Source organism: Passer domesticus, chromosome 4 (assembly GCF_036417665.1).
Source record: "Passer domesticus isolate bPasDom1 chromosome 4, bPasDom1.hap1, whole genome shotgun sequence".
NCBI lineage: Eukaryota > Metazoa > Chordata > Aves > Passeriformes > Passeridae > Passer > Passer domesticus.
This window is the reverse complement of record NC_087477.1, coordinates 65,421,771-65,710,128: the sequence shown is the minus strand read 5'-3', so window position 1 is coordinate 65,710,128 and position 288,358 is coordinate 65,421,771. Positions and strand designations below refer to the sequence as shown.

Genomic DNA, 288,358 nt, shown 5'->3' with positions numbered 1-288,358 from the left:
CTATCTTTAGAGGAAAATTAATTTGATTTAGATATGAACTTTGTGCCTTGGCCTTGACTCAGGTTTTTTCTAAGTAAAATTAGTATCTGGCAAACATACTCCAACCCCCTTGCTTATTGGGTAATATAGTTCACTGGTCATTTAAAGAAGCGTAAAAAGATATACCTGGGAGACTGCATTCCTTTGGAAGGATGCAGAGTACCTCAAATGCACAATAGCCCTCGCTTGGGTATGAAGTGTAGAAAAAAGCAACTGATTACAAAAATTCCTGATCAAAATCAAGATGCGCATAGCCCTCATCTATTCAATCTGCACTGAAGTAATGGCCCATTTGGAAAAAAAAAAAAGTTTGGATTTCACTTATTTTTTTTTATTTAATGACCAAGTGTAGACACTAAAGAAGGGAATTGACTGTTTTTACGAGCTGATTCCCTTTCCTTCCTCCTTGGCTCATGTGTCTCTCTGGTGACTAATGGGGAGGTTGCTTCTCTGGAACACAAGGGGAAAGTTTCAGTAAATTGCAAAAGCATGTTTGTTACTTGGAAGTCTTTTGGCACATTTTTGAGCAAAGTTCATGGAAACCATAAAACTATTCTGAAGAAAGACTTAGAGGCCACATTATCAAAAAATGTACCTACGCACAGGGACCTGCTTGTGAAAAGTTCATTGCAGTGGTCAGATCAAGAATCTGAGCTGTTGTGCAGTCAAACAGGTGTGCATAAAATACACGACTGCATCTGCAGATGAGGCAGTTTCCCTGTCATGGAAATACACAACTCTCAGATTTGAATGGTTGTCTCTATGTTTTATAAGGATGAATTAATTACCTAATTTTATCTGACAATTAAACTCTTTCCCTACCTCTTTCCTTGACCCTTCTGTTTTCCATGTGCAGAAGATAAAAGTTTCCCCTACAGAACAACCTAAAGCTTCTAAAATGTTCTGCCCTCAGAGAAAACACTACATGAAACAAAGTTACCAATAAGGTTATACTGGAGACTGGTTTGTTCTTACAGTAACTTGATCTCAGTAAGCCTTCTGAGTCTTCCTACCAGTAACTTGAGTTTTATTTTCTTATGTGAGGAAAACCATCAGAATCTACAGAATTGTAGGGAAAATAAACAGATCTGCCAGATGGAGAAGGAGAAGGAGAAGGAGAAGGAGAAGGAGAAGGAGAAGGAGAAGGAGAAGGAGAAGGAGAAGGAGAAGGAGAAGGAGAAGGAGAAGGAGAAGGAGAAAGAGAAAGAAAGAGGAGAGGGTGTCCTCTGGCAGGCTTTGAGCTCTGGAAGAGTAAGCTCACACTAGTCTTTTGGCTGCCTGGATTACATCTGCAGCTGTTCATGTGCTCTCTTTTTTATATGTCTGCTTGCTGGCTTTAGTAGTCATATTCAAAAAGCCAATAGATTTTTCTTTTCTTGAAATGCCCATTAAAAATGGATCTTGCAGTCACGAAAGCTGCTAAGTAAGCAGCTGAGACACCTGGGGGACATACATAGGACAGGAATATTTTTTGTGTTTCACTACCAATATCTTTCCAACTAACCTGCAGCAAACAACTCTAATAGGAAAAGGAAGCTTCATTTTCCATAGTCCCTTAGGTCTTGGCTTCCCCAAAAAGGAAGTCATATTAATATCTTCTCTGATGATGACTTAGGTGATGCAAATAGGCCTTTACTGAGAATCGAACTGAAAATACATCTTCATTTCATACAACCCATAAAAACATTATATAGGTCATCACTGGCAAGGTTTTAATTGGAGGCCAACATAATTTTCCTGAGCAACTTGTAGTTCTTTGAACTTGCCCTTTCTTACCAGTCCTGTTCCCATCTTGGAGCAATCTGCAGCATTTCCAACAGGAACGTGTTTGCACGTTTGCAACTGACTTTAAAATACCTTGCTGATATGGCTGTTGGCAGCAGCTTGCTCTACCTTCCCTTGTCCTTTTCTAGTATGTTCACATAACCTGAGACGTGCTGCGAGATTTTCGGTTTCATTTGTGATTCACCTAAAATTCTTTCCTTTGGTTGTTACAAGTCATGTCAGATATATCAACATGGAGTTTCTCTTCTGCAATACACTATCTTAAAAGGCAAGCACACACACACACACAGAGAAGCTGCTGAAAATCAATAGATGTAACTTAAATACTGGGAGTGCATAAAAACATAAACCACAATTCATCATTCAGAATGTATTAGCAAATGAGAGCCATGGGGAGAGCTGACATAAGCAATCTGCCCAACATACAAAGCATTAATTTTCTGGAAATGCCCCATATGTGCTGACTCTAACTACCTACCCCTAATTCATAGACAAGATTTTAAACAACTATTCATAAGAGTAGCAACTCTGACACTGGGTGTTGGCTGAGAATTAATGACTGCCCACAATTAATGGCCCTCAACTGTGTTTGAGCCATTAGCTCCTCTCAGTTAGTCATTAGTCCCTACACACAGTTCTCAAACTCCTGTTGTCCATTCAGCATTGGACCAGATGAAAATACATTGTCTCCAAACACTGAAAAAGCTTGCAGCAATGTAAACTTTCAGCAGCTCTACTGCCTGCTTGACAAGGTTTGCACTAGGGAAATTTCTATGTTGAGTTTGGTCCTAAATTATATCTTTTACATATCTTTTGATTCCCACAATTAATCACTGCACAGCACCATAGGGAAAGAAGACTTCCATATGCCGTAGTAATGAGAAGCCTCCAAGAAATGTGACTAATAGAGGAAATGTGCAGCTTAAGCTGTGAATTAATAATTTATGTGAATTGCAAACAAGAGTTTGCATATGGTGCAAGTATGATTACAGATGAAGCTGTTCATGCAAATAAAAGGATCTGAGAATTAGTTGCACAGCTCAGGACCCAACTCCCTTTAAGACCGGGTCATAATAACTCTTATGACTTGGAAAATGCAGGGCTTGGTTACACAGAGTATTAAATCTAGGGCTGTGACTTTGGCTGTAGACTGTGATTCTCATCTAAAGAGAGACACCTCCAAAAATAGGCGTGCTCATTTTATGAAATCTTCCTAATCCTGTACTCAGAATCATACCTGCTAACCTTGGAGACACAAATCCTGTGCTGAAGAGCAACAGTAAGTAATGCAAAAAATGACATTGGGGCTGGAAGTGAGAGGGAACCCACACAGTTCTTTGCTTTAGGACAGAAATGAGTTAAAAGCTGGGATTTCCCTGTCATGGAAAATATTGTCACTTTGCAAATTGCTCTCCTTCAGAATGAAAACAGTTTGAAACTTCCTGTGGAATGGAAATTCTGTTGAAATACTCTGTAAAAAAATGTGTCACAGTACAAACAGAAGGCTTCCCAATCTGTAAAGGGTTTCTCCCTTGATTTAGACACAGCTGTCCACTTATAAAATAAAACATGAGAATCAGCTCATAGAATATTGACAGCATTGTACAGTACACATCCTTTTAGACAGCATTTCTACACTACTGCATGAAATGTCAATAACAATATGTTTAAACACCTAAAAATAAATTGCTTTTCATAACAGATTTCATTTTCAAATGTTTGTAGATTGTCTGGATTTGGTTTCAGGGCAATTTGAAGTCTTGTCAAAATTTTGGCTTCAGATTAAAAAAATTCTTTTTTAATCTCTTAAAGAGCAGTGCTTAGAAAAGACAAAGCCATGTCAGTGCCGTGCAGAGCTGCGGCGCTGTGCCTCACGCAAAGCAGCGCACCCACGCCGCCGAACAGAGCCGCGTAGCTGGTTTGAATTGGCTCCTGTCGGGGCGTCCATCACAATGGTGTCTGTAAGTCTGAGAATGTAAAGCTACTTGCTTTGTGGCCAACCTCTAACTACTAATAAGGGTTAGGGAGAAAGTTTCCTTGGAGGCGGTTCATCCCCTAACTGCTCGCACAGATTTTCTAAAGCCCTTCTCAGAGGGAGCTGGCATTAAGTCCTGTCAGGGCCAAAGGTTCACAAGGGGAGCAGCAGCTCCTTCCTCCACAGCCATGGCTGCCTGTGCTCCAGGGCCCAACTCCTGAGACAGCTTTGTTTGCAGAGGGCCTCAGTCAGGGCCAGGTGCCAGCACAGGCAATGCAGAGCCTTGTCAAGGGTGGCAGATGTCTGGTGACAGCAAAAAAGGCTCTGCAGCTTCCTCCTCTGTTGGAGGTCTTGCTCCTTGGCTTGTCACTGTGGTCTCTGGCAGGGATGAGCAGGAGGGCAGAGTTCAGCTTAGGGCCTTTTCCAATATCAAGACCAGTAATGAGGGCTGTACCCTCAGTCTTTGCCATACCTCTGCCTTTTGCCCTCCTCTCCGACAACAGAGTCTGACCTCTCATCCACAGGGAAGCAAAATGCATTTTTGTCTTCTCTGCTGAGAATCCATAATTCTGATGCAGTGACCTACCTAACTAGGACTGTGGGGAAGTGAATTTGTGAATAAGGAAATATAGGGACCTACTCTTTGTGAGATGCAAAATTATTACACTGTGTTAAACTGAGTGGTTTAACAATAACCATACCTGCCTGGAGATGGGGAATATACTGAATATATGAGGAGTGGCTGAGGTCACTTGGCCTGTTCAGCCTGGAGAAGTGGAGTCTGAGGGGAGACATAGCAGTCAACATCTTCCTTACAAGGGGAAGTGTACAGGCAGACACTGGTCTCTTCTCTCTGGTGGCCAGTGCCAGAATCCAAGGGAATGGGCTGAAACTGTCAGGAGAGGTTTATGTTAAGGATCAGGAAAAGATTCCTCCCCCAGAGGAAGAAATAAGGGGCACCGGAACAGGCTCCCCAGGGAAGTGGTCACAGAACCAGCCAGACTCCAAGAAGCATTTGGACAATGCTCTCAGGCATATGGTGTAATTCTTGGTGCTGTCCTCTGCAGGGCTAAGAGTTGGACTCAATGATCCTTGTTGGGTTAATTCCAACTCAGAATATGCCATTACTCTATAATTCTGTGAATACTTCCCGGTGTCTTTGTGATGTTTTAGACAGCCCAAGAGTCCTTTGATCTAACTGAAATGTCCAGGCTCCAACCTGAAAGCCCTGGCCCATGCCAGCACAGGGTATCTCAGCTTGGACATGGTTCCTGAGCTTGCAGACCACAGCTGCCCCACAGCTGGCCGGGTTGGAATATGAGCAGGATGGGCTTGGGTTTCCCTGAGTTCAGCTACCCTGGGCATGAGTCTATCAGATCTCTGCTCACATAGATCCTAGGTAAAACACATGAAACAAATGAAGGTCTTAACTGTGGGGTTTGGTAGTGTCTTCTGAACCTTATTTCAAAGCTTTTCACAAATATTACGAAGGTCTACAAAAGTGTCATTTCACAAATGATGAAACTGAAGGATGCAAATGTTTGAAGATTGGTCCAAGTCAGCACAGCAGGAATCTGTGAGAATACAGATGTAATTGCCACAGGGTTTGGGTCCTAACCAGAGGATCATAGGGAGATACTGTAACCCCTTTAGATTGTGATATTAATTTATTTCTATTTGCATATCAGAAAGGTTATTATCACAATACACACTGGGACTACTCCAATAGTACATAGTAGTAACTGTTATATTACAGTCAATTAATAAAAAAGGCAGCATTCTAGAGATCTGAATGGCAGCCTTTGTTGTCACACAGTTTGTGTGACAGTGGTTGAGAATTGGCAGTGTCACACCAAGAAGGGTTTCAAAGCTGAATGCCTGAACTGGCAGTAGGTGTACATAACAAGAAGAAGAAACAAGAAGAAATCCTTTTACAATGAGAGAATGTAATTATTCCTGTGAGATCTTTTTAAAAAATCTCACTGTGGGCACAGTTAAATGAAGTAACTGGCAGCAACATTCAGCATAAAGTTATTCACTGTTTATTTACAACAATTCTAACTAATCTAAAGTCAGATCAATCTAAACAAAAAATTATTTGCAATCCGTCTTTGAAGTATTCTGGATTATCTGGTAGACTCTCCCTTCTGAAATATTCATATCTGATTATGAGTCTAGAATTAGTTGTGAGCTCCCCAAAACAAACTGTGTTTTCTTGATCTGTAATTACAGATCAATATGCATAGAAACTTACAAGATGACATGAGAAGACTGCAAAGTACTATGAAATATTTCCTTTCTGAACTCTGATATGTAATCAATAAATCAAGGCAAATGTAGAAGAGGTGCAAGGGAGGTGAAATGGTCTCTTTATGGTGAATCTCTGTACAAGAAGGAGAGTGGAGGCTCAAGCAACCTCAGCAAGGTGGGGTTAGTGGGCTGGGATTCCGTGAGCCTGGGAGCATGATGCTACTCCCTGGGAAGTCAGAAGTGACTAGAAGCACTAGCACTGGAAGTGGTTTCATCCACCTTCAACTGGCCTATCTATTGCAATAAGGAAGATGTATCAGGGGTATTTCAACCTAAGAACTGATTTCCAGTGGAGAAAAGAAGCTCTTACCTAGGTATTGTAGAAATGGCTGGGTGGAAATAACTTGCACTTCAAACTGCCCAGCACAGATGCAGGATCAGGTATTCATACACATTCCTGACAGGTAATTGTTATTAAGTTATATGTCCTGATATATAACTTGTCATTATAGACCTCATGTGAAGGAAATTTCACATGTTTTTCAAGGATCTTACTGCAGTCTTTCACATCTTCAACTGAAAGCTGCATTAACATCTTCATCCCAACAGTATGCAAATGCAGAACTGCTTTGGGGATCAAAGTAGTAACTGCCCAGACCTGGCCCCACTAGCTCAACTCTTCCCTGGGCCATGCTGCACTCTCCCCTGTATTGTAGACATATGGCCCAGGACAGGCAGAGGAAGAGGCTGCATCTGACCTGCTAGCCTTTCCCAGAGGCCAAAGGAGTGGATATCTGACAGCAGAGCAGATCTCAAACAGCTGCACTCTTACGGTGCCTGTGAACCCTGCACAGTGAGCCGCAGAACTGCAGGGGTTTGTGCTGCCAGTGGGAAGGGCAGGATGTGAAGGAGCCCCTCCGCAGGTGCCTGGCATGGCAGGCACCTCAACCCTGCACTGGAGAGAAAAATGGGACCTACCCCAGCTACTGCACAGCATACCTGTCCCTCAGCTAAAAGCAAAGTCAGTCAGCCAAATTAGGTTTTCCAAAATATTTGAAAGTTCAAAAAAGCTTATTTGATTACAGTGAAGTCCATTCGGCTCTGAAATTATCTCAGCGCTAGTTTAAAAAGCCAGTGGAAAATTAAACCCCGCTTAAGATGGTCTCTTCCCCCCACCCTCTCCTGGTGAGAGGGACACTAAAAGCAGAGATTCTGAGTTGAGATAAGAACAATTTACTTGGAAAAACTGGGCAGTACTTGGGCAGCTGTTTAGTCTGGACAGGAGTCGTGCTGCTGGGAAACGGTGGCTGAGCCGGCTGCAGTGCTAGTCCTGATGCAGTGATGCAGGGGCTCCCTTCCCCAGGGCAGCAGAAGTAGCAGCAGCAGTCACCCCTCCGTGGCTTCAGCAGCACTTACAGCTTGTGTGTGCTCAAGGGACCAGTCTATCCTTCCCCACCACCGAGGTAAGAGCGACTCCACTTCCCGCTTCCAGCAGCTCAGCATTTTCTGCTGAAACCACGCTGCCCACGCCATGACATGGGTGGTATGGAATTTAACAGTGCCAGAAAACTCCACCCTTCTTTTTCTTCTGTACCCAGGACACTCAGTTTTCCTCTGCAAATGATCCCAGAATGCATAAATCTGGAAGGCAGGAGACTGAGAGAGTACCATATGTTATGTGAACAAAATTGTGACTCTTTCTTAGACAATGTTGATGTTGGCCAATGCATCTTTCTCAGAAAGCAAGAAAGACATACAGTTCTTCCTCAGCTTGACCAGTTATGAGGAGGCTTATTGTAAAACTGGTACTGGAGAGAGTCCAGTGAAAGACTGTGGATTTGATGTAGGGACTGGAGCATGTATCTTATGAGGAAAAGCGAAGAGAGCTGGGATTGTTCAGCCTGAAGACAAGACATGTAGGGTTCTCATCACTGTATATAAATACATGATGGGAGGATGCTAAGAGTATGACACCAGGCTCTTTTCAATGCTGCCTACTGGCAGGACTAGAGACAGCTGGCACAAACCCTCTGAATGTCAGGAAACATGTGTTTCACTGGCACAGCTTGCCCTGAGGTTGTGGAGTCTCGATCCTTGGAGATATTCAAACGCCATCTGGACATGGTCCTGGAAAACTGGCCCAGCCTTGAGCAGGTGGGTTGGACCAGATGACCTGTGGAGATTCCTTACAACCTCAAACATTCTGTGATTGTGTGACCTTGACAAATACATAAAGTCTGTATTTTATACAGAAGAATCTGCAACACTGAGACAAAGCATGACAATATTTTTTGTAGTTTGACATGCTGTCTTGTACCTGTTTTTTCAGGACTCCATTTGTCTTAGTAACTGATCAAACAACTGCACTGACTACAAGGAAAATCTCACATCGCAGTGTCATGCCAGGGTATAAGCCTTGGTATCACATCTCAGTTTAAATCAAAATTTTAAAAATAGAAGCTGCTACATAAGTGGAAAAGAAGTTTCTTGCATGGCTACTCAGAAACTGACTCAGTATCCTACATGTGGGACTGCCATTCTCTGGAAAGCATCTTCTGAACCATTTTGAAATAGGGGCTGGCATGAAGTGACATAAAGGCCTTCAGACTTCATTTGAGATAGATCACAAAAGAGTATCTCTTTTGTTTTCATTATGTCATTTTACTGTCTCCTGAAGCATTTTATCAAAATCATATGGTAGCTGTGATTGTGTAGCTCCATGTCTACTTCCTCTTTCTTTAAGTAACAGGTTAGAAAGAGACCTTTAGTAAAGTTACTGCCTTTAGCTGCATGGGTTTCTTTGTTATTTCTTTATCATTGAAAAATCTCTTGCCCTGCTTAAATGAAATATTTTCTCAAGGGGAAACTTATTGTGCCAGAATACTATATTGCTCCTGACTATGACCTATTAATACTCACGATGCATAAGCCCACACATACCTTTTAATTGTAAATAATGATTTTCTCTGTTCTTTTGTTTCCTGTGGAATTAACAATAAATATTTTCTGTCACTGTGCATCAGAGATACTTCAGCTAGACAATAACTACATGGAGTCATGCCCTTGGGAACTCCTTCTTACCTAGAACTGAGAGGAGTGTGGAAATTAAGGACATGATTTATGCCACTGGTGGCTCATAGTCCTCCTTGTGCGAGCATGCTTGTTTTAAAGGACTTGTGTAGAAAGTTTACTGCCCTCAAAAACAACAAAGATAGGCCAGAGAGTATTTTTCCAATGCTATTTTAAACATGTGGTTATGGCTCTGAGAGACAGGGTTTCACCAGCCACACCCTTCTCCATTTCCCAGCTTCCTCAAATGGTTCCTCAGTGCTAGGGCAGATTCGCTCCATGTGGAGCAATTGTGCAATCTTACATCATTCCTCACTCTTCGCCTCTCCATTTTCTTTATCTATCATGGAAAGTGTTGCTCCAATACACTCAGGGCTCATTCAGAGCATTTTTAATGGAAAGTCCTAAAGCAGGCATTGCTATAATTCATTTACAGGTTTCCTACCTATTAAGTGACCGACAATTTAATCTCTAACATATCTGAATTTCACACTGGACAAATCAAATTTTCAGCAATACATTTATCACTGGCAAAGATTTTGGAAGGATAGAAAATTTTGTGGGATTGTTTCCTTATATGATACTTCATTTCTTAGATAAATAGTTCTTGATGGTCCTGTACTTTGATGGTTTTTGTTAATTTCATTTGTATCCATAACATGTTGAAAGAAATAGTAAAAAAATAATTCTGATAAAAGACTATCTAGACAAACAAAGTGTTTTTGTAGTGTTCTCTTGGGAATTAAGCAGAAAATTAATAAGTTTCCCCGTGGGGTATTAGCAGAGGTCTGCAGAAAATGTGGAGGGGCCTGAAGTTAGGAATAAATTACAAGTATGAATACAGAGATCTTTCATTCTGACATTTTCCTAATGGCCATTTTACAGTTTTTATTGCCACTGTACCTGCTCATTAATACATGTGTTTTAATAGACACTCCTGTGCTACAAGAGAATAATTCTGTTTCATGGACAAGGAGTTAAGAAACAGAGATTAAGCAATTTATAAGAAGTCACACAGGAAACATGTGGCTATCCCTACAGCTCTTGAATGGCAGTCTGGTGGTGCAACTACAGCAGCAGTTCTCAGCTTGCAAAAAAGAAAAAAATCAGTATGAGTTGTGCTACAGCCCTGCATTTTTTATTGTATAAAATCAAGATAATTATTAACTTTTAATATGTTATTAATGATACAATGCATAGCCCTTTATCTAGTATCTATGACGCCTGATTTATCTTTGAATCCTGATCCTTAAGTTCTACCAGTTATTACAAAAATTGCTGCTGCTCAGAGCACAGGATTTCCCAATAAGGTCTACAAACACTGACACATCATTATGGAAATAAGTAAATTAATGATACTCATTTTACTTATGTGATTAAAATTATTTCCTTCCTACCATTGTAAAATGCAATCCTGTAGAAAATTGCTTAACTCTAACTTAATTCTAGTCCCCTAGCTGTAGTTAACATGTGTTTGTGAACACCCACTGGTGCCCAGAGTCCAGATTACCTCTACCCACAATACCTCATATTTCTCTAACACCCTTGAAAGTGTTTCAGAAATATGCTGAGAGAGGAGAAAATTATCACTTTTAAAAGATAACTTTCAATGGCTTTAGACAGATTGTGTTGCTAAATTCAGTTGAGAAAATACAGTTGCTCATACAGCTTTTTTAGATTTAGCATGTACCTTTGATATTATATGAAAATGCTTCTACAATGACACAGGCCACTTTGGTATTTGTGTGGGTCCCCTGACACATCCTTTCTGTGGCAGCCGGAAGACCACGATGTTCAAGCATATTGAGCTCTCCAGGTGGCAGTCCCTCCTAAAGCTCCTTCAAAACATCTTAATCGTGTTTTGGGTTCAGTTTTCTCCTTGTCTTTTCATTTACATACCTCAGCCCAAGGTCAATTAAGTTTTAGGACACCTTGCCATTGGTTTCCTCTGCTATGTCCCAGTTGCTGTGTCACTGCCTCAGGAGGGGGTGCCTGATGGGGGTACTGTGCACCTCAGAAAACCTACACCTGCATTCTAAGTGGAAAGAGCTGACAGAATTGGAAGTTAATTTTTCTTCTTATCTTTTTCGAGAAGTTCTTAAAATTTACAGATGGAAGAACCCAAAGACTAGTGACCTCTTGACTAAGAAGAAAGAGACCTGACTAAAATCTTTTGGATGTTGGAGTAATTTGTGTTTTTCGTTACCTGTGACTGGGCTGAGGTAAACTGATTGAGGCTTAATCTGGCACAGAGGGGCAGGAGTGGCAAACTGACAGGCCTTGATTTGTCCATTTGCTTAATAAAATGCTAAATAGGCATTGCAAGGATACACCAGATCCAGGACTTGCTGATTCTTATTTTCTGCTGGGAGAGTCCTTACTTTGGAGCTGCCACCCCAGAATCATCCTGCATCTAATGGGGGAGGAATGAGAAGACCTAAAATGGATAACTGAAGCAAAGATGTGTAGAAATTAGTTTGATACTCTAGACTAAGTATTAATATTTTCTGTCCAACAAAAGCATACATTTTAAATTGTGAGAGTTCTATGAAGTCCTCTGGAAAGTTGATGAAAAAGTTCTAAGGCTAATCATACATGTTGTGAGAAGGTAATTCTGCAGTTTACCAAAACCTCAGGAGACTCTAGCAAATTTACTTGTTTCTTGCTTCTACAAGACCAAATAAAACCACAGCATGTTGTCAAGTCCTTGAAATCTGTCTTTTCCACTGAAAGTGGATATTAGCCCTAAGTAAAAGCCTAAGGATTAGTCAAGGACTTAAAATATGTCTTCTCAGATTGGCTGGGTCAAGCAGGTTCTCTATTTCATCACAGGGGCAGGACATAGTTAAAAAAAGGTTGTTCTCAAAGTACTGCAAGCAAGGCTGAATAACAGTAGTAAATGAACATACCACACGATAAGGGATACCAAGCTGTATTTACATTTTCCACTCTGAAAAATGGAGGAAAAAAAGGAAGGGTGGTGGCTGGAGAAAGCAATTCAGTGTTTATAAAATTTATCCATGTGATCAAAACATGTGGCTAGTATTTCAGCTGCTGCTATAATAATTGATAATTTTAAGTGGGGCTACATTATATAGCTCATTTCTAAATTACCTAGCTTATTCAAACAAATCTTTCAAAAATCTATCAATTAGATTAGCTCAGTGCATCAATCAGCAGCATTCAAAATTGTGCTGACTTCAATTTTTGTGGTGTCTTCTTTACAGTACTGTTGCCCTTATAAAAATTGTGTCTGCGGTCCTTTCAGATTTCTAAAGTTGGCTGCCTCCAAATTCTTTTAGCAGTGGACATTTTGGGTAGTGAGGGATAACTATTTCCAAAACCACATTTAATTTATTTATTACCTCATCCCAGAACTTATTTTACCCTAGGGCACAACCAAAACATATGTAACTAATTATCCTGAGAATGTCCACAGCTCCAGTAAGTATGATTTTATTTTTTTTTATCCTGCTATTTTTCATTCTTCCTGATGTCCGTAAAGTCCTACCAAGACATTTCTGCTGGATAAATTCAGCTTTGAGTTCATGTGCAAATTTGTTTATATTTCAGAATAGTCTGTTCATCTTTTGCTGTTCAAGTAATAATCTAAATCTTGGCCCACAAAATTTTAAGTCTCCGTGAAACACTTTGGGGATATCAAAAAAGAAAGTCACAAAATGAAGGCATCAGGGCCAGATTTATTCAGTTAAATTCAACTAACATCCCCATGGCTGGTGATTCCTCTTGGCTACACACAGCTGAAGATGCAAGCCAGAGGAAAACATCAGGCAAGAGAAATACATTGGAATTTAGCCAATACAAATCACATTTTGTGTATCTGATTTTGATTTTAAAAAAACCCCAAACCATAAAAACTCTGAATTCTTCAGGATATAAAGCTATCTTGTGAGCCTGAAGTTTCTTTAAATGCAGATCTTTTTACTGTCTTCCTTCCAAAAGAGGGAAAGAATAAATACAAAATAATTATTGAACTGCAGTGGGGTCATAGGAAAATAAATTGAGGCCGTTCTGATTAGGACTATGATACAAAGTGTTTAAAAAGTAAAAAACAAACCCAAAAGTCTATAGTATAGTTCGGAAAAACTTTCGGGCAGATGGCTGCTTAATCTCTCTCAGGTATACAGATTTTCTTCATTGCCACAGAACAGACTCTTCCATCTTGCTCATGGGAGTCAGGAGAGTTGCACATTAAAAGTATGCTGGCCCCAGGTCAATGCAGTGTAAAAAACCAAACCTGTTCAGTCTAAATATTAAAAGCAGCTTAATTCTCACAGAGATGAATTCCACCTATGCTAATTCATCTTACCAGGAAGCCTGGTAAATTAGCCTGAAGAAGCCACCACACACTGTCTAAAAATTGAATGTGCATAATAATATAAAGGAGGCACTTTTGGGTGTCATTTTCTTTGCTGAAAATGTGGGACCTCAATGCATTTAATATTCAGGCTCTTGACTAAAGGCAAAATTCCTGCCTCAGTGAAGGCAACAGCAGAACTCCCCTGAGTTCAGTGAGGCAAGATTAGCCTGATTGGGCTAATAAAGGACAGGTACTTCTTCAACACAGCAGCTGTTTGACTGCAGCACTTGCTGTACCTGGCAACAGAAGTGACTCTACAGCTGAAACACATGGAGTTTCCTGGTGGCCTTGCCATGTGGGAGTGAGCTCTCATTGGAAATCTTTGGTTTTAATCCTGAAACCAAGAGGATTTAATATCTGCTGCTCTACATTTATAAACTCCCTCATAGTTTGTTTGTTTGTTTGTTTTAATTACTATTACAAGAAATAATGTAGATGCCTGCTTTTTTTAATTAGTCAAATGGCAACAGTATGCCTGGTTCCATAGAAAACTTACAAGTCAGTGTGCCCCCTGGAATATTAATCCTCCAGACAAATATAGCAAAAGCAGGTTTAATGGAAGACATAGAAAAATAAGAACTGCCCAACATTTCTTAACTGATTTTGATGCTGAGCTTTTATTTATTGTGTTTGCTGGACTTTTCAGGGACAATTTTCTTTGGAATATGAGCCATATTTGAAAGAATTTATACAGAACCATGTCCTGCATGGCCTGTGCATGTGTCATGTGTTTTTCTTGTTGCCCATTGAAGCTAATGAGCCTATCCACAAGAGTAAACACAAGATGATCAAAATTTCCCCATTCAGACCCTAACTAACATCTCAAGATGTGTGACCAAATGTCGGACATTCCACTCAGAAGTCCAGATGAGCTCATCTCCGATAACTCACTGTGTTTCCATCTGGTTCAAATTTGAAGAAAACTATTTAGTTGGAAGAAGAAAAATACATTTTGTATCATTTTAATGCTGAACAGATTTAGTGACATACTTGCTTATTTAATCTACGGCTTTGGAGAGTCTAATGAACTGAGTAAGATACATATCTTGGCTCCAGTTCTGTTCTAGGACACACCAGAGAAGCCCCAATTGACTTAAATGGAATAGCATCTTTGTTAACGAGGGAAAAATATATTCCAGTGAAAAAAGAGCTACAAGCATGGTATGAATATAAGTATTTCAAACTATTGCAAATTACTTAACAGTTCATCTACATTTATGTCTTTATTTATATCTTGTGTGTTTTTTTAGAGGAACGATACTGTTAAGTCAATAAAATAGTCTATTTTTTTTTTTAATCTGAGAAATTTAAGCATGTAAGTCCCACTCCTAATAGCTGAAGAAATAATAAGTATGTGGATTGTCTGAATTCTGATGGGAGAGTGAAATCCAGTGTTATGCTGCACATCCCATTCTGTGGTGTGTGTGCCAGAGGTTACCTTTGATATAATACAGCCCAGCCAAGCATCTATTAAAGAGTTCAGGGCCATCTGCTCCATTTCAGGAAGATGGGTGTTCTCAGGATGGTCCAAATATGCTTCATTTTTGTTGTAGTGAAAACACAGAGAGGCAATTGTCATAAAAACAGACCTCCCCATAATCCAAATATTATGGCAAAATTCATGGCCCCTGGTGACCTTACCTGAAGAAACTACCAGGTAGCAGCAAATGCTGTAATTCTGCTTAAAATGACATCACCATTGCAATAAAAAATATTGTTCTTCCATCTTCAGCAGCTTACTCATTCCCAGTTCCGATCCGTCCATTTTTTCTATCACATGTGATGAAAAAGATCAAGGGAGAAGAAGAGCTAAAGCTGTCCTGTTGTATGTGTAGGAAGGGGTCATACAGAAAACAGAAGGTGGGAAAGAGAAGGATACAGTGCATCAAGTGTGAGATCCATGTTTTCAGTGGCAGTTCCATCTTATGCTGATTAAAGCATGTCATAGTACACTTGAGGGTACATTTTCTGCTCTCAGAAGTGGACAGGCCATATTGCCAGTTCAAAAGCAATAAGATCTCATTTTACTGTCTCTGCCCCAAGGGTCACCTACAGCTCATTTGTTCACATTTTTTTCCATGCTAAATTATGCATATGAAACTCAAGTATTCTTCAAGTATTACTGCAGAAAAATAAATTAAAAAGGATTCAGAAAAAAGTTCATGAGTTTGTTTGTGAGTTGGGCTTGTTGTAGAGTTCAGTTTTCTTAAATGTTATGTTGACAATTTCTTTTTCTACATTTTTGTTGCCATCAAAGTTGTGGCATAAAAGCCTTGATTCTTAAGCACCAAGACTGGAGTGCTGTTTTCAGTGCAACTGATGAGAGAAAAGTTTAGAAGGCTGCTTCTTTTCTCAAAAGATTATGCAGTAATGAATTGTAGAGAGAACGTTTTTTGGGCACTCAACTATAAAACATTAAGAATCTTTTGACAGTTCTTTTTTTTTGTCCAAAAATGTCATTTTGTTGCAGCAAACACTGAAATGTCAGTTCACCAAAATTTGGCAAAATAGCTTCTCCAGATGATATATAGAGGGAAGGAGAGACAAGTTAAGAGAAAGGCCTTGGCTTTCTCCCAGCTATGGAAAACCAAGTTTCCAACCCCAGTCTGGTTAGTGAAAGCTCTCCAGAGGAGTCTTGTCCTTTCCTGGGGAGTGCAGCCACAGTGAACCTTCTCTGGGGGCTTTGTCACAGAGTAGAGCTTTGTTTTCAGTGGAAAGGTCGTGGATTGCATTCGCATGAATACAGAAACAAATTTTGAAACTAGAAGCAGTTTAATGGAACGGAATTCCAATTTTCCAGTCAGCCTTCCTTGCTTCGTTTTGTCATCAGCAGAACTCGATGAAAAAGTAAGTAAAATGAAGTGTTCGCTAAAAGGAAACAGACTCAAGGGAACATATTTGAAACAGGTATTAATGCCAAATTTCCATTGCCATAAAATGCCGCTTAGTGGCTGAGAAGTTCTGTTCGCTTCATCATGGACAATCTGAGGATGAGAAATCTTCTTATAAAGATGCCAGGGCATTTAACTGCCTTTTTAAATATCATATTGAGGCAGAAGCATGCATTCTGCCATGTGCACTGGTTGCAGCAATAACAGGCAGTCGATAAAGAAGGCAGCAGCAGAGGAGGGACATTTGCTCTGAGTTCTTTCCAATGAAGCACTTGGGCATAGAGATTCACGGGTGTTAACATGGTCTCCTCTTTTATGACGTGGTGACAAACAGTACCACTAATAATCACTTGGACATTTTTGGAGACCTGGGTAAAGAAGGAAATGGAGTTAGCCCTCCTTCTTTTTTCTTTCCATTTAGCTGCAGCAAGTTCTCATGAACATTCCTTTACTCCCTTTTCCTGAATTTTTATGGTGTTAACTGTCCCTTTGGTAGAACAGAAAAGAGATTAATTTTTTGACTCTTATTTAAAACTGACTTCTAGTTTCTTGAGGACAACACGACAAAAAAAAAAAAACAAAAACCCAATCCTATGAAGAGAGGGAGAATAGGACAGCAAAACAGAAACAGAGTGTTTTTCTTTTTCTGCTTCCTCCAAGCTTGCTGCTAGACAAAGAAAAAATGTATCAGAAAGCTTTATCAGCCACTCTAAGACCTGGCAAATTTACACAAGTGTTGAGCTGCCAAAGGCAGCTCTTGGTTATCTTGCTGGTTGCAGGATTGCAGCAGTGCTGCAAAGGAAACAGTTTAGGACAGACTAACTAAACAGATGGCAAGAATAGAGAAAGATCAACTGAATTAAAGAAGGAAAAAGAGATAGCAGGGAGAGCCTGGGAACAGTAACATGATCCTGACATATCATTCAGAAGTGAACAGAAACTAGTAGAAATGGTGTTATCTTTTGGATCCTTCCCATCAACTCTGTCTGCCCACATCATTTCTTAGCATTAAGAGAATTAAGGTTCAATAATGCCCTAAAGAACCCCCAAGTCCCCACATATAGTGGGCATTTTGTGCTACAAAGGTACATCTCACTCCTTTCAGCCTTCTTGGAATCAAATTATAGACACAGAAGTGCAATAAACAAAATAGGATTATTCTTTTCTTGTTTGCCAAATAAGCCAAATTTACTGCTCACCAGTTTTGGAATATTTCTCCATTTTTTAAAACATAATTTCACCAACATTTCACCAAGCAAGCATTTAAAGTCCTTTTGTCCATAATCTTTCCTGACTCTAAAAAGTCTTTTATATAACAGGGAGAGGGAGACCTTTGTTATTTTGACATTGATATGTCCGTACAATATATCTTGTCAGTTTTGGATTAGTGATTTTAGTCCAATTACTTAGTCACTATTAGTTTCCCTGAAAAAGAAATAAACTATTATTTTACAAAGTGTTTTTCATCATCTTCTAAAATATCTAATATTGTCAGCTATCAAGAAGGGCCACTAAATGCTGATATGCCAGCAACCCTACAGCTTCTGGGATAGTGGTCTGTCAGTTCTTAAAAGCCTATTCCTCTCTCAAATATGCCTTGCAAAATATCTTGAGGCTATCTGATGGAAGTGGTATCAATGTGGAAGTGTCCCTGTGCTATGTGCCTGTCTCCTTAAAGATCTGTGAGAAGCAGAAATAACTTAAGGATATATTCAGACAATAGTCTCAACAGAATCAGTTTTCAGACTATGCCCTCAGCAGTGTATCCAGTGCTCACAAAAGTGAGTATGAGGTACAACAGGGCTCATCCTGGGCACTAGGAACTACATGGAGCCCTGGCTAAAAACTGTGCAATTGTGTCCTCAGCCTCCACGTTGCTCTTCTCTCTGCAGGAAAGCAAGCATGGGCACACCAAGGCTTGCAGGAACCAGTTCTTTCTGCCATCATGTAAAAAAAGGAGTAGAAATGAGAACGTTATGCAAAGAACACTACAGGGAACACTAAGCAAAAATTGTTCTTCAGCTGGAAAAACGTCATCAGCAGATTTCCTCTTTCTGCTTCTGTAAATTGCAGCACCAGGAGAAGGAGGGGAGTGAGAAGGAGGGAAGTAGGCTTATGGCCAAAATTTTATTGGCCATTTAAATGGTAGTCCAAACATACACTAGGAAGTCTTCTGTTAAGAAACTAATTTTTTCAGAGTTGCCTCAAGTTTATCAAAGTTTAATGCTGGTTTTATTACACTGTTTGCCTCAGTAACAAAATTCTGAAATTAAAATAGCCACCCTCTAGTGCATATTACCCCTTCATGGTGCAAAGGACAATCCTGATGCAAGAAAACATGTATTTGGCAGTATATAGAAGAAAAAGGAAAAACTCTTGTGTGACTACAGTTTGAATTTGCGAGTTATCTAATGCTGAACTCTAAAGAGAGTCTAAAAGAAAGAGCCAGCTTTTAAAAACAGAAAGCCTTGCCCTCAGGAGGGGTGACTTGAAATAGTAGCTCTATTTTAAATCTTACAGAGGAAGAGAAAGACTCTACAACTTTCTTACCTTATGCAATCAGAATACTGCATGAAATGATTAAAGGAAAAGAGTGAGCCAATTCTCCAAACCCTAAGTAAGTAGACATAGTTTCTTAGGAACAGAAACTTGAGAACTGTTAATGAAAATTGGGAACTGTTCAAGGACCTACTGCTGCTTTGCCCACGCACAACACAAAGGAGAAGTAAATGGAAACAAGACTAAGTTACAATTCAACATATACAGGTGACAAATGCAAGTCAAAAGAATAAACAGCCTGTTTAGAGACAAGTCTGTTCTGTGTCTGCAGTGGAGCAGGAACACATTCTTTTGGGCAGCAATTAGTGTCACACTGTACCATCAGCTGCCTGTGCACAGATGTGTGAGTGCCTTCGGCACAGCACGTCAGTCACAGGGACCAAAGCACAGTCTGGCATGTGAGAGTCTATGGGAGGAAACCTGAAAACTACACTTCAGTTCAAACTTAAGTCATATTTACAGCCCTGTCACTGCAAGATACCTACCTATGTATCTAGTTAGCTAGATTACTTGCCACCAAGTAATCTAGCTAACTAGATTGTGGCCTCTTCTCTTGCACCAGTAAAGGTGAAATGGAAGGACAGCAAGGGAAAAAACACATACCAGAAAAAACTTGAGAATCCAAAAGCTGTTGCAGAAGGGAGATTATTTTGAAATGTTTTCTATGAAAATATTAACACTTTTTGCTGGCTCTAGTGAGTGCACGAAACAGACATGCTGTGTTCTGGTGCTTCCTACTCCATTCAGCTTGCAGCCAAGGACAAGTATAGGTGGCTTTTTCTGCTTATGGATTTTTTGACAGATTCTGTCTTCATCTTTTTATTTCCATTAGTAATCCACACAGAGCAAACCCTAAAATTTCCAAGCATTTCTTGAGTAACTGACATTTAAAACACAAAAAAATCTCAACACCAAACTCATTACTTGCTCTCTGTCCTCCCAAACTCCCAATGATGCAGAGGATTCTAGGAAAAGGAAGTGGAATGTGCTAGGTATGGTCCAAGAGATGGATCAGCTCCATGGAGACCTAAATCTAGGAAAGAAGCTGATCAAAGGAAGGTCTAGCAGAGGGGCTGTCTCTCAGCTGCTGTATCCATGCTGTTGTGAGCACAACTTTTTTCTCTCATTGCAACAAAGCTCTAACAACATTACTATCTAACTTCCACTTTTTGTGTTTTCATTGGAAAAAAGAAAATGCCAAAAGGAAATTCTTTTGCCTAAGGCCAAGTAGTGTTATTCAAAAATTCTGTGTTAGAAGAGAGTTGCTAAAATCCCTTTGGAATCTCCCTTGTGCAGTGTTTCTGTACAAACACAGCACAGCATTATGTTAAATCACCACTGCCTAATGTTCTCTGCAATCCATGACAGAAGGAAAATAGATTGATCATATGGATTGAATCACAATAGATAGGATATACTAATACAGGATATATCTTCTTCAATGAGGAAATTTTTCTGTCTCAGGTACTCAAAAAGTCAATTCATGTAAACATTTTACATCTGGGCAGACTTAAAAATGTATCAGGGCAGAATATTTTAAAGTTGCAGCTTCCTAGGGGAAATTCAATAATTTTCAAGGGTCAAAGCACTGAAGCCAGTAGGATTTTCCTCTGTAGAATCAGAATCAAACAAAAGAGTCCTCAACTCTCCCCTTGACTATTGATGACAGGCACCAGAGCTCTGCAAAGGAAAATAGAAAAAGAGCACTAATGAATTTTGAAGTGAACTTGCCAAGTTGCAATACTGTCTTCATTTATGTCTCTTCTAAAATTTTTCCAAGGTATTAACAGGAAATAAATAGCTTATAAAAACAGTAGTATAATTTCAGTGGAGCCATTGACATACCCAGGAGCCCAAGTCAAAGCTTTTTCAAGTGAGTGAGAGTCTCCATAGCCACTGGCAGAACAGCAGACATTTCATTGGTTTGGGGGTTAATTTGGCAAACACTTGTGGCTACACTTGCTGTCTGTGCCCCAGCTTCCTCTGAAAGTCTTCACTGCCTTTTTGGATGATCCTTTCAGTTCCTCTGGGTACCTTTCCATGCAGCGATGACCAAGCCAGCTCTAAACCTTTGCATACCAAGACAACTTCTAAAGCCAAATTTCAGATACTGAGAGTCCCTTAATGAGAAATCCTGGTTTCTGGAACCAGGATAATCTCATTAGCAAGGCAGAGGTTGCCTTCCAGCAGGGCTGACTAGCTAAGCAAGCATGGCTTTTCTTTTCCCAGTGCCTGTTTTGCTGCCACATGATTGAACTGGGTTGATTTGTGTGTCCCTGCACTGGGCTGCTTAGTTAAAAGCAGTGAGTCCCAGTCCTTCATGTGAAAAACGAAAGCAGTAATAGCTTCCTCCTGTCATGCACACACGTAAAGGAGAAAATGTTAGAAGATGGAAGAGCATGTGGGTGTTTCTTGTAAAGGTTACTAGACCTGTCTAGTATCTCAGATCTTTCTTTCTGACAACTTTGTGATTTTTGAACCTGATCAGTGCCAAATGGCCATGTGATATCATAATTTTATCCCCAGTCCTGCTTTTATCCTGTTTCCCTCCTATTAATCACATCCTCGCTTGGAAAGCACAACAGTTCAGAGGGATGATGAGGAATGGGAGAGACAGGTTATCACAGAGCTGGTGCCGGGGCTCTGGGAGTTACAGGATGCCTCAAATGCAGTGGAAAGCTGACTGGTCAGAAGCTTTCCAGACACTTCCTTTTTCTGCTGCTACCACAGCATGGTCTAAGGTGGGATATGTTAGGACCTATCTTGAAACTCAGATAAACTGGACCATTTAATATGTTTCTACTGCTAGATTGTACTGGCAGTGCCACTCAAAGTAGTGACACTGGACAGGAGGATGTAATCGAGTTGCTTGCTAATTTAGGAGGTTGGATACACATAATAACTGGTTCTGTATATGAACAAAGCAAAATGCAGTCCTGCAAATCAAGGGGGGGAAAAGCTTCTGAAGATTGTTGCAAGTGCAGGCAAAACCTCTCTCTGTATCCTCTCTCCCCTTGCTTGGGTAAGATGTCTCACACATAGTATATGTTCCACATGCCGCTGACTCATTTTCCTTCTCTTAGTAAGATCACTTTTAAAGCAAAATTTCAGTCTTTGAAAGCAAGTCCCTGCCCTTTTATATTTAGCTAAAGCAAACTACTTCTCTAAAATGTGTCTGAATTTCTCCTGCAGTGGGTTTGTGGAGGTTATATGACAGACCTGACAGTCATAGTGAAAGAGGAATATGACCTGCTCCATACATGAACCAGGAAGTCTGCTCTTTAGGTAGCTGCTGAATTTCAGATGAAAGAGCTGAATAAGTTCCTTTTTCAACTTCAAGCTAAAAAAGCAAAGTTCAGCCCAAAAGCCAGAGGGGTACAGAGGAATGGGGATCAAGCAGGAGACTGTCAGTTCTCTTCTCAGGAGGTCAAAGCACTGCAAGATCATTGCAAGCTGATACTGCAAACCAGATCCAACAAAAGTCTTGCAAGTGCTTATCATACTATTTAAACATGCTCTTTAACAGCTTTGCACTTTCTCTGCTTCTGACCCACTTTGTAATAGCTCTTTTAGCAATACATTTTCTAAAGAAGAGGTCTTTATATAACAATTGTTAATTTAACAACCCCAGCCTAGTGCTTTTGAAAAGCAAAACTATGTAATTTTACATTTCCCTGCCCTTCATGCCTAGTTTTGAGAAATCTCCTGTTGAAAGGTGAAAAGACTATGTGTTTATTCTCTATTTCTACCTTTTTTTTATTTGCTCTGTGAGACCTATGGCCACAGTTTTGGGCCTCTAAAGAGAGTCTGAATGTCTCTGTGGATATGTTTGCATTGTACAGGAGGTATGTGCTGTGAAGCACCTCAAGACAGCTGTTTTCTAGCTCTTCACTTCAAGCATGTGGCTGAAGTGTGTGTTGGCTCCCACCTGCCCATGAGTCTCTCCAAGGAGCTGGGTGGGGAGACAGGGAGCACCTGAACATCTCTGAACTGGCATGTGTGTGTGCTGGTCAACATGTCTTCAGCGTGGCTGGGGAAACAGTGCCTCATATTTGTGAGCCTTTGATGAAGATCTTTAGGTTGAATGATAATCTCATTGATTATTTTGGCCTTTTAGCAGGAGGATGGAGCTAAGTGGTGGAATTCAGTATGTAAAACATCAGCCTGAGAAGACAAGTAATTGAGCTGGCTGGGAGTTTCTGTAGCTGGCGTTGCTTCAACGGCTTCTACAACAGGGCAGTTCTTGGTTTTACCTCTCAAGACTAATCTCAAAAAAATTGGAGGGAACTCAAAGAGCCTCCAAAACAATGGTTGAAGACCTGGAGGATATACAAAGACTCAAAGGAGCTCAACCTATGTATTAGGCATGTAATAAAGTTAGGAGAGAGTCTGCAAGTTGTGCTCATTGAAGAAGAATTTGATGATAAAGGGCTTTCTGATCCAATAGACACAAGTACAAGACCTAGATCTGATCTGAGGCCTCCCCTAAAAGTCCAACAGAAAAGAAAGCTTTTCCCACCACTCTGGTCCAACTGAGACTGTGGAAGGAACTGTTGCTTCTGCTGAATGCAGTTCAGGCACTGCCTCCAGCACGATGGGCTCTGGCCAAAGCCTGCTCTGGCCTCAGTGGCAAGGATTGCAACAAATGCACTGTGCATTAGAGAAGAGGCCAGACAAGTTTCTACATAGCTGACAAGTCACCTGTGAATTCCTGGCAGATTCTCAAGAAGTCTGGATTGATTTTAGTATCATGGACTGGGCCTGGAAAATATTTTTTTTTTAAACATGCATCAGGATTGAGCAAACAGGGGCTAAAGAAGTAAAATCTAAAAAGGGAAACATTTAATTTTTGCCCTTGGAGAAAGAGCTTGTTTTTTCTATCCACTTTTGGGTGCTTTGATAGTTGAATTTGGCAACCTAGAGTCAGAGACACAAAAAATCCCATGGTACAGCTTGTTCCTACAGGTGTCTGACAAATTCTGGAGCAATAAGGAGATTATTTCTGTTCTCATCATAATTTAGAAGCATTGTTTCAGGTAAAAATGGTTAGAGAATTTCATCTCTCTGGCCAAACTAAGAATAACATGCTAAAGAACATTCTATCACATGCCACTTCAAGCTGATAACAGATCCTGCCATCAAAACTAGCATTGATCAAACTTCAGACAGCACTCTGAATTACTTCAGCAACAACTGGACTGATAAAAGTCTGAAATGATGGACATTCTTCTTGTAAAGTGAAAAAAACCAGCCACTTACTTATAGAATATTTTCTCTCATTTTCTTGAAATTATTAAATTTGGCAATGTATAAGATACATTTAACTGAGTGTACACCATAAAGGATTCTGGAATAATGAAGGAACTTACAGGAAAATGCTATCACAAAAATCCTTAAAGGAACTTGATAACAGCAGCTCTAGTGATGCATAATTTTACTCTGCTTATCCTAATATATGTCAGTGCAGAGTAAAGCTTTGTCTCTTTTGTATTACCTTAAGAAACAATTCATTTGGATGTCAAAAATTAAGAGAAAATTGGTTCTGGGGAGGCAATACAGACAATACAGATACATTAATTATAATTTTAAATATATATTAAAAAAAACCAAAAGTAATGAGCAGAGAGAACCACAGACAATGTATTTAGTCTTTACTAAATGAAAATGAGAAATAAGGAAATAATTCAGAAAATCTAGAAATGTCCAGTAAGTAGTTTTGTTCTTTTCTAGGGCATGGGGAATGCAACACTGTATTCACATAATCTGTCTACATAGTATAGCAGTTCTCAAAGCATTTGTATTCAACACATAGAAATAGGAGCTTTTTACTGTTCCTTTATCCCACCTGTCTTGGAGTCCTCTCAGGACAGACTAAATCATATTCCAAAAGTCCCTAAAGACAGAGGAGATGAACTCCATCCTCTGGGTCAAAGAACATAAATTCCTGTTGTAAAGTGGCATTCCTCATGAGGGCACAGTAAAACACCCCACAAATGAAAAGGCTAGTCAGCCACAGGATGCAGTCAGAGGAACAAGGCAACCTGAATGCAAAAAGGGACAAGTAATCTCAGGATGAATCAGGTGAGGAAAGTTTTTTCTTGAAATTGGGAAAAATATTAGTGCTATTTGCCAAGAATATTAATAAGATACTATCTGGAAAATTTGTTCACTCATGTTTGAGAATTCAAACTTGTGCATGAGTAAAGCAGGCACCTGGATGAAAGAAAATTGCTCTGGTAGAGCAGGCATGAAGGAGCTTGTCTTGTTTATCATAGCAAAAAAAAAAAAAGCCTGGGATGTGATGTGATTGCTTTTTGGAAATACATCAGAGGGCTGAGCACCACGAGAGGAGAAAGATATGTGAACTAACAGCATCTACAGGAAATGGAAGATGGGTAGGTAGATGGATAGATGTATAATAGATAGTCACTTTCAAGGTGACTCTTTGCTGTAGCATTCGTATCAGAGGCTCAAAGAGGTGGAAGCTGAAACTAGAAAAACTGAATTCAAAACAGAAGAAAATTTTAGCTGTGATGATGATTGATCAGTTAGCAGTGGATTCTGTCTCAGTGGAAACTTTGAAATGAAACTGGCACATTTTCTCAGACAAATACATTTTTGTTCCTTCCTGGTGCTGCCCTTGAATCAGAACTGATTCATGTGCATCCTATGGCTCTTATTTTGCTGTGTGTCAACTAGGTAATTCTCAGAGTGCCTAAAATCTTGTTGCTATTGCTCTAGGTTTTTACTTTAGAGCTCTTTTTAAATTGCAAGAATAATGTAGATCAGATTTATTGGAAATAAAAATGGGGTTCTATGCTTTAGCACTTCCGTGAAACAGAAATACAATTTTTTAATCTGTCTTTAATCTGCCTACTTGAATGGTTTTATTTCATACATGCTGATAGCTCAGCAGAAGGCTGTTGTTAGCTCACAATAATAGATAGCCTCTAGGTTAACTTCTGGAAGTAACTTTGGAAACTATTTTTCAGGCAATGCTCCAAGAAAAAGAGGCACATGTTGAGGAACTGACATAACTTTTTAACACCACAACCAGCATATTTCTTCATGCAAACCCAGCCAAAACAAGTTGCCAAAATCAATATTGATCTACTCCTTCATCCAATCAACAAATGCCATTGTTTATAAGATATAACTTTTCTTGGTTAAAGTTCAAAGCAAAATGCCAAGGATTTGCAAAACTATTAAAATGAAAGGATTTAGGTTTCCAGAAACTCTGGCTTGCTTTCAGTCTCAGTGGGTATTCTGAGCCATCAGAAACTATCCAAAGAACCTCTGCAGTTTTTATATAGAACCTAATAGTGAAATGACAGCAAAGAGAACGTGAGTGTATGCACATGTGCATATGTGTGAGATATATATACACAAAAAGATATTTTACAAATATTATACTAAAAAATGGCACTTTGAATTTTTCTGCATCACTGAAATTTAGTTTGAGACTAAGGAAAAATAATTATGCAGTATGATTAACAGAAATTTGGAGGTTCTCCAGCTTGTTGATAAAATGTCTGGTCTTCCAGTCCTTCAAAATAAAAATTGTGCTGGGTTCAGAACTCCATGAATGTAGGTTTTATAATTATAAATACATTTAAATATTGCATAGGCGTGGGATTTATTTAACCATTTCCTTAAGATATTTCTTTAACAAAACCTGTCAAATATTCCCAAATTTTCCATGGTAATAATATGTCCAGAACTACATAAACCCAGAACAGGAAATGCAAATATTTATTTCTCTTAAGAAAAGATTTTAACAATTCCAGTAAAGGATCATATTCCAGAATCTGGGCTTCATTTTGTGAGACACCCTATAAGATCTTTAGATAATAGACAGGTAGGCCATAGGGCAAAAAGCCAAGTTTTCAACTAAACTTCAGTAACCTCAGAAAATGAGGCCTTCATATTTCAAAGTTTTCAGTAACAATCTGTGTTCTAATAGCACTGTCAAGGTGTTATTTAAATATTACTGCATACTACTATCTAGCTTTGGCCAGCCATTAGGTAATGGTAAAGCCTCTTGCTTAGATATTGAATAGTAAAATTGTTGATTTTCATGGTCTTTAATTTCTTGGAGACACAGCGTAGACTGATTTTTAACAGGCTTATATGATATTCTGAGGCTGCTGCTTTGCTTTTTCCTTTAGGATTTTTGGTTTCCTAGCTTGAGGGTGAAGTGGTTGAAGCCGATTATAATTTCCAGTGGTAACTCCTAAAAAACACCACATGTGGCTATTTGCTAAGAATTCCAGTTGTGCATCACACTGGGTGGAGCTAGTGCTGCCATCTCCCCACTTCTACCATTTCAGAGGCCCAAGACAGTCTCTAAAGCACTCTAGCAGCTCCTCTGTGTGCCTCCACATATTTTATCTTGTGGCACAACCAAGAGCAGTGGCTTAAATCCCCTTTTGTGCCATTTTCTTACTTAAGTTTCTTCTTAAAACTTAAAACTCCTGTTTTTGTAAACAGGCATGGCTCTGGTCATGACAAAACTGATGCCAACTGCATTAGTTTCACTTAGGTTTTTTTAAGTAGTCTTCCTAAAAAAGATCATGGTGGATGTAATCCAGTATCTAGTAATGAGGCTGTAAGATTAAAAGCTCAGCTTATTAGAGAGTGTGAATTTGGTACAAAAATACAAAAAGGCTATTGTCTTTTTTAGGTATTCTAAGAGTCCTTCAGGTCTTCTTCTATGCAGAAAAAAATATGAATTCATGCTATTTACTGATGAGTACTCTGAGAAAGATAGGTCTAGTTCTTCCAGACATTGTGCCTTCTTGTGGTCATGGTTTCGGGTTTCATCACAATTCCAGCATAGACTCTGTGGCAGGATATATATTTCAGGCAGCTAATGTCACGATTTGTAAAATACCTCAAACACTTTCTCGAAGAAACACCTTTGTCAACCTAACTATTTTTGTGTAGCTCCAAAATGAGCACTCCACTCAGAGCCTGGTAAGCAGAAAAATACCTACTTACCCCTAGTCTTTACCTGCAGGCCAATCATCTTTTCTTTATTAGGAGTAACTTGTTTTGGGTTTAGAGCAAGCAAAGATAAGATCCCTTCCTCCATCCTGCCAGCAGAGCCAGACATCTGCCCAACATCATACGAGCTTTCCATCAACCTCACCCAGAGCTCTGCCTGTGAGCAGGAGGGTGTAGTACCATGAAGAGCCCCCAGCAGCACCTTGGAAACAGCAGCACCAAGCTTTCAGAGGGAAGGGGGAGAGTGGAGCACAGGCTCCCACTCTGGACTGGTCAGAAGGGGCATCCCACAGCAGGAGGGGCTCCTGCAGCCAGATGGGCTGGTAGGGGCATTCAGCCTCTGGTAGGGGCACTCAGCCTCTGGTAGGGGCACTCAGCCTCTGCTGTGGCTGCTTCAGCTGCCTTGCACACCTTGGTTTGCACTGTGGGGGTTCATCTGAAACTTTTGGATGCTTGAAGGGGATGAGCTGCTGCTGTCATTTTCCAGTCCATACAGATGCAAGGTGCTATGAGCCACTGGGAGCACCAGGAAAGCAGTGCTGGACTGGGTAAATACCAGAGCACTGCTACACACACAAGCAGGAATTTCATGTTTATCTGCTAATAGCCTGCTAGGAGTTTGTTTACCTGTTCGTGATTCACTTTTTTTAACTGAACCCTACATAAATGTTTCACAGGGAGGATTGTCACTGTGACTTACAAGACTACAATGGGTTCATTTTTTGAGCATTTTAGGTTCAGCTATGTCCAAACAGCAAAACCAGAAAACCCCACCCTCCTCCGTCATTGTTTTTCTTGAAAATCTTTCAGGATCTTGCTTAAAAGTAGGTGTTATTGTTCACACTTCTTCTTCTCTCAGACACAGAAGACCATTCTGGAGTGGACATCCCAGGACATATTTTGTTTTGAGGGGGATGTTTAAAAATATTTTAAATTAATTAATTACCAGTAAATATTCATACTATTCCCTGCAGAAAAATTTGTTCCCAGAAGTTGCCGTAGGTGACATGGAAGTTCAGGAATGATAAATGTTTCTTTTTGCTGATGATTTCACATTTTCTTCTTGCTGCTGACATTTAGACAAAGTTTTCTGCTGACATTAGAAAAAAAAAAAATTATTTTCCCTTTCCAGACATTCCTGGCCGAAACATCACTTTTGTGCTTGCTTTAACATTCTTAAGTTCCCAGTTGTCCTAAACAAATTCCTTTTTATTGATCTAATGATTACTAGGTTCAAATTCTCCCTGATTATTCTTTCACTTTATGCCTTATATCTGTAGCTGAATAGGAAAGCTGAATTGCTTAATTTTAATACTTTCAGTAATCTTCCTTTCTGTCTGCCTAGCTGCACAATAACTTTCACTTGAATTTAGGCAGGTGTCTGCACAAATTCGTAAGTTTTTTTTCCAGTCCTTGTGCAAGCCAAATGAGCAATACTTTATTCATGCACAATTCTCAAAAGTACACCAACCCCACCAATTTGGTGCCTTTGTTTATGTGTTGTTTTATAGCAATATGGTTACAGTTTCCTCACTGCTCTTACATTATCAGGCATCTCTATTTCCCTCATCACATCTAGCATTGATGTCCATCCTCTTGAGTTCTGGGCTTGGTTTCTCTCTTACCATCATACATGATTTCTTCAGTTCTGTACAAAGTCAATTCAGGCCAAAATCAAGGCTGCAATGGCCACAAATGAATGTATTTTGACATGGCCTTAACTTTCTAGAACAAACATTCAGTACAAGACTTATGAGTTCCAGATTTGCACAGATTTTTAAACACTGTTAATTCAAAACTTTTGAATTTACTTTTATAACACTCCGACAATTAAAAGCAGGCTGGACATCAATAAAAAAAATCTGGGACTGCTTATGACACTATTGTTGTTAAAACGGTTCTGACTGTTTGTATTTTGAAGCAAGAAAATGGAAAGTAATTCTGAACAAAACCAATGCTTGTGAATGCTAAACTTTTAAACTCAATTTTACTGCCTTTGGTTTTTCTACTGTGGAAAAAACATTCCTAAAAAAACACGGCAAAAAAGTTGTATTGAGTGTCATTATCTGGCTGCCAATCAATAAGTAAGCAAGAAGGGAACACTCTGGAATAACACAGGAAAAGGAAAACAAAACATGCAGGCCAAATCATAGCAGATCTGAAAAATTAAACCACTTTTACCTCAAAAGCCAAAACAGTTGGGGAGGGGCAATAAAAATGTTCAGCAGAAAAGCCTACTGCACCTCAGTAAGTTGGAAAGATTTGTTCCATCAATTGCTGCCAAGGAAGAGAAAAAAGGACACAGTTTATCAGGAAACACACACTTGTGCAAGACTTAGGTACTCTTCTTGTTTATCACTTAAATTGATAAGGACTTGTACATAGCTCTTCCCAACGCACAAAACTCTTATGGTGGCAATACAGACCAAGAAAAATATCTTGGTTTGTGTTCATACCTTTACTCCCCAAATAAAATCCACAGCACAGATACCTGCTAATTGCTGTTTTCTGGAGTTCTGGATTCCTTGGATCTGCACCAGTAAAATAACAGTTTGACTGTGGAGCCAGATTTCCTATTCCCATGCTTGTACCTTTGTACATTCAGATGCAGTTGGTACCAAGAAAAATTGTTTGCAGCAGTAGAACCTATACTAAACTTTCTGTCCTGCTACTCCAAACACTCTCTAATAGCCTTTATCCTACTAATCATACAGTGATGGACACACTTGCCAAGAAAACTAAAATAGTAAAGAATAACACAGTCTCCTAATTTTCAGCCCCACAGTCTCACAGTGCCAAATACCATTCTGCCATACCACACTGCTCCTTCTACCTTAACAATCAGAAGCCATAATGTAATAATAGTCTAAAACTTCTTGTTTAAAGCCTGGAAGCTCCAAATAGCTGCAAGGTTAAAGGCCCTATTCCTGAAGCTCTTGGCTGGAGGCAAAATAGAGAGCTGAAAGCACATGCAGTGTGATGAAGGTACACTCCTTAAGAGACTCTTCCTCTTCCTCCACTCCAAAATTCATTTTAATATAAGAACAAGAGTTTGTAGCAGAGAACAGTAATCCAAAAACTTCCTCATTTTGCTTTTCTGTTCATGCCACTCTTAGCACCCATGAGAACAAAGCAATAGAAATGAGGATTTGTTCAACTTCACAGAGGTATAATACTTGACACATTTTTTTCATTTAAATACATTTCATTTCACACCTTGCCTTAGGTGGCAGAGAGGACTATCTAAATAACAGGAAGTTTCCTGGTAAAGCAGGAAGCTATTTTTAATTCTTTTCAGAAGCCCTGCAGAGAGATATGGTAGCAGTGATGCTGTGCTCTATCTTTCCTACTCATATGATCAGCACAATGGTTGCAAGGACTTCCTTGTTTGGTAACCATAGCACCACAGAACCATCCAAACCTATACACTGCTAACTGCAGGAGGTAGATAAACCAGCACTGAAACCAAGGTGAGTTAGATGCTCAGGCAAATGTCAGCTTTGGAGCCTTCTAAAACTGCATGGAGGTGTGTCTTTAAATGGTGGTGTAATCCTTAAAGCTCCATGGACTGGAAACCCTGGCACCCTCAGCCCAGGTCAGCCTGAATTAGAAGTGCAGCCCCTTCTTTGGTAGGATGCCTGGCAGGCAGGCAAATTTTGGCTTCAGCTGGGGTTGCAAGCTGACTGCTATAAAGATGGAGGACAAAACAAAGTTAAAAGTCAGAGCTTTCAAGGCTTCCTTGCTCTTGGCTGGAGTAGGATGCCAAATACCCTCTGGCCCAAGGGACAGCTTGGGCAGTGGGCTGTTTTGGAACTGTGGGCTCTAAGGCCACAGGCTCCTAGACAGAAATGTCAGAGCCATGCCTCTGCAGCCCACCAAGACCAGGAAAGAGCACTTCAGGTCTGACAGATTTCACAGAATCGCAGAATGGTTTGAGTTAGAAGGGACCTTAAAGACCACCAAATTCCAACCCCTCTGCCATTGGCATGGACAGCTTCTGCTACACCAGAGCTGCTCCAAGCCCCATCCAACCTGGCCTTGAACACTTCCAGGGATGGGGCATCCACAGCTTCTCTGGGCAACCTGTGCCAGTGCTCACTCACCAGTCTTATGGCATCAAGTTTCTTCCTGATATCTAATCCAAACCTACCTCTTTCAGTATAAAGGCATTACCCCTTGACCTACCACTACATGCCCTTGCAGAGAGTCCTTCTCCACATTTTTTGTAAGCCCTCTTCAGTTACTGGAAGGTGCTATGTGGTGTCTCTAGAGCCTTCTCTTCTCCAGGCTGAACAACCCCAGCTCTCTTAGTCTGTTTTCCTAGGAAAGGTGCTCTGCACCTCAGATCATCTTTATGGCCTCCTCTGGGCTTGCTCCAATGGGACCATGTCCTTGTGTTAGGATCCCAGAACTGGACGCTCCAGCTGGATACTCCAGACCAGGTTTCACAAGAGCAGAGTAGAAAAATTTATAGAAAAGTTTTCTATCTTTCTTGTTTAAAAAAATTGACTAGCTGATCTCTGAATGAATTTTTCCATCCTTGCCATAGGGATGCATTATGTAAGAGGAAAATATAAATGCTTCAGACTGTATCATAATTTCACAGAGTTAGTAAATATTTCTAAAATTCCAGAAAAGTAATTTGCTGTGATGCCATCAATCCTATGACTTTTAATGCTACAAAATAAGATAAAAACTCTTCCTACTCATCTTAATTATCTTGCTATGCCAAGACTGAGATTTTCTTTCTAATCACACATTAACAACTATTTATATATCATGTGTCAGCTGAAAGTGAACTAATAGAAGGACAACAGTGTAAGAACTTGCCTTAACCAGAAACCTTAATGGGTCATTTTGCCTTTGACTTTTCTACAACTATATTTAATTCTTTTTCCATGTCACTGTTCAAAGGACCCAAGTAAAGCAGTCCATCGTGGGAACTGAACACAAACTGAGAATGCTTGTACTCCTGAAACTAAACTGCAAAGTAAGTTGAAGCACAAAGTGTCTAGTTTTTTAAGATGATACAGTTATATCTGTACACTGTCACAATAAAATATGTGTATCAAAAACATTACAAAACATCACACTGAAACACTCTGATTCAATTTAAGACCCAGATAGGCAGAAAAAGAAAGCAGACATTAAAACTGCATTCTTGTGCATATTGCTTGAAGGCCAAGGCAATAATACTCTTTATCTCTGAAAGTCGCCAGTGTAAGTTTCTCTGAAGGTATAATACTCCACTGCTTCTAATTTCCTACCTCTGTAAATTCTGCCTTCATCAATCTAGTGATCAGCCTGTGAAGAAGGACTGATGCTTCTCAAGTCTCTCTCCAGCTGGTTATGTAGCAGTGGAAGCAGATGCAAGGACATTACAGAATGTAGCACCCTCTGTTTAGTGACTCATCTACTCCTTTGATGCAACATATGAAGAACTATGCAACCAACCTTGCCCTAACAAATAGAACAAATAATCAGTAGGCAGGAGGAAAGCTGAAGTTCACATGCAACCATAGTTTATTTTCTCTCTTTCCACAAGATACTTTCTTTAAAATATGGACTAGGTTCATCATTCACATGCATCATGAACCCCCCTCCCCACTTCCGCTTTATCTGCCTATAAAGCATGAAAGTGGTGGGAAAATACTGTGACTGCTTCTTACTGATTACAGTACATTTTTGCAATAGAGTGGTTTGGGGGACTATCAGGATGAACTCCAGCTGACTGCCTTCAGTCCAGCAATATTCCATATATTCAGGAACTAACCTTTGAAGCACTTCCTTCTTTCTTAAACACTGCAGTGAGAAACACTGCCTAGTTATCTGCACATCTTGAGTGCTTCTCTGTATTTCTTTAAAGCAAGACAGAGTGGCATTCAATAGGAATTTGCCTTTATTATGTAGCTTCTACTTCTGTTTCTGCCATTACCACGTATCAGCTCTGGTTTTGTTCCCCAGCCAATTCTTTTCATATTTTCCAGACCATTCAAGTGCTGTGCCCAGTGCCACAACGAATAACTCCATATTACTTCTTAAGCAAGCAATTAGTTTTGATTCATCCCTTTTCAAATCTCTAAGGGAAATGGTCAATTAAAGAAACCAGTGGAAAGAAGTTGTTGCTGCCACTACCATGTGCTGGCTCTGAGCCACAGTCTGTCTGATATTTGCAGGAGTAATGAGTGTGAAATCAAGGTGGATGAAGGTTTTTATGTAAAAACAGTGTTGGTCCACTTTCACTTTTCTCCTGAAAAGAAGTCAGACAGCTCCTTCAAAAGAGCTAAACTCAAAAATGTTCCAAGTCAGACTGCCTTGGGGATCCAGGGCAACCTCAACCAGGATTAACTCATCCAGCCTTTCACCCCACTCACAAACCTGTAAAAAGTTCACAGACATGTTTGGGGTTCTGGCACCGATGACTGCTGCTATCTGAAGTAGCTCAGACCAGGATTAGGTCTTTTGGATGGAGATTTGGACATGAAAGTCCATTTATTTCAAGCTTGTTTTCTTTTCCACTTCTGTTGGTCTGGAGTACAAAAGTTTTGCACACCAATGCCCTACCATTGCCAGCCTTTAGGAGACAGCATCTTTCTCCCTCTCACAAGGAAAACACAGCAGAAGATGGTAGCTTCCACCAAGTTATGACTGCACAGCATCTTTGGTTTTCCTTTTCAGCTGTGGTTTTCCTTTGATATCTCAGCTGACAAGTATTACTTTGTTTTTCTTTGTATCATTGACAACTTCTTATGCCTTGCATTTTTGTATTGGAATATGTAACCTAACAGCTAGAACCTCTGACATGATCCTATGACATATGATTTCCAAGTGGACGGCAGAGGGAAGGAGTGTATGGTGTAACCTGTAAGCTACATCAGCATCTGCTAGGTGCTACTTGGTCCTCCCTTCCCCAGGGAAGGGAAAGTAACACCTAGTGAAATTAGGGTGCTAACTTTAGTCTTCGGCAAGTCTCACTTAGATGTCAAAAGCTGATAGCTTTTATCACTTTTCTACATGTGTACAACAGTAATCCTTTTGTTTTGGTTTTACATCTGGAATTGGATGCTGGATGTGAAGTGATTGCCTTACTTCCTCTGGAGCATTCATTGCCATCTTTGCGCTTCTGATGACTAAAATGTCAGAAGAAATGTCGATGCCAATAACACTGCATCTTCTCACATGGACTCATACCAGAGCTCCTCTATCTCTGTGACTGCTTGCATTTGAATGTCCTTTTTTTCTCCTCTCTGGATGATGCTAATATGAATGGCTAATATTTATGCTGATACTAAAGTTTACATTTTATTTTTGCTCATGTTGTATGTCCTCTGGCAGTAACAATATTAAGACTGTTATGGTAAAATGAGTCAGCATTTTCAAAAACTGCAGTCTTCAGTCCCCAAATGCTTAACCCTATGAGAACAGTTTTGTATTAATAGTACAGGACTCCCAAGGCTTGGGCCTGGACTAGCTGGAACTGTACTGCTTAAGATGCTGAGGTAAGTTTGTGACTTCTATTTCACTCTAAAAAAGTCTGCATTATCACACGTATATGTGAATGGGTGCAGAATAGTTGAAAGAGGAAAAGAGGACAGATTTAAACACATTAACTTGGTTAGACATTAATTAAACTTGATGTGGTGTCTATTTGCTCTAGTATTTTGTTTCAGAGAAGCAGTGAGCTCTTCTGGCTTAGCGGGATAAAGGAACCATTCCCTCTGCTACAGGCAATTCCTAGACACTGGAGTCCCAGTCCTCCAGTGCTCGTATTTTTTAGTCCCATTATGGAGCTTGACCTGAAGATGAGAATTATGCCCAGGTTCCAAACTTTATCTTTTGGCATCAATTTCTATTTGCATTATAAGTCCCTGACTTCACTATCATTAAAAGACTTTTGTCATACTGAACCGTAATGACAGCTCCAAGAAGTGTTACATATTTTGAACTGGTATAAAGCACATTCTCTTACCACACCTTCCACCTTCTCTCTGGAAACATCTCCTGATGTTGCCTGCTTTGGCTGTAAGGACAGGACCCATTGCAGGTATTCCTCTGGACTGACTATAGCAGAGTAAAAAGAACAGTGCAGCAACTTTCTAGGAAGAGTTTTTTAAAAATGAAAACAAAATCTATTGACTGGAAATGATCTAAATGTGATTATAGCCACTGCCAGGTCTCTTGGCAGTGTAAGCTGCCAGCTTTCCTTTCCTGTTTTTTTCTTCCCTCTGATAACATATGTAAACAATCAGTAGTACACATCAGAAGGTTTCTCTTAGGCTTACGCAGGACCTGCATACACACAATATGGGATGGCGAAATCTCCATCAGGCATAGGACTCATTCTGTCATAGGGCAAATTTGCATTTGCAGGACATAAAACAGCATGATGGTAATGGAACTATTTGCAATTCGGGGAAACAGATGCTGAGGACAGGGTCAGATGACTGGAAGCTTCTGCCCAAGGCACAGCATGACATCAAAATTGCATGGTCCTGGCTTCTCTTCCCATGGTTCATTCCCATTTGCCCCTCATAGTCTGACAGAGGCAAAGACATCATTACTGCAAAAGCCAAGGTTTTGGAGGGTTTAATAAGGTCTTTATATTTTTCTCATCCTAGTACATGGGGTCATTTAATAAAGTTGTCAGGAGGCCCTGAAGCTTCTGAACACTGTTGGACTTCATGATGCACATCAGCATTGCTCACAGGTATTGTTTCACACTGTACCTGCAGACACCAGTAGGGGCATCAGTGTCTTTTCAGAGGGAGTTATTTTTACATGAAAACTGGGATTGTGATACAGTCAAATGAACCACAGAGCGGGGCGGGGGGAGGGTGTGTTCAAAAATATTTTTAAAAAGGACTTGTATACTTCCAGGTAAGCCTTTCCCACTTTGCATATTAAGTCTTCCATCAGTTCTACAAACATTTTTAACTTGGTTGAAGCCCTTTAAATGTCTTTGTGCTCACCAAACTACCTATTTGGAGCAGACACAGAACATGACATAAAAAGACGGAATAAATCAGAAATTACTAATGAAAACCAAAACAAACAAAAAAAAGTTAAAAATATGGGCAAAAGTGCACCCCAAATCTCCTTCTGAAATGAAATTTCAGGAACAGGGGGACAATGAAACTTGAGCTGGGTAACTAGACTTTCTGCCTTGTAAACTCAGACCTGGGACACTCCAGGATAGTTCTGAAACTTATCAGGTTTGATCACTGAAATACTTCAGAGGCATTGGAGTGTGTGAACAAAAAATATATTGTGTTGCCTTTTTTTGTTTTCTTCACCAATGTAAACAACACAGAATTATGTCTGTGAAAGAATCCTTAGAGACACTGACTTTGTGAATACCCTTGATTTTAAAGGAAATGTGAATGATGATGTTAAATGAACCCTGGCTCAAACAGTTGATCTTTTGTTATCCTGAGCATTATTTAAGCAGAAGTTAACAACAGCATTAGGCACAGCAGAAAGCTTATTAATATTCCAGATAATTCTCACTGAACTATTAAGCAGGAAAATATGTTTCATTATTAAATGTAATTTGCCAGAATATTCGAAACTGTGATGTTGGTCAGAGAGCAAGGCAAGTACATGGCAAAATGATATGCCAAAGTGATAATTCACAGACAAAATGTGCTGTCCCTGTACCAATAAAGTAGTTATAAGTCATCCATTGCTGCCTCCTCACAGCAGCTCTGTACTGCAGACTGGAAAGGCGAGGTATTAAAAAGAGGCTTGAGTATCCAAAAGGACATGTAATGTGTGTTCTCACTACAGAGAGCTTTGAAAATACCTCACCAAATATAAAATAGCTGCAGAGCACACAGACTTTGTGGGTGACTGTAAGCAGCAGGAGATGGGATATCCACAATGCTGTGCTGCTCCACATTCATGTCCACTTTTCTTAGTCCCTGTATCTTGTCACAAACCAGAAAGCCAAGCTACTCACAAGTGTACCTTCACTCCTGATTTAAAAACCTGTCAGGCTGTCAGATTTCTGCTGCTTGTACTTGATGGCCTGCTCTGCTCCAGAAGGTAAGAACAAGAAAAAGTCACTAAAAGCTGGGCTGTTTTTATTTCATTTCTTGAGACTGACTCATACTCTCCAATTCCTTATCCTTAGGGAAGATACAAGGAAATGATGTAATTCTTTTTTTGGCTTATTTTCATGCTTTGGACTTTTTTATTTTGGTATAATTTGTACTGGGCCTGTTTTTTAATTAATCTGTATGGATTGTGCCAAAGTTAAAGTCTGAGCTGTCTGTCTTTGTGTTCTCACTTGTAATAGGGATGTAATGGTTAATGGTTGAGGGTAAGAAGTATTGTCATGACCCATTAATAATTACTAGGAATTTCTGCAAGCTTTCTTTTGGGGATCAAAATTTAAAAGGATAACCAAAATAAAATTTTTAAAGTCTGCTAAACTTTTAAAGAAACCTCTGTTTGAGAGATGCAGTTGTGATAATTCCTACAGCTCTTGCTGTAAACCGGGGGTACTTTACACTTTTGTGTTTCATTAAAAGAAGAAAATCAGAAACACCTTGAAGATGAAACTCCTGGTGTTTCATCATTGAACTGAACTGAGACCTTATCTCTAAACATTCTTATGGAGAGCCTCCAGTTCAGATTAAAAACTAGATCTGAAGCTATCTGTAGACCATCAGGAAATTTTTGGTTTTGCAAAACTGAAGTGGAAAACTTTCAAAAGTATCTCCTTATGTTCTAGGACCAGGACTACAAAGGGAGACAATGTGGCCAGAGGCAGAGGATGTCCAGTAGCTGAATATAGGTTTGCGTTCTCCCAGACTCAGAAAGGAGCTGAGCATGGCTGTGTCTGAAAGTTTCCTAAACTAGAATGATATTTCAAAGCATGAGTGAAAAAGGCATTCTAGAAGCTGGTTTTAATTAGGGAGTGACGTACCAGGAGTTTGGAGTCACAGCTGACTGACAGCTCCCCGGGAAGCAGCATCTTCCAACTCTCTGGGCAAACTTAGCCTCTCATCTGGGGAGAGGGAAAGTATGGTTTGGGACACTATCCTCAAAATATAATTGGGAAGAATATGGATCAAACTGTATATTGCACAAAAGAGGATGGCAGCCTCAGGAGAAATCTTTCCTGCTCCTGAGCTCACATCAAACAAAGCCCTTTGGAGAGCCCCAAAATTGTTGCATCAGAGCTGGTCTGTCTGTCAGGTCTTTACAGCAGTAACCTGCAAACTGACAGACATAGCTCTGCATACGTACAAATGCACAATCACAGATGGCAAAAGAGCCTCCAGGTCAGAATAAGGAGGTTCTTGGTGAGCTCAGGCATATTGTGGGTATTGCTCAAAGGCAGATTGTGGGTATAATCTATGGTGTGAACATGGGTGTACTTTATTAAGCTTAAACAGAAGCTGAGATGAAGTTCTAATAGCACATACTAAGAACTTTAGGACATAACTGCTATTTTAAATAGCCAAATCCCTTTATGGATCAGACCCCAGTGGAAGAAATTCTAGAGCATTAGCACAAAGCCACTAGAGTACACTGCTAGAGGAATTTTCCTTTTTTCACAATCAAATGCTTTTTACCACTCACTTTACATTCTTTTCTATTGGATTCTGGAAATATGCATCCACTCAAAATGTGCCTGATCTCTTGTTGAGAACAAATGCAAAAAACATATACACAAGAATTAACTGAAATTAGATTTTGTACTTATACCAGCAGCTGCAGAAGAACCTTGTCTGAGCTCTAGCAATCCAGCCAAGGAACCGAAATTACACAGATGAATGTGAATAATCAAAATTAAAACATTTAGTGCAAAAAGTTAGCCAGCAATAGTAAGTGAAATTCAGCAGCCTTTTAAGAGCAAAATAATGATTCACTGAAATAAACAAACTGGAAATCAGAAAGGTGAACTGTTAAGTACTGAACTTTTCTTCTGCTCTTTGAAACATTAACATTCCCTTGCTCAGGTGGGAAACTGCATAGTAATGAATTGACAAAGCTGAATTCACTGACAAAGTCAAAATTAGCATGCAGAAGTTCTGACTTCTGATCTCATGATCAATACCTCAATGTACTACATGATATCAAGCACATTGCTTTAAATGAAGACTACATGATTTTGGACTTTTTTTCTTCACTCTTTATGCATTCTTATGAAACCCTATGTAGTGCAGGGTCTTCTTTGATCATAGAAAAGATCATTAGTCTGTTTTCCTCATTTGGCAAACCCATCACTTTCTCTTTTTTTTGAGAATGAAGCTAGGAGACCAGTTTTTCATAATTTTTATGTGAAAGCCACAATTTTTATCACTTGATAAAATAAGACCTACTATTCTGAGTTGTGTGTAAAGCACACATGTAAGGATTTCTCTGCTTACATAATGATTCAGTGCAGCTTGCTTTCTCTTTGCATCATCAAACACACAGAACTTACCAGAGGTTGCTGGTCAGAAAAGTATACAAATACACATTTGAGTTTTATCATGCAAAATTGCTTGGTTTGCACACTAGAGAAAAATATGCAGTGACTTCCCAAAGGCACAAAAATACAAACGATTGCCTTTATATTGACCATTTAGGTTCAGAGCAGCAATGCAGTTCTGCAACAAATCCCACCCGCTGACTGTTCCCATTTACTGCACACTGGCTCAGCTCCCAGAGCAGTTGTGATGCACAGAAGCACTGAATTCCCTTTGCAGGGAACTAACCCAGCAGCTCTGCTCAGTGCACGTGAAATGCACACCAGTGAGGATGTTATGAGTCCAAACCAACCAGTGGGCCTTTGGGCAGCTTTTGGGCAGCCTTTGGGCAGCTTGCATGGTGAGAAGAGCCAGTCCAAGAGATCAAGTTAAAGGCAGCCTGAAGTTCTAATCCTTGTAATATTTATAACAAATGTACTGATTCTCAGCACTAACTACTTCAATATGGCGATCTATTTCTGTTATGATGAATCACTCATTAATGTAATCAGAGCTAGTTCATGAGACAAACATAAAAGGGAAAAAAATTCAAAAAGTATTAGATAGGTTTTTGCCCAGTATTTTGAGAGGCATCTCTATGTGTTTATTTATCACGCTGGTAGCTCCTCTACAGCCCTTGCTATCATCTCCTCCTATGACATAAAAATACAGCTAAGATTTTAGAGATGAAGCAAGATACCTTTGCTTTAAATTAACTTAGATAAAAAAATCTGAAATGGTAAATTTGAAAATACGGTACCAATTTTGATCTACTATACATGAACTGAACAAATTAAATAAAAAAAGAAAACATCTCATTCTTAACACAGTGGGTGATTCCTGATCAGACAAACATGATGGTGGTCTCATTTTACAACTGCTAAAGCATCTGTAGGTTCTTTCAAAATTATAACACCCAGGAACTCATTAACAAAAATATCACAAAAAAATCAGTTCTACACTGTCTACTACTCCTACAGAGAAAGACAAATTCATCACTGAGCTAAATACTGGGGATTGTGTAGAGGCCATGGTTCATGCTCAAATTAAGTTTGCTTTGGAGAAACAGATTTTTTTTTTAACCTAAGCAGTAACTACTTTACAAGAATTATTACTCATGACTGAAAATAAGAGCTAAGAGAGCAAAATGGAAGCATTTTATTTTAAACCTGAATGATAAATGAGATTTTTTTAAGAAGGTTTTATTAATTGCAAAACTCTTGTCACCAGGACAAAATCTACCCCCTTCTCGGTTCCTGGCTGATATTTCCTCATGAAACTAACAGCAACAGTTCTTTTCTTCAGTCTCAGTTTATCTGGTGCACTTCTCTGACCTTTCAGAAAGTACGAAGAATTCCCAGAAAATCTGTAGACGCCAGTGCTCTCTCCCAAGTACTATTCATTTTTGCATGTTACTGTACCAAGTTATTCCAAGTAAGAGCAGCTATCTGGAGTGAAAAAGTTGGTGCTGAAGACACTGTGTTCACCCAGCATATGTTTCAGGGGATTTTAATTTGAAGGAGCTCAAGCTGGACCCATGAACTAAAAAATCCACGAGTCATGTGAGGACATTTGGGAAGTCCCTTCCAGTTTGATTGCTTTGTAACTAACTTTGGTTCTGGCACTCCCAGATCTCCCTTCATCCTGAACAAGCAGCATAAGTGGGAACATCTGGGAGATTAATGCACCACAGGTATATCCCCTGAGCTCTTGCTACCCTCTTGGATTCCTACCTAACGATGAGGCAGACATAGGTAAAAGAAAACCCAGCCGTGCTGCTTTGCTCTGAGCAGTTGGTGATACTCTGGTTTCCACTCCACTCCACATTCTCATAGCCAATACAATGAAGTACAAGGGAAAAGAGAAAACGAGACAGCTGCCTTGCTTTATTTTGGGCAGCATTTGTTTCCTCTCCAGGTTGTTCTGAGCAACAGTAAGGCACCATTCTCCTGACTTACAGGGCTCTTTAAATCTTTCTGCTTCTCTCAGAAACAGAGGATGAGGGTAGGAGCTGTCCCATTCACAGTGCCGCGTGGACCCCTGTGTGGTATCTGGCATCTTCCAGTCACTGTGTACTTCACAACAGTATTTGTGAAAGTAGGGGACTAAATTAAGCGTGTCTGTATCTCAGAGAGGCAATGAAAGAAAACATTAGTAAAGTTTACTTCTTTTTCTCTAGTCTTCCTGTCACAACTATACTCTTTGATAAAGCAGTGGAGAGGTGTCAAATATGACAAGGATGATTTATTTTTATTGCCCCTTTTGCAGTAATTAGCATATTTTTCTTTTGATTTTTGTCCTCCTGTCTTCAGTTGCTCCCTCATTCCCATTTAATTCTCCCCCCTTTCCTCCTTTCTCCCCCTTCCTTGTTTTGTTTCCCTCAGGTTCTTTCATTGTCACATTGTGCTCCTTCAAATGCTGCACACATTTTGTCAATGGAGGCTCTGTAGTGGCTGGAAACTGAGAAGACCCTGTACTGCTGCTTGCCAGGCAGCGGGGGACCAGGGATTTCTCAGTTTCCAGCTGCTTTTGAAGCAGCACTGATTGGTTTCTCTTGCTGCTGCAGAAAAGGCTGGCACACGGGAGTAACAAATTCAGCATGTCCTTCTGGCCTGCTTTCAATAGATCTGCAAGTGCCAGAACAGAGATGGGGAGCAATTTGACGCTGTCTGCTCAGCCACCCCCTCTCTATTTACCAAAGCAACAGTGTCTCCCTTTGCCTTTCTAACAATTTTTCCTTAACTTCTGCAATTTCCCTCTCTGCCTCATCTCTTTCCAGTTCACTACTGCAGCTTAGCCAGAGTTTCTGTAGAACCTTAAAGACATTTTTCTCTTGCGTGTCTTTTGCAGCAGTATTTAAGCTGAGCAAACACAGTTCTATTGCTCGGTGAAGTGATACTCAATCACTAACACAGTGCAATGGCTTGAAATGTGCAAGTAAAAACAGAGTAATAACAGCTGCATTTGTAATCAACATAAGGGACAAGTCAAAAGTTTCCTAAGTTTATTAAGGCAAGACAACCCTTTGAATATTCCTTTTAGAAGATTTCTATAACAACAAAAAAACCCCAAGCAAATAAACAAAAAAAAAAAAAAACAAAACACCACAAACAATGGGAACATACTTAAATATTAAACACTTTTTCTCCCTCATGAAGTTTTAAGCATCTCCAATATGTTTGAGGAGCCTCCTATATGATGCTTAGGAAATACCACTGCAAAGATTTCTTCAATTAGGCAAATTCAAAGGGCTAAAATACAATCTGTAAGTGGGCAGAGTAAGCAGTGAGAAGGGATGCAATATAAAAGCAACAAAAGTCCATATTAACCATATATATGCCCTAGGCCAGCTGTAAATCACCAAAACATTGCTTTCATAAAAATAGATTATTGTATTTTATTAATTGATTATTTCCTAATGGTCATTTACCTGGCCATCAGGCATTAGAAACTGGCAGACATTACTGCAGACAGAATTCAGAGAACAGATAAGGAGAGGTTAGTAGATTTGAAAATTAGTTCAAGGAAGATATGTTAAGAAACAGCATATAAGTGGTCTGGGGGTAAAAATCAGGAAAAGCTCCACCAGGCAGTAAATCCAAAGTTACAACAGTTAATCCCAGATCAAAAACATCACTGTCTCTTGATGCAATGTATTCAATTGGCACAACTGAAGGTGAAAGATAAAATTTGTTCCAAAAGGCCAAACCTTCCCTCTGTGCAAATTGAGTTTGACCAAACATCACTTTTTCTCCAATAGTTGCCACTGATGAGGCATAAAGAATAAAGCTGGCATGAACAGCCATGATGTGTACATACTCTGTGTGCTGTGTGACTCAACACGTTGTGCCTGATGTGGGCTGAATTTATGTTGCCCAGAGATGTAGTAACTTGCAGAATTACTCTTTACAAGAACATATCTACAACTTTGGAGATGAGGGGTAATGTTAATGAAATAAAAGAGTCAATATAAAAAGTTAAACTATTATTCTGGACTAGATTTTCCCAACAGCTCATCTCCCACTTAAGTACCCCAACATAAAAGCCCCACTCAGCCCCTGGCTGCTGCAGGGTTTCAACATTAGACTCCTAAGGTGTATGCATAACTGGATACCCACTGGGCTGGACACAGTACAGATTCATTTCATCTAGGCAATTAAGAAAAAGAAACTGAAGTCTTTTTTTCCTGCAATGATAGACTTAAAACATAGAAATTAGGGCTATGGTTTGTCCAGGGCAGCATTTAAGTATGCCACATATGATTGAGGATGATGGAATATTCCATGAACAAGAGCATGTTATATAGGTAAAATATCATAGAACAAGAGTACCAACACAGTTGTTTGATTGCTCATTCAGTAAAAGCTTTACTTTTATCAGAAAACTTATTTTATTAGTCAGAATATATCTATTCTTGTGGTTTACATTTGCTAGTCACCCCAAGACCTGTAAAGTTCCTCCTGAATACTGAAGTCCCTTATTTATCTGCAGAATACATGAGACTATTCTAAATTCCCCTGTCATTATGTGAAGAATATCACAGTATCCTATAATGGTTTGGGTTAGAAGGGACCTTAAAGACCATCTAGTTGTTATGAGCAGGGGCACCTTCTGCTACAACAAGTTCCTCAATGTCTGATCTGCATCCAGGAGGATGACTGGGAAACCCAGACTATTCCTTACACTAATCTAGTCACTGGCTGGTCAAATAAAGTCTCCAGCAAGGGCGCAAGCAGGCACTGAAACAAGATGATTTCCACAATGTAGCACCTCTCTGTGGTGAACTGGACATACAGGACGATCACTTCTATTGGACTACTAAATGACTTTCAGTCCCCACACACTAATTACACACACATCAATTACCTACAAGTTGAAGGCTTTCCATCCTTTCATTTATTACTAATATCCTCACAGACCCACTCTGCCAGCTTCCCATCCCCTGCCTTTTGCTCCCCAAAACTGGAGATACAAAATTATTTACACTTTACATACATTTTATTATGTAAATGCATCTAAGCTATACATTGACAACTCTTCTGCAACTTTTACTTCAAATGCAGTTCCACAGGACCAGATGGTAAAAAAAAAATAAATTCTTTACTTCTGACCCACTGCTGAAAGCCTGCCTAAATGCAGTACAAACTTGTGGAGTTCAGCTCTGTATGGAATGGCTCAGGGAGAGTGTCCTCCAAGTACAGATATGTAACTGGTGAGGTTCTCCAAGGAAACAAGCAAAGGCTGCTCTGCATGCCCTCGCAGGCTCCAGAACCAGCTCTGCGGCTCCGGCAGCTGGGGTGTCCTGGTGCCAGTGAGGCCAGGAAGGTGGAGTCTGGAAGACATGTGTGTGCAGCTACCTGGAGGTCTCCTCTTCCATATCATGTTTCAGGCAAATCATCCAAGAAGGCTGTCAAACATTACATGGACTGGAGAGATTTTATGCAAAAATGACGAGTGATGCTTAGTAAAAAAGCAACTGAGGATAGAACCTAACAAAAGTGTGTTTACTTGTGCCAAAACCACTAATTATCAGATGAAATGTCAAAGATTAAGTATGTGGTAGTGCTGTGACAGACACTGTAGCTATGTGAGGCAGGAACTACAGCAGTCCTTCGTGTGTTTTTGCTAGCACAGCATAGTTTCTAGTTATTTGGCAACGAGCCTCACTTGAAAAATGTTCTGGGTGCAGCTCCACCTGCCCTTTTCATAGCTTTCCAGAACTGCTGCCTGTTTCTCTCACCCCATGCTGGCACTGCTGCCTGTTTTAACAGTGCTGATGCTGAGACCAAACTAATAAATTCACTAAGTGCAGACTCCTCTGCACTGAGCATTCCATTTTGATGCAGCACCAAAACACTGGATGTAGCTCTGCAGCAAGCTAGCCCAGACCTAAAAGAAGGCTTGTACTTTTTGTCCTGTATGTGTATGTTCAGCCAAGGGTGCAGGGCAGCACTAAGTGAAAGGTTTGCAGTGCCTGACAGTAATGCCTGATGTGTCACTCCAGTGGTGGTGAAACAGCCGTTTTTAGCAGGAGAAATGAATTACTCACTAGCTGTTGTTAGGCCGAAGAGATGCTAAAACTGCTCATTTGGTTTCAACATCACAGTGACACAGTTGTACTCATCCAGTTTCCAGGAACTGTTCAGTTTGCGTCAGTCAGGGCTCTCCACATCTCGCTCCAGCACATGGCATAAGCCCCAGAAAAAGAGATCTGCATGGACAAGCTGGGGTAAGTGGCAGAGATTATCTTGCTGCTGTTACAGAATAACATATCCAAGTGTTCAATATTTACCATCAAAGCTTTTCCCATTTAACAGTTTTCTACGGAAGACTTTGACAATAGGAAGAGGGGAAACACAGAGACCCAGGCACCCTTTCAGCAATGTTGCGTCAATTACAAATACAATGATCACTAGGTCTGGGCTTATTGGTGACAGTTTTTCTTCCCTTCAATTTGTGTTACGGCCTGAAATCACAAAGCTGTGATCCCCGAGAACCTCCTTTGTAATGCATATCAACTTTCGTTGTGCCCCTTTGTTCCCAATGTGATGGAGCATTGTGGTGCCTGTGTCCAGGGAGCAGGTTTGCTTTATTGTTCTTGTAAATATGTACTGCTGGGCGCAGCTCGGTGGAAGGCATTGAGTTTGTGCATGACTGACGCCGACCCGGACAACTGCTCTGACCCCCAGCAGATGGTGGTGCAGGGACTGCAATGATCTGGAAGTAATAGCATGTGCCATTTCTTTTTGTTTGGAACAGACAGCCAGACCCTGCGTTTCCCTCCCCTGCGCAGCAACAGCTGTATATACAGTAGGGACCGGCGCACCCCTAACTGTCACTCCAGCCCTCCTCCTCCGCCAGCAATCAGAAAACCTTGGGCTCTGATACTTCGTGGAGCTTAAACACTATATGAACCCCACACGGCTCTTTACAATGTTAATAAAATTGTGAGCATTGGGGCATAGATCAATTGCTTTCCTAGAGAAAAGTGAGTAATAGTTAAATATATCTACCATCCCTGATATTAGACTTTGCAGTGATGGACTTGCTGTTTTTTCACCTCTGCACAGAAAAAGTCATGGTACAGGAGTCAGTATTAACTAAGAATTTTAACTTTTAGACTACAAATAGCCTGTCTGCAGCTTAAATAAATTTTACTTGTAATTTGTATTTATCAGAGGCCAAAATAGGTGTTTGTTTTGAAAGGAAGGTAAAATATGGGTGAAAGCCTGCAAGTGATGTTTTCTCCAAGGCCATGGGAGATTTACTGCTCTGAAATGATAGCAGAGCAGTTTGCATTTGAATCTGTGAGAGGCCAGATTCTTCATAACTCGCTGTATATGAGGCAGCTCATCAGAGGTCAGAAATGACAAATTATAGCATGATGGAGTTAATAATCACTCACTTTATGTCTGGCCTGTGTTACCAGTCTCTACAAAATTGTCCTGATGGTCCAGAAGGGAAGATCCCTGGGATGGATGGAGCAACTGCTCCATGCTCCTCCCCTCTCAGCCTTAGCTGAGATGGCTCTCAAAGAGAGGGTTGAAAGCCAGGTGCACTCTAAACAATGTATTTCAGGCTGCTGTAATGCTTCTGGGAGGCTTTCAGCTGGCAGGTCAAAACACAGCAGACTTGCAGCATTTAAAATGAGGAGCAAAGGTAGATAGGAATAATAGCAAGGAAATCCTTTAGACTTTTCCCCCACTTTATACTGGTATAAACACCTCTTGAGGATTTTGTACACAAGACCCCCAAGCTATAAGCCCATGTTCTAACTGTGAGACCATTCTTCTGCAAGAGGAAATATTGTTTAATTCAGTGTTATCTCCCTATTTCTGTGCAGAAAGAGGAAACCTCTTTTGGGTTTTCCTCTCTCAATATCCCCGCATTAATGAAATATTCCTGGGGGAATCCAGAGTCTCCCAGGGCACAGCATCACAACACTGCTATCAGGTTACATTCAGCCTCCATTGCTGGGCTGGTGGCTGAGATGTCTCATTATCTTTAATTTCAATATTTCATCCTAGACTTGAGAAATGACCTTGCAAAGTTTTCTGAGACCAGCTTAATTCTTGACGAGCCCCTTTTTGAAGAAAAAGCAATGTTAGGAAATCCCTGCTCACCTCCAGTGTAAAACCACCTTGGATTAATCACACATCAGGGTTGGGTCAAGAGAAACACCTTTGAATTTCTCTTTGTATGACATTTAATGAAAATTATTGTTCAGTCTGAATTCCTTCCAGACTTTCCTCATCTTGATTCTAGCAGCACTACCTCAGCAAACACTTAAACAGAAGTAGGTTTACTTTCTTGACTAATCCCATTAGCTTTAATGAGTCTAATCGCACTAGTAAAATTATGCATGTGCTTAGCTCTTGGCAAGGTCAGTGCCAGTAATGAGGAGAAAAACAAACTGATAATGAAACCATGAGTAATAAGAATGTCTGGATATCTGCATTTCTGGAAAAAGATATGGCTGTCTAGAATATTAAAAATGAAACATTACTTGTTAAGATTAAAGAAGAGAGAGTGAATCCTGAACCAAGAATGTCAGTAAATAAAATTATAGAGAAATTCTTTAAGTAATTATCATCTATGACATGTCTTCAGTTACCTCCATAACAGCTGTAAGACCATTACCTCAGTTGTGACTTATCTGTTCATCCATTCATTTATACGAAGGTCATCAATAGGATATCCAAGCACTAATGAACTTTAGCATTAAAAGGTCATGTGTAATTCCCTAAGAGGAAAAAAATCAAAAGGTGTCGGCCACTCTGGATCTGAGCAGTCTTGTCAGGCAATTTTAATGGAATTTATTTTCAATAATTCCAGCCAGAAATAGTCCGTCTGTTTTCAGGAGGAGGATTATGGAAAATGGTCTATGGAACAGCAAAATGACAGTAGTATGAAAGCTAGACTAAGTCCACAATAACTAGAACTTTTGTAACCCAAATAGATATCAACATGGCAGTATTACAAGTTAAATATTTTTTAGGATTAGATGTTCTTTGGTGATGCCTTTAGACTATCTTCTGTTTCAAGATTGTATAACTTACTAAGTGATTTAAACAAACAGCCCCACAAAAAGTATTACCTTTACAGACCACGTCCACAGACAGTCTGTAAGCTACTAAACACTCAAAATTAGTTTAACTTTTCCATATAGGACAAGAATGAAGCTTACCTCTCACTAAATTCTCCAAAGAGCATTTATGTAGTATCCAGCTTTACACCTGTGAATCAATTAAGTTTGTAACCCCTCTCTCTATTGACAGAATTCCTGTGTGCACATATTTGTATGTAGAATTATAGGTTAAGGATTTCTGCCCATATTTCTTCCTTTGACAGAGTGTTATCACTGGGGAAGGACTTTCCCAATACACACTAAAATGGGATGGTTTGCAATGGCAAATGGGTTTTTAGTGATAGTTTTATCAAGAGGTCATATGCAGTTTGTGGTTTTCTTTTATAGTAGGCTGATGAATTTTTTTTGTACCTTGTTATAGTTAGTCTGAAATTTCCTTAAGCATTGTTCTGTTACATATTCCCTGTAAGTAAGAAAAATGTGTATAATTAAGAGTGTGTATTTCTTTTGTGTTTTGTAGCATCAAATGAGTTTTCATTCTTTGTTTTCAAAAAAACACATTTTACTTACACATAGAGGAGAAGTCTGTCAGCATACATTTTCTCAAAGAGCCTAATGAATGAGAGACCAGACTAGCTGAAAAAAATCATATCTAACTCAGTCACTAAATTGCAGGCTTGCGGTTGAGTGTAGATGTGAATTTATACACATCAGCAAAACAACAGAACTGCAACAGCACCTCTGGTTAAAATGTTTTCCTGCAAAAAACTTCTGTATTCACACCAATACAGAATTTTAGCATTGCAAAATCAATTTGTATTTATATGTGAATAAAATCATTAAAACATCTGGAGTAATATAATCTTTAAATCTTCCTTTTGTTTTGCTAATTATTTGTGATAATTCACAGTCTAATCAACTAGTTCAATCCTCCCCACTTTCTTGATTCCAATAGGGTGCAAATAACTTCCTTAGGTGTCTTCAGCTCACAGTCAGTCCTACAGAGATCAGACAAACTGAAAAGAAGCTGTACCACTCCTGTACATTTTGGAAACATGGAGATTCTTACACTTTATCCTGCTGTACTCCTTGTAATGAATGACTTTGTAATCCTGCATCCTGTGGTTTAATCTTAGAACTGCTTTGGTGCGTGCACACATTAGCCATGGCAGAAGGTCAGGGCAGCAGGCGGTGCCAGGGAACCCCTGCTCGGCGGCTGCCTGGGAATGCTGGGGTGCAGGGGCTGGCACTACCCGGTGTGTGGGGGCAGGCTCTGCCAGCCCCCAGGGCACTTTAGCCTCGGATGATTCACTGATGTCTGGTGGTACCTGAGGATGAGAGATGGCACCAGCCACCACAGCAGAGGGCTGTGTATGGGAGACATGGCTACGGGAATGACTGGTGCCACACTTAACTGGTGGACAGGCATCGTGCACGAGTGGAGGAATGCTGTGTAAGGGAGGTTCAGAGGTGTGCTCTCTGAAGAGCCCAGTAAAACTAAGGAGGGATACAGGGTAGTTTACATGCAAACTGAAAAAACATTTCACCCAATGGAAAATAAGTGAAGATACTATTCTGGGGTAGGAGGAACAGCAAAATTTAATACAATGCAAAGTGTCTTAGCAGGCTGTTCTAGAAAAGTATTTAAAAAGAATTGGTTATAGAAGTCAGTCATCAAGCTGTTCACACTGTTAACCTATATAACCATATGATGTTATTACTGTTAACCTCATCTTCCCTCCCCCTCTTCCTTCCTAATGTTTCCTATACTGCTTGCTTCTTGTATTTACACTAAAAGAACACTCTGGGAAGGGACTGTACTTGCTTTCAAGGCAACACCATAGCGAGGCCCAAGCCTGACTGTAGCCTCTGGGGACTCCCACACCAAGGTATACTTATACCTGAACCCGCATTACGACACAGATTCAGATTTTTAATTTGCTCTACCATCCTCTTGAGACTACAACATACAAGCAAAAACTATTTAACAATGCTCCTGCTGCAGACTGCTAACTAGCCTATTCTTTCTCATTGTCATCCTTAAGACAATGTTGCAAATTCTCTGAGCTGTGTTAAACATCATCGTCCATTTCAAAGAGCAGACACTTCTGACATTGAGCTGGCTGGCTAACAGCTTAAGCGATAACTTTTGTTGGCACATGCACCGCAGCTCAGATCTGAGAGATGTTCTGTGGGCAACTGCCTGTTTGTTTGCTTTCCTAGACACGCGATTGAACCACACTGTACATCCTGTGCTTATGAAATCCCAGCGGGGTTGTATCACAGTACCTACCACTAGAATGTGTGATTTACACCACCTACAAACTGCAACATCTCAAAATAAAGCTGCTCCTTATAATGAAGATCCAGATAACTGCGGTTCTCACTACCTACAATGCTTTTTAAGGTCACTGAGTTTTAAAATAGCTGGGATTTTACAGGACACACTGTGAGATGTTTTTTGGTAAGACAGGCTGATCTGAGATGGAGTCTCTTGTTCCCTTGCCCCTCTTTCATATGCCTGTGCTAAGCACATAAGAAACTTGGGATTGTTTCTACATTAAAGTGTGCAGGTCTTTTCTTTTCTCATCTTTCTCCAAACCAGCGAGGTGGGAAGCAGTTGCCAAATGAGAAGCATAATAATTAGCTAGTGCTGTGCCCAAAGGAATGAGCTTAAGGGAAACCCAGAGCCAAGGCTAAGCTGGAGAAAGTTTGCTTTGGACTGGTCAAACAAGCTGTTGAAATCTTTGGCCTGGTTATCACAGCTTGCATCTCATGCTCCCTGTTCATACCCACCCTTCTCCAAAGCTGGGCTGCTTGAGCACTGCTTCTGTCCTGCAGCACCACTGGTGGGACAACACTCCAGGCCAAAAGACCTCCTCCCTGCCCACACAGAGGGCCTGAGCCCTAACAATTCCTTGGGCTGGTGCTAGGCTCCTTGTCTTTCCTCCTCTTTCCACTCAAAGCAAGACTGAGAGGACAGGGGGACCATAGGGATTCCCAAGATGAAGCTCTGAGATCCACTAAGCACTGCCAGGCGGCTCTGTCCACATACACACATGGTGGTGAATCCAAGTTCCAGGTGGTGCTGTCCCCCAGTTGATAAGTGAGAGTAAACTGGATTTCCAGCCTTCCATTTCCAGAGGTAACTAATGATCCTGAGCACCCAGCTGGAGTCACCTGGCAGGGCATCTGCTTGGAACAGGGGTGAGGCCCAACACTTGTGGAAATCACATGCTTCAAAGATGCCTCCAAGCTGTGATTCTCCAAATTGTCTCTGAAGTGACAGGACTGATTCAGAACCCTTTTGACAACCTCAGCTGAGCTTAAATCAAAAAGTCAAACTACTGATTTGCATAGCAAACACCAAAATTTAAATGGTGCAAACCTGGTATTTAAATGTTTCTACCTCAGCTCTGGAAGTGCTTATACTTGTTACAGGCCAGAAGGTGAGGTCTAGTTCCCTGAGGTAGTGGATGCTTTCAGTTTCTAATAAAGTCAATAGGAATTGTTCACACTCTATGTGAAATACAAACTTTTTGCAGCAAGAAGAAAATTCAATGCATAAACAATACTAAAAAAACCTTTGTGCTTATTATCTTTTCTTCCACCAGCTACTCACATCAAGTGCAAGCTATTGTTTTTGATTTCAATGGTATTCCTGGCCTTTTGAACTGCAGATCATTTATAATTTAAGAAAATAAAATCAATGGTTATTTGTTTTATAACATACTGCTGTCAGTGATGGAAAGGACTACAATGGTTTCTATGATTATTAATTCTTCAAAATAATATACCTGCTCCAGTATCCAATTCATCTGGTTATTAATCAAAGTGCCTCCATTGCAAATTATTAAAAGAGGCCAGATACTGCAGATTATTGTGTGCTGTATTTTTAGATTTTCCAGTTTGATTCAAAACACACTAAAAGAGGGGCCCCACAAAATAACCATCAAGAGACAGTCCATGGCAAACATCCAGAAACTATTCTTAATGGCATGGAGTTAGCATGAGCTGAGATCATTCTTTAGCCTTGGAAAAAAAAAAAAAAAGAAAAAAAAAGAGATGTTTTTAGGAAGAGATTTCCAAAGGGATTATAAGTTGCTCTTTGCAAACAATGCAGAGGATTTCCAGTATGCATTGTGCTTTTGCCGAGAACTGTGCTACAAGGGAGCCAATCAAAGTCCTCTTGCATCTAATGAGGAGGGGGAAATCATGATGGGGAAAGTCCCTTAATGACAGGAGACAATAGCTGTTTGTACAGTGACACATACAGAAAACTTTGCCACCAAGGAATCTCTTGAAACATGATTTTACTTATCCGAGACATTATTCACTGAATTAGTATAAACAGTGAAGTGCATATGTGGGCGAGAATCTGAAATCTTATTCGTGGGATTACTGAAATGTTATTTTTTCCCCTAACTTGGAAGACAGCAGAGGTACAGAGCTAACGTAAAAAAAAAAAGATGTGGGCTTTGGAATCTCAGCAATCTTTAAATCAACGTAGCATTTCTCCCGAAGTTAGACTGACATGTTATACTAAACACAGAGGAAGTCGAAAGAGACAGAAATCTTGGTGTAAAAGGATTGCTTTTCAAACTCGGTCTCCTAATGGACAACCAGACCCGCACCCTGAAGGGGTAATGTCGTTAAATGAATCCAAAACTGGGGTGTTTTTGTTTTTGGTTTGTTTTTTTTTTTTCCGTATCAAGACGGCGGGGCAGGGCCCGGCAGCTCCGTGTGGGGACACCGCCTGTCCCCGTGCCCCCACAGCCGCCTGCCGCCACAGGGCTCGCTCCGCGGGCTGGGACTCTGCCAGACGCCACTGCTTCTGTTTGCTAAACAAACGCATCTTACGCACTTCAGCTGCGGATGAAAACAAAATTATGAAACCGGGCTTTTAATGTAAAACCGACTTCTAAAAACAAAACTATGTTAGCAATTCCACGTAAGGAACCTAAGAGGTCTTCCCAGGGGCTGTGCCTCCAAATCGCAGCCTGCTGCTCTTTTTGCTGACGGTTTGACAAAGAGCTCTCCCCGCCCTGCCCCGGCGCCCCGCTCCGCTCCCGCAGCCCCTCAGCCCCGGCCCCGCCGCGGGTGTCCCCGCGCCGCGCACGTGCCGGGCCCGCGGGCAGCACGAGGCGGCCGGCCCCACGCGCACTTCCCGCGGGGGTGGAGGAGGTGGCGGCCGTGGGCGATCCCCGCGCGCTAGCGGCCGCCCCGCCCCTCCCCTCCCTCCGCGCCCCGAATGGTTCCTCCCCCTCCGCCCCTCCTCGCGCCGGCGGGGGCGGGACGCGCGAGCGGGCAGAGGGAATCCCTCGGTTTCCCCTGAGCGCGCTGCGCTCTCGCGAGACCTGCGCCGCTCTCCGCATGCCGGCCGGCGGCAGGCTCTCGCGAGAGCGGCGCGGTTCCCACGCCCGGGCTGTTGTGTCTGAGGGGAGAAGCCCGGGCGCTGAGTGGGCGGTGCGCACCGCCCCCCCCCCCCCCCGCCCCGCGCGTGTCTCGCGGGCCCGCGCACGCGCGCTCTGGGCCGCGGGGAGGGGGGCGCTCTCGCGAGAGTAGGAGTTTTGGCGAGAGTTTGTGGAAGATGGCGCCTGTTGTGACAGGGTGAGTGCGGGGCGTTCGCGGCGCCCGCCGGAGCCGCCGCCGCCCGGGGCTGCCTGGGCGAGGCCGCGCCGCGCCCGCCCGCCCGCTCCTCGGCCGCCGCTCGGGGGCACGGGGCACTGCCCTCCGGACGGCCCGCGGGCGGGCCCTGCGGCGCAAACCTCGTGGGGCTGGGGTCCCGCCGGGTGGGCGCACGGAGGAGGCGCCCCGGGTGCCGGCCCGGCAGCGGCCGCGCTCTGCGGCGCGGCACTCCCGGCGGGTCTGGGCGCTCACTTTGCTTTCCTTCTCTCCGGCACGGACACGCCGGTCGGGACTCCGTGCAGGGTCAGTGCTCGTCCCGGCAGCTTCGGAGCGGGTCCCGCTCTGAGGGCTGGCTCCCAGGGGAGCGCCGGAGCCCGGCCGGGAGGGGACCTGGGGCTGGCACGGGCTGTTCTCCCTTCTCGGTCGCCCCCGCTCGTCCCGCCGCAGGCGGGGGTCCTCCAGGCTCCCCCGGCCACGGACGGGGAGCGCTCGGACAAAGGCTTTTGCTGCTGTGGTTGGAAGTTGAGCGCGGGGCCCCAGCGCCCCTGGCACGGCGGGCCCGGCCCGGCGCTGTCACTTGGCGGCCGAGCGCTCCCGGTCGCGCCGAGCGCGGGCGGGCTCTCCGCCCCTGCTAGCGGGACACCCGTTCCGTCAGGCTGGGCCACCGAGCTTCCCTTTCTCTCCTCTCTGCGCACCATTCCCGGGGCTTTGTTGAGTTTTAGCTGCCTTCCTTCAAATGCTGCGGTGCTGGGAAGGGTAGCAGCCTCCCTACGCCACTAAGCCACGCTGGATCATAATGAATGGTAGTCTCCATCCCTTTCAGCCACACTGGGTAATACTTAATCATGGCTAGCCAGCTGCAGCATGTGTCACTGTAATAAGTGACACCCTCTTAGCCACCTACAGCTGATGAATAATAACAGACCCACTGCTGGTGTACAGTACGCAATCACACCTGCAGTGTCACATTGCACGTTGCCATCCTTGCCACATCTTGATTGCTGCTGCTTATTTCAAGTGCTGTATCCTTAATTTTGGACTACGCGGAGCAAGTGTGACCTCCCTCTCTGAGGGAAGAGACAGGAGAAGAACAGGCTGTTTCTGTACTCCACCTGTTTGTTCCAAATGAAATTTTGTCTTGTCAAAGTACTTCTAGGTCTTTCTAAAGCGTGAACCTTATTTTAAGATTTCACAGTGTGTCTGTGACCTTCTGTCTTCCCTGTGGGATTACATTGTCTGCAGCATTGGCTCTGTGGTTAGAGAGCAACAGCCTGCTTGGGGGTGGGGTGGAGTTGTTGGTTGATGCTTTTGTTCTCATGAAGAAGGTAGCATTATGGTATTTTGTTGTTTTGATTAGCTGCAATAGTGTTTCCAATTCTTCACTCTAGTTTGTCAAAAAATAAATGGAAGCTTTTGCTTGATTTCTCTCCTGATGGAGGTATCTTGTGGCCGAAACACAATTTCCCAATTAAATGTTCTTTAGGGAGGCTAATCTTGTTTGTTATGATTTCTGGAGTGTACTGGTTTAGAGGTTGGACTAGTTTAGAGGTTGGAAAGAAGGGAAGAAATGCTTTTAAAGTTTGCTATAACTATTAGCCTGTGCTCCAGTTAGCAATTAAGTTTTTCCACGTTTCTATTAGTTTACTCATCTGAATATTTGGGTTCCATTTCCTTTTGTTTATTGATTATTACAGGATTTTCAGAAGTGTTGTCATGTTTGTGACATTAGTTTTATCCTTTTCAGATGTCTGTTAAAATGTTGACAAAACAACTGTGGATTATTTTAGAAATAGTGATCAAATAATCAGAGCAGTAGGAAAAAATACAATTTTAACAAGAGTGAAATAGTTGTTTGTAGTTTAGGATTTTATGCTGCATTTTGTTTGTGTGTTTGAACCTATAAGTCAAATAATTCTCTGGAAAAAATATTTTGTTTTCTTATTAAATACTTCCAGTGTAGGTAAAATGAAATATGCTAACTTTTGTAAATGTTGTAGATATATTGCATGAAGGAGCCTGATTTTAAAATGTTTTTTTTTATTAAATGACTTGGTTTTGGAGTATGGTTCTGATGCTGAGTTGTCTGTGTGTATTAGGATTAAAAATTGATGATACTCCAGTAGCTGATTTTTTTTTTTTTCCAAAATAGTTAGTATAAGGAGTTTTCTTACTTGGACAGGGGAAAAAAGGTGTTTGAACTTAAAAGCAATAGCTGAAGAATGTGATATGCAAGTCCTGAATTGTGTTTGAAGGGGCATCACATGAGCGCTCAAACTTTGAGGTAAAGTTTTTGGCTCTTCTGCAGTCAGTGTTACCTGAATGAAAAAGGTTGGGTTTTTTTCCTCTAAAAACTCTATGCTTAAGCTAAGTTTTGGTACATAGGTTTATGCATTGCTGGAATGGAATAGTAGGAATTTCCTGCAGCAGTTTTGGGGGGCAGTCAGAGTTTGTTCCTGCTTTGTTGTTGGCAGCATGTGGCACACTCGTGCTGCTGCCTCACAAGGAGGGTTTTGATTAAACTTGTGCATATGTGCAGTGTGAGGAGCTAAACTGCACAGTGTCAGCACCAGTTACAGTGAGAAAGTAAACAGAAACATCAGACAAGTAACTTAAAAGGAATTACTGTTCACAACTACTATTTAAAAGAAGTGGATAATTTATGGCTGGGATTATAGGATAGTATTTTTGGGGTTTTGTGGAGTATTTTTGGTTTTGGTTGTGAACAATTTAGGGAAATATCATTTTAAGATGACAAAATTAATGAAAATGCTTCTTTAATTATATTTGACTGCAAACCACTTGTTTTTAAGTAATAGTTATACTGCAGAAATACCTGTGGGCATCCATTAGTTTAACAATTGCTCTGCTAGGTCTAATAAAGCCATATGACAGAGAAAATCTCTAGTGCCATGAACTTAATTTTGTAATTTTACAATGATATAAAGTATGCAATGGTGTCTTCTTAGTAGCCTGGGACAACCTGATCTTTAAAATAGTAGAAGCCAACTCAGATATAACAGATAGAAATCATAAATAGTAGGCATTGTCTTAAGTACTCAATTACCGGTTAAAACCTCTGTAATAGCAGTATACAATGTAGCATTTGGATTATTTTTAAACAGGTTGAAAAGCCTTGGAAAAGACAAGAATACTTTGAGTAGGCTTATTGCTGGTATGATGCTGGTTTTCCATAGGCACTGTACAGTAGAAAATTGTTTTAGTCACATTTCTAAGTAACAAGCTATTCAAGTTCCATGTCTGAATTAGTCATCTTGGAGTTCAGTGTTTAGGAGGGTTTCCTGACCCAGAATGCTTAATGATTTAAGGGTGAGGGAAGACTCATGAGCTCTGTGATGGCACAGGAGAATGTTTGGCATCAGTGCTGTGGATTTTAGTGTAGTAGTGTAGATGTGACAGCCATCTGGTCATTTTATTTCTTTGTTTTCAATGAGAAATACGAAAAAAAAACTTGTAGGAGGTTTTTGAAAGAGGTTTCTGCTTCATGGAGCTCTCCCAACCACAAGGGCAAGAGAAAAGAAGTTCAGAGGTGAAAATATAACAGTTCACCAGAACTTTAAGCTCATCTACATCCTGATTAGTAATTTTAGAATGAGGACCTTAACCAGTGAGGGTCTTGAAGTAAAGAGTGAAGTGGATGCTGTTCAAGAAGTGAGATGGGGAAGGACTCGTGTGATCTGGCTGTAGGCTAAAAAAAGCTATCGAGAGAGGAATGTTCATAAGGATCAATCCTGGATCTTGAAAGACGAAGAAGATTGCTTCACTATTTCAGGTGTGAACTTCTGTGGTCACGTGATAAAAATTTCAGCTACTAAAGGGATATCTTAGTGATGTGATGGGCATTGCTAGGATCTCAACAGCAGGTTATTTCTAGAACCCACAAAGAACCTGGATTTGAGAGCTAATGCTTAACTAAGTTCAGGACTTGCAGTAGTGGAAAGGAGACTGAAGGAGTGGGGAGTGAATAAGACCTGCTTGTTGTCTGTGCTGGGGCTGAGCTGATAGTGAGGCATCAGTGTGGGGAAAGAGAGACTCAGGCTGGGGTGTTGACTTGGACAAGCACAGGAGATGGGGAGTAGAAAGAATATTTCTGATTGATGGCAGGTAGTTCATAGTTGAATTTGAATCCTGGTTCTGGATAGAATGAAGACAGATGGAAAGGGATGCAAGACCAAAGCCTAGGAAGTGATTCATAAAATAATACAGGTGAAAGAGGAGGCTCCTTCAGGAGGATGCACTGAAAGAACAGTGAGAAGGGATGAGTCATGAGAGCAGCAATGCCAAGAGAATGAGGGAGAGTTATTTCTGGAAAAGAAGCATTGCTGGTAGTCTTGGGTGATTTGACAGGTCAAGGAAGATAAATACATATTGATTCTGAGCCTCATCATAGGGCTAGGCTGCAAGAGATGTTAGCATGGTTTCAGTGAAGCTTAAGGAGTGGAAAGAGGATGATGTAGACTATAGGACTAGAATTCATGGATGAGTTCTTCAGGCTACAGTTTTACTGTCACTGAAGGTTTAAACAGTGCTTATTAAAATTTGAGTAGTAGTGTAACTACAGCTATTGTATTGTGTATATGCACCTGATGAGTGTTAAAGATTGGGAAAAACTTGTTCACAATCAAATGAGTAGATGGTTTTGTGTGACTAACATTTAAATCGTTATCAAGGAGCAAGAGCTGTCAAGTCAGACTATTGGGAAATCCTTCTGAGCACTGTATTCTTGAAGGAGTCTTCTGAAATGCTGGCAAATACTCTTTTTAATCTTTTAACCTTCTGCTTTCAGTAGAAGCAGTTTTATGGAGTTAAGGTCTTAATTTGGATTTTATTTGCTTTTGCTGTTTATTCACTGTGTTAAGTACCTCTTTGTTGTTTGATTTATTCTGGTTGATAGAGAGCACAAAGAAAGTTTGAAAATAATCTTTCTATAGCTTGATTTCTCCAAAAATAATCTGTAGACTATTGTATTTGGCATAGTATGTGTGTGCTTGCTACAGCCAATTAAAAGGCAATATCCTTTGCTGCTATCTCTTTGCTAAAATAGTTCTCTTTTAAGTATTGTTCCGTACTGTGAAGTGCATAATGATCAAGGCTTTGTGAATGAGAGTGAGTTTCTTTCCTCTGACTTGCGAATTTCTATTTTGTAGTAGTAATTTATTTTAGGACTATTTTTCATTATTTTGAACTCCAATTTCTATGTTTAAAAAATCTGTGAAAAGCAGAGCAAGTAGCCTGTAGGTGTGTATAAAATCTTTATAAAGACGTGTGGTGCCTTCACAGGTAAAGGTTTTGAGGAGAGGTTTTGTAGTTGCTAATTCATTGTTGTGAAGTTTACAGTTGTGGTGCAATGCATACCTGTTCTGCTTGGTTTTAGAAAAACTTGAAAAGATAGGTTGTCATTTGAATTTTTAAAATACATATTTAATACAAACAAGTATTCTCTTATGAAGTTTGTTAGAATCTCACTTGGCATGAAGAATGTAGTTTATGCGCAGTTTCAGGACTCAGTTTTCTGTGTTCGTAGTACTTACAACCCTAAATTGTTTGGATGTTAATTGCAAGCACGTTATTAACTGAACTATATGGCACTAATGTGCTGAAATACTGCCTCCCAAGAACATTTCACAGGGAAGGTGTATTTTAAGTGTTTTTTTTTTTTTTTAATTTGTTATTTCAGTGTTTCTAAAAATTGAGCAATTGTGTATGCTGGCTTTTATAGAATTACTTATTTTCTTTTTTATGTTTAGGTGAAAAAGAGAAAAAAGTAAATGTCACTAGCTGTATTGTCAGGTGAAATCTTAATTCCGTTGACAAAAGTGGATATGCCTTTTTAAGTGAAAAGTATTTCAAGGCAGTTTTATAATTATAAATTATATTCTTGATTTCAGTGAACTTCCATTATTTTTATGTGGAAATACTTACAGCATTATAATGTCATACACTTCATCCTTACCTTGAACATAATTGCATTAATTAACAATTAAGATGATATGTAGTAAGGAAATCATATAGAATCATGTTTATCTTTTTTAATGTAAAAATTCAGAAAAGGAAACAGCCAATACATTTCATTGAAGAAGAAATTATTAAGAGAAGCAGTTTCCATATCCCTATATTCTTACTGAGTCTTGGAAAAGTAAGGGCTAAACTTAAGAGTTTCTTATTTCCTGGAGTTCTACTTATGTGATGTTCTTTACTCATATTTTGTGTATGTATTTTGTGGTTGCTACCTTTTACAAAAAAAATTAAGTAACCTTTACAATCTGAGGAAACTCTTTTGTCACCTTTGCTATGTCACATCACAGCCATTTTTTCAGAGCCTGCTTATACTGTTAAAAATAATTTCATTTTCTAAAAAATACTTCTTGCTCTTCAACTCCACTTTAGTTATCCAGATGGTGACATATGGCCATGTATCTTCTTGCTCTTATGCTTGTAAATGTATAAACTACATATTTGTGGTGGTAAATTTTTTACCAAGAAAGAAAAGAATTCTAGAGTTTCAGTATGTACAGTGTGAGAAGTCTCTTGATTAAGCTTGCAGATTGAAATCTTTACAAGAGACAGATGATTATTATATATATAATATATTCCAATATTATGTATTTATTAAAATTATATATAAAATATGAAGAGAAATTAAGAAAAACACTGATTTTTTTTTTTATTTTTTAAAAGCTTGACTGATCTGTAAAATTTTATCATATAATTGTTATCATGTTTTACTGTTTGATTAATAAGATTTTTTTAGTGAATGACGTGCTGCTAGGACATGGTTTGTTCTCTCTAAAGCAGCCTGAACACTTTCTTCAACAGCGTGTGTCTTCAGGAAGTGTGCGAGGCTCTTTTTTGAGGATGTCTTTTTATGTAGATAAGCCTTGAACCATTTGTGTTGAATTGCAGTACGTATTTCCATCGTTATTTAAACTGAGAGAGGCCCTGCGGGGTGATCTTGGCTAGTTAGAGGGCTGGGCCATCACCAGATGTGAAATTTAACAGGGGCGAGTGCCAGCGATGGGGCAGCTCTGGATGTGCTTAGGCTGGGGAATGGGGGCTGGAAAGGGACCTGGGGGTCCTGGCTGGCAGAAAGTTGAACATGAGCCAGCAGTGCCCTGGCAGCCAGGAGGGCCGAGCGTGTCCTGGGGGCATCAGGCACAGATGGCCAGCCAGGCAAGGGAGGGGACTGTCCTGCTCTGCTCTGAGCTGGGGCAGCCTCACCTCCAGTGCTGGGGGCAGTTCTGGGTACCGCAGTAGGAGAGATGTAAAGCTCTTAGGGAGCATCCAGAGGAGCACTGTGAGGATGGTGAAGGGTCTCGAGGGGAAGTCATGTGAGGAATGCCTGAGATCAGTGTCTCACTCAGTCTGGAGGAGACCAGGAGGAGACCTCACCACAGCCTTGAGTTTTCTCACAGGGGAAGCAGAGGGGCAGGCACTGATCTCCTCTCTGGTGACCAGTGATAGGACGCAAAGAACTGGCCTGAATTTATTCAGGAGAGGTTTAGATTGGGTATTAGGAAAAGGTTCCCCAGAGAAGTGGTCACAGCACCAAGCCTGACAGAGTTCAAGAAGCATCAGGACAATGCTTTCAAGGTGCATGGTGTGATTCTGGGGTTGTCCTGCACAGGGCCAGGAACTGGGCTTGATGATCCTGGTGGATCCCTTCCAGCTCAGAGTGTTCTATGAGTCTGTGATTCTAAAGTTGTTTACATGCTTCACTTGGCAAACATGAAGACCTTACAGTGGTTGTGGTTATGGTATAACTTTTCTGCATTTGTTTCTTATTCTGGAGCAAGAGTTTATCTCCATTTTGCTGTGCTGCTTGACTCGCTTGTATGCAGTGGTATTTCATCAGTGCACTGAAAATCGAGAGCACTTTCTCAAATAGGCAACAAGCTCTATTGGCAACTAATAATTTTTAACGGCTCTGCGTGAGATCATATCAGGATCTTCATTTAATTTTTCTACTTCTTGTAGGTTAGATTAAAGGGTATATACTACAATGGATCCTAGTTGGTATTTTGGTTATTAATCTAATTTCTTACAGTTATTTGAGTAGAGGAATGAATACCAAATTTTTTTCCTTTATGAGTACAGACAAATATAGACATTTTTCTGAATGTGTCAGAAAAAAGTCTTTCTGCTTTTGTTCTTGGTAACATTGCTTGGTCTGTAGGACGTTTCCTCTGCACTTTGTTTTTTTCAAAGCCATACTTGTGGCATATTTTTAGTGTGTGGTGTTTTGGGAGATTACCAGGAAAGTTGGTATTGAAATGAAACTTGATCAGACTGCTGTGAAATTCAGAATTTTCCAAGCCTAAAGAGGGAATTGAATTGTGCAAAATACTGGTCCCCAATTTTTGCCGAACCATAGAAACGGCACAGAATAAAAGATACTCTTCAGAAAATATCCTACTTCCTTTTCCTGGCAGCTCTTATTTTTACTCTAATGTAATTTTGTCTGGAAGCAGTGGCAAAGGATCTTGCAGGCAGTGTTTGCAAGTTGCAAATTATGGATTGGGAGCTACCAGTGTTGAAAATAAGGTTAAAGTTGTTTGTTTAGCGGAAGAATTTGTGAAACTAAGCTTTTATCAGTTATGGATTACAGGGGAGGTTGTCTTGGTAAGGGGTTTTACTGCTTTCAGTGGTGATCTTACATAAAGGGAACTTCAAATTTAAGGTCTAGAGTCTTGGAGGTGCTTGTGCACACTCTTGAGTTTAAGCCGTTGTGGAAGAGTTCTAAGGCCAGGCAGAATAAATAATAATTAGCCTTACTCAGTTATTGTTGTTGTTCCAGCCGTCTGCGTAAAAGCTCCTCATGTCCTGAACGTGAAAAAACAAGCACAAAACCCCAGTGACTTGCCAAGGTCAAACAGATTCTGTGGAGAGGTGGAAATAGAATTACTATCTCCTGCCTCTGTTCTTGTTCTTGGTGTAGTTATGGGCTGTTTGCTGGGTTTTGACAGGTGACATCATGTTGTCTCTCCCAACTGCGGCCGTGAAAGCTGGTCAGGAGAAATCAGACTTCCTTAGGTTTTTCATCTGCCTAACAGAAAGGTATGGTAAATAAGACTTGAGTGACTGTATTCATCATTAATGTGTTCTGGTTATAGTGGATGACATTAGAGTGGGCAATAGAGAGATGCTGCTCTTACATAATTGAGACAGATGTTATGGTTAGGGCATGACCAGTAGATAAATGTGCCATGTAATAAAATGAGGTGGTGCTGCAGTGTGCTGTTGCCATGTCTTTATACTGCAGGAGAAATTATTCTGTATAGGTACTTATTTTCAAAATTGAAAATATTTTACTACTTTCCAAATCTGCCACCCTGTTCTGGTTTCAGTGATGAGTGTCAGAATTCAGAGAAGAAGAGGCTTTGGTGAGAGACTGCAGTTATTCTGCGTGTGCTTCTTTTCCTGCTTAGTTTTGTAGTAGATACACAGTGATGACTAGTAAAATCCTCAGTAACATAATATCTTCCAGAAGTTATGGGGATATAGCAAAACTATTTTGGACATGTCTTTTTGTCCAAGTATTTTTTTTTGCCAAATTCTTTTCTTCTGCCGTTCAGTACTTCTCTGTCAGCATTTGAGTTCTGGTGTTATTGGTTTGTTGTAGTTTTTTGGGGGTTTGTTTGGTTTGGTTTGGTGGTTGGTTGGTGTTTTTCTTGTGGTTTATTTTTGTTGTTTGTTTGTTCATTTGTGTGTGGGGTTTTTGTTTGTTTTTTAAATTTTCCTTTTGCATTCCAGTTTTCTTTTATTTGCTGTTGCATGGTTGATGTTGTTTTTGGTTTGTTTATTGTGCATTACAATCTTCTCACTAATAAGTCCCAGAGAGCAGTTAATCAAAATAGGTATTTGGGATAAGGCTTCCTCTTTGAAAGAGGCTTGTAGCACTCCTGATGTATTGTGACAAATTGTTTTAGTCAGCACAGATGATACTGATGTGGAATTCTGATCACAATATAGAAGCTCAAGGGATCTTTGTTTAAGTACTAAAGTTACAAGAGTGCCTTCCTCTGTTAATTGTTTTGCTGTTCATTATGGAGGTAATGTGTCTCTTTGTTTGTAAGAGTGATAAAAGAATGTGTTAAGTAGAGGGGAAAAAAACAGGCCGTTCTCTAGAGCTAAAGCAAGTTTCTTGCTTCAAGAGTCACCTAAAGCAGGAAAGGCATGAAAACCTATTCTGATAATCTGTTTTAATTAATAATATAGATGTTGGCCAGGCTCATGTTCAGTTTTGATAATACAGTAAATAAGATTAGTGTTCCCAGTGCTTACGTTTAGATAGCAGCACTCTCAAAATACCAAGAACTGTGTTAAAACAAACGTGAGAACTATGCCAAAACAAACGTCAGAACTTTCTGCCTTTTTTAATTTTTTTTTTTGCAATGGGCAAAATACCTGTATTTCACAACAGTTAGCAGGCAAAACAAAAGAGCTGTTATGAAACAACGTTTAAAAAAGGTTTTACTGAGTCAGCTTGTGGATAAATTGTACTTCAGATGGTAGCAAAGGAAAAGTAGACCAGGCCTTTACAGTCAATTGTGATTTTTAAAGACTCCTAGAAAGTACAGGGCAACTTCTGTAACAAGATCCCTTGTGCTGTAAGGGTAGTAGTCATTCTTTTTGACTTGCTGCATCTGCATGTGCCTTTTGAGACTGCAGTAAACAGAAGGTGACCTCAGAAGATATGCTCAAGGTACCTCTCAAGACAGAGTATGAAGCCTGTCCTTATGTGAGTGTTCCTTGAACATAACCTGAATTTCCATATGGAAATAAAATATAGAAGAAGAAAAGCTCTAGGTATATCCCTCGTTTTTCTAATGTTTCTGGAAAAAAAAAATCTTCACTTTTTTTTGATTGTTAAATACTTAGTAAATAATCAGAAAAATGAAACTGACCTTCCTGCCTTAATGTCTCACCATATTGCTGGATGGCACTTACAGTTAGCAGTAGGCTGGTTAGGCTTGTCAGTTTGCTTAGTCATGAAAGTAGTATTGGATCAGGTTAAATTTAAAAGTTTATGTTTTTCAGTTTGACTAGTTCTCTGAAAAAAACTGAACCATAAGTGACAGACGTGTGTTTGCCAGAAGGTATTAGGCAGTGATGAATATTCTATCTATAAAGATAAGAGACTTCTTCACTTACTGAAAGTTTTCCTCTGTTGTTAGGATTCAAATTGTGGATATTGTTGTTGAAAGTACTCAGCAGATTTTGCTGGTGACACTTCAGATATTTTCTTTGTTGTGTTCAGTATTCTACTTAACGGCCCTGATAGTAGAATAGTTTTTCACTAATGAAATTAGATTTTTAAGATGAAAAATACTATTCTGCCATTGCACAAATTGCATTCCTAGCTAATATTGTATTTTTTTGGTTTGACATTAGTTGAAAAACATATATAGCCACAACTTGACATTCCTTTTCTCTGATTCATGTTTATGTCTGGTCAATTCTGCTTCCTCTTGTTACATATATAAAACATACTGAAATAATAGAGGGTATTGTATTTTGCTTAGTCATTTTCAGTTGTGTCCTCTCCTGAATTTTGTGAGCAGCCCTCAATTAGTTTTGCTTCTGGATTTCCTTATTTTTTTCTCTCTTAAATTATTTTTAGTGGAGTAGCACACCACAATACTTTCCCTGGTTGTTTTTGGGGTTTTTTTTTTCCTGCGAAGTTTCTTTGTAAGCCTCATTCTCTTTGTTCCTGGGCAATCCATGTTCACTTAGGTTTGTCCAGAGCTGTACTTTCAGACTGTTTCCCAGCAGTGTTGTTCCTTTTTCCCCCTAAATGTTGCTGTTACTAGCCCTAAGGATTGTGGTGTACTCAGAGCATCACCACAACCACTATCTACAGAGCAGAGAAGTCACTGTTGCTACTGAGATAATCTAACAACTGTATGTTTTAAATCCAAACCCTATTCCTTACTTTTGAGAACTTGAAACTTTGCTTTGTCTGTGTCTTGGATCATGAGAGGAGATGTCTAATAAGCACTTGTAAGCAACATGTCTCCCCCCTTAAGGAATGATGAGGATTGGAGAGAAAATAAAATCTAAAGAATTCAAGAACCTGAGATATCTCATGTAACAAAAGACAAAACATTGATACAGAGAGAGAAGCATAAAATTTAAGTTATACTGGTAAAGCCAGAGAAGGATCCAGTGTTACTTTTGTGATGGCAGGAAATATATTTTGGGAGGGGAAAGAAGACATAGTGAAGGATTACTTTATTTTGGAGGAGTTGTGTTTTTTGCTTTTATCACTCTTCTTTTGAAATTGAAATTGAATTTTGAAATTGATTGAAATGTTTCAATCCTCTTCATGTATGGGAAGCTACTACTATATTTTTATTCTTTTGCTACTCCAAAGAGAATGGATAAAATAGAACTTTGAATGGTTACAGACTGCAGTGTGTTGCTAGTGGCTTTGTAGGGTGTATATTGAAAGCTGTGAAGAATTCTTGCAGGACACTTTGTTGTTATTAACATGGCATATTTCTAAAGCAACAGAACAGGGAGAAAACTTTGTTTGCTTTCATCACTTCAAAAACAATCCTAAGCTGAGACCAGGTTAAATTCTGTAAGTAAGCATTGCCCAGACAGTGGTGGGTGTGTATCTGTGTATATAGAGACACTTAGAAGTGTTTGTTGTACAACTTGGATTTATATTTACTATACAGACAGATTCTTCTAACACAAGATGGGTTAAAAGAGCATGTGTGACATTCTGCATAAAATAGTAACTTTTCTTTTTGCCTGGTTCAGTGGTTGAATGCAAGCATTTGATTTGCTTTTCTTAATACCTTTTCAGAACCCTGCAGAAATGGTATCATACCAGGGTGTCTTAATACAGGTTAAAAATTACCAGTTTGATAAGGATAGTTTTTTTACACTTGTTCTCATTATGGAAGGCATTTTTATTACATCCTGATGTTGTCTGTTCTTGCTTAAAAATATATATATTTGAAAGATTACTATACAGATATTCTGGAAGTAGATATGTAACAATGATGCAGTGTTTCTTCGAACAGTGAGCCTCAGTTTGCTTTTGCTGATTAAACAGCTCATGTAGGCCTTTGTCTAAAGCATTTTCCCCACTTCATTTTGGAACAAAATTAAGAAAGTCAAACAGACAGATATCCTTTGGATATCAGACTTGAATAATTGTTCAGCCAGCAAGGCTAATGTATGCAACCTTGCTGCTTTGGTTAAAGGTTTTTTCATGTGGTAAAAGGAATCTTGAAACTCAGACTGGTCCATACTTGGAGAAACAGGAAGCAAACACTCAGCATTGTCCCAGATCACCATTGCTCTTTCAGTCTGTGGCATCTTCCTTTTTTTCAGCTGCTTTCTTAATTTCTTTCTTGGAAGCCAAATGTAGTTTCATGCAGTTTTCCTAGGAGTTGAGTCATTTATCAGCTTCTCCTTTGCCAAATAATCTGTAATGGAATCCACTGCATTTTTTCTGCCTGAGGCTGTTTATTACATTGTCCACTTGCTTTTGACTTGCTATCTCAGTCCTTTTGATTGCTTACTCTGTCTGTTTTATGCAGTGTTGTAGTTAATTGTGGCTGTTAGAAACATCTTGAGGACTCTAAGTTTGAAGTGCCCTAGGTCTTGGCACAGTGTCCTTCCTGCAAGTAACCTGTACTCACCTGTCACTCAAGCTGCTTGCAAGCTGTTGGGTAGTATGCAGCTCCAGGGAGCCTCTTTAACAGGGCTCTAGTATACCTTAAAGGGTCAACTCTGGTTTTCATTATACAACCAGCCAGGACAGCTGGAGCTGTCTATACTCCTTGTGTTTTGGGAAGAATGGTGTGCTGAATGTTGAGTATACTTCAGGTTTGTCCTAACGTGTGCTGGCATGGCCAACCAGATTTTATAAGTAGTGAAAGGGATCATAGTTGAAAAGCTGTTGGGTTGAAAAACAAGTGCCTGTCATGGCACTGTTCAATTAGTTAATGAAGATTTATTTCCTAAAGGGCGTTGTGCTTTGCAGTTGCCAGTCTCTTGGGGAAAACTGGAAAATCCTTTCATTTTTAAAAGAATCCAAAAAACTAACTTGATCCAGAAAACTCCACAGTACCATTCTTTTGCTGCCCTCCCCTCCCCCCCCAAAAAATTACCAGTAGAGATTTATTTATTGTGCTTTTCCCTAAAGTTTGTGGCTAATTTCGTTAATAAGCATTTGTATTATCATGCCACACTTGACAGCTGGTTTCTGTGTGTACCTTCAGATAGCAGTGGCATTCTGTCGCAGCACTTTGGTCAGCAGTGAGCATCTGTGGCTGCTGAGCTGGGTGATTTGCTGACTCTTCCAGTGCCACTCCAGCATGAACCTGGATTTACTGATCTATTAAAACTAAATTTTGATTCTGGGGTGGGATGACTCTTTGAGGCTGATCATATTGATGATGTGAAGTTACCTTGGGATTTCCTTGCACTGAACTGAAAATAGTCACAGGCAGGAGAAGTTGAGGGGAGGTACCATTTAGGCTTGTATGGTTCTTACTCTTCTTCAGCTGTCCATTAATCCTGCTGCTGGAAATGGAGAAATGGATTGCTGCAGCCTTGGCCTGAGTAAGAATAAGCTGTGCATCCACTGGCAGTGGGAGCAGAAGGCCTTGCACGCCTCCGTGGATTGTCTTCACTCGGTCCTTCTTCCTCATCTTTGCCTCACTGTGTAATAGCAAAAGAGAATGGAGAGGAATGGGTGGATGCTGGTCTGGGGCTGGGGAACAGAATGAATTCTCTAAGGGTAGATAATGATGTACGTATATGTGTGTGGAGGCAGTAATGTCTTGAATTTTCTACTGCTGCAAAGACATTGAAGAAATTTCGGAGTTGCTGTCTCAGTGTCAAAGTTTTTATCTGATTCTCTATGTTTTCATTTATTGGGGTACAGAAACATGGAGTGGTTTCTCTGTTTTACACATGTTCTTTTATTTAGCTGTAGGGAAGTTGTTCTTTCCCCCCCCAAGGGGAGTTTCCTGTGTGTATGGAAAAATAAAAAACAGAAGTGAAAAATACCTCAGGCTTCCAAACCTGTGGCTCACGTTTCACTTCTCCCACTACCTTTCTTGTCGTACAAGTAGTCCAGCAGTCCTTCCCCTACCCACTGCAATGCCATTTATCTGAAGAGCTAGACACTGTCATAGCAAATGTGATAGCTAACTTGGCACACCAAATTATTGCAACAACCTGTGAACCACTGGGGAAATAAAAAAATTTACATGGTGCTGTATTCTCTGGTGTTTGTCTTTAACTTGCCAGAATGTTTTATTAGGCTTTTTTCAGGCTAGTAAATATAACTTTGATACCTGTTCCAAGAGGTTTATAGTTATAATTAAATTCAGTATGCAACTCGTGGGCTTTTTTTTGTTTAAAAGGCCACTTAAGGCAGGGGCCCTAAAATTGTGCGTAACTTGACAGTTGAATTGCGTTTCATTAATGTGTTACTGTCACTAGAAGTTCTGGAGACACTTTGTTTACAATCTGACTACAGAGCAAATGGTTTCTCTATTTCTTATGCCTAGGTGAGCAGTATGTAGATAACATACTGTATTCAATAGGAATGCTGTCTTCACAGTATTTAATCTTTCCCACAACCATATAAGAGAATTTAAGCACTTTAAAACTTGTATTCTGAATTCCTTTCATTTGTTTAGGCTGGATTTTGTGTATGTTCTCTTGTCATGGGACAGGTTTGTGGGGTTTTGGCCTCTTAAGTTGTTCTATAAATGGTAGGACTAAAGAACTTGTGTATCCTGTACACCTTGTGCCTTGTATGGTGAGGAAGGTCTATGGAACAATACCATGAATTCCTTCATCCCTGATGGACGAAGTGTAGTGCTAATAGATCTCAGGTGTAAGCTTACTGTCTAGCCAAATGGCATATGCAAAGTGATCAGCTGTGAAACAGTCATTTCCAAATTCTGCTTTGTCTTTTCTGATCTCACTGGCAATGTCTATCCAGCTTCCAGTTTTCATAAAACTCATAGCAAATTAATTGTCTTTAAAAGCTTGTTTCTTCTTTTTAAAGTCTGTTAAAACAGATTTATGGGCTGCAACGGTGGCTAATCAATTTATTAATTGTGCTAATACAGTACTAAGCCTGCTCTGTGGACAGAATCTGCCATATTTTTCAGAATGCTTTAATGCCTTGAAGAAAAGATACCATTTCTCTAAAATGATGAATTCTAAGTGGTAACTTCTAATATAGGTTATCCCTTGATTTTTTTCAGATGAGAGTCTTTTCTTCATTTATCTTGGCTGTGTGGCAATCTGCATATTTTGATTGTATAGTTCAGGTTATCTGTCTGGTTGTTGAATTCTAATGATTGCATTTGTAAATTTTTTCTTCTGCTTTGGAGAATTAAGACTGCCCTATTTGAGGCAGCAGTTGGCAGAAATTTCAGGAAGGAGATCTCTCTACAGACTGGCTTGTTCCACATACTGCATACTCGGTAGTCCTGTGTTGGTAATCATTTTTAGCTGGTCAAGATACACTTGACAGGGTTGGTGGCTGCTAACTGAAATGACAGATTTGGTTGTTTGGTGCTTCAAGACACTTCTGACAATTTACATTCCCTTCTGGCCTGAATGTTCTTGGAAGGATGAGACAATGTTTTGAAAAGAGGTTGGGTTCAGAGCTCAGCAGTTGGGAGTCTTCACAAGAGTGCTTAGGCACACTTTTCATGCTGTAAAACCCTTGCAAAAAATTGTGCCAGCACAGGCGTTATTCTGGGAAATTCGTGTAGCAGCAGTCACAGGTTCAAGATCATGCAGAAGTTAAGTGCTGTTGGGTACATTTCTTTAAAAAACTACTGATTCCTTAAATATTTAGAATACGTACATTAAGTAAAGTTTGTCTCAAAAAAACATTCCTGTTTTCAAATTGGCTTCGTGGTTTATAGTGTACCTCATTAAGATGCAGGGAGAAGTTTTACCAGTAATTTGCATCTGTGTGGAGTTTAAACTTGACAAACCTGAAAAGCAAGCCTCCTTGAATTAAGTATGATTCACACAATTTCCATTTAAAAAAATGGACAATAATAATTGATTTCCATTTGTGCTCTTCAGATTTTTTTTTCTTATGAAAAATGCTGCATAAAAGCTGTTAGGTCACAATAGGAGCATGTGTGACCATGTAAGAGACCTGTAATACTGTAATACCAGAAAAAAGGATGATAAGGTGTTAGCTTGCTGACATTCCAGCCATGTAATCTAATCTTTTCATATGGTTATTGTAAATGTACTGTGATAAGGAGGAGTAAAAGTTTATTATTGGAGTGTCTGTTTAATTATCTTGTACAGGGATCATTGACCCAGTTACCATAACAGTTGTTAAAAGTATTATCATGTTTGATGGTAGGCATTGTGGAGATTATATTTCTCTAGCAATTTGTTTCTAAATATTTTAGTTTTACAGTTAGAACTAGCAATAATTAGAAGGAGCTTCTAGCTTATGAAATTTAAATAGAAATATAATTTTTGTTGTACTTAACTATTTTCATCTTTCTCCTTCAAGTCAAGCATTTTTTTAAATGGCAGTATGAATTTCTGTCTTTCCTGTGTTGGAATGCTCTATTAATTACTGCTGGGGCTGTAGCTGCAGTATAATTTAATATCTTAGAAACTTAGAATTTAACTGTAAATTAATTCAACAGCAGTGACAAAAAGTCCAAAGCTTTCAAATCCTTCAAAATAAAGCTTTTCACACCTTTCAAAACAACTGTTTTTCTTAAAACACAGGTTTGCAAACTGTAGATGGAATATTACCTAATTTTGCTGTCTATGCAAGTTATGTGACTTAAATTTGCTTTTATTAAACGCTTCCCAGTTAGAGACCTCCAGCACAATCACAGGGAAAAAGCCGAACAGTGGAGAAGGCTTCCAACTGATTTAGTTGTCCTGGAAAGTCAGAAAAGAGCCTTCTAATTCTCATTCTTTTCTGGGATGTGTTTATTGCTGCTGTTTTTATATTCATGGGATGATGTATTCATAAGCTTAATTACGAAACAATACACTTGAGATTGATTAATTCTAGGATACTGACAGCTCGTTTACAACTGCGCCCAGTTAATGTTAGTGTAACCACGTAATTCCTGGGTGATGCAAGAAAACATCTGATATCTAGGAAACCCTATAATTTTGTAACACAGGTTGGTGCCAAATACAGCTTTGTTAAAAGGTATATGTATGCACATGTTTATGCACATTTTAATCTACTGAGGAGATAAATTTTATTTGCAATTTGGAAATTACTGTTGGCATGGCAGCCTGCTGAGGTGCTGATAATCTATTCTCCGCTTGCATACCGATACAATTTTTGAATTGTTTTACAAGTCTAGGATCAGTGGGTGAGGCATAGTTCAGAAAAATAAGCTTATAGAACTGTAGCACTTTACTTTTGTTGACTATAAGGAGCTGCTTCCATATTGCATTTTGAAGGCTCGCAGTAGAAGTTGGAGGAAGAAAGGGAATGAAAGGAGAGGGTACATACTGTAATAACACTGTGTTTAAAAAAAAGAAAAAAAAAATTACGTTGCATAAAAAAAAGTTGACTGAAGGTGACTGAGTTGCTGGAAGAGGGAGATGATAGGGAATTGTCCCCATTTCTTAGAGGTGTGTTTTAGAAGTGTGAGAATACAGTGAAGGTATTTAAAAATGGCTCTTGCTTTGGAGGGCTTGGCACTGCTGTCAGAGCTTACAGTTCCTAAAACAAGACCACTTGAGGGAGCGTATGAACTGGGGTTTTTTTTTGGCTTTTTGCTATTATTGTTGTTATTAACATTATTTGCAGTATTTACAATAATATTAAAAGTGTCTAAATTGAGGGTAGGGGTGCACCATGCTTCTAGCAGTGCCCTGCTATCAAAGTAGGTGCTCACATTCTCCTGAATGTGCCTGTTGATTGCAGTGAGGTGGTGCTGGCATTTGCTGGGTTTGTGATTGAATCAATGAAGCCTTTCCCCCTCTCCCCTCTCTGGCCTCCCCAAAAAGACAGGTTTTTTTCTGGGTTACCGATTTGAATTCTCTGTGGAAAGGTCTGACAAGTGCTGGAATCTGATGTTTGAGGGTAGGTCAGTGCAGCTGGGGGAAGCTGGCAGGCAGGACCTGTTTGGCAGTGACAAATCAGCTCAGCTGCCTCTGAAGCCACAGTCCAACTGTGAACTGGAGCAGCTGGGATACAGGCACGTTTGCTTGCCCTGACCTAGCAGAGAGGTGGGAAAGGCATTTGAGACAGTGGTGACTTAAACTGTCACAGCAAGACTTGTCAGAGTTGCTCTGCTTAAACCTTAGAGATGTCAATTTACTTAGCTGTCATTTTGCATTAAGTTCTGACTGCACTTGGGGTGAGAGTCTTATAGGTATCCTAAGCTAAGCTGTGACTGAGGATGTTTTAGTCTTTTGGTAAGACCTTTTAATTTTGCTTAAGACTTGGATTTTGCAAGTTGTTTTCTGTAATGGATTTCTCTGCATGTTTTCTTGCATTATAGTTCTTTCCCATGAGAGTTACAGGCTTGCTTAGCTTCTCCTGTAATCTTTTTGGGCTTCTATTGAAGTTGAGTTTGCTGAGGTGACCAAACAGCTTTCTGCATCCAACATGACTGGTTTCCCTGTCTCCTGCTTCCCCATGTATTAGTGGTGTGCCAGATTGATGGATTGAGTTATCTGCTTTTGAAGGTCTGAGAACTGCAGGTGGTGCAGGGCAAGTGAGTTGAGGAGCTTGGAGCAGGGGACAGTAAGCCCCTTAGAGACAGATTAGGCCATTCTCCTTGTTTTTCTGATCATAGGAAACAGTTGCTGTAGCAATAAAGCTCCTTTGTTTATGAGGGTATAGGGTAAGGAAAAGGACATGGAAGAGTGATTATCCTGTTACTCTATTAGAGTTGGGGTTAGAGATTTTGAAGCTGACCAATGACTGTACCCATCAAGAACCTGTTATCTCTTAAAGAGGTGTTCCAAAGAAATACCTATTTGCCTTTATGGTTAGTGAGGTTAGTCTGGCTTTCTGAGAATCTTCCACCTTTGCAAATTTGATACTGTTCCTTACCACTTCCTTATAAAATAAGTCACAGTTTCTCCTCTTATATATTTTTGGTATTACAGTGAATGGTGGTGGTTCAGAGAAAACCATGAACCTTAACTTTTTGTCCTTCTTTTTATTCACTTTTTAAAGTTATCTTCTGCACAGAATATCTGCTTATCTTCCAGTTAAGGATGGAAATTATGTTTACAGAGGAGAAACTGTTCTTTGAACATTGCAGACATTCAGTCACTGAAATGAAGGTTGAACAAATCCTTAGGTACTATACTATAGTACTGGGTTCCTATATTGGCAGGAAAGTGGTTGAAAAAGTCTCTTATTTCTAATTTATGACTTCTTTCCAAGTAATCGGGCAACAGAGATAATAATCAGTACACTTAATAGTTTTGCCCTCATGCTTCTAAAAAAAATGTCTTCAGACTAAATCTTACTTGCAGTTATGGGCCAGTAGTAACTCTGAAAAGCACTGGTTTGGTACTCAGTAGCTCTATTTTTGCCATATTTAGAAATTTGATTTTTTAAAAGGTAACTGCTTGTTTTTAAGGACTTGTTGATACTTAAATTATGGTTTAGTAAGGTATATATAATCACTTTCTTAGGAAATAAGAGTCAAGATGGCTTGTGAAGTATGTATTCAAAGGTCATGTGCCAAGTGAGATCCCAAGGAAAATTTACTGTCAGATGCACAAGAAGAGTTCTAGTAATCATATGGTGAGCAAAGTCGTTGTCAATGAAAGCTGTGACTGGGATGTTTTATGTAGAATCAAGCTCCAAACTGATTTTGTGTCGCCATTACTTTAATAGTCAGTTTTGTGAACTGAATGTACAGGTGTTTTCCAAGAATCCACTCTCTTTTGGTTTGAATGGATGAAGATAAAACTAATGAGCACGTTCCCTATACAGTTACGATAGCTGAGCCAAATTGTACTGTGTTGTAGGGACTGGGATTCTATTGTCATGCTGATTTTTCAGGCTAATAACTCGGTCAGTTGCTAAGCTGTGTGTGTCCAAGCTACAGTTTCCACTAAATATTTGAGCCAACATTATTAGGCAATTAATAAAAAAGAAATAATAGCATGTGAATCTAAAATATAAAGTAAAATATAATGTTTTACTATGTTTCTTACTTTCTACACCACTCCAACATTTTAGTGGCTTTATCCTTTAAGTTGATAGTATCTAAGTTCTTTAGTATACCTGAGATCTTTGGATTACTAGCTCCTTGCCCTAGGTACCTACAGCTAAAGGCAAAAACAGGGAAATCACATCTCCAGGTGTATGTTTTGGCACTTCCTCATTAAACAAGCTATCATTACTGACTTCCTTACCTCACTTAGTGTGGCAAAGTTGTGTGAATGCTGTCTTGATTAAAATTATGTCCTGTTTGGACAAGACCTTTGACTTTTAGAGTCATATACAAGCATAGTGATTACTGCATAGAGCTTTTTTCCATATCTAGGTAGACTGCTATAAAGAAGTGAATTTGTTTACTTTCTCTAAGTTGTTTAAAAGTGAGCCTGCTTACTGGTGCAGTGCAAGCTTTTATTTAAATTGCAGCTGTGGTTCTGTGATTTTATGGGGATTGGAAGAGAGAGGACAATAATGAGAGCAGTGTGGGAGGATGAAAGCAGGTCAGAAAAGGGAGAGGGAGTTTCTAATTGAACCAGTGACTTGCAGTGAGAGGGCGTGACTAAGTGAAGCAGAGCTTTTTCTGCTGTATTTTTGTCAGTATTATTTGATACAGTGCCAAAAGTATGTACAGTGCTGTAGAGTGGAAGACTTGTTTCAAACACATAACATGCTCCCTGTGTTGGGCGAGTTACATTCTTGAAGTACAGTCAGGGGCAGTACAGAATCATGCAGTACAAAGATGTGATAGTGCTTGGTTGGTGGCATTCACCCTGGAGCAGGTGGGTCTTTTTTGTTGTTGTTGTTGAAAAGGGGGAATGTTTTGTATATTGATAAAAAAAGTTTCTGTTTTTGTGATTTCAGGGGCTGCTGTGCCCCCTGCTTCCAAAGAGTCACAGTGCAGTTGGACCACCCGTCACTGACTCTTTACAGAGGAGAAAAGGACTTTAGGAGTAGTAGAAATCCATTGTTCATGTCTGTTAGACGTTCTTGATTAGTGTGATTTTCATTAATTTTATCTCCTTTTGTAGGATGGATAACAAAGAGGGTACCTTATGTCAATAGTGTTTCAAAGCAAGTTGGCTGAGATTGGTTCTTTGTATGTGAATATAAAAACTGTATTTAATATTTTTAAAAATGGATTAGCTTTTAATCCAACTCTAACCTTCAGGACAAAGTCTTTATAGCAATATTTATTACTGTAGACACCCTAATGAGAATCAGGGCCAAAGTGCTGCTGGCAGGCAAAAGTGAGAGTGAGTTGATGACTGCATGTGACTGTTAGTGTGTGTGTTCATCCTGAAGGATGAACCAGCCTAGGATGGGTGAGCTGGAAGCCATCAGTCAGTCTGTTGAGTTCATCAGCCTTGGGAGGATCACAGTTATGGACATAGTTGTGTCTAGAGGGAGGAACAGGGGAAGATAGGTGTCATTTCTTCAGCAGTTTCTGTACCTCAGCTGTGTGATATTTTAGAAGAACAAGAGACAGTATTTAGGGTGTGAGTAGTCTAAGGATATAAAGACTCGCTGCCCTATGATGCTGTGCAGGTAGTTGGGAATACTGGCTGTGCTGGGTCACATTAGACTGTATGGCATTAAGTTACAACAACCTACAAAAATCAGTGGAGGGCAAAACCCCAAAAAGCTTGTGGGACACGGAGGGGAGTTGCCTGAGAAATGTTGTGAAGAATGAAGGTTGTGTGGAACTGTAGGCTGTGGAGTATAGAGTGGGTAAGAATTACTTCATCATCAGCTGTCCTTTCTTTTGACAGTATTAGCTAGTTTATTTTAGTTCTTTAGTTTGTGTTTCCAGTGTAGAGGTTGTTTAGTGCAGGATGTTACTGGTAATACAACTGTTTCTGTCTTCCATAATCAAACTTGTGTATATTGAACCCATTTGTTTTGGAGAAAATAAAATTTTCCTTCTGATGGCTTTTTTTTAGCCATTGGTATGGTTCATTTATTTAATATCTTCACCCATGGAGAAGGTCAGTGTGAAATGTTCTGTTTGAGCATAGGTAATTGCTTGTGTTTGCTTCTATGTTAACTGAATTCTTATATACAATTATATGTGTTTTGCATTAATCTCTTAGAAATTGAGTTGTTTTGGCTTTTTAATCCTGTAGATCATCACTTTTTTGAGCTCTGCATTTTTAGAATTGGCATATCATAATAGTGCGCTGTTTTCAGAGTCACTTAAAAATGAAGGATATCAGTGTGGAATAAGATGCACTTACAGAAATCAAATCCAGCAGTTATCTCTAACAGGAAACATGTTGAAGTGCTATGGATCCAACCACTATGTGAAATGTGGTAGTCTTTATATGCCAGCTCATGCTGGATCATAAATGGCCCTGTTTTTCAGTACATAGGAATTCCTCTTTGGGTCTGTGAAACCACCAGATGGGAAGATGTTTTCTGATTACAGATGATCATTTCCCTCTTGAGTTGTGTTGTAAAATGTGTGTAATAGACTGTGGCTGTGTAGGTGAATGCACAGAAATATTTTCAGTATTTACATTTTGTTTTCACCGAAATCTGTGCACAGAAAAGTATACCTATATTGACAGAATATCCTGTGTTTTAAAATGTACACCTGCTTTTGCAGTTGATGTAACATGTTATCCTAAATGCAGAAATCTGCAAAACCAAGACAAGTCTGATGTGGAGTGGCTGAGTCTTTCCATGTGAATTGTACTGTGCTGTTCAATCCGAAGGAAGTGTTTCTAGCAAATGCCAGATAAAGGGATTATTCCTGAGAATTAATGAGTGCGCCCTGTACTTGGGCACTGTTGCATATGTTAGCTTTGATAATTTCAAGCACTTTAAAAGTCCATAAATATGAACCTTCCTCAGTGCTTCTTCAGTTATTCACTAATTTGTCCGTGATAAGCAAATTGAAGCTGGAAATAGGCAGAGGATAGACAATTAAAAGGAAAAGATGAAATAAAATCCCAGCATGGTACTTAAATCCATCTTTCAGCTTTTCTCAGATGATGTCTCTGTTAGTGGCTGAAAAGGAATACTTTTATATTGATCCTCAACTTTGAATGGAAACCTGAGTATTTCACTTTCCTGGATCTTAGATAACCTCAGTAGGCCAAGTAAACCCTTGAGATCCCTTACTGGTGAGCTTGTAGTGTAGTGAGTTTATGGTAACAGATCACAAAATAGCTTGAAATTAATTGTTTGAGAAGTATTTTCATTTCTCATGGTAGAAAGTAATAGAGTCTGTTACAACAAGGGTCTGGTTATCTGGTGCCAAGAGCTGAACAAACACTTGACAAGACTTTCTAGCTTTCCAGATACATAGCAGTTACTTTAAAGCTGAGGGAGAGAGAATGATTAAAAAATACCTGTAAAGTAATTCTGTTATTTTAATTTCTTTCCTTAAAAGGCTTTTGTCTGACTGTTAAGCCACAAACTTGTTTGTTCACAAGTTACATTGTAAGAGGTCTAGGAAAAGGTTGCACCTGACAGGTGACACTGTTTTTAGAACTGGAGTTAAGTGAAGCACAGGAATTTCTTTTGTTGCACTCCTGGCTGAAATGCACTTAAGAGTAGTTGAAATGGCAGCATTTCTTCTTCCCCAATCCTATCACATGTAATGGTTTGTGGGATACCAGCTGTTTGATAGGTATTAGAAATGTTGGGACTTAACTTGAGCCTCTCACCAGACTTCTTTGTCACTTCATATTGTTGGAGAGCAGAAGGTGGATTTTCTTGCTTTCTTTATTTCTGAATTCATAATGTAGTCTAAGATGTTGCCAAAGACTATATAAAAATCTGGAGGTTTTTTATTAGACTCCTCCTGTTCAAAGCATTGTTTCCCTTGGATCTCCTCTAAGGAAGTAAAAACTTTCTTCAATCACTCTATTCTGTATTTATTTATATGTTTAATACTCTGGGTCTTATACTGCCTTAAATTAGTGATTGCCATATCTTACTTATCAGAATGTTGAGACATTTGTCCTCTGGGAGATGGAACTGAAACCACTGAGCTGATCAGTGTGAGGTACGTTCCATCCAGGCCAGTTTCTTTGTGACATTTGTCTGGGGACTTTTTCCAAAGTCCATACTGAGGTACTATAGTCATCTCTTGTAGCCCATTAAAGAGTTCTTCTAACATGTTCTGCAGCAAATGCAGGACTGTTAAAGAACTGAGTTTACTGTTAGGCCTTTGCTCTATCAGTCAAAAGCACCACCAAGTGAGTAGATCCAACTGGAAATGATCTTGCAGTCAGGTATTTGGGGTTGAAACTTTTCCAATGAACAGGCACTCTGTGCCTTTTTAAAATCTGGCATTTGTTTCCCATGCATAAAGCATGCATTTTTCTTTTCTCATTGTGCTAGGTCTGGCTGGGACAGAGTTAATTTTCTTCCTAGCAGCTGTTAACAGTGCCATGTTCTTGGTGACCAGAACAGTGTTGATAACACGCTGATATTTCAGCTCTGTCTGAACAGTGTTGGCACAGCATCAAGGCCTTCTCTCTTTTTCACTCTGCCTGGTGTCTGTCCCCCCACAATGACTGAGGGGGGCACACAACCAGGCAGGTGACCCAAACAAGAGATATTCCATGCCATATAATGTCATGCTCAGCAATAAATTGGAGGGGAATGGGATTTAGAGAGGTTACCCAGTTTTTGCTTAGGAAGTGGCTTGGTATCGATCATGGGTGGTGGTGAGTGGCCTGTTTCACTTTGTTTTTCTCCACTTCCACTTCTGCTTTCTATGTTAAACAATTATATGATGTCAACATCTATGTTTTCTTGCTCTTTATTCATGTTTTTCTCTTCACCCATCTGATGATGAAGGGGAAATACGCACCTGAATCGTTTAGTGACCTCTGGGCAGCAAAGCACCACATGATGTCTTCATTCTTGTGTAAGGCAGAAAGGAAGAGAGATCAACACATGGATATTTGTTTTGAGAGGAACCTCTAAAGGTCATGGAGTCCAAATACCCTTCAACAAGCAGGGATGTCTTCATTTAGATCAGGTTGCTCAGAACCCTGTCCAATGAATGTTTCCAAGGATGGGGTATCTACCAGCTTTCTGGGCAGCCTGGTTTTGGATACTATGCTTTTGGATTCTTCAGGGTAAAGAAAGTATATACTTTTATTTTCAGTGTTGAAATTTTTAAGACAGCAGGAAAACTTCTGTCACAAAAAAATTTGACACAGAAAACAGTAACTGTAGTGTATTTTTACTACACTTTGTATATTCTGGAGTTAAATTCAAATGTTTGGCCTTGCCGCACATTTTTCTGGTGCCCCATTTCTCATAGTGGTCTCAGGTCCACATTTTCCATTTAGCAGGTCTTCGTTTGCAGCTCATGTCTTCCCATTCCTAGTCCACACAGTTTCTGCTGCTCCCCCATGTTGGCCTCTCCACCACGCTTGCTTTGTGCTCAGCTGTTGTTTCTGCTGTAGTTGAATTTGACAACTCCCTTTTGCATTTTGCTTCTCTGGAGACCATTTACAGAAAGATCCGTGCTGTTCTGACTAGATGCCAAAAATTGTGTCAATCCATAGGCCAAGTGAAGATACAATACCTAATTGCTGAAGTTTGTCTCTATTTGTATGTTGTGGAAATATTTTTTTAAGGCTTCTGTGCTCAGCACATAAAGGTGAATGGTCTTTCTCGGGGACTGTTAAAATGATGTTCTTGGCTGAAGACCAGTACCGGAAAAATTTGCAGATCATGTTCCAGGCCAGGAGGATGCTAGAGCTGTTCAGTGACCATAGATCTTCAGTCAGAGTTGAAGATAGGATAACATGTGATTTTTGTAGAGATATTTTTTCATAATTCTTTTTCTTGCGAATGGCAGAACTGTTTTGGCAATTTTCATTTTTTTTTTATTTTTCCATCCAAAGTTGATTTGACACATAGAACCATTTAAATTAAATTAAAAAATTTAAAAATTAAAAAAAAAAAAAAAAGAACCAGATAATTTATGTCCAGAAAATAAGACTATATAACAAAAAAAATATGTCAAGTTTAGTAAAGGCATAAACTACTGATAGATGCTGAAAAAAGTGAAAATTCATATTCCTGCAGCCGTAGAAAATTGTAGTGCATATTGTATCTGAGCTAGGAATTCCAAATAGGATTTCACATTCTGTATTGTCTGAAGACATTTGAAACTTATCCTGTATATTGTGCCATATGTTTACCTAACCTGAGAATTTTAAAAGTTTGAGTAAAACTATCTACTGTACTGACAAGGTTAGTGTTACTTTGCTTCTTAACTTCCATACTTAGTTGAAGGGCAGTAAAGAGAGAAAAGGAGAAGGACTCTGTTTCCTTACATTTCTGTGAATGGGGAAGAGCATTTTAAATGGCAAACTGGGACTTGCTTAATGAAAAGAATTATTTGGGATGTGATATTGAAGAAAGAGTTATGCCTACAGTGCAAAGTATGGAAGTGAAATTAATTTATGCAAAGCATCAGAAAACAAAACACAGGAAATAAGAGAATACTAACTGGTGGTTGGAAAAAAAAAAAACAGGACTGGGAAAAGAATTATTAGGACAAGTTGCTCCAATAGCAAGTGGTAATGGTGTGACTAATGCTGTCACTCATGTTTCCAGTACAATGTGTTAGCATGTGCTAACAGAATACAGTTTGAACTGATGTGAGTGAAAGAGCAGCTTGACTGTCTGTATGTCGAGAATCCCAATACAGGACACCTGAAAGAGCATTTAGTCTTGGACTGTAAAATTTATAAAAACCAGCAAATAAAAGGAACTTGATGAGCATTCAGATATAATGATACATAACCTGTAATTAGGACTTCAAATTACATATATTTATCTTGTCTAATAAGCTCTGCAATAATAGAATTATGATACGTTTTTAGTTTCCTTTCCTGTACATTTTTGTTATTCATCAATCTGCATATTTTCAAGATGGAAAAAAAGGAGAAATAGAAATACTGAGTAGATAAAGAAATTCCAGGACAGTGAAAGCCAGTGAAAACATACACAAAAAAAGTGTTGCAGTCTCTGTCATGCCTGACAGGTACCCTTGTAATATCTGAACTGGTTCATTTTTTGACGTAGCAATCAAATATGAAAGTTTGAAATAGCAACAATCACAGCTTGTGCAGTGGATGTCATTTAGTACAAACCAATAGATATAATGTGTTGCTTGCATTTTCATCTGTCTTAACATCAGAAAACTTAAAAAGCTTGTTAGTCTTTTCTTTTGTGTAGAAGTTGCTGATAGTTTCTGTCCTTCAGGTTATATTGTCAATACACATCTCTACATCAGTTTGCAAACATATGGAAAAAATAAACCACATGAACCATTAAACAAAATATATGTATTGCATTTTTTTTAAATGTCTTGTTTGTATATTTGAGTTTTGTAGTGTGACTGAAAATGTGGCATCCTGGATGCAGTTGCTGTCTTGGAATATATCTGGTTCATAGGAGTATATGTACTGATCCATGCCTGCTAGTCATCAGTAATGGATGAGTAAGGAAAGAATATAAAAGATAGGGTAAATGTAGACTGGTTTGGGTTTTTTTAAACTCATGCTATTTTCTTTGCTTCTGGTAGAACATACTTTAGGTTTTCCTGAGAACAAGGTTGTGAAAAATAGGTAATTATACTTAATAGAATCTAATTGAGTTCTGTATCAGACTTCTCTTTAATCTTTTGAGCTCACTTGTGCTTTCAGCCTCTACAATGTTCTGTAGCAATATGTTTTACAACTTAGTTTTGTGTTTGTAGAGCAAGGAAAAAAATATTCTAAAAGTAAGTTTTTGTTGGATGTATTTCCCAATTCCTGTGTTTGTGAGACAGGAGAAGATAACTATATCCTTTCCACATTTTGCGTATCTTATATCAGTCTCTTAGATCTTTGCATCTGTTTGTCACTTTTCTCTCATACTCTCACTGAAGGCTGGAGTTTTAGCCAATTGGATACAAAAACTATTGATTATTCATACTGACTTTCATGCTAATTTTATTTCTCTGAGATAACTTTTTCCACTGCTGCAAGTTTTCAGAGTTGGGAGGGTGTGGCAGAATAATGCCATGACATGGTGATGTTTCCGTTTCCTATTTTATTCTTAATCATTTTTGAATTCTAACTTCTTTAACTGTTGATGTTGAGTTAGGGAAATGAATATTTGTGGGATATTTGAAATGATTTTGTAACAATGCAGGAAAAGACTGTTCTTTGACACTGTGGCTATGGTACATAACCATCAGTCATCTTTCAAGACAACATTATTGAGGAAAAGTCTCTGAATTTAATTTAGAAACTGTTAACTGGTTAAAGTAAATATCAAGATTCAATTTCCTCCTATTCTACCTCTCTATAATGTATATTGAAAGAATAATAAGAGGTTTACCCAATTTACTTCATCTCTTTGAAAGGTTCATGTTGCTAAGGGTAGCATTTATATGTGTTTGCAGGTTGATTACAGTGGCATAAATAACTTCATTTTGTGTGGAGGAGGCTGGGAAAGCTGATATATAAGTTAGGGAGGTACTGCACTGAGCATCAGATCACAGTTTGCCCTGTGTATCTCCAGAGTGACTCACTGCTTTAGCTCTGATTCTGAAGAATGGGGATTTTGGTACTTTTCTCCTGTGTTGCACGTTCAGGATTTGACTAAAGGAAAACATAGATTTTATTTCTTTTAGTAATTGCAACTGTGTAGTTTTATCTCATGTTAATAAAACTTCTTTTAGTAACTAAGTGCAAGGGGAATGTATCTGCAGCACTCGAGTTCTGCAAGGATGTGTGCTACCTTAGGGCAGTGTGAGGTTTTGTCTATAAGGGGATTTTTTGTGTTAATGCAGTTTCTGGTGTACTGAGGTCCTTGTCTTGGATTGGATCTGTTGGCCACAGTACAAGTAGTAAGTGTGGTGTGCATAATGCTTTCTTTGCTCCAAGATAAGCACCTCTTAATTTTTTTTTGTGGTGAATTGAAATGTCCAGAGGGATTGAAACAAAGACAGTAGTTCTGCTCAAAGGCAGGGAGCTAATCTATAGGGATGTTGTTTGTAGAGTATTGCTTAAAGGTAATCTGTTCTCTAGTCAGAGAGTCACAGACCCTCTGTCAAAGAGGATGATCCTGGGTCTTCAGGGGAGAGCAGCAACTACACAGGTAGTATGGGGGAGTTGGGATCTACACCTACTCACACTCTTATCTGGGGAAAATCAGAGGCACAGGCTGTGCTCAGGAGGTGGCTAGGCAGATCCTGAAAAGGTAAGTGTTAGAAGCAGAAAGGCTTTGGGTGTAACATTCCCTCTCCCAAACTGCAAAGCTGTTTGGGTTTTCTAGTTACCTTTTCTGCATTACAGATATGTCTATGCAGTGATGCATACCACAGAGAAAAATATAAATTAAGTTTGTGTCCAGTAGACCTCAAAATTTAAAATGTATAAAAACAAAGCTCACAGCAGGAATTCTGGTTTCATTGTTTCATTTAAAATTAAAAGCAAGCCAGAGGAGTGAACTGTATACTGACAACAACATAGTAAAACATGAAGAGAATTTATGTCTGGTTGGAAAAATAAATTTTATTTCATTGTTTAAGCTGAAAAGAAAATCTGGCTTCATGTCATTTACTCAGTTCCTCTATGTAGACTGCCAGTATTTTAGAAGACATATTTCTCAAGTCTTGAAAAATAACTTTAAAATTGGCTGAATGTTGTCACTGCCCTGTCAGAAGAATGATATTTAGCTCAGCTGTATAAATGATAATAGTTACATATTTGTACATTTCTAGGATTACAGAAATTAAATTGGAATGTATGAAATCATTCCACCATCAGTGGCTGTAGAGTCCAGGACAGTTCTATTGCACGAACAGAGGAATTTCTTGTCACATCACTTAATGATCAAATTCTTGTGCTAGGGAGCCTCCAACACTCTTGTAGGACAATAGTAGGAAAGGGTTCTTTTCCTTGTCCAGGAAGCATAAAGGGAAAGCTATGCCCACCTATAAAATGAACTTGGCAAATCATAGAGATATTTATGAACACTGGCAGTAAAAGCACAGTCTCTTATGTCTCTGTTTATTTTTAGGCAGAAAGGTGTTAAGCTAAGCCTGTCTTTTTGCTGTGTTTTGGTTTTGCATTGTGGGTTTCTTGGGGTTTTTTCCCCTGCCTTTGTTATCATTTTAGCTTGAGGTTGCACTTCCTCACCAGGATTAGCAGATGCACATTGCTGGGTGCAGCCTTCCTTTTTTCAGATCTTTTACCTGACCATTTAGTTATAATCTGAGGGTGATGTTGGTAATGAAAATGTATCTGCCATGTGTTAATTTGGTGTCTTACGTAAATAAAGACTTTCGTGGAAAGTCTTAGCCTAGTGTAAAGAATATTCTTTCTCTCAAGGATGGTGTTGAAGCACTGAAAGAAGTACAGCTGTCTCAAAACACTTTATGGCGAGAAAACGTTGAGTGTATTGCAGGCTATTTATGGATCAAGCTTGGCTGCATTCCATAGGAGAGATTTTTCCTGTAATTCTGTACTGGCATGTATGAAAATGTTGTCATCGTTTTTGTAAGCAGTCATGAAGGAAAAACAGATTTTTGAGAAATTGTCCTGGTGGAAAGCATTCACTTATTTGTCAACACAGATATGTCTGTTAATTTCTGTATGTTTACTGTGACTGCTTGTTGACTGCTGGTCAATTGTGTGGCAAAGATCTTCTGCTTCTTTACATTCTTGTGAGTGTAAGAACTTTCAAGAAGTGAATCTGAGAGCAAATGTGATTTCAACAAAGAAAGTTACCTACTGTTCAAATTTAAAAGAGCCTCTGCTGTTGTGGGAAAAGCTGTTACAAAGGAGGCGGTTAATACTTTAATAGTGATCTTATCTAGGAAATTACAAAGAAAATATGTAAAATTCTAATACAATTTCAGAAACTGTGAAATTGGGATAGTATCTTACTGCAAAATTATGTCTAAAGACTTTTGTTTTAAATTAGCAACTACTTCTTTTTTTTCAGGAAATTTGGAGAGCGACCTCAACCGAAACGGCTCACAAGGTAAGCATTAAAGAAACTCAGTATTTTACAATTTTCTGAAGTTACCCTTTTCATTCTCAAAAAAATTAAGTTAAAAATTTGTGTGTTGCTAACCCTAGAATTTTAAATGTCAGAGCTTTTCAATTATATATGCAATCAGCAGCCAGAATTACAATTTTTAACAAGACTGGGTTATTTTTAATATGAAACTCAAAATGCATTTTTAGAAATGGTGTTGACTTAATATATCAGTTATTGTAGGTTATATTGTAGGATGTGGATCTGCTTATTTTTAAATCCTCAGGAATGAGCTGGTTTGTTTCTTGAGCAAAAGTGATGTCATGTAACCCTTTTTTCTGCCACAATTGAATACAGTGTTGTCAATGAGTGATCTGAACCAATTTTTAGTGAACCCCAAATAATCAGAGAGAGTATCAAATAGAACTGTCATGTCAATCTGTTCTGGAAAGTGTTTAGGGTGACTGGAGTACAGTGCTTGATTTGCTCCTGGCCTGCCTGGGATGTATTTACATCAGAAACTGTTAAGAAGTCACCTTCTTTTTTTGAACTGCTTTAACACAGTCTATGCAAATATTTATTATTCTGTGCCACAAACTGTGCTGATTATAATTAGCTCCTGGCTTTAAAATCCACTATTTGCTTGAAAGCAAAAAAGGATGTGCCATTTGTTTTTATAGTTTTGTGTGATGATAGAGGAAGCCTCTTGTCACCCTGACAGACTGTTTTGAATGAAATGATACCTTATCATGGTAAGCACATGAAGTGGGGGGAACATTTACATTTTGTTTTGTGAATATCTGTCTCACTGCATTTCTGGCTAAGTTTTAGTTTAGCTTGTCATCATTAAATTTCATTTCAATGCAAAATTGACCTGTACTGACTTACAAGTATTTGAACAAACCTGGTGGATTATTGTTGGCCTGGCAGTCTTCAGGGATATTTGAAGATACTGTGTTATAACTAATGAGCTGCTTTCCATCTTGTGTAGTACCATCTATACTATAACCCTGAAGTTATTAATGGAATTTATCTTCTCTCATTAAAAAGAAGAACAAAAATGGAATGTATCTTCTGTTTCAAAAAGAGCAACAAAAAAAGAAATGAGAGCTTTTAAATGAGTTTACTATAGTTACTCTAAATTTCATGTGCAGGATTTTAACTACTGGGTATACTCGTTGCTCTTTCCTGAATACAGGATGGGTATTTGAGAAGTGCCAGCCATCCTTCAAAGCAGCTGTTTGAAAACCTTTCCTGTGATGATGGAGGTTGGAAACAAACAACCTAACTTTGCTCTGAAAAGTAAACTGCTGAAACAGAACAACTGTCACCCAGATTTCTTTAACTGATTTGTTTATGTAATGTTGAAAATGTGTCTGTAAACCCTTAAAAGCATTTCGTTCAATTATTGGAAAATTGCTGTGGGTTTTTTGTTTAAAGCCTGACTGGTTTGGCTAATAATCTCCAGCAAAACAACACTACTCTGTTCATACTATGCTAGTTGGTTTTAGATGTAAACTATAATAATACTACCTTCATGAAGAATTTTAGCATTGAATAATGAAAAATGTCACGTAAGATACCTGTGGGAGGGGTTGGAGGGGGAACATCAGTTATTTTCCCAGGAGCTTGGATAGCTTGGATTGTACAAATCCACTGTAGAAACAGACCAATAGAAAACACAAGTTTTCTTCCTCATACAGTGCTAAATAAAGATTAGGTATCACCAAGCAGTTTTCTGTGCAAGTTGCTGGATTTAATAGTAGTCAAGTCAAAAGTTTTTAATACAACAGATGTTCTTAATTTAGTATGATACTACTCTTAATAGAATATTTCAAATTGTCAGATTAGAAGTTTTTAAACAACTTAAATGCAGCTAATATATATCATAATGAAATGTATAATAATAATTTCACAGTGAATTATGTTTTGGGGTTGAAAATATACTCTTAAAAATGGCTGTAAATTAGTACGTCTGTGGCTTTGAAACAGTTCTTCCAGCTGTACTTTCATGGATAAGCATCAGTTTTACCAATGGCAAATGTAAATAGACCAGTTAGTCCAAATTTAATACAGCAATTCAAGTCTATTCTCTGTTCTTATATCCTGGTATTTACACAGAAAATGGGCTCACTAATCACTAGACATTAATCATGTCTTATGCAGGCATGACAAACACAAGAATTTGCAAAACATCATTACCAAAGCTGAGTTGTTGTTGTCCAACCCAGCCCTAGCTCAATCTGCTTGCTTTTCTCTATGAAACTGTGTGGGGATTTGTTTTGGAAAAGGTCTGGTCAATAAAATACTGCATTCTATCTTCCATGATTTTTTTCACTAGAAATGTTTGGTTTTCCAGATCTGTCCTAAGGGAATTCAGTAGTTGGTGCAGTTCACAGAAAAAAGACAAAAACCCAAACAGCCAAATAAAAAAGCCTTCTTATGTAGGGTTTTATATTTTCATATAAATTCCTGATAAATTCATAATTTATTTCGCTGGTAGATGACTTTGAAGATGAGTGCATTGGTGGGCATTCAACCCACAAAAGCTCCTTCAGGAACTGTTGTTCCTGCCAGCACTCCGGCACAGCTGATCCCTAGGGTGTTGAATTTGGCAAGCTGCTTAATGAACAGTTAGATTATTATACAGAAGAGTGACTGGCTGTTATTGTTCTCTCGCTTCTCTCAAGGAATTGTTGTTGGTGTGTTGGAGGTAATTACAGCATTTATATAACATCTGTAATTACAGTGATGATGAACAATAAAACATTTTTTTAAATTTTTTTTTACCTGATTGTGTGCAGAAAGTAGATCTTTTCTCTAGAAAATTAGGTGAAACAATATGCTGAAGAATTTAATTTTTTCTTAGTATCTTCAAAACCAAAAGAAAACTTGGATAGAAATACTTCACTGAGTTGGTTAAAAGCTTAGATAATTTGTTCTTATCACGAGATACTAAATAGGTCATGAGGAAAATATTTAACTAATAAAACGTGTTCTAATGTGTGGCACGGTGCTTAAAGAAATAGGACTTTAAACGTGGTGCAGTGATTGGCATTGGTATAATTTTACATCACGAGAGGGTTTTTTTCTGGAAAATGTAGTAATGTAAAGGATCACAGACCCTATATTGCTAGTTTGTGCAGTATACTTACTTCTTTTTCCTGTGTAAATGTCTCAAACAGTGAGCAAACCCATCTTGACCCTGTTAATGATGGCCTTTTTGGAATTTCAGGTGCTGGGTTTTTTTCCCTAGAGTTGTCTTTGTTTTGTTGTAAACAAAACCAAAAGAACTTTCAAAGCTCATATTGTGTTTTGATTTTTAGGGAAGCAATGCGAAATTACCTGAAGGAGCGAGGTGACCAAACAGTGCTAATACTCCACGCGAAAGTTGCGCAGAAATCATATGGAAATGAAAAAAGGTAACTTCTTATGCTGTACTGACGTCTGTCTGTAGCTGGGAGCTGAGGAAACTACACTGTGGAGTTGGGTGCACAGCCCTTTGCAGAATTCCTCAGATTGCACTGTAGTCTAAAGAAATACTAAATGCTTCCTTCTGAATTATTTAATTATGTAACGAGTATTGCAAACATATAGCATTCAATGGAGTGATGCCAGTTTCTACCAAGAGGTTCTCTCTCTATGGGCAAGGCTTTTCTTCCATTGCTTAAAATTGTTCTCATTTTAAACCTTCCATTTTAATGTTGAAGTAAATTAGGTAATCAACAGGGAATACTTGTAGAGGAGTTTTTTTCTGAATAATTTCACATTTATATGAAAGGGAAGTTGCTAGCCTCAGTAAGATAAGTTTCTGAATCACATCTTTCATAGGTTTAAAAAGAATGATAGGTCAGTCATGACTGTATTTATGATAAACATTTACTTGCAAAAATCAATGCAGGACATGTTACAGTTATAGGTACTATTCTAAGGGACAGAATCTGCAGGAATACATGAGAATGAATGCTTTTTAGGCGAAGATGCTTTTCCTACAGTCTTGCTACAGTCTTCTCTTGCAGTCTTCACTGTGATATTTTTGTTTGCATGACTGGTAGAAACAAATAGGATTCTCCTTCATATGTGGGTTTCTAGACCTAACAGTGCATTTGTTCATGCAGGTTATCTCTGATTCATCTGTTTAAGAATGGAAGCATGTCAAATCAGTGTAGAAAACTTGAAAGCTTTATAAAAGAAGATCAGTATTGAAAATAGTTGGTTATCAAATAGTAGGGCACTGAAATGATTGCTGTTGTGCTATGGGTGTGAAAAGAAGGTGTGGAATCAGTCACCAAATCAATCAGGTTGGAAGGGACCATGGGAGGACATCTGCTCCAACCTAGAGCATATGGCACGGGATTGCATCCAGATGGTTCTTGAATGTCTGCAGTGAGGGAGACTCCAGAGCCTCTCTGGTCAGCCTGTTCCATGTGTGGTCATCTGCACAGTAAAAAAGTTCATGCTTGTGTTCACGTGGAACTTCAGTGCATCAGTTTCTGCCTGTTCCCTCTTGTCCTATACATACTAAGGTTTCATTTCTTCAGTTTAAATATTTTAGTTTTTCTGTAACATATCATGTAGACTGTCTCTAATACTGTTCTGCTAGTTCCCAGACTCAGCATCAGTAATGGTGTCCTGTTGTTATCAGCATAAAGGAAAGTGCCAGTTAGTAAATCCTTGGATCCATGTGTGCCCTAAGGTACTTAGTAAATCTGAATGATGAATTACTATATTCCTTTTTCTTTTGTTTTTCTCTTGAGTTTTTAAATTGTTTCTGCTTTTTTATGGAAAAATGTGGCCTTTGTTTCTTCATATTTCTGAAGTAAGCAAAATTAGTGAAGTTTTAATGCTGCTTTATGCAACTCAACAGTCAAATTTTCATCATCTGTGCACTCATCATTTCTGAAGTGAGTTGGTTTGCATACATCTTAGAAATAGACTTACTTTATACCAATTTTTGTAGACAAATTCCCTGTTTTCCATGGGATTTCATTGTGGCATAGATATCATCTGGTTAATTTTTGGACCTCAAAGAATAACTTACTTTGCATTACTTTTGTAATGAGGAATTCAAGTTACAAAAGGAATTATTACTTAAATTTGACATCTCTTTCAAATAAATATAGAACTTAAATGTAGGCAAACTTCCACCTCTTGTTCCTGTCTTTATTTAAATCTTACTTGTTGGGAAGTCATGGAAAGTGCTAGCCATTAGCAAACTATTTGCACATGGTAATTAAAAGGTTAGGACAATAACTACCTTTCATTGTTTTGATGAGGGTTAGTAGATGGTGAAATGCTCTTGTTAAAAGCCTACTGTAGATGGTGCAGATCTCACGTAGCTTGGCCTGTTTTAAATAGGCATCATAATAACACTATTCCAGTGCATGGATGCAGACTTTCTAGGTTAATTTGAGAGATTTTGGTACTTCTGAGTAACAGGAAAGAAAGGAGTTGACTTTTTTGAGTTGACCCTTCATATGAGCCTTGCACTTCACAAAGTTCATGGTTTTTGGCTTAACAAGGAAGCCAGGAGGTAAGAAGCGCAGGTTGGGATTTAGTTCAATTCGGACTTTGTGCCGGATGGTTACTGTTGCATGGCTGTCACCTTTCAAAGGTGTTCAGCTGATAGAGACTCAGGTGCTGTTTAGTCCTGATGAGTGTGTGGGTATTTGTGGGCTTGCATTTCTTGTATTGTTTTCCATATTTGCCATTGACTGAGACTTCTCTCTTCAAAGTCTGAGCAGTGTGAACTTTCAGCAGTTTAAAGGACTGAAGTGTTTTGAATTTTGAGGCATAGTTCATCTAAAGACTTCAAGCCAGATAGGGATTTTGATTTTGCTGTTTGGAGCTAAACATGCTCACTGCTTATTAGCTTGAGAATGCTGTAGCTGCATCTTGTTTTACAGCTATTAGTGCAGGAGCTCCTGTAATTTCTGATCAAGTGCTTCCTTTCCCTGAACTGAGTGTGCCTGTCCAATGGATAAAATTCCTTATTGAGAGCTTAACCTTTTCCAGGGCTTACCCCATGGCACCACTGCTTTGTCCTTAGCACTGTAGTACCTAATGATTTTCCGTTTGTTTGTTGTAAAATTGAGTTCTTGTGGATGTTGTTAGTCCTTTAATCTCCTATGAAGAAAGATTGCTGAGCAGTTTAATTCTCAGAACAATGTGGGTAATTGACAAACACTTGGAATTTACCAACACATACAGAGGAGAAACTTCCCTTCTAAAGTCACTCTGGATATAAAATAACTAGCTAGTAAGAAGCATCTGAATTCTCCTGAAGGCAAAGACTTCTATAAGATGAATACAGAGATGATTTGGATGATTTGAAAAAGCAGACCTTTGTGACAGAAGCCTGTGGCTTGAGGACAGCTCCGAGTGCATCAGAACTAGGTAGAAATGACACGAACGGACCTTATTTCCCTTTAAGCCCTTGCTTCCTAGCAAGTTCAGTTGGAGTAGCTTCTCTGCTTAACTACCACATTTTCTGTGTATTGCTTGGCTTGAATTAACTGAAGGAATATTGTTCTCTCCTTTGATGTTTATCTGATTCAATACAGTGTTTTTGAAGTTCAAACCTGGTTCACGTTTTCTGTATTGGATAGAATATTCAGCTAATTTCTTGTGTACATGAATTTGTGGAACGGTAAATATGAAGTTAAAAAGACCCAAGACTGTCTGTGCCTGAAAGCTGAGAAAGAGGTAGATACATAAGAAAGAAAACCCATTAAAATTGTGAGTGTCCAGATTCTTTCTTCATGTTTGTAGTTTTAACCCAACTTAAAATTTTATTTGCTTTAAAAGTGTATTTGTTCTGTATGTTTTCAAAGATGTTTCTCTGCATTCTAATTTTAAGAGTGCTTTTTATTGTGGTCTCTTTTCTCTTCATCAATGGGTTACACCTTGTTTCTTACAGGTCTTCATTGCCATCTAGTGGCTCTAGTCGTTTAAAGGACTTGGTTTCGAATAAAGCTGAAATGAGAAAGGGTGTGAAAAAAAGTAGGGATTTTCTTTTCTTGTGTTCTGACCAGTAAGATAAATACAAAAGAGTACATAAGGAAAGAAGGTAAATGTGTAATATTCTTTATGGTGTAATATTGCTTGGAATAGAAGGGATTTGTTGGATTTTTGTTTTGGTTTTGTTTGGTGGAGTTTTTTTTTAACCAAAGCATTGCTCTGTTAATAAAGATTGACTGATTTTTAATGTGTTTATAACTTCTTCATCAGGAATAGTTTATATATGAGGACCATACTGCTTTTGAAAGAGGTTCATAAATCTTTCAGCTGTGTACCTGTAGGTATAACTCCTGCTTTGCTATGTTGTAAATAGGACAAATGCAAGTGAAAAATTTTGACTGCAGATTTATAGTCAAGCAAGAACGTTTGAGGAGTTTTTTGCCTGCAGACAATAAATTTTTATTCATTTTCATAGCCACTTAGACATTTTAAATAGCAGTAAGACTTAATATTTGGTGATTTGTTTCTCTGGCAGAGAATATACATTATTTGTATCCATCAACCAGAAATACTACAAATACTTGTATTTATTTATATGTATTCTTAATATGTGTATTTAATTTTATGGTATTATTAACAGGATTTTGGTTTAATCTATTAAGAATTCTGTAACTTAGAAGAACAATTTATATCTGTTAAATACTTGTGATTGTGCGGAAAAAAACCAATGCTGAATAGGTGAGATAAATGGGAGTTTTACACTAGGTTTTCATACTAAAGCTAGCATTAATGGTGTTTAATAGAAATAAGAATCATTTAGGATGAAAAAGACCTTTCAGATCATCAAGTCCAACCGGTTACCTGGCACTGACCTCTTTTGCCCAGGACTCCCACAGCCACTTCAGAAACAGAATAATTTTGTCCTTTGATCATTTTCCATGACTTGGAGCCCACAGTTCAGTATACTCCCCTGCCCTGACAGCTCCTGCCCACCAGCACAACTGGCTGCTGCCCCAGCGTGGAGCCTGCTCCCCCTGCCTGGAATTCAGATGTCCCAAGCCAAATTTAAAAAAAGAAGAAAAATTTTTAAAAAGCCAGAAACCCCTCACCTGTAAGGTAGGAGTCATTGTTGGGTTGCAGAAGTGCCAAGTTATAACACTACTCTCCAAAATGAAGTATATAAAATAATCAGAAAATTTTTCATGTTCCTTACGTGCCTCCTTAGTTACCTCACAACTGGAGGTACTCATTCCTCTTTATCTTTGATCATAGTGAAATTATGATAAAAACACAGCAGCTTATTTGCTAACTAAAACAAACCTTTTCAGGATTTGGCCTTTAACAATTTGCAGAAACTTTAAGACTGATGCATTGTATTATAATGCTGAATTTAATTTTGAACATATTGCTGCTATAAGTAGCATCTAGACTGATGAGAGTCAGTACTGCTGAAAACTAGGCCTTCTTTTTTACACGTACTAATGAAGACATAAAATTATCTATTCCATTTAAAAATGGGGAGAGATTTATGTGTGGATGGAATAAACTCCCTTCTTGCTTAAGATAAAACTCAACATTTAGGAATTGTAGTCAGCAGTTGTCCATTAAATTCGTTTGTGGAACTGTTCTGTGTGTATTAATTGCAGCATCATGTTAGGCCCCTGCAAAAGACTATAATAACTTTTGAGGCCTTTTTTCCTTTATTTCAGAATCTCTTTGTAAGGTTTTTTATAGAGATGCAACTGTTATCTGAAATATATTGAACTGGAAAGATTCTCAGTGACAGTACATCTACTGCTGATTTTTCTTGGTTTTTTTTTTTTAATTTGTATTTTAGAAAACCTTCTAGGCAAATGAAGGGCATGCCTGTATAACTCAAGTGCAAAGTGTGAATGTGAAAGCATTGGGTACTCATCAGTTTGTTTATCTGGAAAACTGTGTGTAATTCCATAATGTTTTCTTCGTTTTCAGGTTCTTTTGTCCTCCTCCATGTGTGTATCTCATGGGCAGTGGATGGAAGAAAAAAAAAGAGCAAATGGAGCGGGATGGTTGCACTGAGCAGGAGTCACAACCTTGCGCCTTTATCGGGATAGGAAACAGTGACCAAGAAATGCAGCAGCTGAACTTGGAAGGAAAGGTAGAAAAACTGTAATAAACCACTAAGATAACTAACTGCAAAGGATATTATAGCTACATGGTGCATATTTCAAGGAATGCCCTTTCTTATTTTTGTATCATTTTCTTTCTAGGTATTGCATAATGGTTTGGAAAAAAATCCCTCAAAATATTTAGGACAATTGAATAGTTGGTTTTGGCTCCTAGGGTCATAGCAAGGTACTAACATTTAATTTGTAGGTTGTTGATGCAGACTTAGTAAGCTGTTAGGTTATTTGGTAGGCATCAGTGGCTAACTAAAATATGATTTCTGGCCTGAATTTTCTGTCCTCCTCCTTGGCTTGCATGAGTGGATAATCTTATCAAGGAAATATCAAAACATCTGCTGCTAGAAGTAGTCATTAAGTCCCTTTGCCTAAAAATACAGTTGAAGTAGCATCTTAAAAAAATAGTAGGTTATTTTCACGGTGGTGTAAATTGCTTACAAGATTTTTTTAAGGTATTTGTGATGACTTAAACAGTTGGAATGCAACTAGCAGCAAAAGCATTCATTTTATCTGGTTATTTTATTAAGCAGTATTTTATAGCTACCTGGTATTTCCAGCACAGTCTACCAGAAATGTTTCATATATTCAAAATAGGAAAAGAATAAAGAATTAAAGTTCTTTGAGATTTTTTGAAAAATTTGTTGTCACCTAGCATAAACACTTAGCCAAAAGTAACTTCCTTGTGTTTCAAAACCCAATCATTTCCCATCCTTCCAAGAAAAGTTTAGTTCAATACGTTTTCTGCATGTTTCTTGAACTGGGTTGGCTTCAAAGAATAAACCACAGTATGTTTTCACCTACAGAATTATTGCACTGCCAAAACATTATACATATCAGACTCAGACAAGAGAAAGCACTTCATGTTATCGGTAAAAATGTTCTATGGCAATAGTGATGACATCGGTGTGTTCCTCAGTAAACGGATCAAAGTCATCTCCAAACCCTCTAAAAAGAAACAGTCACTGAAAAATGCAGACTGTAAGTATTTCTCTGTTTTTTCTTTATTTGCCAATTCATTTTGTTTCATACTACTTTTTTGTTATGTCTTCTAAGGTCTGACTGTAAGCAAAATACACTGAAATTTTCAACTCCCGTTTTTTTGCTGTATTTCAGAACTGTACACATCAGTATATTTTAAAATATTCCAATATAGATAGTTTGACTTTTATGCAGTCATGGTTAATTATTTAGTAAATATAAAAGGCCCACCCAAACCCCCATGTACTGAGGAATGAATTCATTAGACAAGTGTGTAAAGAATGCTCTACCTCAACTTTCTAAGCTTTTGGAGCTCTTTAATTGTCATGGACTGGTGCTTGGAATGTTTTGATCAGTATTAAAGAGATTGCTATCAGATTGTGGTAAATGAGTAGCATCATGTTATCCAAACTGCACTTTGTCACATCACAGCCACCTTCTTACTGTCTCATGCCATTTTCATGTTGTTCTTATTTTTGTTTTGCATGGTTCCTTTTAAATAGTCATGTAAGAAATCTGTATGGTGATATTTCACCCAGAATTATTTGCTTACCATGTTTTTCAACTAACAGTATCTCTGGTGCTAATGTATAATTGGGAACATTTTTGCTTTTCCTCCACCTTTTTTTTGCCAGCATACCACTGGAGCACCTCAAGAGATACCCTTTTTTTTTGTTTTTCTCTCTTCACTAGTGCTTTAAAAGGCTCATCCATCTGTGTTGGGCTGGAACCCATTCACCTATGGAATGTGGATCTCGGGGCTGCTAGCTTGGCACATGACTAAAGGCAATCTGTTGCTGTGCAGTTCACACCCGTGGGCTCAGAGTATGCACTGTTGAATTTGTGTTCAGACAGATAGCTTTGATGGATAGTGAATATGAAGCAAGCATTCTTCAATAGTAAATATGAACCAAGTAGAACAACATGCCCATTCTGATGGCAAAATTTTAGTTGCTGGTTTTTTTTTTAGGGGAGCAAACTTTACATTTCTCTCTTTTGAATGATAAATAAGTTCAAATCTGAGAACATTACAAGTTGCATGGTTATAATTTGACATAGTTACATCTGTCTTCCTTTCAATTGCTTGTGATTTTTAAGAATACTGTGTCTTTGTATTTCAAATAGTCTTCAAATGATTACAGAAAGTGGTCTTAAATACTTCACAAGGGCAAGCTAAAGCTTCTGCTTAAATAATTAGTTGCTGGAGAATTATGAACAGAAACAGTTTTCAGCTGGCAAACACTGGCTGATTTGGCTAAGTGGTAGAATTCTGTTAGCTAGCATGCCATGGATTACAGTCACTATGTATGTTATTGCACTCATAATTTTACATCTATTTTTGGTCTGTCACAAATAAAAATATTTTCTAAATTAACCAATATTTAATAATTATGTCTTGATTTCAAGTATTCTTCAGTTTATTTTATGTTACTTGTGACTTTTTGATACTTTTCTATGTAATAATGAAGTAATTTTATAATCTCAAGTCTGTATGTGTTCCTTGCAGTATGTATTGCATCAGGGACAAAAGTGGCACTATTTAATAGACTTCGATCCCAAACAGTTAGCACCAGATATTTGCACGTAGAAGGTGGTAATTTCCATGCCAGTTCACAACAGTGGGGAGCATTTTACATTCACCTGTGTAAGTAAAAGCAAATCTGTGTATTTTCTTCACTTTTTCCTTTATCCTCACAAAAAAGCATCCTGCATTTTCTCCTCCATATTAATTGCCGATGTGCACACTTGTTTTGTTACTGAGTGTATATTTGATGTAATAATGTGGTGTTAAATGTTTCTTGTGTCAAGAAAAATGGTGATTAAAACAAGTAATTCTGAAAATTCCTGTTTCATGCAGTGGATGATGATGAATCAGAAGGAGAAGAATTCACAGTGAGAGATGGCTACATTCACTATGGGCAGACTGTCAAACTTGTGTGTTCAGTTACTGGCATGGCACTCCCAAGACTGGTACAGTTTCATTTCTTCAATGCTGTAATTAATTTATGGATGGCAACTTAATGTAATTCCATAGTTGGGTTTGCAGTGTTTACAGTTTTTGGCCTTGTGTGTTGCCTTCAGGTAATACATGTTTTTTATGGAAAATGGCATTTATTTTAATTAAAACATATTTTTGTATCTGCAGATTATTTCTGTAAACAAAGAACAACTTGTAAAATAAGATAGGAAATTTTTCAAAATGTAAGGCTGCCAAAATAGGTTAATCTGTCTATTTTAAAAACAGTACTGTAGATTTGTCTGTTCCAAAATGCTTCAAATATTGATATTGAATAGATGAGTAAAATATTTTCAGCCAGTAGGACTTGTCCATGTGTTGACTTCCAGCAAGGCTTTAAAAATGCTTGACTGATATGAATATAAAAGCACTTCTGTGTACTCCTGAAGATATATTATACGAGTAGCAGCTTGCAAAAAACATTTTTTCATATTTATTAATACTATCTGTTTTAAATCTGAAACATGGGAATTGCCTTTGGAATAACCAGTTAAGATTTGTGAATCAAGTAAAATATTACTTCTGGATACATAGTACTGGGTTTTGTAAATAAAGTTAAGTATAATTGTAGATTTTTTTCCCCTGTTTTATGCACTTAATGCCAGCCTTAGTGGAATTTTATGTGATGAATGATCAATAGTGCTTCATATGAGGATCTTCTGTGAAATTGTGGTTTGTGAGCTCATTAGAGTTTCGTACAAGGCTCTGCTAATTCCAGTTTAGGTAGAAGCAATCTTTAGAATGCACCAATAGAAAACCAGCCCTTCTGCAGTCAGGCTTTTGTGCCCCTTTCCAGACTAATTTTGCTGGGACTATAATGTTAATTTCTCTCCCAATACCAAACTTAGCTAAAAGAAAAAGATAATAGCCTGCTCAGTGTAATGGTACAAAATGAAAATTTTGTTGACAGTAAAAGCAGTTACACTGGTTACACTACAGATATGGTTCAAGCACAGGAAGTTCAGTTAAGAGGATGTCACTTTTTTATGGGCTTCATGTTAATACTTTTTTATTGATGAAAATGAGATGCCATCATTTATTATTCCAGAAATATTATTTGTAAGTAGAAACAGATGAAAACATTAGGCTAAAAGTTCCTGTTTTGTTTGCCATGGGGAACATTTGTCATACTGCTTACAGTACTGATGGAAGATGATGCAATTAAAAGATAGCTTGCAGGTATTTTATAAGCAAATGCAAAGAATTTAGAAGAAAAAAATTCACCTTTAAATTTATATTGCTAATAATACTCTCTATTATAATTAGATATTGCAGAGGACAGTTGGGTTTCTGATTGTCAGCTTAGAAATATTCAGGCACTTTGGCTGTTGCATCTGGTAGTGTTGCATAAAATATTAAACAACTTTCTAGGAGTTGAGTTAAAATTACAAGCTAAAGATTTTCACTCTCTAAGGGAATAGCTTTTGATTTTAGAAGTAAATTGGCAAAAGAGATCTGAATTAAGTCAGCACATAATTTTTCACTGAACTGACAAATGTAAGTTGTTCTTTGCTGTTGTCTTTAAGTAATAGACTGATAAGATATGATTGTTGTTTCCAAAACTGTATTTAAGGACATCTCAATACATTTAGTTAATCCTTTTTTTAATTCTTCTTCAGCAACCAGTTTGCCACAGAATGTTGTGGTGAAAACATTCTGTCAGGGGTGAAAGCTTCTGTAGAAGCATATTTATTACTAAAAATAGTAATGAATAATAATTGAAGATAACAATGTAATTAATAACTGTTCTTTTACACCAGAAAATGAAACATAAGTAGATTTTGATGAAACTTCATTTTTTACCCATACACCGTCAACAAAAATAAAATATTATATGTATGCAGCACATTGAAGTAGTACTGAGTATCAATTCAATGTTGTGTTCTTGTTTCAAAAGCATTAAGAATTACAAATCTAATACTGATATCAAAATGAGAGGCATGGAAATGTTATAAAAAATTACTTTTTACTTCCTTTACTGACTGTATATATGTAATAAAGTATAGAAGTTGTTCTAAGTATATATTTACAATTTTCATTCACAGATAATTCGAAAAGTAGATAAACAAACGGCATTATTGGATGCAGATGATCCAGTATCACAGCTCCATAAATGTGCATTTTACCTTAAAGACACTGAGAGAATGTATTTGTGCCTTTCCCAGGAGAGAATAATCCAATTTCAAGTAAGTTGTTCAAAACTATTTCAATAGATGAGCCAAGTATCCCCAAAATATGTATGAATGAAATTTTTGCACTGGGTTTTGAATGTGAGTCTAATAGTTTGAAAAGAGGGGATGGAAAGCAACAAAGTGTTATCTGTGCCTTTCAAAATCTGTTTTTCTTTCCTCATAAACTTCTTCCATGTCTGTCTGGAAAATGATTTCTGGTTTCTCCAATGGAGAAAAAGGAAACACTATAAACTTGTGCATGATACTGTCGCTTAACATATTGACATATGCCAGTGGAGCTGCACCACTTATTTGTGTGTCCCTTTCTAGGTCACAGCAAATAGGAAATTATACAGTTGATAATAGTCTTGTTTCCTGGTGAACTCAACAGAGCTGCCATGTGTTGCTCTTGGCTAGGAGTGTAAACATAGACAGCTGTGGCAGTTGCCCACAGTAACTTGAAAGGACACAGAAATTTGATTTGTATGTAAAGAATAGAACTGTCTCAGAAATATTTTTTTCTCCAGCAGGTGGAGAAAAATATCGGGTTTTAGTCTCTTGTATGTTAGCATGCTTGTAGCACTTCCACATGGTAATTCCTACTGGACCAACAAGGACCCTGAGATTGGCTTAGCTGGTCAAAGCATGGTGCTGAAAACAGCAAGGCAATGGGTTCAATCCCTGAACGTGGTTAGTCTTTACTTGAGTTGGAGTTGATGACCCTTGTGGGTCACTTCCAACTCAGAATATTCTGTGACTCTGAAGACTTGGACCACGTTCAGTATCCAGTTCAGTACTCAAGTATTGCAATTTTTCTTTAAATATTTTGGGGTCAGCTCAAATAACAAAGAGTGTTGAGACATAATGCTGTTCTCCAGGAAGATGGCCATGCTTGGGAGAGATTCAGGACTTCCTTAGAACAGCTGTACCTTCTTGGGTAAGAAAAGTAGAGTTAGGAAATTAGAAGCTAACATTTAAGATGTCCCTTACTTTAAGGTAAGGGACAGGAAGGCTTGGTAAAGAGTCATTCCAATTCTGTCCTGAATTGGGACAAGGGAAAGAGAATATGAGAAGCTTTGTTCCTATTTCAGTAAACATTCATGACCTGTAGTTCAGAAGGGACTAGATCTATTGTTTGTATTCACAGCACACAGCAGAAATACATATTTGTCAATATATGTATTCTTGTAAAGGAATAGAAAGAAAGCTGTAAAATGTGAACTACAGTGACTCAGGATCAGCCTGCCATTTAATCATTCTTAGAGTACTGTATGGGAAGCGCTGAATGAAGAAAGAACTCCTGCTTCTCTGACAGCTGCTTTAGTTCAGCATCTTGGAATTGCTTGTGGGACTGTCAGGAACGACTCTTCAGTTTCAGCAGCACTCATGGAGTCTGATAAGAACTCTGAACTTTCTGCATGGGTAGGAGTTAGATAAAAGGACACTCCTTATCCTGAATTCTCTTAGTGGAGTAGGTACTTGCTGCTTATACTTGTTGAATAAAATCTGGAAACTTGCATGCCAGACTGCTACCATACTTTGGTAGGTGAAATCACAGTGGAAGATAAACTCATTCTGCCAATGTCAGGAGAGAAATCCTGTTTTATCTGTTTTTTTTTTTGGATCAGAAGACAAAGAACAGGGAAACAACATGTGTATACTGATCCTTTAGTAGGAATGTAGACAAACTGTGGTCACTCTTTGGAAAAAAAAAACCAAAAAGAACCCAAAAAACCCCCCCCAAAAAAAAACAACAACAAAAAAAAAAAAACCAAAAAACCTAAATAACCAAAACAACAACAAAAAAACCCCATAATCCTCAAACTTTAGGATGACAAGTCTCTCTTGGGTGAATGGAAATAGCCCTATATAGAAACCATAGAAGCTTAAAGGAAAGAGGCTGTAAAGAGTCTGCAGGTGAGCATGAACCTTGAAATTCAGTTGGTGAAGCACCAGCCAGATCTCTCTTTCAAGACATGCATGTGTTCTGGAGCATGGAGAAAGGGTATAAATTGTGCCTTACTGGATGAGAGCATAGTCCATGTCTGTGTCTGGTCTGCCAGCAGCAGCAGGAGTTGGTGCTTACAGGAAGCAGCTGGATCTGGTTGTGTTTCCCAGTCCAGTGTGGTTGTACTCTGCCAGCATCCACACTTGTACCAAGTGTTGTTAAAGGCTGCATTCCTGACTCTTGTCTTCTAGTGTCATTTTGTAGATGTGTTCATTGGTTTGATAATCTCAGAATGTGCAGATGTTCTTTTTCTTCAGTAATCTGTGGCAGAAAGTTCAAGAGGTTTTCTGTTCCCTGTGTAGTAAAAGTTTGCTGTATTTGTTTTGAATGATGTAACAATTTTTGTGAATGATTCCTACTTCCAGTTTTGCAGTATTTAGTGAGCAACAGTCCTGCATTCACTTAGCCATCAACATCTTAATTTCTTCTCTCCTAATTGGAAAATCACAGTCTTCTCCATTTCTTCTCATAAGTTCAGCACTCCTTGGTGATTTTAGTTGCCCTTTCTGTCACTTCTCTTGTTTTTTTCTCCATGACTTTTTTAGATAGGAAGACCAGAACTGCACCCAGTGTTATGGAATTAGATGAACAAGGGATTCACACTGGCAAAATAATACCAGATAGCTTGTTCTCAGCCCTGTTTTCTAATGGTGTCCAGCACTGTGTCGTCACTCACAGCTGCCACTGCACATGAAGGTGGTGGTTTCAGACAACTGTCAGTGGCAACCATAGGATCCCAAGTTGTAACTTCTGTCTCCAGTTGAAGCAAGACAGTACATCAGTACTAAGCGTGATGTTGAGGCATATTAATCTTCCAGTACCACCTGCTGAGAAAATTTAGGTAAAAAGGGAAAGGAAAGAAAGGGTGAGAAGTGTCCCTGGAGCCCTAATTGGAAGTGACAAGGAAGAATGCTTCTCTAAAAGAGGAATTGAAACCTTTTAAACTGTAACAGACAGAGTAACTGAAATGATTCTTGATGTAACAGGATTTTGAGAACAAATTCTGTGGCATTTGCCTTCCACATCATGGACTTAGGAAATGTGAAAAAAACTCAGTCAAGGATCTTTTACAGGGTTGTTCATTTTTTCACATCCATGGTTTTATTTGTCATGGTTCAAAGTATATCATTCCATGCCAACAAGAATTGCAATCAGCCTATAGGAATGGTGTCATGCTTCACAATAGTGTACAATAGTTCCTATAGAACTCCTCTTTTGAAGTTGGGCTACTAATTCAGAAACTGTATGTTTCTGATGGAAGTTTCATTTGGGAATCTTGAGTTTGGAAAGATCTGTAGTTGTCCATGCCACACACTTCTCTTGCCAGCTGTTTTCAGTGCTTTTTACATGATCATACCAGAATTAAGAGTCCACATGAAAATGCAGCTTTGTTTTTTAACACTTCATATGGACAAGTCATGCTAATTGAAGTTTATCTGCCACTTTGAAGAGTGAAGGTTGTAGTTACCTACCAATATATCCTTAAAGCTTAATGGAGGGAAAGAAGATCTAGTTATTAGAATTTTTTCTCCCCATTTTTTTCTGTGTTTAACCTATACACAATTTTCTTACAGGTTGCTAGGTGGTGAAATTGTTCAGAGAGGCTTCTGTTGCCATAAAAAAATATTTGTCTGTGTATTTTTTATATATCTACCTGTCTGTGTATTCTAATTTAGTAATATTTAGAGGGAGATACTAGATGACCTCTGAGGTCCCTTACAGGGCAAGCCATTCTGTGATTCCATTATTCTAATTTGTAAGGCTGTCACTTCAGCTTCTTTCTATGTCTTTGCAGAAACGCTGAAATACAAGCTTGTGTTTTCCATCATTTTGTGGAGGGTGAAGAACTCTAAAAAGAAAAAAAAATCTTGAGCAGATAAAACTCATAACTGATGAAAAGTATTCCACTTCACTCTGTAGCTTCTGTTACATCTGTTTCAGATATTTTGCCTTAATAAGAGATGTGTTTTAAAGCAGCTACTTCCTGTTGCTGTAGTTTTTTTGTTAATGCCTATTGAATAACATTAAAACTTTGAAAGTTGAACAAAAATAAAACTCAAACATAAGGTTGGAGAGGTGACAGTGTTCTAGGTGAGAGTTATGGTGTTCTCACAAATACTAGTTTTCGAGTAATTTTTCTGAAATATGAAAAGGGTTTCCCTAGGTCATTTTTAGAGGAAAACATAAGGAAACATGTTTTTGAAATAACAGGCATTGTTACTGGCTGAATTGGTTTTAGGTCTGTGACTTGACAAACATCTGAACAGATCAGATTTTAAACTTTTCTTTCTCTCTAAGGCCACTCCATGCCCAAAAGAACCAAATAAAGAAATGATTAATGATGGAGCTTCTTGGACAATCATTAGCACAGACAAAGCAGAATACACATTTTATGAGGGGATGGGTCCAGTCCATGCTCCAGTGACACCTGTGCCTGTTGTGGAAAGTCTTCAAGTAAGTTAGTAGTTTGTTTTAATAAACTGTTTTTTTGTGATATTATTTTTGTCATACTCATGTAACCTTCCTGGTATCCTTGTGAAATACTGTAGGAAAACAGTCTTAGTACCAATAAGTAGCTTTATAAATAATAAAATTACTTTGCTGTAATAATTTTTCTTTCTTTCATTTCAGAATACATGAGCCTATCTATCATAGGAATAATACTAATATTGTTGTATACAATTATAATTTTATTTCTCTAACTACCATGGTAGTGATATCCTTAGGACTTCTGTCTGATTATTTAGAAATTGGTTTTGACTCTTGCCAATTATAGATCAAAGAGAACCATACTAAAAAAAAGCCACAGCATTTGTCAGAGGAAAAACTTAAAAGTTCCTCTAACACCTTCTCTGAAAGATTTTGTTCTCTGTTTTCAAAGCCTTATTGACATCCATTCTAAGAGCCATTATCAAAACTTGGAACTTGCTTCATAGTATCAAATTAATTGGCAGTATCTTTTACATGTGTTACTACTTTATACTTCAGTTGTTTAGATTTATTTGTGTTTCAGTTTTGTCCAGCTAATAAAAACAGTGCTGTTTAAAGTTCTTATCTGCATGTGAAGGTTTTGTTTGTGCGTTTTTTTGGTTGGGCTTTTTTTATTTGTTGAGATTTGTTGTGAGTTTTTTGGTGGGGCTTTTTTTGTTTGTTCAGGTTTTTTCTGAGGAGAGAGTGTTTATTCTTAATAATACATATTTGGGGGGGATTTTCTTGTTCTTTTTCTCTTTGCTCCGTTTCCAGTTGAATGGTGGTGGGGATGTAGCAATGTTGGAACTTACAGGACAGAACTTCACTCCAAATTTACGTGTCTGGTTTGGGGATGTGGAAGCTGAAACCATGTACAGGTACAATATTTTCTATTACTTCTATGGTGTTTCTGTTTTACTGGGTGCTTTGAAGAGGGTATACTTGTGTACACACTCAATTGTACACTTTTCTGCACTGTAGAAAGGGGGTCTGGGATTGCTGGTTGCCAGAGGCTCAGGAGGAGTTAGCAATGCATCCTGGCAGCCTGGAGGCCAAACTGCATCCAGCTGGTCAAAAGATGTGTCTACCCCACTGCAGTCAGCACTGGTGCAGCCTCACCACGAGCTCTGCGTGCACTTCAGGGCTCCCAGTTTAAGAAGGATGTTCAGGTACCCGAACACGTCCAGAGGAGGATAGCAAAGATGGTGAAGGGCTGGAAAGGCCAAGGAGTTGCAGCTGAGGACTTTGGGCTTGTCTTGTTTAGAGAAAGGGAGGCTGAGAGGTGACCTCATTGCTCTCTGCAGCTTCCTGAGGAGGGGAAGTAGAGAGGGAGCTGCTGAGCTCTGCTTCCTACTATCATGTATCAGGACATGGGAATGGTTTAAAGCTGCACCAGGGAAGATTAGACTGGACATTGGGCAGCATTTCTTTACTGAGAAGGTAGTCAGACACTAGAACAGCTTCCTAGAAAGGCAGTTGATGCCCCAGGCCTCTCTGTGTTTAACCAAATAAAGGGAACTGGGCCTTAATAATATGATTGTAGCTTTTGGTCAGCCCTGAAGTGGTTTGTGTGTGCACTAGTCAAATATTGTAGGTCCCCTTCCAACAGAACTGTTCTATTGAATTCTTTCAACTTAAAGATACTTACTCAGTTGACTCTCCTGTTTTTCAGATGTGCAGAGAGCATGCTTTGTGTTGTTCCAGACATTTCTGCGTTTCGAGAGGGTTGGAGGTGGGTCCGACAGCCAGTCCAGGTTCCAGTAACTTTGGTCCGTAACGATGGCATAATTTACTCCACCAGCCTTACCTTTACATACACACCGGAACCAGGGCCACGGCCACACTGCAGTGCTGCTGGAGCAATCCTCAGAGCCAACTCAAGCCTCATGGCCTCCAGTGAAACAAACACAAACAGTGAGGGAAGTTACACAAGCGTCAGCACAAACCCCACCAATGTCACATCGTCTACGGCAACTGTAGTTTCCTAACTACTGTTGTTTGTCTGGACTTTAATTGACTTTTCGTGCTACATTCAAGAAAACGGAACAATTTTTGTGGTTTCATGGGAAAACACTTTTCCATTTTAGGTGATGTGATTTCAACCTTGTTACCTGCAAGTGCTGATCTTAAAAACAGAAGCCACAATAAAAAAAAGAAAAAACCAACATCCGAAACATAAGAACTTTATTGAAAATCTATTTTTCAGCTGTGGTTTTTTTAGTGGGCAAGAAACAGAAATGTGGCTGGGATACATGTTGAGCAAACTAGAAAACATGAACACAACATAGTTTTTATGGACCAAGGAACTTGTATAAGCTTTAGTATAAAAGGTACATTTTCACCATACCTTTTTTGTATCACAACATATAGTACACTTTTGTTACCAAATAGTTTATATTTTTTTTTCCTCTGAGCTTTTGCTCTGAAGTATATTCAGGTTCCAAGCCTGACCATGCTTGTATAATCTAATTACCATACTCTTCCAGTTTTAAAAAAAAATATATATTTTTGGTCTGTGGCTGGAACTGTTCCTTTTTTTAAACTGAAGTCTTGTGACTTTTTATGAACTGAAATTGTTTTTATTTCAGCAAGTAGAACCTTGTAAAGGCCAGCATATTTTTTTTAAGATTATATGAAGTCTGTGCAAAAGCTTTAAAAAATGCCTCTGCCTTGCCTGCAATACATGCAATGTATGTTAACTTTAGTGCTCTGTTTTCAGTCATTGTTAATAGTTATTTCTGTTTTTCTTTTTTAAATATGTATTTATAGTGATAATTCATGAGGTTCTAACATTACATGAGTTTTTTTTCCTAAAAGTGGCATCTCAAGCAGTCATATTAATGATTGTTCATGTCACAGGCATATGTTGGTGTTTTTGAAGGGTTGTTACTGGGTTACTCCCCCTCTTCCTTGCTCACTCATATTACATCTGAAAATGTTTCAGGATCTGTTCAGGTTTTTCTAATCTTGTACATAATTTGTATTAAGTGTAAGTTAAATGTTTTATTTCAAAAGTGGAATGTTTCCAATAACTTCATTTGGCAGCATGTCTTCTGTCTTGTTGGCATGAAACTAAAGTACCATGAGAAGTATGTGCTACAAATGGGATTGGTAGGTGATGCCCTTCATCACTTGAGAATCACAACAAGCATGTTTTTCTTCATACTGTTCAGTAAATTAGGCCAGACTTTTGTGTAACACTTGTATTGAGAACGTGCTTTCATTGTGAAGTGATCATACAGTAATAACTAGAAGTAAATTTTATTACTTAGAAATGGGCAAATAGAAAATCATAAAAGCACTATGAAGATGTCAACTCCTCCCATCCTTGTTTCCTGTGGGTTTCCCTTTCCCTGCCAACAGCTTGTGCAACATTCAAGTCTTCTCTCCAGCATAAATTCAAGGCTCATTTGCACTTTGACTTTGTTGGTTGTTGCATTTGTTTTTCATTTTGACTTTACCATGTTTTGTCCCTCCTTGTAGACCTGCCTGTTTCATTTGTATTTGAACGTATTCCCCCGTAGTTCATTTGTAGTCACAGAGCTAGGCATAGAATTGTAGGACAAGTTCTGACAGTGTGATCTTCCTCTTTAAAAGCCAAAATTTCATGGTGTGTTCAGCCTTTTCTGTACCCTGAAGCAAAAGTCACAACTGCTGTGTAAATGTGAACCTGTGGTTTCCTACAGTGCATTGCTTACAAGCTTACCTGTTGGCCATTTTCATAGGGTTTTTATTTCTGACCACTGATTCCAGTTTCAACACCCACCACCATTGTAAAGCATTGTCTCTGCGCCGTATTTGTGTACTCTGACGCTCCATTCTACTTGTTTGATTAGTGCTCTGTTGTATGTGTGAAAACAATGTGTTTAAAGGAAGAAATTGGTTATAAAGCATATTTAGCAAATAGTAAAATCAGTGCCACTGTCCTCCTGAAATGTGCTTGTATTCTACCACAGGCCTTCATGCTCGTTACTCTGTACTGCAAACGTGTTCCCGTGATGTAGTTGCAATGCTGGTTCCTAGCACTAGTGAATGCTGCCTCACCTCATCTCCATTTCAGTGACCAAGGGCAGGATTCATTGTGGCCTTATCTCTGTTTTAAACTGTTTACTGGCATTTACTTGCAAATCTGTTTACCTTTGTATGTGCTGTAAAATTTTGGTTTACTGTGTTGTGGCAGGAGTCGTTTCACAGTGTTTTTGATAGAAGCACATAAATATCTTACAGTACAGCTTAGTTCAAGAGCCACAGATTTTCATCACTAATTAGACTGAGAATTAAAATAAGCAAGACATATATATCAGATTTAGAGGGTATTCAAGAAACCATGATAGACACACAGCAGGCAAACCATAACAAGCCTTTTAATCTTCAAAGACTATTTAAAATAGCTTTTCAGAACTTGACACGTGCTTTTATACTCATTATTTTAAATTTTTTTACATATAAATGCAATACTTTTTATATTCAGTTTCTTTACATGCGGTAATTTTGCCCAATAGATATAATATCCCTTGACTTGTAAAGATTTATCCTAATATCTTGCTGTTCTACACACTACAGCCAAGTGGGTGAAAAAAGAGCCTATTCTGCTTACAAGATCATTTTAAACCACATTTTTTCATTTGGCTTGTGGCTCTCTTGTTGCCAGTAGTTATTCTGTAGTACAGAAATGGTCTTCCAGGTCCTTACTGTTGTTAATACGTCCAGTTGTTCAGACATATTATCTTCCTGAACTTTTTTTCTGTGGGGTGATATTGTTACATATATTGGCCTTGTGAGCTGTTAACAATTTTCATGATATTAACAATATCTCAAGATTTTGATAAAACTACTTATAAAATGTTTCAGTATGAAACTCTTATAACTGTTCAAGTCTAGCTGTTAAGTCTGCTGTTAATTCTGTATACATAGAAATTGAGTCTGTGTTCAGAATGTTGTTATAGTTCCAACTATAGGAAGAAGAAGCAAAGTGAGTGCTCCAATTTAGCTATGCCTTTTCTTGTTTTCTGTTGCTTGGAACTGCGTTTCAGAATTCAACACTAGCATAGTCTTTAATAATCTGCTGCTGATGTTTTTCCTAATTATTTGCCCCAAGGGCATCCCACAACTATGTTAATAATGGTATTCTGTACTTGTTTTCATTGCACAGACTTAAAAAATCAGAATGGTTACCTGAAAAGACATTAATTCAAGATATAAATTGATGAATTCCCCATATAGAAAATATTAATGCTTAGTGAATCAAATTATCTCTTGGAAGTAAGCTACCCACTTGTGGATTAAATGACTCCATAGAGATGTCCATCTTGCAACTAAGATGCTCTTCAATTATTAACCATATTATTTACTTTCTTTCAAAAGCAGCTGTGTTTATGAGTACTGAACAAATGTGTATACTTTCCTGTGCCAGACTTTTGACTTTGTTTTCAAGCACTGTACTGTGGGATTGAGTGGCAGCTTTGTTAGAAAAGAAGTATATTAGGGTTTCTACTTAACCCTTTTAGGACTGAACAATTTCTTCCCTTTAGAAGCTGTAAAATAAATGAGCAGTTTTAACTTCGTAAACATTCTGTCTGTGTTCAGCACTGCATTTGCCCCATCTGGAGGTGCTATGCTAATGTCATTTTTTAAAATTCTGTAGCATGTGTATACATTCAGTCTTAAAAGGGTTATTTTTACAAACTGTGCACCTGTAAAGTTTCTTAGCAATAAAGGTAGAAAAACGAGCAAGTTTTTACCATAATTTTGTAGAATTAATTGCTCAGTTCCATATTTCATCAAGAAAATCCCTGCAATATGGGCAGTTTTGAGGATTAAATAAAAGTGAAATGTAAACCACATAAAAGTGTTCTTGTCAAGTGTACTCTGTGTGTGTATGTGCATAAACTGTTGGGTTTAATTTTTTTTCTACAAGGCTAAAGATAAAATGCCATGTTACTGTTGCTGCGACAAACATAATTGAACATCTGTATGATGATACAAAAGTACTTACGGTTTGAACAGGTGTTGAAACTTGCCACATTTTGTTGGTTTTTTTCAATGTTGACCAAGCCACATGGGTTTGTTTTTTGTTTCGTTTGTTTTGTTGCTTTTTTTTTTCCCCCAAATGAACATTGAGGTCATCTGTGGAACCAGAACAGGACAAAAGAAGACCAACCCTGGGAGTGAAAAGTCATCAGTACTTGTGAGGCTGTGCGCACCGGACTCCACTTAAATGGGATATGGAATGTCCACCCAAAAATCTAAATCGGTTTCATTTTTGCTTGTATTATTGCTGAAGTTAGATAAGAAACTGTTTTTTAATAATGTGTAAAAAAAAGTTTCACTTTTTTATATAATTTATTAAATAAGAAAAAATGAACCGTGTTTAATTGTTTAACTTTAGCAACTTCATTTTTGCAAATAGTGCACCTGATTCCTTTAAATCTTATTCTTAGTTGCAGAATGTCTGACATTTCATTCACTTGGTTGCTAACTAGAGCTGGAAATTCAGCAAATTAACCTATTTCTTGTTATGACAGAAGAGTACGGCTCTCAGGAAGAGCTAGAAATTATGTACTCTCAGTTTGCAAGCACAAGTGACACTGTCACTTCAAGAAAGTGTTTAAGATGGGAAGTGGACAGGGCAGAGAGAGAATATAGAATAGCAGAAGCCTGCCAGTACTAAGTAGTGTTGTATTAAACTGATTGAAGAGCTACAGGTTTACCTGTAAGACTGAGAAGGGGCTAAAAGTGGTTCTTAAGTAGGAGAGCCAAGAACAACAACAAAAACAACAATAAAAAAAATCACTTGCTTTAAAGAAGGATTACAGATACTTTTATTGAGACATCTGCAAGGCGTTTGCCATTAAGACACGTTGCAGAACTTTTGTTTTTTGAAACAGAGACATTATGGACATTATTCTCAAAATTATGGTCTCAAAATTATTTCCAAAACCCTGCAGTCTGTTTCTGAAATGATAAATTGATTTTTCTGGAACAGAGTGGACATTAGACCTGAGGTTTTTGCAAAGAGAATGGTCACTTGCTAAACTTTAATGTCATTGTGAGAAACTGCATGGCATGCTGGAGGTCTTAGAGGAAGAACTGTAGATAGCAAAAAATCTCCTCAGCTAAGCCTTGGCAATTAGCTATGTAGGTAGTCTCAATAATAAATCCTAGTAGGATTCAGAGAAGAAGATTACAAGGAGAGTGGTGTGAAATACCTGGGCTAGAGGAAATTATTTATTTAGTGTTTGCATGTAATATGTACCATTTGAATATTCAGAACTACTGAACTCTGGTTGAGTAGTTGGCCTTTCATGGTGCCCTCTTTAGATTGGAGTTGCATGCTCCTGAGCAGGGTAGAAAAAACCGAGTGTCTCTGTGAAGGGTATTTATTTCTGATATCCAGTAGTACAAGCTCAGTGTTAGATCGAAAGCATGAGGAGTTACAGCCCATATTACTTAAAAATACTGTTTTGAATATAGACTTTAATGACATGCTAAAGTGAGAGAAGTTGAGAAGGTCTTGATTCTGTGTAGAAGCAAACTTGCAAGTTAACTACTGTCTGAGAAAGATCTGATTAAATCTTTTGAATTTGACATCTTTCAGGTTCTGCATCTCCTTGGAGTATGGAAAGGGGTGGTTAAAAGTTGGATGTTGTCTGTTCTGTGTGCCAGTGCCTTTGTATTCTAGTCTCAGTTCCCTTGTTTTTCATGTCTACTTTTCCAGATCCTTAATTATGTTTCCGTTTTTCTCAGAACGTGTAAATTTTGCTGCATAATTTAGGAAAGGAGTTGGTTTTAAGTAAAGTGAACTCCAGCCCATCTCTTGGTGCTCTTTCTACTGCTGGACTGTGGGGTGGGGAGAAAGAAATGTTTGGTTTTTAAGCTGCTTGTAGATACATGTAGTAGAAGGATCTACAGACCTAGTCCTAAAGATCTACAGGTTTTTAGTTGAGGGGGGCACAATTTAGAACCATGTAAAGTTGTAAATTCTTTGAATTTAGAAACCCTTTGCTGTTTATTTATCTTTTAATTGTATTTTCTGTCATGTTGCCCCCTCATCTATGTTCATTTAAACCTTCAGTCTTCTCTGTTGTTCTGTTTGCTGATTTGTTCACTGGTAAAAGTTGTCTGTTTCCACCTCTGTGAATCCCAGTGTGTGTGTTCACGGGCACGATGGGGCCTTGTGCTATTGCAGCTGCTTCTGTGCCCAGCCTCCATCTCATCTTTCTGCTTTAGCTTCTCTTGAGTGACTTGTCTTGGAAGCCTTTGGCATTTAAAACTAATAGCAACTGCATTGATTGTTCATTGCTATGCCAGTACATTACAACATTTAAATAAATTGCCATCTATTGGCCATCAAAATAAGGATTTTGATACAGAAGCCACAGCCTTGCAGACCATATGATGAGAATCCTTCCAAGAGCTTCATAGTTCTGTTTTGAGAATTACTTCAACAATTAGAACAAAGATAGAAGCACAGATCTATACATATACTATGTTTTCTGTCTTGAAATTATCTGTTTTAATAGCTAGCTGGTGACAAACAAAAACTTAGTTCTTAAAATCCCCAAGTGAGTTTAGGAGACCTTTTTTTTTTTTTTTTTTTTTTTTTTAATGAGACAGTTTGTTCTAGTGTTTCTTCTTAATTTTGGTTGTTCTAATAAAATTATACATGATCTGTTCAAAATCCAGCCATGGTATCTACTGTGAAATGGGATGTGATCCTGAGATCCATGTTAGTGTCATTATACATATAAAATATGAGAGCAGTGCCTTTCAACTTCATTGGTCTCTGTCCAAGTATCTGTGTGATAGTTCTGTATGTGCAGTGTAATTGCAGAATTTAGTTCAGGGCTAACTATAAATACTTCTTTATCTGCATAAGCATGTCTTGTGCAACACCATATAGATACACGTACCAAAAACCCAGACACAAGTAGTTGGTTTGTATCTTGTCAGCCCTATTTTACTTTGTTGCTGTGTGTTCTCTCTTAGGTGTGCTTCAAATTCCATTTTAGTTCTTTCATTGCCAACAGTTTTTCTTTGTGGAAATTGAGAAGGGCAGTGGAGGATTCATAGTGATTTTACTGCCTTAAAAAATGTAATTGGAGCTTTTCCAAAAATGGGAGCAACTTAGATTTTAACATGAAAGAAATCATTAGGTTAGGAAGTAGCATGTCTGTTTTTTAGTGTCCTCATCTTTGTCCTAAGGCAAAGTGTTTCTGTGCTTTGCCTGTGAAAGAGAGAATTTTAAATTTCTTGCACTGTTTAGCGTAGTTCTGGGCAATTCCTTGTTTGCCAGATTCAGAAAACAAGCACTTCAGTATACAGACAGAGCAGATGCAGAGTTGCATCTTGGTGTCAGTGCAGCTTCTAGCACAGCACCTGCTGTTTTTAGGAGAGGGAGTGAGTGGTCCTGTGGTTCCTTTACCCTGGCTCTGCTTTTACAGGAGCTGCAGCCTGGTCACCACCGCATTGTGGTGAGGTGTGATTGCTAAGGTGGCACAGGCTGGCAGTCTGCAGGCATGCACAGCAGGATGCTTTATGAAACCATAAACAGAAAAGGTGTTAAATCTTGTCTTGACCAAATAGACAGCTAGCACAACATTCTCAACAAAGGAGGAGTTTGGTTTAGTTTGTTCCACGTGAAAATGTCTTGTGGCTCTGCTGTGGAGATTACTCACCAGTTACTACAAATTTCAGAAGAGAGATCTGAGAAAATTAAACTATTCTTGAAGGATCTGACATGGATTAATCTTTCTTGGGTTTGCTTATCTGCCTTGTGAGTCCTGCTGCTGCTCCATACTGTTTGTTACAGCATTCCTTAAGTAGGAGCCGTCTGCCTTTTGGGCTGTGCTTGATGTGGTAACCTCAGGCGTGAGACTGATGTTGTGTCATCTTCCCAGTTTCATACATTCAGCAAGCTTTGGACTTCTAAATCAATTTTTTGTTAAGCAGTTTTACCTTGGAGATTTAATAGATATGGAAGTCAAACTGTAGTCTGAAAAAAATGGTTTATTTTTCATTTAATTTAGAAATAATGTTGATACGGAAAATTCCTTATTTTGGGAGGATAAATGCAGTTGGTAAGTGTTTAGACTGTAAAATACAATTCCAGTTTTGACCAAGGTGTTCATTTTTGGGGTTAATAATAATTTTGTGCTATTTATTCAAAGAAAAAAAAGCCCTAATATGATTTTTATTGTTGTTCTATATTTCTGCCTTCAGATACCTTGGCTCTTGAGCTGTCATGAGCCAAGTGTATTTCATCCTAAAATTTATGATCTGGGTGTCTTTATACCCTGGATATCTTCCAGATCTAAAGCTTGAAATAATAAATTTTTATAAAATTCTATTTTTGCACAACTTTTTACTGTCAGCTTACAGGTAAACTTGTAGAAAATGGATACTGGCTACCAAGATAAATGTGTTAGATTAGAAAACAAAGAATTTCATCTCCTCTCACTGGATTTTAGGATGGTGAAACAGTAAACTAGCCTTACTATCTACATGGGGTTGTCTTCAAGTCAAGGAGAAAACTGAAATATGTCATGCAGCCATAGCTTTTAAAAATGATACGAAGATCTCTGCAGCATGTTTCTTCAGCCACCTTGAGGGATACAGGTATGAAATATGGTAGAGTTTTGCCATTCATCTGCTGGAATCTGAAAAACCTTTATTAATCAGTTGCACATTATACACATTACAATCTAACAAATATTACAGTCTAATTTTTCTCTCACCTGTATTTGCATTTACTTGTCTAAACAAATTCTTTGCAGCTGGTCATATTACAGTGGACACTAACAATGTTTGCCTTGTTTTTGAATTTATTCAGAATATGTGACTGAAAACTTTCTGGTTGCATAGGCATATATAGAGAGAGAGAGTCATGTAGGACAAAAGGATGGGCTGTTAAAAAACCATACATGAAATCCCTCTGTTGAGTACCAGATGTAGCCTTGATGGCCAGAATTTAGGAATAATTTTGTTCTAAAACCTGGTGATGTAAAATGGGAAAAATTAAATAACAGACTAATGATAATTACAATTCAATCTACTGCTGGACTGTACCAGAACCAAGTTAAAAATTATTATTCTCTAGCAATTCATTGTCCTTGGTAAACTGTCAAGGGCTCAGATATAAAATACCAAATCATGTACAAGATATCTACTAAAAAACCTCAGGCATGTGCCCCATCCAACTTGAAATCATCTTGAATTTACCTAATCTTAACTAATGTGATGTGTTTTGCCAGGGTCAGAGGGAGCAAGTCTAAAAATGAAATTTTAAAAAGGGGAAAATGGTAAAAAAGTCTGGTCAAGATGGTTACTTCAGATGCAAAGTTGGGGTGCATCTTACTGAAATAATATTTTTCTAGAGATTTATGTTTCCCTTGTTTTTTTCAATAAAGAATAGTTCATAGAGGTTGATAAAGCATCAGACCAGAGAGGCTGTAAAATCTGTCTTCCATCTTAACCACTTAGTGAGTCCATCTTGCCTGGAATGGAGCCAACTGAGGTTTAAATCCCTTTTCTGAGGTAGAAAGGACTAAAATCTGATTCTCTCTCACCTTAAATCAGAATTTCTCTCTTGGGTAATAAGAGCTTTCTTCCTGCCAGAAAAAAAAAAAAAATTAACTCAGACTGGCTTATCTCTATCAAAAATCTTCTATTGGGTAGTTTAATAGGAAAGCTCCTGAGGAACTCTCACTTCACCTAATTTCCCAGCTAGAGTTGAACTGTGAAGTTATTCAAGGAATGAATTATATTCCTGAGATGGAGAAGTATGAATTATTTAGTGTGCACAAATGAAAAGTCGTGTTAACTGAGGATGCTGAAGAACCATTACCTTTAGCACTTTCAAGTCCTCAATAAGGACCTGGACGTGCCAGACCTTAAGCAAAAATGCAAGGGCTAAGAGTGTATTTGTGTATAAGGGAAAAGGGGGACTACTGAACTTCGAGCTGTAGCTGCTGCCTGGAAAACTCCTGCTCTGGCAATTGTTGGATAAGGAATGTGCCAGTGCTGTGCTGGGTTTCTGCGTTAAGGCACCTAAGTCAGTCTGGTCATCAGCTGAGCTTTTGAATGGAGAGATGCAGGAATCTCAGCTTGGAGGCAGAGCAAAAGGTTCGTTAGAAAAGAGAACTGTTTCCTTGTCAATGATACAAGCACTCCCCTGCCTTACTACAGCACTGAACCTATTCTGCCTGCTCGAAGTGACATGAAAAATAATAGTAATCAAAACCTGAACTTTGGCTGGTCCAATGCACTCTCTGCTTCGGTGGCCTTGCAAGCCCCACCCTCACCACAGATGGCTGTTTGGGGTCAGAATTCAATCCTGATGGGCTCACCCAGAGTAGGATTCTGGGCAGATGTATTTGTGACTAGTGTGGACAAACACTTGCAAACAAGTACACAATTTCTTCTTGGACACTCAGAGAAGAGGGGAGTTTTTGCTTTATGGATGTAGTAGTTTACACTTGTGATAGAATCTGCAAATGTAAGCCCAAGATTGTTTGCAGAGCTGCTGTTTGGAATCAAGCAGGGTTACATGGCACTGACCTAGTCAGAGTTTGAAGTAAAGTAGCCAATAAATGTGTAAAAGGTTTACAGATCATCAGCAGCACCTTGATTTACACCATTTCTTGCCATAGAGCTGTTCCTTTCTGAACATTCTGCTGCAGGTGTAAACTACCTCATCCATTCACCCACGCCAAAAGACTTTATATGTCTGCATTTTAGGCTAATTTCCTCCCCAACACAGATGCAATCTATGTACTCAGTGGCCTCCTGCTTCATCAGGTGCTAAAAATTTTAATCTCCTCTTGCCTTGCTGCCCAAACCTTCACCCTCCTTAATGATACATAAGTATGTGCTGTCACTCCTTCCTTGCAATTTATTGCATAGAGTGAAATCTGGAAAATTTATCTGTCTCCCTTTATTTTCAGTGTCTCTGTGGGCTGCTCCTAACAGGTAATTAGTCATCACATCTCACTTCACCCCACAGAAAGAGCTGGAGGGCCCAAATGCAAGAAACCAAGAAGTGCAAAATGGTCCAAAAATTGTGAACAGTAATTTGTCAGGGCAGACATGGAAATCCTGAAATATTAATAAAATTAACCTTTTAAATTTGATGAAGCTGAACGCAATGCATCAGAAGAAGCCATCAAAAATTGCTTTAGTTTCCTGGATACGAAAAAAACAGTAGTTTTGTTGGTGACCTGTGTGTGAGATACTCCCCAAGGAAAAGGGAAATTGCTGGAATCAGAGATCAGTTATAGGAGGTGAAAGAGGAAGATTCATGTTAAAGATATGAAACAAAGTAGAGGGACCTCAGGCCACATGTGAAATTTAAAAAAAAAAGATTGGGTGTAAATTTATTTGATGGTGTAACTAAAAAGCAGGTGTTCCCAAGTGTGCCTCCTTCAAAGCCCTCCCGCCTGATACCCACGATAGCTGATCACACAGGTGGAGAGACTCTCACAGACACAGCAAAGTGCCCAAAAGCACTTGCACAAATACTGTTCGTCCTGAGAGGACCAAGGACAAATGTAAGTAAATAACAATTCTTGGCACACAGCTAGAGCCTGAAGTTGCACAGATGGCTACATCTGAGCCCACAAGCACATGGAAATAATATCAATGTTCTTCAGTTTGTTTTATGTGTTAGTAGATTAGAAAATGTTATTCAAACTACATTTGGAGGAAGCACAGACACAACAGGAATCAGTTATAAAATTGCATTTTGGTAAGTTTATATTAATTTAGAAATGTTACTTTTGGTAGAGTTAGGAGAATAATTGAACCCTCAAGGCACTGTAGCCTAAGCAGACACAGAGGTTTGAAAATTATTATCTAGCGAAGCCAGGTGGTAGCACTGAGATGCACTGCAGACTGCTGCTGTCAGTCCTCAAAATGAGGACACAGGAGCTCCGTGCTGGAAAAGAGCTTTAGAAAAGTGAGCTGGAGGTGAGGCAGGAGAGGCAATACCTGCTTCTTTCTAGTGAAATGCTAGTTAGTTACTGGTAACTATTAAATGCAAACACCACAGTTTGGGGAGGGGTTTGGTTGTGGTTTTTTTTTTTGTTTCTTTTAAAAATAATCCTTTGTTTCATTAGGTAGTTGTTTTTCTACTTATTGCAACAGGTTTTTATGGTTTGTGAAACCTTTGTCACTCCTACTCTGTCTGATGGAGTATCATGTTCCTGGAGGTGCCTCCCACCATGGCAGTGGTAGCAGAGGTGAGTTCTGTGTTGGCTGGTGGACAAGAAGTGGAGGAACAACTCCTGAATTAATTTCAGTGCCATACCTGTAGTGTTCTTTTTCCTTTTTGCATGTGGCAAGACCATCTTTTGGGATGCCAACAGGAAAAACAACTCCAGAGCGTCTTGGATGACATTGCTATCCTCATATTCCTTTGCAATAACAGCAAGCCAGCCACAGCAAGACTGCCAGATGTCCCCAGAGGGATATGGGCTGAGATTTGAGCCAGATGCAGAGCAAGGAGCATCTCTGGTTGCTCCACACCTACCTTCAGTTTAGCTATGAGATCCTGACGATCTCGGGTGTCAGAAGGAGCATAGCAGGTTTGTAGGAGTCAATGCAAAGTTCCCAGCTGGCTGGAAAGTTCTCTCTTAGGCATTATTATCTGTTTAGCAAAGTTGCCCCTGTGGTTTCACCTCTGTGTGTCATTCTTCACTTGGTCAGGAATGAGGCCTCTTAGCAGTGGCTAAATATTCTCAGAACAAGGCCCTGAGCAAACATCCATTCAAGAATAATAAAAAAATTGCCTCTGACAGCAAGCAAAGTGCATGAGTAGCCCCCTTCCTGTGAATTTAGGTTCTGTACATGTGACTTTTCTTTATGCCTGTTTTGTAACTCTGGTGTTTGTATGACTTTCACGGGACCCATGCAGTGATTTTTGTCTACTGTTTTAAATCAGACTTTGTATATAAGTTGCATTTCTTCATTGTATCAGGAAATATTTTAAAATTTTTTAATAACTGTCAAAATAGCAGGACATCAATTAACTTGTGTTTACCCCATAGGGGATGATTCCTACTTGATGTTTACTACCAGCTGATGCTAATGAATATGCTTTGTTCTTGTCTCACTTTACAGTGGAACAACTGACATAATGCTAGCTCAAAATCAGCTTTTTGGACACAACTGGGAGTGGAAGCCAAGAAAACTCTTCATGAAATAGTTATCTGTGAAGATGCAGACAAATAGCTCCTAGCAGAGATGAATTGCCATTAGGCAGCAAAACAGGAGTTTTACAATTCATGAAGATTTCCTTTACATTTTTTTCTTTAGGAGGTACCCAAGGCAGCCTAACAAGCACTGCAGAAGGAAAAAATAAAAACAGGTAATTCTAGAGGTTGAGGTTTTATACACAGTGAGAGAGAAATTCTGGCATGTTAAAGGCACACATTACTGTGCTATACGTAACCCCTGGGAGATGAACTGGGTGCTTGCTGGATAGATTGTGCATAAAAGCTGAAGCTGTTTAACTGAAATTAATAATGCATATAGAAAAAAATGACTGGAAAACTGTGGCCAGAGGGTGAGCAAACTGCTGGCCTACATGCACATCTGAGTGAATTTTGTTGGTCTATGTTATATTTTAAGTGAAGAGCAAAATATTTTACAGACAAATAAAACCCAACCAAAAGTCCAAACCTTCATTTTATACTCTCTACCACTCTGTCTCCGATGCTGCAATAAAAGGGCTACAGCCTCTGCACTCATATAGTCCTTTCCCAAATTTAAAGCCATTAGGTTTTATCTTTCTATATTTTCCTTTTGAGAATAGGCATCTTTTACCACCAGAAACCCTCAGTTTAGCTCAACATCCATTTCAGTATTGACTGATCCTGAAGTCATCTATTCCAGGCCAGAAAAGCAATGTGATGAGCCATGGTGGGTGTGCTGGGGCTGCATTGTGATGAGCCATGGTGGGTGTGCTGGGGCTGCATTGTGATGAGCCATGGTGGGTGTGCTGGGGTTGCACCATCCTTGGCCTCAGAGGCAGGAGAAACAGGAGGGGATGCAGGAGCAGGTGGGATCACAGACAGGCTCTCCACTTTGCCAAGAAGGGCTTGGTGGTATTGGAAAAGAGGCCATGGCTTGTATAAGGGGTGTAAACCTTTAGTGACTGGAGTTCCAAATCCACAGACAGCTTTCCATTAAGTGCATTAAGGTGTTTTGTGTTGGCAATAGTGAAATACCTTTCCTTTGACCCCTTACCAATCCCTATATTTAGCAGTATTGTAAGGCATCACTATTAAAGCATGCCCTAATAATAGAGGTTGCATATATTAGTGACAGAAGTATCAAAGGAGGATCTGGGTGTAATTAATGCTCCACTTTTGTTTTCTGAGCTTGTACATCCTGGTTGTTGGAGAGCCAGTGTTCAAGAGCCGCTGTGCGAGCTCAGCCGTAGGAGTGTAGGGGGATTGCAGAGCTGCTGTGTTGTGGGCAGGATGTATTGCCTGGAGAAATGTGCTCCAGGAGTCCGTCAGCCAGAGATGATGGGGGAAATGAAGATGAGAGTGCTTTCTGGGAAAGTAAATCTGGGAAGGAAAATAAACCTGTCAAAGAGAAAAAAATCATCTAGTAATTGGTGGTGCTGGGAAAGTAACCTAGAGACTGAGAAGCATGCAGGAGAAAAATCAGGTGGTGTCATGCAGCTGAAAGAGATAAGAGAAAGACAGACAGAGGGAGAAAAGCCCTGGGAGTTGGGAGAAAGGGAAAGAAGATAAAAACTTCCAAGATTTATGGACATTATGCACCTGAAATTCATTTGTCCACTACATCTGGAAAACAGTTTGTTTTTAGTAGGATACTGCTTGTAGTAGGATAGGATTTTTCACTACAACCCCTGAAAACTACTGCTACAATGAGAAGATTTCATAGGCTGTTTTTATTTTGGTATGTTTATTCCACCCATGTTTATTGCTGGATACCTTTCCAGTGACATCAGCGTCTGAATTAAAGGTACTGGGAAGATGATTCTTTAACAATGAAAGGGAAACATTTGGACCCAGGAATGACTTCTGCAATGCACAGTTCAGGAAAAATGGCATTAAGATGCAGAAAGGCTGAATTTCCTGTGCTAGGACACCAGGGCAGAAGAATACAAAATGACTGGATTGCTATATTGCATTTTAAAAGCTTAATTCCTAATTCTTGCTGGTATTTGGCATAAGGCTTGTGGCTAAGGGAGCTTGATCAAAAGAAATATTGTGTTGCTATAACAAGAAAATAGGTGCAGAGGGGGCAATGGAGGGGACGAGTGACGCACACACAGATGGGCCTTGGAGAAATGGCACATTTCAACCCTTCCCTGATTGTCTCCCAGCCACCACTCCATCAGGATCCTCCCCTGCCTTCCTCATTTCATCACCTCCAAATTGTGCTCCCTGACAGCTACGAGAAGGGAATCAATCGAAACTCTGCTCCTTTCAGCTGCAGCTACGGGAGCCATGGGGGGCTCAGATTTGATTAAGGCATTGTTGAAAATAGCTTTTGGCTTTCATCTGAAACCACTATCCTCAGACTCAATCAGTGAGAGCAAGTGAACTGTGCATGTCCTGTTATGTCACTCGGGTGACACAACAGGTACTGGAGAAGCTGCATTTACAAAAAGGAATTTGCTTTTGAAAGAGCACACAGAGCTGTGGTATGGGCTGTCCTGCAATACGTCACACAGACAGCAACAGTCACATCAGTATATTATTAACATGTGGAGGGTTTTCTTACTTAAACAACAAATTTTAAACTATTGCCTATAATCGATCCAGGCTTTCAAATGGTATAAAATGATTCACAAGTATGTTTTCTGCTGCCACTGTTCCACATAAATTCCAAAGCAGCTAAGTTTGTTCCTTCAGTTTTAACACACAGGACAGGTTTGTAGAGGGTCTCAACATGTATCTGTAAGTGAAGAAAAATTTTCATTTTATTGCTATGAATTAAATCCCATAATTTAATTTGTTGGGTATTTGCAAAAGGTCAGATCGATGTCAGCAGTCTCAGCACTGTTCCAGAAGCAATGCTACTTTATTAAGTAGGCAGGCAGAACGTTGTTTCTGTGGATTGTGCATAAATAGTGTTTAGAATTTTTTTTTTTTAATTTCCTGTCTGTGGACAAGCTGGATGGAAAAAAAATAATAGCCGAAGTTGTGTCCTAAGTTGTTAGGGTAAAGCATTTCAGGCAATAACTGAGTGCAGAACATGGATCTGGGTCCTGGAACTCACAGTATATTTCTAATTTAAAATCATTCTGTAAAGAGATCAGATTTTCCTGATTAAAAACCTTGAGAGGGCTGGTATTTAATATCCACATCTACATTCCATGCTGTACCCAAATTTAATCTCTGTCTAATAACAAGGGTTTATAATGATACTGATTCAGCTAGAAGATAGAAACATCTCCAACAGGATATTTTCACAAACCAAAATAAGTGATGTAACTTCTCCATCTGAGTCCCACAGAGCAAAGGACAAGACATGAACACCCACACTCACCTGTGTGCTGCACAGGAAAGAGACTGGATTCTTGCTCAACACAGCACCAAAAATTACATCATTCAAACCTGAATCTGTTTACAAGTATGTGTAGTTGGAGAAAATAGCTGCTTCAAAGTTTAGAAAAATTGTTTTCTGACAAAGCCTCTCAGCCTTTGCTCGTTGTATCTGCCCTTTCTGCCATTCTGCACCCAATGCCTTTATTTCCACGTTGGCAGTGCTGTGCCTGAAGTGGCTGTGCAATGTGACTGCCGTGGGCACCAACCTGTGTCTTCAGTCCCGTGTGTTCAGTCCTGCCTCTTCTGTAAAACACTTCTTTGCTTTACCCCAAGCATTTATCCCTGTGCTTCCCAATGTGGAAATTTCCACATGGGCCTTTGTGGCTCATCTTAGACCCCAAAACTTGCACATGTGGGTGCTTTCAGCTGCACAGAAGAAAGCAATTTTTTTTGTCCTTGTTCTATGGGGTTTATGTAAGTGAAAAATACATTAAATTATGTTAATTTGTGCTATTGCCTGAGTGAAGAAAGCATTCCACCCACAAAGCGAACTATATTTATTTTAATTTTATTTTTAAAAAAGAAATTATTTTACTAAAAAGCATTAATTTCACATGGACAAGCCCGTTCTCACCACTCCAGAATTCCCATGAGAGTAACACCAAAATTATCTCAACATGTATTAGCTCAGCTAAAATAATGTGAAAAGATACTACAAATATAACAGAAAGATTTTTGCTTATGAGGCATAGCTAGTGAAGTGAAGACTGCGTTACATATATTCATGTTGGAGGAGAATCTATTTGCATCTTGGAAATATCTTATACTCAGAACTGCATCTGAAAACTGAGCAAAGCTGTTGATGCAAAGGACACCAATTTTTGCAGCGGACTTTATTACAAATAGAGCAACTTCTAAGGCTTTTCATAAAGTCCTTTATCTTCAGAGCTCTCTTCCTCCTTTGTACTTTTGAAGGAAAGTGATTTAACACTCATACAGTGATAGCATCAATTTCCCATAAAATTCTTGCTCTGTTTACTGCCAGCTGAAGTGTTTCATTGACTCAGGACTAAATGGCGTTCAGCCACAGTCACCTTCCAAGACCAGTCAATTCACCACTCACTGCCTCCCCTGGTGCAGCTCAGGGGGGTGCAGATGCAGACATGTGTGTGTAAGAACATTTGGAGAGGGAAGCCCTTGTCGTCTTCCCCTCCTCTTCATCAGCAGCCTCTCCCCGTGTGGCGGGGGGCTTTTGCCTGGCACAGCAGGTGAAGGTGGCCAGGAAGGCCATGCGGAAACGCTTGTTCATGAAGCAGTAAATGATGGGGTTCACGCAGGCAGAAGTGTAGGACAGCAAGTGGATGAAGGAGATGGGAGCCCCCGAGAGACGCCGGTCGGCGGAAGCCGTGTCGAAGGCTCGCCAGGCATTGACGCTGAAGATGGGAGTCCAGCAAATGAAAAACAAAACCACTATCACCATCAGCATACGGATGACAAGTTTCTTGGCCATTAAGTTGGCAGAAGAGCTGTTGCTTCTCACTCTCTCTATTTTGTTGTGGCTCATAGCAGAGAGCTGTTGCAATGGCATTTTCCTTTTCTTTTTTGTTTTGTTGAGGTAGCATCCATCTCCATCCTCGTATTTGGCGCTGCAGGTACTTATTCTTCTCTCTGCACATATAAAGTGCTGTTTAAATAGTTGGCAAAATATCTCTGAACAGTCGGCCAAATAAAAGATGAAGAATGCAGTCTAAATCTAAATAAACAGCATAATTCATAGCTGAGCAACTGTTGCAAAGAAAGCACTGGCCTGCTTTTGAGTCAGTCATGTTATCAGCTGCTCTGAATCCATTATCCCCCAATATTCTCACTTCTTACCTCTAGACAACTGATAGAAAAGATGTAAGAATGTTGCTTAGTTCAGTATGGACAGAAGATAGTTTTCAAGGTTATATGCTTCTACTTTAATTTGACAATTTTCATTGTGACATTTATTGACAAAAATGGTCCCCATCCATGGCCAGAAAAGAAATCTTGGTATTTCTAGAATAAAATTAGAAATTTAATGTATTCTGCCCAGAATCTTTGCAAACAAGCCATAGGTGAGGTTTATTTGCTAACAGCAGAGTAACTGTAATCAGGAAATGCGGCTGGCAAGTTCATGACATAACTGACCATAAAGATCATTTTTGCAAGTAGAAAGCTTTCCTTTTATTAGCCTCAGAATGACTGCTCATATCTTCAACTGTAACTTTAAAAAGCCCACCCCAAAGCAAATTGTTTTGTTACCTCGTGAAGATTTTCTCTGGCTGGCATCAAATTTTATTCCTCTGTAGAGTTCCAAAGAAATTAGACCATATGCAATCATCATTATAATCCCAGGAATAAGAAAGAGTGTGAGTAGCAGAAAAGTGTACCTAAGGAATCAAAAGACACACTGAGAATAGGGTATGGATATGACAGTCTGGTCAGAGAGAGAGAAGGCCAAATAAGCTTTCCCATGAATTGGTCTGGGAAGCTTTAGGGAGCTGGAGAGAAAGAATGGTAAACAAATAGTAAACTATCTGCAGGTGGTGTTTTTAACAAGTTGTTTTTCTCATAAAGATGTTTACCCCAAACACCAAAGGGTGTCTTCTTAATTAGCCAATCATGTGAAATGTATTGATTAAATGACCAATCACATCTACCTGGATCAGACCAAGGTATAAAAGGAGGGGTTTCAATAAACTGGTGCTTTTAGCCTCTTAGCCTTCTGATCTAGAGTCAGTGTCACTTCATCTGTTCCTGACTCAACAATGGCAATAAGGAATGACAAAAAAAAAACAGAAAAAAATCCTTTTTATACAACTGAGAATTGGGGAAGGCAGGATTTCAAGATTTTTTGAATTTTTTTCATGCCAATGCAAAATATCATTTTGACACATCAGAAATTTGAAGCTTCCTACTTCTTCTCCTGCTTCCCTCATCAGGAAAAAGACTACAATGTCTGAAAACTGTCTTTCATCCCACCTATGCAGCCCAGAGGAGATGGGCACTCCCACAGTAGTTAAAGGAGGCAGAAGTTTTCTCTGCCCACGACTGGGACTCCCTGCTGTAATCACATGAGTATTGGATGCCCTGTAGTTTTGGTCAATGTTAAAATTGGCTTGCAGAAGCTAAATGAGCACCTGCTGATTCTTAAAGGGGTTCTTGGTACATTAAAAATATTTTAATGGTTGGACTCAATGATCTTAGAGGTTCTTTCCAATGCAAATTATTCTATCATTGTGCTTTGGACAGATCTGACTTCCAGAGGGCTGTGCCACATGTGGGCAAAAACCCAGCCACAACCTGGGTTTTTATCCCTGGGGCCATGAAGAGCTCCTGAGGAGGGCTCCCAGGAGTGGCAATCTCTTTGGTAAAGGAAGCAGCTTTTATGTGGTTTCACATAGGCTACTCTCCTAGTCAGCTTCTCTGAAGTGGCGACAAGCTGGGAAATAAACATGTTTAAATGTATCCATGAGCCTGTGTCTCTCCTGATCCCCGTGACTTGGGTGCAAATTCAGTAACACACCTGGGAATCTGTAAGGAGACCACAGAGAAGAGAATTTTGTCCTGCACCCTTCCTCCTCATGCTGCCAAATACCTAAGACTACTACCGAAAGCATTAACACAGTTATTCTCTTTGTGGATATACCATAGCAAAATGGTGCAGACTTTAATCTTTTTCCCGGTTCCAACTGACCTTCAGTATCAAAAAAAATCTTACACTTTCTGAGTGCCAGTCAGTGTTTAGTCAACATGCAAGGACATCACGTCTAAGTACTATTGCTGTTTGATAGTGCTGCTGTTTACCCTGCCTGGATGTGTAGGACTGGGAGCATGTCTCTCCCCACTTCTCTCTGCCCCTCTTCTCCATAAGCAACCAAAAGGATTCTCAAATTTTCAGCCTCATATTCTACTTCTGTGCTATGGAGAACCTTCAAAGAAATTAACAGGGAAGGGAGCACAGAGAGGGGTGTAAGTGTCTGCATTTCGCAAAGATTAATCAAGGATTTCTCTGAGAATGTTGAAATTTATGTGTAAATGAGTGAAAGCAGTATTCCTACTACAAGTGACAGATGCTTTCTTTACAGTGACAGTTGGGGCTTAGCACACCGTGGTGTGAGAATCATTGCCATGTTGGGCAGTCTTTCCTACGACAAGGGAAAAGACATTCAAATGTCAAAATGTAAACAGCTTAAAAATGTTGGGGTTTTTTCTGATATCTTAAATAAGAATGATACAGTGTATACATTTGCAGAAGGTTAATACTTGATTTTTCATAGGCTTATTGCTATGATGAAATCCCTTTTTTCAGCAGATAATTACACATTTGCTAACAGCCAGTTATTCTTACCAAGACTGTTGAATGACATCGCTTGGCCAAAGGAGCCGACACATATTTGCTGTGGTGTTGTTGTACTTGGTGAAAGGTACCAGTTTGCTGTAGATTGGGTATGGTGACATGATAATAAAGGACACACACCAGGTCGCAGCAATCACTCTCAGGGCGTGAGATTTTGTCTGCCAGACCCTGGACTGCAGTGGTTTGCAAATGGCACTGTATCTCTCCAAAGATATGGCAACCAGGTTGAAGGTAGAGACACTTACTGAGACACCTATGCATATAAAAAAACAAAAAAGATTGTCCTCTTGTTTTAAAGGTTATGTTATATCCAAATGGTCCTGCTAGCTTGCTGTATGCATACAAAAATTAAAAAATATAGCACACTATTTATAAGCAAAAGTATTTATAAACACCAGTCTGATGAAGTCAGTGAAGAATGTGTGGGCAGTGGGTCTGGGTCTCCAGACTGCTCCAGACTGATATTCCTGCTCTGCGCTTCTCTTGCTCCAAAAGTCCAAGAAAAAATACATACTCTGTCAAATCATAAAATTCTGGTAACAGGGAAAGAAGACAATTTTACTCTTAATTATTCTCTTCGCTACTGCGGTCTGTTCACTAATTGCACTGAAATTCAAACAAAGCATTTGAAATCAGTTAATTACTCTCTTAACACAGATATTCACAGTCCCTTTTTATTGTTTTAATTTTTATGAATATCCTGCTTGACTTATGATCTGATTTTCTCATTCAAGAGAGTTAAATCTATTACAACTTTTTAATTAGATGCTAATGGAGTTGCAAACAAGGAGAAACAAAGTAATGAAGCAGAATCTTTGTCCTTCAAATACCCTTAATTTCTTCTGTTCACATTTTATAAAATATGGTTGTTTGTGTTTCTGTCATTGAGGTGCCCCTGTAAAATTATCAATATTTCTTCTTAACATTGCCACAAATTTTTCTTTCAGTGAACGAGCTTTCATTTGTCTTTGTGAATACGTGTCAGACTATAAAATGCCAATATTGTTATGATTTGCTTTACAGAAATAATCTGTAATTGAAAATTTGTCTTTATCTTAAAAAGAAAAATTGAGCACAGTTGATGCAATAGTTGTCAGTGTCTGTCAGGTGATGCCTCTGTTACCTGGACATTCAATGGGAAGTCCTGTCTTTCTGACTCTTAAAATAAAACAACTTCATAATGAGAAACTTTATGCTGGCCTATTTCACTGGATTTTTTAAAAAGTAATTTACACTGTGTGCAATAAGAGGACAATGTTTCAGTAATGTTTTAGGGTATTTTTGCCAGCAATTCATTATAATTGTTTAAACATGGCCTTTAGTTTTATTGGTTTTATCTACAAAAAGATGTTGATTTCCCATTCGCACACTTTAGGTGTGTACTTTCACATTACATCAAAGTTCTCAAGGGCATGGGTTGAAAGGGGACCTGAGGTTTCTGTAATCAACTAAGGGTCTCCCAAAGCAACAAAAACTTTACACAATGTGCTCCCTTTTTCTTTTTCTTTTTCTTTTTCTTTTTCTTTTTCTTTTTCTTTTTCTTTTTCTTTTTCTTTTTCTTTTTCTTTTTCTTTTTCTTTTTCTTTTTCTTTTTCTTTTTTTCTTTTCCTTTTTCATTTGGTTCTGTATGTCATTAAAGTTACGTGTGTGTGCCTCTGTATTTTGCTGGATCAGATCAAGGACACTAGAACCATGAATTTTTGCATTACAAAGTTGTTTCTTTGTAATAGTGATAACTTCAATGGTGGTTTGAAACAATCAGCCTCTTATAGATCTTTAAGCACCTTCTCACCTGTCTCATTAGTCAGTCTTCAAAATAAGTATAAACTTCCCAGACTTACCCATGAAATAAGTGGCAGTTTTGCAAACAGCACTTCCAAAAATAAAATCTTTTAGCAGGTTGGGAATGAGGGTGAAAGGCATGCAGAAAAGGCAGAGCATCAGGTCGCTGACTGCTAGTGACAGCAGAAATGTGTTGGTGACTGTTCTCATCCGCTTGTTTCTTATCAGCACCGTAATCACCAGAACGTTCCCCAAAATGCTGAGCAGAAATATCAGGCAATACAGCAGAATCCGTATTATCTGATGCAAATCTGAAAATTGTCACAGGAAAAGATCAGTTACACAGTATTCAACTGAGATAAATATTATATATTTCAACCTTTAATCAGAAGGTAAAAGCCTTTCTGTATTCAATTTTATGAAGGTTTATGTCTTTACACCAACACAAAATCAGTGAAACTGCTGAAATTCTTAAATGCATTCTGATCTACCTAAATTGCATAGCATTAATCTATAACATAAGCAATACAATGTACATTTGGAGAGTCAAATACAACTTCTTAAAGCATGTGCTTCTCATGCTACTGACTCTGCACCACTTACTTACCATGGGAGATCCTGTTTTATGCAAAATAAGAAAAGATCAAGCAATCAAAAGATATTTTAATATATGGACTTTTTTTCCACCTTCAGAGTGCTATGATTTCATATTCAATCACTTTCATAGATGGTATCAGATCTGATCACTCCATTGTTATGGAACTGAGTAAAAATCATGCTTCTCCAAGTTCTTAGCAGAGATGTTTGCATTTTGTGCTCATAAGTGCTACTGTTTTAGTGTTCCATTATATCCAAATTTTTTCCTAGTTCAATTTTGAATTTGGAAAACCAGCACATACTAAATTTTTTGCTGCCTGTTTCTCATATGAACTTTAAAGCAAGCAGTTGATTTTGCACTCTCTCAGAGAAAATGCCTTGCATAGCTCTTTCTTTCTATAGTATCTCTGAATCCAGCTAGAACTAAAACTGCCTGGCAAAAATAAATTTTCCATACATACCTCTAGAAGGATAAGGTGCATCATCCACACAGAAAAAAGTGTCATTTTCCAAGATGATATTGCAGAGGAAATCAGTAATGTTGGTACCATTCCCAAGGAAGATACTAGCATCAACTATTTCCATTCTTCAGTATCCACAGGGTAGCTTCGATGAAGAAGAAGGTGGGTTTGTAACTATCTGCCCATGCTTTCAGTAAGCAAATGGTTTCTGAATGAAGTCTTCAGAAGAAATACAAGAGAGGCAGCTGTGCAAGGACGCTGTTCTGACTCTCCAGCAGGAGCACCCAGCACACAGAGCCCTGTTCTGGCTGAACAAGATTTATTCCAGAGGCACACACGGCCGCTCAGAAAAGCAAAGCGTGTGTGCACGTACACACTCACACGTATGCACACACACACACACACACCCACACCCACACCACAAACATCCCCCTGGGTACTTTTTAGATCCACCCTCTTCTGTTACTGCATTACTGTTGGGATTATAAACAGGAAAAGATTACAGCATTAACCCCTCGCAAGATTGCCTCTACTCATGTCTCTGCATTATTTCTCAGAGTCAGCCTGTTAGGTCACAGCCTATAAATGAGACTCATCAAGTGAGGAGAGTGATAAATCTGTCTCTCAATTAACATTTAAAATGGTAAGAGTTGCTTAATAAAAGGGCAGAGAAGAGAAAAACATAATGAAGATTTTGCATTCCTTACATGGAAATGATTCTTGTCTTCATATTTTTCAGAGTAAACTGAAGATATGGTAGACTCAGAAAAATAAAAGCAGCTACATTTATCTCAATTGGCGAAGTGCTAGTTTCCTGTGAAAGTGCTGTACGTGCCTGATCCAAACCCCAGCAAGTAAATAGAAAAACTCACTAATTTCACTTAGTGGATCAAATCTTATGAAAGTATATTAGAATTGTCAGTTAATATAAGCAGAAGTCTATACATTTCCTCTGTGCAAGAACTTGACAAACTTGATGAACCTGATAAATCGTGGCACATTAGTTATACACCAGAAAAAGAAAAACACAAAGATCTTGATGGCTTAGAAGTTCTGCTTTTTAAATAAACATCAGCCTCACTGGTCTTTTCACAAAGTCATGGGCTTTTACTTTCCAGTATATAGCTTGTTTATGGCCAGAAATATAAATTAATATTAGAAATTAATCTCTACTATAACTGAATGAAAAACTAATTTCACATTTTTAAATCCCTTTTGCTTAAAAGCAGAGCAGTAACAGGTTTTTATAACAAATCCTGACCCCTCAAAGCTGATACACACAGATTGGAAAGCCTGGCTTTCTTTTCCAGTCTTGCCAGCTTTGCTTTATAGAATGAATAATGGGAATAGGTATGTAGGAAAGTAGATTGAAAAGTTAGGTTGAAAGTTCTACTTTCTCAATTATACTTTGTACCTCTGGGAGTCCTGGATGCAGCTGGCCATCAGTGGCCCACAGCACTGCACGGTCCCACTGACCACCCTGCTCTCAGGGTGTGAGAGGCTGGCCAGGGCTGAGATTAACACTGGGAAGACAGTGCAGGTCTCTCGTGTCAGTCTCAAAGATATGTTGGACAGGACGAAGCACCAGCTTCCCCAGGACAGCAGGAACCCCTCACTGAGCCCCAGCCCAAGGCAAGGGCCCACTTCAGTGTCAAGATATGCTTGCTAAGCACATGCAAGAGGGGTGAAGCCAATGAGGCCAGCAGCCACAGTTGGAGGCTTCACGGAGTCGGCAAAAAGGCAAACTGACCCAGGCTGCACTGGACACAGCTCTCCTTGTGTGCTGTGCAGGCAGCAAAGGAGCTGGATCACAGTGGTAGGAGACAGCAGGTGCAGCACAGGCTTGAAGAGCTGAAGGATAAGTAGTGAGCCATGACTAACTCTAGGAGGTACTAATTTCAACCAAAAGCAAGAGCAGAATGTGTGAGGGAATGATATTCTGCGCAAATCCCAGCAACTGTGGAGTTAGTGTTCAAAACAAAGTGGATCACCTTGTTCACATACTCAGGACTCTGAATGTATAAGGTGCAGCTTTCCGCTACAAATTTGTCCAGAGATTTTTATCTGTTATTAGAGTCCTCATCAGTTTTCCATCTCTGAAAGCCAGACTTACAGACTGGCTCACAATTCCAAGGGTTTAGTTCCCCTGGAGTCCTTTTTAAACATTGGCATCCCATTTACACAATTTTTTTTTCCTGGCAACAACGTATTTCTAAACAATAGATTGCACATCATAGTTAATAATTTTACTATTTCCTTTAGAAGTTCTGGATGGATACCATCTGGTCCTGGGCTGAGCTTGATTCAGCATCTGCTAGTTAAATTGCCAGAGCAAATGAGGAAGAATTTGCTATGAACTCTTGACTCCCATTTTGGAGTGGATTTCTGCATGAAATGTATCGAGATCAAAGAGTTTTGTTTTTCTAGGCTTTTATTTTGCATAGATTTACTCAAATGTACAGCCAATAGTCCTCATGTTTGAACAGTTCTGAGTTGCCTTTATCATATAATTTCTCTCCACTACATTTAGCTAACTGCTTGATAGATCACTCTCCATGCAGATCAGTCTCATCTCACTGTCTCCCTGCAAGTTTGAGGAGAGACAAAAAAAGGAGGCTTTAACAAAATTCTTGCTCATTGCAGATGTAATTTTATCATTTAGGAGAAACAAAAACCCTGTCTGTCCACTTCTACTTAATCATGCATTATTTGGGATGTTGAAAGTTTTAGGCAAGAACTTCTCTGGAGTTGGCTGTTTTATTACCAACACTGATTTATTAATAAAATTGGTTTTTAATTAAGAAATAATTTAGGTATCTTAATATGACTGCATTGATAGTTTGGACAAAAGTATACCAAAATATTTTTCCATATATTGGAAGGAGGCTTGCTAATCCATGATAACAAAAGAATCCGCCTCTTTTATTTCTAGTCGTAATCCTTTACTCCCCTGTAATGTCATACACTGAACACACTGCCCTTGCAGCCAAAACAGTTGTTGTGCTCTGCCATTTCCTGCTATCTATATGTATATTTTCTCATCCAAAACAAAACCACATCAATTTACAGTCACCACATTCTTTTTTTTCCTGAAGAATACTCTGTTCTGTTTTTTCATTAATTTGACAAAGATCTTAAATAGAAAATGCACTTGTAGAATTATTAATTTGGAAAAGCATATCTGTATCTGGTGTCAAATTACAAATAGGTTTAGGTTTACCTTAGGTTAGACCTTACCAGGTCTTTTTTGTCCTGACAAGTGAAATTAAATAAAACAATTAGAAAAAACATATATGGAAAATCATGGCCTACTTCTGTTCAGATCATACTGATTTGAACTAAATAATGTAAGGATGAAATTTACTTCCGAGCATCTTGTTGTACTATTAGTGATTTCTAAAATGCCATTCAGCAACCACAGATAGGATCAAAGGCAAACAAGGTGCTCCTGCTGCCCCTGCAGTGCTTCTGCAAAGTAATAGGTATTACATGGTACGTTCTTTAATTAATCTCTGGAAGATTCCACAGGTCTTCAATAATTAAATTCTTGTATTTGGGTCACGTTATTATCAAGACACATCTCAAGGTATCTTTTAAATTATTTGGGGGTGATCACTTTTCATCATTTTGAAGTGCAAATTCATAGTGTTTGAACTTCCTAGATATTTGCAGTACCATTGACCTGACCTACCTGTGAGATGCAACACAGGTGGTCCTGACGCCTTCATGGGCATCCAGGCAGCCTGTCCTACCACCTTCCTCAGAAGGGAGGAAATGAGACCTCCCAGGGGATGGCTGTGAGTTCTGTACGGTGTTCAAGGCTCTCTGATGAATGGGATGAATAAAGCATATTGTCTCTGTAAATCCTCAGGTCCAATTTCATAATCATGGTAAAGTTTCTATGGGCTTCCAGGGTGCAAAAGGGATTTCTGCTCCAGAGATTTCTATGCAAGTTCTATCTACAATTTAGGGAAACTGCTTCAAAAAAATATGCATAAATCACTTGTCCAGTGTAACATAAGTTCTTGTAACAATCCTTCTGACGCCCTGTGATATTACTGAAGCCTGGGATGAGTCATGTTCCACTCATTCCACCCAAATGGCTCACCATGCATGCTGCTACTCATGTTGGCACTTCTCAGACTGTCACTGAGCTCAGCTGCATCTCCACTCCCCACACACCTGGCCCCCTAACTATTAAAAACTGAGGGCAATGCTCTCTGAACAGCTGAAGATGATCCTTTTCCTTTTTGTGTCTTATCATAAAGGATTCATAAGTGCTATAAGGAATGAATACACACCCAAGAAAGAGGAACACAGATATTTTTTAAAGGTGTTTGTTTCTTTTGCAGGCTATACATGATGTAGTATAACCCTTTTTGTCCCTTCACCCTGTGAATATTAATTAGTTCAGGATTTAAGCTAGAGATGCAAGCGAATAGCCCTGCATACCCTTATACTGTGGGTATATTATGTGCTAGAGCTGCATGCCAAGTAAACTGCACCAACACATGGCCCAGGAGATCACTTTTTTGAATTATATTAGCACTATCAAATATTGGTACCGTTAATGTTCTCCTTTGAGCAAACCATTGCATATTAGACCAACATCAGTCAAAGCCAAAATCCATCACATGTTCTAAGGTACTGGTCACTGAGGTACAGTCATGGCATGGTTTGTAAAAAACAGATAAAAGATCAGGGATTCCCACCAGAAACAACCCCAATAGGTTATAACATCAGCAACAAAATGGTACAACTGTTCTTGACAGTACTCAACTCCCTAAGAAAGCTCAAAACAGCAACAGGCTGCTAAATAAAGCCCCACCTGTAACAACTGAGAACCATCGTCTTTGATTTTAAGATTTCAGTTAGGCACATAATAAAGAGTCACAACTATTTTCCCACAAGAGATTTTCATTTGCATATCTAAGAGAGGTATATTGATGAAATTAGTTATGTTAACTGCAGCTGCTATGAGTTTCAATTTAAAGATGAAAAAACAAAGCAAGTATTTGGCACAGGCCACTCCGTGGGGGAGTGGAAGACTTGGGAAAAGCAAGGAAGTCTTTTCAGACTGCTGCTGTCTGATACTTTGCTCTCAAAAGAAGCCACGGTATCCTCATGATGTTAAGATCAAATGGATTTCCACAGAATTAGATAAAGAGATGTTAGTTTCACAACACCAACTAAGTAATTTAGAGTGGCTGTGCAATTAGCAGGGAGGAAATGGAGAAGGTCAGCTGATGTATTATTGGGTGAATTGGTACCAGCATGTCTGAAGCCAGGGCTTCAGTTTGTGTGTCTTACTATGTACAGAGAGAAATTAGTTTGTGTTCCATAGCATCTCATCTAACATCAACATTTTTAGAGGAGTATCAGTGTCTGTTGATAATAAATTCCCTTAAGGTAATACTACTGAACTTTGTTTACTGACATATTCCCAGGAGTCTTCTAATCCTTGTTTGTAGAGAACCCAAGATATGGGAATCAAGAGAGGCATTGTCTTTATTAGAAAAATACTGAAAATTACACTTACATAAAATGAATCAATTTAATCAGCAATAGTCATTCTTTAAAGTTTCAGGTTTTTTATAGGAAACATAAACTTCCTATGAGCAGTCATCTGATTTGACATAAATTTGCACAAGTCTGCACAAGAAATAGAACATACAATTTATAATATTTTGATGAATTCTCTGTTATTCAGTACCGAAGAGGGGCACATAGCCTCAGATTTTAAAGAGTAACTAACTGGCTAAACCTTTTCTCAACAACTGATATCTGAGTATGCATTTTAGTAATTTGAAACAATTCAAACCATGAAGTGAGGGTAAAGAGCAAAAATTTTAGAAGATATTGCAAAATGCCTCTCCGCTAGAAGACCTATCATTACTGCTGGTACAACACAGACAGCTACTGTACTCTATAAAACCCTGTCAGCAAAGCCCACAAGGAAAGGACACTCCTTGAAAGTATGTAACCAATGTAGGATTCTGATCTAATAAATAGAAAAGCAAAAGACTGTGGGTTGTCTAGAATTTTGCTGGTTTCCCATTGCCATGATTTTGTATTGAAGGGTAGTCAGACAGCAAGATGAAGGTTGTCCCCTTCAAATTATGGGCTTATATAATGAAAGTAAGATTTCAAATTAGGCTCATGGCCTGCATTCTGTTGTACACAATTAAGTATTTTATTGTTTGACTCTTGCTCTCTTACTGTGATAATCTCCAGGCCATTTTTTCAGTTAAATGGAACTCTGATAGCTGGCACTTTGGACTAATTATTGAACACAATAAGAGGAGGCACAGGGAGACCCTCAGGAGCAAAGACAGTTTACCCCAGCTGAAGTTTTCTTCCAGGTCTTAATTTCTGGGAAGTTTAGCTTTATTTGTAAATTAGCTAAATGCTCTTTGCATTTTGGACTTTGATTGGTATAATGCCATCCAATAACTGTTCAAAGAAAGTTGTCAGTTATAATTTTCTGAGAAACTGGGGGAGGCAGGTCAAGTCCATAGTGACAAAAAATACTCTAATTTATTTCAATTATTGTGCTAAGCAGTCCTGGAAGTATTTGATAGCAATTTCAAAACTCTATTAAAATACTGAAACACTGAAAACAATACTTTCCAGAGTTTCAGCACAGATGAGCTGTTAAATGATGGTATTGTTGGCTTTACTTGCCAGGCTTTTGTCTATATAATCCTTAAGAAAGTATATTCTGAGGAACAATTGCTGTAGTTAGTTTGGACTATTTGCTCATGTTTATATGGTATTACATAGTGCAGGGAGTTAATGTGACTGAAAGTATGTAAGTTTTAAATTAACTTTCATTGTTTAGTCTTTGCTTACATTACAAAACTGTTTTAAATCTGCCAAGAAGTCTCAGCTCTCAAAAGAAGGGAGAATCAAAACTCCAAGGACAAACTCAGCTCTGAATTCTCTACACTCACTTTTTGACAGAATCAGATTCAGTCAGACTGCTGTGGTGTGTCCAAATAACCAGGATTTATAAGTTAAGCATATCAGAAGTTGGATCTTGTGGATGTAATCCTTATATATAGAAAAATTATGTGCCACACTCTTGGTTGTTTTTATTTTATGGGCATTTAAAATTTTGCAGTATATTAACTGCAATTAACTGGGTGATTTTTTTTCCTAATATTTTTCTGTGTGTGCCTGAAGCCATTATCTCATATTTGCAATTTCATGCCATTCTGCTTTGGCCCTTTCCGGAACCAGCTGCTGTGGTGGTAAGTGTGCTCTGTACAGAAAAATCAGGGCAAAGGAGTCCCAGATCACACCCACATTCTGGCTACTGTGTCTCTTCTTGGATACCTTACCTCTTCACAATGTTCTCAATGCATTCATTTTGCAATCCTGCAATGTGGGAAAAATGAATAAATTGAAGAAAGAAAAGTATTTCTGATTAGATAATGACAAAAGATAAGTGACATTTTGTGTTTTGCATTTACAAGCTTTGCTGACTCAAGTTCCTGGATCAAGTAAAGAGTTTTCAAAATATTCTAAGCAATACACGAGTTAAATACTCCCAGTTTACGCTGTCACCTACTCTGGTTTTAAACCCAGTGGTACTTAAAGTATAATCCTGCTCAAACCACAGTCTAACAGTGATCTTATCTCTTTAATTTCGATTTACATTTCTGTTAGAAAGTTAGAATTGCCAGCTGCGATTTTATACTTTGTAGAGACAGACGTCCCCAAAGTCTTCACTTAATTCTCAAAGACTGTTCATGAATGTTATTAGGCATCAAATGGGAATGCTCTGGCAAAAAATAAATCATTATTTCATTAGCTGTTAAACTGAGCCATTTCATACCAGAATATCTTTTTCACAAGACCTTATAAAGAGAATAATAAAAATTTAAAATTGGATTCTGTGAGAAATATTCAAATAAATTCTAAAAAATCAGATCATTATATAAATTGGTAAATAAGTTTTCATCTTCTGTTTCAAGAGGAGTAGATGGTAGGTGACATACCATATTATCCAACCTAAAATAACAGGAAACTTGTATTCCTGTAGTCTGAAGTGTTACTAAACAGCCAAGGCCTTACAGATTTAACACTGTTTGAGAAGAAACTGGAAGTACAAATTGCTAGTTTTTGATGAAATCCAGCCTAATTATTTATTGTCAAGAAGACAATAAATTTCATTTCCCTTAATAGTACAGGGGAATGAGAAAAAAAACCCAGGATTTTTCATTGCTTACACTTTCCCCATCACCCTGACACAGTGGCTCATTTAGTTAAGTGACATGATAACAACTTCTTCTGTTCCTTCTTCAGTGCATCCTCATCAGTGGTTCTTTACTTATTGCTCATCCTATTTGTGTGTAGTTTTCTCCTGCGTTAGGCCAGCTTAACCAAAACTGTGAATTTGAGAATGACACCTTGAGTCTGGAGTGTTCATCCCTTAGGCAATCCAGGTGAGCTGGGTTCAGTACCTCCAACTGGTGTTATTTCCAGTTCTAAGGAGGAAATAAATGGTTAAGTCTCAAAGACTTGTGCCTCTCAGATAAGATTGTGAAAGCTAGTAGTATCTATTTTAAATATTTATCCCATCCATAGTCTTGCTGCAAACCTCACAGATATATCTGGAAACAGAAAAACAACCCTTCATTTTAAAAGTAGCTTCCTTGAAAGAGTCAGTGCCATGAATGTGTCAGAGGAGCTTTAAGTTGGATATCAGGAAGAGGCGCCTCACCCAGAGGGAGGTTGGGCACTGGAACAGGCTCCCCAGGGAAGTCGCACAGCCCCAGCCTGGCAGAGTTCAAGGAAGTGTTTGGACAACAGTCCCAGGCACAAGGTGTGACTTTTGGGGATTGTGTTGTGCAGGGTCTGGAGCTGGAGCTGATGATCCTGAGGTCCCTTCCAACTCAGGATATTCTCTGCTTCTGTGATGATCTCATGCTGTTATCTCCCTGTATGCCAATACATACGTGGGGGCCAAGCTTATGTAGCACACCTTTGATCTAAAATATTATTATGCTGCTTTTGTTATTAGCCTAATTTTGCCAAAATGAAAAGCCCTTCTGCTGTTGAACAACTCCAATAAGGTATTTTAATTCCATATTTTAGGTTGATGCTATACGTTATCCAGCAGGAATCCACACAGCTCTACTCTCTGTGACTGCAAGCCTCAATTCAGTCTCAGATAAAGACCAGGAAATATGTGTATTTATTTAAGCTCATAGCACATTTTATCCCATCTGCTGTGGAAAATGTGTCCTTTGCTTAACAGTGGGTAGGAATGTTGGGTACCAGGGTCCTTCCTATGAAGAACAAAAGTGATCAGTGATAAATTGCATTGCTATAGGACTGCTTATTCATATTAATGACTGATAGTCTCAGACAGGCTGTACAGTTTTTGGTTTATCAGTTTCATACCTTGTCTCTGTTTTTATTTTTTTTTGCAATAAATACAATTTATTTCAACCCTTCCTGAGCCCTTTAGCACATTCACTTTTGTGAATGTTTTCTAATTTTCCTTCCTGGTCTTTCTGGGAGCATGCTGCAATATAGATTGTAAGATTCAAGCCTGTATCCTGTAATTAACAAAATAATACAATTTTTTAGGTACTACCTCTGTCCTTTTTTTGATTTAGCAAATTTGTTGTGCATTTGAAAGATTTCTTTACAGACCTCTAAACAGTGATGCAAAACAGAAAACCTAACTGCATTTTTATATTTAAAATTTTTGGTTTCAATGTGCAGAGCTTCATCTGAAATCAAATCATTTGGGTTTGTTTGTGCTCCCTAGAGCTGTGTATAATATTTTGGTGTCATTTTTCCTTTAAGCAGATCCGTATATTAATTTGTATGTTTTGGGTTAGTGAAAGCAGGGTAGTCTGCTGCTCAGTGGCTCTGAATCCAGCCTGCAGAGCTGTGCTTCACATATGTGTGTTCTTCCACTGTTCCACTCTTTTTTGGGTGAATTTTTGAGCATGTTGTTATAATGAACTTATTTCCACAATAAAAGTTTGATCATCTAGTTGTGCTTCATATATGCACAACAATTCCTGTAACAGGCAGTATTAGAAATCAATGTTTCAGAAAAATTTCTGCAATAATGCATTCCTGTATATGAACAGAGAAACAGTAGAAATTTAGAAATTAGGGCTCAGTTTTACATTTTGACTTAATCTCTTTTGAACTAATACAGGACAACTCCAACTGTTTCAACATAGGATTCTTTAGGCCCCCACTTATGGCCCGAGATGTGTCAGAGAAAATTCTTTTCCATAGTTGGTGATGATATTTAATCAGTGCCCGGTGCTCCCTTTCGATGATACATGGCATTTATTTGTCCATGCAGGGAAAGGAAAGCATCATCACCGAAGAAAAAAACTATGAGAAACTTATGAAGGTTTGCCTGCTATCCTCTGCTCATCCAGCATTTCCTTTTTGCTGCACTTCCAACTGTCTTTCCAACCAGAGCAGACATCAAGTTAAGGAAGCGGAAATCAAGGTAAAGGATATGTGAAAAATCCTTGTAACGGAAGTAAAAATCTCCCTGACTGAAACTAGATTGTTTTTTTGAACAGTTACAGTAGCTGGTGAACCATAACTGTGGTTGTTTCTGGGGTCCCCATCGAAGGAAGGAAATTGATTAATCTGACTCCATGTTCTTAGAAGGCTAATTTATTATTTTATGACATTATTATATTAAAGAATACTTAAACTAAAACTGTACTATACTACAGAATACAAAAAGGATACAAACAGAAGGCTACAAAGAATGATAATGAAAACTTGTGACTTCTTCCAGAGTCCTGACATAGCCTGACCATGTTTGGTCATTAAGTCAAAGCAATTCACATGAAACCAATCAAACATGCACCTGTTGGTAAAAAAAATCTCCAAACCACATTCCAAAGCAGCAAAGCACAGGAGAAGCAAAATCAGATAATTATTGTTTTCCTTTTCCTCTGAGGCTTCTCAGCCTCCCAGGAGAAAATCCTGGGCAAGGAGATTTTTCCAGAAAATATGACAATGACACCATAACCATTACAAAAACCCTTCAAGAGTTTCTAGTTCCTTTTGGTTTATTCTCCACTTTTGATTCTTCTATTTGAAAATTTATCAAACAAGGAAATGAAACAATGGAATAATCCTTCACATAAAAAAGGCAGAGAAGAGAAAGGATTAATCAACTTTGTCATCAAATCTTAATCAGAAAAATAAAGTGCACTCAAGAAGAGATCCTTGTTCTGCCAGCTGAAGTTTATGATTACCTCTTAATGATTAAGGAGAAGGCAGCTATGATCTAGACACCACATAATGTATCCAAGGTGGTCTGCTGGTTGTTGAAGGCTTGCAACACGCACTGATATGACTCTGTAGTAAATTGTATATATTCCAGACAGTGAACAGACGTATAACAGACTACCTTAAAACATTTATTACACTTTCCACAGAAGACAAAATTTGCCTACTGCAATAAGGGGGATATAGCATCAAGAAGCTATTTCAGTGGAGTAATGCTCAATATTGTGTAACAAATAAACAGAGAATGAGAGGGTTTGATATTTTTCAAAAGTAGATATTAAAATATAATCACGGATATGTTTTTAGATCTTTTCATAGCATCATGGAAAGGTTTGGATTGGAAGGAACCTTAAAGATCATCTAGTTCCAATCCCCTCCCTCCAAGGCAGGGATGCCAGCCACTAGATCAGATTGTTTCTATTTTTAAAAAGAGCATACTTCTTGTGACAGACAGGACCCAAGTCCTGCTTGTATTTACATCACATAGACTCACTGGAGTCAATGGGCTTGAAAAGAACATAAAATCTCACCCTAGCACACCCACACACCAGCAAACTCTGACATGGAGATGCTAACTAAGAATCCACTGACACAGTTCTTTTTACTGTTTTTCTCCCTTATAGACCAATTGGTTAAAGAGAGAAAAAGGTTTGTAAAAACTTTAAAAGAAATAGCTAAAGTAAGCTGCTATGTATGACCTGAGAAAATGCTTGTTCATGAATGCTGAATCATGTCTTTTAAAAGGTTCGGCTGATTACAATAGTTGTATTTTCCAATAGACTTGCTCTCAGGTGAATATACAATTTAAAGAAACAAAATATACATGCCATGTGTGAAGTGCATAAACTACTCAGTGTATCAACTGTATTTGTGATTCAGCATGTGTTTCTCTTCAGTGTGTACCCAGATGGACTCCATTTCTGCCTTAAATCCATTAAATCCTACATTGGCATTATTACATCTTCACGCATGGCAAGTGCACACATGGGATTTTACCACTTGACTAATAATAGAACACATGAAAAATTGACTAAATCTAATAACACAATAAAAACTAGGGACTGTGTGCTTGTTAGTTTTGTTACATATCTGATAACTCACAGTTCCGGCTATGACTCAGAAATGCTACAAAAAAGTACCACTAACAGATATTATGATCTGAAATACATGGTCTTCTCTAGGGAGGCTTACACTATCTAAAGCCAAGGTTTGGCAAGAAATTACCTAAAATCAAGAACTGGAGCAACATGAAACTCCTAAGACTAGACTGATAATCCTTGACTGGTAGTCTAAGTCTAGCTCTCCAGTTCAGCCACATATTAGAGAAAATATATTACTTCTCATGGACAACATTCTGCAATAAGAGATGTTTTCTGCTCTGATAAGTGAAGATACACCATCTAAACTTCCTACATTCTTCAGATTGCATCAGTGGTATTGGGGCAAAAAAAAAATCTCATTACTTCACAGGAACTGATTATTTTGAAGAAAGTATTGAAACTTGTCAAAATACACACTGTCACTTTTTGGTAATTTGAATAAAGTTTGAAAGTCAGAAGGGTGAGTCACTGACAGATCTTTCTTCTTTTGTCATACATCTGTTATCAGCTCCAAACAATATATCATGATTCAGACTCCACAAGGAAACCAGTGGATATTATAAAGAGGAGCTTGCAGGATTGGCCCATAATAGAGATTAAAGTTTAATATACATTTGTCTAATATAAAGAGTGAGCACACTGAATAAAAGACTGAATATGATGTTCTCTGAAAGTATCTGCTTGGATGAGAAATCTATTGGAACTTGACACTTTAGTTCACAGGTGAAGTTCTGATAATGGCTTGAAATGAAGGAGTGGGGTAATGGATTTTAAGCCCCCATGAATTAAAGTGGTTCCAAGTGGAGAAAGAAGAAATGAAATTTTGTACAGGAGTAGCTCTTTAGATGAAAAAAACCCACTAACCAACTACACAAAAAATCCAATTTATCTGAGTGAGGATAAAAGTACCCTGTCTGAAGAAAGGTGAATTTGGAGTTTTGGGGGGTAAGGGAGGATGTGTGTGGCTTTTGTTTGAGTTTGTTAGGGTTTTTTCCTCTAATGTCTTATCCTTTTGTTTTGGCAGAAAATAGAAAGTTGTTGGGTTGGGTTGCTGTTGTTTTTTTTTGTTTGTTTTTTTTTTCCTAAACCTGGGTTTCTGTGGCACTTGGCTGATTTGGGACAGTACCATCCTTACACCTGATCCAGACTGCCACTGGGGATGCCTACACTGTCATCCTTCTGGTAGCACAAAGGAAAAAGGGAATAACCTAGAGAGCTACACAGCACTTACGATGCATTATCAGGCTGGATGCATTATGTAGCTCTGCCTGGATAGCATTAACCCCCTTGGCACTCAGGATGCAAAGGAAAGGGAAGTGGCTCACCCACAGCAGTCAGTCCCAGTGATTGCACACTTAGTCCTGCTCTGCACCACACCTTGCTCCCTTTTCCTGCCAGCACTGAGTGCAGCAAGGCACCCACCCTCAGCACAGGTAAGGGGGCAGTGCTCCCACTCCAGCCCCTCTGCACCCCTGTTCCCCCAGCAGGGACAGCAGCCCTAAGAGGAGACTTCATGATCTGGCATTTCCCACAGCCACAGAATGAAAGGTGAAGGTGGGATCAGGGCAGCGTGGGTGTTGTGAATGGCTGAGGCAGTGTCTGAGGAGCAGCTGACTGGATGTGCTGGGATTTTATTGACTGCTGGGATTTTGTGACTGGGACTGTTGGGATTTTATTGACCTTGCTGGTATTCTGTTGTCTTCCCTCACCCATTATCTGTCACACAAAACCACTGCCTCCTTTGGTGATACCTGCAGACAGCCTAGATTGATATTAGGTCAACTACCATATTATATGGAAAAAGCCAAGCTGACTGACTGTAATTTTTACTTTCTGTTTCCAGATTCTCGGTGCTTTCCAGACCTGATGTGGCAGATTAACAAAAGACACTTGGGATACCAGTATCAATACAGTTAAGTGAAGTAACTTGACACAAAACACAGTAAACTAAGGTATAACACTGTAGAGCACTGCAGTGGAATGGAGGAGGAATACAAAGGGAAGACAATTGGTGTTCAAGGTTGTAAGACTGAGACACTGAGAAGGAAAGACCAACAACCCATAACAAAAAAATGATGACATCTACACCAGACCTCCTAATAAAACCAACAAGCTACCTCTGGTATGTGGTACTGGACATCATAAAACCACTCTATGCTGACTGTACTGCAGTTGCCTACTTGCAATTTAAAAGTAAATCATTATGAAAAAGCTGTAAGTGTCAAAAACTTATCACAGGAACCAAGTTAAACCAGTTGTGTGATAGCAGGGGGATAGGCTAAAGCATTAGTTGGGATTTCTGCCAATGCCTATTATTTAAGTGATACTTTCTAATAAAGACCATGTATTTCTCAAGCTGCTATGCAGTACACTCCTTGTAAGGAAACCAAAAAGAAGCACACACTTAAGCAAGAGATTTCTTAACTAGATATGGTAGGGATACACAAGAAGCTGTTAACAGCCCTTGGTAAGATTCTGTAGATTATCTCTTTATATTGCCCTACTTTTAAGCTTGGACCGGCATTTACAAGAAGTAAGTTTTCCTACCCATACTGGAGATGTAACTGACCAAAGGGAAATGCAGTGGACAGAAACCAGGCTGGAAACAGCCTAAAAAACCAGGGAATGAAGACTGACAGATGTGCATAGGCAGAGGGTTATAAAGGCAACCTCAGAGCAGAAATATTATTTTGGAAATGCAGGAAATTATTAATCTGCAGCTGACATTAATTTTTGTCCTGTTTTCTTGACTTATAGTGATCAGGATGGCTTTTGCAGACCTGCAAAGTCTTGTGCATTGCACAAGAAACTCACCTGACACATGGTTCCCCATACTCCCCAGCAGCAGGGAGTAACACACACTTCTAACCAGCAAGGTGTTGTGGCTTCTGTCCCACTCCATGACCTGCCCTGTGGCCAAATGTGGTGCCTGCAGATCCCAAGGAAAGCAGCCAGAGACCCTCTTGTGCTACCAGCAGGAATGCACCCAGCCCCTGAGTCCTCACATATCAAGTTGCCCTGACAAATAACATGCCCACCAAACACAACATATGCCTCCCATCCCTGTGGCACTCCGAAGGTTTGCTCACAAACTGGAAAGGAAAATGCTGCTGAGGACTGTGCCAGGCAAGGAGGGAGGGCTTTCTCTCCCACTTGCAGCTGAAATGTGAAACTCTGCACTTCAGCCATTGACCTGCAGAGCTCATGGTCACGCTCCAGTTTTCTGCATTTGCTTTCCTTAGCAGGTGAAGTTCCCGCACAAATAATCCTCATTTTAAAAAACCAAAAACAAAACAACAAACAAACCAAAATGAAGTGAGGTACTCTCTGTATGGAACATTTTGCAGACTTTTTTAATGAACTAGCACAGAAAGTTATTACACCTTGTATGCTTGTTCAGTTGGGAATGTAGATAAAAATATCATTAACTCTCTCAATACTCAGGAAAAAAAAAAGTGTTTATTGTTGCCCCTAATATCATACATGCATGTGAGAAAAGAAGTGACAGAAAACCTGATGTAAATCAGAATAGATAGTCAAGGCACTGGTAGGCTACTGGCTGCTTCATTTCCCCATGCTCTCCCCATGAACTGAGAAGAAACCTCTCCCTCAGTATTTTGATTAGCATAAGTGACTTTTTCAGCTTTCGATACAGGTCATGAAAGAACTTCATCTCTCTGACCTTCTATTACTATTCTTCTTTAAACTTCATCTTCTCCAGAAATGCTCACAGATAAGTCAAAACTGGCTTCAGACAAATGAGTTCAGGTGCACTTTTTATACCTATTATAGGCATAATATTTTTTTCTTTTGATGAAACTGATGACATCTATAATTTCCTCATATCTGTCACTCCCAACAGTGAAAAATTTACTCCCGAGGTTTCAGAATCTTGAAACATTCTTTGTTTTACAGAGGTCATCCTCAGAGCTGAAAATGGGTCCTAATGCTTTAGAGGTCAATCATGAGCTTTTCCATGTTACCTCCTCTCTTAGCTTATTTCTGAATCCTTCTGGGACTTTAAAAATGGGTATTTTGACACAGTAAATAAGTTTATTAAGTACAAATTTGATGACAAGGTTCTGTTACTGATGCACGCAGGAGCAGATTTTCCCAGAGAAGTTAACAGTGCCAGTTCCTGGCAGGTACCTCACACCGGGCCCTGCTCGGCCCAAGGACAGCGCCGGCCCCGGCACCGAGCCTCAACCGCGCCGGGCAGACGAGGAGAAATATCCAAACATGCTACAAAACTTCCCATCAATACGGGCCGACTTGTATCCCTGGGGAAGCAAGAGAAGCGTGTCTTGGGGCTGGACAAAGCGCTCCATAAGGAGGAGTCAGCGCAGGGCCCGGGCACCCCAGCGGCGGAATCGCTGCGCTGGGACCAGCACCCGTCATCTCTTTCCCTTCCTTTCTGTGCCTATATAGGAGATCAGGGCAATACAATTTCCACTAATTTTCTAGTAATACTTTCTGACTGTTTGCGGACTCTGTGACTTTTGCCGTTCCTTTCCCTCGGGAGCACCTGCGGCCCCGGGGCGGCTCCCTCCCCTTCAGGGCGGTGCGGCCGGCCCGCGGAACCTTCCCGCGCGGCGCCGCTTCCCGCCCGGACGCAGCCGCGGGCCGGCGCGCGGCCGCCGTTGCCGGGTAACGCGGCGGCGAAGGCGGCCCGGCCGCGCAGGGGCCGCGATGCTGGAGCCGGACGGCGGGCTGTCCCTCACCATCGCCAGGGTCGTGCAGCGCCTGCAGGGCTCCAGCCTCCACGCGCAGCTGGAGCGACAGGCCCGGGTGAGCCCCGACGTGCCGCTGTGCCCCCACGCACGCCTCCCTTCCGCGCTGCCCCACCCCGGCGCTTTGTTCCCGGCCGTCGCCCGCGGCTCCTGGGCAGGGGTCCGGGCCCCCGGCGCCCCGCGTCCCCTCCCTCTTCTCCTCCTTGTCCCGCTCCTCTCCGTCCTCCACGCAGAGCGGCGTGTTTGGTTTCTAGAGCCGTGTTTGTGGTGTTTCCCCTTGGGACCCAGGGATTTCGTAGTGAATATGAAGACTATCCGTCTGAAATCTCAGTGCCTCAAATATAGGTCCTGAAACGAATTGCTGTTTTAATCTTTAATTTGGAGAGCTTTAAATCCCACCCACCCTCCCCCGCTCCCCTAGTGTCCCTGAGAAAATGAGGATTTGGTGAAAGGAAGAGAAAATAAATGAAAAAAATACGCATGGAAGTAAATTTTAGTAGCAAACAGTTGCCTTTTTAAAAATATATGTATTTAATAACTTATCTTCACTTGGAGCCAGATTTTCATATTTTAGCTGAATTTAATTTCGGATGTTTCAGATTAATATTGCATCAATTGTCATGATCATAATAACCTAGTCATGGTGCTGCAACAAATATTGTGCATTACTGAAATATTTTGGATGGGGTTCTGTAAAATCTTGTGCTTTCAGTTTTAGGGTATTTTTTCAAATGCTGGTTAAAATTATACAGGTTGGGTTTTTTCTTTGTTTGTTTTGGTTTTTGGATTTTTTTAGGATACCATGTCCATTAGTTTTGTTGCATTTTTAAATGAAACATGATTTTTCTCTTTGAATGTCCCCAAAGCTTTCTATTACAAGTGACATCACTGTCACACTGTCTGTTTCTTGTTTGTTTTGTATTTAAATGTACTGATTTGGTCTCTGAATGCTTTTGTGAATGTGTGTCTGCCTTGCTTCTGTTGACAGGGCTTTCTAAATATTTGCATAAGCCAATGTACATGACTTGAAGGGGGCTGGAATTATGAAGGAGTGTAGAGGCTGGGTTCTGCTAAATGTTGGGAAATTGAGTATCCAAAAAAAGCTGGCATGAGGAGTGGAGAGTCAGACCTTGTCCTCAAAAAGGGTGGAAGGGTGGTGAAAACAAACAGGGCTCTGTTCCTGTTTCTGACAAACCTGAATGCACTCCCTTCCAGGGGATTCTTTTATCCCTGTCTCTGGCAAGGCCTGATTTCAGTAGTTTGGTTCTTTGCATGGGTTTTTTGAGGCAGGAGGAAGCTTGGTGTCCTCAGGACTTGGCTGGGTGTTTAGAAGGTGCTAAACTGGGTGGGTGGCTTTGGTTTGGTGGAGCCATTTTGTGCAGGTGGGCACTGAGAACATGAGCAGTGCCCTCCCAAGGTGGAGTTTGGAGTCTGAAAGGGCAGTGAGGTGCCCAAATCCCTGCTGGACACAAGCATCTATCTCCTATGATGGCTTTTCAGGGCGTTTTACAGATTTCTTGGAGAAGAAAGAAAAAGTGCTTGTATAGGTCATGATCCTTCTAGTCATATGAAATGCTAAGGGGAAAGAAAAGAAAGACAGCAACAAATATTCAAGCTGATTCTTAGAGTTGTGTTTGAAGGGTTTATAATAGCAGGTTAAATCAGAGCTGTAGTTTAGTGTAGTGATCTCAAAGTTTATAGATACATCAACAATGGGATTTCTCAATCGAATGAATTATCTCTTGGAGACTGTAGTTTAAATTAGTAGGGCCAAATGTACACTGTGTTTGCCAGGAATCTGTGTGTTCCTGATAGAGGAGGCTTTTTTATTGACCTTGCATGCATTTATGTTCTTTCATGTACAGAAGACTTGCTTTGTTTATAAAGCTTGGACAGTCATGTTAGTGCAGTACTGTGCAGTTGCAAGGGCCCCTCAGACAGTGGCTGGTCTCCTGTCCATCCCTGAGCACCTGTACAGAATTCTGAAAGTTTCTGAATTTTGCTTCACTCTGTATTAAGCTAATGCTTGATATTCCTTCCACTACATGGGGTATTGCTGGACTTGCAAATAGGAAATCTTTGCTGTTGCTGTGCATCACTCCTGAACTCCAGTTTATTGGTAGGGTGTGATGGAGTTTTTTGTCTGCCGTTAACAATGCTGGGCCTGCACAAGTTGTGATTTTGAAGGGTGGTCCCTTTTTTAGGGGATTTTAAACTATTTTGGGAGATGCACACTGTATTTTGAGAAGTCTTTGAAATGAGTGCATCAGAGTGAAACTTTTGTTTTGGACATTTATACTGCAGTTATAGTTCACAAATATTCTTCACCTCTTAGTGTAGAAAATGATGTTAGTATTTGTTTCTCAAAAATATAAGCTGTCTCTGAAAACATTACAGTCAAAATGGATCCTAAGGTCCATCATAATATTGCCTGAAATTTTGAGAGAACATGCAGTCTCACAAACAGTATTTTAGCTGTTAGAAAAGCTGTGTTTTGTAAATTTGTCTCTTATTTTATTTTCTAGGAAGTAGAACTCAGAATGAACAGTTTCATTGATGAGTTAATAGAATTTTGGGGAAAACACAATATCCTGACATTATTTGTGAGTGGTGATAGAGCAGCCCTGTGGTTATGAACTGATCAAACCAGTGCTTTGCTTGGCTGTCACTGGGAGCCTGAGCTGGTGTCACGGGCTGTGATACACAATCTCTTTGAAATAACTTTGGCATGGGCATCAAATGATTTGCTGTCAGAGCTTGACCTCTGGGGATACCGAGATAATCACATTTTTATCCCAAGGATTGAAGTAGAGGTAGTGTCATGTAAGTGATGAATGAATAAATAAATAAATGTTAGGTTGATTTTTGTAGGTTGAGTTTTGATATATTGATATATTACTGCAGTTAATAGGAGAGATTAATTTGGGTAAGAGTGCTAATGTGCCTATCACTTTGGAATTTCTTCTGAGCATACTTTGTAGTGTCTTTGAAAGGAAAGAGTAACAGTGACAAAGAGCCAAAATATCAGGTAGTACCTTTTCAACAGGTAGAATTGCTGCTGGCGTTAGTGGGGTAGCAGAGGAGAGACTTAATTTTCTGGGCACAACTTGACTGTGCAAGTTTGTAATCAAATTTGCTTGGTTTTGTCTTTAACTTTTCCCCTTCCGAATTGTAAATGTTTTTAAGGTAGAGATTCGAGGTGTTTAGAAAAACTAAAACATGGACATCTCAAGGACAAAATGCAGTTTTAAAACAAATTATTTTGTGAAATCTTGCTAAAATTCTGCTCTAGGGAAAATCTATGTCAGTGAACAGACAATAAAAATGAAACCGTTGAGAGACATGAAAAAGTGCTACATTTTTAGCACATTTTCACTTGCAGCCAATTCAGAAACTGCATTTTTCATGATCGTTGAAAATCTTTGAGTTGGGCTTTACTAATCAGTTGAGATTAATCAATCTTAATTTTTGTCCCATGCAAACTGCAAATGACAAAGTTTTAAAAATAAACCAACCAACAAAACCAACCAACAAACAAAAGCTTTATTCTAAAGAACTTTTCTAAAACAGGAGGTGACAATAAAATGAAAGGTTCCAAATTGAAGATAAAGGTTCTAAATTATGTTTTAAATGGAACAAGAAAGACTCACAGTGCAAGATGTTTCTTGTAGGTATGGCTGGAGTGGGACAATCTGAGGGGAACTTGTAACAAAGCAGAATAAGCGCTGTTAGAGTAGGCTAAAAGGGGTAATCTAAGTGTAAACATCAGGCCTGATACCCCATCCCACCCCCCTGTAGCAATTAAGTTTGGGAGTGAGAATACATTGGTGGAGAATACACTGGTGGAGGTACCTGAAGGTACAGAGAAGGGTGGAGAGGAGATGTCATGGTCAGAAACACTGTCCTGGGGAGGGGAGCCTGCCACCATTCTTTGGTAGAACCTGTGACAGAACCAGAAGGCTTTAAAGACAGTATTGATCAGAGGAAGAGGTAAAGGTCTTTACAAGACTTCAGATGGAGCAAAGGAGGAGGGGACTTTGGGAACACTAGGAACATTGGAGCTGGAGTAGTGCCTGACTGTGCTTCTAAAGAAAGGGGAGGTAAATAAGCTTAGAATAATTTATGTGGAGTGAATGGTTTGGAAGATGTCTCAGCATATTGTTTTCATGATATTTTTTGCCAGTTAAAAAAAGAAAAATTGATACCAATCTCAACTTACATAAAAGATCAAATTAAGAAAGATAATGTTTCTGTGCAATGTAGCATTTATTTAATAAAAATTAGCAAACAAATGTAGGCCCATGAGTCATCATGGATAATTAATGGTTCATTTTCATGCATTGTATTTGGCAAATGATTTACTATGCCTGCTGATAGAGCTTGTGTCTTTGTTTTAAGTGGCTGAGCAGTAATATTTGCATTATAGTGAATTTTAAATTGAATGCGGTGTTGATCAGATGATGGAGTTCAGAAGCAATGCAAGCTTGATTGGCAGAGTTGTACTTTTTTAGTAATGTGCATTCTGGTTTTTAGCTTGTGTGTGTATTTTATTTTCAGGACTAATTTTGTATTCCAAACCTAGAAAATTTATTAAACATTAAAATTACGTGATTAAAATATAACCTTATATCTTGTACCACATTTGAAGCTATTTACTTCTGTATGAGGCTGATTGAAGCTGTCTGTATCTGCTAGGTTATTTTTACATGTATAAGAAAGTTCACAATATTTTTTCCCTTATTGTAGTTCATGTAGAAATGTAGAAGGCTTGGAAAACTGTCGTTGTAATCAGGGTTTCACACTTATTGAAATTTGTTTACTTAGGCTCAGAATGATTCTTCTTTCTGTTACAGAAATTTGCAACCTAAACTAAAACCTCTCCCTTGAAGTTGCAGGGGTTTAAGTTTTTAGTGAGTGTTTATGTTGAAATTGTTGTGGTTGTGCTTGAAGTGGTTTTTGCCAAGGCAGCTTGGTTCTGATAAAGTCCAGTTATGATACAATGAAGTACATAAAGAAAGCTTAATATTTATTAGCTTTCATTGAACTTACTTCTTCTAAAGATGGGTTATATTTGGGGATGCTGTTTTATTGTAATTTGGGAAATAATAGCAATAAAACTGAAAAACGTGCACTTGCACAAAAACATACTGAACAGTAATAAATGCTTTGAGAGAGTACATGTTTATCTAAACAAAAAAGGCTTTGAAGAGAAATTATGGTTGATAGCCTGTAAAAATATTAGGATTGTGTAAAGTTATTTGCAGAACTGTTTGCAACAGGATAAAAATATGGGTTCACCTGATGCAATTCCACATTTCAGTATAGTTGGATCACTTCTCTGCAGTGTTTATTCTTGTTGAAAAAAGAAATAGTTTAACACAGGAGTTATGCTGGAACACTTTGTTCTGTCAAGCCTCCTCTTAGTAGTATGTTGCTGGTCCTTTAGTTATTTTCCTATACTTCCTTGAGTGCTGTGATTGATGGATCATCTCTTGCATGATCAGTACTGCCTCAGTCATGATCACTGAATTCCACTTCCAAATTTAGATTCTAATTTGGAAATAGGTTGAGCTCTGTGTTCAGTTCCTCTGTGAATCAATTTCCTATTTCCACCAATTTTATTACTTTACTGTTGTATTATTCTTTTGCTTCCTTTCAGCCACATCAGTGTTGAGTGTCTGGGTTTTCTTCCATCTTGGCATCCAGGTACAGGGGGAGTACATTCAGAGTATCACTTCTGATGGTGACTGCCCAGATCTCAGCAGGATACCTTGCCTTGATTTTGATCAAAGACATACACACAAGATTGTTAGTGGTACCTTAGGCACCGGCAAATTTGGCAAAATTTTAAAGTTCCTGAACTACCCTACTGTTCTGTACAGCTGAAGAATGAGGGGTGCTAAGAAATGCTGTAATTATAGCTTGTTTTATGAAGGAATGTGGAAGGAACAGATGTGTCTTGATTCACAGGAAGCTGACCAAGACTGTAGAGGAACATCGACATCCCACACCTGGACCTCGGTGCCCTATCCATAAGATTATGCACAATGCTAGTTTTACAGGGAAAAGTTGTTAGGCATTATCATTTATTAAAAATAATTTGTTATTTCTTGCTGAAATGTTTGACTTTCATCCCTATTTCCTTTCAGGGTTCTATATTTCCCTGACTCAGCCTCTGAATATTTGACTTTTTCTCTGTTCTAGCTGTCAGCCTTTGCTTTCATGGATTGTTCCTCTATACTGCTCACTCTCTATTACCCTGCATATTATAGTCTCCTTATAGTAACGGATAGATAGAAGTAAGATACTCTTTCATCAAAATGTGTGTTGAAATTGATAGTTCTGCCTGGGCGTTTGCTGGTTTTTGATAATGCAGGGAATTGGTTCAGTTCATGAGTACAAATCTCATCAATGTGGGGTTTTCTCTCAATAAATCTTAGGCAGGCATTTTTATCTATGTAAAGGTGTAGTAATGCATTTTTATATAAATAAAATATTGTCAACGTATTTTTTTTATTCTACCAAAAAATCAGAGGGGAAAAAATGCAAATGATACTTGGTCAGTATGTTGTAGCAAGCAGTTTAAAACAAACCAACCCTACCTAAAATATAAATACCTAAATGTATTTTCCAACATGGTATAACACAGAAATAAGTTAGATCAGTTAATCCAAAGGAAAAACAAGATTATGTGGGAGACCTGGTTTACTAATCTTGGAACATCAGCTCTGCTAAGTCTCCTTGATTCCTCAGATTAATTCCCATAAACACCCATGTGAATTCTAAAGAGGTACCATACTGTTAAGTTACAACAAAACAGTTCTGAGGAGATTTCCTTTCACTTGCCAAGATGAGTATTTTGCCTTGTTGTGTTATACAGAGCTGGAATATGGTCTGGTTTAGAGCTGGCTGTAGCTGCCAGCTGAACTGTTTGCCACATTCTCAAGTATCTAATTTCTGATTTGAAAACTGATCAGCAATCCAGTGGGCAATGAGTGGCTCTCTTGTTCTGCTTAGCACTTAGGAATGTATTGATTGTAGTACACAGTAAACAAAAGGAAAAGTGTAAATGGGAGGAGGCTTTTGCAACTGATTTCTGAATTGATAAAAGTGGAAACAAAAGTGCCCCCATAATTGGGGGGGGGGGGGCAGGGGTGGAATTTTCACATTTCTTATGTGAAAATTTGTCTCAGAGATTTTTTTCAGTGGAGAGAAGAAAAAGGACACAGGAAAGGTGCTAAAGATGAATGTTTTGAAAAGTTAAAGATTAGCCTAAGAATATTGGCTGCATCAGGGCTAGGAATAATAAAATAATGCCTGACTGAATACTTGGGCATGAAGAGGTGAAGGTAACCAGTGCAGGTTGATGCACTGATGTAATCCTTGGGGAGAATTTTCCCCTACGGGCTGTCCTGTTTCCTTTTTGGCTGCCTTTCTGCTGCATACAGGAGAGTCACTGGGTTTTATGTTCTGCAGCTGGGGAACAGGCTCTGTTGGGAACAGCAGTGTGGATAGATAGAATGTAGAATAGAGATAGTGGTGAAGGTAATCTCACCCCTAAGGAGTTACAGCTGTGCCAATTATCAAGCATTAAGAACAAGCCTGCCCTTAATAGGCCACAGCTGGACCCAATTAGGAGGGATATTGTAAAAGAGCAGGTTGGCTGGTTGAGATGTAAGATGGAGTTTGTTGGTTGTGCAGAGGAGGAGAAGGAGTCAGTGCTGTGAGGAGCTGCCCATGAGAAATCCCCAAGAAGGTATGAAACCTTTGCAACAAGATGGCAACACAGCGGTTTACAAGAAATACCTCTATTGTTCTTTTGGCCTGACAGGGAAAATGGGAAGTAGTCTGTGGACTGAACTCCTTAATGCCTTTTAATGTGATATGCTGTATCAATTTCCAAAATTTCCAGGAATCTCCAGAAAAAGTTCTGTTGTTGTCAATAGGTGTGTCAGATACTCCTTAATAAGCCAAGAGCTCACAGGTGTGTGAACACCAGAGAATTAAAACACTGTTCTGATTGCACTTGCATAATTTCTTGTACGGTTTCCAGTGTCAAGATAATTAGCCCATTGTATAGCAGATTGCAGAGGAGCTTTCTTTTCTTTGTGTGATTTATTATCTGTCAATGAATTGTATTTGTGAGGGGATTTGTTTGCATATCTAAAATGTGTGCCAGACCTGACAGGTAAACACCCCATGGACCTTGAGATTAGCATTAGCTATATTTAACTCAAAGACAAAGCTGAACATTTACAAAAGGGTGCACAAAAACTTCTAAGGAACAGTATGGCAAAATCTGCCCTGCTTGATGTGTGTTACTTTATTTAAAATTTCTACAGTAGACACACAAAACCACTGCCTTGCAGCAGAGAAAACCCTCAGCCTGACATATATCCAAAAAGGACATAGGACTTTCTATCAAAGTAGCTTCAAAATGAATTCATCATAAAATCCTCCTTGAGGTTTTTGCTTAAAAGGATATTTTGTGAGCTCCCCATGAACGCACATAAAAATCTTTGTTTCCCAGATATTAGTAACCATTTGCTAGCTTATAGCATTGTGCTGGATGGAATATGTGTCTGTCATTGGACATGAGAGTTATGCAACTCACCACGCCTTCTGGTCTGTGCTTATGATGACCTTTCTTTCTCAGAAGCATGCTGAGAAATTGTCTCTTTGCTATTGTAGTCAATAAACCAAATATAAATGCCATTACAGGCAAGAGGACTTGAAATGCTGATGCTGTTATTCCCTCCGTTATTGTCCATCCCTCTTTTCATGTGGGGAAAAAGGAAAGGTTTTCTTGAAATTCTGCCTTGTGAATTCACCTAGACCAGCTTTTCCTGTGCAGAAACACCCTTTTCTATGTATAAACTGTAAGGCAAAGTACAAGATTGTGGAGTTTTAGTTGTGTGCCATGGACTTAAAGCATGCCATGCTGTCAGCAGTGCTGTTAGGGCTGGAAGGCTGCACAAGTTGGTGAAAGATTATTTTTAATGAAATAATAATTAAAATTCTATTGCAGCAGGAAAGCTTGCTGCAATAGAATCAGTAGCTGATATGCTACAGCATATTATTGAGTAGCTTTTGGTGAGAGATGTCTCACATTTCTATGTACATGATATGGCCATATGCTTCTAACATATACCTGGAACTGTCATGGCTGTGGGCACGCAGATCTTGTGGTGTTATTTTCAAGTTAGCATGCAGCATTGCTTTTTTTCTCTAAACTTTTTTAGCTTTGTTATCTGATGTTAATCAGCTGTTTCCATGTACCATGCTTAGGAAAATATGTCTTAGAAGGCACTTCAGAGAAACTTCTGAGTTTCTGCTTGTTGTCCTTTTGGACCTTTGTGCTATGTTGGTTTTTCTCCTCTTGGTCTAGCTGCAGAAGAATGAGATGCTGTAACAGCTGGTCCTGCTGTTGCTGAAAGATGTGCAGCACCATCAGTGTGCTTATGACATAGTGTGGTTGTAAAGCTGGTTAGTGCTGGTTAGTGAGTTGAGTACATTTCATTGCCAAGAGGTCAGATATACCCTGTAGTCACAGCTGAAGTGGGGAATGTTTGGTGCACAGTCTTTTTTTTTTTTGTTTGAAAATGGCATTTCTTACCTGGAAGAGGTGAACTGTGGGAGGTTAAGTGAAAAATTATGGAATGTTTTCAGTTTTAATTCTTTCATGTGAAATACAGGGGTTAGCTTCTAGTTTTTTCCATGTGTACCTTATGACCAATTCCTTAATGTGTATAGTCTAGCACTTGGGCTAAGTATGTATGTTTATATGCATTCATTGCATATTTTACTCCTTTTTTTTTCTCTTCTTCTCCACATACACCTTTTAGCATTCATTAAAAAGCTGAAGGCATTTGAATGAGAAAAAAGTTATCTGATATTTTTGACTGCTGTTGCTCAAGGAAGGAATTTGTTTTGGGTGTGTAACCTTAAGCATGTTCATTACTTATTTCATAACTTGAACAATGTAATTTCTCTTTAGTTCTTGATGCTTATTTATTTATTTTCATATTAGGTTAGCCTACACAAACCAGAAATTAAGCTGGAATCTCTAAAAGAGGATATTAAGGACTTTCTGAAGACATCAGGTTTGTAATACTTCATTGATATATTTGTGAATAAGATAGATCTATGTAAGAACATATGTGATATAAGTGATGAAAACTGTAGTTTGTGGAGCTTGGTGTCTTGTCACTGACAGTAGCCAGAAGCAGACATTCAGTGATTCCAGATTAAGTCAGATAAAGAAAATTTAAAAGGGAAAGTGCTGTTGGATTCCATCAGCATTTTGAAAAACATACTATGCAGAGTGATTTTATAATTTTAGAAGATACTGGTGGTTTTTTTGAAAGTTCTGAGTGGAATGAGAGTTCAGTCATTTCTGAAAATGGAAATTAACTTCCATGGAGACACTCTTGAAAATATTACCTTTAGTTAAATTTCCAATTTGCATTGAAAGTTGTAGGCTATGTTACTATAATGTGAGGATTTTATGATAAATGATCTTACATTTATAATCATCAGGAATGCTGTCTCTGTTAATATTAATTGTTGGTTTAATAAAATGATGGCTTTAAGAAATAGAATGTAAATTTTTTAGCCAAAACTATATTGTAATTATTTGAACAGCAGATGGAAATAAAGGATATTTGGTCTCTATAGAGGTTTCAATTGGCAGTTTTCCTATCTTAATTAGATTAAGGTTTCTTGGCCTCCTCTTGTCTCTCTGGTAGGTAGACATGAACTGAGACCAGACATAAAATTCCAGTGACTGCAAAGCAACCTCTGATTGATGTTCTATTAGTTTTAATTCCTAATGTTGTCTTCTGGTTGTTTTTTTATTTTAACAGGTTGGGAAAAGAAGCTTCAGAATGCTGTTTATAGTGAACTCAATGTGTGAGTTTATTTAGTATTTTCGCTTAATGAGCTCTACTCACATGATTTACTTTAGTTCCATTTGTTTATAGAGGTGTATGGTGTGTTACTGTAATCTGCAACATCTGTCATAGCAAGGGTACCTGCTTAGTTTCTGTTTTTAAAGTGCCATTATTTCTTTTTCATCCTAGTGAAAATACTGAGCTCAAGTGCATTTTAAAGAATAAATGAAACAAATATCACCACATTTTGTAGTTACTTTAGTATTTTCCTTTTGGCTTTATTTCCAAAGGTGCCAAGGGTCATAATATAATTATGTAAATGAGGTAGTTGCTGCAAATGAGTTTTAATTGAGGTATTGGTCACAGCATTGCATGTACTTTTTGTATTAATTATTTTTTAAAAATCTTCAAGATATTGGATCTCTAGGTTTCTCAGGTCAGTGCTCATCATGCTTGGGATATTGTTATAAATGCAGTCAAATCGGCCAAGTTTCCTTTTTATTATTGTTCAGCAAACTTTGGATTAGACTTCTGGGGAGCATAATTTTTCTTTACATTCTAGCACCGTGGAAAGGTGAATTTCATAACAGATACAGCCATTAATGCAACTATAAAATAAGAAATGTATATGCAAATCTATTTGTGCTAATGTAAATAAGCTTGTTAGAGTTACCAGTTTAGCACAATGTATATTTAGTAGTATGAGTGACTAATGAAAAAGGCTTCTGTCTGTTAGCAAGCATTCATCTTCATTTTATCTTTCCAGGGAAAAAATATTTACCTGTCTCTAGGGCTAATGCACGGAAATAAGCAGCAAAATAACAAAATTTGCTCTTGAAAATTGAAATTAACTGTGAACACCATGATTTCATGAGCCTTGTGGAAAAGCCAAAAACCAGCATTTCTGAAATCTGTTGATATTGATTCTATTTACACATTGGAACAGAATAGTCCATAACAAATTTGCAGCAAGTACAAGAATGATCTTATCTGTTAAAAATGGAAAGAAATTCGGGCAGAGTTTCCCAAAAACATATGATAGGAACTGATTGAATGCATTCAAACAAATGAAAATTCAGGCTAACTATTAGAGAAGCTATGGGTAAATTTTGTTTCCTGAAAGATGTTTGAGACACTTAAAATTAAACTGGATGTAATGTTTGGCAAAAACTCGCTGGAAATAACCTACACTACCGAAAGATAAATTAGTGTTTTGGTTTAGTTTTTTATTTTTGTTCCAGCTTTTGTATTTTGTCATAATGCAGTTTGAGTGGATATTCAACTTTGCTTAAGTCAACACCTCACTCAAAATTCTAATTGCTTTGGATATGTACATGTTCACTACTGATTTTTAAAAGAAGACCCTCAAAAAAAAAAAATTGTCTCTTGAAAAAATATGATTACTTGGAGAGGGAAAGTTCCAGGGGATCATAAAGATAACATGATGTGAAGAGAATACACTTTTAAAATACCTGATTTGTTAATGTAATTATTTTATTTTATAAATATGTAAAATTATAAGGGAGTGTAATTTTTAATATAAGAACTCATCTTGAAATGTTATTAATTCTTGCATATTGTTATCATATTTGTATCCATAGAATGGATGAGGAAAAAATACTTCTAAAAATAATACTCAGTTTTGATCAACATGCACTTGTGTTTTTCCTAGTGCTCTCATGAAAGAAGTTATACTTAGGTTTACAAATATGGGATTAATTAAGCAAAATAAAACATCAGGATATTTAAAGTTTACCATATTTTCTTCTTAAGGTTTCCTTCACCCTGTCATCCTGCAGCACCACCTGAACATATTAAAGAACCTTTAGCCTATATGAGGAAAGCACAGGTTGGTGGTTATCAATTTTACCATTCATATCAGAGCTTTAATTAGACTATTTGAGATTTACTCTGTAAAATGTTATTGTGTTTCTAGGTTTTATATCTTAGAAAAAGTACAGATTTGTAGTTGCATCAAAGTTAATAGTAATATTGTATATGTGATATTTTACATACATACAGAAAATGCTCAAGTAATTCTCCAGCCATGAAGGAAGTAGGATATAGTGGCAGATAAGTGAAAAATATAGAATAGAGATTATGTCAGTATGTCAAAGAAGAGAATTTGGTTTCAGTGAGAAGTAAAAAAAAAAAAGGGGTAGCTATAGGTCATTTCCTTAGGGTTACAAAATATTTTTTTGAAGGGACACAGGCAGTTTCATGATGAAAGATAACAGGCTGCAGAGATAGTGAGATCTTTAGAAAGAAGAGATATATTTAGTACTTAAAAATGTGAAAGGAAGATGAAAAATCTAGAGCTAAGGAGCTTAAGACATATTGAAGGAGAATAAGAGAAACTGGACTGTAAAGATTAAACAAGGATTTTTGGTGTCAGGAAAAAATACTTTTGCTTGTTTAATTTTTGGCCAATGTATGCCATTTGAAATAAACAAAAAAAACCCCACATAAAATGTAAATGCAAAAAGAAAAAACAAGCTTCAAGAATAAGGTGTAACAAAAACATCTGAGGTAGGGATAAAGGTGTATTTAACTCCGCTGTGCCTAGAAATACATTGCAGCATTTTTTTACAAAATACTCAACAAATTGTGTTACCTTTACAATCATATTGTTGTTTATTCCCTTAAGTCTTATCTCTCTGTCGTGGGTTTCATTCTTTACAATTTGGGGGTAATGATTGCTTTAATCAATTTTTCTTGTGTGTTGTGAAATGTAATGCCACAATTTGCTGCCTGAAAAAAATCACTCTTACTAGTTTATTAATGCAAAAACCAGAGAGATATATCTATATGCATTTTTGTCTGAACCAGTTTCATGGGTTATTATTTTATAAAAGTGCATGTCATACTTGTAGTGTTTTTAGCTGTATGTAGAAAGGCCTGTTAAACCAGTAGTTCAAAACTGAGCAGAAGTCCTGTCTTTGCTGGTTTCAAAATTTGATTCCCTATTTCATTGAGTATTAGTCATCCATGTCCTCCAGGTGTGTTGACCCTGGTAGGCAGCTCAGACACTCACTCACTTTCCCCAGGAAGCAGGAGAGAATCAAAAGGGCAAAAGTGAGAAATCGTGTTACAGAGAGTTTAATTGGCAAAGCAAAAGCTACATGTCAACAAAGTAAAATAGGAATACATTCATTACTTTCCATCACCAGGCAACTTTTGTCCCAGCTTCTTTATTTGGAACATGATGTTGTGTGGTCTGGGATATCCCATTGCTCACTGGGGGTCAGCTGTCCTAGCTCAGTCTCCTCCCAAATTCTTGTGCACTCCCAGCCTCCTTGCCATTGGGGAAGCATTACATAAGACCTTGAACTTCTCAGCAGTAGCTAAAACATTGGTGTTTTATCAGCATCCTTTTGGTCACAAATCCAAAAGAGAGCACCATACCAACTACTGTGAAGAAAGATAACTCTGTCCCAGCCAAACCAGTAGATGCTCTTTCAAACCCTTTCTTGAAATACAGCTCTTTGATAAAGACTTGTAAACCCTTTCCATAGAGAAATACTGGTAAATTAGGGTAGTTGTGAAATAATAAAAAATACACAGGTAGAAAACTAACATTATCTTTTCTAAAACCACTGAGATAGTTGCGTTTGATTTTCAAGATGACACACATTTATCACTGTAGATAAATGCCTGTAAGAAAACAAGCATCATCAGAACAATTGAATCACAACTAGGTTTTGTTTTGTTAATCTTTTTGATTAAATAAAAAATGTGAAAAGCTTACAAAGTCAGTGATTCAATGAATTTGTTTGTTTAAAATATTTGGAAGTAGCTAAAATACAAGTGTACAGATTGCTAATACCTTTTGGGCGAAAGATAAAAGTGAAAACTATTTACTTCCACAGGTTGAAAATCTAATGTTTTGACAGTATAGACTGGGGGTTTTTTATTTGTAGGTAGATTTTTTTTATTTTTACTTTATTTTCATTTAGCATCACAGCAGTTGGAAAAAAGTACTTTGGTGCTATCGTCAAAATTTGCCCCCATATAAAAATGTTCTGCATATAAGTCATATTTGTCATATTCTATTTTTATTATATAGTCACCATTTAAGATGCTGTTTCCATTGTTATAAGTTTGTTGACAATTTCTTTATCCTTTTCTATCTTAATTAATTTTGTTCTACTTCAGAATTCTGGAAATAAGGGTATCACTCCCAGAAAACCATCTCTGATAGTTACTGGAATGACTTTGAGTCAGTGATTAAAGCAATATTAATTTTTTTTCTGGAGTAGGTACTAAAATGTTCATAATTAACCCTTTTTTGCTCACATTGGTTCTGTTTTCTCATAGATGGCAGACTGAAGTTTTCATATTGCTTTCTTTTCCTACCTCAAAAAAAACCCCCAGGTTTCAAGAAAGGATAGAGCATTAATGGCAATGAGTAGTAATGCTGTAAGTCATAGAATGGTTGGGGTTGGAAGGGACCTTAAAGATCTGGTTTCAACCTTCCCTTGCAAGGATACCTCCCACTAGATCAGGGTGCTCAAAGCCCCATCCAACCTGTCCTTGAACACTTTCAGGCATGGGGCGTCCCCAACTTCTCTGGGCAACCTGTTCAGTTTCTCACCACCCTCACAGTAAAGAATTTCTTCATCCTATCTCATGTAAACCTTTCAGTTTAAATCCATTTCCCCTTGTTCTATTGCTACATGCCCTTTTTAATAATTCTTCTCCCTCCCTTCAGGTGTGGTCTTTAGGGTTGGAAACCATTCTGTGATGCTATGAAATTGTTTCCAAATTGCTGTACTGCCTTTCTCAGTTTCGGCTATTTTACTGAATAATTGTAACCATAGCAGTCCTAATAGTGTGTTTTCTTAGTGTTGAATTTCTTTGTAAGACTGGAGGAATCATCTTGTTAAATGTATTGTTCCCATCAATAAAATGACTTTATGACTTCTCCCTTTGCTTTTTATTTCAGTCAAGAACAGTGCATTCTGTTTCTACTCAGGTCAGGTACCTGCTGTCCTGGAGAGGTATTTTGCTTGGAAAGGCTATATAACCCTCTCTTTGGTTTTGTCTTTTTTGCATTTATTTGAATATCTTTTACTGGGTCTTGAAAGATGAATTATGTCACAGTTTATGACTGTGTATAAGTGGTTTATTATCAACATGTTGCTTCCCCAGTGCAATAAGTGATATCATGCAATATCATGTCTGGTATGGCAGTTGTAAGTCAGACCAAGTGTGTTGACCTCCATTGCTCTTTGGAATTAGATGGTTCTTGGTCTTGCAAAGCTGCGTTCTGTCTCTTCTTCTTTTGTAGCTTTCATATCTTTAAGCACATCTCTGCTATTCCCCTCTCTATGCCCCTTCCACCTGTCCTCCCTTCATTTTAATGGTATCATGAAGTGATGGTGCCAATGGTACCAAAGCAAGTGGAGAAGTGGTTGCATCAGAAGGGAGAGTCACTGTGCAGAAAAACTTGGATATGCTGGAAGAGGGGGCTAACAAGAGACTTATGATGTAAAAACACAAATGTAAGGTCTGGCATGTGGGAAAATATAATCCAGAGTGCAGCACAGCCTTGGATCTACCTGGCTGGGGAGCAGCCTGAAGGAGATGAACCTGAAGGATAGCAAGCTCCATATGAGTGGACAATGTGCTGCTGCATCAAAAGCAGCAGGATGCTGGGCTGCATCAAAGTAGGCATCACCAGCAGAGAGAAAGAAGTCATCATGCCACTTTACTTAACCCATGTCAGGTCACATCTCTGGAGTACTGTGTTCAGGTTTGGTCCCCACTGTGCAATAAAGGACGTGGACAGACTGGAGAGGATCCAGAGAAGGGCCACAAAGAACTGGGAAGCCTGACATGTGAGGAAAGGCTGAGAGAGCTGGGTTTGTTCAGCCTTGAGAACTGGAGGCTTAGGGGGAGACCTTGTTCCAGTATTTCAAGAGTGGCTACAGAGAAAATGGAGACTCCTTTTTGCAAGAGTCACATGGAAAAGATGAGAAGTAATGGGTACAACTTAATCCTGGGGATATTCTGATTGAACAGAAGAGGAAAAATTTTCACATAGGGAACAATCAGCCATTGGAATAATCTCCTTAGAGAGACAACATTGGACACTTAAGATTTGTCTGGGCCGTCTGATCTAGACCACGCTTTTGCCAAAAAAGATTTTTACCTTTAACTTGGTTTTTGCTCCTACTACCTGTGTATTCTCCATTTCCACTTTCTTATCCTATATGGCCTAGTTATCTTCATGTTCTCTCACTCCTTATTTCTCCAGCAACAAAACTTCTTAGCAAAATAGTAAATGCTCAATACATAAACCAGTTTGGGGCATAGTATTGTGTAGCTGCAGCATTTGAAAGGAATTTAAATATGGGAATACAGTTAAAGAAAAATACTTTTATCATACAGAGTATGATAAAAAGTATGCAATTTGGAAAACATACCTTACATTCTGAACTTAGGTCTGTTTTGTTCATACAAAAGAAAGTGAAGGGATGACTTGATTGTCAGGAATAATTGTGAGGAAGAATTTCTGGTGAAAGATAGCAAATTTTTGATGGAAAAAGGTATGAGAGGATCTTGTAAATGATCTTGTAAGTGAAAACTAAAATGAAACAATTATAGACAAGATTTAATTTTTTTTTAACTGTCCTTCCCTTCATTTGCTTCCTGTCTAATAAACTGCAGCCTCTTTTGGACAGAACTTTGAGGAGCATGGTTAAACAGTAACTGTTGTAAAATTTGTGTCTAGAGCAAATTACAAGCAATAAATAGAGCTAAATTAAATTTAGAGGAGTCTTTGCATTAATGTGGTCAAGGTCTGGCTTGTCAGCCATGGAAAACTAAATTAAGTATAAAACCCACCAGCAGTGCTGTAATCACAGAAGCAAAGTACCAAGTCCATTGACAAGAAAGTCATTACTAGTTGGCATTAACTTCATAGGTGTTAGCCATGGAGTAGGCACTATTGAAGCCTAATGCAGTTGTCAGAAGAATCTGGTTGCTTTTTAAGCTGTCCACTGGTCACTGAGAGATTTTCTACCTCTGTTCTCTCTGATTAGACAGCTATTTCCTGAGCATTGTGTTAGAAGAACTATTTTTTTAAGCATTACAGAATATCAGTTTTCTAACTTTCCTTAATTTCTGACAACATCTAAGATACTTTTTTGTGGAGAAAGACTGCCAGTCTCTTCAGGCTCCAAAGTGGAGAAGTTGTTTGCTATGCACAGTTGATTTACCTATTAGAATTGCTTGAAAAATTTGTTAAATGTTGATTTATAAAGAAACTTGATCATTAAATATATATAAAACTCAGTAATTGTGAAATAAATACTTTTTAATCTGAAATTTGAACAACTAAATTTTCTGGTTCTTTTTTTGTGTTGTAAAGAATGAAATCTGTTTGATCTATTGTTTCCATGTAAAGAAGCCTGTAAATATTCCGTTCATATGTTTGCAGATGTCAGTCAGTGACTCTTGCTATCTTTTGATGTATATCTGACTTCAAAAAATGGCTTGTTATTGCATAGTAAATTTAGTTTTTGGGAAAAAGAAATTCCTTATAATTCATCTTCTGTGTGTATTTTAGGGAAGCTGGGAGAAGCGAATTCTGAAAAGTCTGAACAGCATGTGCACAGAACTTAATATCCCACTAGCACAGAAGGTAATATATTGTTAATTTTCTGTTTTCACTAACATTTTTTCTGAAATTAAGCCTCATCTTGCACAGTTGTGATGTAATTTTCATTTTAGACATGGTTATCAAGAGCTGCAGGTTCAGTATCTAAATAATTTTAATGCAGAATAATTTTCAGACGTGGTGGCAATGAATGTGTCAGCTCAGCTTGGAAGATGAAGGTTCTAAGTAGATTTTCCTCTTTGCTGTTGCAGTACTTATCCTCTTGAGGGAGCAGCATGTTGGAAAGCTAATTACTGTCTTCATTGCTCTTAACAGAGTATTTTGTGTGCAGACTCAACTGCATAAGTTGTGCAACCTGTGTGCAATACAGATGTGCTTTGTGTGCACAGAAGGCTGTAGATGAACTGGTACATGAGGAGAGAGATACTGGTACATTGCTGATTTTGTTTGTCATTCATTCTGGTCTGTTTTTTTGTTTGTTTTTTTTTTTTTTTAATTAATATAGAGGCTTTAATTTTAAAGGTAATGAAAGTAGGGACTAACATTAGAATGTTTTGTTCATTTCCCTGTTTTACCTCTGTGATAGGTGGCAGAACCTCTATGGTTCATCATGAGCTAAAGGATGCTGCTACATTTGGTTTTCATGACTGTCAGGGACAGGAATTTGATAGAGTCCAACAGCTCTATGGATCTTCAGTAATACAAAACTGAGTACTAAATATCCTAAATTAATTTCTAAGCACCTGAAACTATTTAATAGGCTTCTTTCCTTCTGGGAACTGGCATTTGGGCTTTCTGCAGTGTAATGTACCTTCAGGCTAGGGATTATTTGTTAGCAAATAAGTTTGCATTGCTATTTTGTAAAACATTGTATTAATGTATAGTTGAAATGAATACATATTTGAAATAAGCATGCTTTTATTCATTCTGTTAAAAAACAGAAATACACTTTTTTATGTATTTCAGAGGCCTGCAAATGAACAAAAAGAGCTGCTTAATAAATGGAATGAAATGGGAACTGATGAGCCAGGTAAGGTCAACTAAATTTACATGCATTAAATTTTTGTACATAGAAAGGCAGGATGCACATCTTAGTTACCAGTCAAAGGTTAATCTAATCTCTTCAAGGCAAATTGATTTAGATCTTTCATTGGTAATATGTCATTATGCATAAATAAATACTTATTTCCTTGTTATTTTGTTTCAAGTTATTGTACTAACGTTGAATCATTACTGAGAGGTTAGTTATTGTGTCATATTCCATATTCCAGTGCTTTAGAGATTTATTCAACTAGGAAACAGCTCCTCTTATTGTAAACTCAGGCTAACATAAAATGTTCAGAACTATGGATAATTTAGCTCAGATGTTTTCTTGACAAAAGATAAAAATAACTTTTGAACAGAATAATCAGTGATATTTTACTTGGAGAAAGCAAGGCTAACTCCCATGCTAGTTCATAGCCAAGTTCCTTAAAATGGATTTTGTAGAGGTGCTGGTTTGTATCACACTACCAGCTCTCTGATGGCAAACACTTTTCATGGGTTTTTTAGTACTGCTCTCCAGTTTTCATTTGACAGCAGTATGTAATTCAACAATCTAAGTGGTTAAAAAATACCCTGCTTTTGAAAATCTAATTCCTAAGTCTAAGAGTGATTCAGTCTAAACACTTACGAGGATTAAGTAGAAGCTTCCTGTGACTACTGTTCTCTTCATAGAATCATAGAATGGTTTGGTCTGGAAGGGACCTTGAAGAACACTCTCCTCTTCATTTATCTGGGGCTTAAAAAAACAAGGCAATTATCAGTAGCATAAGCATGACTGAATATGTGGTAGTTGTTGGCCTGATATTTGTGGTGATATTATTTTGATCTTTGCTCTTATCAGTTATTTAAATTGCTAGACTGTGTTATAAATATGGCACATGTGTTTTTGATCTTTTGGTCTTAACATAGTGTCATTGAAATCTTACTTCAGATCTAAGTCTTTTCCGGCCTGTTTATGCACCTAAAGATTTCCTTGAGGTAAGCCTCTATGAAACAATACTCAGCCATTGGCTCGTATCCATTATAGTCTTTTACATGAAGTGGGAAAAATAATTGCTAAGTTTATTTCATACTAGTTTTTATTTGTAGCAAGTGAAATTTGGCATGGTTTTTATGAATCCATGTTTGGTTTACGGAACAAAACACTATTGTCCCTTTTCTATTTTTTAACTGCAGTTTTAAATTGAACTGTGATAAACTTCTCTAAACCATAGTCTGGGCCCAGCTTTTTTTCCTTGGAGAGCAATTCTCAAGTGATTTTGTAAACCATTTTACATTTTAAATTCCAATATATTAAGCTCATAAATCACAATATGTGAAGATAATAGACTGTTTGATAGTAGGTTGCAGACTTGTATGCAGTTGTAATTGGAGGTCATCTAGGAAGGTTTTAAATCAAACATGAAACTGGGCTGTGTGGAATTTCATAGCTTTTGTTTGTAATCAAACTGGACCATTAAAAAATTGGTGACTGTGGAATCTTTCAAGCCTTAAATGTCAGTATTATTCATCATTTTCTGTGACTCAAGCACAGAACATCCTAGTAAAACAGTACTTACTACATATAACTCCTTTTGTTCAGTTAATCAAAATAATGTCGAAAATATTTTATTTATTTTGTTTTCCATCATTGTAGTAACAGACGTGGTGTATTTTTAATCTGGGATATATAAATAATCTGTCAATTTTTTAGCTTTATTCAGTGACCCTCATGATCACTCTCTTTTTCTTTTATGTGTTTTCTTTCCAGAGTTTGCAGTTTCTTTAAATTAACAAATCTGACAGTGAGATTATATGGTATTAGAATACTTACAAGAGTGAGAACTGTAGAGGTACAGTGTTATGAGAGAGTTTCATAAGAGCTGGAAATTCATGTTAAAAAGAATCTTTGCAGTTCAACATCATATCAAAATCTATACCTTGGAATAACAGTATGTAAGAGACTGTAAATTCCTTCATAGATTGCAGTTACTTACCTTGAGATGATTCCTTGTCCTTTAAATTATATTTGCTTTAAGTTTTCAATTCTGTAATTTATGTTTCTTATATGAAAGAAGGTATTTTGATATATTGTTATTTAGTAAAGAATTATTTTAGTAGCAAATTATGTAGCACTTTTATTGGAAACTCTTTAAGATTCCATTGTAAGAAGATGGATAAAAATTCTTTCAGAGAAAAGTAATGCTGAAGAATATCCAGGATACTGTAGCCATCACAAATATGTTGTTGGTATAGCTTAAATGAGGAAGTAAGTTTTAGTCAAGACATTACTATGTAGCCAGCACTTATTGTGTATATTAAAAATTATTTCTGCTTCTTTATTGAGCTGACTTTTCAAAGTAGACTATGTTAGCTTCCTTAAAAATGTCAATACTTTTTGATTTTGAAAATATTGAGATATAATTTGATCATTTGTGTGTGTATATATATAAGTTGTGGGAAATGATTTTATGCTGAATGTACTCTTTGTAATAATGCTGATAATGTTGAGAAGAGTTCTGAATGTAAGCAAGAAATAACAGAGCTACAATTTTTAAGGTACTGATGAATCTTCGAAACCCAAATTATGAAAATGGAGAGCAGCCTAGTTTCAGAAATCATCTGGGACTAATTCAGGTTCCCTTAAAAGTTAAAGATATTCCAGAATTGGTAAGTATATTTTTTTTTCTTTTAAGAGGTTTCTGTAAGAGGTTTTTTTTCTTTCTAATGAAAATTATTTTAACTAATAAAAATGAATATTAGTATCATAATAAATTTTTACTTTTCAAAGTGCAAATCAATCTAAAGATGTAGGTAAAATACAGAGTGTAAAGAAGTTCTATGAAAAAATATTTTTCATGAAAAATAAAACATAAACAGTAAAATTTCTGCCAGTAGAGAAGTTTTTATTTTATACCACACAAGTTTAATTTGTGCCAAAAATACACTTCTGTACATGTTATTCACTTAATCATTTTTCTTCTGTGCAAGAAATTTCAAATTTGCAGCACATCTCAATTCTGCAGATTCTGTACAAGATCAGTAGCCTGACAATGAGCTTCTGACTTTCTTCTCAATATAATTTTAAATCCCTTTATTGTCAGGTTGTAAATGAAATGTTTGAATACTAGTGTATTATATAGGAGAGTTTTTCTAAATGCTTCACTGATGAGGCTCTTGCAGGTTATATGCTAGTAGAAAAACCTTCACCTGGGTTGGAAAGAGAGATGGGAATTAGAGATCCTTAACCTGATCTTTCATTCACCACTTCACTGCATCCAGGTGTAGCTCATACTTGACATGCAAACTGGGGCTTATAACTATAACTAGAGTAAGGATTGATGTGAGATTCTATTTCAAATGTGTGCATTTAGAAGAACTTAATTTGGTTCAGAAAATACTCACATTAAGCCTTTCAGAAGAAATCTCAAGTGATTTAGAGAATTAAACATATTAATTACTTTGTTATGGTTCTGTTCCTTTACAGAAAGAAGACTTTAGTGAACTAGGCTTAAACATAGGACAGCTAGGTATTGATGATTCAGCACAAGTGCCTCCTGGTAAGATAATGCCATGCTCCAGTCATTCAAACAGAGCACTAATGAGTAGAATCCTTTGAAATTATAAAAAAAATTCTGTATTTTCCCATAGTAAACTATAAATATTTGTTCTGTAACTATGATTGTAGTGATTTTCATAGTAAAATACAGCTAATAATAGAAAACATTGCATATATAAAGAGTCAGATTTGGAGAAGTTTTAAAGTCATCACCTTAAGTAGAGAATACATTAATTTCAATATGTTTGAACACTTCAGGATCTATAGAACCACATTGGCCGTTTCCAAAAATACAGAAATTATCAGTAAATATTAATCCAGCTAACAGGTGTATTTATATATATATATACACACACACATACATACAAATATACATACAAAGATTTAAGATAACTGTTGTCAATATATTACAGGACATATCCATCTATTAATATTCAGTAACTTAAATAGTGTATAATCTCTATTGGTTTTCCATGTATGCACCTATTGCTGTAGGAAGAGGTTTTAAAATGGTCTTTCAACATAAAAATGGAATTCACTATAGTATCACAAAATTTTTCTTTTTAAATGGAAACTTGCCTAGTTGAAAATCATGTAGTATAGTGCTCCTTTGATATTTGTGTTTTTGAAACACAAAATTAGTTTTTGAAAAAGAACTTTGACTCTGATGCAGGTTAACTTTTAGTGATGTTAGCAGTAAATAGCAACTGAATGTAATGATCTATCTTAAAAATATGAAATATGTTATCAGCTGGGATGTCTTTTTCATTAATTTTTTGCCATGCTTTTCTGTGTTTTTATTTTCTAGAGTTCTTTGAAAATGAACATGTACGTGTTGGGCAGAAAGGTATGGATCTATTTTTTTCTGTAATAAACTGTGAGTAGTTAGGAATGCATTTAGTAAATTTGTATTTGCATGTACCTCTTAGAATTTTAAGAACTCAGACTAGCACAAAGCATTATCAGTAATACCTTTGTAATTTAGACAGGCAATCACTAATAGTGTTATCATTTAGACAGGGACAGAAACTGAAACATTTGCAGTCTACCAGTAGCTACCAGATAAAAAGCTCCACAGGTATTTAAATAAAAACAAAATAGGAAACACACAGACATCTTTTTGGTGGCAACTTAACTTATTCCACTACTGAATTTCAGTTTAAAATCAAAATTCTGTGCAGTCCCTTCTCTGCACACAAAAATCTTATTATTTTGTGTGATAATGAGATCACACATAGATCTATGATCTTACATGTTTACAAAATGTTTAGTCTTTGAATGTAGGAAAAACTAAGGCATTCCCTAGAATAGAGCTTTTTTTTCCCCATTCTTCCAAATAAACTATATTTTCTGCACTTCTTGAGCCATTCATTCAACTCCACATTGTCATCGTATTAGTCATATATATATATACATACATATATATGTCATATTGTCTATACCAAGCAGCTCTATTCTAGGGAATGCCTTAGCTTTTCCTATATTCAAAGACTAAAAATTTTGTAAATGTGTAAGTGCCTTGACCAAAAAACAAAATCCCTTTCCATTCAATGGGAGTCCTGCTGCATGCTCTAACAAGTGTTAGCTATGACTTTGTTTGCCAGTGTGGTATTGATTGTGCTTTTATATTAGATGTATTGCCAAGTCTGAGTATTTTATTTTATGGTGTTTAGTAAAACCCATCTTGTATATACCAAAGCTATTTTGTAATACTTTCTGTATCAGTAAGAAAAATAAGGTAAATACTCATGGACACCAAGATGAATCACAGTATTTCTGAAGTTCTGTGGGCAATGTAGGAATGGGGGTTTTTTGCCCTCTTCATTCAGGAGCAAAGGATCACAGAGATGTCTGTTAGAGCTCTGCAAGTTAAACAAAAATATGGTGAGCTGGTTTATTCAGTATTTAAGCAAAAAGGGAAGGAAAGAACAATTAATTAGATATTTCCAAACCTCATCCTTCCTTTAAGTAGTGAATGAGATAGTCTGTTCTATGATACATAGAGTACTGTATTTAGCATGAGGCCCTTGTGACAGAGTAGCCTAAAGCTTCACAACTGTGACCCAAATAAGCAAACCTGTCAGCAGTAGAGTATTTGTTTTATGTCAATATGAAGGCAAACCAACATCTTTTGAGGTCTTTATCCTCTAGAGTAAGTACACCAATAATGAGAGAACATGACAGTACATTCTGGAATGGAAAATTCTGGCCCCACAGTTATCTGTGAAGATACTCATATAGTTAACTTGGAAAGAAGGAAGACACAAAAAAAGCCAGAATGAGTGGCAATCTCGTATTTGAACTGAGATACCACTCATAGTTAAACCAGGAGTATTTTGTGGCTATAAGTGGCTGCTTGTTCTGCATGATGCCAGCTTAGTAGCTGCAACTAGCCTTGATATAATCATGTGTACACACTAAATGCTATTTTATGACAAAATGTAGTACAGCCTTGCTGATTAATACCAATTGCCTTGTTTCCCAAGGAATTACTTTAAAATTGCAGTGTGGAAACAAGATCTTTTCAGTATTTTCCCATACGCTAATGCTTACAGCATGGTAAGCCAGTTTTTAAAGTTAAAAATTAAGATATTTGATAGAAGTCTTACACTACATCAACTCTTTACCTGCTTTGTTTCTTACAGTTTTAGCAGAGCAAGATAGTGCTGCAGCTCAGCAGTATGTTCGTCAGGGATGTCCAACAGCACTCCGAGCTGATCTGTGGGCCCTCATTCTTAACATTTCTAATCAGCCAGAGGTAAGTAATGAAGGGAGAGTAAAATGTGAAGACTAGGTAAGAACACAAAAGTGCAAGCACGTATCTTCTAGTGATGTTTTTTCCAAAATAGAAATGCTTTACTGAGTTGTCACAGAAACTGATAAGCATTTTGTGATTTAAAAAGCTCTGTGCTGTGGTGAAGTCTTTGCCACTCTTCCTAATTTTTAATAGATATGTGAGCAAAATACTGTAAAAAAAAAATTATTAAATTGATCTGTTTCCTGAGATTTTCCTATATGATGCTGATTTTTTTAGAAGGGACAAGAAAAAATACCTGGGAAGAAGACTGAACTGCTCATATCTTTGCTAAGCTTTATAAAAAGATGTGTTATATGTTTTTCCTGGTTGTTTGACCCTGTCATCATATGCACTTATCTTATAAATTGCTTTATGTATTATGGCATATACTCTGCATAGGTACAATCAAAAAGACTGAGAGGAGCTAATGAGATGTGTGTTGTTTCTATGTTGCCTTGTACTGCAACAGTTTTTCATTGTACCTTATATTTGAAGCAAGTCCTCAACAATGACATTTTTGCAGTATCTGAAGCCATGCCATAGTTCTTATATTTAATACATCTTAAAAGGATAAATCCCTTTTTAAGGTCTTTGCATAACTGGGAAAACTTTGATGTGAGGCTTTTATATGTACATAATATTTTACCTTGTGATAACTTTTTACACACTTAGCAAATGATACTTGTCAGCTATAGATGCAAAAGAAAAATAAACTATTTTAAACATGTACATTATTCTGGGACTGAGTGTAGTAGAAATTTTCATTTAAGAGACATTCTGCCAGATCCAGAGCCTTGAGACTGAACTGAGTGGATTGTGTGCAAGGAATTAGTGGTGAGACAGTACTTTGTGATGACACTGAAGGAACTCTAGAAAGATGAGGGCAAGTGGCTAGAAAATGGTAATCATAACATTGAGACAAAGTGGTAAGAGCAGATAAAGTGATGCAGATTGGGAAATTAGTCTACTGCTTTGAGATTGTTGAAATAAAGGATTGAAAAACTGTGAAATACAAAATGCACCCTCAGTCCCCATAGAAAACAGAGATCATCAAGTTGGGACAAGATGCACTATGTTGAAGGAAATAATTTGAGCTGTGAGGTAAGTGCATGTAAATGTTTTTCTTCATGCAAAACTGAAACTGTTCTTCTAATGTAATAGCTGTCATAATCTCTCCTCTTTTCCAAGACTATTTTTGCATAGCATTTTTTATCCTGGGTTCTGAGATAAAGTTGTTTTATGGACTTTGAGTACATGCATTTAAAAGATCGATTTTCTGAATGAGACCTAGCAGGCTGCCCATGGATCAGGTAGACTAGCACGTGGATTACCACAGCTGTGTTATAACCTGAGTAGCCATGGTTCAGTTTAAGCACTGCATTAACTGATGTTTCTTACACAGAAGTAAGATGTGACTACTGCCAAAATGCTAACACCCTGAGATGTTCTTCTTGCATAGAATGAATACGTGGCTTTATTTTTTGTGAAGTATAGCATAGCAGTTTCCATATACATGTAGCTGTTCTATGATCTGCTGAATTTCATATAGACTTTATGGATTTATCTAACACTTCTTTTCTCTACCTCTTGTGAATAGTTTCTCTGCTGGAGTTGAGTTGTCTGCAGACATTTCTTGCTGTAATATTTCTGATTTGCAATTTAGGTTTTATTACATTTATAGCTGTATGAATCTCTAAATCACATGAACTGTGAATTTCCTTTCTTTGATGTGAAACATAATGAGGGTTTGGTGTGGGCAGCACTGTGTGTGCTAGCATCCACTATTGTTGTTTGGACAATTTTATTCAGTAAAGCTCAGCCTCTGCATAAAGCTAATATACAGCCAAGCAAGGAATAATGCTAACAGTCTAGCATTGTAATAATAAAAATGATAAACTGTGAGCTCGGTATGCAGGATTATTTGGAAATGTTTAAACACATTGCCTGACAATGAATTGTTTCTCAGTTTTCATTTGTAATGGTACACTTTACAGGAACTGTGTTAAAAGAGCCTTTTTAAGGTTGCAAAGACAAACATTTCAAGGTGAACAGTGTCACAGTTAATATTATCTGTGTAAACAGTCCAATTTGCTGTATATATATTTTAATCATATGGTCTTGAATCACAGAATCACAGTTATTTCCTGTGGGATGTCTGTCTCATTGCATGAAATGGATGGCACACACTTACTGAGAATCTGTTTAATTTTTTTTCCTTCTATTCACAGTGTTACAGAATTGTTTAGTCTCTGCATGCTACTGAAACAGTGCTTAGGAAAGAAGTTTGTTCATTATTTGATAGGCTTTTTCTTCCCCCTCTAAGTTTTTTGAGTTACTGGGTGGAAAATTTAATTCTGAAAATTCCAGCATGGAAAAATCAGTAATGCTGTACTTTGCTATAGGTATTACAGAATGTAGTTTCCAAAGTTTAAGAACTTAATAAATAGGTGAGGTGGTAACTTCATAATGGGACATTATGTATATCTGCCTTATCAGAAGGTTTTTGAGATTAGGATCAATAGTCAAAGGTCCCCACTGTATCATTGAAACAGCAGAAAACCCAGTTACAGTAACAGACTGTCATCATCTTTGACTGAGGAAGGATGTACTTTACAAGCAGATTTCACAGATCTCTGGCAAAAGGAGAATAAGCTTTGGACCTTCTTCAAGAATTCACTGGGAGGGTCTTCCTTTAACTCTTTTGTCTGTTTTCTCTTTATGTAATCTGATTAGGTATTTGTTTCGTCCTTGTTATATTGAGAGGCAAGTGCGATACTGCAATCACATGGTGAGGGTGACTAAAAATGAGTCATGACCTGCCAACAGTTCATCAGTGAGAGTGTAGCTCTAGTGCCAGGGATTTCATGACAGGACACAGGTGGACTGTGCTGGCACAGAGGTTGCCAAGTAATCCAGACCTTTATTTCAGAGAAGGTGAATATCCAGTTTCTGCTTAAAGTAGCTTTGCTGGGTTCTGCTGAGCTGTTTTCTCTTGCCCATGAGCTCCCTTATGCTCTCAAGTGGATACAATATGAATGTTTTGGGATGTGGCTTTGTAAGGTCAAGAAGGCTTTTCACTGTAGTCCTGAAGTGAATTTCAGTTTAGAAATTTCAGTTTAGAAAGATAAGTATATTTGGAGGTGTGGTATAAAAGTATATAATTTTCAGAAAAGCTGCAGTCTATATAAAAATGCAACGTATTTTTGAAAGAGAAAAAGTTTACAAATCAATGTTACATGAAAATTCGGCAGACAAAGAAGAAATGTTGAATCAGATGAAAATAGTAAGATTTTTGTTTTATAACCAAAAAAATTTTAAATAACGTAAAAAATGTAATACGTTTTTGGACACTCCTGAAACTTGCCAGTAGTGGAATATCTCATCTAGAGAAAGAAATGCAGCCAGTAAATAGTAAAGACTTGAATAATTTTTAAGGCTGAGTGAGGCCTTTGTAAAGGCTGAGTGAGGAATATTTTAAAAATTTAAATATTTCTCATTGTCTAAGTGAGAGACTGATCACCAGAGAGTCTTGTGTCTTGAAAGTAATTCAGATCTAATGAATAAATCTTTTAATACAACATCAAACACAAGCCTCTTGTCTTACCAAGAGACATGGGCAAGATCCTCTTATAGCCAAGTTGATTCTGGAAACCTTGCATGATTCCCAAGCCCAGCTTCATTTTGCATTACAGTAATCACAACTGAAGAGAGAATGAATGGCAAGGAGTTAAAACCTTTATTCCTAGAATAGATATAATTTTGTTAGATTTGCAAGTCCTTTTTTAATTATTAATAATTTGTTTCCTAAACTTTTTTTTGCATGAGTTCTGTTTCAAGTGAACAGCTTGTCCTTCTGGTCTTAGAATCGTAGAATAGTTTGGGTTGGAAGGGGCCTTAAAGATCATCTTGTTCCAAATCCTTGACCATAGGTTTTGGTTTTGTGGTTTCTTTGGTTTTGGCTGTTTTGTTTTTTTTTAATATTAGCTTCTTGTGTTTTAATATAGATAGTCATTGGAGATGGAAAAAAATGTTATTCATTTGGCAGTGTTATACTTGATTAAACTACAGCATTGATGCTTTAAAATGATGACTTGAGTATTCGAGTAGTTCTTCATAGCTTTGAAGAACAGAATACTATGTTCATACTGCAGATACTTCGCATTTAGTAAATATTTATGTCTGATCCTTCCTAAAGAAATAGTCTAATATTTATACCTTCCCTTTATTTCTCAAAAGGAAAAATTTAAATATTTTCTCTGTGGGAGGCACCAGTACTTAGTAAATACAGCTTTTGTCCTAATTACAACTTAGCAGTTTAGTAATATGTTATAGAAATTGTTATTCGGTTGTAGGTGTAATGGCAGAGAGATATTTAAGAGTTTGGGAGTTATGGAATGACAGTGCGATATTTATTTCTGGGGTTTTTTTGCGAGCTCTTTCTAAGAAGGAAGGGATAGGATAAGTAAAGCAGAGAAGTTTGTTCTGATTCTTCCCCATTGTTTCACCTGTGTGTAAGTTCTGTAGACATTCAGGAAATAATTGGAGTTTAAAAATAGATCCTAGTTTTTTGTATTCTTCATCAGTTTTTAATGTATATTTGTCATTTAGTCTTTGCACAAATTTAACCTGTTTACAGGTTCATACTAGTTCAATGTCAAATATTTGCAGCAACTCACTAATGCTTAAAGACAGAAACTAGTGGTGGAGAGGTGCATGAAAATAGAGGGTAACAAAGAAATAAAACATAATGATTTTGACCATTGAAAAGATTTTAGGTGTAGAGAGAACCAAAGATTGGAAGATAGGGGTCTTTGGTTTGAACTAGTCCCTTCATTCTCATTTTATTACTTATCTGAAGGTGAAGTAATTTTATAATGTTTCAAATCTCAATTCTTAGGACTTAAAAGCATTATGATAGATGCTTCATAAATATACAGTGCTTTTTTTCAGTTGAGTATATTATTTTTTTTTCAATTGCTGAAAATTAATTTTTTTAATTTAAATATAAATTCAGGTCATGTCGCAGACAGATGACGGTAATATTCTTAATTTTAGGACATCTTGTATTATGAACAGCTTAAGTCAAATGTGATTCAACACGACCTTTTAGTGGACAGCCTGATTTACAAAGTAAGTAATTCACTAAACAGTGAGTGATTTATGTGCTTATCACACTCGCATCTTCTGTTGGTTTTTTTAACAAAGAAAATACTAGATGGTTTGGTTTTGAGGAGTGTAAAAATAATTAGTGTGAACTTATTATTGTGAACTTATTCCTTATGCCTGTGTTGTTTCTCATGTAAGACCTTTGAGTTGAACTGTTAAGTTATAAAGGAATGGTATCTTCATTTGAAGGAGTAACTGGGTTTGTGAGAAGGAAGCAGTCATACCCTGCTGGTTCTATTTCAAGTTTTGACTCTGAATAATTAATCATCAAGTTAATACAGCATTTTTCAATTTTAAAAAATGAAATGCTGTGGAGTCTGAGCTTAACTATAGTTCCTTGAATGCAAGTGAAACAGTGTCTTTATCACCATGTTAAGTTTGGCCTCCTTGGGAGTGTGAAGAGAGGTCTTTTGGCTTCAAAGTCTTGTATTTTTTTATTGCAGGATGTAAAGCTGACAGCAAGCAATGATGACTACTATTTTGTGTTTGAGGATTATTTATATCAGGTATGTAACTATTTTTTGGTTAGAAAACCTAGGAGGTATACTCCTGTGGGATTGTATCATCTTTGGAGAGATAACTGCCTTTGTAAGGCAGAGTACAGTGGGAGAGATACATCTGTTCACTGCATGTACTTTCTGTTCTGAATAGCAATGTTGCACACTTAAGCAGATTAAGCAGGGCAGACTTCAAAAACTCCTGCTATGAAGGACCATACACAAGGCCCGGGTGCAGGATATTACCGAAAGACTCCCTGGGCTGATTTGGCCCCCTCTGATTATTAAGCCCTGCTGATACTCCAGGCTGGCAGTGATGAGATTCAAAAGAGGAGTGTCAGGGCAATTAAAAGGGACTTTAGGGCACTGGGTCAAGTGGTTGATGGGGCAAGAGCACAGGTAGTGTTCTGCTCAGTCCCTCTGGTGGCAAGAGAAAAATGATGAAAGGAATAGGAGAGCTCATATTATCAACAAGTGGCTCAAGGGTTGGTGTCATCAGCAGAATTTTGGGTTCTTTGATCATGGGGCAACTTTTTTGGCGCCTAGAACTGGATGGGCTCCATATCTTTGTTAAGGGCAGAAGGATTTTAGCTCATGAACTGGTGGAATTCATTGAGAAGGCTTTCAACTGGGTTTGAAGGGGAAAGGGTATGCATCTGGGCTGTCTGGAAGCAGGCCCAAGGGTGGTAAGCCTGAGTTAGGGATGAAATCAGTAGCCCAGCTGAGGGACGTGTACACTAATGCGCACAACATGGGTAGCAAAAGGGAAGATCTAGAAGCCATGGTACAGCAGCAAAGGTACAGTGTAGTTGCCATCATGGAAACGTGCTCTTCAGAAGACTGCTCTGAGCAGCTACAAGCTCTTCAGAAGAGACTGGAAAGGGAGAAGAGGTGGAGGGGTGGCCCTTTATATTAGGGAGGTTTTTGATGCCATGGGTATTGAAAGTAATGACGATGAAGTTGAGTCGCTATGGGTAAGAATTAAGGCCAACAAGGCTGACATCGTGCTGGGACTGTTATTGTCCACCCAGTCAGGAAGAAGAGGTGGACAACTTATTCTATAAGCAGTTGGAGAATGTTTCAGGATCACCAGCCCTTGTTCTTGTAGGTGACTTTTAACTTACCAGACATCTGCTGGGAACTTAATACAGCAGAAAAGAGGCAGTCCAGGAAGTTTATAGAGCGTGTGGTGGACAGCTTTTTGTCACAGCTGGTGAGCGAGCCCACCAGGGGAAGGACTATGTTAGACCTGTTATTTGCAAATAGAAATGGACTGGTGAGAGCTGTGGTGGTTGGAGGTCACTTGGGGCACAGTGATCATGAAATTATAGAGTTCTCGATATTTGGTGAAATGAGAAGGAACATCAGTAAGACTTTCACACTGGTCTTCTGGAGGACATACTTTGGCATATTTAGGAGACTTATTCAGAGAGTTCCTTGGGAAGCAGCCCTTAAAAACAAAGGAGTCCAGGAAAGGTAAGCATGCCTCAAACAGAGATTTTGAGGGCACAGGGACAGTCTGTTCCTGTGTGCCCATAGATGAATTGATGAGGCAGACATCCAGCCTGGATGGGCAACAAGGTTTTGAAGGAATTTAGGAATAAAAAATGGATTTATCATCTTTGGAAGGAGGGTCAGGGTCTCAGGAAGTATTTAAGGGGGTTGCTAGTGCATGTAGGAAAAAAATTTGAGAGGCCAAAGCTCAGTTTGAATTTAATTTTGCAACTTTTGTAAAGAATTATAAAAAATGTTTTTATAAATATATTAACGGCAAAAGGAAGGGTAAGACCAACCTTTATTCTCTACTGGATGGGAGGGAACTCAGTAACTGCAGATGAGAAGGCAGAAGTGCTGAACGCCTTCTTTGTCTTAGTCTTTAGTGATGGCTTGTCCTCAGGACAGCAGTCCTCCTGGCTTGGTAGATGATGTCAGGGAGCAGAATGGTCCCCATGTTATCCAAGAGGAGGCAGTCAGAGAACTGCTGAGCTGCTTGGATGTTCATAAATCTGTGGGACAAGATGGGATCCATCCCAGGGTGATGAGGGAGATGCAGACAAAGCAGCTCTCCACCATTTACCAACTGTCCTGGCTGACTGGTGAGGTTCCAGATGGCTGGAAGCTGGCCAATGTGACACCCATTCACAAAAAGGGTGGAAGGAGGATCCTGGTGATTATAGACGAGTTAGCCTGACCTCTGTACCCGTAAGGTAATGGAGCAGTTTATGTTGAATGTCATCACACAGCACTTACAGGATAGCCAGGGTATCAGACCCAGCTGACACCGGCAGTTTATATACAGACACGAACAGAACAAGACCTTATCACTCTCTACAACTCCCTGAAAGGTGGCTCTGCTCAGGTGGGGGTTGGTCTCTTTCTCCAAGAAGCAACTGACAGAACCAGAAGACACAGCCTTAGGCTGTGCCAAGGGAAGTTTAGGTTAGATATTAGGAAAAAGTTTTTTATGGAAAGAGTGACAAAGTACTGGAATGGCCTGCCTGGGGAGGTGGTGGAGTCACCATCCCGGGATGTTTTAAAAAAAAACTGGATGTGGCACTCAGTGCCATGGTTTAGTTGATGTGTTAGGGCATGGGTTAGACTCTATGATCCTGAAGATCTCTTCCAGCCTAGTGATTCTGTGAAATTTGCAAACTGTCTGAATAATGTCAACTCAAACATTGATATTTGTTCACTAAATATTTACACGTGAGAGTTTTTCTTGATTTAATTGTCAAAGATGATCTTCATTGTTGTTTACACTGTGTCTTCATCTTGGGATGTGAAAATATGGTTCCTATTTATTTTTCATTTGTTATGTAGACTACCATGGCATTAATTAGTCATTAACTGACACTTGCAGTAGACAGGATGTTGTAAACTATGAAGAGGTATGAACTAGTATATTATATAATCTTTTGTTTTAAGACCATCAGAAATACATTTTGCACATCATTCTCAATATATAAACCAGTGGAATGTTTTCCTTTTTTATATCTCTACTCACTAAAAGAATAGCTGCAGAATAAAAATCATTAAAAAGACTAAACTGTCTTTAATAGTTTGAAGGAGACTCACCAAATATCTTTGAAAAATTATGTAGCTAGTTTTACTGCAGGGCTTTGAAGCAGAGAATATCTCAAACTTCTAATTATTTGTTGCTCTAGTTTTGATTGCTATTTTGTGGTATTCTTCAGACTCTGCTCTAGAAAAAAGTTATCCATTTTCCTTGATAATTTCCTCTTCCAACCTAATTTGCAAATCTTTACTGCCGAATTATTTTGTTCTATAGCCCCTGGAAAAATTTGTAGCATGAGTCATTGTGATATGGGATATTATTTATTGATTTAATATGATAAATAGAATTAAATATTGGCTAAATAAGATAGATAATGAAAATGTTAGTTTAAAACAGTTACATTATTTCTGGGTTTGCACTGGGTTTATGGCTTTTTTTCATGACTAGTTACTGCCTCTTAAATTTTCCAAGTCATTGACGAGAGTGTGTCTTTTGTGTGTTGAGGAATAGATGAAATGTCCAGCAAAACAAGAAAATTTGGGGTTAAAATAATGATGAGGATATTGGTACCTCTTCAGTAGCATACAACTGTTTTCAGACAAAACACTGTGAAATTACATAATTTATTTCCTTTAATGTCTTTGCTTTTTTTTCCCCCCAAAGTTTGTTTATTTTTATTACTTCTTCATAACTGTTGAAATAAAATACAGGTACATTAAATAAAGTAATTTTTTTTGATAAAAGTTTGGCTTTGGGTTTTTTTCTTTCCCTCAATGATTTGAACTCAGTGGTTTTCTTTTCACTTGGATTATAAATATCCTATAATTTTATTAATATTTCTGTACTTGAAAATAAGTTTGTGCCATTGTTTTCTTTAGCACTATCAGTTTGTTAGTGAGGAAAATAACATATGAATTAGTAAATTTGTAAATTCTTTAATTCAGTCCAGAATTCAATTTGAATACTTTAGTCTTGCATCCTGCAGAATGAATATGTGCAAAGAACCTTGCCCAGAATTTTTTGGGTGTAGTCATAACTTTGGTTTGAGCTAGTGTCTATCGCTTATAAAGATGCAGAGTCTTCATTTAAAGACTTCCAGATACTGGTACTGGACACTGTATTCCTAAAAAAGAGGGCCTCAAATGAAGGTTACATTCTTTCCCCTATGAGAGAACATAGTTTATGTCCTGTTCAGATCAGTTTCTCTTTCGTTCACCTCAGTTAACATACACATAGAATTACATTTGCCTGTGCATTGTTATTGTCAGTGATATTTTGGCAGCTATGAACATGATTGTGTATTGCACCAAAAAAAAAATATTTAGCTTAAACTGTTTGAGATAAAGAAAGTATTATTCATTTTTAAAAGATGTTTGTATTTGAGAAATAGTTCTGAGGTTCAAAAAAATAAAAAGTCTCAAAATATCAAAATATAACCTGCTTTCCATTAAAAAAAAAAATTAAAGCAATCATAGTCAGATGTGTCATTTTTCTTGTTTCTATTTGACAGATGCTGATATATGGAATATGTTTGCACCAATTGGTGGAAGGAAAAATGCATTCATTTTTATTCACAATAAATTATGTAGTGAAACATTTCCTCCTTTTACACCTTGACTACAGTTAAAATAAACTCTTAAAATCTTCAAGAGCAGAGTGTCCTGGGTTCAGCTAGGGTAGAGTTTATTTCTTCTCAGTAGCTGTTACAGTGCTGTGTTTTGGATTGGAAATGAGAGTGATGTTGATAACACACTGATATTTTGGAGTATTGCTAAGTTGTGTTTATCCTAAGGACTTTTTCCTTGTCTCATGCTCTGCCAGTGAGGAGGTGCACAAAAGAAACTGGGAGGGCTCATAGCCAGGACTGATGAAAGGGGTATTCCACACCACAGGATGTAATGCCTGGTAGAGAAACTGGGGGGAGTTACCTGGAATCAGGTGGCCCATCTGGGTTTGGGAAGGGTCTGGCATTAGCCTTTTATTATCGTTATTATTATCTTTTGGCAATATTCCCTTACTAAACTGTTCTTATCTCAGCCTACAAGTTTTACTTTGATTCTCCTCCCCACTCCACCGGGGTGGAGAGGGAGGGGGTGCAGCGAATGTCTGAATGATGCTCGGTTTCCAGCTGGGCTTAAACCCCAACAGAGAGGAATTCAGGTGTGCAAAAGTCAGCAGTGAGTTGAAGTCTGCCTTATGTCTGCCCTCTCGTGTGCATTCGTCATAGTGCAGCCTTTCAGTGCATGAAAACATGAAGATTTTAAAGTACAGTACTAATTACTAGCATTTTTACAACTCCAGGTAGGGTGAGATTCTTTGTTGTGTGTTTTTTTTTCTATGAATGCTTTTACTGCTTAATTTTATACAATAAACCCCAAATATACTTTAGAGTATACTTATGTGCATTTTGATCTTTGGGATACAAGGTAAGCATTATAATCTGTTTTTTGAAAGAGCTGAATTGCATGCAAACATTCTATAAAGATCCTGGGAATGAAAGCAAATGTACTGCAGAGCTGCACACGTTCAAGAGTGTAAATGATTAGTTTGCTTATTCACTTACAAGGACATCCCCAGGTCATAGTAACTGAGTTGAAAAACAGTCTAAAAGATGTAAGGTACACTAATGTTGTGACAGAAAGGGAAGAACACCTGCTGCGGGGAAGGAAGAAGGGTTGAAGAATGTGGATATAAAACTGATAACAAATGAAGGTGAATGTAAAATCATAGCAAGTTCAAAGTGAGCCTGGAAATTTGAGCAGGAGAACAAACTAAGGTGGTGAAGAGCTTTCAGCCTTATTGGCTCTCTTAAATAGCATCTGATAAGTGCTAATTAAGACATTACATTTGTTTGACATTGCTTTGATCTAGTTAATCAGCTGACTTTCTTTTCTGCAGGTGTTGCTGTGTTTTTCCCGAGATACTTCTGTACTGGAGCACTTTACTTACAGTAGCGCCACCCCACCCAAATCATACATACAAGGTAAAAAAAGTTGTTTTTAAAAAGATCATGTAGATTTTTGTTAACTGATGCACTAATACAGTACATGAATTTGCTTTGTGACCATTACGCCTAGTAGATTACCCTTTAAAAATATTAATAAAAATGTATCCAGCTGACTTCTGCATAGATTGTTATGATAGTTTAGAAGCTGATCACAGATTGCATAGATTCTGTTATGACAGTTTAGAAGCTGATCACAGATTGCAATGTTGTTCTTTTACTCCACTTTCATGTATATAGTTCTGCACTTTTTTACCAGGAGAAATTAAAAACAACTATGACAATAAGGTAAAATCATGACAATGCCTGTCTTCATCAGAGCTAGACATTTAAATAGACAATATTGTCCTCTGCAACTCCAATAAATTTAGCAACTGGAAGTTGTTATAGAATGTTGTTTATACTAAGCAGTGAGTTTTGTAAATATTTGTAGACAGGAGCAGAACATGTTGCTAAATAACTGTGGGCTCTGTTCAATTGTGTGGGAGAGTAGAGCTTTACCAAGTATATTTAGCACTGATTTTTTTTTTTATAAAAGAATGGCATCTTCCAGAGTATTAGCTTATTTTTGGATATTCTTTGACTTGAGGTCTCGTTATTTTTCTTAACCATCTTTAGATTTCTTGATTCAGTCTGCTTGCCTTCTCTGCCAGCTTCTCATGCCATTCTTCTGGATGTTTCCATGCTTCTTAGAACCTCACTTGCCTTAATTTTACCTAGGGGTTCCTAATTTTGCCTTTCTTCTTGAGTCATTCAGTAATCCAGTCACCTTTTTTTCCCTTGCACCTTCATCTTCTACATTCCCATTGATTTCCTTGGTCCTGGTGCTTGTGTATTTAGCCAAATATGATCCCTAAGTACTTTTTTTGCACGGGACCTCTGCTGAGAGTTTTCATCTTGCTGCTTCTTATGTCGCTATAAGTAATGTTTTTCGAATTTTTTAATTCCTTTTTTATTGCTTTTTTTACTGTCTTCCACTGAATTACGGAGTTTTCTTTACCTACTCCCTGAAATAAGCAAAGGGCTCACCTGAGAGCAAAACAGCAGTGGGATCCCAGGTCTCACTTCAGACACAGAGCCGTGGCAGCCCAGAAACACAGCAATGGAGAACATCCTGCATATTCCTAGACAAATCCTGGGGAATGATGTTGCTGATACCTAAATCTGTGCAGTGCAAATCCAAAAGGCTTGTATGTCCTATTTTTAGCTGATTTTCCAAGAGATGTGCTTTATGCTAAAAATAGTCATCCTCCCAGATTATAATTCCTGGCTGTGCAACAAGCAAACTGTTGAAAGGAAAGAAAGAAGATAATTTTTCGTTTCATGAAGCAACTTATTTGTATAATTGGAAAACACTGGATTTTGCTTTCATAGGGTAGTAGGCAGGAATTTTGCAGGTTAATTCTTGTTTTAGATTAGTCAGTTCATGCTATAGGAAACTATCAAGGTCCAGATTCCATTGAACCTGACAAAAGTTCAATGTGCTAATTTCTATTGTGAAGAGTAAATAGAGTACACAGAATATTCTATAAATTTTCACGTAATTAATTAAAATTTTAGTTAAATGTTCTCATTTTAGAACTAAAATAATTTTAAGTTTTAATTACTTGTAATTATATTTAATAGCACTTCTGTATTTCTAAACAAATTGTTAACTTTTATTAATAGATTTTGGATTATTAATTTATATAGTTAAAATATGGTTTAATAATACATTGTGTTCATTTTGCAGAGAAGATAAAAAAGTTATACCATCAGTGTATATGATCAGTGATTTTCTTGACTTAATTAAGTCTCTTGTATCCAGCGGATTACTTAAATATTTGTTGGTTATATCAGAACGTCCCTCTTCCTCTGTTGCAGACCTAATGGTGCCTTGAATATTTTTTATCTGTGGTTATATCTGTTTGAAGGCCTTCCCTGTCCCTTGGTCTGTCTGCCCTTATTCCCTCCTAGAGCTTTACTGTCTCCCAGGTCTGCAGCAAACACCTTTAGAGCTCCTAAGACACACCCAGATAGAATCTCAATGGAACAGTATTGCTGAAATTTTCCTCTTCTTTTTTGTTGTTTGTCATCCTTCTTTATTGGTGCTGCATTTCAGTTTTATATCTGACATTGTACCTGTCCCATTGCATTGCTTGCCACATTTTAGACTATGTCAGATGGTCAATAATGTAATTAGTTATGATTTTTGTAATTGTAACTTAAAATCCACTTTTTAATTTAAATTGTTAAATCTTTATACCTTTTTACAGCTTAATGACATTTTCTTTGTGGTTTGATGGTTCACAGGAAAACTCGGAATGGAAGAATATGCTGTTTTCTATCCTCCAAATGGTATGAATTATACTATTGCCTCCTCTAGTGGTAGTTTGGAAATATTTTTTTTCTCAAATACATATTTTCTTTTTCTATTACAAGTTATGTTTTGCTATTACTCTGTGAAATTTATTAATTTAAAGGAGTAAGCTGGATGGAAGCTACTCCAAACCCACATTCAGCCTGGTGTTAGTGATCACAAACGGAGTTTGTCTGTATGTGTGTGGGAAGAAGAAGGAAAACAACTTGTGATATAGCAGTTGGTATTCAGTCTTGTATCAGCACTTAGAGGATTTGAATGATGAATGCTGAAACTGGCTGACCTCCCAGCTTTTCAGTACTTAACAAACCACACCCTAAAGTCTTCTCCTTTCAAAATGTGTGTTGACACAACAGGTCTATGTAATTTTAATATCATTGCTGTTGTTATAACTTCAGTTATTAGAATTGATTTTTTCAGCTCTTGCCTTGACCATTTCAATCCCTTATTGAATCCTTTCCCTCCATTTGTATTTCAAGTTCAAGCTCTTTCCTCTTGTTCCAAGGCCTTACGTCACCAATCTTAAATCTGCGTCTCTGGCCTTGTCTTTTATGTCTTCTGTATTTCAGTAGAGTCAGTTGCAGTACATGCTTTTGTTTCACTTTTTCCTGTTTGCCTCTGCAATTCTTGCAGCTTTGTAGCCATGAAGCATTGTTCTTAAGATCTTTTGCCAAATCAGCCACCTCTTACCAGTCTTACATAAAATCTAGTGAAGGGGAGCTAAGATCAGCTGGGAAGGAGGAGCGAGCTGTCATGCTACAACTGCCAAGTACTGTGGATGTTCTATCTGAGTACTACATGAATTACTAGAGTTCTTGGCCTCCTTTTTTTTCCTACTCCATTCTTGTCAGTGCATGGCATTTATGGGTTGTCATTTATCTGAAATTAGGTTCTGATATCAGCAAAGCCAGTGTAACAACTTCACAGAAACTGAGCTGTACTTGACTTTCTAGGAACTGTAGTTTGTGTTTAAGCATGTCATTGGTTGTACTGACATAGGTGATACTGTACTTACATTTGTACAAGATGGAGATCTGTGCAAGTGTGATAACAAGAAATACTTTATTCCCTATGTAGGCAGAATACAGTTTGATAATGTGAGGGGGAATATTATTTTTTGCATGCATAAAGAAGATTATGAAAGAACAAAAAAAGGAATATTTTTGTTTTGCAGGTGTAATTCCTTTTCATGGCTTTTCTATGTATGGTAAGTGTGACTCTCATAAGCTAAAACCTCAGGACTGCTTTTCCTCATATTGTAGTTTAAAACTGTATATACTTTTCTGCAACTTTTAAACTTGGATATGTATGTGCTTTTATGGGGGTTTTTTTGTGTATGAAGATTGTTGAATATAATTTTTAAAATTTCAGGCTGTTTTATTTACTTATATTACAGCTTGCTGCCATGTGGGAATTCCTTCTTTGAGAGCTACCTTCTTTGAGAGCTAATAACTGAGCTAAGCTACACATCTTCATGTATATGAATAGAGGGATAAAGTTTAGCAACAAAGTGCTCTTTCCTTGTGTTTCACTTCTGGGTAGACCAAGTTACCCATGAAAACAGTTCTTAAAAACATAAACAGTGTGAAAGGCCTGTTGCTCTCTACATTTACCCACAAGAGATGTTAAAAGAGCATTACATAATATAATGCTTTCTAATTTACTGCACAGAGGAAAGCATAAATATCAATAAGATTTTTAGGAAAAAAAAGCAGAAAAATCTCCTGGAGTTACAGACATATTGCAGCTATTGCAGATGTGAGATTAGATGTTATGGCTTTTCAGTTTTTTCTTTTGGTTTATCAAAGGTGTTTGTAGCATCACAGGGCAAGTAGATTGTAAGACTATACTTAAAATACTATGTTTTGCTAATAATGACGTTTAATGATCACACACAATCATTAAAATAATGGAATTGAAATATGAAATGCAGATTTGAACCTGAGTAGGGAATCCAGAGTCTTTGGAGTAATGAGCACTTAAGTTACAAACTATTCCTTAGGGACTCACTTAGAGACATTCACTTGTTCTGTGTGAACTGCTTTTTTCAAAATGTTTGGGTTTGACTCTGCCCTTGAGAACAGCATCTCCCAAACGGAGATGTGAGTTTTCCTCCCTCCCTCCCGTCCTCGCTCTTTGCACAGGCTCAGAATATGCTGGCTCTGAGAAGGAGGAAGGGTGAAAAAAGCAAGGCAGTAGAAGGATGGTAATGTAGCTCAAGGCTGTGGCCAAGCAGAGTATCTGCTGTATTCCATGCTGTGCTGCTCTGTGAGGAAGTGTCTGGGTCCTTATGAAAATCCTATACCCTTTTTCCTGTTTGCATGCATTCACTGTCAGGGTGCCAGCTGTCAGAGGCTGTTCTGTTACCCTCCTGGCCGTTATGTACATGTGCACACTGACAAGTTTTCCACCTCCATCTTCAAGCATTGAAAACATGAGCATGGGTAACACCCTTTGCTTTTCTGGCCCCTACAGAAATACATGTTTCTGTGAACATCTCACCCTACCTTAGCACCCCACCTCTCATACACAGACACCATTTTTGTTATTAAGCCATTTTCTAATACTTAGGTAAGAAAAAAAAAATTCACATGTGCATGTATCCGTATATATATTAAAAAATGTACATATATCTATGTGTGTATGTGTACATACATACACAGGTCAATATATCCATGTCCCTAGCTTAGTATAAATAAACTGGAGGGGAAGGTAAATGTAGAGATAGAAACTATGAGTGTGTTAAAATGTAAACTGACAGCTAAAATAATTAAACCTGTAAAGTGAAGCAGTCATCATGATGACGGGACAGATCAAAAGGCTGTTCACAAATAGGATGACAACTGTCTGTGAGAATGCATTGAGTGTATGGACTGTCAGTCTCAAGGAGTGATGGTTATGTTTGAGCAGCACTACATATAACAGATTTATCTATATGTTAGATTTTTATGAAACAAGCAGAGTTTCAGAGCTGCTGTTTTACAGATGTAATCAATTATTTTGAATCAGGTCTAGTAGAAGACTTCTAAAGAGTAAACTACCAAATGTCCATGGTTTACAGATCTTGTAAGAAATGTCTCTATGAGTTTGTCATACTTAGTGATGTTGTTGTGGCAACCAAAAGCTGTTCTTTTAATGTTTTCATTTTCACAATATCTGTCTTCAAGCTGTGTTACAAATAGGGCATCAATTTGGAGCTGGTCACTGGCCCCAGGGCACACTGAAAGTTAGAGACAGTTTAATTAAAAACTTGCACTGTTCACGTTGCTCTACACCTTAGGGATGCTTTCCTTACAGCATATTTCTCATGGTTCAGAAGCCAGGTCTATAGTAAGCAGATTCTAATTGGTTTAGCTTCTTGAAATATGTAGGAATAATATCTAGAATGTATCATACTTCCTTTTTTGACTTTTTGCATTAAATGATAAACTGTGATTGAATACTTCTTTCTCAATAATTGGTTTGGTACTGTTTTTGTAAATTGGGGTACTGTGAATTACCTGGCTTTTTCTCATACTTCATGCGCTTAATCATTGAACCCTTTTAGCACTTTACAGTGTTGAGTCAATTATACTTCTTTTATCCTTTCAGTTGCACCACTTTGTTTTCTGTACCATGAACCTTCCAAATTGTATCAGATATTCCGTGAGATGTATGTGCGTTTTTTCTTCAGACTCCATTCCATCTCTTCTCATCCCTCTGTAAGTTCATTAGGAATTAAATCCACTCACTTGATATCCTGTTTGCTGCAGAACAATAATATACAGTAGCATGGTTTTCTGTGTGATTGAAATGTATCCTTTTAAATATACTAAAATATTTCAGGCAAGCTTGGAAAAATTATTAGGTAATTCCAGTCTGGATATTGTTGTTTTCTATGTCAGTGTTAGTCTTTGCTATCGTGTACCTTATTAAAATATTAAGTTCTCATTTTATGAGGGTATGGAGTCTTTTATAAGAGTGAAGTTTTTTAATCCAATAGATTTTTCAGTTCAAAGAGTCACACTAATTTGCTTTCATTAAAGGTACGTAAATGGACTCCGAAATAGTCTGGGGTAAAGGGACTGAAATATATGTACAGAGATATTGTTTCTGTTATACTAATTTAGTGTCTGTTTCTTTAACTGAAGAATCTTGGTATGACAGCACGTGCTTTTTAGTACTATGAGATGAGTTTAAATAATTTGTCTGTTTGTGACCAAGATCAACTGTCTTGAATGTACAAGAGTTGTACAAATTGGCTTGTCTTCTATTTGTGAAGAATAAAACAGAGTAGCTATTTCTTTTTTCCTTCAAAAAGTGCTGAAGAGTTAAATTTCTTTTTGAAAATATTTTCTGGTTAAAAGAAAATCCTATCTTTGGTATACCATTTCAAGGCTATGTATTGTGCTTTTCATCTTTAATAGCAGAGAAAAGGGTCAAACAACAATCTATTCATTTCCATGGTAATTTTTTGAAACCATTTTTAAAATGTGTGTATGTTTAACTATTTTTGTAGTTATCTCTATTGCTGTTTGGTTTTACTTATCAGAGAGGTACTTCTTCTCACATCCTTTATTTTTTAGTGCAACTGAGGTCTGTTTCATCAAAGTGGAAATATTTCAAGTAGGTTATGTTTTCAACCCTGACATACAAACAGCATAAGTAACTCAGACTTGCAAAGGACTATCAGAACATACCATGTTGCTAATACATACGTGGAATTGCAGGAGCAAGGGTTTGGTGACTGAAGGTATTAGAATTGCTTGTGCCTTTCTCACCTGACTTGAATACTGTATCATTAATGTTTTATTGCTTGAATTAAAAATTCATGAACACTTACATGCTGCTACTGTTTTCCCACATTTGACAGGATGAGTGGTAGTATTCATGATATGATCTTGTTTCTTTAGGGCATTGTATCATTGTGTTTGCTTTTTGAAACTCTTCTACAAACCCATCTGCCCCAGCTCTTCTATCACCTCAGAGAAATTGGAGCTCAGCCGTAAGTACTTCTTTCTGACTTGTTACAAATATTGCACATTCATTATTCTGAAAATGCTCTTCTGTAGTGTTTTAATTGAAGATCTGTAGAAAATAAATAAAAAATTAAAAAAGCATAACATAAATGCATTTATTAGACAAAAGCATAACCATCAGTGCTCCATTTTTTCTTGAGAGTCAGATGGAGTGCTTTGTCTAACCTGTGTATCTGTGCTTTGTGCATTTCCTCTGTATGCTCTGTGAAAAGAGAGAGAATTGCTCTGTGAGAAATGCTCTGTGCTGCATTATTCAGCTAAGTTTCAGTAATTCATGTTGTATCTGATGGAACTAAGTGATGTATTTCCTAGGGGACAGAAGACACAGAGATGTGTTAGTTGCAGCAGAAGGTACTGGAAGAGGCAAGAGAGCAAGAGTCATTCAATAGTGAATTCATGGCGCCAGGCACAAGAGAACCTGAAAACTGTTTTGTCTTAATTGGTATCCATCTTAATAGCATAATAGCAGAAAGGATGAAACATTGAATAGCTGAAGATCACTCTAATGTGATTGTTTGATCAGAATGATTATGAGAATGATATTAGTACTTTATCAAATGAGATGCTAAATAATTTTATGATGACTATTGCAAATTAAAATATTGATTATTACTGCAGCAAGAGAAAATGCTTTTTCTTCCTGGAAGAGAAGAGAAATGCAGAAGGATAATGAAATATTTTCAATTTACAGACAATCTGATCATTATGGGAGGCAGAAATATAATAACCACTGTTTGTCACTTATTTGCAGGCTACGAATTTCATTTAAATGGATGGTACGAGCATTTTCTGGTTATTTAGCTACAGACCAGCTCTTGCTTCTGTGGGACAGAATCCTGGGATACAATTCTCTAGAAATTCTTGCTGGTAATAGAATTATTTTTACAAAACATGTGAAGTCTTTGTGAATGTAAGGCAAATACTCATTAGCTTCAATGTATTTTGTGATGAGAAGAAAATAGTTGCTCTTTGACAACCTGCTGACAGCAGGTTACATACATGTCAAAGCATATATCATCTAGAAAAATGGAATTGCATGAATACTGCATCTTTAATAAAAAATATGTCAGATAATTTTTTTAATGGCAATACTAAAAAAATGCCAAGTGCTCTCTGAACAGAACACAGGCTGTTCTCCCAGCTTTACTGGGAGTGGTGAATGAATTCATCACCTTTCAAAAAAGTACAAGATTCATGTTATTTATGGCAACTACCTCTACAGTACTTGCAATTGAGAGTTCCCCTGATTTTGCTGGATTTCTGCCTTCGAAGTGGCATCTTTTAAGACACTTTGAAAGTTTTTTAGCTAAATACTGTCCTTATGTTTAGGAAGGTTTAAGATGGATGTTTTAAAGAAAACATGTATTTTTAGTTGGGTCAGTTTTTAAATAGAAAGTAGGTGAGTAGAAGATAAAAGGTTTTGGTTTCATTTGTACATGTAAGACAGCTTGTCCCTTTTAATTAACAGCTATTAATCTTAAACTGAGGCATTTTCACTCAGACTTTCCTGAAAGAATGTTACGGTTTTCCTCTCTATTTAAAAGAGCAGTCAAAGAAACTCAAACATGGCCACCTGTTGTATATTATTCTTCAGAATCAAAATAATTAAACTATGTGACAACTGGTATTTTATATCAAGATTAATTCTAACCACTACTTACCAGGTCAGAAACCTAAATATTGGACATTTTCTTTCAGTCCTGGCAGCTGCTGTGTTTGCTTTCCGAGCAGTCAACCTGATGGAGGTGACATCACTGGCTGCAGCTGAAGTAAGGATAAGTTTCACTTAGAGGAGATTGAAATAGTTTCTGATGCTTTGCCAGTAAGAGTAACTTAAGCTTCACATGGCACATGATGCATAGTGCAAATCTTTCTGTCTAAATTCTTACCTTAGATAAAAAATAAGGAAACTGTGAGCATGCAGTACATAATGCTGCTTTTCTGGAGTAAAAGGAAATAAAGCATATTTGCTATAAAAATGCAGTGTTACAAAATTATTTTTTACAGTTAAGTTTTTTTTTTAATATATAATCTGTGTTAGTGGGATATATTGTTTTTGAAATATTGCAGAGGTTTGTACCCTTTTCCTCAGTACATTTTAGTTGCTTCTGTTCTACAAAGTACAAAAATGTTACAAGCTTATTTTGTCAGTGTGAATCTGAAATTTCACTGTGCATACTGCCATAGGAAATGAAGAAAATGAAGTTATTAGCATGAAGATTATTATTATTATATATAGTCACTTGTTAATTTATTTTTTTTTTCAAAAATAGTGATGGATTTTTTCAGATTTAGAGAGTTTGTGATCACTTTCTTTGGCTTTTTTTAAAACATACTTCCATGAGAAGACACTGATTATTTGAGGCATTACATTGGACTTAGTTCACAAGTACTAGCCAAGCCACAGGATAAGGATTCTTAATTCCCAATTATTTTTAGAAACAGGTTGAAATGTTAGACTCCTTATTCACCCATGATGCAGTGTATATTTGAAGTAAGGCTAAAGGCTAAAATAAAGTTACTTAGGTAATATACATTGGGTATACCTGTTTTTTCTTTGAAATGTTAGAATAAAAAATTAGGCCATACAGTACTAACATAAACCAGTATAATTTGTTTCTAGCCATGTCTATATCTGATTATTGACAGGATTTAAATCTTTTCCTGACTTCTTAACTTGCTTTAAGGAAATTTGATTCAAATGTCAAATTTAACAAGGCTTTTTGATTTTCATCCTAGGCTGTACTTGCTGACCTTTCAACCCTGAAAGTTATGCCTCTTCTTCAAATCTTCTTGTTTGCTACTGTCACTTGATCTGTTTCAACAATAGTGGTACCACATCCCAGTCTTTCTGGAGAAGCTAAGCATCAACTATGCAATGTCTGCATAAAGCCAAAATTAAACTCCATGTATAAAATCATTTTAGAAATAATTACCTTGATATTTTCTAACTGGAAAAAATAACTTTGCACACAATTGTGTGAAGTGCATGCTAATGAATTCCACTGTAAAAGCAATGGTTATTACTTGTATATTGAGAATGACTACTTGTGCAAGTAAATAATATGAATCACTGTCTAAAATGCATGTAATATTAAATAAAGTAAATGTAATTCGTGATCTGAGTTTTGTGATGTTATTGTCAGAGTTGTAAAAGCTTTTATTCTTTTAATATGAAATTACTTTTTCAGGCTCACAGCTTAGAGGATATCATCTCCAATGCTGTCAAGTGAGAAAATAAAGATATTTGCAAGATTATTTTTTCTTGTTTTCTAAGGAAAAGGTGGGATCATACATCACTTTTGTTGTCCCTATCTTATTTATTCTTTTCACAGAAATTTTCTCCATGTTCTTTCTCATGTTAACTGCTCTTGTTTATTCTTTTCATACACAGAGATGTAGTCACACATTCCCCATTTATCTTTGGTTAGGTCTAGAGCTGTCTCAGGCATCTGCTGAACTCCTCCCTGGAATCCCATCAAAGGCACAAAATGGGTTCCCTGCAGAGAAGGCGTGAGCACAGCTTCCTTCAGAACTTGTTGGAGCCGGTCTTTGCGTGAGACAAAATATTGCCTTGAGAATGATGCCAAGAGTCCTTCTGCTGTGCCCCACACCCTCTCTGGGAGGGCAGTGCTATGCCTGTGACTGTTTTCCAGCCTCTGTGGTTAACATCTCAGGCTTTAGTGCAAGAGCCCTGCCCATATTGATGTGTGATGGATTGTCACTACAGTCAGGCTGGCATCATCTGTTAGCTCTCATACCTTTTGTGTGAGTTCCTCCTCACAAAATGTTTGATTTCTTTAATACCAAAGTTGGAATCAATAATCTGATTTGATTGAGTGTATCTTAACACCTGAAAAAGGCTCTAAGCCAAAAAATGATAATGGATTATATAGTTACTGCATTTGCAATAGAACTTTTGTCATCGTGTGGTTTATGAACATGTACATGCTTATGTACATGTAGTTGTCATTATTTGCCATACTGAATGTATGTCAGTGAAACATGAATCCTTCATACCTTGCTCAAAATTTGACAAGTGAACTAAGCTGTAGTCTCTGGTAGGGGTATGAGCTGTATGTCTGTGAATCTTGTTGTATCTGTCATGATAATGTAGGAACTTACTAAACTAGTAAATTTATAAGGCTAATTTAAAAAGAGGTTTAGTTGTGGACTTGGTGGTATAACTTCCTATATAAAGAATCAAACTGCTTAGCAGATATAATATTTGAGAATATTTGGGGAAATTTTGCCCTGGATAACAGAGAAAATGGATGTTTTCCTTAATATTTGCAAGAAGTTGTTTTAAATGTTTAACTAGAGGTTTTTCTGTGACACTTGGTTTTTAAAAAGAGTGATAGGTTTTATCCTTTACAGCAAGTATTACCCTGTTTTATATATGGGAAATGAAGGCACAGAAAGATTAACTGATTTGCTGAAGATTACAGAGTAGATTCCGCAAGGAGGCGAGCAGTCCTCTTCTCTTGAATTGGTTTGCCTTTCTGGATACTCAGTTTGTGTATAAACCACAAGATCTTTTTTCATCTTCAGATCTACATCTGAAAATGCAGCATTTTGCAGTTTTTAAAATCCATAAATTGGGTAGCAGTTTAGAAATTATAATGTTACAAAGCAGTCACAAGAATTGTGGCTGATTCAGGTCATTACAAGGTTACCGTGGCATTATAAAGAATTTAAAGTATTTACTGAATAGCAAGGGACATCCCCTACAGACCTGCTGACCCTCTAATTTCCTTTGCTTTGTGCTTGTATGTGGTGCAGAATCTGAACAACACCTTAACTTTTCCACATTAGGATTTTTGAGCAGCATCTTCTCTTCTTTTTAATTTTCAATAAATTTGGAAATGCTATAAGCAGGCAGAGATAGAGACTGTTGGATTCTTGTTTGAACAAGCAGTTCCATGACTAACAGAATATGGTCTGTTTTTATCTCCCATCTCCCTTGCATCCCTTCCATCTTCCCCACTGGGGCGCTTAAATTGTGCCTGACCTGCACCAGTGTCTCTCCTGGTGACTGGAAGGGAATCTTGTGCTCTGGAGCTCATGAGGGTGCCCACAGATCTTCTTGTGTACAGGAATACTGAGGGTAAGTGCATTAAAATGAGATTAGGATGAAATTAAAAACTGAACTAGATCCTCACCTTGAGCTTCAACTATACTGTTAGATTTATTTTTTTTTTAATTCTATTTTAAAATGTCATTTTTACTGAAGTGGTGTTGTTTTCATGTTCCCCTCAGTTACTCATTTAGTCCCAGCAAAATATTCTGTTTCAGATTCTGGCTGATACTTGTATTTTTAATCTCCTTTGCTTAAATAATACTAATTTAATATTAAAATTACTGGTTTCTGTCTTGCAGCTAGATACTTCTCTTGCATACATAGGTAGTATCAGTTATGGAAGTTTTAATTATTTTACTTTAGATATCACTTCAAACTTTTTGACATCTGTAGTCAGTCATTTGACTTCCAAATTCCTAAAACTCTTTTTAAATTTTTGCTGTTTTAGGTAATGGCCAGAAGTGATTGTAGAATCATATCTAACTTGATAATTACATTGTTTTAAACAAGCTCAGCTTAATGTCCAATGACTCAATTTAGTCAAATTGTTTTGGTCCATTCCTCCCTATCTGAAATCAATATAAACAGACTTTTCAGTACAAGAACCAGTTGTCTTCATATTTATAGATAATGATCAAATATTTTGCTCCTTACCTTAGGATTTTGGCTATGGTCTGTCAAGGGTTTCTTGTAATGTCAAATAAAGTGTTGTAAAAAATGCAAAAGTAAATAGGCTTGTCTAAAAATGTACCCAAATGTCTAAAAATGTACCCTAGTTATCTTCCTTCAGTACTTCCAAAATATGTTGAAGCTCAAATCTTGATGGCTGGATCATGGAACAACTGGATAACTCAAACAGTTTATAATTTTTTGTGGATTTTTTTTGTCATAGTAACAGATTTTATCATGAGAAATGACGAGAGTATAAAGACTGTAAAACAGTTAGATATCCCAGTAAAGGGAAAAGGTTGCAAGGAGTCTCCAGTTTTAGACACATTTCTACTTGTTGCCAGAAAACAGAAAAAAAAAATGCTGAAACTTGCACCTATTTTACTATCTTCTAATGAATTTTATAAAATGCTTCCAAAAAGACGGAAGGGATTCCTTGAAACAGAATTGCTGTTTAAACATCAGTTTGGGGATAGTGATACAGTGAGCTGTTAATTAACAATAAATTAAGCATTTATTAAAAGATATTGAAATTGATTGCAAAACTGAAGGGCTGTATCTTTAGTGAGGAAGAGAAAAGCCTTTCCACATATTTTAACAAATCAGTAAAATATTCTGTCCAGTATTTTATGAGAGGAAATGGGGGAGGGAGGGGACGGATGCAGCTGGGGCAGTGGGAGCTGCTGGGCGCTCCCTTTTCCCCTTTTCCTCCAAGCTGTTTGTGTCTGTGCCTGGCAGCTTGCATGTGCTGGACCAGCAGCTTCCATCCCCACAGCCCACACAGAAAGGGCAGCTAGCTGAAGCACGTATTTGTGTTGCCCAGCCAGCTCCAGCAGGTTTCCTCCAGCCCCAGGAAGCTCAGCTGCTGGGCAGGGAGTGCAGCAGGGCCAGGGCCAGGGTGAGGGCCCCTGGGAATGGCGGGCACGGGGGCATCATCCAGCCTTCCTGTTGGGCTGGGCAGCACCGCAGGAGAAACAGCCTCTGTGAATTATTCCCTCTCCAGCAGCCAAAGGAATGACAGTGGGTATCATTGTTGTGGGGGCTTTCAGAAGAAGTGCTGAAGGACAACTGCAGCACTTGGGTTTCTTCACAGCTTTAGGAGTGAGTACAGAAGGCAGAAAGTACCCTTCTGGAGGTTTCAGGCTTTTAGCACAAGGTCACACGTGTAGTGAGGGGCTGCACATCTGTGATTTGAACCATTTATTGCAGCAAATAACCATGGAATAAACCAAAATCTCTAGAACCTAGAGATTATGTGCTGCTGTTTGAAATCACTGACAGATTATTTTTCCTGTATACTTTATGCTCGGCTTTTTCAGTACCTTAACAAAATTGTTAATGCAGGGAAGGTCATTTTGATCCAGCAGTGTGGCATTTATGCTCTGCTTTAAAACAGTGTTAAAATGTCTCAACTTAGTATTTTTTAAATTAGGCAATTAATAGTATACCTACCAAATTATGGCATTACTGGCCAATTATGCTTTGGAGAAGCATCTCAGGATACTTGTGCTGCACTGTGTCCTCCACAGAAAAGACAAGTCCCCAGTTATTAAGAGGGACAGAGTGAATCTGTGGTTAGGACAAGATGTTTGTCTTGGGGTCATCACCATGCTTTATAAGACTGCAATGCATAAACAGTGGTACTGCCATGTGACTGTGCTAAATAGTAACCAAGGATCAGCCTTAAAATTAATACAAAGGGAGAAATATTGCTTTTTTGGCAATTTTTTTTTGAGTCTTTGTTTAAGCCCAGGGAGGTTCACCTGATTCTGTGTCTTGTCAGACATTGGTGGTTACAGGAAGTGAACTTGAGGTTCTCTGAAGAAAGTTGCAGAGTGGCCTCTGTGTGCCCGGATTTCAAAATCAGCATGTTGTAGATGTTGGACTACTGATATGTGCAAACAATTGTCTCTAGAGAATTTGCTTTATGGAGGACCACAGTGCTTTGCCAAATGACATTGTGTTTGGCTGAACAGTTTGAACAAATTGTTTCTTTTGGAATTATGACCAAAATAAATGGAATATTTAACAAAAGAGTTAAAGACACAATTTGTGCAAGACAAAGCATGTGACCAATTTTTGTGCTTTGCTTTAAACAAAAAGTCTGTATCATGTTGCTAAGAGACAAGTTGGAATCTGATAGACAACGGCAAAATATTATGTGAATATTTTATTCACATAATATGTTTTAGTAGGTATCTGATCATTTTATTCAAGAAACATGTTCTCTGAGTGTTATATTCTATAGTTGTTTTTTTTTCTTGAATAGCTCTATTTAGGATAGTTATACCCTAATAAGTCTAGTTATAAGTAGTAGATCAGCAGAAAATATAAAAATCAATAATATTTAATTTTCTATGTATTCAGTACTATTTCTTGTCTAATTTTTTGATAATAAGTCTGGTGTCACAACATTTTCCCTTTTTTCCCTTTTTTCCAAGTGCATCTGGGTTACAAAAACAAGCATTTCTTTGAAGCCAAATCGTGGTTCGTTAAGTTAACATCAAGTTCTAACTGTGGAAAACTGGCATAGTTACAGCTTGTGAAGGAAGTTCCAGTTGCTAGCAGCACTCACATTACTGTTGAAGTTCTCTCTATCATTTCTGACCTTAAGACATAATTAGATGTTTCATTTTAGTTTGTAATACTTTCTGACCATACCCAGTTTCTTAAAGCATTTCAGCTAACTGATAGACGTGGGAAAGGGGTGTTAGGAGCATTAGTGCCCCTCGTTTCCATTAACACAGAGGCAGGAGAGCCCATCTGCCACCTCTGCCTCACGCAATGCACTTCCACTGTGGGGAAAGCAATCCTTGAAAGAAAGGGAAAAGGTGTGGAAAAAGGTGTTCAAATGCTGTAGACTGCAACCTCTGCAACACAAAAAGCAATCATTTGCAACTTGAATTTTTAACAAAGTACATTTTATTCTACTGATTTGATATTGCATCTTTTTTCAGTAATTTTTTTTTTAAAGCTTGAGTAAGTTTTGTTAATTGTACAAAAGATAAAATGTCTTTTTGATATGTTTGTATAAATTTTGAAATTCAGACTGTACCACTAGATTTTTCTGTTCCAGAGCTTTATCATCTTCTCTCTTCTCTTTTTGCAATCGTCAACAAATATCCGTACATAGTTTTGTGTAATCTGGATTTCCTGTCTATGGGAATTACAGTTTACAGCTTACAGATATTAGGAACCTTTCTGATTAGGGTTGTTCTCTTCCCCTGAGAAATATGTTTCTATTCTGTTACAAAGAAATCCTGGAAAAACTTTAAAGTTGTTATCAGTCCATTCCTGCATTAAGTGGTAATAGAGATAAGGGGTAAGTATTAAAGTGTAGAATTGGTTTACTGCAAGTATTATTTATTTAGGCAGCTAATCAATATTCAGTCTTGAAAACACAGTTAAAAGGTGGAAGTGGAAGATGTTTGGCTTTGCAACAATTTAGGTTAATAAAGACCTAAATAGAGGTTTGCAATCTTAGAAAGCCAAATATATCAAAGACCTTCCTGTCAGTGCAGCCCTCCAGAAACAGCAGGAAGTGATGCCCAGGGTGTTTCCTTGAACATCCTAGGTGACCATTCTAAATGCAGACACTGGAGAGCTCTGTGGACAAAGGGAGTCCTGCATTGCCTGCCAGGATTTCAGTTAGAAAGGAGTAATGAAAGAGAAGCAGGGAAGTTGCAGGCATCATAGTAAGTGCAGATTTCCTCAGGCTGGATGATAACCTATGTGTTTAGTTAAAGTTGGAAAAAAACCTATCTAAGACCTTGGCCACCTTGGCTTTGCAAGAAATCACACACACAGGAGTGTTAGGCACTAATGCAAGCAACAGGAAAACATTGCCAGAAATCTCATCCCTACTACTAGACTTTGGATGAGGGAAGGGCCAAGGTGGTAGATTGTACAAATAAACTTCTTTGTTTTGTATACACTAATCTTTACATAGATTCTAGAACATGAGACTAGGACAAAGTGAAAATACTGTTTCCAGAGAAAAGAGAATGTTAGGGTTAGCATTAGGCTTAAGTTAATCTGGCAGTCTGGGCAAAGAAAAAGCCAAGTATCATCTTGCATGGTATCTACAATAGTAATTCATAATGTTAGCAGCTGGACAGTTTTTTTTCTTAGTTTGTCAGATTTTTCCTGGTCTCTGCAAAATGATGAAATCCTGCCCCGAGGTTTGTAATTTTTTCTTTCTTTTCTTTTTTTTTTTTTTAAAGTAAACTATGGAGACTTTTTGCATATAAAGAGCATGAGTCTCTCTGACATGTAAGGTCCATCTTTGCCCATTCAGGTGAGATTTTTTTTTGTTTTCATTGAATAATGAATTTTGTATTTGTGTATTATTATATATATTTGTATTTTCCTAGTTTGAAAGCTTGATCTGTAATTCTCAGTTATTCTGTGTTTTCAGTTCAAGGCTACTATTCTTCTTGCTAGGCAGTTCTGCACATTATTATAAAATCTCAGTTCAATCTGTTTTATGAGAAAAAATACTACCTTCTTTTCAGTACAAACACATGCAGTGTAAAATGTTACAGAAAAAATAGCCCTTCATAGATAGGGATTTTTTTTCACTAGTTCCAAACAGTTTAATAAAAAATATTCTGAGTTGAACTGGCTTTTTTAGTCCTCTTTTTGTAGAATTTACTGTAGCTCTTCCAGAAAACTGGGCACAACCCAATGAAATGAATATGTTCTTGATGCAAATATAAGCCATCTTTTCAGTTTTCTCTAGATGGAAGTTTTGTTCCTTCTTAGAAAACACCATGGTGAGATTTTAAAATAAGAAGTGCAGGATAAATTACTCTCTCCTGCCTTCAGTCCAGACATTTAAACAGAGATGGTTACTGATACTGCTCAGCAAATTGTTCCAATGCAAACAGGTCTGTGCAGTGCACTCTGCCTTTGGTGGGACCGGCCATTCAAAGGCAGAGCTATTATGGAACAGAAATGTTCTTTCAAGATTTCAGTGAGAATTGATGCTAGGCATTTAAGCTTTTTATTTCCTCCATAATGTAATATATTTTAAATTTTCACTAGCCTACTTAGTTCACTGTGAGTTTTCAGGCTGTGAGATCAGTTAGATCTAAAAAGGGAAGTTCGTAGCATTTAAGAAGTACACCACTCATTCTTTTCAGTTTAAAACTCTGAGGACGAGGCAACTGCCCTGCCTTAAGGAGCAACACCCACTGCCATAGTTTGTGGTTTACTGCAGTCTCTCCAGTAACCCTGTAGGTGTCATATCTTCCTCAAGCCTTTATAGTTCAGAAGCCATTAGCAAAATACAAGGTGACCTGTAAGGTCCCTGCCAACTCAACCCATTCTGTGATTCTATGAACCTAATTTTTTGATCATGTAGGTAACTGTTTCTTGAGCTTGTCTCTTTTTACAGACTACAGAGAGATCAAGATTGTGTAGAAGAAACTTGCTCTGAAGTGATACTGAAACTTTCAGTATTGAGTGATCACAGACAGTAATTCCACAGGAAGGGGAACACTGCTGGTGTTAGCACAGGTAATCCCAGTGGGAGCACATCTTAGGAACCAAATACTCTTCTGAGTCTCCCTTTAGTCATTTTAGTTCTGAAGACAGTCTCTGAAATTACTGCAGCCTAAACATGAAAGCAGATGCTAAAATATTAGGAAAAGTTTACCCATTGCTACAGGATGTACATTCCGACTCCTTCATGCAGTTAGCAGTTTCTTTTATGGTTGTTTTCTAGTTATATCAGTAAGGCCTAAAAGGTATTTTGATTCCTGTGTCCCAAGAACAGAAAATAAAGAAAGGCATCAGGGGCAGTGTTAGTTGGTAATTTCCTAATGAATAAGAGACAGAAGATACGTTGTTTTTCCTGAAAGTTGATTTTCCTCTCCTCTCCATGTTTGAAAATCTTCAGATCTTAGATGCTTATTTTAGTAAGAAATTAACCTGAAGTTCCCATTACTCTCTATTGATTCTAAAGGGGTAAAGAGTTGACTGTCTCTGATATAGACTTTTAGTTGAGCCCTTCCCTGCATTTCCTATTAACTACTATGAACAGTTCAGAAAGAATTGCTCAAACTCATTAAGTAGAAGATAAAAATGACACCTGTCCTATACAAGTCATATCAGAAAGCTGAAAAACTTCACTGAATACAGAACCTTTTTGTCCCACCTAACAAAAACTGTCACAATTTCATAATGGGCAGGTAAAGGAATTAAAAATGTCCAAATCCAAGGAAGATCATGAAAACTTGTTCAACTCCTAATGCTCAAGGAAGCTTAGCATACAATCTTGCAAGTACCACAACCTGCAAAGCAAGCAGGAACAAAAATGTGTACTCTTTCTGAAAATGTAAGCAATGGATGAAATTTTACTCTTTTTTAAAATTTAATTTTTTTTGTGAGAAATGCAGGTGTTTGTACCAAGTGATAACACCAAATGCCCAAGGTTGTGTTCTGACAGTAGGAAAATGGCCTGTATCCAACGACCTTATAACTGATGATGCAGTCTCCAGTGCTTTCCCTCTATTATTCAACTCAAAACATATGAAAATTGAGGCAAAGAAAAAATATCTATTGTTTGATTTTCTTAGCAGTGGTTTTCATATGTCCTTCAACTTTCTGGGTAATTTGAGACCAGCTTTCTTTGCCTCTGCAGAATTATCTTATTTATTAGAGTCTGTGTCACTCACAGTACCTGGCAGTGCAATGGCACAGATAATATAGAGAGCTCCTGTTTACAGGATGTGCAACTTGCCTGCAGAAATTCCAGGAAACAGCCTGCTTGCTGTGACCTCAGAGCAGCCATTTCAATTTACCACAGGCCACCTGACAATAGAATTGTATTTACACCATACACATGTTCACTAGGCTTGTTATTGCTCTCTGTTAGTCACAGATCCTGAGAGTATAATCTCCTACTCACTGAAGTTCTGATTGAGTGATTGCTCATTCCACTTTTCAGTCAACAGCTTCTAAAAGTATCATAACCACACTTGAAGTCAAAGCTTTTGCCAATTTCTTCTTGCTTTTTCAGAAGGTCATAAATAGTCTTTGTTCTTATCCCAAATATTATCTCAAAGGGACAAATTATTTCCATTGTAAATAATTAATCTGACAGCATTTTCTGACCATGATCATTCAGGTAAAGAACAGCTCTGTAAATTATGAACTGAGCCTTTATTTAGAAAAAAAAAATTCTGAAAGTTACTACTCATATTATTTTTTAATGCAACAGTTACTTTATAGACACTGAGAAAATGAAAACTGATCCCCAGAATGCCTCTACCAGCCTGAAAAAGCAGACTTCATTCTGAGAGTTCCTGTTACAGGTGAGTAGGAACTATTTTCTCTGAGCAAAACCATACCCAAACATGTCCCAGGAGGCACTCTTCAATACTTGCTGCACTCATGAAAATGTGCCAAATGACTCTGTCCAAATTATATTTTTTTAAATTGTGATTTTTATTCTAGTTGTCCAGTATGCCAATATGAAATAAAAAGTAGTGATTTGCAGTAGTGACACTCATCACCTTCTGATTGTGCTTTTCCTTGTTTCCTGTCTAGCAGGAAGGGAGGGAATAAGAAGACACAAAGCACTCACTGTCTTTGCTTAGGTAATGGCAGATTTAGAGATTTGCTGAGATTCAGGGAAAGTGAAAGAAATATTATGTACATACTGGGATTTTTTTTTTTCTTTGGTGGTAAAATGCTCTGTTCTCCATTCCCTCTAAGATAGCCTTTTTTGTTGAGTCATGTCTATAGCTCTCACTTCTGTGTTGAAATTGGTTAAATTCTCACATTGCTTGAAGAGTGAAAAAGCCAGCAATTTATTTTTAATGTATGGATTTGTTGTGTTAATATTGCTGTTCATTAAACACCAGGAATGGTTACATTGATCATTTAAAGACAGTTTGAACTACAAATTAACCCATTATAATTTTCTTGTGAATGCAAAATTACTGGAATCAAAGTCTTGTTAAAATTTATTAAGATGCCTGGACTTTTACAGTCTGGCAATCATTTTTGGCAAAACTGGTTGTAGGGATGTATGTTCTGAGTAGATCATATGATGAAGTTTGTCATATCATGATCTCCAGGATTGTCCCTTGGTAGTTTTTAACATATTTCTGATCACCTAAATCTGTAATGCAATTCATTTCCACAACCATTTTTGTGTTGCTCTAAATGGTCTTTAGCTGTCAAAATATATAACAACCCATCACTTTGTTGTAATCTGACAAGCCAAAATATTCAAGATAGCAAGATCCCTCCCTGCTCCTGCACCACCAGTAAGATTGTGTCCTGGCAACTGTTTGGCTCCTACTACAGATTCCAGAAATCCAAGTGCTGCCTGAAATATTTTATTCACTCATTTTGCCATTGTTTTCCTTCAGACTCAGTATCTCCGGATATGCCTCCAGATCTTGTGTAAACAGATTGAGTCTTTGTTTATTTTTGAAATAAACAGAATCCAACCAGTCTGCCTAGCCAACATCTTCTAACTGGAATGGCATCTCTGTTCCCTTAAAGAACTCAACAATTTGAAAAAAGGATAAGCAAAGATTCTATGCAAATACAAGAATCAGCTGCAGTGAACATTGTGTGTTCCAAGACTTCTTTTATATTTGTCTTTACTCCATAAGTGTTAAAGAAAAAAATCTTCTGCAATGCCTGTGACAATGCTGATTGAAAAAAAAAATCTCAAACTAGGAAACTTGTAAAATTCTTTGCAGATCTGCAGCTCTTGTTTTGCCCTTAATGACTGCTCCTTCTTTTTTATTGAAAGAGATTTTGTAATTTGTGCAACATTTATCCTATTACCAGGTAATTTGCTCGTTTGAGGGATATCTAGACTCACGGTCACTGATAAGATCCTAAGGGCTAATACTCCCATCAGATAAGGAAGATGTTTCACTGGCTTCCACTGTCTGAGTTCAATTTTCTTATTGGACTGAGATAACATCTCTGACCCGTAGTTTCTTAGTCCATTAACAGCTGAAAATACAGGACCACTTAAAATACTTGTATAGTTTCCTCTTGAACTAACAAGTTTCCCTCCCCAAAACATAAACTTCAGTAATCCAGAAACAACTAAGAAGGGGCTCCAAAAATGATCCTCTCAGCCTGGCAAATATAAATCTTAAAAAATTCCACCTTCATTTGATATTTTATCAGCACATGAAATCTGAGAACTAGAAAGTTTTATAATTTGGGTGCAGATATTAATAACTTCTCTAATTAAGAGAAGGTATTTGAATTTTTATCTCAAGCCTGTTCAAAAATGAATGTTTCTTTTGACAGCACTAATAGAATCAAATGTTTCTTGGACAATTTACCAATAATCTGATTTGCTTATCTGAATTTGAACTTACTGCCAGTTTGTACTTGCATTGTTTTTTAACAAAACAAAGCAAATTATTGTATTAATTTCTGAGCCTTCTTTCCTGTAAGGTGACCTTGTAGCATTTTTCCTAAGTTCGTGCTTTGTTTCTGTTTCCTCCACCAGGTTTCTTTCTCATCTGTTATTATTAGTCTGGCTTATTTTTCTTCATCAGTCTTCTCATCTACCCAGAGCATTCACAGCTTTTAGTTTGGAGAGACTGCAAATAGCACTAAAGGACAGAAAAAAATTATTGGTTTTCCTTTATTCTCTTGTTCAAACCTGCTTCAAGGTTATTGTAGGGCTGGCTGAATGTATCTATTGGAAAGAACTATTGGCATTAAACAACGCTGAAGATTATTTCCTCTCCTTTTTCTATTCAGATAAATCAATGTGGTGATTAAGGCTAGGTGAAGGATAAAATTGCTAACAGGAAAGGTAACTCAAAGCAGTTAATACACAATAATAAGGGGGAAAAAAGCTTTTTGCTCTGAAGATCAATGGAAGGATGCGGGACAGGACTCACATAAAAGCCTCAGGTTATCTGTACAGCAAAGAACACGCAGAACAGTTGACCAAGACTGTAGGAGTCCATTAATACTCATCAGGATTTGTGACAGAAAGTAACGTAAACATCTGAACTCTTAAGGCTTCAAGACCAGTTTGCTCCCTGCAAAAAGATAAAAGTAGGCACTTTTGGGAAATGCTGTTGCAACATCCTATCAACACTGTGCATGTGCCAGTGACAGACCTTCTTTGGGGAAGGTGGTTGTACTTCGAGCAGACCTCAAAACAACATTAACTTTTGTTCGCACTCCCTGGGTGTCCCACGCTCTGGAGCCCCTGGAACATTTGCTCCCCTATAGCCACATGGCACCAAGGCAGAGGTGACTAGGCTGCCATCTGCCACCCAGAGGTGTGACTGTCAAGACCGTGCTGGGTCTAGCATCCATGACAATTACACGGGAGAGAAGTCACACCAACTCTGAGGTTCTCTTCACGTCTAGATTTCTCTTGGCAGGCAACAGTGCAGAGATATTGGATAGGCTGCTTTGCAGCCTTCAGCAGCTTGTAGTGATCAGTGTCTCCATCCTGCCTCACCTCTGGAAGTGATCAGTATTTCTTCATTGCTCCATTGCTCTAGAAAAAGAGAAAAAGTGTCTTGCAAAACTGCACATAGAGGTGCTGGGTTCGGTAATTTGGATGCCAATAGCTTACTCCAAGATGAGAATTCTTTCCTACTCTGCGTTACATACAGGGACCCCACACCCAGATATTACCATAAAATCTCCAATCAAAAGAAATTCCAGAACTTCCAAAGAGCGGTTAGGCTTAGCTTTTGTGGTTTTCAAAACCCTAAACCTCGGCGTAACCCTAATCCTAGGCAGTAAAAACAGCCTTGGGCTAAGGCTGTCCCCAGAAAAACAGCTGTGGAGGGGACAACAATTTGACAGTTTTGTGTTCCCCTTGGCATGCCTTTTGCAGCTGCAGTGTGCCTACATCTCTGGGCTTTTTTCTTTTCAAAACCCTAACCCTAGGCATAATGCTAACCCTAACCCTACACAGTAAAAGAAACCTTGGGCTAAGGCTGGCTCCAAGGAAAAAGCTGTGGAGTGGACAACATTTTGGCAGTTTTGTGTTCCCCTTGGCATGCCTTTTGCAGCTGCAGTGTGGCTGGATCTCTGGGCTTTGTGGTTTTCAAAACCCTAACCCTAGGCAGGAAAAGCAGCCTTGGCTAAGGCTGGCTCCAAGGAAAAAGCTGTGGAGGAAGCCATCTTGTGGCAGTTTTGTGTTCCCCTTTGCAACTCTCTATATGCAGAGGTAGAGACTAGAGGCTAAAAAGGAAGCATATCCAAATCCCATAGATCTCTGCTGATGGATGTGGCCGGTCACTTGTGGTGGAGGGATGTGAAAATACTGGGATTTTGAAAGCCCTCGTACCCTTGTCATTTATTATTAAGGTGTACAAAAGCTAACGTGTCTAATTTTGTAACGTTTTGAGAAACAGAGTTGTGGAAAATTTAGGAAATTATGTTTTTTAAGTCCTTAGGACAGAACAGGAGCTGCTTGTAGTGGTGCTGAGGAGGGTGCATATCTTCATTCTGCTGCTTTCTATCATCTTCTAAAGGGTGTGGCAATCACATGGGGTTTCCAGGTATTGGCAAAAAGCAAATGTCACATCCATCATCAAAGCAAGGTGCAGGAAACTGCATAGCAGTCATTTTTACCACGTATCTCAGAGAAGATAATTAAGGAAATGTTTCTGGAAGCCTTTTCTGGGATGATAATGGATGAGTCAATTCAGAAAACCAGCACAGTTCTACCAACACAATTGCCTTCGGTCGTGAAAGTTTTGGCTCTATGACTGAAGTAGTAAAGAGAGCACATACAGGTCTTTTGATGTGACATCCACAGCATCTTTGCAGTCCAGAAGGTACTGGGTAAGTACATGAGATGGATCGCAGTCTGAACCACTCTACTTAAAAAGTTGTGTTCACCAGTCTGACATGAAACTGGCGTCTGGTTATGAGTGATGTTCCTCAGGATTGAGTAAGCGAGTTTGTTGAGGTTCATCAAAGGGGGCTCCCCAGAGAGTACCCGGAGGGCCCCCTTAGCTGAGTGTTTGCTGGAAGCAGCTGGCAGGCAAGGAGACTCCACACGGCTTCTGAGGGTGCTGATTAGATGAGGGTTTATTGGGGGTCCCACCCCGGGAGCAGCATGGTTACTGAGGGGGAAAGGGGGAGGCACGGGGAGAGAGGGAGAGCCTAGGGGAGAGAAGGGGCCAAGAGAGCACCTGGTCTCCCTCACACAGCTTAACAAGGAGATCCAAAGTAGGAGTGGAATAAGACTTGGGCCAATGGGATACATGAGACTTCAGGGGAGGTTCACAGCTTGGAATAAATAGTACATTTTTGTAGCGGGAGACAGAGCATACCATTTAACTAAAATGCAACACCACATATCACCCTTTTTCTGTTAGAAAGAGAAGATAATGAGAATTAAAACAATTAACAATTTTAAAAATGAAGCAGTTTTGTAGCATCAAAATAAATACCACTGCAGTGAGGATTATGTTTTAAACAGTCCATTTGACTTGATGTTGCTTTTGGTGGTAGGCAGCAAAGATAAAATTAGCATCTAATTGTAAAAATGGGTAATGTGGGTCCATATTCCAGATTTTAAATTAATTTAAAGCATGGGTGAGTGCTTAAAGGGCTTCAGCCTTTGGCACTGTGGTCATATGAGAGTTTTGGGATTGGCCTTTTCAGCGTGACTGGCCCAGTGGTGTCTAACCTTTTCCAACTGGCTTTTCGGACCACCACAGCCCCCACTTTTAGGCTGAGGCACCGACTTCTGCTCCCCCTCCTCAGGGACAGGGAATCCCCTGGGGCCCCCTGGACTCCAGGGAGGTTTGCAGCCTCAGATTCTCACCTTTGGATCTGAGCTTTACTGCTGCTTTCACCTTCCAACCGGTTTAACCCAGAAAACCCCCGGTTTTAGGTCATTAAAAGAAAAAAAGGAAATTTGTATTCAGCTACTACCTATACTCAGGTAGCATTCACCACAAAAACTGTCAAAATACTTTCCCAGACACCATTTTAGGTTATCAGTCACCCTCAGAACCTACTGAGGACAGCATAAACCCAAGAGCGATTGTGATTCAGCAGTTTAACAACCATTTTCCCCTAGGCTCTCCCTCTCTCCCCGTGCCTCCCCTTTCCCCCTCAGTAACCATGCTGCTCCCGGGGGTGGGACCCCAATAAACCCTCATCTAATCAGCACCCTCAGAAGCCGTGTGGAGTCTCCTTGCCTGCCGGCTGCTCCCAGTGAACTCACAACCTAGGGAGTCCCCCCAAAGGAACCGCGTCAGGAGTTAGACTAGAGGAACTCTAGAGGGCATACATTTTTCTCATGAGGCATTTCCAGCTAAGAAGCTTCTCACTGCAAGATCTGCTATGGTGTCCTGACCAGCAGTGCCATCCCCCCAACTCCAGAACACAGATATTGCTTGAAAACAATCCATTCCATGCTTAGTGATTTGGGGACTTTTAGTTAGATGCAGGAGGTGAGAATGAACCAGTACTGAAAGAGGACTTTTAGTAAGGACCATTTATTATTTCAGGCCCACATCGTTTTTCTTGGAGTGTCCCCATCTCACAGCTATTCTGATGCAGAATAGGCTTTTCTTTACAGTACTTGGGCAGTCTGGTTCTTTTGACCTCACTAACTCTCAGTTAAAACAGTTCACACTTGTCCAGGAAACTTGTATCTTTCATGTACTCTTTATGCATTCCTCTCTTTGTAATATAACATTAACTAATTAATTAAATTAACAGCCGGTTTCTTTGTTTCCATCTGGGAAATTTACTCTGCTCCAGCTCCCCTCCCTAAAGTTAAACAACAAGCTTTCTTAATATACAGGCTTTTCATTGTTCTCTTTGCACAAGATCTGGTCAGATACTGTTGGTCTTTAAAAGCTGTTGTTCTTCAGCAGCAGAAATGATAACGCTATGCACAGACTTCACAATTCAATCAGTTCATCAGGTTTGGAAACGTTTTCCAAATATTTATATGCTATATGATTACTTGAAAGTTTTGGTGTTTTTTCCCCCATAAAAATATGTTTCAACTGGGTTGGAGTTTGTATGCCCACTATATTAGTAGATAAATAGTTTCCTGCTGCATTTAATAGTACTGTAGTGATTTCACAGTTAGCTTTCCAGATTTTGCTGACCTGCAGGAGAAGCTGGTACAACTCCTTTTCGTGCTCCTGTCTCCTGCAGGGTCTACATAGCAGGCAAAGGTTTTTCTCAAGGTTCTTTCAACCTCTCTTCTGTTATTTCTTAGGTAATTGCAATAGTTAACAGAAAATGTAATGTTTATATAGCTTTTAGCATCTGTGTTGCATTATTTTCTCACGTACTGTGTATCTAAGATACTAGATTGAATTTGGTCTGTAAAGGCTGTGTTATTCTCGGTAAATGGCTCTGAACGGAATGCTGTAAAGTACCAGAGGTTTGGACAGGACAAAGCACAAACAGACTTTACTGCCGTTCAGTGGCTTGATGGAAACATCATAAGCAAAAGTGGTGGTCAAGATTTTAAGCACAATGAAATCATGGTTGAATCTTAGTGAGGACTTAGTTTTCCTGGTTTCAGTTGTGTGAGATCAGATTTGAAACTTTTCCTTTTCTCGTTTTGTTGATGTTTTGACAGTGCTGTAGTACACAGCGAACCTAAACTTCAGAAAGCTCTCCTCAGGTGTTTGCACTGGCGGTACGACAAGGACAAGTTTAACAAAGTCCGAAGCTTTTCCCTGTAGCTAAAACATCTTATTTTCACGTTGTGCTTTCCCCGGATCCGTCCCGGCCGGTCTGCGTCTGAGGGGCTCCAGGACACGCCTGGGGGAGCACGGGCAGGGGGGAGCCGGGCGGGCGCCGAGGGCCCCTGCTCCCCGCGGCGCGACAGGAGAGCCCCGGCGGTGCAGGCGGCCCGGGCGCGGTCCCGGCACCTGCGGCTGCCGCCGGTCCTGCCCGGTCCTGTCGGGTCCTGCCCGGTCCGGTCCCGGCCGGGCCGCGGTGTCCGGGGAGCGGGACCAGCTCCGCGCGCCGCTCGCCGCCCCCACCCCGGTGACGTCACCGCGCGGTGACGTGTCGCCCGGCGGCGCGGGGGCCGCCGGAAGCGGCGGGAGGCGGCGCGGGGCCGGCGCGCAGCGGGTTGGTGCCGCCGGAGCGGCAGCGGCGCAGCGCGGAGCTCCAGCCCTGCGTTCCTTCCTTCCGTCCTTGTGTTCCTGCCTTCGCTCCGCGGCAGCGGCGGTACCGATGAGCGGGCTCCGAGCGCCCGGCGTGCGGCCGGTGCCGACCTGCCTGCTCCTGCTGGGGCTGCTCCTGCCCGCCGCCGCCGCGGGGTGCGAGCTGGAGGCTGCGGACGGCGGCGGCGGCCGGCGGGGAGGACGGGGAGGCGCGGCCGGCTCTGCGGCGGAGCCGGCGGCAGGTAACGGCCCCCGCCGGCGGGCGGGCTGTCGGTGGAGGGGTGGGACGCCGCTCTCCCGGGCGCCCGCGAGCCGCCTCCCGCCGTCGTGGGGCCGGGCGCGGTGCGGCTCTGCAGAGGGCGCCGGGCCGGTCTGCAGGGGGTCCGGCTGCGGCGGCGGCGCTGCGGTACTGCCCGGCGCGGCCCTTCCCGGGAAGGAGCCCGCCGCAGGATGTGTGCAGGATCCTGTTGAATAGCGATATTGTTGAGATCCGGAGCCGCCCGTGCGGGTGTCCGGGGCGCCGCCAGCCGCGGCCGGGAGCCGGCACACGCAGCGCGCCGCTCCCGCCGTGTCGCTGCGCGGCCCCTGCGAAGGCAGAGGTGTCCGTCCCTGCCCCCAGGGGCGTTTAGCTCTCCAGGAAGGGGAAAGGCATTCCATTCACCTAATTCTTTAAGGAAAAGTCACATTACCGTACTTAGGGCAATTGGGAATGCCTGCAATTAGAACCAGCGGTTCTACTGAAACATTTAAAATAATCTAATTTCAATAGGCTTTGGTGGCTTCGAATTGCTTACATGCCTTCTGAGTCTGTCTTGTAATGAACAGGAGGAACTTTATTGCCTTTAGACAGTTCACTTAAGAAAATGGGATTTGTATGTTAGGAAATTCTCGGAAACATTTAGAAGTTTGTCCAGTCTCATAATGTGCTTTTTAAAAAGCTCCGTAATTGAAAGGAAGAACATGGAAGTGGACAAAACGACAAAACCCATATCCCTTCAGAATCAAAGTAGTGTGCGTTTCTCAGAGAAAAACTTTTGATGTTGTTTGAAATAGTATTGACACCCTGAACTGAAAGTGTTGAACTTCAGCTGATGACACATACCGGGTTTCTTCTCAGCCCAACACCTTAAGGACATGAATTTTAATTAGAATTAATGAAACTTCAGCGGTAGTCATGAAATAACTCCAAAGCAGAGGTGCAAGGCTACGTGATCTAGCGGTCCTGTTTGGGGCCGCGGCGTTTCTGCAATGTGCATTGTCCAGTCTGTTGGCTTGCTGTGTGAACTAAGGAAGTTGGAACATCCGCAGTCTGTGGAGCTGCAGTTGTACCTCCCAGGGGTGTTGTGGAAGTGCTGTATCAGAACAGCTCTCTCCCTTTTTGTTTTTTGATTGCGATTGATCTGGTTGTTGGTGGTATTAAGTGGTTCTTATTATGAATACTGCTGATGCTGTCTACATTTCCTGCTTAATCAGTTTTGATGTGTCAGTCTGTATGGAAAAAAACCCAATTTTTTTAAATGTTTTATGGACTGTATAAGGTACTGAGATGCTTATCAGCTGTGTTCTCTCCCACTTAGTAGTGACTCTGGTGAAGAAGAAATACAATTATTTGAGAAATCTAACATGCTCTAAGTGAATTTACTGTGTTACATGACAGTATGGTCTGGAAGAGACATATGCTTAAAAGCCATGTTACAAACAGTTTTAAATTTTAGGCGGTTTCAGCATAGTTCTGTGTTCATCCACTTAATGCATGTTTCAATTTGTCGTGGAGGTTGTTTGCCTGTCTAACTAACTCCCAAATAGTTACTTTTCCAAGTTACTTTTTGCAAAGGTGGAAGAACTCTTGAGCATTTGGAAAAAAAAGATGACTTTTTCAGGGGATGATTATAGTTATGTTATCTATCATTTTCTTCAAAGGTAAAAGTTGCAGAAGTGCTGCTGAGTTAGGAAAGAATGGTAGCACTCGTCTGGTGAACAACAGAATCAAGTTCAATTCACTAATTTTCACTGGTTTGCGAAGTACAATCCAAAAGATAAAAAGCTGCTAAACATAAAATGCTTCACTAGGAAGAGGCTATGGACTGCTCAGATAGAGATGTTTGGGAAACAGAACTTAGGAAATAATTCAGGACTGCTAGTCACAAATTGATCCGAATGGCTGGCAAAAGACGCCATCCTTGGATATGTTGATTGCGTTTAAAGTACAGAAGGCATTTTTTTATTTTTTTCTTTTTTTTTCCTTTTTGATTGTACTTTTGTGTCTAGTTTTGAATATTAAATTGTGTGGCTTGAGAGGTTCAGAACCTATGAATTAATTTTTTAAATTTTATTAAAGTATTGCATTATTTTGATGTGGTGGAAAAGGATGTGGAATGGGTATGTAAGAAATGGTTCACGGAAGCACTGGGAGTTTTTTAAAGCTTTTTTCTGTGTTTTTTTTTTTTTCTGTGGTTGACATGTAGGTTAAGAGGAAGTAAATTTTAGTGGGTGTGATTTAGATTAAATATAGGCTGGAAAGTTTTTACCTATAACAGTCAAATTGTGTAGATTGTTAAACAGGTTCCCACTATCAGAGGTTTTTATTGGCTTAGAGAAGAAGCTGGCAAAGATAATCTAGATGTTTGACAGAAAAGGGATGTGTGTTGAGTTTTAGTACTAGGTGAGAGCCTGTGATTCTATTTTTGCCATATTTTATCAGATATTCAGGTATTTACTTAAATGAGTATATAGATTGTCATTACTGTTGTTTTTCCTGTATGTGCCTTTTTAACAGTATTTTTAAATGACAGCTGAGTATGTAATGTGACACTGTGCTTGAAGGTATTTAGTCATGATTATGAAAATTGGACAAACAGAACTGTGTCTCCCTTGGAGGGAACACCATGAGGCTGTTTGCTATTCACTCCAGCTCTGCTTGTTCACTACTTAATTTTGTAGAAGGTTTTAAGGAACCTTCTGTGCTAAGCTTGGAAATAGCACTGGGTTTTCACATTCACCAAATTTTAAGTTGCTGTGTAATTCTGGATAATTCTGGATTCTTTTCATGTTTGCATTTAATCCATGATCATGGATCGAAGTGGCTGCCTTTGGGTGAGACAGAGAACCTGCACCTGTATTTGGCTAATAAATTTCTCTCTAATTATGTCTTAAAATATTTGAGACCAGTTTTAACTACAGCACTGCATTGAAGAAACAATAGGCAACATAATGTAACCTTTTTTTGAAGTAATTCAAAGATTTTTCTTTTAATTACATTTCTGTTCTGGAACTTAGCCATCATATTAACATCCTGAGCTCTTCAAATTAATCAGACTTTGGCATTTGAGAAGTGAAGGTTTCTGGAAATTTTTTTTTAGCTGCAACTCTACAGTTGGCTTAAGTTGTTCTAATGTGGGTGGCTGTTTAAGTGGGGCTTTTTTCTCTAGATTGACCCCAGCTGGTCATGCAGGCAATATTGTTACCAGCAGAGAGCTGGTAGGAGTAGGCATGTTCATCCCACAGCTGAAACCCACCAGGAGGGAAGGAGTTTTGTGCTCCCTTTCTGCTCTGTACTGCCTGACTTGCCCTAATGTTGTGATGAGCACTGTCTGTTCTTTGACTTGCAGGAATGTGAAAAGAACCAAAGGCAACAGGTAAAACTATGAATTTCTTATCAGAAATCTTCCCTGGCTTACTTTAAGCCTAGCACCATTGCAAAGAAGAGGGAGGACCAACTGTGGTGTCAGGAGAGGGGAACAAGGATGGTCTGCTTCCTGTGATGGCACCTAGTGATAGTCTGAACAGAGCTGTTCATGGAATTTTATCACTAAGGTGACTGTGAAACTGCATCAGTGACCTTTTTGAGGCTTGAATAATGCATTTGGAATTTGGTGGCTGTGTGTGAGACTTCATTGTATAGTGAGCTAATACAAAGAGGATGGTGAATTTGGGCACATAGCGAAATGCTTTTGCATGACTAGTTTGGCATGCACTTGTCTTAAAAGTTTGTGAGCTATGAGATTTCCCTTGCTTTCTTAGTAAACTGCTAGTAGATTTCTCTAGTGATGGAGACTCAGCATTACAGGTTTGTGTTTTTTTTGTTGTTTGTTTTTTGCAATTCCATTTCTTCTGTTTGTCTCTAGAAAAGTTCCTTGTAATCTGGTTTTACTATTTCTGGTGGGAGGACAGAAATTTCAAGTCCTGTCTCCTCTAAAGGGTGTTGACTTCAAGCTGTCATTTACTTTTTGATAGCATCTCAATGCAGTCATCTGTCTTTGAAAGAGAATGAGTTTCTCAGTTAAATTAAGTTTTTAATTTCTTAGCATGTTTTTTTATTTTTAGTGATGAAGAATAGAAATTTGGGAGAGATCTGTGTTTTGATAGCTCATTCAGTAGTTGCATTGTCATAACTATGAGGTACAGTTAAAAAAGCTGTGAATGGCTGGATTTGTAGACAGTTTTGAAACAAATATTAAAAAACAATTAACCAGGAAAAATCCTGGCCTTTATGTAGCTTAGTGGCGTTGTACTCCCAGAGATAAGACAGCAAGTACTTGTAACTTCCTTTGTTCTTAGCTGAGTTTTTTTGCCTTGCAGCCTTCCAGTGTTTTGATTGTAACTCTTTAGTGCTTCTTCCAGTGTGTTCTGCACCTTCTGGTGTCCCGTGAGGTTTTTCCTTACCTCTTCTGAGGATTCAGTCTTAGTGTTTTGATTTAGACAGGTTATTTAGCTGGTTTTTTTTTTTTCCCTTGCGTTAAAGTAGTAGTATGTAGCAGACTCTTTCTTAAACCCCCAGTGTTGCTCCCTGAAATGTTGGAGCTCTGTCATCTCTCCATCAGCAGGTTTTTTTGTTGCCCTTTCAGCTATAAGCTTTCTGAAGACAGCTCTGCTTTTCTGAGGACCTCCTACCCGATTCTGCAAAGCTGAGCCCACGCAACTTGGGCATGACTCATTTTCTTCTACCTAACTCCAGGGATGCTGATCTGTCATAACTAGGTTGGGCTGCCATATAGTTGTCAAAAGAGGACTGTGCCCAGGGACAGGAGCTGTTGATCTTGATAAGATTTCCTATGATGATACTGCTGCTATGAAAATCACCTAAAAATGCTCAGGTTTTTTAGCATTTGTATGAAGTAAGCAGTTTGATAGCCTTCTAATTGATTTTTAGGTTGTGTTCTCTAACTTGTACATCTTGACATCTTTTTTGTGTTTAGTGTTTTCATTCTCAGTCAATATTTAGGAAGAGGAACGCATAGCAAAGAGCTGTGATGTGGGAAAGCTAAGAAAATTACTAGTGTTTTTTTAATTAAAAAAATTAATTAGTGCATGGTCAAAGACTTTTCGAAAGTCAAAAGTTTATTATTTTACGTAAGTGTTGACTAATTTACTGCAGAAATCCTGATGTATGAGAAGACTTCATTGGGATTAGTCTGTTACATCCTGTCTGTGAAACTGGCTTCTTAAAATACAGAAACTTGAGATGCTTATCTTGACCACATAGGGAATGTGTAAAAAATAAATAACCACAATGTTTGTTGTCCTAAAATAAGCATATACCCATTTTTAGAAACCAAGGTGAGTTTCAAGTTATGTAATAAGTTAGTGTTATTCTGCCTTTGGTTACTACTAAGTATTGCCAGTTACTATGGAAACTGCATATCTGAAAGAGGAGGGGTGAATAAAATTATAATGTGTTGTTAAAATTTAGAACCAGCACAAACAGAACATGATGATTGTCAGAAAGTTTGCCCTTGCTCACTTGATTTCTCTGAGCAATTCAAACTAACTGAAGAGAGTTTATTTATACCTTTCCTCCCCTGCCCCTTTCTTCTGGATCTTGCTCATTTTCCTTCAAATCCGAAAAATCTGTGGCATTTTCCAAAGACCTGGTAGAGGCGCGTGTCTTTAAATATGTATAATGAAATGTAGAATTTTAACTAAAATTCTTCTTGGAAATTGAAGATAATGTGCTTGTCAGTACAGTTAAGAATTAAGAGCTCACAGCACTCAGAACTGTTGACTCATTTGTTTCAACATAATTCAAATTAAGAGGTAAGAGCCCAGTACTGACCTTTTCGATCTCATTCCTGTGGTGTCTAGCCAAGATTTTTAAGTATATCAGGAGATGTTCTCTCTATGCAGGCAGTGTTGTGTTACTGCAGGTGAATCTCTGTTCAGTGATTCCTAGATGTTGAGATGGGAGGGGAACCATCTCTGAGTTTGCAGTTTGTGTTGCAAACCGCAAGCAGCACCACAGAAACTTGTGTAAATTGGAATTGTTGTTGAGGCTACTTGGATTGTGTTAAGCTTGACTTCTGCAGTAGCTCAATTTATAGGAATGCAAAGATAGCTTTGATCCTTTTCCTCTAGGCAACAGTTTCTGTTTTCTGCCTTTTCTTATGCATCATGAATCATTTGAAAACTGTCAGCAGCCCAGCCCTCTGGTACTGTCTCCAGCTAAAATTTTAATACCTGATTTTTTTTTTGTATGTCTACTGTGTTTCTGTAGTTAGTGTTCACTTGTAAGAAATTGTCATATGCTCAGCTTCTAGAACTGAGATGAGTAGTTTACTAAAAACAGTACTTTACCTTAGCCTATTTAAAGCTGTTTTTAAAAGCAAACAAACCTTTAATTTAAGCAAGGTTTTCTTGAATAAAAATTTGCTTAAGATGCTTTGGTTTTCTAGGCTCTGTGTACTTTCTACTTAAAAAGGGAAACTTTGTGAAAGTGTGGTCTGAATGCTCCTTCTCACTTTGTAGTTTAGAACAAAGGAAAGGGTTAATTTTATGCAATTATTAAACAAGTGTTGCGGAGATAAAGGAACAGCTTTTCTCAGTTCCATCTAGTGGCTCTGTGAACTGAATTACTTAAATTCAGTTTCCTGCAAGTTAAATATGTTATTTAGAAAAGGAATTTTTACACAAATATTATTTTATTTTTTATAGTAAATAACTCCTTGTGGCTCCCCTGGATATTTGTCAAGAATATCTCCTTAATGGTGTGTTGTTTTCTTTTTTAATTTGTTTTTGTTTTCATTTGTTTTGTTTGTTTGGTTTTTTTTTAAATATATGTAGCCTTTGACAAATGAGTGAATGGCTCAATAAGTGATTATTTTTAAGATATACTCAGTTTTCGTGTAGAAGTATGTTCAGTGACCTTTGGTGGGAATTACAAGCTTTAGCTAATAACTTTTGTCAGTCTGAATTTTTTTTGTCCCAGCCACAGGCTTTACTTGAAATGCATTCCACCCTCCTGCCCTCACTAGATGCATTAAGTAGGTGGGTTTTCTGTTTTTATGCCTAGATCTAAAGCATATCAAAAGAATGTTGTTTCTCTCTAGTAGTCTGAAATGGTAAGCTTCATTAGGTTTTCCTCATTTTGAAGTGTTACACATTATTTTCGTCTGAAGAACAACAAACAAGAAATACTATATTGTTAACAAATAAAAATCATATACAAATCAGGTGTTCTGTGATGATTTTTAAACAAATATGAAAGTTAATTATTCTGAGTAGGAGTCTCCTTTCTACCATAGTTTTAATTCTGGATTGCTATATATAGAAAGTTGCAAGGTAACTTCTTGCCGTAACATTGTATGTCTATGTGAAATACTGTTGGCTTCAGTTGTTTTCATTGCTTGAAGTATTAAAAATTGTTTTGAAGTGAAAATGAAATTTTTTGTTTTAGTGCCAAGTACTTTTTACTGTTATGCTAAATGTAAAATTTAGATTATATAATATCATATAGTTCCAAAATTGATATTGTTAAGTGTCAGGAAGGGAAAATATATTTATATCCTTTCCTACTGGTGGATTTTAGTTGCAAATGAAATGTATAGAGACAGTTCTGTCTTTCCCAGAGTATATTTTTAATTTTATTTGAAAAACTTAACTTTGCCAGTATTTTTATGGAACTGGCTGCCTCAGTCTCTTGTTCATACCTGGTTCATGTGCCCTGAATATATTTACTGAAACTATCCGTGCTGTAGAAGTATTCTAGTTACTTTGGAAGCAGCACACTGAGATGTCAGTCTAAAATACAGATAAGAGCCACTGAAAAGGATTCCATTGACTTCAGTGTCTGAGTCTGTATTATGTATTCACTGGGGTTTCATTCCAAGACTGCATTTAAAGTAAAGTAATGTTTTGGTTTTGGTCTTGTGAAGCTCCACTGCTGATAACTGGTTTTACAGTGGCAGTGTAGTGGGCAGGGGCTGGGGCCCTGTAGCTCTGCAGCTTTAGAGGATGTTCGCCTTATGACTGCTTTAACTTGACCTTGAAATGGGCTCTTTCTGCAGGAAAGGCTGCTCCTCCTTTGTGCTTGTTGCTTTCTGTCCCTCCCTGCCTATTTTATGTGTTCTGGCTGCTCACTTCTTGTGTCTGGAGGTGAGCTGCTTGAGGGAATTGACTGAGCCGAAAGCTGGGGTTTTTCATCAGGATCAGGTCTTTGCTTCACTTCAGTGCACAGCTGCACAACAGTATCTTGTGAGGAGATAAAAGTGGTGGGGGAAACGATTATTAACCATTTTAGTGGAAGCCTACACATGCCAGGTAAATAGCAATTGAGAAAGTGGGTAAGGGAGACTTAGCTTACAAAAAGCACCACTTTACCCAGATGTGGTATCTGTGAATCTGAAAAATGACATTCAAAATTGATAAGGAAGTACTTTGGCTATCCATAACACTTGGAGAGATTTCTAGATTAGCAGTCAAGCCATCATTTTAGTAGGGCTTCTGAAAGAGATTAGTTATTGTAGATGATAGTAACTTAGCTTGCAGAAAAATGGGTGGTTTGGAATGAAACTTTTGTTTCAGGAATTAATTTGTTTTTTGCTTATTGATTTGTTGTAAGAGAGTTTATATCTCAAAATTGCTTGCCAGGCATAATTGTTTACTTCTATTAAGTGAGACTGCTGAAATATGGTTTTATTAATACAGGATAATAAGAACATGTTGCATTCTGATTTGGCTGTAGATGTTTGAAAGCTAAAAAACTCCACCTATCTGAACTCTAAGTGCATCCAATTGACTACTTTAAACACTGTTGTAAAAGAATCCAAGCAAAACTAGTTTGTTTTGTTTATTAAGTAAACATCCTAAGAAACTATGCATCTGTGATGTGTTATTCTTTTGTCTTCAACTTGGAAGCTTGTTTTATGTTGGCTCATGTCTGTTTATATTATCCCATGAACAGTAGTCAAGGCTCTAATTTCTCTTGATGTTGAGGAGTGGTAAGACTTCCTTATTCCAACAGTGGAAGCTCTGTGTGCAGCCTGCTCTGTGATCAGGTTTGCAGAAATCACTGTTTTCTTACAAAACAGTGATGAACAATCACAGGTACCCTGTTGTCCTACTGTAAAGACAAAGGATGCAGCTTCACAGTACCTGATGGTTCCAAATGGAGCATCAGAAATTACTGGAAGTTAGGTGTGTAGTGGGATGATGAACTGGGACTCAATCTAAGCTGCTGTTGCTTGCACAGGTCTCTGAAAGTGTTTCATGATACTGTGTGATGGAGTGATGAGATGGTAGTGTTGACATGCAGAAGAGTGGTGGAGAGAAAGGAGAAGAAGCTTACTTTAATGAGTGCTTTCATACCATTAAGTGCATTCTTAGAGTTGATTTAACTGATTAAATGGATCTCTGATTAGCTGTTATACTTGAGATTTTTGGAAGTAATTGTGGGTTGTTCTTTGGAAAAAGCCTGGGTGTTGGTCAGGAAGAAATATTAGGAATTATGAATACAGAGAAATAGAGTACTAATCATTGTCTCTTGAAAGCATATGTAAAACTAGAAAATATACAGAAACACACCAAATGTTCTAGGTTAGAAGGGATCTGGAGGGATCATCGAGATTTGCCCCTAAGTAAATGCCCCATACTGTGACTGAACCTACAACCTTGCTGTTGCTAGAGCCATGCTCTAACCAGCTGAGCTAAGATACTTGAACCAAGCTTGCCAGTGCTTTTATATACTTATTTTTGTGTAAGATAAGCTAGTAGGACTCCTTAGTATTAAAAGACTTGCCCTGTGGCTGTAGTTCTTCAGAAGCTAAAGGCACCTGCAATTTAGGCCTTCAGCATGTCTTCTTCCTCGTGCTGAGCAATTTAATTGTTGGGTTAATTTTTTCTGGAATAATATGTTGCAATTAGCTAAGCAAAGGTTGAATGAACACTGGGCTGGAAGCAAGGAAGGCCAAGAAGGTGGAGGGAGGGATGGAAAAGCACTGTGATAGCCAAATGGGTTTTGAGTGTTAGGAGGGAGGTAGGTAGCAAGGGTGTGGTAGGCCTTTTTGAAATAATGAGTACTATAAAGCAGGCAACTGTAAGAAAACAGGTACTTATGTTTCTGCTGTTGATTTGTATTGGTTTGCAGTCTCCTAACACTGAAATTTCTTTCCTGCCGGAAGTTAGCAAAATTACAATGATGTTTTTGGTTTTGATTTTCTTACTTAGTTCATACTTAGTTTTCTGTACCCAAAAAGTGTCAGCAGCACGTTAACATTCATATAAATGCCAAAGAACAAGACAGCAATGCCTTGTTGCCCAAATTATTGTTTTTATTCTTTAGAAATGGATGCAATAGTTGATTGTTCATTTGAATAGATGTTCTTTACGCTTTAGTAGAAATGTCTTAAGAAGTGCTTCTTCAATTCTGATAATTTGTTGTTTGCTACTGTATTTTTAGGGTTTGTGAGGTGTTTGAGAAGACTTTAGGCAGAGAATAAGCATACCAACTGAATATACAGAGTTTTCAGAATACAGTAACAGTGTAACTGCTTAAAGATTAGAAAATGTGGCTTGCTATCTGTCTTTGTTCTTTTACTTTCAGATCTGACCGTGAGCGGGGATTTTAGGCAGCTGTGGGGTTTTAGGTGATAGTGACAATTTTACAGGTTGATCAACTAATTTTTGAAGATGATTCATCCAAATTGCTTTGGAAAATGGCCATTTGCTCTGTAGTTACTACCAGTCTTATTTGTAGGATGCTGAGGGAACATAACTAACTTCTCAGACTTTGTGGCCTCTTGTATTTTTTATTCCGTCCACCCCCTGCCCCTAAAGTTTTATAAAGATTATTGGAATGAGAATAATTGTTTCACTGCTTCTTGTATGATTGTGGATACTTGAAGTGAAACTATCTGGTCTTGAAACTGACAGTCTGGAAACTGACTGTAGAAATGTTTAATGAATGTGTCTAATTCAGTTTACTGTCTTCAAAATTTTGTTGGTGTACACAATTAAAACGAAAGTGGAAGTGAAACACTCTGCTGGTTACAAGGACGTGTTGCACATAAAAAATAAGGGAAATATGATGTTTAAACGAGTGAAAATTGTGTTTTCTTTTCCAGGTCTGTGCTGTAGTTTGAATGATCATAAAGGACAAGCTTAATTCTCCTCAGTTAATTGGGAATGTAGTAAGAGACTGGCTAGAAGCTGGAAAGGAGCATGTATTGAACTGTCAAGACAGACCTTGTTTTGACAGTTTTGCATTCAGAATTTTGAGGAAGACTGACTTAAATATGAAATTCTTTGTTGTTTTTTGCACACAGATGAGTATTGGAAAAATGAGCAGTAAACCACTATGGAAAACAACATCTTATGTCTTAGGATCAGCTCAGAGGCTGCTATGTATACCCATGCTGCTTGGGTATTTCAAAGCTCCTTTTGTTTGGCTAGGTAGTGAATTTGACCTCAGCACCTGACTACAGAACAGTCTGTATTGTGTGGAGCTAAAGCATATAAAGAATTTCCCTGAAGTATTCTGCTTAACCCCAGGTTGTTTGATACCTAGTGGAGAGGATAGTTCTGAGTCTTTTCTTAGTGTTAGTGTGTGAGCTAGGCATACGTTAGAGATGTAGTAAAGGGTGAATTATTACTTGATATGTTCATGCTGGTGTCACGTTCAGGTGCCAACACCAATAATGAAGTTCTCAATGTATTGCAGTGCTAGGGCAAGGTAAATGCTGTTCTTATCCTGTGCATCTTGCCCAAGAGTTTTAAGTAGCCTGTAATATTTGCATGAATAATGAGCCATTGTCTTTGACATGCTCACCTATTTTATGAAGTAGCCTCAACTGATAGTCTTGGATATATTGAAACTTGCTACTTCTTTGGCCTATCTCAAACTGCTGTTAAATGGGGAATACTTCAAATTGCAAGTTGGAGCTAGTGTGTTTGTGAAATAGGCAAAAATCCCTTGATTTTACAAATTGTACTTTTCTGTTAGCAATTTAAATGGATATGAGGTTTAATTGTAATAAAAGTAACTTCAGTATTTCGTTCCTAACTTAGAAGATTTTAAAGACAATAGGTATACCTGAATATCTGAATATGGGTTAAATACTTCTATCAGAAACGATATTTTATTTTTGTTAAGGTGCCACTATCCAAGGGATGGCTTTCAGGCATCCTCCAGTTCTCTCTTGGTTGCTGTTCCTTTCAGAGGAAATAGGGAAATAATAATTTGCATTTGGCAGGCCAGGCAGAAAGCTTTGTTTTTGCAAAGCTGGGTGAAGCATTTGCGGTGGTTACTGGTGGGGTGCAGGGTGCAGAGCACAGGAAAGCAGCCAGACCAGTAGCAGCTGTTGCTTCTCACACTGGAAATATCCAGCAGGGAGCCTGCTTCCTTCTTGGCTTTTCTGAATGGCTGTTGCTCATGCCAAGGCTATTGTTGTTATCCTGGGCTTTGAGAGTGCCGCATCATTTGGGAGCTTGGTGTTTCATGTCATGCAAACTTCAAGATGTGGTTGGAAAAGCATATTTGTGTAGCATTTACTATGCAGTTTCCTGCTTCACCTAGTCATAGTATTTTAATTTGTTGTTTAACATTGTTGAGTTTGTAGGGCCCAGAGGTGTTGAAGTGCATACCCGTACCAGAATCTTCAGGGATAGGATTCATTTCAGGTCTTTTGAGGTGTCAGCATCTGGGCTCCTTCTAGAATAGACTAAAATTGTTTTGTTGTGAGATTGGAATTGCTGTTTGGACATATGGACCTTGCCACTAAGTCTGCTCACTGTGTCAGATTTCTATTGAGAATGAAGATGACACTTAGTTTAGATGCAGGGGAAAAAATATTGCTTACCTGGCTTTATATGAGAACTGTTCTAAAAGCAGCGCTTTATTCTGTGTGAATATATATATTTATATGTCAACTTAAATGTTTTTTGAGCCAGGATTTTTGCCATATTTCTTTAATGACTTTAAGTTTTTTGAATGCTACAGAATGAATAATTAATTTGATATTTATATTTGCAATGCTTACTAAGTGCACTTAAGTTTTGTTTCCTCTGTTATTTAGTTTGAAAATGTTGCAGGATAAGGTTTCAGCCAATCAGTAATACTACCAAGAAGCTATAGTTAATATGTTACTCAGGGAAAGAGAAGTCGTGTTAACTCCTTCTCCCCATCTTTGATAGCCTTGTTAACAATTATTTATTACTTCCAGGAGGTTTGGGACTTCCTAGTAGATGGTTTATTTACTAGACAAGATCAATGCTTGAATTCACTTCAGCTTTTGAACTGTTTTACAAAGTTCATCTGAGTTGCAGTGTAACAGAATTTTTTAGGATGTAACGTTTCCTAAAATATTTGGTAAACTCTTTTTAAAATGTCTTATCTTTTGCATGTGTCTTGCCTTGCCTTCTTCACCCCAACAAATCCTGTAGTATTTTATATGTTCTGATTGTATACCTCAAGCACCCCTAATAGGCGTTCTCAACTCATTTGGTTTACCATTTATGTTTTGCTGCAAGCTAAGAATGGAACAAGAATACTGAAAACGTAAAGACAGCAATTCTCTAATGGTAAACTTTTGATGCAGGAATTGTGTAGGTCTTGTAAAATGCTGGGTGCAAGAGTACATAACTGAAAAATGCCATGTAGATTCCAGAAAGAATTTCACTGCTTTACTAGATCTTTTCTGGGGAAGCCATATAAGATGCACAGCTGGTTTTAGAACCTTCTGCCTGTGTTCATAAAGAGTGTCAGAAGTAAAGAGTAGACTGCCATCTGCCAGTGTGGTTCTGAAAACTCTTAGGAGATAAGATTGAAGCAGAGCTATGAAAAAAAGAAAGAACAGCTCCACCTCTGCATTAAATGCATCAGGGAGCTTAAAGTCACACTTTGTTCTTCACAGCAGAGTGTTGTGCTAAATTAGAAATTGTGATAAGCTCGCCCACAATTGTTCAGTATTGTGCAGCTGTGATTGGTTTAGTCACAGGCAGAGTGCTGGGCTGCCTACTCTGCCTTTGAAGCTACCACAGCCCTGGAGTTGCTCTGAGTGGCTTATTAGTGTTCATTTTTTTTTTTTGCAGTCAGAAGGATGAGAGTTGTGGGCAATGCCTTTTTTTCTGATGGCATAGACTTGTCTTTGAAGGATATCAGAGAGACAGAGAAAACCCAGAGTCTTCACGAATTTTTGGTAACATAATTTGCACCTTGTTAGGAGGCTACAGTTGTCCGGTGTTGGAGGATCTTATAGAAGTTGTTGGGAATGTCTGACAGCATTCTCCAGAGTGGCTGTTCATTTTTTTGGACTAACGTTGGAATCTGCAGGAACTCTTGCCTGTTATCTCTGATTAACGCAAGCTGTAATAGATGAACATTTATTCCTAAGTTCTGCACTGTAATTCTGAGCACAGCAAATGTGTTTCATGTAATTAGGGCTTCTAGAAATCTTCTGGGCAGCTCTTTATATGCAAATCTTTTAATAACTAAATATTTTTAGAAGTAATGATTTTTCTAGTATAGAATTACTTACTTTGTAATGTAATTTTAAAAATATATGTCTTTGTTTTTGTTTGGGATAAGCTCTGGCTTTGGACACCTGTCTAACATTACCTTCACTTTTGGGCTTTTCCCCAGTTGAATGTCCAATGGAACTTGCCAAGCAATGAGTTTAAAATTTTTCTGTGCGGATTTTCCTTTTATATGTTTGTAAAGTAGTTTGGTTCAGATAGAGGAGAAATGATGTGAGGGTGAGTACTTCAGCAATCTGTTTGTAATAAATATGATGCACAGCCATTTAGATTAGTTAAGGCTGTGTTACTGTCTGAATTTATTTTAACTTTTTTGTGATTTTTGCCCAATTATTGAATGCCTGTATCACTGAATATATGCAAAATGACTGTTCTATGCAGTGTGACAGTGTTAATATCCCTGAACTGGGACTTTGCTTGTGTATAGTGATGCTAGTAAATAACTGAATGTTCCATGGATATGAAATATTCCATAATTAAAAGCAGCATAGTCAGCTTTCAGCAAAAAGTATGTCAAAGTTTTAACTCTTCCATTCTGTCCATGCACCTGCTTGCTGCAGTTGTGATGTCCCAACCAGCTGTCACTGTTCCCAACCAGATTGTAGAAAGAAGAGAGTAACTAAGGAGAGGTTGCCAGCCTGGCCTAATGAATGTTCAACAGGAGACAGAGACTGACTGGACATGGGTAGAGCAACTAAGTAAAAGTTGCCAGTGGAATAAGGTGTGGATTGGGAAGAGCTTTGTCACGGGAGCAAAGATTGTCCATGCTGTTCCATTGTAAAAATTTTTGAGTTATTTTTGCATTTGTTTAGGAAAAAACCCCTGGCCATTAATGGCCTACTATCCTAAAGACATACAGGTGACAGACTTGTTTTGTGTAGGGTTAAAGGGTTGCATACACAGTTCCCAGCAGTAAACAAGTCAGGCAGCTGTGAAATGTTGCTTTGGATTATTCCTTGTCTCCCATTCTTTTGGTGTATTTGTTAATGTAAGTAAATGATACGTTTTAGCTGTATAAATTTTATAACTGTAGAATAAATAACTATAAAGCAAAACAGAAATGCTAAATTAAGGAACATCTTTAGTTATGTTGTTTATTTTTATAGGAGAAACATGGTGATTTTGAAATTTTCCACTCTGAGAGTGCCTCACAGGTTACATTGTGTATTTTTTAGTCCACTCATGGCATATTCTTGCATACTTTTGTTACATGCCTAGAAGTTCTTAGCTAATTCACTGACAAAGCACCTTTGTGTTTAGAGTAGGTTTGCTTTTTTAAAAAACTTGGTTTAGCAGAATTTGTTTTAGTGTACGCATGAGAACAGATTGTCCAAAAAGCAGTAGTACTGAAAATATGCTGCAACAAACCCTAAAGGTTTTTCACTTTGTTGTACATAATTTGGCCTTAGAATTATTTTTCTTCCAAAGACTTGGATAACAGACAAGGAGGATGCATAGATCATATGCATGATGATGCATATGATCTATGCATCATCATGCATATGATCTATGCATCTCTAAAGAAAGTAATTAATGGAATCAAATTTTGGATGTAACTGTAGATTGTCACAGACTATCAAAATACTGTATTCAGAACAGAGTGGTCTTGGGCATTATTTTTACTGCTTTCATAAAAGAATTATCTTACTTGCATTTCTGCTGAGCACCTATCACTGTCATCTGTTATTCAGAAGCATATTGCTAAAATTTCACTTCCTGATGGGACAGAGGATTCAATTCCTGTGGGATACTCTAAACTCTAACTAAAACATTGCTGTCTGCTTTTGTAAGCAAAAAACCATGTTTATTATCCATGCTGGTGTAATGTAGAAATCCACAGAGGCTCTTTAGGGAGTTGTATTTTTTCCAGAGACTGGTCTGTCAGACAAAAACTGATGCTATTCACAAATGGGATGTTAGGCATGTTAGTGTGTGCTTTCCCTCCTGCACTGGTCCATAAGTAACTGGTTAAAATCTTGTTTAACAGCCTAATCATTACCTTACAAATTCAGAAAATAAATAGCTTATCTAATATCTTGAAATAACCATCTGCCTGGGGCTTGAGAAAGGATATTGCAAGAAGTCTAGTGCACAGCAATTTAATATAATTCTTCCTAACAAAAACCAATTACTAAATGCCTTGTGTCCTGAACTGTGAAGATGTGTTCCAGACTGCTTGATTTTTATCTTACTCAGTATAAACATGGCTTTATGCTCCATCATGTAGATCTCATTTGGAAAAAAATTGGTGTCTTGGACATAATGATCAATAGAACTCAATTATAATTGTAACTGTTTATTAAGGTATTTATGTAAAGACAGTTTACATCTAGTTTGTATCTTTTTTTAGCTAGTAGCTTTTCAAAATACTGTCAGTTGGAGAGTAACTTTTATTTTCTGTATGCTTTTGGTTTGTTTCATTTCACTTTTATATCCTTTGTATGCTTTTGGTTTGTTTTTCTTCACTTTGTTTTCTATCCCGTGCTTTTTTTTTGCTTATGAAGACTTTCTCTTTCTTTCTTTAAAATTATGCTGATTCTGTTTAGGGATGAGCAGAGCAGTATGCAGTACTCAAGCAAGGAAGGTATAATTACCTCTGCTTTTCTCTGTTTAGCAACTTTTAATAGCTGCTTATTAAGCAAACAGTTTAATGGAGTTAACACCAATTAGCAATCTTTCTGGTAAGAAGTTCTCAAAAACATTCCAGTATGTTTAATTACCTCAGGTGACTTAGTGTGCCAGTCAGCAATGGTCAGCTGTTCTGTCTCTTCCCCTCCACATCTCCCTCTGCAGCTCAGACTTGATTTGCTCTGCAAATTGTCATAGATGTTGTTTTCTGCTGACGTGTTTTCCTTTGCCAACAGCAAAATTCAGTAGGAAGGAAGAAGATTGTTATGCTCCGTGTCATTTCTTCAACTGAACTTGTAGCTCTCCAGCAGGAAAAAAGGAAGTCAGTGTTTGTTTCAGGCATAAACTGGTTGTGAGCCTCTGAGAACAAAAGAAGTGCTTCATACATTGTGTTCAATATTTCTCTGATGCATTTGTATCCTGTCTCTGAAGATTGTCTTTTTTCGGTTTTACACATTGTACTGTCTCTTCTATTGAGTACAAAAGCTTATGAAAAGGATTTTGTATGATCTGCTGGCTGTTGAATTTGTCTACAGATAAAATACTAACTTACCTTCAAGGAACAAAGTCAACATTTTTCAGACAGAATTGAATGCAGCTGTTTTTCTGCTAGAACATATTTATGCAATATTTATTATATTGATGAGGGAGGAGAAAGCCCAATGCTCTCTGGTAGGCTGAGTTAAAAAAGGCCCCTTACAGGGAGGGGTAATTTTCCCATATTTGGTAAACATGTGATGTTAAATAGCAAACAATTGGAGGACATTGTGTCAGGAATCTGTTGGCTCTGTGTGACCAAGCATTCCTGTGGATCCAAACAAGGCAAAATTTTCCTGATTTTTGCTAAAACATTTCACATATCAAATGATGAATGATATCACATTTTTTGGGGGGTAACTCCTATTAAGAAGAAACATTTATTACGTATTTTGCATATTTATGCACAAACCTTGTTTGGTAATGTTGCTTAGATTCTAGTGAGTTACTGTATCTCCAGTTGAATACGTAATTATGGAGATATTATTTCCCTTTATTTTCAGCACATTTCTTGTCTCTCCCTTGTCCCCTAACAGAACAGAAAGTATCTACCTGGCTGTGAACTGAGCATACAAAACCACAGGCTGGTGATTATGTTCACTTTGCAAGTCCTGCTTGAGGCATGTGCAAGCTGAGTTAAATATTTGCACCTATACAGAAAAACTCAAAACTGACTTATGAAATCATCTTTCTGTTATCTTCCTAATTAGTTAATGAGGCACCAAATGCTGCAGCTTCAGCTTGTGCTGCAGTTTGTTCTGCTGCTTTGTGCTCGTGTAAGGGACCCGGGGGTGGCTGGGCAGGGGAGCTCCGATCGGAGCCAGGATGATGCTCCTGAGAAGAGAGAGGATTTCAAGTCAGTTTGGAGTCTCAGAGGTGCCAGGAAGACACAGTGCAGCAGACATGGCTGTATGATTGACCTGGTTTCCTTGTTTCTGCTTGAAGCCTCTCTGAGGTGTGGCTTCTATCAGCCACATCTTCATGTGGGTGTGTAATTTGCTACACTGCAGAAACAGATTAATCAGACTCGCAGTGTGCAGGCAGAGCAGCATGCAGGTGGCACTCTTAGGTTTGGATCAGGATAATAGGGATCATTGAACAAATTCTAACTGGCATTTTTGCAGGACAAATGTTACATGAAACTGTTGCCCAAGTTTGTTCTAAGTTGCCATCTGGCTTATTTTCAACAAGGTAGAAAACAGCTCTCAAAAACTCTTCCTCCCTTCTGTGTTTTACTGGGCTACTGCAGGTGTTTTGCATATGTAGGTCAATGGGCCTGTGCTCAGGTATTGTTATATGAACTTGGCATGTATTGATGTGGTTTACTATGTAGCAATACATATGGAAATAAAAATAAAATATTGTGAGAACGTGTAAATCCTCAGATCCCATTTGTGTCAAGATGTGTGTATGAAAAATGGGGCTAAAATTCTACTTGTCTTCATTTTAATTTTCTGTAGTTGCTTGTGTTTTGTTTCCTCAAATTGTTTCCTTTTATTTAGCAATTATGTACACTCTTCTTTGTGTTCACATGTGTACTTTTTTTTGTGCATAGGTAGAAGCATACAATTCCAACAAATACTGATCTAATTTGAAAAGTGCAAGGGCATGTTAAAGCATATAAAATATCTTCTTTTATGAAAGTCCTTACCCTCTCTTTTTGGAGCCATTTCAAATAGGCTTGAGGTAGAAAGCCCTTTCAAGTAAGAAAAGCGTGTGCTTGTGTTTATTAAAAGAGATTTTTAAAAGTGTATATGAAGTTGCATATGCTAGAGAGTAGGCAGAAATTAGCAATTAGTTGTTACTTGTTTTTAGAATAAAAGGAATACTAGCTTTTAGAGTAAAAAATGTGAAAGTTCTTGTTATGGAGCTAGTTATTTCATTTGTCACCTCACTGGTCTGCATTTGTGGAATTGCCTATTCTTGTTTGGCCTGGAAGGGCACACATAAATGATGTCAAAAGGAATTATTCATTTAAAGGTGATGCTTTAGAAGCATCATAGATTGCATTTTTAGTGAAGTAGATTCTTTATTGTCTCTGCATGTATTTGCAAAATTTTGTTGCAATTTGAAAAATCGCACTTGACTCTCAACTTGAATAAAAAGGTTGTGGGTTTTTTTTTGACTTGTTTGACAATTTCTGTAAATTTTTGGTTGTCTGTACTTGGAATAGTATATATTTAATTTTTGCCTCAGTCTAGTACTCTTGCAGTTGTGTTTTTGGCTTTTAATAGTCATGTAACATTTGTTTTAATTGCCAAGTTAAAGGAATTCTATTAATCAGGTTTTACTACAACACGTAAACCTTTGTAAGGGATCAGTAAATCATTAACCATGTGGTCTTGTATCAAACAAGGGAATTTAAAGAACACAAATGTTTAAGTTTGTTGTAACTCAGTTGTTGTATCCCAAGTGTAAGTAAGTTTGTGCTTTTCTGTTGAAATAATTAAACTTCTTAGGAAAAAAAACCCCAAAAAACCAAAGAAGCTGTTAGTGTAGAGATTAAATTTTACTGCCATAATTTATATGATCTGCTGACTTCTGTATTCTCAAAACCTGTAGATTTAAAAGCCCAATGCAACTTGCAGTTGTTTACACCCATACGTTTAAGAAACTTAAGCAATGTTTGTTGCATTGATTTCTCTCTGTTAGTTTGTTGTTTGAGACTGATTAAGTACTGTTACTTAAAAATGTTAATAGCTTTACTCTGCTTACTGGGTAAGCTGCTCCTGGCAAGTGTGGGAGACAAGGTATTGATTGATTGATTGATTGCATTAAAGCTTACCTTTAAGCAATGCCCAAGCTCAGTGTGCAGTTCCATGGAGCAGCTGGTGCTGTTCAGAAAAGGTTGGAATTCTTTTGGGCATTTTGTGCAAGTCCTGAATTTACTTCAGGGTTTGCACCTTCTGTAAGGTGTTGCTGTGGGTGGCTACAAACAAATGAGCTCTGAGCTCAGTATTTTTCATATTAAGGTAGAACTTCTTTGAGTTTAAGAACTGATCTCTCTTGGGATAGATTTGGGTTTTTCAGGGTGTTGTTGCTTGCATTAATTCTGCATATTAATTTCACTTCAATATATCTGAGTTTGTTGCTTCTCTTTATTAGTGCATTTCATATATGGAATAATTTCTGCAGCTTTCCAGTCAAAATATGGATGAAGTCAAAGGTTATCTAGAGTTGCAAATAATTTTTGCAATCCACTGAATGGTTTTTGTAAGATGATTTAGTTACACTGCTCTTAAATAGATCAGTGAAATTGATGGTTTACTATCTTGTCTCATTTTCTACTATTTCCATACTCTTCTCTTTCCCTTCCTTCTGCTTTTGACTGCAACTTAGTTAACAGCATCTTAAATCTTATTTTATTCTGCAGTTGTAGTGCAGTAACTTATGTAACACTTTCTCATTAATTACTTTCTTGGCTTGTAAAAACATTTTGAAAAGAACCTGTATTCCATTCTCCTTCTGCACATGAAAATGGCTAATTCTTCTCAAAATGTTTTAAAACTTGGTGAATGCCATAAAGCTATATACCAGTTTTTAAAATTTATTAATCCCCAGAGAATCTCAGATGTGTCAATTATTAAATCACTGAAAGCAAAGGTGAGACTTCTTACCAAAACAATGTGGAATTTACTGGAACGTCAGAAAACTGGCAGTGTCAGAGAATTTCTTTGCTCTGCTCATGGGACAAATATGTAGACTTTTGTAATAGATCTCACTTAAAAGTGTGGGTTATCATTTATTTTGGGCTAGACATGGCCATGCAGGTAGATTTTCAGTTTTCTGCCTTTATAAGGTTGTGCATACAAAATGTCTCCGTGTGTAAAAAGTAGTTCTTTAAGAACTGCAAGATAGAAAGCAATTTTATGCAATGTAGTGTAGCTTTACAGAAATCCTCATTCTTGAACGAGCCTGTTCTTGTTGAGATGAATTCTTTCTTCTGGAAGGTTATTGCCCTGTTTTCAAGCTCTGGGCTTCTACAGGCATACCAATTCTTGACACCCTGTTCTCTTAGCATGCTTTAAGTTCCACTGAAACTTGTCTCTCCTCAGTCTATACAATGTATTGGTTCTAACTGATGTGATGGTGAAAACATACAGGTTTTACTAAGGCATTTCTTAGGAGAATTTATTTATATGCATGAATGAACAAATACAGACATTCTTTACTATTGCCATGAGATACATGTTGAAAGGAAGTAGAACTTGTGCACAGATAATCCTATTTGGGATTTGATCAGGACTTTCTGAGGGTTTTTCAGCCTTACCTTGTTTTTTGTTCTGTTCTAATTTACTTTATGCTTTGGGATGTAAATGTGCTACGTCAGCAACTTCTTTAGTACAGAGTGCTTCCTAGGAGCATTCTAAGAAAATAGGGTGAGGATACAAGGTTTCATAAATAAGGATGACATTTTTATTTGTGTTTGTGAATTGGAGCCCTCAGTGTCAGGGGGTAGGGGAGGAAATTATGATGACACAGTTGTTTTTGTGGGATCTGCCTTTGCAAAGAGATTATAGCTACGGATTGAGAAGGGACCACTGAATGTCAAACTTGTGCTTTGGGCAGGAATGTCGCCATTGCAAGAACACATAATTTGGCCAGCTCCAAAATGCTGAAGAGAAGTAAATTTATAGACTTGCTTAACGGAAAGATTTCAAGTTGAATTTCTGACATGCCTGGATGGAAGACTTTTCCTTTAATGCCTTCACACCTTCTCCTTTAAAACAAATCTTAAGAATACCAAATGTAAATTTTAAAGACGAAAGGAAGGACAAATTGAGAACTTAATTGATGATTACTAAGCTAGTAGGAGAGTGGGTCAGTAGCATAGTCTGGTGTAGGCTGTGTGTAATGTTATCATAGGTAAAGAAGTGAGAAAACCTGCATCTGCTTACAATATGGTGAGCATACTGGGCTTTCAATTTACAATGATACCACTTTGAAGTAAACTATAAAAGCCTTGGTTTTCAGGGTTGGGTTCTTTTTGATGATAGCCTCATCTTTGTCACATATGCAAGTACTGCTGTTCTTTTGTCTCCAGCGTGTTTTGTCTAGAGAGAATTTTTGAATAGGAGTGAAATTTTTCTGAGCATATTCTCCTAGTTTGAAAAATGTTGATTCTTTTTTTTTTTAAATAGTGTTAACTGAGTAAGTTTAAAAATATTTTAGAGGCAATGTTATGGCTTTGGCTTGACATTGGTAGTAAAATTTTACTTGCATGAAGAGAACTTCAGTGCACATATTAAATGTCAGAAGAGGATTTTTTGTGTTTGTCTGTTTTTGTAGTAACTGGAAACTTTTCCAAGTGTTACCTTATATGTTTAAATTAAAATTTCAGTAAAGACATTAAGTTAATGAAGAGAGAAAACTATTTTCTTTGTTGTTTAGTAGAGCAAATAAAGAATTTAGCATTTTGTTATGTGCAGTAAGGCATAAATATGCTCCCATTTTCTGGTATCAGCTGTATGTCAATTGTACTCAGTATTTTTCAGAAATACAGAATAGAAAAATACTGTCTGCCTGCCCCCAGCAGATGACTTGGCATAAAAATTACTTTAAAATTGTTACAGACAGAAAAAGATTTAAAGTGAAGATTTACAGCCTATAAGTCATTGTGTTGGTATAGAAAATATTAAAACATTTGTGCTGTAAAAATATTAAAACATTGATAGATGTGACTGACATGGAATAGTTTTTTGGATGTCAGCTTTTAGGGTATTGCATTTAGGGCATGAGAACAGAGATAAAGCCTGGAGTATGTACGTTCCTTAAATTTGATAAAATCAAAGTGAAATTACAAGGCAGAATAGTATTACCAAACGTGTTTCTCAGAGATGTGAATGAAGAACTTCAGATGTATTTTATTGCCTATGAAGGTCATAGCTCAGCAACAGGACACTTAATAAAACAAGACAGAAACACCAACATATTTGAAAACAATTCTGATTTATTAAAATTGGGGTTTTTTCTTTATGTTCTATTTGTAGTGTATTTCTCTGGGAAGTAGAATCGCATTTCTTGTGAAATTAACTTCCTGTGATATTTGAAAATGGAGTCTAATGTATTGAAGTAGAATTAATCTTTCATGATTCTGGTTTATTTTTGTTTATGTTTAACGAAGGGCAAATGGCTTTTTTAACTTTAGGAAATTGCTTCCTTTTTGATATTGAAAATGATAGACTGCCTGTATGTGTTGATACTTGATACATTAAGACGAGGTAATGTAGTGGAAACACTTGTCTGTTGCAGTTTGACTCAGTGCCTGTTTTCCTACTGCTGTCTGGTCGGGAGAGCTGGTAGCTCTGTTGGCAGTATGTGTCCAGGACAGTTAAAAAAACCTGGAATATTATTTTTCATGCATTAATATTTTCAAATGTGATAGACACAAATCAGTGTTAGTGTTTGAATTCTTATGTGACAAAATGATACACTTAAATTTTATGTTTAAGTAAATAATATATATAAATGTAACAAAGTATCTGTAATGAATCTCAGAAGTAAAAGTGTCATTGTCAGGGAAAAGCACACTGCCCTTCATTTTTTCTTGACTTTTTCCAGTGAGTGTCAGGAACATACAGTGGGTTTAAATGAGGACTGAAGAGTAGATTGTATATATCAACTAATGTCATTGGTTACCTTTAAGAATTGTATATTAATATTCTTTTGCAATTGGTTGTAACTTCAGTTGTCATGGTCTTAAATGATAAAAGATCTTTTTACTTTCTTGCTCTTTCCTTTGAGCTTTCCTTAAGTATGTCTCTCTGTTTCTTCTCTTCAGAAAGCTGTTGTCTCATCTGCCAATAATAAAAATTTTTAAAAGTCCCTAAAGAGCAAAACAGTCCCAAACACAAACTCATTTGGCTTTGTGTAGCCAAGTGTCACAGTTTGTGAGCTTTGGGACAGATTCTGTTATGCTGCTTTTTTTATAGCCTTGTGTATTTAGTTGTTAATGCGTGTTCTGGCGCCAAGGTTTTGGAAGAGGGTCAAAAAAACTGGAACTTAAATGCAGGCACAGCGTAAATTAGAGCAGTGCTTGGGGCAGATGTGCACTTAGCAGACACCTTGAGCTTGCTGGTGTATGTTTGTAGAGATGTGGTGTCTCTTTGTGATGTGCACGGACTCCTGCCATAGCCCATTCAAGTGGGCTGTGCCTGGAGATGTGACTTTTCTAGGCACATCGTGGGGAGGGCCTTGGAGAAAGAACAAATTGTTGGCTCACTGGCAGTGGTGTTTGGAACTGTTCTGGAAGATGTTGTGGAGAAGTTTTTTTGAGTTTGCTATTACTTAGTCTCCTGCTACAGTGTTGCAAAGGTCTGTTTTAGGTTTTGTAAGGCTACAAAATACACTTGAAAAAACCTTGGAAAAACACTATTTGTTAATTGCAGCAAGTTGTCCAGGGCACATCCTTGTCCTGCACCTCCTAGCAGTGAAAGCCAGGATCTAAACAATGAGGTGGTGTTTTCCACTCCAGTAGTGTAGATGTTGTTCCATTCCATGTTTTCAGGGGTGGTCCCTGCCGTGCTGCTGGGGTTCAGTCGGACATGGGGCGTGTCAGTGCCAGGCTGGGCAGCAGCGCCGGGGCTGTGCAGGGCATCCTTCTGCTTCTGCCTGGCTGTCCTTGTCCTCCTCCTCCTCCCCTGTACCTTCGCTGTCAAAAGGGTTTCTGCAGGTGCACAGAGATCAGATTCAGACAGAATCAGTTTCCTGGCCCTTCCTGCAGCAGGGTTGTACAAATGTGCTTGTGTTGGTAGCAGGAAGGAGATAGTACAGGAACAGAAATGAACAGCAGGGGCATGAACAATTAGAAATCCTTTTAGCATTAGTCTTTGGCTTATTCTGCCTTAGAGCATATGTGGAATTACTGACTTGGCTCTTCCTTGCATCCCAAATATGATCATGCTGTTGGGGAGCAGCTGACAGTGTTTGAAGCTGTACAAGTAGTGTTAGTACAAGGTGTGCTGTTCAAGCAAAAGTAGAGTTTCCCTTATTGTTTTCTTCTGTATGCAGTGACTAGAGGTGGAATAGTACTACTTTAAACTTTTGTGCAAATTGTGTCTAACTCATTTTGATAGCAAGAGCCATGTGTTTGTAGCGTGGACTTTTTAATCTTTTAAAAGCTAGAGTAAGTTCTATCTAAATGATAGAACTTACTCTAGCTTTTGGAGTTCTTGTTTAATTATTCAATTTCCTCTTTTTGGACTCCTGAGTGATTCCATTGCATCGCTTTGTGCACAGAGTATATACTCAGTGTGTACTCATTGTCTAAGAACAGTCTTCTATTTTATTCACCACTTTGACAGCTATGAAATACATACTGGAAAAGTACACCATTTGCTACTGTTTTTTGGGCCCAGAAATACATTTGCTAGAATGGTATCAGCCAGGATGTATCTAGGATATGTGCAGCTCTGGTTTATTATAACATTCTGATAGTCGTACATCTTAGTATCTGCTTAGTTTGAGCAAGAGCATAATTATGATATGGTATCTCCCAGGATGAATGACTATTTAATTATTTAATTTTTTTTTCTTCTTTATAAGATTGTTTTTTTTAAAAGGCTCTGTAAATGTAATTTCCATCAAATAAGCCAAGGTGAACTGAGACACCATAAGTAGATTTGTCAGCCTGGTTTATCACTTGGTGAAATTCATCATGAGAAAAATATTTAGCAGCATATTAGTAGGAGCAAAACTGCCAGTTATGCAATCTGGAGTTGGAGTGCTAACAGCAGAGCAGTTCACGTAAGCTTCTGGAAGTAGGATAGTCCTTAACCAGCCAACAATCTGTACTACTAAATTTTCACAAAAGCTAATAGGACTATTTAAAGAAAATTGTATTTGTACATACATAAAATTGCTGGTATGTTCAGTTGGGCTAAAAGGAAGTGTTTCATTACAGTGTTATTAACTGAAGTGAATCTATGCATTCAGTGCCTTTGTATTTCTGAAAGTGTAAACATAGCTGGTAAATTTAATACTCAAATGCTAGAATGCTAACAGATTATATATATTAAAAAAAAAAGTGCCCAGGTGCTTTCTTTTAATCTTCCTTTATAGTAAGTACTGTTACATCTTTTCAATGTAGGTTTCAGTTCTATAATTCTGAAGTGATCTCTTAAAGTATAAATACATCTTGACAACATGTTGTTACAGGAACTGTGAGGGAACTGATGATGCTACAGATGGTGCTCACAGAGGATTAAATTTGATTCCTTGGTTGGAACAGTTAATAATATGCGCACTAGATCAAATGGTGTAGAAGAGTGAAGTAATTCAGTAATGCCAGCAATGTCATGCTTACATGCCTGATTCATGGATATGGGATATGATTATGAATCACATGTGAAAACAAATATATCAGAGGAAACATTGACGTGATTACAACTTTAAGTTTAAAGATGTATACATATATATATATAATTTTATATGAAAATAATTAATTTGACTTTAATAAACTCCTCTAATTTTAGAAAATTACAGAAAATTTGTTTGTCTGAAAGTATCAGATGCTTTTTAAATTTTAAACCCACATCTATAAAACTTTCTAAGCCTTTTATTAAACTTAAATGAAACAGAGCAATAAGGTGCTAAAATCCTTTTCTCCAGTGCTTCCCTACCTTCCGCTTTTTCACTATTGGAAGTTGTGAACTAACTTTTCAGTATGAAAAAAATAGTGAATTTTTGATATCAGCCGTATTCTCATGGTTACTATATTTTGCAGACACTGTCTTCCAAAAAGGAATTTAGTGGTTCGTGCTCTTTCTAGCTCTTGAGCCATACTTGACTCAATATTGATTATAGGCTTTCACCAGGCACCTGGAGAGCAGGCTTCCAGGGTAATATATTAGTAAGGATGGAATTCAGAGCAAGAAAATGAAGTTTTAGTAAGAAAATGGTTGCCAGCATGTTTGCTTTTGAAATCACATGGGGATGTTATCAGACATTTGAAGGTCACCTGTATATATCAGTTTTCTCATTTCCTGACCAAATTAAGGAAGTGGCTTAAATGCTATGCTGCTGCTCCTTCTTAAGAGCTGACAAATTCTTGGGCAGATTAAAGTATATAATCAGGGATATGCTGCATCTTTTCCAGCTGCCTGCTGTTAGAAAAGGGAGAATGGTTCTTTATTGCTCTTCTAAAACCTATCAGACCTAAAATACACAAAACCTTAGAAGTGTGTGTTGTTATATGTGCTTAGATGTGTGTTACGTCTTGTGACCAGGTATAGTAGAGTTACAAATCTGTAGCTTCTTTCATCAGATTAATGAGTGTTCTGTTGGCAAATAAAATTCACTAAATCCTTTTTCTCTAAACACATTTCTTCTAAGCACATAAGGAAAATAAATTGTCCCTTTAAATTTTGTTTGAGTGATGGATGTGTTTATTCCAGGTGAATTCTCGTCATATTCAAAAGTCTGTAAGTTTTTTTTCTTGGAACTACTGTAATTTTATAGTGTTGATAATCACTATAATGTGCAGAGTACATCATACATTTCTGAAGATGCATTACACAGTCTTTACTACCAAATCATGAAAACTTAAACTACTTTAAGTATTTCCCTTCTTGGTCTTTTACTAATAAATGTAAGTCAAGTGAAAGAGACTTTTCTGTTGCTGAGAGCAAGTATCAGACATTTGGCATCTTATTTTACTCTAAAATATGCATCCATATGTGTTTGTAGGTTTGTATGGTAGGTATCACAAAAGTACAAGTAAGGTTAGAAGGAGGAAAAAACAGGATTTTAGGGGCTTGCGTAAGATGCATCTCCCGGTTTCCTCTCGTACTGCTTTGTTAGGGTTGGCAGGAGTTCTTCTTCTAAATCAGTCTACTTTGACCATTGTATACAATAATTGTCGAACTTCCTCTTCCCTTCAAACTGTGTAATTGCTCAGGGAGGGTGTGGGAAGGAGATGGAAAAGCCATGAACTCATCTTCTTGATTTTTATTTAGTCAGACAGAGCAGCATTATAATTTTAATAATTAATTTCCTATCAGTCTAAATGAAGTATTTATACTGATATTTTGATCTTGACAGAATGATCCTTGGCATGATTAATATATTCAACCCCCTTTTTGCAACTTCCTTTTTAGACAAGCATTGCTGATTTGGAATAGTTGCTTTTAATGCTGTTATATTATAGCAAAATTAATTTGCCATCAAAGCTGATTCTGTAGGGAATTCCTGTCATATATTTTCCTTTGAGTTACTGTTTATCTGGGTACGAAGTTCTTAAATATTTTTCTGAGATAGTGTGTGATGTTTTGATGTCTTAACAAGTGATCAGAAAATTAAGTGCCTGCTGCTTCTTTTGAAGATTTTACCTTGGAAAGATTAGAAAAGCTTCAATAAACCTACCTTAACACTTTTGTTAATAATATTATTTGACTGAATTTCTACTTTGAATAAACTGATCTCACTGATATTCTTTTTTTTTTTCCCCAGTGTATGGAGAATGAAGTTCAGAATTAGACAGCTTTTTTGTGGGTGTGGAGAAAGTAGAGATGAGCTAGTGATGATTTAAGAAAAAAATCAAAGCCTTGCTTGCCTCATCAAGTTTCTATGCGGGGGAAAGAATCTAATGTATCTGTATATATGAAAAGATACTGAAATAGCAGAATAAATGGACACTTTTCAATAGTGACAAAATCAGATTTGAATCTCATGCGAAAATTGCTTGTTACGTAATATCATTTTTTTACTGAAGGTGTTTAGTGGATTTTGAAACAATCATGGCAGTTTTCTTGCAGCTTATCTGCAAGTAGTTTGGGGCTTTTGTTGGTTTTTTTTTTCTGTTAAACTGCAGTGTTACCAGTTACTCAACATTGCATGTGTATTCAGAAACAAATGCTCCAGAGACCAGACTTGGCAGTCAGGAGTTTCATCTATGAATTTAATTACTGTTATTGCATGACTCTATAGAAGTCACCTGAATTTCTCATACAGAGCAATGGAAAAGCCGAATGTGAAATGTTTTCAAAATCTTTGTGGACAGCAATGTTCTAAATTTCCTTTCTTTTGCACCGCTTCCCCTTGCCCTGCTGTCATTAGCATTTTCCTCTTCAGGAAGCTCATTTAAATAACATCACTGTTGTGGTTAGAAGATAAGGTACTCTACACTTTTTGTCAAAATTTTGTCTGTTTGGGGTTTTTTTTGTTTATTTTTTTTTAATGTTTTCAGTGGAAAGATGTGCTGCAATGATGAACTTTTATTTAAATAGAGTGAAAAATAATACCACAAATTACTTTGTCATTTTAACTGTTAGATGCTGCTCAGCCTACTTGCCATATGGAGGAGTTTAATTATTAAGAGTAGGAGTGATTTGCTTTGGGAGCTTTTAATTGAAAGATTAAAAGAAGCTCACTCTGAAGCTGTATCAAGCACTTGAAGATTTTAGTGACAGGATATATTATATAAGGATTTAATATAAAAACATGTTTGCCTTTACTGTGAATAAATTTATTTTGAACATCAGGTAAAATTCTTGAAAACACTTGCTTTTCAGTGTTTTCATTAATCCCTATTCTATTGGACACTCCAATTTGTGCTCAGGTCTTCAAAAATTGTTCTTGTAAAGGTTCTTTGTCTTGAAAGGTGTCACTGAATTGATTAAGAAACTGCAATATATTCATGTACCTGTAAAATAGAAATGTAAGGAAATAGGAATCCCAGTTAGGTGAATATTCATTTGGCAGGGGGTTGAACATACTGTGGACACTTCCTTTGTGTCTGGAAAATGCAAAGAAATCCACGTCTGCCATCATGGCATTCTGAAGCATGGTTATTTTAAGATGAGAGTATGTACTTAGGAAGCTGATGCTTTATAGTGCTTGCCTTTTCTGTGAGGCTTCCCTTTATCCCATATGGCTTTTTAGGAATGAGGAATCCTAAACCTAGAACAGCATGGTACACTTCTGAATTCATCAGTAAAAAACAGGCATGGGAGCCCTGCGGGCTTCCTTAGGACTGCCATATGTTATTATAAAAAACATGCCTTTCTTTCTTGGTGAATGCTGAACATCCTCACAGAACAAAAACAATGTGTGGTACTCAGGCTTTTGAAGTAACTCCCAACTGCTATGTTGCTCTCAGTGAATTAATGGAAAAAAAAATTCAAGCCTTTTGAATTTTAGATTTGGAAGTGTCTATGTGATTCCAGGTACCTGTGAAAGATCATGAAACTTCTGTGTGTCCCTATATTCTTAAGAAGGCTCTTTCAGACATTGAAAAGTTGCAGCCTGAAACTGTGAACACCTGGTTGGACTCATTCTGTCAGGCTTGGCACAGCCACAGCTGTTGTGCTCCAGTGTCTGTATGGAAAAGGAGGTTTGTGAGAGAACTGCAGGCTTATTCCCTGTTTGTTGGTCTGGCAGTCCTTTTTATTCTGAAATCTGTAACATTTGCAGCTGTTTAGGGAGAAGTAAATGCAAGGTGGATGAAAGGCTATAAGGTGCATATACCTTTTTGCTCTTTGGATGGTGTAGTCCTAAATAAATTTCAGGGGCTTTGCTGACATGAGTGCTTGAAGATAAGGGTTAATTAATTTTCCTTACTGGCTTGTATTGACAACGTCACATTTTAAGTTTAACCTCTGTTGTCTTTAGGAAATGGAATAAAGAGCTGTGAATCTAAAGTTGAGGGGAATTTCAAACTGATTCTTTTTGTAGTCTCACCTTATTTTAGTCTCACTGAAGAAGATTAAAGAGGGGGAGAAGGAGGGGTGGGGTGAAAGGGTGTGAAGTGTTATTTTCTCTTCACCTCTAAAGTCTTCTTTATCTTGGGTTGGATAACTGTGCTTGGTTCATTATCAGACTGTCTCCTGTGGGAGTCTCCCATGGACTGGTGAGGACCTCCCCCCTTGCCTTACAGCTGGGAGGCACTTGCTGCTTCAAGGCGGGAGGAAGGTTTGTTTCAAAATCCCCTGCCAACTTTTTGGAGCCACAAGTCTGACATTTAGTAGTTCAGGAAAAAATTCCTTCCTCATTATGACCAGTATTTCTGAAACTTCCTTGCTTCTGAGCAACATGAAAAATTGAGATATAAAAGAACTTGTGCCTGCAGTGGTGTGTGCTGTGCATTTATGCCTCTTGCCCACCTTGTCTCTTTTGTTTCCTTTGCTAATTCTTCTGTGCTTTTCATTGAAGGAAAGCTCAAGTTCCAAACTGTTGGTTCACTCCCTGAGTGAATTTATCATCTGTTCTTTCCTGTGATGATGATTTTGGACTAAGTGTATTTATGACAACACAGCAGACTAGGATGGAGAAATCGGTCTAGACATTAAGTCAGGCTTGTCCTTAAAGTACAAGAGAAGGTTTGGAATCCCAGAACATTTTCAGTAGTATCAATTCAAAGTGAAAAATTATCAACTAGGCTTATGATTTGTTGTGGGGCTTCAGTGGTCTATTTATGATGTTTGCTGTGTCTTGAGACTTTTGCTCTTGGCTTTTGTCTTAAAAACTTCCCAGACAACCAGTTAACTAACCATACTCCATCTAGTATTAATTTGAATTATTTTTGCCATGCAACTGAGGCAAACTGATGCATGGTAGAATATTCTGCAGAACTGCAGATGATTGAATTTCCATCAGCTGTTTTTTGGATTTGGTAGGTCTCTCTAGGTATGCTTGTGAAATGCTTTTCACTTATTCTTTAGGTTGTGGCTTTGTAGTTTGTTTTGATATTGTTCTCTGAGGAAGGGGATGACCAGTATTGTCAGTCTAAATGTTTAATTTTAGCAGATGAAAATAAGCTTGAAAATAAATCTGGATTCTCTTTAGAGTGGGTTAATTTTTATTGCAGTTGACGTGTGGTCCTGCTCTGTTTCTCAGTCCCAAAAAGAGCAATTGGCACTCTATCGGCTCTTAAGAGAGAGATCAAGTGTTCTTGGAGCCAGCACATGGGACATTTGAAGCACAAGCAGCCTGTTTACTTCTCTCAAGAAAAGCCATAGCTCTTTAAAGTGCCTTCATGCTTCAATATCCTAAAAAGGCATATTTAAGATAAGTACCCTGATTAAGAGACCCATCAGCCTCGGTTGTGAGAAAATGTACTCGGAGGAAACCTTTTTGATTTAAAAAACTGGGCTTTCAGCTGAACAAAATGAATAAAACATTTGAATGGGTGCTTACAAGCTGCGAACACATGAATCTGAAATTTGATTCCATGTTAGAATAGAATTAAGAACAAATTGAACAAGCTGGGTTGGTTTGAGGGATCTGTTTATGTTTTGGTAACTATACTTTCTTCTAACTTAAGATACAGCATAGATTATAACTTGTAATACAGAAATTATTCTTCTGATGTGATTGTATTTTAGTAAAATAATATTTTTTTGTTCATGGCCTTGAGAATTTAATTATTAGACTTTGAGGCGATTCATTGTTATTGCAAGGGAAACCTTTCTACATGGAGCACCTGTAATTGCAGGGATAGGTCCTTTAACCCCTCAAACGATAGTAATTTTTTCATTGCAAGGCAAAAATCTAAAGACTGAGTATTGTGCAAATTAAACCTTTTGTAACAAACCAAAAATGGACAAATAAACCAGTTTTTTTTAAATTTACCCATTCCCCTTTCTTCATAAAGTATCAGTTGCATTCCAAAGCTGAAAATTATATTGTTTGTGATTGGTCTAGTTTAATATTTAGAAAAAAAAATAATACTTAATAATTTACTAACTAATAAATATAGAAATCTGTCTTTGTATTAGGTGTTGCTTTTAGAACTACATGAAGTAGTTCTGAAAGCAACACCTCTCAGTTCTTGGACAGTGTCAGTGAAGTGTTCAGGTTTTTTCTGCTTTGTTTTGTTTGTTTTTTTTTATTGATGCATGGGAACAGATAACAGATTTCCATTAATTCCTGTATAATAAAACTGAAGTGTGAGGTAGGAATGCATTGACTCGTGTCTAGTTGTAGAAACCACTCCTGTTAATTATGTGTCTGAGATTCCAGCTATGTCATGGTTGTTATCCTTGCACTTCCTGCTTTGTAACCTTATGCATTCCTTTATTTTTATTTTTAATTATTTTAAAGTTTGTATTAGACAGGCACAATCATGGTAATCCAGCTGGTATGAAATCATAAACAAAAGAATTTTTCTCTGAAAACATTTGATTCCTCTTTTTTTCTAGAAATTCTTCCTTTACTTATATAAGTGAACCTTTTAATAAATTCTGTAGCAACATGAAAGCTTAATTCTTTCATAGATTAGAGGAAGCAGAATTACTCATATGCTCACTCAATTTTTACTTGCATTGATATAATTTAAGTGTAGTGTAACAGTTTATGGAACTACTAGTCAGTGCTGTTTTGTAGTGGCTAGTACAGTGGGAATTTGCTACCTTATTTAAGTTCAATTTTGAAGAAGTCATTTCTGTATCCGTCTCCACCTGCTGCTCTTTGTTGGTGTTCAGTACATGAGAATTCATGTAATAGCTGCTATTAGTTAATGCTAAGGTCTGCGTAAGGCCACTGTGGTGATGGTTGATCATCCTGCATTCTAGAATTTTGGAGCATTTGCCAAGTACTTTGTAGAAAGGAAAGAACACATATTTAGCAATTTGATGTGGTGCAGGCTGAGCCATCAGATGTGTGCAAATCATGAGCCTTCAGTAATGAATGCAAATGAAAGTGTTCTATTTTTGACTTGGAATCCTGCTCTACAGTGACTGCAGTTTGTGATCAGAGTGTACAGGACTAATACATCGTGTACTACTATCAGCTGAATTTTCTTTGCAGTGTGCTTTCTGCTCTTGCGGTCCTTGAGTATTTTCTGTTCAGTAGTACCACCTGTTTAGAATTTGATCTGCAGTGTGATTACCATCCCTTTATCTGTTTATGAAACTATGATTGTATGACATGACAATTCCTTTTCTTTTCCTCCACTGTTATTTGTTTCACTCAGACTTTCAGAAAGGAAGTTGGGAAACATGGTAGCTTTATTTGCCACTACACTGACATAAACTAAATGTGGATAATAAAAGAAAAAATGGAAATAGTAAATTAGTGGGATGGAAGAAATAAATGGAAGTCAAAACTATTCCAGCCTATTTTTTGGGACTCCTTCCTTAATAAAAAAAGAGTTGATTTGCACATACAAGCCTTTCATTTTGTTTGTACAGTCACTATTTTACGGTTAAATTTTATATCTGCAACCTGGTGACTATGTGCAAGTGAAGTACATTTGCACAATGCAGAATTTTAAACCCTTTATTTTGCTTGGGAACTTTATATTCTGAAGTAAAAGTAAATAACATTTCTGTTGTGTTTTGATTTTTTTTTTCCTCCTCACTTTAGATCCCTGCAGTTCACTCAGCCCGCCGTGCTTTACTGAGGAGGACCGATTCAGCCTAGAAGCTCTCCGCATGATCCATAAGCAGATGGATGATGACAAAGATGGTGGTATCGAAGTAGATGAGAGTGATGAGGTAGGAGTAAAAAAACTTGTGCATACATGAAGTCTTTGTTATCCTTTTGTTTTGTATAGCTGCTCTTTATGTTTCAGCATTTGAGTAGTTGTTGCTGTTCTTATTAATTCAGCCCTTTCCTCAGGCACATATGTGTCTTGGTTTGAAAAGACAGGAGTCTGTGAAGGAAGGCAAAAAGCCTTCTGTGAAATGCAAAAGGTAAACCCCCTCCTTCCGAATTATCACAATTTCAGAATTAAAAGGGCTCTCAGGCAAAGATATGGGAATGGGAATAACAGTTTTTTACTAGGAAGAAAAAAAACTAAATAACAATGTAATTTAGCACAAGCTAAAAAACCACTGGCAGAGTGAGAAAAACCTGACACCCTGAGAAGTCAGGGTGCTGATAGTAGTCCAGCCAGATGGTGGCTGCTCCTCCTGGAGCGGCGATCTGCAGAAGGGTGTAGATCCTTTCTGAAAATGCGGCGAAGGAGCAGCTGGGCCTTGGTTCCTGATTCCTCTGGGAAATCCAGCGAAGAAGGCTGTCTGTGGTCTCAGAAATGCTTGTTTTATGGTGGCAGGGATGCTTGGCTCCTCCCTCTGGGTGGAGCATCTCTCAATGGGATGATGTAACTAATCTTACCAGCCACAGTGAGTAATTCAATAGCCCATTAGCAGGAGATTATCTTCCTGGTAGTGTCATTGTTCTTGAAAGAGATAAGAAAAACTGCCTAACCCCCAACAGATGGCAAAAATAGAATACATGCTTATTTTACAAGCCAGGACATTATGGAAGGAAAGTCTAATTTCTGTGTTTATCTGAAATGGGATATTACTGTCCATTGTTCTAGCCTAAAGGAAAGTTTTGTATGACTATGTATAGAAGGTGCTACTTTTGTGATTGGTGTAAGAGGTGGGCAAAGGTGAATGGTTAGCTTGCAGTAAGACAGTGGTGTCTTACTGACAGATCCATTGCTTGGTGTTGTGGTTTCTTCACTCAAAATTTTCTTGCTTAAGGCATCACTTGAGGCATTACCTTAGATCTGTTGCAGGCACTTCATGGTGTAAAACAATACCTGTTACAGAGAGCAGTCTAGAAGAAAGATTTCTGGTTTGGTTTACATTTTACAGACAAGTATTAAGGACATCATGCTTACTAATGGTAAATTGGGTCCTACAACCTAAGGAAGTTTTTGTGACTGTGGCTGAATGAGTTTGGTAGGTAGGCTCCTGGTGGTCCTGGCAAAGGACTTGCCCTTGCATTGGGATTCTCAGAATTACTGGGTAGGAATGTAGTTTCGTTGTGCTTGCTTATTTTGCTTTCTGGCTGTTGTTAGCCGCATGCTTAACAACTGAAGGGATGAAGATGTCCCCTAAAAATGATTGTATTGTCATGTGGTTCTGACACCCATTCTTACTGTAGATGAATGGGAGAAAAATCTAGCCCTCTTTTGTCATCCTTTTTTATGACGCCTAGGGGAAGATTATTCTCCCTGAATGAGTTAAGTTATGAATTATCATTTTCAAATTTAACGTGATGCTACTTACTTTTCCGTGTGCCTAGGTGCAAACAGCATCAACAGGCCCCATCCAGCCTGACCCTGAACTCTTCCAGGGATTGGGGCATTCACAGCATCCCTGTGCAGCCTGTTCCAGTGCCTCTCTACCCTCTGAGTAAAGAATTTGTTCCTAACATGTAGTCAAAATCTCTCCTGTTTTAGTTTAAAACTATTCACCCTTGTTCTGTTGCTGTCTGCCTGGGTAAAACGTTGCTCTCCCTCTATTTTATACCCCTCCTATATGTACTGAAGGTCGCAGTAAGATCTTCCTGGAGCCTTCTCCAGGCTGAACAGCCCAGCTCTCTCAGCCTGTCTTAAGATAGGTTCTCCAGTGCTCTGATCATCTTCATTGGCCAGTCTTGTTCCAATAGGTCAATGTCTTGTGCTGAGACAGCACTCCAGGTGGGATCTCACAAGAGCAGATGGGCAGAATCACCTCCCTCGACCTGCTGGCCACTCCTCTTTCAATGTAGCCTAGAATGCAGCTGACTTTTTGGCCTGAGAGTGTACACTGTTGGCTCATGTTCAGCTTTTCATCCACCAAGTCCTTGGTAGGGATGCTCTCAATGACTTCTCCCATGAGTCTGTGGAGACTCATGTCTTGCATTGCTCATGTCATGTCTTTCATTGCTCCAATGCAGATGCAACACCTGGTCCTTGGACTTAATGAGATTCTCATGGGCCCACTTCTTAGGTTTGTCCAGATCCCTCTGCATGACATCTCTTTCTTCTTCTAGTTCAGCTCTGCTGTTCAGTTTCATGTCATCTGCAAACTTGCTGAGGTGCACTGTCTGTATTGTTGATGAGGATATCAAAGAGCCCTTCAAGAGAGCCCTGAAGGGCACCACTCATCACTGGCCTCCACCTGGACAGAGAATGATTGACAGCTATGTCCATTCAGGCAGTTCCTTATCCATCAAATGATACATCCTTTTAATCTGTCTCTCTCCAGTCTGGGGATGAGGGTGTTATGTGCCGCTGTGTCAAAGGCCTTTCAGTGGTCTAGGTAGATGACATTTGTTTGGTCTTCCCCCATCAACCACTGCAGTCACCCCATCATAGAAGGCCACCAGATCAGTCAGACACCGTTTGCCCTTAGTAAAGCCAGGCTGGATTGTCTCAGATCACTTCGTTGTATGTGCAGTAACATTGCTTCCATGAGGATCTGCTCTATGATCTTCCAAAAGACAGAGGGGTGAGGCTCAGTGGTCTTTATTTTCTCAGGTCTTCATGTCTCTCTTTTTCAATAGGACTAATGTTTCCTTTTTCCTGATCACCAGGGACTTCACCTGACTGCCATGAGCTTTCAAAAATAACGCATATTGTCTGCCTTTGTTGGTGCAGAATATTTGGGACAGGCACAGTTCAGTCTGCAAACTGAAACATCAGTGATGGAGTGTGAGCTTCCTGAGGAACTTCCCAGTACTTTGTTTGTTTCTCTTGACTTGTACTGCATTTTTTGTACACCAAAGCTGAGGAAGTTTCTGAAGGAAAATACTGAAACATTGGAAACATTTTATTAGTATTCAGATTTACCCTGGTTTCTAGTGGATCATCTTTATATGTGACCTTAAGTTTCTTCCTGTTCCAGAGAAAGCAAGAGAAACTATGCTAAAGACCTTTAATGGCTGAAATTATAATAGTTGATGAGGCATGTTGTTCAGCTGGGGTAATTACAGGTGGGTGAAACTATATGCTCAAACTACACATTGTGCATAAAATAAGTGGCTTAATTGTAGCCCTTGTTTTTGCTAGTTCATTTTTAATTATTGAAAAATATTTAATAACCCACTCCCTGCAAAGTAGCACTTTTCTACATATAATTTCCACGCAAATCAGTGATGAATATGTATTTGCATAGAGTGCTTTCTTCTAAGACATTAAATGCAAACCTGAAATTAATGAGAAATGCACTTTAATTGCAAGTTCAGCTAGTAACCTCTGTTTTTCTTGTAGTGCTTTTACTAAATCTTTTGCCATTATCTTAAAAGATCTGCATTTACACAACATAGTTACATAGTTACCTGATTACAGTAAGTCTGAATATGTACTAAATATGTCCTATTTATATTTCAGAAACAGATTTTTTCTTTTGTTCTGTCACAGTGGGTAATGCTGCTTATTTTTATTAAGAATGAGGACTGATAATTAAAAAAATCACTTTATTAGAAGTAAAGCTTACATGAAATACAGGGATTTTACTAAACAGCAGGGAATGGATTTTCTGTTTTATGCTGCATGGTTTTTACTTTCAAGACTCCTGAAGAGCAGCATATTGAGTATGTGGATTAGATGTTCATTCGCTTTTTACTTAGCAGGAAAAATGTGACAAAGTAGAATAACTTTGTGCTGTTTTACCAGCATTACAACAGTGTTGCAAGGGTATATTTACACCAAGGAAGGAAGTTCTTGTAAATAAGTTATTTTGAGACAGGAAGGTAAAAAGAGCTAAAGATGTTGAACTATTTATTTTAACTGTTTTAATTTGCTAATCCAGTTAACTCCTGACAGTGATTCCAGACATTTCATCTGCATGCAGTTTATTTTTCCTGATGTTTTCATGCCCTGTTTTAGGTTGTAGCTTGTTTTTCCTCTGTAAAATGAAGGACCACATGAAACCATTCTGTAAAGAAGGAATTTTTCTAGGATATTAGAAAATTTGAATGAAGGTATTTCTTATTTCCCCAAAAACTGTCTGATACTGGAAGGCCTTTGGACGTACTTTGTATGGACTGGAAAGAAACTTGTATTTGACTTTGATAAAGTTGATGTGAGGAAATCTGATCTAAATTTTTAGCATGGGATTTAATAGTCAGCAAAACATGAGGGATTTTCTTGAAGTCTTCTTAGGAAGTTGGAGGGGCTCTAATCTGAACATGGAGTAGTTACTTTTTCTTTTTTAATTATTGTTTGGTGTGATACAGCAAAGAAAAAGAAAAAGGAAGAAAAAAGCCCTCTATACTTATTATGAGGCAGGCTAATATGAATTTTTCTATTAGACTTAGCTGCTGATATTATTACTTTATATGTCAAGGATTGTGATTGTTTAAGCTGGTTTCAAGAGGCAGGCTGTAAACGGGTAACTGGAAGGGAGAACATGGTATTACTAACTGAGGTTTTAGTCATGTGTTGTGGGAGGCTATCTGCCTCAGGAAGCATCTGTTGCACCATGGGAACCTGTTTTGTTTTAATGATGAGACACAAGCAATAAAACAGACTTATCATATGTTCACTATTTACATAGGTTTTTCCTGTTTCCTTAGCTTCCCTGAGCAGGTCCTACATAAAGTAATTTCCTCAAGGAATCTCTCTGTAATGTTAGAATAAGTTGATGTTTTTGAAGTATTAGTATCGTACTGTGTGTCTAATGTCTCACCAAGCTAAAGGCACAAATGTACGGTTTTGTGTGGGATCTGTGCATAGATCACTTCATATTTTGCTTAAGTTTTTTTAAGGAGGTAACTGGAATTGTCACTTTATAAAAAAACTGCAAACTGAACAAACCCCATGGAAAACCACCAACACCCTGTCCCATGTCATTCCCCGAGAAAAAGAATTAAAAAAAAACAAAATAAAAAGGCACAGTAAGGAGAAGAGACTGCAGCATTGAAAGCATCTGAGAATAGCTTTTAGCAGGATGGTCGAAGAAATTGGAACCTCAGAGATGATATGTCAAAGTGACTGACTTAAAAATGTTGTCTGGAGGCAAGAATCAAACCGAATCTAACTTTTGTGGCCTAAACCAGGGAAGATTATTCTCTTCTGTACAGTGATTAAAGCAGGAAAAGTATCTGGCATGGTCTGGAATGATAAAACTATTATAGCACTTTGGCTGCAGTAAGTTTGACAGGGATAGGCTCCATTCTGTTCTCAGCAAGTTGTTGAATGTCCTTTCAAGTTCCCGTAGTATTTTGGTTTTGTCATTCTCATTTATGTAATAAATGTCCTCAAACTGGAGTTAATATTCCTGTAAACAATTTAATGTTTTGGTGTCAGCTCTTTAGACAAAATTCTGCATGTGGAAAAATATATGTTGCAGTGGTTCAGAAACTGAAGACATAACTGATTTTTCATGACACTGGGATGACTCCTGAGTGCATTTTACATCTCACTGTGCAAGACATTCTGTTACAAACATTGGTCTTTCAGACAAGGATTTTCAGCTTCCTAACCAGTGCAGCAAATCCTTGCCCCCAAAGCTACTAGGTTATTTTGAATTCCTTAATTTGTTGTGGCTCTCTTAATAGAGGTCTTTTTTGAATTAATTTTTTTTCATTCAACTGCTAATGTATTTGTCCCCGGGCAGAGTGTGCTTTAGTCTCCTGAAGTTTTGTAAGCAGCTCTGAACGTGTCTAGACAATTTGTTTTTGCAGAGCAGGATAAGGAGCCAGGTCTTGTGTGAAAACATGGATGGTGTTAGACAGCTGTGCCTGTGCAAAAGGCCCTCTGGAGAGGCAGCACGTGTTATTGTGGGTACAGTTGCACAGAAACCTGTTCCAGCGGGGTTTGGACTACACCTACCTCTCGCCTTGCCTCCTTGGACGTGCTGAAGCTAATATGAAGCTGTCTGCACCTCTTTATTTAGTCCTGCTACAATGAAGTGATCCCTTGGAAATTCTGTCTTGGCTTTGCAGAGTTTACTTTGCAGTACATAGCTACAGTTTTGTTTTGAGCTGCAGTAACTTTTTTCAATAGAATGTGTAGGTTATTTAAGATATACTTGATAACGCTTTCCTGGCTGTGTCCTGCATTGTTCTAGTCAAGTTCTATTATTAATTATTAATATTATTAAATAGATTTTCTTATTTTACTTTATAGCCTCTTTAGAAGCCATTTCTGTAGGGCAGGCAGTCATACCTGAATCATAGTATTGTTGCCTTTTAAAAGCACATTTGCCATCATAGTTTAGTCAGTAGGTGTGACATTGCAATAGCTGCAACAAATCTTGCAGCAAATAGATGTGAGGAAATGTACTAAAAGGCTGAAGTTGTAACTTCTGCTGGTTTTCCCTTTGAAGGACATAACACTGTTTGAGGAATAGATGCTCAAGGATGAGAGTAATACCTGGCCAGGAGATGTTACTAATTGCTCTTAAAGTAACTTGTCAGTTAGAGGGTCTATTTTAAGTTGATGAAACTGAAAATCATAAACTTGAGCCTTCACCCAGAACAAAATATAAACATCACGAGAGTGGTTTCTGCTGCTGTTAGTGAGTGTGGTTAATTTTACTTTTCCAGTGGCATTCTTGAAAGAATGCAATTGCATGTTTGCCCTGCAATCATGTCATGCAGTATCAATATTTTAATTTTTTTTCTTTTCTTTTTTTTTTTTTTTTTTTTCCTGTTATAGTATTTCTGGGATCAAAACTCTAGTTTCAAGTCTAGGTGTGGTGTTTTTTTTAATTCTGTACTTGTTTTCGAAGCAACTGCTTTGACAAATGATTATTTTTGTTTCATACAGAGATTTTTAGGCAACTTATCTTCTGCTTTCTTGGTTTCAACTTCGTAGTTTTAAAAGGACTTCTCCTTCCTGAGTAATTATGTTGGGTAAGATAATACTTAGATGTGTTTTTCTTAGAGCTTATTCTTTTAACCTCCCTATTTAGAGTTATTTTTCTAACCCTTTCTTTGTATACTTAATGACCAGAGGAGAGATTAGCTGCCATGACAAGGAACAGAAAAATCCTCTTTTTAACTAGAGGTGTTCTGTTTTTGTCATTCTTCAATTTAGGTCCCAGTTCTTTTTCTTAAAGAAGCACTTCCATATTAGGCCACTTTCCAAACAAAGATCTTTTATACAAAAGAAAGATGTTTGATGTTGTTAGATACCTCTTTGTTAGTGAATGCGCTTACTCTTTGAAACACTGTGACCTCCTTCCAGATACATGCACTGTAACTGTAGTGTTGTGACCTTGTGGTGTCAGAGAACCTCTTTAAGGAAGTCATTGTGGTTGTTTTCCAGGGATCTGGGAGCAGTACGGGTAGGAGAGAACAGAAGAGGGGCTTTTGAACACTTGGAAGTAGTTCTCACAGATGTACTATCTCTGCCCCTGAGCTGTTATTAACTGTACTGGTTGCTAACTGCAAGCTGCTTTCCAGTTTGTGTTGACGCTCCCTTTTGGAAGACGGACGTGGTCAGATACTCCAGCGGGTGTCCCGGTGGGCGCCGGGCGCGCTCCGCCCTTCCCTCTCCCGGGGAATCCCGCGCCGCGCGCTGGGATCCGCGCTCCGTGCGGCTGCCGGCGGCGCCCTCTGCGGGCGGCGCGGCGGAACTGCAGCCGCGAGCCGAGGGAGCCGCGGTCCTGGAGAGGCGGGACGGGCGGAGCTGGAGCACCTGGGCATCCTCCCTCTCTTCTTTGCTTCTAACAATTGAGTACTGCTGGCAACAGCAATTCAGATTTTCCTTGACGGCACGTGTAACCCAACAAAAATTCTCATCCTTGGATATTTTACAGCCTTTACTGACCGCTATCCGTAAAGGTAGCAAGTCTGTACAAGCAAAAGTGATCTGAGTTTTAGCTGAGAAGACTCAAAATTGGCACAAGCTTGTATATACAACATATTCTGTCCCTCTTCAGCAATTTGATCACCCTGCAACACTTGTTTTGAAAAAAATGTCCATGCCTGACATTTGGGGTCTCCAAGGATGGTACATCATCAGTCACTAGAAAGCTGAAGAGTGAGTGCTAGCATTTACTGTAACCCCCGTGTGAAAAGAGATAATCTTTACAGAGAGGGACATATATGTTTTTGCTGTATTTTTAGTATATATTTTGCAAGTTCCTGAAAGATATTCTGGGGATGTCATTTGACAGCAGATACTTACAGTCTGGAGGGAAAAGGTAAGGTGGGAAGGCATCAGTTCTTTCCTGCTGTTCCATCTGTAAGACTACTATAATCTGGAAAGGTTTAGGGACATTAGTGGATAAGAAAATTATTTTGTTTGTTTTCTTTTTGTCTAGTTCCTGCTCTTCTGTTTAGCCTTTATTAAACATGAAGTGGGAATCAACAAGACAATCCATCTTTCATTGCATGTTGCATGACAATTGTAGAATTTGGCAGCTTCATGGTAGCATTGCCAATATGGGAAGTATTCAGAGTTCCCACTTGGATGATGGAATATACAACAGATACTTTTACATTTGCATACAGTCTGTGCTTATTATATTGCATACTGTGCTTATTAAACCTTTTTACTGTTGCTGATCCATGGTTTTTCAGAAGTTCTGTAATTGCCTTTGCCCCAACAGGCTGTTATTTTCAGTTCTCATATATTTTAGAAGTTTCTCATATATTTCTCATGTATATGCATGTGTGCGTATATATATATATTTATATATCTCAATTTATGCCATTCTTATACACATGGGGAAGAGGAGTTAAAAATGCTTATGCAGTTTGTGTGGGCTAAACAGAGCTGTTCTAGGAATCAAAAGACTTCACAAAACTGATGTCTGACAATCAGAAAAAGTTTTGAAGTAATAGATAAAGGTGAAAGGATTTACATCCCATCAGTGTTTCAATACTATGGCTCTGTGGTTTGGTTAAGGAGGGCAAACTAGTATGTTGTCCCGTGTCCATCAGTTAGGGGAGAAACTTGAATCCATTCACAGTTTGAGAGTCCCTCACATTCTGGTAAAATTATTTTAGAGAGAATTGGTGTTAGCTTTTGCTTGCATATTTCTACTATTGTATACAGTTTATTTTTATTATGAGTTAATATTATTGTTTAACATTGGCTACTTTTCAGTCTCTCCTGCAGTTTTTGAATGGTATATTCTCTAGATCTGTTAGAAATGGAGCCTTTGTTATAGATGGAGCCTTTGCAGGATGCTCTGCACTTGAATTATTACCTGGATTGAATTTTAAGAATTGAGTTCTTCTGCAGTGCATCACTAGCATCACTTTGTTCCTCACCTCTCTTGAAGTGGTGATGATGTATGATCAGCTGTATAAAAGGCTGGTTTTTGATTTAGCTGTCATGACTATCTGTAGCTGGTTTTGTTTGAGCAGCTTTATCCTTCATGAACTGAAGAAAGAAAGCCATCTACTGTGGAAGACCACTTGGTTTTCTGGTACTGTTAGTACCAGGTACTAGTTTTCCAATACTAATCCCAAGGTCTTCACCCAAAGAGACTGTTCATACAATGCTTTCAGGGACTGATACTTCTGAAGGGCTTCCACTATTAATAGGAAGTTATTTACAACCAGATTCCAGCTTTTCTAGGCCTTTATAAAATAAAAAAATTGAATGAATTTTGCAGTTCCCTGGCTTTTCTTGGTTATGTATTTGGAGAACTGTTTGTAGCAACTTGTGGAATACTGATATAACACTGCCATCATATAATTGTATCATAGACTCATGGAATGGTTTGGGTTGGAAGAGACGTTAAAGATAATTTGATTCTGCCCTCTTGTAGGCAGGGACATCTTGCACTAGATCAGATTGCTCAGAGCCCAATCCAACCTGGCCTTGAATGCTGCCAGGGATAGGGCATTTACAGCTTCTCTGCACAACATGTGCCAGTGCCTCACCACCCACTCTGTATGTCATGATTGCATGATATTTCTTTTTATAATGTTTGCTAAAAGGCTTCCTATTAATTACTGAAAATGAAGCAGCTTTATGTAATGCTTCTGTGCTTGGAGTGTAACCACTGAGGAATGATTAGCAAGCAGAAAATTGGCCCTCAGATGACTTCTGTTTTTTAATTTGATGAATAGAAGTCAAATTTTTGTTGTCTAATCAAAAGACTTTAATACTACTTAGTAAACAGCTTACTCTCATCCCTCAGGCAGTTGCATTTAACTGGTATGGCAGGATTCAGGCATTACTCATCCAAAAATGACTGGCACACTTTCAAATCTTATGTGGCCTTATTTTCAAGGAGGGGAAGTTGGTTAAATGTCATCAGAATAGAGAAGTGCACAGTGTGACTGTGTTCATGTAATCACTGAGGCATACTAATAACGTTAAACTCAGTACAGTGGCAACTGCATCATCAGTTTTTCTAGAATTTAATAATTGTGAAAAATCTTGTAAGAGTGTTTAACTTAATTTCTGAGTCTGATGTAAAAAACTCAGATCAATTCTCTGCTGCTGCATGGGGAAGAGATGGGAAAGACTCTACCTGATTTCTGTGTAGTTTCTCTTCAGAAATTGTCATTTAGGCGTTTAAGATCATGTTTTTCCCTTTTCTTCAGTTTCTAAGGGAAGATATGCAATACAAGGATGCCTCAAATAAACACAGTCACCTGCACAGAGAAGACAAGCATATCACCATTGAGGATCTGTGGAAACGCTGGAAAACGTCTGAAGGTAGGTAAAGAAGTGTAGCTGAAAATGACATAGTTATAATTCAACAATTTTTCCTCCAAGTATAGAGTAGTGAATGAATGACCTCTTGAAGCATCTTCATCAATCGGTTTTGACACTGTTATTTATAGGCACACATAAATCTGGCTAGAGAACTCATTTAGTCCAGCTAGAGGTAATTTCCTCTTCATGTGCTTTGTGTATTGTAAACTAAATAAACTAAGATAGCTTACATGAGGCTCTAATTTATCAAGGTGACTGGTGCAAATACTGAATTCCAGATTAGCTTGTTTTTAATTTAATGAAACCTAAGGGTTTCTCTCAAGCTATTTAATTTTTTAAAAAAATATAGTATTAAGTGGAAAATCCAATGCACTTTCACTTTGATTTAAATTTTATTTGAGCTACAAAGATCTGGAATTCTTAGTCCAAAGAATTTTTGAAAAATCTTCTTTAGCTTGAGATACAGTAAAATGTACTGACAACCCAACACCACCAGCCCTCCCTTGCTTTGATTTAAATGAAATAAGTAAGTTGAGCCAACTATTCCAAGTATCAAAGGACAGTATTTAATCAGTACAGTGTTCATTGCCAAATATGTCCCAGGATATAGTGATTATATATATAAGAGATCTGGAATGTTAGAATTGTTGGGAGAAAAATACCCAACTTCCTCAGCCCCTTCCCCACCTCAGCCCTCATTCTGAAGGTGTTGTGCTGTCCTGGCTGTGCCAGGAGAGGATTGATTTTCAGCAGCAGTCAGGAGGGGGCATGGCTATGGCCAGGGTGTTATCCTACACCTACAGCCCCACGTCACTGCTGGGAGTGTCTCTGCTGGGGAGAAGAGGTTCATTCTGGTTGAGAAACATGGGGAATGGACCCATCTGGTATTTGTTTATTGTCAGGGGATTTCCATGTGAGTAGTTTATTTTCCTTATACCTTTTGTTATTGTATTGTTGCTATTATTGTTCATTTTCTTATCTCATTGCTGTTCCCAGTAAATTGTTCCTATCTCAACTTAGGATCTTTACCCTTTGTGCCTCCAGTTGAGGGGAGGGAGGGGAAACTGTACACGTTTTAAAGGCCTGCTAAATTTGAGAATACCATTCCTAAACCACAACGTGTTCTAATGGTGAGCATAGAGAGATCTAAAACTCTGTATGGGTTGAACAACTGAAAGTAAGAACAAGAGGGGAATGAAACCAGGAATAGGGCATTGGTTCTTTCTGCTAATGCAGGAAGTCACTTAAGTGCACTCAGAGGTAATGCATGAATTGTTTGGAATGTAGTAAATATCTGTTTTAACCAGTAACTTTTCAAACTCTTCAAATATTCCTTAAATACTTATTCACTGAAGATCCTGTTCCCTGAAAGTATTGTAAGTAAATTATCAGAATAATTGTCTTCTCATAATTGTAAGTCATGAGTTCAAAAATTTAAGCTGTAGTGATTCTAGAAGTATAGTTTGTGTGTTGTGTATATCTTTATTCCAGTTTTATTGAATGTAGTGAGAGAAAGTAAGACTCAAAAGATTTGGAGAGGAATGTCTCATCTCATTGTGTCTTGCTTATAGTGGCTTTATCTGTGTATCCTGCTGAGAGAACTAAAATTGCACCAGAGGGAGACCTTTAGAATAAGACTCCTGAGCAGTGTTAACAGTGGTCTGCTGACTATTAGAAAGCATGAAGCCCCTCAGAAAATTAACTGCTTTAATTAGATTTTAGGTAAAATGTTGGAAAATGGAAAATGTTGCCATTCCCTTCTATATGTTTTAGGCATTTTTGTTTTAGGCATTTATTTGTTTTTTATGTGTCACTAGTTTATAGCAATTTGACAACATTAAGCAAGAGGATGGAAGGTAGTGTAAATGATAGTATCAGCAATTAGAGACTTTAAACAATCTGTTGAGGTATCTGTGTGAGAATTGCAAACTCTAGTGCTCCTGACAGTATATACAGAAACATTTTTAGGATCTACTGCTGCGTAGTTTATGCTGAGTAGAATTTGTCCATTCTTTGCCATAAAGCTTGCTTTATGTGAATGTTTGTCTTAAATATTTGTCAAATAGCTTAAAGGTGTTCTTTGTTTAACATATTGGTGGTGCAAGACAGATAAGGTGTGAGGGAAGAAAGCAAAAAAATGCCATTGCTGTTTGATGTCTCCTTTCAGGATTAAAGAACGTAGAGGTTACTTTTAAATAATTGATTGAAAAGGATTTTATATACTGAATGTAACACTGAGGGTTGGCTGTGTTCAGAGCTCTAAAAATCGCCTAATAATAGACAGGTCTTCAGAATATTTATTTTTAATATTTCTGGCTCTGGGCAGGTTTTTGATGTCTCTGCCTGGTGCAGAATCCTTCATAGTGTAGGCTGGTGCAAATTGAAGGAAGTCTGAGACTGTTTCAGGTTTTACCTGCATGGCAGGAGTCGTATCATAGCTTGAATCAGCATCTAGCCTATTGTTGCTGTGTTGCCACTCAGTTTAAAGGACTCCTTTGGTATAAAACAAGACTTTAATTTATTCGTTTAGTTAGAATGTGCTTTTTGTGACCTTTGAATTTTTTGATACTCATAATCTAATTCTACAGAGTGCTCTATTTAGATGAGTGACTGTGAGCTATCACAGCTGTTTAAAATGTAGAAAACACTTCTCTCTGAAAGTCTTCTGACTGCTCTTACTGTGTGTTACTGTTCTTTAAATGCCAGTATATGCTTGTTGCATGGTATTATTTGGCTGTCTTCTTCTCCAACTAAGCAGTATTTATACATGTACTACAGAGCCTTTCAGCTGTTCACAAGTAACGAACTTAGTTGCTACTGTTAGGTTAATATCAGAGGTGCATCTTCAGTGTTTTTTCTGCAAAAAACCTCTTGAAGAGGTAGTAGTTCTGAGTGTGGAAAAGGGGACAGAGAAACATTTGGTTTGATGTCTGAATACCAGTCCTTGTACAATTGTATTTGGAAGTTCTCTCACTGAGTGGCACCTGCCTTCTCTCTTTGCCCCTCTAATTGGCTGTGGTTGTGTGAATTTGCTGTCTGAAGAGCAGGGGTGTAGGTATTTAGTCTCAGTAGCAAGGGGGCTGTAAAATCAGTCCAGAACCTTCAGCTGGTTGGTTCTCTGACCTGTCTCAGTGAGTAGGGCTGGATGCATTCTTAGTGATGTAGCATTGTCACTTGGGACTTGATTTTGTAGCCAAGTAAAAACTGTTGAAGTCAAACCTGGAGTTCGTGACTGCTTGGTTGTTGTCAGATTAATTTGAATCCTACCAAAACCTAGTTGTTACAAACAACCTTAAAAAACAAAAAAGTAGGGTTTTTTGCCATTATGGCATATTCGAGCTTTAATGTGTCTCCTTTAATCTCCTGTAGATTGCCCTATTATACCAAAAAACCTTCTAGCCTTCTATGTGTACCTCTTTTTTCCCCCCTTTAATTCTCATTCCCTTTTTGTGGAAAATAGGAGGTGAACTAATGTCTGGTACATTATTTATTAGGGTAAAAAGATACAAAAAAGGCTCTATATTTGCATGTGTGATCACCTGTTGTATTCTGATGTACTACTGCCAAGTGTTCTTGCAGCAGCTGGGACTAAAGTGCATACCACAAACATGTTGTGGTTGCCTTGCTCTCTAATAATTTGCTGTCTCAAGTTTTAAATATCTGGAAGTTGGAAATGAATGCAAGCACGGCTTGGCTAAAGATGAATTACATAATGCTGCATGCTGCTGATGTAACTGCTGAAGGTCCTAAAAACGAAGTTTTTAATCCTTTTGTGTCATAAGAGAGATTTAACATGATAAATTTAACACACAAAAAACCCTGATAAATAGCCTGATCTCCTAATCCCTGTGGATTAACAATGAGAAACTTTCATACAGGGCCAGTTTAAAGCTACTTTTACTGTCTTCACCTTCAGGTGTTTTGGTAGAAGAGTTGAAAAGAAGTAGGAAAAAAAACCCCAAATCTCAAACGTGTGATCTGCATAAAATAGCTGATGGAAGTCTAGAACTGAGTACTGCTCTGGGGTGTGGACACTGCCTTCTATACCTGCCTCCCCAAAGCATGTTGCTGACATCCTCTCTCTGAAGGTATCTCTTTGTTAAAAGAGGTGTGTGAGAGAAGGATGTTACAATTACTCTGTAATGCTATATGCATTTAAATTACAGTAATTGTGGCTTGCTACTCTGCTGTTTGAAGTAACTGCTTTCTGTTTCGGTGATTAAACTAAGGAAAAATTACAACCTCAGCTAATTAGTGCGAGTTGGCACATTCTAATTGGCAGCGCTGATCAAGATGAATTTCAGCTGTTCTGCTTGCCCTTCAGTACACCTGGTCCTGGTGTATATCACACTTGTCTTGTGTCATGTTTCAGTGCTTCTTGTGGAGAAAGGCCAGTTTGCTTTTCAGTACTTTATGCTGTTGTAGAACAAACATGTATGTATGTCATGACTGGAGACAAGTCAAGTAATACTCCTTACCAACATATGGTCTGTGGAAGTTAACAACAAAAAGAAGCAGTCTGAATGTTTTCACTGATTGATAGGAAAGGAAGAACAGTGTAGTTTAGAGTCTGAGTTCCCCTGCAAAACTTGGGGATTTGGGGGCACTGGCACTGGACTTCTGTGAGTGAAGAATTAGTTTACATAATAAATCTAAATTTCTTGCAAAATGTGTATGTGAAAAGAGATTCAGATCTTGACATCCCAGAACAAGAGATGACAGTATATATTCATAGCTTAAATGGTTGAGTGGTCAGTTAAAGGGACACAACATAAATAAAGAAGTAATTTGATATTATTTTTTAATAAATGAGTAACAGTATAAGAGTACAGAAAGTACAAGTTTCAGTTCTAGTTTAAGATAGACTGTGGTTGTTTCTTTTTGCAGTTTCTGTACTAATGGAGGTATTTGATACAGTGATAGATAATGAACAATAAAGTGCTTTTTCCAGAATATAACTGATTTGTTTGGAAAAATTCATTGATAGTCTACGAAGAAAACATCACACCAGTTTAAGCAGTGCAACAGATGTGATTTGCTGTATGGTAAACCACTTAAATGTGTAGCTCATTTCTTTCAGGATAATATGTTTAATATTACCACTGGATTATAGAAACCTATAAATTTATGTAAAATTTGGCAGAGTGTCTACAAAATTCTTTCAGTGGTAGAAGTGAAAAGTCTCAATGGTATTTTTAATCCTTCCCCCCGCTTATAAACTCAGTGAATTGTGTGGCTTCTGATATTGAGTTCTGTACTGTCAGTGATAGACTGTAGTGTGCAGTGGCTATTTTAGGTGTTTTTTTCCTCATGTCACAACAAAACAATGCTTTTAGTTTGGATCAATCTATGAACACATTTCTAGAATGCAGTTCAGGTGATAATTTTCTGGATGATTCTACCACTCTTTTGAGACTTGTAGTGACCAGTCAAATGACTTTGAATGATTTGTAAATCTGATTGCTTATTATTCACAACACAGAAGAATCTTTGCAGTGGGAAAACTACTTGTTTATAAGTGGAGCCCAGATATTTTACATAAAATTTTAGAGTAATATGACAAAACTGAGTCTGTGTGAAATCAATACCTGACTGTAGTTTAAAAGGAGAGAAGGAAATGGGACAGCATACTGGGAAGGTTGTGTAGCCATTCATATGGATAGATAACAAGGGGTTTGTATTGAGTTTGTTTCTTGAAGCTCTGAGTCTTTGAAATGTGTTCTGCCTCCACCTATCAGGGATGATAATGATCTTAAAATGTTTAAGCTTATTTTGCAGCTGTGCTAGTGTAGACAAGAGACCTAGAAGTCCTTTTTTTCAGTAACAGTGTGAACTGAAATATGAATTGAAATTCATAAAAATTTCCATTGCCTGCAGCTTTACCTGTCAAGCTTTCAGCAGTGCTTTCTAAAAGATTTATTGTCAAAAGTCACCACTGAGAATGTGTCCTAGTGATAATCTCTGCCCAGCACTGTCACATGCAAGTAGTTCTAGATAGGGAAATGTTCAAAAAAACCCCCAGTTTTTTATGTGAATACATGTCTGTCCAGAAGGAGGCTGTCCCTGTTTCTTTCATATACAGACAGACTTTTGCAGACTCATAAATGGAGTGAACAATTTCCCTTCAATTTTGTCAGTATGAAGCTGTAAACTGCAGCAGCTACTCTGTAAGAGACAGAAATGTGATTTTTTTTTTTGTAATATCTGTAGGTAGTATTATCTTAGCACATCTGTAGCTATGAATGTTTATATAGAATGTTGCTGTTATTAAAGAAAATTGTTAATTATTTTCTGCATATTTTAAGTAATTTTTCTTAGTGTATTTTGCATGCTATTCCACTTTTCTTGGGCATGTTTGGGAGAGATTTAATAGTTTTCCTGTTAAATTTCTTCTGTCTTTTGGTGTTTTTTCAGTCTCCTCTCTCCTTCTCTTGTCAGCTCCCATTTTGTAGTTAGAAGGCATAAGCCTCTAAGAAAACTCTTGTCAAAACAAGTTCTTAAGGCATCATCCTGGGGAAGATCTTGGTACATTGCCTCAAATGGTTACAGCACCAGCTGATGTCTGTTTAGCTCTGCAAGGGTAGCGAGGACAAAGGGGTTGAGGCTGGAATTGGTTCAAGTAGATGAAAGTCACAAGATGCTGTCCTGATTGAAACTAAAGCAAAAGACTCAATTGTTCTGTGAAAATTTTAGTAAAGAAATACTTCTGTTGGTTCCATGCTTGTGTATTTATAGTTTGCCTATGCTTTCACAGGGGAGCATGTAATGAAAAAGGCAAAATGCCAGAAACACCATGGTAATGCTAATTTTTCTGGAATTATATTTGGCTAAACTCTCTTGGTTATTGTAACCTGCTTTTCTACTGCTTGTCTTCTAAGCTGTTGACTTTTACTGAAAACCTAAGGTAATTGAATTTTTCTTTCAGTTCATAACTGGACTCAAGAGGACACTCTTCAGTGGCTTTCAGATTTTGTTGAATTGCCCCAATATGAAAAGAATTTTAGAGACAGCAATGTCAATGGAACAACACTTCCCAGGTGAATATATCTTCTGGATTAGTTTCAGATAATTCCCCATAGGTTGCTGCATTAGTTTAAACGGTAGGAACAACTGTGTGAACCTAAAGTCTAGTAAGATACAGTCAAATGCAGGAAAAGAGAAGTGTCCTTGCAGTTTTGAAGAGGTGGCTGCATTTTTTTTTCTGCCAGAATATTTCAAAATACGACTTTCCTAAAAGTTTTATTTCTTTCTGTGGGCTTTATCAAAGGTCCCATAATTCTGTGTGGTAGCAAACTTCCTTTTGAACACCTTCTGATCTATTGTATGGGTATATACAACAACATAACTATAAAATACCTTCCTGGAGCATAAATACCACACCTGAGTATTGCGTGTATTCAGGAGTTGGTGTCACAAGTCTGTAAATATACCTTTAACTGTTCTAAATGGATTTATTTTTCCAGAAAGGAAAGAATAAATTATTTCATTTTCTTCTTTTGCCACATGCAGATATGCATTTATATAGCATTACTGCTGTATTGTATTTGTCATACTTAATTGCATAGTAGTAATCTGTATAACTGTGGGAAATGCTGTTGATGTCTTCTTTTTTTGCATAGACTGATTTTGAATATAGCTTATAGAATAGGTAACGTTTTGTCTTGTCATTAACAGGATAGCGGTAAATGAACATGCTTTCATGATCTCTCACTTGAAAATAATTGACCGGAGTCATAGACAGAAGCTTCAGCTTAAAGCCTTGGATGTTGTTTTATTTGGACCTCTCACTCGTTAGTAACTTTTTGGAGTTTTTTTCTTATCTCTTGATTGTAGGAATTCAACAGAGCATATTTTCCATGACACTTGATACTGTAGATAGGACAGCTTATCTATTTTGTGGATGTGCTGATGGATTGCTTGGCATGCATTGTGGAACTCTGCAATGAATTAAAAAAAGTTATTTAGGTGCTGTGAGCAGAACAAAGGTTCACTTCTGTGTGTAAGATCATGTAGAAATTTTAGTATAACCCCACTTGACAGATGGATGTTGGCTTTTGTGTCACAAGACATGTCCTCTAAATATTTTTGACTGTTTAAATTACATTTATAGCTAAGGTTACATTAATTTCTCAGTTAGCTTGGACAGTGCAGCTGGGATGCTGAAATGAGAGGGAGTGACCTTCCTCAAGAAGAAGAAATGAGATGGTGATGCAAATCCAACACCTGTGTCTTTTGTGCACACTTGAGTTTGAGTGCAGTTAAATTTAAGGCAGGAGTTCCACATCTGACCCATTTTACCATATGCAGCCATGTCCATACCACATCAGCAGTGCTCTGCATGCTTGCTTGTACACAGTTACAGCTCTGCTCTGGCACTGTGCATGTCAGGTGCTCCTGAACTAGTCAGGCCAGATCTGAGTGGCGATTTTAGGGGACAAAAAAAGCACTTTGTGTTAGACCTTTAATTTACTTGTATTAGACCTTTAATGCTCGCAGAAACTGTCTTTACAGAGGTGCAAGTGATTATAAAAGTTGTACTAACAAAGATGTGTTATGTGAATGTTGGATATGATAATTTGACAATCCAACATCTACTTTTTAAAAGTGCTGCTTTACCATTTAAAAATGTACTTCATTCTTCCCGAGTGCATTTTTAACTCCACATGGAGTGTTTAAGTGGGTGCAGACTGGGGAGAACTTGCTGAAATCTAATTACACCTCCTACTGACGTGATGCAGTACAGTTGTGGAACTCTATTTTAACTCTAAATAAAGATGCAGAGTAGGTACTGTAAAGGGGTTTAGTAAGCTTTTCTCAGTGTAATGAATGTTTTAGTATAGGTTAAGTAAATTGTAAATCTTAAATAAGAGCAGAGCTGCTTATGTTTTATGAACAATGCTGTGGAATACATTTGAAAGGTAGTTCTTGGGAGTGGTTTGAGGTAAATGAGCTAGAATTCTGTTTAGCATCAGGTTCTGTCACCTTTTAGCCTGGGGAGCGGGAGGGGAGGCCTTAGTCTGTTGTCTGTATCAATGAAGTAGTTAATGATGGTGTTGTTCTCTGCACAGGTCCCCCTCACAACTGGATGAAGGATTTTATATTAACAGTCTCTATAGTTATTGGTTTTGGAGGCTGCTGGTTCGCATATACACAGAACAGAACCTCAAGAGAACATATCACAAAAATGATGAAGGACTTAGAAAGTCTCCAAACAGCAGAGCAAAGTCTTCTTGACTTGCAGGAAAGGTATAAAACGTAAAAGAAAAAAGAAAAGTTGTCCTTTTGTTTTGAAGTTAAACACAAATGCAGATCCTTTACAGTCTTAAGTTTTTTGCATTAACTGCCTTTGGATTTTGTTCATCTTCTCTTTGCATGGAAATTGTGGTGCTGATTTCTTGGGTAGAGATTGCTCCCAGATATTTTAGCAGGCAAAACAAACTTGTGGAGGAAGGTAGAGAATAGAGGCAGATCCTTTTTTCCTATAGATATACAAGTATTTACTGTTGTTTTCATAGAATTACAGTTTTTTTAAAATAGTTACATACATGGAAATGAGAACACTTTTTCTCTTTTTAAGCTTTTAAGATTGAAACAGACCTGAGCTGATTAGTTTCTATTGCATATATAGCAATGTGAAAGTTGATAGTCTGTGGTACACCTGTAACACAGTTGTCTATAGAGACTTGGATTTTGATACTGCACTTCCAATAAGAATTCACTTAAAAGTTTGGGTATTTTGCCTGGCCTGGATATCACATTGTGTGATGTGATTGCTGCTGATTCATGAAGCTTGCAGAGTCTTTGTTATCACAGAATGGTTGAGGTTGGAAGAGACTTCTGGAGTTCATCTTGTCCAGCCCCTCCTGCGTAAGCAGGATCATCTAAAACAGGTTGCCTAGGACCTTGTGTAGGTGGCTTCTGAATATATCCAAGGATGGAGACTCTACCACCTCTCTGGGCAACCTGTGCCAGTGTTCTGTCACTTTCATGGTGAAAGTGTTTCCTGATGTTCAAACAGAACCTCATGTGCTTTGGTTTGTGCCCGTTGCCCTGTTGCTGGATGCATTTTGTTATCCTGAGGACTACAACTTGTAACAAATATGCTGTGTATTTTCTCATATTTTTTGTTCAATTGTGAAGGCTTGAGAAGGCACAAGAAGAGAACAGAAACGTTGCTGTTGAAAAGCAAAATCTGGAGCGCAAAATGATGGATGAGATCAATGATGCAAAACGTGAAGCTCATCGCCTCAGGGAATTGAGAGAGGGAGCTGAATGTGAGCTCAGCAGGCTCAAATATGCAGAGGAAGAGTTAGTACAGGTATCTGCCAGCTGTTTATAAATTTAAATTTGTCCTAGTTTTGTTAGATCCTCAGTAGTGTTTAAAACAGCATACCCCAAATGCTAGATTTGAATGGAAAAATTCTGAGAGTGCTTAATGATTGTCTGTCAGTCATGCCATTATCTAGTAAAACAACCCTGAAACTATTAGAAGCTGTAAACTTTGTATATTAGCTTATGATAATATTTTGAGAGTCACTGAAAAAAATAGATATAAAAGCTTTTTTAATCTTGTTATTAGAAGAGAGAGTAGCTTTGTTTCATCTAAGCAGCAATAAATTTGGATTTATTGTACTAAAAAATTATCATATTACAAAAATATTTAAAATTTTAATTAGGAAATATATAGCATTGGAAAAATTATGGAAGGTCATATGCTAGATTTCAGAGCTGCCAGATCTGCATATCTGACAACAATCAGCACACACCAAAACTCTGTCAAGCTTTGCTATGTTGCTGTGGGCTATAAAGGTGCTTATAATTCACCTGTTAGTTCTAATGATACTTTTAGTGACACTTTCATTTCTTTTGTTAGGTTCGCATGGCTTTAAAAAAGGCTGAGAAGGAGTTTGAATTAAGAAGTAATTGGTCTGTTCCTGAAGCTTTGCAGAAGTGGCTTCAGTTAACACATGAAGTTGAAGTACAATATTACAATATCAAAAGACAGCATGCAGAAATGCAATTAGCAATTGCTAAAGATGAGGTAATAAATTATTCTTCAGCTACTTAAATATTTTTCTGATCTGTTGCTAGAGATATGAAATAGCAAACACAAAGCAGATAAACACTTGTGCTTTTTTCGTCTCTGAATTGTTGTTTGCTACCTGTCAACATTGCTAATGTTTTGTCATCTGTTAAGTATGTTACTAGTTTTATGCATTTCACTTTACTTTGTTTTTTAGGCAGAAAAGATAAAAAAGAAGAGAAGCACTGTATTTGGAACATTACATGTTGCACACAGCTCCTCCCTGGATGAAGTGGACCATAAAATTCTTGAAGCAAAGTAAGAGGGTTGCTGGGACAGGATGCATATTCTTTTGGGATTATTTGCTCCCAGAACAGAACTCCTGGAGAGTTATGGAATTGAGTGTCTTAGTGGTTTTGCTCTTTAGAAAAGCAATTTAAAACATACTAAAATGCGAATATTTCAACAGCTGTAATGGATCTTCTGGTATGCTGGAATGAATGTGTTGCTTTGCTTTATCAATAAGCACAGTGTATGTAATTTTAATATGTGCTTTTCTTCAGGAAAGCACTCTCTGAGTTGACGACGTGTTTGCGGGAGCGTCTTTATCGATGGCAACAGATTGAGAAGATTTGCGGGTTTCAAATCGCGCACAATTCTGGGCTACCAAGCTTGACCTCCTCTCTCTACTCTGATCACAGCTGGGTAGTTATGCCTCGAGTTTCCATTCCTCCCTACCCAATTGCAGGGGGAGTTGATGACTTAGATGAAGACACTCCTCCAATAGTTTCACAGTTTCATGGTAAGTGATGAGCTCAGTAAAAAGAAAGGGGAAAAATTGTGGGACATGGGATTTTCAGGTCAGGTGGGAAAAGAATACTGAAATCCAGCAGGATTAGATCAAAGTCAAAAAGACTAAAATTCTATGTAGAATTTCAGATACTAGCTCCAGTGGGACTTAAATGGAAAATTGGGTTTTGCAATAAAGATAATATGAAGAAAAAGCCTCTATTTTGTTTCAGTGGGAGAGTGGGGCAAATTCAGCTAAGGTTTTGAAAGTGATTGTCAACCTTGGATTGCTACTTAAACAAAAGTTTGTAATGAATAATGCTGAGTTTCTGTTAGCTCATTTATTCTTTCAGATGGAAAGGATGAGGTTAGTCCAGGGTTCCTTGAGCTATGAGAAAGATCACATCCTTTGGGAGGCCACATGCTACATAGCCTTGTGCACATTCTTTAGTGGTTGGAACAAAATCCTGTTGTTGTTCAAGGGAAGCTTTGAGCCAGAATGTTTGTGTTTGGTTATAGTGGGTTGGTTGTTTGAGTGTCCGTTGGAGAGGCCGAGCTCTGGAGGGACAGAAATCCAGCTTTGGTTAAAGTATGATCAGAAGATACACACTGGGGATTCAGACCACCCTTGTATCATGAGTCATTGTGTCAGAACAAGAGCCTGCTTCGTGGAGCTTGTGATTAACTGGACTCTAGAGGCAACTCGAAAAAATGAGCTCCCATGCAGTTATTCAAACAAGCGGTTTTAAGCTGAGGAATGAGTAGGAAGGAAAACTGTCATGTGGGTACATTTTTCTTCCAGGGCTGGGATTCTCAGAAGAAATTCAGACTGTATTTTAAAATAGCATAAGTTTGCCACTTTGCTGCCTTCACTCAGTGTGCCTTGGACACTTGTTTTTCTTCTTAATGTACCAACCTTTCTTTCTGCAGACCACATTGAAAAGTTCATTAATCCTCTTGCAACTTACTGCAAGTTCTGATCACTTTTAAGGAATGCTGTTTCTCTAGTTGTCTTCAGTACAAATACTTTGATTTAAACCCTGGCAACAAATTTATTGGAGACCCAATAAAATATGGATGCCTACAGTTAAGCTCCCAATTCTATATAGAGAAGCCTGTGGTCTGATTTCAGAATGAAGAGATCAACTTATTGTCATGATTTTCCAGATGGTCTACAATGGCAACACTTGGATATATGTAAAAAACTTCAGACTTGTGGGGTTTTTAGTCACTCTTCTCATTTAGCTCTTGCTTAGAAGTGAAGCCAGAGAAGAAAGTGCAGTTGATTCAAAGGAACTACAATTAGAAAAGGACTGTACTGTTTGCAAGAGCATACTTAGCTGAAACTTTACTGTATGAGGAAAATATGCTAAATGATCAGTTGTTGAAACTAGTGTTGAGGAGTCAAATTATTGTAGGTTAGTTCAGTAAATACTGAATTATTCCCATCCTTTAGGCAAAAATTACAAATGCACACAAGGAAGGATAGAAGCATAATGGCTTGTCTTGATCATGAGGCTTCAGGCAAAATGCACTGTGCAGGAGGTCACTTAAGAAAGTGGCTATTTCCATCGCTGGATCTAAAGTGGACTGGGCTATTGCCTTGTCCCAGCATCCTTTGGACTCATAAGATTGAAAAAATTTGAAGTCTGTTGGACAGGCTTCCATGTGCCAGAGCAATTGCATTGATAGGCTTATATGGTGTCGAGTAATAGAGCTGTTTGATCAATCTCAAGCTGAAGAACAAAAATGGAATAAGAAATAGTATCTGACACTGGAAAAAAGTCCTTACAGCTGAAAGGTGGTAATGAAACTTCTGTTTTTCCACTCACTTATTGGGATTCAGCTGGTTCCTTGATTTAGTGAGTTTCATTTGTACTGGAAAATTCTACATGTTCAATCTTCATAGCTGAATTCTTCATATTTCTGTGTATATACACCTACAAAGGATCAAAATGCTTGTTACTTCTCTGAAAATTCACCAATGGTGCAATCTTGGGATTTTTTTTTAATACCAGTAAGTAGGATGGTATCTGATTTACCTTGACCTGTAGCACAAATTTCCTAAAGAGATTCTTATTCTCTTATCTCAGTTCACATTTGCTCTTAGAGGAATTTTTTTTTTTTGTAATGACACAAGATGATTTTTGAGCTCCCAACGTGCTTTTAAGGTCAGTAGGGAATTCCTCAAAAGTAATATTAGAAGTTTGAGTTATATGCCAACTCTCATGTTGAGAATTGCAAAACTTTCTTTCCTGCTCAGGGGTGGAAATAAATCTATGTGTTGGCAAAGGTGCAGTCACTTACAGTTTAGTGAAAGTTGTGATTTCCTGTACTAAAAGAGAGTGGACAACTTGTCCTTTTCTGAGATTCCAGGAAGGCAAACTGTAACTTATATAGTGATAAACTGCCATTGCAGAAAATAATATGTATTTTGTCAGTCTAGACATCCTTGTCTACAAAAATAATTAATGGGATATTTAGCATGTTGTGTTTGCTAAAAAATTTTGAACACCAGTAAGGGTCTGGTGTATCTTACATAAGCAGTGATGCATTCCATGGGACAGTTTGATGAGGGGTGTGAAACATCCTGAGACTTTGTAATTACTAGCCTGAAGAGAGGTCTGTAGATTTTTTCTGGACAAGGATTACTGCCTAATAACCTTTTGAAGGAGGAATTTGATTAGGAACATTTGAGTTTATCACTTCCTGTTGGGTACATTGCTGATGAAGTCTTGTGTGGCTGTCTCCACCCATTCTTAGTATTTTTACTTCCAGAAATTCATAGTTAGCCTGGCAAGAGACAATGTTATCTAAAAGAAAGTTCTTGATTTTAAAATGAGGTTGAATTATGTATTTTCTGTTATGTTATGCAAATGAAATTGGTCTTCTCTATCTAGCGTATTTTTCAACTACTGTAGTGTATATTAGTTGGCTGTTTGGTTAGTCATACCTACTTTGCAAAACTTTTACATTTTCTTCTAACTTCCAAATCACCACACAAAATACAGGACATTGTGTAGCATACTAATTTCAACACTGTTATTTTTAGTTTATGAAAGGTTGGGAGTTTAAGTAGATGCTTTCTTTTTGTTCTCAAGAGAGCATAGTGAGCCAGAGCTTTGGTGTACTTGGTCAGGATAGTATTTGGCAGGCACAAAATTTCTGCAGTTGCATCTTGATTACCTGCTTCATCTGACTGTAGAATGTATGAGGTGTGTCAGTCTTTCTTCCTTTGAAACTGTCAAGCAATGTCAAAGTTGTTTAAAAGTCACTCGCTGAAGCAGATATCTGCTACTTAGTCTTCAGAGTAGATACTGTTAACATCAATGTCACTTGGAGGGTTTTGGTTTGCTTTTTCTCTGCCTCAGGGTCCATTGTAAAACCTCCCAGCACACTGGCAAGAAGCAGTAGCTTGTGTAGATCAAGACGCAGTGTTGTGCCATCATCTCCACAGTCTCAGCACGCTTTGCACTCCCCTGACCCTGACATCCTTTCTGTGTCGAGCTGCCCAGCTCTCTATCGAACTGAAGAGGAGGAGGAAGCCATTTACTTCTCTGCTGATAAACAATGGTACGGAGATTAGCAAACAGCACTTGGAACTCTTGATAGGATTATTGAGACTAACAGTTTAGAACTAGATGTTAAACCAAGCCAAAAGTTAAAGTAATCTGTAGGATAATATAAATTAATATAGTCTACATGGAGCGGAGAGTTCTTGTCTGGTATGTGTATGTAAAATAGCTAGCATGTCATATACAGTTAAGAAATGTTACAATCCAGGGTGCACTGAACTAACCCTGATTCTCCATTACAATATGTTACTGGCTTTTACATCTGAAACTAGGATCAAAAGCAATGTCAGCTACTGGGCGAAGAGGAGATGGATGGTAACACAATTCTTACAGCATGTTGAGCGTGTACCTACTCTTGTTACATGGCCTCATAGGAAAAGGTTAAATTCCTTTTGGAAGGAGCAAATGAGCTTGTTGAAAGGTAGGGACACTTGTCCTGAAGAAACTTTTTGTGTATGATAGGCTTAAATCTCCTTCTTTCATTTCATAACTTTTCTGACTTCACGTGCCAGAAAGATAGGCTTTGTTCTTTGAAGTGAGATACAAATGACTGATTCTGGGCAGATGCTGCTGCCCACAAAAACAAGATTGCATAAACTAATTCCCTTAAGTTTAGATAATAAAATGATGTAGTGCAAGTTGTAACTTTAAATGTTTAACTTTTTTTTTTGTTTGTTTGTTTAATTAACTACTAAGGAAAAGTGTGGGTGGTGCTTTTAGACTAATGTTATTGATTCTAAATTAATTTCCTTTTTAACTATATGAAGGAAATTGTAGTTTCATTATATTTTCTCTTCTTTGTGCTCTGACTCAGGGAAGTACAGGAAACAGGTTCGGAATGTGACTCCTTAAATTCATCCATTGGAAGAAAACAGTCTCCTCCAGCAAGTCTTGAGATGTACCAGACAATTTCTCCTCAGAAAGTATCACCAGAAGAATTCTCACTTGAGGAATCATCTACAGGAGACTCCTCTTCTCTAACTGCAGATGTTTCTAGGGGCTCTCCTGACTGTGTAGGCATGGCAGAAACTAAGAGCATGATCTTTAGTCCTGCAAGCAAAGTTTATAATGGAATCCTGGAGAAGTCTTGCAGCATGAACCAGCTTTCAACCGGGATCCCAGTCCCAAAGCCTCGTCACACCTCATGTTCTTCGACTGGCAGTGATAGTAAACCCAGCCATGAAGCTGCTTCTGTCCCCAGGATAAGCAGCATCCCACAGGACCTCTACCAGAATGGTGAAAAAAATAAAAAGCCATCAAAAATAAAAAACCTCTTTAAGAAGAAGTGTAAGTGAGGTGGGCAGAAGAAAACCTATAGTAATGTTATAAAAACTCTATTTTTTAAATCTTTAGGAATGTAATTCCATTTGAGCATTCCAAACTGGATGCCCTAATGGAATACTCTGTAGGTCACCTATATTTAATGACTGTACTGTCAACGGTTGTGCCAGCTGTCAATGAGAAATCATTAAAAAGTTCAGACAGTTTACATTAATTTCTGCCTATTTATTTCTTTATTTTTTTTAGGTTGTCTTTTTCAGCTTTTTTTTTAAATTTGATTTTTTGGGCTTTTTTAAGTTTATTCATAAACCATTTGTAAGCCACTTTGGACTCCTAAGCTTTAATGGACTAGTAAGCCTTCCTGGGCTTGCCAAAGTTTCTTGTTTACTGGAGCATCTTCCTATCTTTCCATAGAAATAGGACATTTATCTACCGGACTTTAACAAAAATAAAAGAAGTAGAACTAAATGAATTGCACTACTGTTTTACAGACTGGAACAGTCTCTGCAAGTGAAACTGAAAGACTTGTATTTGACTGAGAAGATGAATCTTTTCACTTTTAGATCTTTTGGGGTTTTTAAGTAGAATTTAGCATTTCTAATTGACTTGATTTCTGGAAATGGAAATGTCATGCTTTTATTATGGGAAGCTTTGTTAGATGCATTTATTATTAGAATGGTTCAAGTCCTGCTGTAAAGATCATTTTTTTCCCAGGACTTTCACTGTGATTTTAATTCACTGCGGGCTGTATGAGAAACAAAAAAAAAAAAAAAAAAAAAAAAAAAAAAAAAGAGAAAAAAGAAAAAAAAAGGTAAATTACCAAGAGAACAGGCTCTTGATTCCTTATGCAAGATGGTTGTGAAACTTGACTGAAGACTGAAAAAATTCACCTCTCAAAATGAGGAGGGGGAATAGTAGCTTTTGTTTACAGTTTGACGGAAAATGGACATTTGGGTTGTGAAAGTTTGTACTGTGGTAAAGATAATAAATTGGAAACATTATTGTGCTTGGGAATGTTCCAATTCTAGCCGATGCTTGTTTCAGACATGTTTCAGAGGTCCTGTTTATTGGAAGCTGTCATAGGCTACATTGCTTATGCTCACTGCTGTGTATAAGTTATTATATTTTTTGAATTAGCTATTATTGTCTTAATGTCCTCCTTTTGTAAAATTTCATACACTTTATTTTTGTATAGTTTGAAGATTTAGCTGTTCAGAGATGTCTGAAGTAAATGGTATAATTTTATAATGCATACTGTTATACTAACTCATAATTTTAGATATAAAGATAGATCTAAAGGTGAGATGACATGCTTCAGATAAAAGCAATTTTTGTGAAGCTTTTTTAGGGAGAGATGAAATTACTGTGAGGTAACAAGGAAGCCTTCTTAGGGTAGCAGTAGGTAGGTGTTAAAAAACTTCTTATTTTTTTTAAACAATTGGAAACAAGAAATATATGGCTTAAGCAACAGTGCCTTTTATTCAGTTTGAAAATATTAATACTGAGCAGGAATTTCTTCTGAGGTTCCAAAGAAATATCTCCTGCTCTAGTCAACAGAAGCAATTTTACCTAGTGATGACTTAACAGTCTCAGATCTTCCATAGGGGTGTTCTAATTGCCTCAGTAGCAGGTGCCACTGCCAGGGACTTGTGATTAGGGGCTCACTTCTTACCAATATGTATGTGATGTACTGTGTGAAAGAATTATTTCACAGACTGCCTACATTTTTTCTAGTAAGGAGCCTTCAAAACCTGTAGCTAATTGAAATCAAGTCATGTGTGTCTTTTCTGTCATTTTCTTTTTAGGTTCCACTGTACATACCCAATGTGTTAGTTCTCTCCTCAAGAAGTGGTGGTGATTTTAACAGATTTACTGTGGTTAGTGACATGGTTGAAAGAGAAGGGTTATAAAATGCGGTGGAGACCTTGCATGTGCAAGTACTTTAAATGTCCTGGTACATTGTTTAAGTTCTTAAGAGAACAGAAATAATCCAGAGATTTGTTGTCTAACAGAGACTGATTGTAGGCCACCTATGCAGAAAATCATGGGACAAATCAACTGTTTGATAAAGTTTGGAGAAGAAAAAATTAGTGGAATAATGAGAACATAATATTGTTCCATTATTCTCTGAATCATCAGATTGACCAGCTGTGGGCTTCAAAATAAAGTAATTGCAAGGTAGCAATGGTCTCTTTGAACAAAGATTGTACACTCTGTACATGGCAGACAACAAAAAGCAGTGATGAAAAAAGACTTGTGCTGAAGAACCACCTCAATGCTGAGCCCTCAAGAGCTGTAGGTTAAGCCTGATGAAGTACTTGAACATCTACAAAGGGAACAATTACTTTATGCAAGTAGGGAACTTCCTGTGCCTCCCTCAAACAACATGAAGACTACTACCAGAAAAATCTTGGTGCATTTGAGAAGACTATAGCAATAATTGAGTTGAAAATAAGATCTGGGGCTGGATAGAAGATCTTGGTGTGAGATTTGAGTAACTCTGTCTCTATCATTATCAAAAAAGATTAAGTGGGATTTTGGTACTGAAAAGTAAACATTTACACATGGAGAAAAAGCTTGTACTGAGTAGTGGAAGGGCAGCACTTCTTAATTCTGGTATCAAAATTGGGCAGACTCAAATACTGAGAAGCCAAAGCAGACAAATTCAGTTTTTTGTAGTAAGTATAACTAAAAGTGAAATAGAGGAGGTATTGAACTCTATTGGCTGGAAGTTAAAGTGCTAAGTATCTTTTTAAAAAAACAATTTATTTTCTGGAAAAAATATTTCTTTATGCTGTACAAACAAATCAGATAAGATTATCATACTGATAGATTTTGGCTTCAAAATGGCAAACCTTTGGAGCACAGACAGCTCTCAACACTGAGTATGTCACCAGCTGTCCTGTAATTTTATAGCTGCTTCTTAATAAGTGTTAGAGAACAGAAAGCTTAAATTAATACAGTCGGAAGTGGTGAGTATTATACGTTGGAGGACAAACTAATTCTAAGTTAATTGAGTTTAACTTAGTGGCTATTATTTTAATAGCCACTTGCATTTCTTGCCATTTAAATTTGTCCACAATGTAAGTGGCTTCCATTGCTCCTCCTGCAGAAATTCCTGTCTTTAAATGGTTCGAGTCATTTTACCGAGGGATGTTGAGAGCACTGGCTCTGAGGTGGATCTTCACTGGCAATCATCAGATCCAGTCTTAGCATTGAAGTACCTGGCACATGTCCACATGTAAGAAGTGAGACAATGTGCCTCAAAAGGTTCTCGGTTCCATTTGCTACCACTGTAACGTGAACTTGCTGGCAGTCAGTGAGTCCAGCCATCATTCCAACCACTAGGATTCATAGGACATATCAGTCACTTGAGACAGTCAGCTAGTGTCATTAAAGATTGGTTTATGGGTTTTTGTTTTGTTTGTTTGTTTTGGGTGTTTTTTCGCTTTCATAGCTAAAATCCATGCTCTGTTTTTAATTATCTGGTATCTCAGAAGATGAGGCTCTTTGCTATTTAAATATTTTGTTAGAGTACTTTGTCAGGACAGCAGCTCATTTGCAGAAATTGCCTAAAAGACTTCTCCCTGTTCAAGGTTGCTGTTTAAGTCACTTGTAAAATGAAGAAGTGTCAAATATAAGGTTCCATATGAAGAAGAAAAAAAATCCCAGTTCTTCCGAAACTAAACAAACCTTTCCACAATTCTTACTAAAGCTATATGACACTTGATTAGCATAAAAGTTTTGGGAACGGCATTTTGGTTGCCATGGGGAATGCTTTTTACTGTCTTATAGTGGACTTAGAAATTACAACAGCTGATTGTGTTTGCATTTTTTGGTTTTTCATTTTGGTTGGTTCCCCTCCATCCCTCATGCCCACGGCTCAGTGATGGAACTTAAAATTGTTCATTAACAGTTCTAGGTATATGTCAACTTTTCTTCCCCCTCTGGTATCTAGGTAGTGGATTACCTTCTACTTCCTGAAAGGTAATTTGCTGAAAGAGGAAAAATCCTCAATTATAGTCCAAGTAGTAATGTTATAGTAAGAATATACTTCTGTCTTTGGAAGCCTAGAAGATGATGAAGCCAAGAATACTTGATTTCAGTTTTCTTACAATACTTATGGATGCTAGCTGGAGTTAGGCAGTAATTTACAACTGATTGAAAGCCTAAAAAGAAAGCTAATTAGAAATTAAAGCTTTCAAGATTTTGCCCTTTTGCTTCCCAAAATATGGGAACATGGCATGCACAGGAGGGAGATGAGCTGATTAGTTTTTCTTGTATCACCAGCTTTTAGAGTTTCAGGATAGTTTCATTCCATTTCCACAATACATTGCTGGAGAGGGATTGTAATCCTGGATGTTGCATCTTCAGTGATTCATGGTGAAGCCCACTATGCCTGGTTGAGTCTGAGTGCTGCTAATACTTTCTGCTAGTGACACAGATGTTGGGATAACTAATAACCAAAAATTGCCTGCAGAGTTTTGCTGCCTGACAGTGTGTAGATGTTTAGGTGACCATTCTTTGAGGCTTCAGTAGCAGTTCAAATGTGTCAGGTATTCAACAGATAATTTTTGCATCCAGCCCAGTACAGGTGATGTTTTTTTGATTCTCCACTTAGTTCTCTGTTGCGTAAACAGAATGCACCAATTCATATAAGTGGTAACAATATCAAACTTGATTATTCCCGGGTGCTTTTGCATCTGACATTGCTTAAACAGATGGCACTACTTATTAATCCACTTCAGGCATTCAGAAATAAAGTAGATTTGTGTTATCTGTTGTTTTTCTTTACAACTTTAAATCTCAAATTTACCAAATGGTGTGTGTGTTCTGTGTATTTAATGCTTCACTGAAATGAAAGCGGGAAGGTTGATTTCTGCTTAGATGTTAAGGATAACACATTTGAGCAAGGTAAAAAGAAATGCCTCTTTCTCGTTGGAGAGGATGAAAAATGTTCAGTGGTATTTAATCTTCTAAGGAACACTCACAATTTAGATTGCTGGAGATTAGAGGTACATTCAATCTCAAGGCTTTCAGATCAGTAACTTTTTATCCAACAAAAAACCCCGCTTTCTTCTTTACATGTACTCTCCAGGGTATTACCCTCTTATTTCTAATTTCTATTCTGTTTTTCACCCAGCATTAAATTTAGTAGTTACAGTACTCACTGGTGTGATTACCAGACCTCCGAGCAGTTTCAGAGAACCTTTAGTAGCATGTCTTAATGTCAATTTTGTTTTAATATGTGCTAAAGATATCTGAATCAAAACTTTGCCCTTCACATTCCTTTTATTTTAATTCAACTCCGTTCTTTGTGATCCCTTTGCTGTTAAAATAAACAGGTACTGGTAGTTTAGAGTATTACAGGCTTTTTTTCAGTTTGATGTTACTAATAGATAAATGATAAATACTTGCCTTTTAAAGACTTTGTCATAGTTGGATATTGTAAAAACACTGCTGTGCTTCAGATGAATGAGGTAGAGCATTGGCTGGTGTGTATGAGTGGTAAAGTTATCCTTTATCTTGTTTATTTGTGACTTAAGTTAATGCTGCACAATTATTTTCAGACTTGAATTCATTTAAAATTAAGGTCAGTATGTCCAACCCTACAAACTCTGTCTTCAGTTGTCAGCCATCACTCCATTCTTACAGAAATTAATGACAATCTTGAATATTTGTACTAGCTTGATGGGTGGTAGAATGGATTCTGGTAAGTTTTCAGGTGGAAGGCAGAGAACTTCTGAAGTGACCTAGGTAACCTGTGTTCTTGATCGGCTTTCAAATCCATCTCCCACTCAGATGGAGTCTCCCCAGGGGAATGTAGATGTACTTACTGCTTGGAACTTTGTAGTTAATTATATTTGGCGCTCTAAATCTGATAACTTGCATGTGTGCTATGCTTGCTTGCTTTTCAATAGCTGACAAAATCTATAGATCTTGGGAGTTTGTCTTTAAAAATTGCTGTTAAAAAGAAAAAAAATACTGGCAAGAGAAATGTGTCAGGCTGTGAACTGAATAGAATGAACAAAGAGACCAGCTGTTGTCTAAAAGTATTGTTTAAATAATTCTTAATGAAATGAATTGGGTAGCACGTCTGTTTTCACATTGCTCTCCTCCAAGCAACAAATATAATTAGAATACCCTAGACTTCAGCAAGGCTGTTTGGGAGATGTTTTGCCCTGTTTTTATTTTTAATTTAAATAACGTTGAGTTGTAGTGGGTGTTCAGCATATTAATGCCTGACTTAAAAGATTAGCAGAATTTGAATGAATTGCATTGTTTTGTTTAATTACTGCTTTATAAAAATGTAGATACTTGCATAAAGTCCATTGGATCTGGATATGTTTTAATGGCATAGCAAGAAAAGGACCAAGACAAGTAAATGTGTGCAAAATTTGAATCTTAAAATGTTTACTGGGAAGAGAAGTTGTCCATGCAGATTCTGCTCTTCCTCTGTTTGCTCTAGGCTTCTGTTTGTTTTCCTTAGTTGAACTAAAACAAGAAAGAAAGCCCTCAGACTGACTAGTTTCTGTCTTTAATATATACACTGTACTTGCTTTTAACCTCACCTATTGCATGTTGTTAATGCTGTACACAAATGCATTTGGAGTATTTCTTTGGTGTTGTACAGCATGATGCATTTCATTCCCTTTTCTAGTTTACCTCCCATTTGCTATATATTGCTTTACAACTGGAAAAAACCCCTGAATTTTGGGGAATTTAGTCTGTTTGCATATAAAAATATTTTTTTTTCTTTTCTGTGAGTCTTATGAGAAAATGTCCTGCTTGGAGAGTCTCAGACAGTATTTTCCTGTGTTTATTCATGTTACTTTGCTTTACTTTATAAGTGAAAATTGATTTTATTGATTTCTGATGTGTTGTTGCACTTAATGTTGAATAAATCTGACTTTCATTTTGAAAAGTGAAACTGTGTTAGTGAAAATGTTATATAATTTTAATTGATCTTAGCCTGTTCCCTGAGTATATAATTTTTGATTTAAAAAAAAAAAATTACTTTGTCTTGAGATAAGTTTCCTTGGTTCTGCTTAGGGTTCTGGCCAGTATTTATTTTTTCATGCTGTTATTAAAGTCTGACAGCAATATTACTGTGAAAGGAAAGATAGAGACCTAGGGTGCTACAGTCAGATTTGTAAATCCTGAGTCTTACTGCTTTTACTTGAAAGAGCCTTTCTGAATTTAAGTTGTTTAACATTTTGAAGATTTGGGATTTTGGGCTTGTGCTGTTTTGTTTTCTTTTCACTCTTTCTTTTCTTTTCCCTTCTGAACAAGCTGAAAAGCCTTTCCAAGTGACTGCTGGAATAATATGTAGCCTTGTGATTTTGAGCATGAGGATTGGTTTGAGAGCCTGTGGCTCTCTACCAGAAAAAAAAAAATCCTTGTTGTTGTTTAATATTCCTTTTAACGTGTAGCTCGGAGAATGAAGAAGCTCAAGAAGAGCTTTTTCAAAGCAGCTTCTCTTGTAACCAAAAATCCCACTTATGTGAAGATGACAAGATTGTGGTGGGGTAAATCAGTGAGTGACAACACAGGTGAACCTGATTCAATGTGAATCATGTTTAGAGAATTTAAATTAGTTTTTTTTTCCAGATAAAAATGGATATTGATAATTGAGTCTGTATATAAATTATGTTCAACTGTAGTTATCGAATACAGCCCACTTCAGAAGCAATAATTTAGTGTGTGTTTGTGTGAGTTGGTCCCTGGTTTCACTTCAATTTGTCCTTGGTGTTTTTGATTAAATAGTGCTAACAGTTTATCAATGGGGAAATCATATAGGCTGGCAAAGCCTAAATCAGCATCTTCAGAGAGCCAAATTATTGGGAACCTGCTGTTAATTTCTCCTGCAAATGTCGATTGAGCTATTAAGCATAGCTTGTAAGAAATGGCTTATTTTAACTGCAAGACTTGGCACCCAAGCAAGTGGAACACACAGCATTCTAATCCCAAAGGACATTGCTGAGTTTTGGTTAATTAATAGCTTCAGCAAGCTGACATGCAGTCAGTGAAGTCAGGGTTTGATTTTTTTTTCTGATGAACTGCATTTGACTACTATTGAATCAAAGTCCGTTGCCTTACACTACCAAAACTCTGCTTTTAAACTGATAGTATTTCCAGTTTCACTGGGTGATGGAATCACTTGTGAAATTCTACAGTATCCTGCTAGCCCTAAGTGAGGTGAAGGATATGAAAAAGGGTTGAAATGGGGCAGGTAATCTCCTATAAGGTCTTTTGGGCATTTAGCTGTTCCTAGGCTTAGAGTGTTCCTGGTTATTTTGGTTCTGGAACAGTTTCAGAAAGGTCTACAATATACTCCCTGTTACTTTGAGTGCCTTGTAAGGATATGCTAAGTATCCACAAATATATCAATACAGTGGGAAATATTTATTTATTCAATGAATTTATTTGTATTCAAAGGGAAGTTTAGCTGAATTTTCTGTCCACTTAATGCTGCACTGTTCTGTTCACTTAATGCTTACTTGTCTGTTTCAATCCTTTCTCTTCTACTTCTGTGTTTCAAAGAGGAAGTTAAATAGTTACATTCTAAAGACCAGGTTCTGTCTGTGTTCTAAAAGGTGTTTTCTTTCAGCCTATGGCTAATCATATCCTGGAAGTAATTTCTGAAGCTCATGTTGGAGTTCCTGTTGTTCTCTTTACTACTAAACTATTCACTCACCAGTTTTTCTCATCAGTTTTATACAGAAGATGCTTAGCAATAGAGAGATGTTCCAGAAATTGTTACAATTACAGCCTGGAGGTGCAGGCACAAGACTAATTGTATGGATGAAGAAAGAGATGGGGCAGGGGCACAGGAGAAGAAGGGATATATCATGAATTGTTTGTACTCTGGATTGCAGGAGTCTAGAATAATGATTGAAGGTACAAGTTACTTATGAGGGAAGCTCAAACACAGACTATGTAATTGATATTTGGGGTTTTTTTTCCCCTTCCTTATTCCTGCTCTTAAGAAATGCACCCTTTATAAAGGTGTAGATATAAGATCCTAAGGAGGATTGTCAATGGAAATACTGCTTTGTGTTAAAAAAAAAGGTCTATTCTGCTTTCTGCTCCATCTATAGTGTGTATAAATTTTGGTAGCAATTTTAGGTAAAATACTTTGAGAAAGATAAATAAAGCATCAGAAATAACATCTTATATACCTCTGGAGATAGCATATCATCTACCAGGAAGACTCCAAGATAGACAACTACCCTAAATATCTAGAATATTTAGAAACTTCTCATAGAAAAGAATACAGACTTTAAAGACAAGTTTTCTAGTATAGGCTAACTAAATATAAAAATGAGTTGTGTATTGGTGATCTTGATTTCTTTCAGTCATCTGCTCAACCCATCAGTGGCAGCATCACTTTCAACATGAAGTTATGTTTTGTGCTGAGTCTGACTTTTGTCTTGTGTAATGCAATGAAAAGTTTCTGCAGTGCAATCTATGCTCTTCAATGGCCTTAGGCAGCCTCCAGTGCCTAAAACAGGTCTGGGGCACCTCTTCTGCCTTCTTGTTAGCAATGTATCTCCTCATCCTACAGGCAAATCTAAGGGTTTTTTTCAAACTTTTTTCAGGTTTTTTATTGGAGTTGTGCTTTGTTATTGTTATTATTTATTGGAGTTTTCTGCCTGGAATACTGCAGTCGAGGCAGGTCTGGCCAGAGCTTCTGTGCATTGCTAGTGATTGATGGCATGTCTGAGAGAGCTGCTGTGGCTACTCAGTACCACTGCTAATATTAGCCAGAGACAAATATACCAATTGAGGCTCTGCAGGTAGTGGAGAAAATGCTCTAGTTACTGCAGTCTTGAATAGGGTTATTTGCTTGAAAAGAAAAAAGTTAGTAATACTTTTTTCTTCAATATCCCAAAGTAATGTGAATGAAAGAAAATGTGGTAGTTCTGCTTAGAGTTCTGCAAACCCTTTGTGATAGTGCTCATGACATAGCAGCCAGGATTTAAGAATCTAAATGGAGTAATATGTTTGTGTACTTGATAGGAACAGTGAAGGCACCTTGTTAGATTTTTTGGTCTTTGTCTTCATTAAAGACGGAATGTGCATAAAAAAGTGTGCAAGAGCAATTAGATTATTAGTTTTGTTAATATTAACTAATTTGTCCCATAGAATGCTCTAGATGTAGTTTGGATATGAGGAAAGAGACTTGGCAGCTTCATGTAGGATTTGAGATTGAGCTGCTAATCAGCAACTGATGTGCTAATTTGCACATTGGGATTGGATGTGTACTACTGATAAGGACATTTATAGTGTGGCCGGTTGTGCAAGGTAATCATCAGCTGCTGTGGTAATAATTTCTCTTGTAAAAGTAATTTTGCTCTTTTTGAATCATCACGCTGAGAGATGTAACATACTCTTCAGCATTAAAGCAAGCTAATACAAAAAATATAAATGGGGCTCCTCCACATTTCTGACCAGACTCCTGCTGTTCAGACCCTCATTAGTAACATTGTATGGTAATAATTTCAGAATTATTTGGAGATTCTGTATTTTAAAAATAAAGATCCTGCAGGAGTATTGTGAAAGGGAGCTGCACAAAAGCAGAAATGCCAGCTGGCATTTTCAGTTAAAGACTGTAGATTTCCCCAAGCCTTGTTCCTGAGTGTGTAGCAGAGAATACAGTTCTGCTGCTCATGCTCAC

General features: G+C 38.1%; 4 protein-coding genes and 1 long non-coding RNA gene across 13 annotated transcripts; 4 read left to right on the top strand and 1 right to left on the bottom strand.

The window, feature by feature from the left end:
* Positions 1 to 55,014: 55,014 nt before the first annotated feature.
* Positions 55,015 to 111,963, top strand: RBPJ (recombination signal binding protein for immunoglobulin kappa J region). Of its 3 annotated transcripts, XM_064418461.1 has the most exons (12): positions 55,100 to 55,114; positions 64,114 to 64,204; positions 87,315 to 87,353; positions 90,677 to 90,772; positions 96,282 to 96,447; positions 97,276 to 97,450; positions 98,958 to 99,095; positions 99,309 to 99,421; positions 101,513 to 101,653; positions 105,945 to 106,100; positions 106,890 to 106,993; positions 107,788 to 111,963. In XM_064418461.1, the coding sequence occupies exons 2-12, from the start codon at positions 64,122 to 64,124 to the stop codon at positions 108,101 to 108,103; spliced, it is 1,527 nt and encodes a 508-aa protein (XP_064274531.1). In that variant the 5' UTR covers positions 55,100 to 55,114; positions 64,114 to 64,121; the 3' UTR covers positions 108,104 to 111,963. The 3 variants fall into 3 exon arrangements, with proteins under 3 accessions (XP_064274532.1, XP_064274531.1, XP_064274533.1); XM_064418462.1 differs by lacking the exon at positions 64,114 to 64,204 and having other exon boundaries at positions 55,015 to 55,114; XM_064418463.1 differs by lacking the exons at positions 55,100 to 55,114; positions 64,114 to 64,204 and adding an exon at positions 80,518 to 80,542.
* Positions 111,964 to 118,339: 6,376 nt separating this feature from the next.
* Positions 118,340 to 122,020, top strand: LOC135300061 (uncharacterized). 2 transcript variants are annotated; one of them, XR_010361933.1, is made up of 3 exons: positions 118,340 to 119,662; positions 120,258 to 120,352; positions 121,233 to 122,020. It is a non-coding gene; the product is annotated as an uncharacterized LOC135300061 (long non-coding RNA). The 2 variants fall into 2 exon arrangements; XR_010361934.1 differs by having other exon boundaries at positions 120,456 to 122,020.
* A 3,193-nt stretch (positions 122,021 to 125,213) lies between these two features.
* CCKAR (cholecystokinin A receptor) lies at positions 125,214 to 133,269 on the bottom strand. The gene is made up of 5 exons (XM_064418460.1): positions 131,867 to 133,269; positions 130,868 to 131,119; positions 129,018 to 129,279; positions 126,929 to 127,056; positions 125,214 to 126,310 (listed from the first exon to the last, which is right to left on the bottom strand). Exons 1-5 carry the CDS (start codon positions 131,988 to 131,990, stop codon positions 125,784 to 125,786), a joined length of 1,293 nt encoding a protein of 430 aa, XP_064274530.1. The 5' UTR covers positions 131,991 to 133,269; the 3' UTR covers positions 125,214 to 125,783.
* A 15,590-nt stretch (positions 133,270 to 148,859) lies between these two features.
* On the top strand, positions 148,860 to 197,061 carry TBC1D19 (TBC1 domain family member 19). The gene is made up of 21 exons (XM_064418459.1): positions 148,860 to 149,046; positions 159,019 to 159,091; positions 159,854 to 159,899; positions 161,654 to 161,729; positions 167,454 to 167,528; positions 168,471 to 168,534; positions 169,480 to 169,526; positions 171,087 to 171,197; positions 172,015 to 172,087; positions 172,895 to 172,933; positions 174,732 to 174,844; positions 179,939 to 180,013; positions 180,493 to 180,555; positions 186,461 to 186,545; positions 188,859 to 188,903; positions 190,100 to 190,132; positions 192,517 to 192,626; positions 193,818 to 193,909; positions 194,695 to 194,810; positions 195,642 to 195,712; positions 196,683 to 197,061. Exons 1-21 carry the CDS (start codon positions 148,948 to 148,950, stop codon positions 196,755 to 196,757), a joined length of 1,581 nt encoding a protein of 526 aa, XP_064274529.1. The 5' UTR covers positions 148,860 to 148,947; the 3' UTR covers positions 196,758 to 197,061.
* A 194-nt stretch (positions 197,062 to 197,255) lies between these two features.
* On the top strand, positions 197,256 to 277,885 carry STIM2 (stromal interaction molecule 2). Of its 6 annotated transcripts, XM_064418453.1 has the most exons (17): positions 197,256 to 197,711; positions 198,321 to 198,409; positions 198,964 to 199,050; positions 203,916 to 203,989; positions 205,091 to 205,212; positions 206,918 to 207,011; positions 250,023 to 250,153; positions 260,895 to 261,009; positions 267,935 to 268,046; positions 268,684 to 268,799; positions 270,078 to 270,255; positions 271,150 to 271,327; positions 271,883 to 272,050; positions 272,250 to 272,350; positions 272,596 to 272,834; positions 276,193 to 276,394; positions 277,211 to 277,885. In XM_064418453.1, the coding sequence occupies exons 7-17, from the start codon at positions 250,091 to 250,093 to the stop codon at positions 277,689 to 277,691; spliced, it is 1,953 nt and encodes a 650-aa protein (XP_064274523.1). In that variant the 5' UTR covers positions 197,256 to 197,711; positions 198,321 to 198,409; positions 198,964 to 199,050; positions 203,916 to 203,989; positions 205,091 to 205,212; positions 206,918 to 207,011; positions 250,023 to 250,090; the 3' UTR covers positions 277,692 to 277,885. The 6 variants fall into 6 exon arrangements, with proteins under 6 accessions (XP_064274523.1, XP_064274527.1, XP_064274522.1 ...); XM_064418457.1 differs by lacking the exons at positions 197,256 to 197,711; positions 198,321 to 198,409; positions 198,964 to 199,050; ... (1 more) ...; positions 205,091 to 205,212; positions 206,918 to 207,011 and adding exons at positions 214,746 to 215,056; positions 276,669 to 276,817; XM_064418452.1 differs by lacking the exons at positions 197,256 to 197,711; positions 198,321 to 198,409; positions 198,964 to 199,050; ... (1 more) ...; positions 205,091 to 205,212; positions 206,918 to 207,011 and adding an exon at positions 214,746 to 215,056.
* Positions 277,886 to 288,358: the final 10,473 nt, after the last annotated feature.

Bases quoted from the DNA above. Each gene is read 5' to 3' on its own strand.
- TBC1D19 (XM_064418459.1), top strand. From the start codon at position 148,948: ATGCTGGAGCCGGACGGCGGGCTGTCCCTCACCATCGCCAGGGTCGTG. The intron at 169,527-171,086 runs GTAAGCCTCTAT...ACAATTTTTAAG, and splicing joins CACCTAAAGATTTCCTTGAG to GTACTGATGAATCTTCGAAA. The intron at 195,713-196,682 runs GTAAGGATAAGT...TTTTCATCCTAG, and splicing joins CATCACTGGCTGCAGCTGAA to GCTGTACTTGCTGACCTTTC.
- CCKAR (XM_064418460.1), bottom strand. From the start codon at position 131,990: ATGGAAATAGTTGATGCTAGTATCTTCCTTGGGAATGGTACCAACATT. The intron at 131,120-131,866 runs GTATGTATGGAA...GACAATTTTCAG, and splicing joins TGCACCTTATCCTTCTAGAG to ATTTGCATCAGATAATACGG. The intron at 129,280-130,867 runs GTAAGTCTGGGA...TTATATGCATAG, and splicing joins AACTGCCACTTATTTCATGG to GTGTCTCAGTAAGTGTCTCT.
- RBPJ (XM_064418461.1), top strand. From the start codon at position 64,122: ATGTTGTCTCTCCCAACTGCGGCCGTGAAAGCTGGTCAGGAGAAATCA. The intron at 99,096-99,308 runs GTAAGTAAAAGC...TGTTTCATGCAG, and splicing joins AGCATTTTACATTCACCTGT to TGGATGATGATGAATCAGAA. The intron at 106,994-107,787 runs GTACAATATTTT...CCTGTTTTTCAG, and splicing joins GAAGCTGAAACCATGTACAG to ATGTGCAGAGAGCATGCTTT.
- STIM2 (XM_064418452.1), top strand. From the start codon at position 214,885: ATGAGCGGGCTCCGAGCGCCCGGCGTGCGGCCGGTGCCGACCTGCCTG. The intron at 268,047-268,683 runs GTGAATATATCT...TGTCATTAACAG, and splicing joins AATGGAACAACACTTCCCAG to GATAGCGGTAAATGAACATG. The intron at 270,256-271,149 runs GTATAAAACGTA...TCAATTGTGAAG, and splicing joins CTTCTTGACTTGCAGGAAAG to GCTTGAGAAGGCACAAGAAG.